This window comes from Poeciliopsis prolifica, unplaced genomic scaffold (genome assembly GCF_027474105.1).
Source record: "Poeciliopsis prolifica strain line A6 unplaced genomic scaffold, Auburn_PproV2 SCAFFOLD001, whole genome shotgun sequence".
Taxonomy (NCBI): domain Eukaryota; kingdom Metazoa; phylum Chordata; class Actinopteri; order Cyprinodontiformes; family Poeciliidae; genus Poeciliopsis; species Poeciliopsis prolifica.
Window position 1 is genome coordinate 12,773,364 of NW_026562376.1, and position 226,043 is coordinate 12,999,406.

General features: G+C 38.0%; 1 protein-coding gene across 2 annotated transcripts; it reads right to left on the bottom strand.

The window, feature by feature from the left end:
- Window positions 1-2,460: 2,460 nt before the first annotated feature.
- On the bottom strand, window positions 2,461-143,316 carry LOC129365017 (zinc finger protein 469). Of its 2 annotated transcripts, none has more exons than XM_055037965.1 (3): window positions 143,289-143,316; window positions 53,507-53,718; window positions 2,461-15,025 (listed from the first exon to the last, which is right to left on the bottom strand). In XM_055037965.1, the coding sequence occupies exon 3, from the start codon at window positions 14,834-14,836 to the stop codon at window positions 3,521-3,523; it is 11,316 nt and encodes a 3,771-aa protein (XP_054893940.1). In that variant the 5' UTR covers window positions 14,837-15,025; window positions 53,507-53,718; window positions 143,289-143,316; the 3' UTR covers window positions 2,461-3,520. The 2 variants fall into 2 exon arrangements, with proteins under 2 accessions (XP_054893940.1, XP_054893938.1); XM_055037963.1 differs by lacking the exon at window positions 143,289-143,316 and adding an exon at window positions 73,888-73,985.
- Between the last annotated feature and the right edge of the window lie 82,727 nt (window positions 143,317-226,043).

Consider the following 226,043-nt stretch of genomic DNA (forward strand, 5'->3'; position numbering starts at 1 on the left):
TGCTTTTGTTGCAAAGCGCAGCAGTTGTCTTTCAACGCATCAGCAGATTTACAGCAACATGTCGACTGATATCAACTGAAAATCACCAAGGTATGTCAACGTAATCAGGAAAGGCTCCATTAAAATCCTTTTTCAATTATTATAGTGTCAGTCAAAGCTTGCTCGCCCAATTAGACGCACGCAGGCAGCCAGTTTTTGTCTGTAAAAAAGCAGAATAGCAGTTCCCTGATTCATTACTGATTATGATATTTTTAGGCTGCAAAAATGAAACGGGGCACTGTGCCTCATTTCCGGGAAAAAATCCTCATAAGGCTTCCGTGGGAATTATACAGATTCTACAAGAAATTAAAAAAATAAGTGATTATCCCTTTCTTTCAAGATTTACAGAGAGCTGTGCTGAGCTTTTCCAAAAACTGCTCAACAACAGATAATTAATAAAACTTTTTTGCTGGCCACATTTGCTGAGGAAAAAAAAAAAAATAATAAAAAATATATATATATATATCATTTTTTAATCAGTAGTTTTAGAGTTGTGTGGTGAGCACATCTGATTTTGATTTGATCAATGACCGATTGGCAGGGAAGAATTTTCTGATCAGTGAAAGCACCATGGTTAAGCTATACGATGGAGCTAACCACAACATTCTGCTACGGAGTGAATAAGCTTCAAACTATTGTTATTATCACCGAGGTGTTCTGAAGTTGGAAGACAACATAGACATGTATGAAGCAAATGAAAGAAAAAAACTGTTTCTCAAAGTTTGTCTACAGTTAATGGAAGCCATGAGAGAACCAAACTTTCAGCAGATAACAGGAAGACAGAACAATGCAAGGCAATGTTGTTGAGGCATAAAACTGTCAAAAACTAATGCTATCTTTTTTTAAAAAGAGGAACGTTGTGTTTTACATTATTGTTTTCTTGCAAACCCTGTGTGATTTCACCTCCGATGGAAATAATAATTGATATCAGCAGAAATTTGCTAAACCAAATATTGGACATATTCTGATCAAATACACATAAAAAAGGATAAATGCAACATTTCCATATTTAATTTAAAGGAGGTGTTGAAATCATGTGATTTCTGTGTGAGTCGTTATCTCTGCAAAAAACGTCCTGACAGCTGCCTGAGGAGAGCGGGAGTGAATTTATATCTTTCGTATGCTGTTCATGACTTTTACTGGACCGTGGCAAAAGGTCAAAATGTAACATACCTGCCAACCTTCTGTTGAGAATTTCAATTCAACCATCCTGTAGAGACTTTTGATAACATGTATAACTCTGTAGAGGAGCAGGGATGAACCACGGTAGAGGCTTGTTTTAATGCCTGGATTCACATGTTCTTTGTGGCTTGACTGCTATTCCCACCAAAATTAATTAAAGAGTGATTTGAGCAACACTGTTTTCCTCACACTGACTTTGTATCAAGACTCAGATTGATGGCTACATTAGCAGGCAACAGAAGAGTGGTAATAATGCAAATTAGATCACCAATTGTAAACGATAGCAATCACTTTATTTATTTTTGTGTTAATGTATTTTGATGAGTGTGACGCTGGTTCTTGCACTGCAAATGTCATGTAATACAGATTCTACTGTCTTATTAGAGCATGTTTCAAAATTTGTTATCCAAAACAGAAAGTTCAATTTGAGGTCTTTATTTTAGAACTTCAACAATTTAATATGATCTTAAAAATGTGTTTTTCTAAATAAGGAGAAAAACTAAACAATATATATTTTTTAGAAAGAAATACTAAATTAATTAAAACAGAAAAACTTTCCTTCATAATTTTAAAATGTAGCAATCCATTTCTGAGCTATTTGTTACATAAAACGCATATAGCAACTATGTTCACCAGTATGTTTTGTTTTTTAATATAAACATGTTCTATGTTTTTTATAAGCATAAAATTACATCCTCTTTTTTATATGGTTTCTTCTTTCTTCTATTTTCCTCAGGTCTCATGATAATTCAGGAGCAGGAAGATGTGAGACTCTCCTCCATGTTTGGTGTCTTTGAGTTCTACATGCAAGCCATGGTGTAATATGGCTTTTTATTCCTATGTGAGGATGAAAAATATTCATGTAGGAATAGAAGCCGTTTTACATGTGGTGAGAGAGCAACTCGACACAAGCGAGAGCCGCTGGCCACTCATGGAGACATATGCACAACTAGATAAATGTATCTGTCTTCTATTAAATGCTTCCCTGTAGTCAAAAAGGTACATTTTTGCTCATTTTCCAAACGACGATGTGCTCATCTGAGAGAGGGAGTAAGAAAAAAGAAAAAAAGAAAAAAAAAAATCAAGTCAGACTTTATTTTGTGTGCACCTGTTTTTTGCCTCCAGGCACAAGCAGCTTCCACTGCTTCGGCTGTTTGATGCATTTTGTGACAGATGCCGTCCGCGGGGAAGCAGGAAACATTTGCAAAACATTTCAAGAACAAAGGAGGAGAAGAGCGATAAGAGACCAATACAGATCTTTAATAACAAACTGTAAAACAGGCACTTAGTGAACCACTTTACAACCTGCAAGAAGGCAAGCAGTTTCCCTTTCTTTTCAATGTCATTCATTTTGCACATTATTAAAATAAAACTTTGTCATGAAGCATTACATCAAACAATATTCTACCTACAATACTATACAATGAAGGTACATACAGTATAAACAAGATAAAGCACCTTTGTTGTCCAAGTAAATACTATTAATAATTAAACATTTGGAGTTACAGACACAGATAAATGAGTTTGTCATTTGTGTGTGGTATTATCAGTGCATGGAAAGAACTCCAAATACAGGTCCAGGGACTGCGATGTCCTCATCAGCACCTGAGTTTATGTATACACCAGAAGCTGTTGTAAGTTTTGAGTTTTATCTGCCTACATATGAATGATTTGGGTTTATACAGTATGTTCAATAAAGTAGAAAAACAGTTGGCTGTATATGTTGTAATTACTACTGATCTCCCTTCTGAGGACATGGGCGTTCACATTACATTTAAACAACATGTAGCACCAAGGTGTTTATACAAAAGCCTTATAATAATGAATGTCAACCTAGTACAGTAAAGTGTAAAAACAATACAAAATGAAAAGGTTGGAAGCATGTACCCAAGGTGCACAAATGTCCAAGTAAGGTACGGCACAATTTGGTCCTTTAGCAAAACAGACTAAAAGAATAATGTAACTTCTGTAAAAACGGAGATGCTTTACTTAAAAAAACATTATTTTACTTTGTTTTCAAGTATGATTTTTTATTTCTTTTTTTTTAAAGTCTCCTTTATGCAAGTGATGTTAAAGTCCCCAATTAAATATTTAGTTTCTATCTATCTGTCATTTGTCCTCACATTTGTGTAATAAAAAAACATGTACATAAGAAGACATAAAGTGACAACGGATGTAATTAACGGTAGTATTTCACAGAAAACAGCTGTGCAATTTCATTCACCATAATGACTTGTCTTAAACAATTATAACTGCAAAAATTTACAGACTCTTATTCACAGATCCCCATCCCGCCCCCTCAGTTTATAGATTCGGATGTATCCTTCCTCAAAGGAATCTTAAAGCTGGTGAGTTTTTGACCAAACAACTGACTCAAAATGTGGTTCTGTGACTCTGCTGTCCGGTAAGAGTTACTCTCCACTGCCCTGACCCCCATCTTTGGCTTTGGCTTGTTTAAAGAATTGTTCATTGGAACTGAAGGCACTTTAGACACAGGAGAATGCACAGATCTCCCAAGAGGTCCCCTTTTGGCTTTATACTCCGTGTTTTGAGGTGTAATGGTGTCGGGCTTCTTTGGCGTGCAGCTTTCAAGCAAACCTCTTTTTGCCTGCAAGCTCAAGTTTACATTCTTGCACTTGGAAATTATTTTGTTGCCAACAACATCATCCCGTACAGAGGAGAGCACGGGATACTCGTTGGCTCCGTCCAGCTTCCTCTGCAGCGAGGGATTTGCAGACTTGCTCTGACGAAATTTCTTCTTGGGTTTAGAATCGACACCAAAGTTCTCTTGTGTGAAAGGTGAGGACACCCTCTGCAAGTTGTTTGTTGATTTCATGTCCTTCCTTCTCTTCTGTGGTTTCACCAAGTCCTTGTCGTCGGTTGCAGCCGATGCTAGAAGGGGAACCTTGGACTGAGGGGCCGCTGTTGCTTCTGTCGTTTTTGCACATCCAGCTTCAGTGCTGGTTTTAGTGTTGTCTGGTGTTGTTGCTGGGGTGGCATTATTTTTCATCTGACTGCTACTTTCTTGCTCAGCACCATGAGATAATGCCTGCTGTTTAGTGTCATTAGAAGACAATGTGCTATGCCTCTGCTCATCATCCCCCTGCTGGTTTAACTCATCAACGGCTAATTCTGCAGACTCAGGTGTCTGCAGAAAAATTTGATTTTCTGTTGAGCAGACAGAAGAGTTTTCAAAAACTGCTGGAGGCAAATCTGTTTTATCTTTAACTACCTCTTTTTCCCCAGCCACGCTACTTTCTTTAGATGCTGCCCACGAAGTTCCTTCTGCTCTTATGCAAACTGATTCATCCTCTTCTTTTACGTCACGCGTTTCAGTAATCGATTTCCTGTCATCCTCCTTATCGAGGTTAGGTAACACAGTCACATCAAGTTCCTCTTTCTTGGGTGTCACAGATCTGGATGAGCTCAGATGAATGCAGTTCTCCAAGTCTTCAAGCAACTGGGAGCAGTCTGCAGTAATATCCTCCGTTTTCACATTTGCATTGCTTGAATCGTCGTGGCATTCATTCGGGACGGTCTGAGTGGAGTCCTCAGCTGTGGACACGCAGGGCTTTGAACACTGCGTGTCAGCATTCTGATTTAAGTGTAGTGAGCTCAAACTAGCGATGCCGCTGTCTGAGCTGTTTTCTTGCAGACTGTCAGAGAGAAGCCTCTTCTTCTTACTGGCTGGTGAATCGCATTCATTTTCTGTGGAAGCAGGTGCTTTGACAGGTCTGAGGACGGCCCGGAATTTGAAAACTTTATTGCCCCCTGACAGGTGCTTCTCCATGTGACGGTCAAACTGCTCTTTTTTTGAGAATGTGTAGTTGCAAGTGCTGCAGATGAAAGACTTTTTAATCACATGCATGACATCTGCACAGAGCTCACAAGTGTAAAGAGTAGTGTGCTTCGAATCCAGATCGTCCACCTCCTCGTGAGCTCTCCTCAGATGCTCTTTGAGCTCCTGGGCCTCCTGATAAGAAACGGGGCACTTGTGGCACAGGAAGATCCTTTCCAGGTTGTGCACCACCAAATGCCTCTGGAGTTTGAAAGGTTTGGGGAACTGTTTCCCACAGTGGTGGCAGTCTCTTGAAGGATCTTTGCAGTTTGGATGCATCTCGACACTTTTCGGCGTCTCTGTTTTGTGGAGGACCTCGATTGGGGTTAAAGTGCTTTGTTTTCCACCTCCTCCACTGCTTTTAGTTTTGTGTGCTCTAGTCTCAGCCCCCTCCAAGGTTTTTACTTCTCCTGCAGCTGCTCTTTCCTGTTCTTTAGTAGCTTTGCTTGACTCTCTGTTGGCTTTGCTGGGTCTCTGCTGCATGATCGAGGATATAAAGTTCTTCACAGCCGTTTCCTGCATGAAGCATCCAGAAATACCAAGCATGGAGCCATGAGACTGTCCTCTCCTGGCAAATTGAGTGGCATGTTCTCTTAAGTGTTCATTGTACATCCAAACATCTGAAATCTCCTTCAAACACATTCCGCAGGTCCAGATTCCTGTCTTATTTTTAGCGTGTTTTTCCCTTAGGTGGTCTCTCAGCTGCTCTCTGGAGCTGAACTTACGCTGCACACACATGTAACAGGTGGGAGGAGGGGATGGGTTGTGGGACAGCTTATGGAAATTTAGCTCTCCGAGGGTGAGGAACCAGGTAAAACACACTTTGCATTTGTACTGTTTGTCTTTGACTTTAATCCCGCCATCTTGTCGCTTCCTGCCTCGCCGCTCTGTCACTTTCCTGGATTTTTCATCCTCTTTTCCATCTGGCTCTACCGTCTCAGAAAGAGGAGCCACTTGGGCATCTTTTGCTGAGTCCAAGTACTGTATCTCGGGTAGCTGAAATGCTGTTTTGATGTTTTGTGCACCGATGGTTTGGAAGGACTGAGCGCCCTCTGTAACATGTGGCTCTATCGTGCAGGGTGTTGCTGGCAGAGGCTCTTCATGTTTGCAATCACTCGTCTCAGAGGTCACGACCGGGCAAGATTCAAAGCCAGTGAAATCACTGGATGAGCTCCATTCAGCTGCAGATTTACTGACAGTGCTTTCAATTAGATTCAAATGATTATTTTCAACCTCACAAACATCCTGCTGATTGTTTTGATTAACATCTGGCACTGGATTGTTGTCTGCCTTTATAGTGTTGTTGTGACACATGTTTATCATGATGGCATCATCAATGGAAATGGTCTCATATTCACAGCGCTTACTTTGATGGTCAGTGATGGTCTGCATACTGTGAGGCTCCACGTATTGGTCTTTATTTTGTATGAAAATTTCAGGAGGAAGGTAATCTGCAGCCGCATCTGAAGAGATTGATAATTTCTGTCTTTTGTTTCTTTTGCTGTACACTCTTGGACACTTTTTCCTCTTAGTTTCCTCATCTCTAGGAAAAAGCTGTGAGAATGTGGTGTCGTCGTCGAGTATGGCCCTTAAGTCTGAGCTGATGCCTGGCGGACTGGGAGGGGACGAATTCAGACAGGAGGGCGGATGTAGGTTGTTGGTAGGGCATTTCATGTCTGCTGAAACATTTCTAAGAATCTCCAAGCCAAGGCTGTCCTTGGCTCCTTTCGATTCAGTCTTATTACAATCTCCAATGATCTCCTTCTCTACAGTTGCACTTTCCACATTACTTTTCGTATACGTCTCTATAAATGCCATTTCTGTCACCTTAGTTTCTTCAAGCTGATTGTGCGCCACAGTTTCATTAATCTCATTTGGCTCTTCAGGTGGAGTTTGGCTTGTGTTGTTAAAAGTGTCTGCAGCGACATGGTGAAAGAACTCTTCACCAAGAGCTTCTGGAACTGCTCTTTCACTGATTTTCACCTCAGGGCATTTGCTTTGCTCCTGCAGAACACTGCTTTTAAATTCGGGAGTTATGGCTTGAAGTATGTCTGTTTTTAATATTTTCAGGAGCTCGTCAGAGAAAGGGTCAGGATTGAGCTCACTGCTCTTGTTCTTTCTTCCTTTGTTGTTCTTCTTTGTCTTTGCCTGCAGTGGAGGGTTTTGATGGCTTATCTCATCCACTGCCACGCTGCTCATCTCAGTTGGTATTTCCTCTAGGACCGATTCGATCTCCGCCGTTTTAGAGATGAGAGAGCCGCTTAGCTCAGGCAGCCCATCTATTTTGGTTGTTGGGAAACACCTCTGTGAATCATCTTTTTGCTTTTTCACCGGCGCTTCATAAATAAGCGTAGTCCCCTGATGGTTCAGTGTTGTGCCCTGTGTGCATTTCTCAGCTCTGGCTACATGCTTCATGGCCTTGTGTCTCTTCAGACCAGGCACAGTTCGGAAACACATGAAGCAAATCTCACAGAGTACTTTGCCCTGTGGATCGTTGCTCTGTGACTTCTTGTGTGTTGTTTCTTTGTGTGTTTGTTGACCTGTTGAACACGGGGCTCTCTCTGCTGATAGCTGCTTCTCTGGTGGGAGGGGAATTTTCTGATTTTCACAGATGACGAATGGTTCGGCTTTTTTGGGAAGAGCAGCGTCTTCAAAAGGAGCCTTGTGAGTGTCTGGATCAACTGATGCAGCTTTTGTCAGAAGATCAGGTTGGATTTGCAAATCCTCAACAGGCTGAAGTGGATCATGAAACACTGGCAGGCTTGTCTTTGTGTTATCACATGAGGACTCAGTCTTTTGAATGACAGGTGTGAGACCCAATGAAAAACAATTGAATTTCATATTCTGCTGTAGGACCAGGGGCTCATCAGATGGCTGCAGTTTAGCCTCGTGATCTGAGCCAAGTGGCGCCGTTGCTTCTGTCTCAGTTTGTTTGAAAATCATTGTGGGATTAACACTCAGGTCACATGACTCACAGCTTTCTGTGGGTCTCTGCTTAGTGTCAAAATCTTCCTCCGGTTTACTGGCAGGTGATATTGGTATGTAGTCGTACTGATTCAGCTGTGGAGGCTCATCTGAGAGGTCGTTGTAGTTCAAGGGGCTGAGCTTTAAATCATACATCAGATCACCTTTTTCAACTTCGTCTTTCACCTCTGGAGGTCTAAAAGCAACAGCAGAGGACCCGACTCTGTCAGATGTTGGAATCATTCTGAGGTCCAGCTGAGGTGTGCTTATCAGAGAGCAGTCCATATCAGCTGCCCTATTTATCGAATCACCTTTTGCTGCCCCTTCATTGTCTGTGATTACGGGAGATTTTGCATTTTGAGAGTGTCTGCCAATAAATTCGTTGCTGCATTTATTCTTTGCATTTAAATCTCCTTTCGAGTCAAATATCTGTGTGGGTGTTTGGTGAGAAATTAATAAAAGAGTACTGGCCGGCGAGGCAGATTCCAAAAAGACGCGGCTTTCCTCTGATGCCTCCCTGCACGGCGAGTTCTGCTGGCTTGCCATGAAATCAACAGGAAGATACTCTTTGATGTCCTGAACATTGAGAATCTCTTCTTGCTTGGCGAAGACGAGGCCCGCGTCAGTTTTTAACAGCTCATTAAACGGAGTCACTTTGCAGGAATTGCCGTTAATGATGCCGTCAGGCTGTGACAGGATCAACAGATTGCTTTGTCCCTCTGCAGACTGGGTGTCATGGAGGGATGAGCAGCACCTTTCTGGATTGGTTTTAACCAGCTCAGGGCTGCAGGGCTTATCTTTGCTAACCATCTCCAGTGACATATTCGATTTACTGTATGCATTTGAAGGGCTGGAGTTTTCAGATGCAGAGATTGCTATCAAATTGTCTTGCTTTGAAGTCTCAATTATTTCACTCACTTTCAACTCTGCAGCTTGTGGCGAACTGAAGTCTTCAGGATTCTTATTGTCATTAGTGTATTGCTGCTCCAGTGCTGATTTAATCACGCCTGCCATTTTCTCACCAATCTGCTGCGTAAGGTCAGCTGGGGCTGGTGATGAAGGATGACCCTCAGATTGATGAGTGATTTCCTCTGCTGCCTCTGGGTCATCGCAGCCTTTTCTGCTGTTGTTTTTATTCAGCGGATTTAAATAATCTGCCTCACTGTTGGCTGAACAGTGAGCAGACATGACATCTGGTTCAACCTTGTTTACTGCGTCACGATCCTCATTTTTTCTGGCTTCAGGTTCATGCCAGGAAACGGACCGCTTACCTCCAAGTGAAGGGTCAGAGTCCTCGGGGACAGATGGCTGCGACTCATTGTGAATGATTTTAGTTTCATCCGTCTGCTCATTGATATTTGAAAGCAATGAAATACACTCCTGGGAGGTAACTACCTCCTTTTCGCAGCAATCTTCTCTCTCAGCTGCATCAGGGGCCTGACATTCAGCTTCTTCATGTTGTTGACTGGTGGGAGAGTTGACATTTGGCTCCTCGTGTTTCGATATAATAGGTTCTTTTTGGAAGATAGAGACTGAAATTACCTCCAAGCTTTTCATGAGGTTTTCAGCATATCTTCTTTGCTCTGAAATATCTTCTTTTGTTTGTCCGGGAGTGTTGTTTTCCACTCTGTTGGTCCCCAAATTTACATCATGATGGAGGTGCTCATGCTTAAGTGCTGCTGCTTCACTGTGATTTTCACCCACCAGGTCAAACTGAAAAGCACTGGGCCATGGGAGTTCTGGGTTTGTGAAAGTCTCTGAGTGATGGTTTGTTGGATCTGAGCATTTGATGTTCAACCGATTGTGTTGAAGCTCAGAGTCATCAGCAATTCGTAGCGGTGAAAATTTGCTCATTTGTAGCTCTTTTTGACCCTCGTGGATCAGGAGCGGTGGGCTTTCCAGCTTAGTCGTCTGAAGCTGATTTTCAAGCTCATTTACTATTCTCTTGATCTCCAGCTCATCCTCTGATGCACAACTGCTGAGATTTGCACTATAGTCAATTATTTTCTCTGGGAGAGACAATGGGATGTGACTGTAATCTGACTTTTTCTCGTTAGATTTCTCGGAAATTCCTTTGTACTGGGATATCTCGTCCCGTAGCACAGGGTTAACCATGAGATTCCAGTCTCTTTGTTCCATGAAAGGAGAAAAAGATGAGACAAATGCTTCCTTTTTGTCAGCTGTGCTCTCCACTGAATGAAAACCATCTTTCTGAATGGGGATCTCCGAGTATAGGCCATTGTCAAACGCTGTGAGGTCCCCGAACATGGAGGAGGTGTCGAATGAAAGTGGGGATTTGATGAGGCCTTGCTCCTGATCCATGGGGTAGGGCATGAGGTGGAGTGCATCTTTCTGTATCAGTGGGCTCTGGCTTCCAGTCGGGGACAGGCCCACCTCATCCATCAAAGATGTGCAAAGAGATGGGGGTCTGTGTGCGTCTAGATCATTGACCAAAATAATTGCCTCTTTCACCATGCAGACACTTTCACTCTGTTTCTCCAATGTGGCAGCGCCTGATAGCCGGGGCTGTGCAGTTTTTGGCCCCTCGCCTGTTTTGTCCTTTGTGTTTCTGTCGACATTAAAATCAGCTTCTCCTGTGATAACAGGAGGGGGTGACTTAACCTCCAGAGTTTTTTTATCTGTGCTGTGGCACTGTGTTGGTCCATCTTTGTTGCTCGAATTGTCTATTCTCTGCTGGGTGTTGACAACTGAACTGTTTTCACTTTTCTGAGGCACAACTTTGTCTCTTGATTTGGCCTGAGAGCTTCCTCTTTTTTCAGAGTTCTTGTCTATCTCTCTTACTTTCTGTGTAGATGGGAGCAGATCGGAAAATTCTTGATTTGAATATTTCTCCGGGTCCTCCGCAATACCTTTTTTGTCAGAACATTTTGTCTTGTCGATGTTATATTTCTTGACAGATTTAGTGAATGTCAGTGCAAGTGTACTGGACTCTTTAAAAAGCTTCTGTGGGCTGGATCTGTCATGGTGTTTCTGCTCTGGAGAGTCTTTCTTTCTCTCGCTGTCTGAGTCAGTGCGGTCAGTGCTTTTGGGGCTTACGGATGTGCTGAGGTCGCTGCTCGTGGACGACCGGCTGCCTCGCCTCCTGAGTCTTTGGTGTTTTTCCGGTGTTAGAGACAGCTCCTCACTTTTCTTCATCTCAAAGCACTCTTTGGACTCATGCCTCCATGCCGCCTGGTCTCTCTCACTTCTCGCTCGCCACTTGCACTGCTTGGTGTATGTATATTTGCAGCGGCTGCTTTGATTCAGCCGGCCTTGGCTGGCTATCTTCACAGGCTCGCACTCATCATCTGAATCGGATACGTAATCATATTCTCCAAACGCAGGATTCTGCACTGATGGGGTGAGACGCTCCATCACTAGGGAAAACTGGAGATTTTTGGTGCCTTTAACGTGAAGCTTGTGGAATTTATTTTTTTGCTGCACTATTTTGTGGATGAGTTCTTTGCTCCAGGTGCCCCCTCCAGTGCTTTTCCTTTTGCTTTCTTTAGCTGCAGCTCTCGAGGTTGGAGACGTGGAGGCCTGCAACGCTGCTGACCCCCGAAGTGCAGAGCTGTCCTGAAAGCTTTTTAAGCCACAATGCTCAGAAAACTTGCCGGATAGGAGAAACCTTTGTGAGCTCATGTTTTTGTCCGCGCTTTTACACAGCTTTCTCGTTTCTTTCACTTTGCTCTCTTGTTCTGATGCCTTATCCGTGAAGTCAATTTCTGAATTTTTATGAGATTCATCTTTTTTAATGTTAATTTGTTCATCTTCCTGCAAGCTTGGAGCCATTTTCCCTTTGCTCTCAACATGAGAGTTGTAACACTTTTCCTGTGTGAAGGATCTTTCATCGGCTGCTTGTTTATTTTTGTTCTCAGGAAGTGCAGATTCTTTAGTTTTCAAACATATTTTGTTTGAGGATGTTTTTACTGTGGTGAGGTCATCATCAACAAATGCATCAATAAAACTGCTGTCTATTTCTGCATTGTCAGACTGATATCCAAGTCCATTGAGAGCTTCTGTTATTAGGCTGTCTAACTTGGGATCCTCCATCTCCAGCTCCGGCAGTGAGACATGAAGGTTACCGGGACCAGAGAACAAACCCAGCTTTAATGGGTCATCTTTGGTGTCTCCTTTTGTTTCACTGTCAGAAATCAGTTCTCCGTTCTTGTTGAGGCCCAGCAATGACAGGTGAAGGTCAGATGGACACCTTGAAAGAGAAGTACTCGACACAGCTAATGCTGCTTTAACTGGTTCTGCATGGAACTTCCTGCTGTCTTCCATCTTTGATAAATCTTTGAGCTCATTTTGTGCAAGTGTGTTCTGAGCGCAGTACTGCTTGTGGCCTAAAAATGAAGCCAGGTTGCTGAAATTCTGATCGCACTGTTTGCACGTCAGGAGAACATCCAACTGATCCAGATTTGCAGTGGCCAGTGAGCTGGCTAAGAGCTGGTGTGCAGAATATGGAGGAGGAGGCTGGTGGTGCTCCACACCAAAACTATCTACGTAGCCTTTGCTGCTATCCACTTTTGTGTGTGTGGTGTTTTGCAGGAAGTTCATTGTTTCATCTTTGGCTCTGTCTGGCACGTAGGAAAGGCTTCGTGGAGCGTCAGAATGAAACTGGTGGGAATGCGTGCTCATGTGATCTGATTGCAACTGAGTTTTGCCTTGGGGAGGTTGATAGAACAGATGTTGTGGGGCTGACTTTGTCATCTGACTGTCTTCTGAGCCAATATTAACGGGGCTGGTGGATGCCGGAGAGAGAGAAGAGCAGGCGCTGCTTGATGCAGGGTTATGGACTGGAGATGGCAAAGGAGACTCATATGGTGACACCTTTAATAGCCCCATGGGTGGGACCTGTAGTGGAGGGTAGCTGTAGTTTCTTGATGGACCTGTTGGAAGGGTCTGATTGAGTCCAAAGTACCCTGACTTATTCTTGGCCTCGCATAACTGGGTGTGGTTCATTTCCAGTTTAAAAGCCGAGACAGTGGTACTGTTGTGTTTTACACTTTCGTGTCTTTGGTTTGAAAGAACATCACCAGTTCTGCTGCTCTGGAATGAGTTATGCTTGTGCACTTTACTCTCATCCTGCCAGTCAGATGGTGAGACCATGTAGGCAATTTTCTGATTGTTTATTTGCCTTGATGATTCTATTCTGTTGAGGTTCGGCATGGCAGAGTTTGGCCGTATCTGCTGCCAGGGCATTCTGTTGCTTTTAGATGAATTTAACCTGTGGTCTATCGTTGTCTGATTCTGGAATTGGAACTTCTCGTTCATGACAGAGTACTGAATGGTGTTTTGATCTGATGTTGAATATGTCTTATTAGTTCCCTCCCATGAGTGCGGCAGCCTGTTCACAACCTTACTGTTGATGGATTTATCAAAAGGTGATGAACCCGTGTGAATGCTGCTGGGTGCAGGATTGTTGAATGTTCTGTTCGGAAAGTGCATCGGGGAATCTGGACTCTGTGAAATATTTCTTGCATGCACACCAGCCTGCATGAGTGTTCTCTGGCTGGCAGCTGCATCTTTGGGGTGACAGTTTCTGTTACTCCCTGATGTGACAGCTGCATCCTGACAATCTGCCTGAGAACTCATGTCTGAGCTCTCAGGGAGAGCAGTCTTCCCCTGTTCAGACTGCTGTGAGCTGGAACCTGAGCTGTCACTGCTGGGTGAGTCTTCACTCTGAGTTCTGGAACACTGGATGGATGACGCCACCCCTTGAATATATTGGGGCTGTTGTGGGTTGGGATACGAGCTTCTATCCTGCTGATGGTCGATACTGAACTGAGAGCTGTTCTGAGAAGTGCTTTGTCCATTTCCAGGTGAGAAGGAAAAAGAGTTGTGGGTGATGTGAGGCTGGGGGTTCTGTTCACAGGCAAAAGATTCAGAGGTTGATTGCTCCAGTAAGTGATATCCATACTGAAACTGAGCAGGCACAAATGCACTCGCCTTACTGGTTTCTGAGAGCGCAGTGGATTTTTGTGATGAAACCCCATAATTAGCACCATTATAGGTCCGTTCCGGCGACTGCCATACATTTGAGCCACTAAGTGGACACTCGGTCATCATCAGCTGACTACCAGCCTGCGTGCTGTTAGTCTCCATCGATGCCTTCTTCTGTTGCTGTGGCAGAGATGGGTGTGAGTGTGATGATGTTCCGCTTGAGGAACCCAGTGCCTGTGAGGTATAGCTTGTGGAGTTAATATTAGAGGGATTCTCCTGGAAGTAGCGGCTGTAGCTGAGCTCCTGCTGCTGCAGCTCGGCCTCTCTCTCTGTCATGGTGGGAATGTTGAATCTGTAGCTGCCTGAGACTGGGCCACGGCTAGGTTCCAGCTTCTTGGGTGGCAGAACCTTCTGTTGTGGGTAGGCTATGCCAATGGTGCGTGGATTTGCAATGCTTAGTCTGTACAGCTGCTGCGGGTTGCCACGCTCTGTCTTTCCCGACCGCTTCCCCTTCTCTCGGCTACGACCCTTTCCACTTGGTGACTGGGGACTTCCTTTCCCGGTTGACCAAGTTCTGTCAGTGACAAATTTCGATCTGTTTTGCAGTGAACTGAAGTCAATCTTCCCTGTCTGCTGTGGCCTTATAACAGCTTCACGCTGCTGAGGACAGCTCCTTTCTTTTTCTAGTTTTTTAGCCTTGGCCCCTCCGGTGCTGAGCCCAACCTCAGTGCCTGTGCTTGAAAAGTGCTCTGAAGACGCCTTTGTGGTTTTGTCGCTCTGCTTTTCCAGCGCTGTCCCCTCATCCTGCTGTTTGGACTCAGCATCCAGCTCTTTGACTGTATGCATTTGCTGAGTCTCTCCTGCCATGATGCACAGTCAGTGCTGTGAAGGCCTGGTCCTCAGAATTGCTATCTGGGAGACAGGGACATCATCTTCTGGGTAATGGGATTCAGCAAATGTCCAGAGGCAGAAACTGCAGGGACAGGGCCGCTCGCTGCAAGCTCATCTCTTCACCCTCATGGTGGACTATGGATCTGGCACTGAAGCAAAGCAGACCTGGAGGTAAAAGAAAAGAAGAAAAGATTGGTATCTGTCACTTCATAATGACTTTTTGTGAGTCTTCTCAAAACCTGGCAAAATATTTTTAAACTGCTGAACATGAGCTTATAGAAGACATTTGAAATATATAATTAACACTCAAACTGAAGACAAAGCTGTGAATCTCTTAGCAAAGCAAATACATTTGAAAAGTAGGGTTCAATACAGGTGTAAAAAAAAGCCTCTTTATTCAGATTTTGATGAGGGCGACTGTGTCAAAATTATAGCCCTGAACAAAACTAGGGAATGATCTTATAGTGAGGAATAATAATAATAATAATAATAATAATAATAATAATATAATAATAATAATAATAATAATAATAATAATAATAATAAAATACTGTTACTTTCTAGTGAAAGATTCTTCATTGTGTTTTCTATTTTTGCCAGCAGAGAGCACTATTGCATCATTACACTGCAATGTGGTTGATTCACAGGATTGAGTGTAATTACGGGGGATTTTAAATAATAACCATACTCCTATTTCCACTCATTCTGTTCTTATAGGACCTATTATTAAATTACCCACTTCTGAGGAAAAGGACACATTTATAAAAAAATAAAAAAAAAGAAAAGAAAAAACACAGAGTCACATTACTGTTCTTTCAAAAAGCAGAGACTGGATGGGACATCTGAGTCTGGATCCTCAATGCAAACAGTCACAAAAGAACCAGTTCAGTCCTAAAAATATGAAATATACTAGAGTACTGAATATAAGAAAATATGGTGTGCAGATCCAAAAGGTTTTGCCAGTAAATGAATCACAGCTTCCTTAAAAGAAGGGACACAATGCCACAGTGTTCTGTTGCAACAGAAAGCTTCAGGTTTAGATCATGGAGGAATATCATGGATTAGTCAGCCAGCCCTTAGGAAGTGAGAATTGTGGGCATGCTGATGTTTGTTGCCATTCCTCAGGCATCCCAGACGCAACTTCCCAGGTCTGGATTTATTTTGGCATCATGATTCTTTTGAGGTTCAACCGGATGAAGCTTGGACTTAGCACCAAAATGGGATTTCTAGGTCTGGTAATGGAACTTCCATCCAAAGTTCTTGTCTGTGTCCCCCTGGCCGCCAGCAATGGTGGGGGAGGCCTGCGGTCAGAGAAGCTACAGTTTGTCTCTGTGTGTAAGCTACTATCCACTCTGGAGGTAAAAGAGTGAAGATTCACTGAACGCCCATGTAGCTTTACTTTGAAAGAGTCTTCATTTGTGAGAGGGAACTTTAATTCTATAATGAAATTCTAGTCTGATTGTATAAAAAGATTGGCATCTGTTCCATAAAACCTCTCATTCCGACAATGACTATTCAGAAGACTGTCAAACACATCTACTGTGAGAAGCATTCCTCCCCACCCCCCATCTACATCATAAATTTTCCAACCATCTGAGGACTGGTCAAATGTGCAAAGATGAAAAGATACCATAAATACATCCATCCTCATAAATCTCTCTGAAGATTTTGTTTTTGAAGCACTCAGGGTTATTCTGGGCTCAACACCTGATTTTGTTTCCTACCTGAAAGGCTCTTTATCAGTTTAGGGTCTTAGTAACTGCATTACATGAACTGTTCTGAGTTCTAAAATAGTTCCCCTGTTAAAGTAAGAACACTAAAAAGTTTTAAAAAGTATTTAACACCCCCTTTCTCACTGAGACACTTAGGTTTACTGACTTACCTCTATATAAGTCAGATTTAATCCTGACTTATTTAGAAGTAAGTCAGTATAAGTCAGAGGTAAGTCTGAGTTATATAGTCAGTTAAAGCAGTTAACTGACTATATAAGCAGTTAAAGTTCAATGCATGCAGTCTATTGAAAAACATTACTCTTGCTTTACAAAAATATATTTATGATATGCACCTAAATAAAGTAGTACATAATTTTGTAGCAGAAATAATAGGGTCCTCTGTCATAACAGGCTGAAAAGTGTAGAGTACATTTTCAGTCAGCCCATTTGAGTCAATCTTTTGTAAACCACCTTTCAGTGAAGTTATTGTTGTAAGCCTGTGTATGTTCCAGATTTGAACAATTTTTCACAAATTCCTCTTTGGTAAACCAGTCAACTGCAGCTCTTGCTCTATGTTTAGGATAACAGTTCCACGAACAAGGGAACCTCTGCTCAAGTCTCAAGTGTCTTCTTCCTTTCAATGCTGACCAATGCTAAAAAAAGCTCCCCTCAGCACGATGAAGTTCAGAAAGTTCAATCATGATCTCATTGGACCAGAGCTGCTTCTTTTATGTGTTGGCAGAGGCCCCTTCAAGGTTTGTGGAAAACTTCCAATTGTAACTTTTCCAGTGTTCTTTCAACAATGGCTTTCTGCTAACTACTCGTCTATAAAGTTCAAACCACACAAAACTCATCGGTGCCCAGTCAAAAGATTCTTTCACTTGAGCTATGGATCTCTGCATCTCCTCCAAAGCTCCAGATTTTGTGAGTAATACTCTTCTTACCAATGAGATGTTCAAAAATGTGGATATTGTTTTTATTATTATCACTTTATCCCGGACTGGTCTGGTGTGTTAATTGAGCTTATAAAAATCTGAATTTATCTTGGCACTAAATTACACCTGCGTGGAGTCTTCTGAAACAAGACCAATAAGACGACTTCGGTAACACTTTATTTGATGAGTTGTGAAAAAGACTGTTATGACATAATACCTGTCATGAACATGAGTAAGTCTTCTGAAAGTAAACAGCCACACTGGATTTTACTTAGGAGTATCTGAATAAAGGGGACAGACAATAAATGCATGCAAGCTTTTCAGATTTTACAGAAAACCATGTGTTATTTTCCTTCCTTTTCACATTTATGAAGTGCCCTTTGTTGGTCTAACACAAAGTGTTGGTCTAAGCCCAGTAAAATATGCTTAAAGTATTTGTGATTATGTGCCAAACTGGGAAAAGATTCAATGGTTATGCATGCTTTTGCAGGCACTGTAACAGTTCATAATTTAACTAATTATGCTACATGAAAAGCAAAAAATTAGTGTGATAAATCTTTTTTGTTAAAACTGTATGAAGTCAGCCACTTTCAAATTTTACAAGGACAAAGACAAAGTAAAGCGGTGTAGAACCCAGGCAAGATAAAGCCAGTAACAAGTGTTCAGATCCCACCCAACAAATCAAATTACATGTGATTTGCTTTTCTATGTTTGATGTTTTTTACATTGTCTCATACTTTGGTAAATCTTGTAGAGGTATTTAACAAGTTATAAGGGGAACCTTTAGACTGAGACCTAGTTGGGTTTTGGTCTGGTTGTGAAAAATCACATCCGCTTTACACCTCTCCACAATCTGAATGCTAGTGTCTGCTACCAACTCTACCACAGGTTGGAGAAACTGGGGTTAATGGCCCTGCCAGCATTTCCAGCGGGTAACGCTTGATCCATTACCACAAAGTCAACAGCGCTCATAAATCACAGCTCCAATTGTGTTTGCCTAGACTGGCTGTTGCGGTTTTGGCCTTCGAATGAATGCCTCCAACAACAAAAAGAGCAGTATGAGCATCACAAGGACTGTAGAGAAGTAGCACCAAAGCCTGAGCTGTCAGCTTGCAAAGAGTGAGAGGTCATTTATTTCCTTTCAGAAACCTTGTCGACTTCCCCTACCGGACTGTGCAGCTCGATAAATCTTCCCTTGCACTAATCTCCTTCATATAAGTCAGACTTACTTTATGCAGACACGTTTAGATTATTAATCTCCCGCTTTCATGGCGTCTTTCGTATGGCTTTTTCAGTTTTATCTTAAAAAGCATTAATTGCTCTAGGAATGTATATAAAGAAATTGTGGTTGTGACAGAATTGCAAGCTAGGCACAACCTGATGTCAAATCCTCAGCGACTAGTCTGAAATTTGTTCTATAAAATTGTGCTCAAGTGGAGTTTTTACAAGTCAATTAAGATGCATGTGCGTATGTGTGTTCTTTAGGCCTCCTGTCAAATCCCACAGTTTCTGTGGCGCCCCATATGGCTTGACCACAACACCACCCTGATGCGTGAGACTGCTGAATGCTTAAGAACTGGTGTATTTGTGGTATCAGCCCATCTGTATTTTGTGTGTGGGCAAGCAACTAACCAGACTAAAAGTGGATAAACTTCCTTTTTTTTTTTTTTTTCCTTTCTTCATTACTCTCACAGGGTTGTGTGTTGATTTCTTGCAGGAATGAGGGAGTGGGTGAAAGGTGCTTGAATGAAAAGTCAATTTCCTGAGACTTTTTCCTGCCATTTTTGTGGGGGATGTATGTGGTGTTGACTTGAGTGAATAAATGGAGGTAGCACTGTGAAAATCTCTGTCCATTCATCACATCAGTGCCTTATGTAATTGCTTCTGGAGTTTTTAAGGCATAAAATGTCCCATTGAACATTATTTTCCTTTGCATTGCAAACTTCTTTTGAACTTATTTTTCACTAGAAACAAACTGTCTGGCCTATAAATATACATCTACAATATCTGAAAGTCATTTGTGGAAAACTGGAAACCTGGAAGACACCTTCCTGTATGACTCATACTTCAAATCTTAAGTACAGACTTTCTGTACTTAAAAATAAAGATTCCTTGATAAAGTGATATGCCCTGTGACTGACAGGTGATCTGTCCACGGTGTACCCCACCTCTTGCCCAGAACGTTAGCTGGAGAGGCACCAGCACCTCCCAACCCCACTAGAGCCAAGAGTATACAGAAAATGGATGGGTGAATGGATGACAAAGTGATAAACATGCAAACTTATGGATATTGCTAAGAACGATGTATAACCGGGAGCAAAAGAACATTTTGTCTGAAGTTGGTCTGTTAGAAGGACAAAGAAAAGCATCAGTGAACTCCTTAGCGAGATATTACCAAAGATAAAATTGGGGTGACTAGGTCAGAGAAGTTCCAAACCTGGAGCTCTTATCTTGTCTTCCCAGTTAAGCGGAACGATCCAAGGAAGGAAAAGTAGTGAACCATTGATAGTGCTAAATAGTGCTGAAAACTCTATTTAGATTTAGTTTATGTCAAACAATCCAGTTATAGAGCTGCTGTTGGCTCAGATTGCTGATATTTATAATATAGAGGTGGCAGAATACACAGGTCAGAGCCTAAGAAGTTTTTCCAGTTTCAGCCATTATATTAAGTATATTTAATAGTATATACTTGATAAAGTATATACTATTAATATATACCTATGTTATATAGGTAACATGGGTATGAACTATGTTCATGCACATGGTTCATACCCATGTGCATGAACCAAGACATACAGAGTCACTATCTGCTAAATAGTCTAACAACTCCAGACTTGATTTTTCTAGAGGTAAAGGTAATTTTATTTTTATAGCACATTTTCAGCAACAAGGCAATACAAAGTGCTTTACAGGATTTAAAAGGAAATGCAAACAAAATAACAAACCAACTAAGCATCCTCTGGTCTAATTCCATTTCTGGGCTTGGAGAACAGGAGTCTAAAAAAATAGTCTAACAATGTTGATCCAAAAGTCTCCTCAGGGCTTCTGGTCTCTGCATCTAAATAGCGAGCACTCTACAGTTTCTGATAAAATAAACTAAAGAGTGACCAATCTAATTCCTTTTCTGGGTTAAAAGTGAGTACTCCAGAGTTTCTAAACAATGAGCTAAATTCTAAATTTATTGTAAATCCTAAATATTACTTCTTAAGTTCCTTCACCTATGTTCAATATTATGCTCTAAAGCATGGAAAACAATTGGTAGAGCATAACATAGAAATGAAGGGTGATTCTGCAAAAGTACAGAAAATTCAATTTCACGCTTATATCAATTACAGGAATTACAAACAGTCTTCTACTAACATCTTAGTGCCACATAAAACAGAACACCTGCAGGGATGTATTGGAGGTAAAGGTAAAGGTAATTTTAAACTGGCTTTCAAAGCCAAGTTATGGCCAAAAATCTCAGCATGTGTTAAAAAAGTGGAAAGAAGCAGCCCATTCCTATTTCACAGAATTAGATCTTCAGCAACAGAAGCCAGTAATGATGTGCAGTAATATTTTCTTACTGTGTGGACAGCGCATGCCGGCCACACCCATTTGACTAGACATGGTAAGAAGTGATTTAAAAGTAATTCTGGTCCACACTGAGAATTGTATTTTTTTTAATCCATGCTGGCCCTCAACAGAATTGTGCCCTGAATGGAAATCACATCACCCACATGAAGACTTAAGAAATGCGTCATCCTTTTGTTGACCAACTGCTGTCAGGAAATCAACTTGGTAGCCTTTAACAAACAAACAAATCAGCACTCTTTTGCAAATGGTCAATTGGGTTAACTAAAAATAATGATGAAAGCAGCCAATGTCTAAACTACTTCTACTTCTGGATGGTCTTCTAAAAAAAATAGTTTAAGACAACTCGTAAAAGTAAAGATTTGAGAGATGACTTAAGACTTTTTCTTCAAAGCTGTATGTGTGACAAAAAGTTGTGGAAACAGAAATACTCCAAAGGCACAAAGCTCTTACAGAGCCAACAGAAAAGCAACAGCAGGGTGAGCAATTCGCTCTTACAAACAATGACTTCTTTTATAATAATGTAAACCAATAACTGGCACACGCAGAAATTTCTCAGCATGCTCATCTTTTCCAGATGCTTGCACACTGAAATATCATCACAAAGTGGTCTCAGAGATCAGAGAGAAGGCAAAGCCAGATGAAGATGAGAGATGATGAGTTTGGCGTCAATGGAGAGTAAAGGTAATGAATTACCGGGATTGCAGGGAATGCCATTAAAAAATGGGAAAATGGTACAAAGTGGTCTGTTAGAAACCAAACAGTGAAGGGGGGGAGGCAGGCTTTCTGCGTGCGTAGTTTGGTAGGCTGTGTAATGGAAGTGATGGAGAGGGGGCTGCATCAGGTGGCAGAATAATAAGCGTCTGACTGCTCCCCTCACACCTCATCCAGCACACGTGGTCCAGCGCAGGGAATGCACAGTGAGAACGGCTGGACTAGAGCCCGTGCCGGGGCGTGCCGCCAAACCTCGGTCAGCTTGCCTGCCTACTCCTCTGTATTTTTGGAAACATCTATTATGCAAGCATTTCAGCTTTAAGATCTCAGCATTTTCGTCTGTTTGAAAGGAGGAGAGAGGAGGGGAGATATGTCGGAGGGTCCAAGTGGCTGTCACAACTCAACGACCACACATTTATTAAAACAGAAGCGCTTGATGTGGATGCGCCAACACTTGCTTCCTTTCAGAAGTTTGCGACTTTAATTTCTCAGTTTCTGATTAAGACAGCATAATTAATGAGTCATCTGCCAGAGGGCTAGTGACGTTCTGTCAGAATCCTTCGGAGGATTTGAAAGATGGCAGCGTCTCTGCACTTCAAACTAAACAGTGAGCACAGTTATCCTTGTGCCCTCAACCCAAACCCCACCCTTTGCACAATGCGGTTAGTTGCTCAGTGGGGAAGATACAGGCAGCTCTAGTGTGTCTGTGCACATCTGAGTGTGTCTCTAATGGGTTTTGGCGTGTAATTCCAGAGGCTCCCCCTCACTCGCCCTCACAAGATTTTCCTGCTTCTCAGACAAACCTTTTCTTTTCTTTTCTAACCACTGGATTCTGGACTAAGTTTCTTTCCATATTACAAACCACAACATTCCACAAACATGATGGAATATTTGTTTTAGAGCAGTAAAAGTTATTTTTTCCCCCGTTATTTGACCCAATTTTCCGGATTTGCGCATGTTTATGGAATATTACATGTGCGGATGGAAAAGAAATAGGTTTTATGCGATAGAATGAAGAACATGACAAAGTAGATAAGGATATTAGCAAAGGGTGGCCCAGACAAAATTTCCTGGCTAAGACCCGTAGCAACAGTAATTTCATCCTTAATGGACAAAATCCGGATTTCAGGTGTTATCCTTCTTTAATCTGTCAATATTTGCTTGTCCTTTCTTCTGCCTGGGCTGGAGTATTTGGTTACCTCTTTAAATTGTTACAGTTTTATTAAATGGAAAGAAACTGAGAGAAAAATGAGAAGAGAGTTCATTAACGTGAGCTATGCAACCTCCAAAGTAATTACCACACTCACGTCTGGAGTTGCACTGGTGCACATTCAGGGTGATTTTAATCAGAGTACGGTTAATATCATACCACACACCAAGCTGTAGCAGAAAAACATATTAACTTGTAAAGCCTGAAAAAATACTCAGTGGTAAAGGTCGACTAAATCAACATCTTAAGCAGATATGTTGAAAAAATGGAGAGCTGATTAAAGATCATCTGGTTCAAATTTCCTAATTTATGCACACATTAATATGTCTGTATTTCCACAGCAGACATACCTTTCACCCTCACTGGCATGATGATTCAGAAGCAAGTGCTCAACACAGGAAGAGGTTATTTTCATATTAAATGTGAAAATAACCACCTTCCAGAACCTCTGGAGGGAGGTCCCTGTCTTATCGGCAGTAGACAACGTTCTTTGCATCTTTATTTGGCATAAATCCAGATTAATGCCTTCAAAGGCTGAAGCAAATTAGTTGTGTGAGAGTAACACTTAACATCCTCCATTCACACAGGAAAATCAGTTGTGGCACACTCCCAATTACCTCCGCGAAATAAATATCAGCTTATGAGTAAATGACATCCAAATGAAAATATAACAATATTAAATTTAATTTAAAAAAATCTCAGATGAACCGATACTGTTCTTTTGAGACTATAGTTTTGTTCTAAAGGGGCTGCATTGTGTATTTTGTACATCATGGATTAGCTATTAGCTTCAGACTCTGGGGCTAACTAATCTCATTTCAACAAATCTAAACTATCCCTTTAGTATAGTTTGGAATACCCCAGGAAAAGCAACTTTGACTGTACTTGGCTAAAAGTAGAATTTTAAAAGACTGCATGTACTTTAATCTGAATGTCACGACATGACTGGTCTTTAGAAATGCTTAATTTAGACTTAAGCAGGTAATGATTATACCTAAAATTGGAATGTTATTTGTTGTAATTTGGAACTGTGAGAGTAAAAGTGAGTTGACTCAAAAAAGTAAAGAGTTGAATATAATCTATGTCTAGTTATTTTTATTTGAATAAAATTCTCATGAATTTCTTGATATGAAGGATGTGGACACATATAATGACAATCTAAAGGCACGGTATTAATTTAAAGCTCTTATCATTGCCAGAAATGGAGTTGCAGTGGATGGATCCCCCACACGTTAAAGAGAGCTAAAAGGAATAAAACATGGCTACCTCATCTTCAGGCTCACACAACAAGGAAATAATAAATCAGTCGTTTTAACTGTCCTTCAAATTGCTGAAGAGAACTCAACCATCAAGTAACAATAAAGATGGTAAAACTGTAGTTTACATTTCAAGATTTGACGTTGAGTTATGCCAGAAAAAAAGTAAACTGTTTTTTATTTTAACTACTGTGTTTAACATAATGGATTTTTTTTATCTGAAGGTGATATAATATTACTGGAACATTTGATCTGCCAGTTTTATATTAACTTTTCAGCTCTATGTGTATCAGTATACACCTTAAAGAGCTCTGGCTTTATGTACAGTAATGAGAACGTGGTGTTTATCTATTATCTAATGCAAACAATTTTATAGTTTCATGATCATTCAGTAATTTCTGTAAGCACACTTTAACAGTCTCCCATTGATGATTGCCGCTTCAGAAATGCATCATGGAGGATGCTTTTTATTCATAAAGGAACTGCATGTTTTGCTTCATAACTTCCAGGAAACCAGAGTTGGTAAGTGATGTGTGGGGCCACCGTTGCATAGGTGAAAGTCCAGAGATGAGACTGGGCTTGCACAGTTACAGCCCGAGTGTCAGTGGCCTCTGGGGACTTCAGCTTCTCTTACTGACCCATCACCCTGCTGCCCATGAATCACTGAACAAACGCACCCAGGGAAAGCATGCACAGACAGGCAGGACTGTGTGTCCTTGTGCCACTGCATTTCATCCTGACATATAATGCAGGCACTGCAAGACAATCCTTAAGCCATGCACACTTTATTTGTACAGCGTCACAAAAGTTCAATAATGATTTTCACAGATGGTGTATCTGTGGTGCTTCACAGCAGGGGTTTGACATTTTGAGTAGTTTGGATATTTTATATTCTTCAACCAAAAACACTGAACAAAATCCTCAAATAATTTAAGTTTAAAACTTGCCCAGTGTTTAATGAGTTCCATATAGAAATGTTCAAAACAAAAGCAACTCAGCAGTGTTTCTTTCTTCAATGCTTCACTTTTTATAAATGGGTTTTATTAAAAATTTGCACTCCTGCATGTTTGGGACTGGTGGGTACTCAATGAGAGATATAAGGAGAAAGTTTATTAACATGGATAGTCCCTCCTGGCAACAGCAGTAACCTTTAACCTTGAGCTAAGAGTTTTGCTTGTAAGACAAAGCTTTCTTCGCATAAGAGGATAGACGGTCGAGTCCCAACATGTAAAAGGGATTTTCCCTTTTACCTTGAGAGGATGGGCTTTAATTAATCTACCAATGCCAAAAAAAAAAAGTTAAATTTAGTAAATTATAATCTTTCTGTGACACTACAAACCTTACAGATGTACACAAGAGTCGTTTGTAAATGAATTTTTGGTGTAAGTACATGATGACATGAGAAGTACATGAGAGATTAGAAGACTTTGGGTTCTGTGCAACCTCACAGTGCGTGCGACTGCTATGTCATTAAATTGTGCATAACTGTGAAGTATGCAATTGCTTTCATGTATAATTTAACTGTTTGTTCGGTGGCTGCATTTGGCTTTGGGAGGGTTTTTTTCAAAGTTGTTTTATGTGCCACTATTACTCAGCAGATGAAGCCAAGTGTTTACATCTAAATATGGGGTAGCGGATTAGTACATATTTCACTTTCTTGTTCTTGTTCTTCAAATCCCTTAACTTTCTCAGAATACAATCACAAAAGTCAATGTGTTTTAAAGGGATTTGATGTGATCAACAAACATCATCACAGCTTAAATATGTAGAGAAAGAACAATAATTAATAGCTTTTCATTTCTTTTATAAATAAAAGTTGCATAAATGTAAAGACCATTGGTATTCATACTCCATTATTAAGTATACATTCCCCTCCCTCACCTTTTAATGACTTGGCTATTCAGAATGAAGGCTTTAGTCTTTTCTGCTTTCTTCCACTGACACGAACATGAAAGAACATTTTTAGCTTGGAATTAGGCCATGGAAACTCAAGGGCAGGTGGGGGTTGATGCTGGGAGGAAACAAAAACATTTATAGAAGATTTAGGATGAAGTTAGTGGAGCAGTCAAATGACTGGCAGTCATGGCTTAATGCTAGAGGCAACAAAGCTAACGCAAAGTATAAGGCCATGAATTGAGGTTATTTCGAGTTAAGTGCTGTGGGGGCAAACCTGAGAAGTTTTTCTCTACAGCTTAACTCTGGATCTTATACTAAGAAATGCGTGGAAAGGGCACATTAATATTTTTTTGGGTATTTTTATTTATTTATTTAGTTTTTTACATTTCCGTCGACTTGACTTCTGTGCCAACATCTGTAAGCCACAGTCCAATGGTAAAGAATTCAAGGCAGTTTGTTTGAGTCAGAAGCATTTTCCAAATTCACTCTGCCTGCCTCTCTTTAAATAGCCCAAGGAAATGTCCAAATGACCTAATTACGACTCAGGCTTTCCTAAGTAGACTCTGTCAACGCATGACACGATTTTCAAAAATATACACAGTTGAAAAACAGCAAGATTCTGGTGGTGGATTGCGCTTTTCCTGCTGGGTTTTATTGGTGGGTCAGCAAGCTGGATTATGTCAACCCTTCATGCTTCTTTCTTTAAATCATAACTTTCAAGGCAGTCCCTGTTCAGGCGTAGACCATCAAAGAGTTGTTGGACTTAAACGATCTGCCAGAGACATGCACTGTGGTAGATTTGACCAGACCACTTCATCATTGCATGTGCAATACTTCACAAGCTCTGTTTCAGTGAATCTCCAAAGAGCGCTCAGAGCATTACTGATCTGTGACATTGATTGGCATTTGTACTAAAAAGCTGCATTGCCTGAACAAACACTATTAAAAAGTTCTTACTATTTTGGCATCTAGATACTTTAGTCCAAAAAAAAAAAAAGGCATTTGGAAACAATAACAATGAATCGCCTTTGAACAAAAGCCTTATTCACATCAAGAAGAATTAGAGCTGTGCTGTGATTTAGTGGACATAGTGAAGAAGTCTAACTTTATGATTTTACTTCATTTGTTTGTTGTTCAATAGGCAATATATTGCAGAACCTGTAAAAAAATCTTATTGTTATTGTTTGAACAAGCCTTGGCTGTGAAATGAAAATAAAGCCGGTTGTTGGACATAGAAAAACATGTTAATAGGTTTCATTAATCAGTCCCACCATTTTATATTTTTGGGAGGAGAACATTTAGTCCACAAAGCAAAGAAAATACAAGCAGGGAAAATGGGCCAGCATAAGAATCAATTATAAAAATGGCCAAGACTCGGAGGACTAGACCGTGGGGTCAGACTATCTCCAAATCTGCAGCTGTCGTGTGGTTCCCAGTATGCAGTGTTCAGTATCTGTTAAAAGTAGTCCAGAGAATGTGAACCTGAGACAGGGTCATTGAGACACATGAGACAAAAACCCTGGTCCAAAAGATGAGTTACTGCAGTTCAAACTGTGAAGAAATGTCAGTTCTGTTAGAAAGGTGTCATAATACACATCGTATATCAGTTTATTTTTTCTGATCCGTCCATCCATCCTCTTCTACACCTGATATCAGGTCGTGGAGGTAATGAGTCCAGAAGGAAAACTGAAGTCTGTTCTGATGAGGTCAGCATCAGAACAGAAACGCAACGCTGTATTTCCAACCCTGCTGTTTCTTCACCACAACAAGCCATATCAACACCCACATTGCTATAGACAAGGTTTCAATCTATACAACCATCACTTATCAAAAAACAAAAAAACATGGATATCTGACTTCCTCTACTTGAGTCAGAAAGCAATCCACATTTTTTTTTAGTTTAAACGCTATATAATAGATTTCTGTATTTCTCCTTTTATAATAATACAGTCTGAGAAAATAAAACAGAAATCACAATGGAGAGGATAGAGAGAGAATATGAGGAAGAGGAGAGGAAGTCAAGCAGAGAGGAGACAGATTCCCAGTCCCAGAGCTCTGAGTTCAGACTGCCAATCTTCCTGCGATCCAGGATGAGATGATACAGTAGCTTTTCTTCACCAGACAAATGCATTTTAACAGGATGCTCCTCAGTTGGAGTATGGAAAATAAATATGGCTTCCTCCTGAGAGTTGAACTCTACTTCTAACATTAGCTACATTTGCGTTCCTTACATTGCCATAGACATTTTATCCAGTCTGGCTTAATCTCACCAGAATCCTGGGAAACAATTTTTCTTATCTGAGCTTGAGAGAGTCTATGTGGTCTCACTTAAATATTATGTGCTTCAGTATCATTTTCAAATACTTTTGTCTTTATTTGACTGTATCTTCAGTCCTTTGCGCTCATCCCACTCTCAACATTCTTTCAGCATCCAAGTCGCATGGATGTGAACTGAGGTTTGATGGGGCTGCAGCAGGAGGACTACCTGGTGTGTCGCTGTGTTGAATATGACCAAGGGGTTCGCTGTTGAAAAGGGGCTCTATGCTGCATCTACAGGATCACCTTACACGACCACTTCCTGCTTCCGACCCTGCTCCTCACAGGCAAGCCCTATACGCCAGTGCCGAAAAAAGCTCACACAGAGGGGTTCAGTGCACCCAGGGGCTGAGTACAGGACCCTATTCATCCTCTTCCTGAAGCTCCTCCCTGGTACTTGCTGACCTGTCTCAGGAAAGAACTATTTTAACATTTTTACGAGTAGCCCTCTGTTGAAGCACTAAGATAAGCCAACTGGATGGTCTTCTCTTTTCACCTGTCCTTAGGAGACAGGATGTGTCAACTTTCCATAAAATTTGGCCTAACCCTAACAAACCAGTGTCTTGTTTTGTACAATCCATCTGTCTGTCTGGGTTACGTATGGTTTGATGAGAAGTGAAAGAGGTGAGCATGAGGTCAAAGATATGGGACTCCATAGAGAAACATCTTCAGAAGATGAGCAACATGGTCCAGCTCAATGCAAAAGTGAGATCTTTATTTATTTATTTATCTATTTTTTTGCCCAGATATTTCTGCAAATTTCAATATATTTTAGTGACAGTATTAGTGATAGTGGTGAAAAATTTTCTATGTAAAAAACAAAAATGTGACAAGGTTCAAAATCAACTGAGCCAACTCAATTAATTATTTGTAGTGCTCAGTTTTACTGTAGCAACAGCTACAATACCAATGGTATGTAGTTTGCCAACTTAAAGTATATCCCATATTTGCAAGAGAGCTCAGGCTGTGTCCATGAGGTTAAGTCATGGACTAGGCCATTTTAGCTCATGATTATGTTACAATACATGACAGTCTGGGTAGCATCGGTTTCAAGTCTCATGTTTTTTGCAGCCTCAGATATTTTCTTCCAGGACTGTCCTTTATTTCGTCACACCCAACACTCGTGACCAGCTTTCCATGCTGACAGAAAACACCCCCACAGCATGATGCTGCCACTACCATGTTTCACATAGGGCTTGGTGATTGTAGGGTGTAATACAGAAGCCATCTTCTTGCCACTCTATCAGTGCAGAAATGGTAGTTCTTTTTTTATTCTTGTCTTACTGTTAAATTGTTATTTTGCTTTTTTTTCTTCGTTTGAATTCTTTTTAAGCTCACAAATGTACATTACCTTGTGTTGGTCTATCAAATAAAATCCAAATTAAATACACAGATGTTTGTTTTTGTACCATTAAAAAACATGAAAGTGGTAGGAACACTTTGCAAGGCACTGCATCCGTGTGTGGAAGCAGGTGGAAGCTGGAGTGCTGCTGCTATTCCTGGAATGCTCACTTAATCTAACCTAGACCTGGCAGCAGGGGGGATGGATGGTGGGCTCCACCTGAGTTGAACTATTTTCACAAGAACCTTATGAAGGCCAAGGGAGCAGGGGTATGTAAGATTCTTGGGGAAATGGTAAAGTGGGCAAGTAACTCCAAAGATAAACAAAACTGAGGCATTAATGATGAGTGTCTCACTGTAGTGGATGGTTTTGCTTCCCACTCTGCCCAATAGGAAAGCCTCAGTGAACTTGATTTCACTACTGTCCTTGTCATCTCACCTTAGCTGCTGGACATTGACTTGTTTTTCTACTTTAAATGCACTAAAACAGCACATGATATATCCATTCCTACCAGGGAATAGAAAAACATTTAGTTTTCAGACTCCCTGGGCTTCCCCCTCGAGTGTCAGGCTCAGATGAGGTGTGAGAAGAATAAGGCTCTGTATGGCTCCTGCAAGAAGTCATTCATACAGGAGCAGCTCAAACGGCAGAGCGTGCAGGACATACCCATCGTGCCTGAAACAGAACCAGTACTGATCCGTTCCCCCTGCTGTCCTAGTGTTGCACAACATCGGTATTGATCTAATCCGTTCTGAACAAGCGTAGCTCCTGTCAGGCTTCATGTTCAGAGGCTGAGCAGGATCACTGCTGGGTTTTAACAGAGTGGACAATCCCATCTCTCATTCAGCCAGAAAGATGTGATGGGTGCAGGATCAAGCTCATTTTCTGAGGACTTGTTTATGGTCCAACAAAAACATGAAGATGCCCAATTCCCCCCATGCATCCTGGTGTCAGTACTATCACTAAATCAGGCAGTGCCACATGCTGAAAACCTGTGTTACAGAGCCAATAATGGCTGATCAACAAACTCAGTCAACCCAGACTTCTGTCCATTCTCTAGAGCTCTCTCCATTGCTGAATAGGAGCCCTTATTATTTGTTGGTGACTAACTGGACACTTTGGAACAAACCAGAGTCCCTGGCAGAGCTCACGTTGTTTCCCTCAGAGGGGCTCAGGCTCACTGGAGACCGGTGCTGGAGGCTGGGGGAGAGAAAGTAGCTTCTGTGCATCTGCAATGCCCCAGCCTGTCTGCCTTCTTATGCCTGTGTGAGAAGTTGGCAGCTGGGCCAAACCAAAGATTCACCAAAGTGAGCAATGTGTATTTAAGGCTATTTTCTTTTTCAAATTAAGTCCTATGAAAAACATACTGGTCAATGACCATTTAATTAAAAAATGTGTTTATGTAAAGCCAACAAAGGTAACATGGTATTTTCCTGCTTTGACGGGATGAATGAACAGGTGGTATTTTCAAGTCCTTCACTTGATCCTGAGCTACTGACCCTATAGGGCAAAATATGTGGCCTTTATGGAAGAACTGCAAGAAAAGAGCTGTTGACAAAATCGTACCAAGTCCTGCTTGAAGTTTGACTCAAACCATCCAAGAGGCAGAGCAAATATGTGGAAGGAGGCTTCTATATAGGAGGATCAAAATGTACCAAAATTTCTCATAAAGTGGAAGAAAACAATCATTGCAGATCCCCCGTAATATCTTATCCTCACAGGCTAAACATGGTAATGGTAACATCATGCTGAGGGGGAGGTTCACCTACTAGCAGAAAAGCAACTTTCTCACACTAGCACTAGCAGGCCTTTCTCACACTTGACCGAAGTGTGAGAAAGGCCCAATCAAACTCCAGACCTAAATACAACTATGAATCTTTGGCGTAATAAAAAAAATGCTGTTTACAAAAACTGTCCATTCAATCTGACTGTGATTGAGCAATTTTGTATCTGAGAATGTTCAGCAATTTCAGTGTTTTCATTTGCAAAGCTGTTAGAGGCGTACACAAGAAAGTCTTGCAGCTGTAAGTGCTAAGTGGTTCAACAAAGTATTAATGACTCAATGCAAACTTAATTGTAAAAAACATAGTGAAAACCATATAGCATTTTGTCCTTGTTTACATGTGTGAACCGCTGTGTGCTTATCACATACCTCCCAACCCCCCCAAAAATGCACTAAACGTTTTAAAGTGAACAAAACCTGACAAAGTTCAATGGGTATGAATACTTTTGTAATAGCAGACACACACTTTGCTTAACATCTTACAATAAACGTTACTATTTATTATCGTGTAAACTAACAATGTCAAGGCGAAGTGTAAACTCTGCAAAGGAAAGTTTAGAAGAGGATGCAAACATGAGATAAGATAGCACCAACTAGAAAATATTATTGCAAATAAATAACTACAGTTAAAACCAGTCCATTAATCACTACCTGCTGAAACAGTGTAAAGTTTGAGGTTCGATATGTAATATCAAAGTTTTATATATATATAAATTACCAGGCAGTTGAGGAAGCTTCAAACCTCTTCCCACTAAATTGCACATACAGGGACAAAGGAGTAGGATGGATGCTATATTACAGTGTTTTCAATGTGGAGTAATGTCCCCAATCTCATGAATCATAGTTTCCTTCTCCTTCATATTTTTACAGCTGTGAACAACTAGATCTGCTCAAATGCTTTAATCCTTGTTGACAGGAGAGGAGGCAAGATATCCAGAAGCTCCGTTTCTCACAGTAACCCAACCAATCAGTGATTCCCTCTTGACCCTAGCTACACACCAGTATTGATGTACATGTACTGTACTGTATTTATGTGTGTTACTATGTTAGACTCTGGTATGTGAGGATAAGAAATGGCTTTTTTGTCTAAACCTTTGATAAGGCTATTTTGTTTTAGAACAGAGGACAGGAAGCCGCAGCAATGCATCAGACTGTCTTAACATTAACATTTGGACAGAATTAAGTGATTCACTAAAGACAAAAATACTGTCTAGACCAGTAATGATAATGACTAGGTTTATCTTTTCTGTGTTTATAAAGCTTATTTAAATTATCAAAACCACACATCACAGCTTCAGTCTGTTTTACAACCTACAATCAATAACTCAAATGAAATAACTACTGTTTTGCAACACTTCTGGCAACTTATTCTGTTTGGCTTACAAGATTCATCAGATGGAAACATTTCCACTAGCACAAACGAAATCTAGGATAGCACACTATAATTTATGTGTCAAACTGTATGCCTGAAATGTGCTAGTGTTGCACACTGAGCAGCTCTGATGAATAAACCATTTGGCCAGGCTACCGGGATCGGAAGCCCTGTCACAGTCCATTAAAAGTTTGAGGCAGAGCAAGGCATTAGCGTCTGGATACCTGCTCTGGTGTTGTTATCCTAAAGCTGTCCTGATAAAGCTCCATCAGCAAATCTGTTGTTGTGGACTCTCTGGTTTTTTGTCCTTGTCTCTGTCTGTCATCCCAGCATCGCCTGCCCAACCATTTGTGTTGGTGCAACCTCCATCTCTGTTCAAGAAAAGCCATTAGTCTTGGACAGACGAGACGTCAGAGGCCATGTGAGGACCACTGGTCACTAAAACATGTATATCTGCTCAAGCATTTAGTCAGAAGTAGAAACAATGGTTTAGCAAATGTTTAAAAATACTTGACTCGATATAGGGATGAAATAAAAACTAAATTCAGTGTGTTTCAAAGTTATAAAAACCAGGATAATTATTTTTCTTTCCTTTTTATTGTGGTATTCACCACCAACCAAATCCACAGAAAAAAAGTATAGAGAAAAAAAGTGGTTGCACACAAACTGGAGCTACACCTCTGTTGAAGGACATTTGCATATAGCTACATATTTTAGTATCCATATATTACTGATAATCATAGGTATCTGCGAGAGTGCCGTAACTCTAACAAAGTTCTGGAGATCTATCAGTCTGTGGTGTCTGGACTTTAAACGCTTTCCTGTGATGTAAGTTTTATTGATCTGAATGAACAATGTGATGTTAAAGCATCAAATCTGTTCATTTTCAGCTGTCCAGTTGACACCTGAAGGTTTTGGAATAAAACTCAGATATCCAAAACCGTTTATATATCTGGAGCCCAGAAATTATGCCAACTTTCAATGCGGCTGTGGTTTTGTTTTTCTGATGTCCAATTCTGTTTTTGTGCTAGACATACCTTTGTGGCCCATAACCTTAATCTTGGTTAGAGGAATATTAGCTAAGCCTGCATGTTTTCTTTGAATTGTAATGCTTCTGTTTTGCAAATCAACTCCTTAGTCCAGACTCAAGGAGAACACAGGAAGCTGTTGTCATGAGAACTTACTGAAAATTTCTGCAGCTCCTTCAATGTTGCTGTTGCCCTTTTTCCGGCCTCCATAATACATTTACATCTGTTTGTAAATTTTGGAGAAACATTTAGTTTTTCTAATGTCACTGTAGTGACATATTTTCTTCACTTTGCCTGTCTTTATTGTCCAATGTTATATCAAAAAGGTGCAAATCATTTAGACCCTTCTACTAACTGGCAATTTGTTTTACAGAGGTATCTTTGTGACCTTTTGTAACCTGTCTGCAAACTGACTTTAGCTAAAAGAGGGATTTGCTATGCACAAAGGTGAATTTAATCATGCCTCAATTCATTTACTGTAGCTGATGCCAAATATGAAGTCAAGAAGACTCAAGTCGGTTCTATTCCACAGCTTATATGTCAAAGTAAGTTAAAAAGTTGTTTGTTGACTTTTTAAGGTTTAATTGTTTTTTAACACAAAATACATTGAGGGTTAGTCAGACCTCAATGTATTTTTCTGTACATAGCATCACATTTTTTTATAGTAAAGATCATGCATTTCTTTAGCTTTTACAAAATGAAACATTCAGCAATTATATAGTTAAAACTGTGGAGGGAAGTGTCTCTTGAAACAGTTCTAAGACAGATTAAAACTAAACATAACCTTATCTGTTAAGCCCATGTTGTAGAGACAGTATCCAGCAAGCATTCCTTCAAGAAGTCAAAGGAGCAGAAGGCTATTAAAATGTAATCTGAGATGCTAAACTTTAAAGACAGTTTGAATCAGGCCTCGAATAACCTTCAGAAGCATATTTCTGTTGTGGTGAATAAAAAGATAAATAAAAACTACATTTATAGATCTGCCTTTGCTGTAAATCTGTCCAAGCACATGTTATTTCATACCATCATACCTTTCTTTCTATGCTGAGAAAGTCTGCCGCCATTTGTTCGGCACAGCAATGAGAGCAATTACAGAGTCAGACACGTCACCAGGTTTCACATGCTTGGCAGCAATCGAGGAGGAATTTGTGAATGGCTTTTGGTTTGTCTGGTCATTTTTCAAACGCTTTGTTTCCCTCAGACTGCTGCAGCTTCTACACTTGAATAATCTTAGTGATGTAATCTCACCACAGATGTTGAGCTGATGTTCCACTGTTAAAGAAAGCAAAACATAAAAAAACAGAGCTCGGGTGAGGGGGTCAGTAATTTCCCTGCTGTAAGTTGGAAAATGACATCACAGTGTCACAGCTGATAAGACCTTTAAGTATAGGTTCCTTATGTGGTCTTGTTCTGAACTTAAGGGATGTGTATGTTGTTTATCAGGTATTGTGGGTAATTGCACTATTGAAATTGAGCTGTTAGTAGCCAGAACCTTACATCATCTGAATGTCTGGATGAGACCGAAGCTTGAGAAAGAACAACAAAATGTTTTTACAAGTCTTTGTTAAAACTGGAATGACAAAATCAACCAAGATCAGAGTCCAAGGGCCAGAAAGAAATATATCTGACATGACACTACGACACTGATGTGTCGTAGTGTCATGATCCACGACTAAGTCTAAATAATCAATTCAGTCACTTGTATCCAAAATCCTAAGTAGGCAAAATACTTGAACTCCTCCACCTGATGCAAGAACTGATCCACAACCTTAAAGAGGAAATCCACCACTATTGTTTTTAATATAGTATTTTTAAAACATGGCATTAGTCCAAGAACCTACAATAAAATACAGAAAACAAAGTGAAACACTAAATTAACTCTATTCTCTCTACAGTGGTTACTTTGCAGAGATTTTCCACATTCTATTTGTCCCACTTTTTCTTGACTCTGTTCCAACTTAACTTAAAATGTTAAGGAGGCAGTGGCAAGAAAATTATAGAGCACATAAAAACTAAGAAAAACATAAATAAACAACAACAAAGAAAACCCAGGAGTTACAATTGTTTTGAGACAATCTCTAGCGTAGCGTCGCTATAGCAATGCTCAAGATATTTTTTTTGTATTATGATGTTGCCGATACCAACACTGTTCCCACCTAACGGTTGTAAGAAAACATTGCAGCATTTCTGATCAAAATTCATTTAGTTCAACTGCTTTTGAAAAACTCTCAAAATATATATGTGAATTAGCACCATCGTTTCTCTTTCATTTTTGTGACAACTAAAGAGAGTGATGTTAATTTGATGACAGTTTGATGTTTTCTGTTGTTGTCTTTATGTAATGGGATACATTGAGCATAAAGAAGCAAACTTTCATGTGTATCCAATACTTTGAAAAAGGATCCAGGAACAGGCAATGGAATAAAGTATGCAAGAAAGATAAGTCTCAAGTTAATATGAATGTCAGTGAATCACGTGAGAGTGTTTGTTTCTGAGGAAACGTCTGAAAGTCTCAAACAGGGGTTATGGCTACTATTTCTGGAATTGCTCTCAGTCTTTGTTAAAAGCTCCTTAGTCTCTGGTCCAAATCACCAAATCCTCCCAAAAACAAACACTGTCTTGTTCCTACGATTTTCCTGTTAGTCAGTGGGAAAATAGAAACAGAACAGTAACAGCTGAGAATGAGACACCAGGGTGGGTGTCTGCACTGACACAAAGTTAGTCTATGAGTTACCTGCCCTGAGAATGGAAATCGGCAATCCATCTGAGGAATGACTGTTTGGTATGTGAGTGAATCAGTGGATGAAACCTGGTGACGTGTCTTGTTGGAAAAGGGCCATACCAGCAGCTCTTTAAAGGTTCCTCAGTTGTTCCATACTTCCAGGTATTAGGTGATTTTATTGCTCTATCGGCACTCAAAAAAGCCTGAGGGCCCCGATACTGGTTATGCATAATAGAAACGAACTTGTACATGCTGCCTGGATGGTGTGGTGAAAGGAAATATTTGGCACAGTACGAGACCCACCCACTCAAGATGGTCTTGGGCTTTCCAAACTTATTGTCAATTTATTGAAGAATCATCTGTTCCCAGCATTCTCCCTCCTTTGCATGTGCTGCAATATGTCAGTATGTGCCCTCCCACAAGTGCACAATTTTACATTTCAATCCCTCCCTATTGCTTTGACCCTTCTTTTTGTTTAGCCCTCAGCAGCTCTATTGCTGCTCCCTCTTCAGAGACAGACTCTTTAACAAGCCTGCCCTGCCTGGGCAGTAGACAGAATGGGGAGGTTATTTTTAGACTACCCACAGATTAAAAGTGGAACATTTTTCTTCTTCCTTGTAAAAATAGTTCTCTTCCTCCACTTTATGATAGAGTTTAGCTTCTCTGCTGGGGATCTCTTGTTACCTCCCCCATTGCAAACTCTTCCCAGACTCATCTAGCCCCCTTCAAACCCTTACCAATTCCAACTCCCCCACCACCCATTGCACTCATCCTCTCCAAACACTGACATCATTTGACAGACTGCACTCTTTCCTCTGCATGTGGGGGCTGCTCTTTTCCGTCTGCACACCATGAAATGGGTGAAGATAAACTCTTGACACAAATCAAGTAACAGAAGAAAAAAAATAAGCTGTCAGAAAACACACATCTGCTGCAAGAAAACAAGCGTGGTGCATCATTACATCCTTAATATAGTTCTCCTCACATGACCTTCTTCCAGAGTTAAACAGCTGCATTAGACTCAGACCTTGCCTTTGCTAACTCCTGTATATGTGCAGGTACACACAAACACACACTGTCAAAAAAAATGCTAAAAGCATGAATCATGCGGTAATTAGGTCATTTTGCTTGTTAGGTCATTATATCTGGAAGTCTGGCAGATGACAGGTGGGCTTAACTTCTAAATTTACTTTTCTTGAACCCAAACCTGAGGCTCTGCAAATACAAACACACATACCTAAGTTTCTCCCACCATGTGGATCACATCATCTCTGGCCTGAAATGGTAAAGTGAAAAAAAAAAAAAAAAGGGGGTTGGGGGATATGGTCCTATGGATTTTACTAGTCTTACTCTCCATGACCCATGCCAAGGGTCTGAACTAGGATATTGCTCCTGTTAGTTTCCTTGAAAATGGGCCTGTTTCTTTATTAAAGCAAAGAAAAAAAAGTTCTGTTTTTAGACTCGCAACTTTTCCCTCACCCTTAATTTGAAGGAGTGACTTCTTAAGCAGCAGGAGATATTGCGTGGTAGTAGGCCTGGCAGGAACCGAGTAGGAAATCTTTCATTAAATCTCACTCATGGTCCGTCTGTCCTGACTTAAAGCTATGTGTTAGAACGGTTCAGCTGAAGACAGTGGTGATTCCTGGATAAATGCCACCCTGGGTGAGCCCCTTTATATATATATATATATATATATATATATATATATATATATATATATATATATATATATATATATATATATATATATAGCTTAATATATGTATAAATAAAATAGTGGAATAATTCTGTTGACTCAATCAACTGTATTTTTCACCAATGTAATGATATACGGTAGTTCTAGATCGAGATGATTGTGACCACACAGACTGTAAGCTTATTTTCAAAAAGGTTCAGAATATAATTACTTTGATGTTTTTACACACTCATGCATAACACACCGAATAAAGGTGCAACAAATCAGGAATTGCATTTTCAATACTATATTCTGTATAAAGCAATCAATTTAAGGGCTTGCCTGTTCAAGTATTTTCTCAATTTGTAACGAGATATAGACACGTCAAAGAGAAAAATAAAATAAACTTTTACTGCTGAGCTAATAAGCCATACAGTATCTTTATTTTTTCCCTCTCTTTGGGGTGTCTGTGCCACCCTCTGACAGGATGGTGCAGTGGAGAGTGAGCCACATTGCCCTTTTCAAAAGCTGGCATTGGCTGAAGGGTTAGAGTTAGTTCTGCATCACAGTCTTGGTGGGAAGCAACCATTATTGTAAAGTCATGTTTCAAACTTTGGGATTTGAACTTTTTGATGAACAGCTGTGTTTGTATGCATGATCAAAGACTCTCTTTTCTAATGAACTTTCAAGATATGCTCACAAAAAGGTCTCCACAAAGAGCAAAGTCAAAGAGCCAGCTGTTGTAAAAGAAAAAAGAAACTTGAGAAGAGAAAGTTATAAAGATAAACCAAAGGAGAATATAAAGTCTAATAACAGGACACTGGTAAGTTACAGTACATCAAACCACTTTAAATTGCTCCTTCTCAAGCCTGTTTTACTGAAGCATTGGGAGCTGTAGTCAGAAAACAAGGAACACATTTGGGTTAATTGACAATTACATGTAAAAATATCTATGCTGGTTATGTTACTTTATCCAAAACATCTGCTGCAAATGGGAGAAGCAGTCCTGCATCCGAAATTTTCCGCCACTCCCGCTCTCTCTCTATCTTTCATCTCACTCACTCGGAAAAACTATGGAAAACTAAATGTCAGCAATAATATTTTTTTTCTTTGATGCAGCCAAGTAGTTGAGCTCCAAAGAGATTTCCCTAAAGCAGAATGCTCACCAGTACTTTTGGAATTATGAAAGCCATAGTTGGCAGTTCTTCAGTTCTGAGTGTGCCATTCTTGTTTTACTGGCGTGATTAGACTTCAGTGTCAAGGGTAAAGTTTCACAGAGACATGAGGATTTATGAGGAGCAAAATAAGGTGAATCAACAGGTAACCTTCCCCTACATAGAGGCAAGCAAAGACTGGGGTGTTCCAGTGTTGGGGCAAGAAAGAAGGAGAACCTTAGGTAGAAAACAGAAAGGGACTTGTTCAGAAAGAAGGTACTAAGAAGGAGGTAACATTAGTGCTCTTTGTTGATAGTGAGCATAGGGGATTCCCTTACATCCACTCAGGTGTACATCTTCTGTTTATTCTTTTTATATAGAAGCGAGAAAAAGAGTCTTTCTTGGTGTTGGTTTGCTCATTAGGTTTTTTTGCAACACAAAGAAATCTGATAGGCTTCCTCTTTTTTCCATCTATAAAAGCAAAAAAAAGTTTCTACCTGAGGGAATACAGCATTTATGTTAACAGCTTGGCCTTCTGTAGGACGTTCCTTATGCAGCTCAGTAAATGCAAATAACATCCCCAATCTGGACATAATATTCTTACATCATAGTATGTTTTTTTAGAGTGCATTCTTCTTTCAGCCCCAGAACAGTCTGTGGATCAGTTACAGAAAAGGACTAAGAAGGAAGTAACATTAGTGCTCAGCACTGCTCTAAAGAATTTTTTGGCTTAGCTGTAGTGGTAGTAACTGCTTAAATTTTACTACAGATGGTTCCACAGCATAATTAGTTTCCTGTACTAAATATTAGGGTCTGTTCGAATCGCAAGTTTCAGAGTTCCAAGCCAGAACATCAACTTAGATTCAAATTCAACACCAGCCAAAGTCGTAATTCTGACTTGGAAAGTTGTATATCCCAGAGTCATCTCAAGTTCAACATCCACATGGCTGCCACACAAAAAAACATAATCAAACTTGCAGAAATTTCCATTTCTGTGTATTTGTATTTGGACACACGCATATTGTAGACTGTTCATGTTTGACACTTTAGTACTTTTATACTTTCTAAGTACAACTTTTTTTTTTTAAACAAAGTATTCTGTTTTTTTTTCTATTTTATTTTTACCGAAAACTAAAAGTTTCATAAACCACAGATACTGTAATCTGCAACCAGTACAGAAGAATCCAGTCCATGTTCACCTGTCCATGTTTTATATTATATTATTCATTACAAAATACAACTTCAAAATACCTGTTTTTGTGTCCTCAACAATATTAAAAAAAACGTTGTTTATGGTTTGGACCAAATTGGAATCACACAGTTCAGGTTTAATCAGCTTTGGCAAGTATTTTAGATTCTGAATCAAAGATTATCAAAAGTCATTAAAACTTATGAAATATTCATTTAGTTAGCACTAACAGGAAGCTAGTAAATGACCCAGATGCTGGGTGTGTCTAAATTCAGGGGGCTACTTTCTTTCAAAACCACATTTGAAGTTTGTGTTATGTGTGTTATTCTTTAATAAATCAATCTATATGAAAAAAAAACACATACAGTATGCTATTGTTTATAAAATAGCATATACTCATATACTCATAACAACTATGAGTATATGCTCATATACTTATTAAATAATGATAAAAAATCTGATCTCCTACCCTCATTAAGAAATTATGGAGAATATTCATAATGAAATAAAGTAGCCAAGCTTCAAAAGTCCTTCTTTTCTTCTACAGCAATCAAGTAGCTGTTAACGACTCGCAGACTGTCAGTCTAATGTCTAACATTTAAGAGATTGAAAGAGATTGGCAGATCAAGCCGCACTCTTTGACCTACTTGCTGCTTTAACATTTCCCATCTGCACCAGAGATCACATATGGTTCACATAGAAAACCCTCTTCTTCTTTCTCCCTGGCAGTTAAAGGCAACATGCAAACATAGAAATGAGATATACACCACTGTGCTGGGACCTGTTCTTGAGAGGTGGCATTGGCTTTATGCTGCAGAAATAAAACCAATAGACAGTCATGAGAAACCACAAAGCACCATTTAAATAAAAGCACATGGAAGTCAGCATGAACATAGCTGCACACACATATGGAAACAGAGATAAGCTCCCAAACTTTTTTTTGAAATGGGAACATTCTTAAATATTAAAGCAAACGGTGATCACTTAGTGGTGTGATTCTGTCTTGACCGGATGAGCCCTCAATGTGCTAACACTGATCCTGTCAAGGGATAAAGAGAGTCAACATGGGAAACAGCCAGGTAGTGTGGTTGACTACATTAAACAGTTTTAAGCTGCAGTATGTAACTTTTATATATGTTACATAAACGTTACAAATGTTTTTTTTTATTTTTTATTTTTTTAACATATTTGTTAAAACCGTCCCTATGTCATGACAGCATAACATGAGACAGATACTGTGAAAAAAATCAAATGCCTCCATCTCCTCCCAGTGCTGCTACATATGTCTGCAGAAATACACTGCTGGTCAAAAACAATCAGAGCCCGGGGGTTTTAATAAATATAGTACGCTACTGTTTATAAAATAGCACACTGCAGTTTTAAATGATGTTTTCAAATTGAAATGCTTTTTTAATGGGTAATATTATTGTTCTGGGAGGCCAACTTCATTAAAAAAGTGGTGAGCTGAGACCCATGAATGCAACTTAAAACAATCTAATAAAACCACTCCAAACAAGTGTGATGTAAAACTAATCTAAACCTCTGCAGTCAAAAATAAGCACACCATCTGTATTTTAAACTACCGAAACTGGTAAAAGTCAAGTCTCTTACAACCAAAACAAATATTTAGTCTGCCTTTAACAGTGAATTACAAGATTATGAGATGTAAAATTATGTACTCTTTTATCCTTGTTGTATAGAGGTCTAGACCTCGAGGCGAGGTCAAGTCCAGAGGCCCAGTACACAGCTCGAAATCGGATCCTGACATCCAGACAACAAATTTAAATCAAAGCACAATCCTAAACCGAGTCTGAATTCTGTTTTGTGATATAAGATTGACGTCATAAGTGACTGTCTTTGACTTATTTAACCCAGTATACATATCTACAGAGAGGAATCCATATGTTTTTTTAAAAAAAAAAACAATAGGTAAAATCTAGCCCTCCAAACATGAAATCTAAGCACTCTGACTCCTTAATAAAGGTTAATCATTCAAGAAATACCTTTAGCCCAAAAAGCAAGTGACACAGTCACAGTTCCTTGGGGAATCAAGCACATGATCTACAAGGTAATCTGTAGGCCGTGATAATTGGTTCAGAGGGGCTGGAGCAGGGTGTCAAATAGCAAGGAAAGTGATTCTATCCAACAAGCAATTACAGTCTACATTGGTGGCAACAGGAAACCGGAGTCAGACAGGTGTGGGGAAGTATGGTGGCAATAACTTAGGGTAACAACACTGGCATAGAAACAAAACAAAAATATTTTTATAGCACATAAGTAGAAGTACTTTCTAAAAAGTGGAACATTTCCACCTCAAAATGACAATGTTTGACTCAAATTCCTTCTGGAGTTAGTTATTACTCCACCCTGCCACTTCATTTGTTCCTACCTTCAGTCTCTACAAACTGCCACCTGTTTCATAATCAATAAGAAAGTGACTTCATTCCAGACTGCATAACCCGTATACTTTAAAGGCATGTCTAAAGATACAGCATCTTCAAATACATTGATTATCATCATCAAAAACAGAAACAGAGGCTGTCTTTGATGGATTCAAAGAGAAGTTGCAAAACGTTTCAAAACTGCCAGCTGTCACATTAGTATTAATGTGTGTGTGCATGCGTGTGTGTGTGTGTAAGTGTCAGAATATTAGACAAGTTCACCAAGTTCAACAAGACACACAGACAAGAAACACCTACACCACACATTTACGCAGACATGCACAGATTGTTTTCTGTGTTACCATTACTCAAGAGCACACTGCATTGATTCATATGTTGGAGACTTAACCCTTACCCTAACCATAATCACTACCTGCCTAACGCCAACCTTAAAGTCGACTCAAGTCTTTGCTCTGAAATGCCATGATTTATTTTATGAAGATTGTCCACAAAAGGGAGGAGAGTCCCCATAACAGAAGTGTGTGACTATACTGATGTCCGCATAATTTAGCATATACATAGATTCAGACACGCACACACATACAAATTACTCAGTACTCCCTTTTTTCCCTGAAGCAGACTCTGCGAATGTTTGGCTGTGCCAGCTGTGTGAGCTTGAGGCAGGGTGTGGGGTATATACAACAGTCTGACAGACTGCATAATGTGTATACACACAGTCATAAACAGTATCTGGAGCGGAAGCACTGATCATCTAGATGTGCTTGACCCCCTGACCCCTGGGCTGAACTGTTATCTTTGCTCCGTCTGTAATATTCAGCCCCCAAGGCTGCAGGTTAACCCTTACCCTGCTTGCTGCTCTGTACAATGTACTGACAGTGAGTAAGTGTGCAGGGCTTGAGAGTACACACTCACCAAACTTTGCTTGATTTCATCTTCATTGTTTACCTTAGTGTACAAAAGTAAATATAAATTATCCAAAAGTCTGTTTGCGTGTCTGTGCATGAAAATGCATAAACATGTCAGCGGCCAAGTCTTTGAAGTTGACCACAGTGGCACAGTGGTGCAGTGAACTTTTGAGCTGAGAAAGGGAGAGACCCATAGACACACATTTAGTGTGTCAAAAACATCTGGCCTTATTTATAACTCCTCTGGAAAAAAAAATGACAAGAATGGAGCTCAATGAGTGTTTAAAAACTGCGGAAACTCAGAAAGTGCTACAGAGGAACTCTTTCAGTTGCTGGAATGTCACAGAAATAACCAAAAATGGCCAAACTGGGAGGGGCTTGAGGGTACACCTGACATGTGAAACCTGTCATCCCATGCAGTAAAGCAAATGATGCTCTTAAAAACATTCAGTCAATGTTTTCATTGGATGACAGTTTTACCTTCTAACCCAACAAATCTAAATCTCTTGAGAAGAAAAGTGACTTAGCAATAACAGTAGGGCTCAGAGATAAAATGACTAAACTCAACTTTCTCTGAAAGTGTGTGAGTACCTGTGAGTGACTAAGTGGAAAGATACCAATCATCTGCATGCATTGCATGTCATTCATTCCAGCTTTTTACTGCTGTAGGGCCAAGAAGTCAGTGTGAACTCCTTCAGCAAACACTTAGAAGCAAGAAGAGGGAGCATTGAGGGATGAGGAACTGGCAAACATGCCTGTTTGAACCGGAAATATTCAGCAGGGTTAGAACTTTGAACTATTTGAAGCATGGACACTAGAGAAGGCCTGGCAAATATATGTGTTAGAAGACCAAACAGTGGTGGAGGCAGAGCTCCCATGGGGAATCTGACAGTAGAGCCTGATAGTTATCTGCAGCTGACTCTCCACAATGTCGACAGTTTAAATGAGAAGCCACAATAAGCTCAGTTATCAAAGAGGAGATTGTCCATTCAAGTTTAAATACCATATTGATTTCCTTGTTCCCAAAGCTCTTTCTTCAGCAGAAACAGTGACACTGGTTAGAGTTGATGATAAGATGGATAGAGCTAAATATAGGGAATTACTTTGGGACAAAATGCAGAAAATAAATTTAAGATGAGGGCAAAACTTCACTCTCCAGCACGCATGCGTTTGTAAACATCCAGCCTGACCTAAAGTGGAATGGTTTAGATCAAAGCTTATCCAGGTGTTAAAGTGTCCTATTAAAGTCCAGTCAGTCATCTATTGCAATATTGCTGTCAACACAAATTTGCCATCGAGTCCAGCAGAGCTTGAGCTACTGAACATGCAAGGCTGATAGAGACATACCCCCAAAACTACCAGGGTACAACTATAAATGAAAAGCCCTCTTTTCAGATTTTATTTTTGAAAAGAAGAAAACTGTGCAGTCTTTTTTTTATTCCACTTTAAAATAATGCAGTTCATTGTGTAGCTTGGTCATATGAAATTCTAATAAAGTATATAGAAGTTTGTGGTTGTAACTTCAAACGGTAAATTGGCAAGGCAAAGTTATTAGAGAGGAATGAAAATGAAGCAGCAAGCAGCTCACCTTACCCATATAAAAGCTGTCATGCTTCTTGATTCAGTTCAGGGCAATGTCTTCTTATCTGATTCTATTTATGGTATCTGGTTTCTGTCCCTCATAGCACCAACAATTCTTGTATAGATTATTGGTGGTATGACACCTACCCTTGTGTTTGTAGCGATTCCAGGCTACTTTTTGCGATTAAGCCTCATAGAGGTTAAAAATCCCACGCTTTCAAACTTAGGCCTCTCCCTTTAACCTTCATAAAATGACTCGTCTATCAACACTTGAAATGAGTGTGGTCATCTGTCTACGACAGACTGCTGAGCCACAGGTGACCGACATGAGTAGTCCAAGACAGAAGCTTTTGAAGTCAAATCCGCAGAGAACTCCTTTCCACGCAGTTCTCAGGACTCTCCTTTAAATAGAGAATGACGTCAGACCCTGCTCAGGACTACCGGCTCATGCCCAAAATAAATGCATCCACAACAATACCACATCTGGAGAAAAGTGTTGAAGTGAAAAAGGGAAGAGGAGGAATGTTGGTGAAAGTGGGTCAAAAAGCTCTTTAGCTCTCAAACATCTGGAGCTGCTTCAAACGGATTTTATTTGAGACTGTCAAATAGTTGCTAATCATTCCTAAGATGTTTCTCAACTGTAATTCAAAACTTGTTTAATCTCTAATTTGCGGCATAAATTGAGGCAAGGTTAGGGCATGAAGCAAATTTTTTTCAGTATCAGCTCTGAAGAGGTTCGTGCAGAGGTTTTCTCAGGAAGCCTGTTCTTGTTGTTAGTGTCACAAGCAATTGGAACCTTCCTTCAGCAGAAGGAGCATAAATGCAAGGCAAGAAATTGAGACAATTTTCTGCCTGTTGGAGAAAGTGTCCAATAAACACACGATGAGTGATCCAGCAGTTATTTGTCAGCAGACACATAAGTGAACCGCCTCCAGTCTGACTCCACAGATTGAACTTGCAGCCATGGATGCATAAAAAACATAAATGAATGCACACACATGCATATATGTATATACCGATGAAATGATTTTTCTACAAAAGCAGATTCACTGTCGTAACACCAATCCCCAGAATCCCATTTACTACTACTGTAATGCTAAGAGTGAAATGTTTGCTGGTAAAACAAAACCAACATGACTGGGTCAGCAGAGGGAGAGGAACATAAAGTAACAGATGACTCATGTTTACATCCTAAATATAAAAGATAGAGACTGGAGCCAGCTAAGATAATTAAAGAGCAATAACAGACGGAAAACTGAGAGTTACTGAGCTGAGAAAAATTAGGTCAAGCAGTTCAGCACAAGGACTGTAGATCCAATAAAATACCATCTGTGCTGTCAGTTTTTATGCAGCAAAAGGAGATCCACTAAGGGAAGCTCTTCACTGCAACTACAAAAGGAAAAAGTTAAGGATTGCTGAACTACAAACAGTATTTTAAATGATCTATAAACAGTATACGGTAATTTGGTCTGTTTGGTCAGTCTACAGCTTTATTTTTCCTTCTGATCTCAACCTAAGGTGGTTCTACATTACTCAGTTTAGAAAATAGAGGAAATGTTTTGTAATCTCAAACTACTTTTACGTTTTTTTAAGTTTAATCCTCCCAAGAGTCCTCCTGAATCCTAAACGGACCTGTAAACCAACCATTTCCTGATAAGGAAATGGTTGGTTTATCTTTACCGCTTCAAATGGGATTTCTTTTTTTTTTTTCACAAGAATTTTGGAAAAATGGAGTTTCCTGTTGGCTCACCAGTCTGGATATCGGTTCATTTCAGAGACCAAAGACTAAAATCACGAATAGGAGTTTATATATTTCAAGCAGTTTAATAACCATTCACACTTTGAGTAATATGAATGAAACATCTCATATTCTAGCTTTATTAAGGGGTATCACAGAATGGATAGATGAGTTTGTGAGACCTTAATTTTCCGATTAGTGTGATTAACAACTTAACAATGAGCTATGAGCGTGGATAGATGGACCCATCAGAAATAAGAATATCCTTTGGATAATGCTGGGTAAAGCAAGAAATGAAGTCCAGCTCTCAGTTATCCATTTAAAATTAGCATTAGCTCTGTCCTAAAAGCTATATTTCAAAATTGAAAAGAGATATTTATGTTACCAATATAAAAAATAAACATGAGCATAAATATTTATACTAAAATTCAGTTGACAAACACACCAAGTCTATATCTCTTCAATTACGCATTTAAATTTAGCAGGAAATTATAAGGACTCTGAAATTGAGGTTTGGCTTTCTAATGGGTTGATTGAGAAAAAAAAAAAAAAAAAAACCTTGGAGGTTCTCAACGTTTTAATGACTGGGAGCAAATCTCTGCAGCCTGTTATTTAAAATCTAAATCCAATAATTTATGATGCACTTCAGGTACAACCAAGTGAGAATGTAATCATTCCTTCCCTTTTGCTTCCTCTGGTTGATTGGTGATGTGCTTTTTCATAGCATCATATACCATCTCCCTGCTAACATTTAGGAGGCAGCAGTTTAAACTGGTCTTTTTCTAATTAAAAAGGCAGCTAGAGAAGGATGGAGAGAGGGAATTCCCACAGGCCACATCATGGACTTTCTGATTCAGAATATTCTTGTCATAGTGATGCCACCTTTGCTTGCTATGCTTTATGGCACTTGTCAGTAAAATTTGAGGAAGAGCTCCATGCTACAGCAGTTTTGTCACAGAAATTTATTGGATAATTTTGTAGCAAGACTGAGAATGAGCTAAAACTAAAGCTGTGATGTATATTTAACCAAAAAGGAAGACGACTACAAATCTATCCTGAGAAAACACAACATTTCCGTTACTGACAACAAGGATAATGAACAAATTATAATTATAGGATTGATGTGAGAACTTTGCGTCTTTTCCTATGTGGCAGCATGGCATTCCTGTTATTTGGAGCTTCACAATGTACTGTACTGCAAAGAACTCCTTGGATGGAGTATTTGGAAAGCTTTACATTTCATGTGCTGTGCATACAAACTCTACTTGCCAATAATATGTTATACCAATTGGAAGGACTTTTACTGGATTAGATCTTAATGACTGAGATGCTAAAGCTTAGAGCGAGCTGCATCAAGATGCTGGTAGAGAAAACTGGCAGTGAGGAAAAATGTTGATTAATCATCATCGCAAAACAATGTACAACAATTCTATTGCAATATTTACTATTATTATTTAACGCTACTATGATTCTAATCATAGTAGAGTTAGTACTATAGTAGAGTCATAATACTATGATTATAATGAGGTCTTATTCTTGTATGAATAAGAGTGCAAAAGATACTGAGACATCATTCATTCATCCATTCATTGTTTATAGCCACTTGCGGGTGGTGCCTATTTCCAGGTTGCATTCTGCACAGGCCATCAGTCTATCAAAGACACACAGCTTGCACAGACACACTCTTAGCTAAATTTGATCCAAAGATCATCTTGCTGCAAGGCAACAGTGCTAACACCCTTCAGTCCTCATATGAGACTCTAATCTCTTCATAATGTTGTCGATTAGAAAATCAGTTTCACAGCTACACACAAACTGAGGAGGATGGCCCAAAGGACTCTGGGCTACAGTGTTGGTGTTCTCACCACCATCTCTAGCTCAGAGGCATTGAGTTTGAAATGGTAACAAATTTCAAACTCTAGTCTAGTAAAAAAAAAAAAAAGAAGAAGAAGAATAAAATGAAAATAAAACAACAACACAGGAATAACCGAGTTTTAGACATCTGCATTCGTCAAAGAATTAAATACTATCAATTAAGTTGTAGCTTCAGTAAATCAACTGAAAAAGAGCATGAGTGCTCCAGTCGTAGAGAGAAATGAAGAGGTTTAACATACCAGCTGAGTCTCGTATACAAACTGCTCAGTGCAATCCATTTTCTCTGCTTACACTGTTTTCAGATCTGGAATTCTACTCATCATGTGGGTGGAAATGGTCTATAAAGTAATTTTGCCATGGTTCAAAACTAAGTCATTTTTCATCATTCAGTGAACACTATGCTTCTGCAACAAAAACTTTCATACTTTATTTCCTTCAATTTACACTGCAGAAAAAGTTTGCATCTTATTAGAGTGCTTCACAAAGCTATTCATACACATTGAACCATTTCATCCTAAATCATGAATTGCAATGTGTTTCTTTGGGATTCCTCACACATGACCAATCGTGCTTTCAAAGTTACTATTTTGTTGTAACTTTGGCTGTATGCTAAATGTTTCAGTCTCAATTAATTCTGACCAGATTCCCAATCCCTGTAGTACTCCAAATCATGATGCAGCCATCTCCATGGTGTTTCACGTTGGTGGTGTGTTCAGAGTCAGTGCAGTCCTTTCGTTCACTCATTGGGCTGGTAGAAAATCTACCGGATGCAATGCGAATTAAGGGAAAAAAGCCCAAGCTGTACTGGAAGTAACAATTTTTTTTGGAGCAAAATTGCACAGGAAGGCAATGGCCAGGCTAGTATTTAGCATGTAGGCCAGAAAGCCAGATTTCAGAGCACCTTCTTCCATGACAGGGAGTGATTAAGGGTCTACAGTTAAATTAACTTGCAGTGTCACAGGCATGAGCTGGTGATAGGGCCAGGGGTCACACTACCCTGACAAACAAATGAACCACCCAGCGAGAAAGTCAACAAGAGATACTTTCCTACCAAGCCCTGGAAACAGCGACGGCTGGCAAACATGTGTGTGACAAACGTGCCATCTTAGCCAATGACAGAGTCTCTATCATCACCATATGGGGCTGCCACACAGGCATACCAGAGAGAGTGGGAGAGCCACAGCAGGAGGTGAGAAAAAACAGGCAAAGCAGGAAGGGTAGAACCAGACACTGTAAAAGATAGCAAGGCTAAAACTGATAAGACATTTTCAGTACTGTGTACATGGGTTATGGTCTTTCAGCTGCTCTGTTAGATCTGCACTGCAAGCTCTACAAACTGCCTAAGTTTGTGTAAATGTTATGAGGACTCCCTGAGGTGAAAATCATGGGAGAGATGCTGCTGTTAGCTAGTCTGCAATCAGGCAAAGTTTTACTGTAGGTTCCATTGTTTCTCTTTAGGGCTTTAAGGCTGGTATCCAGCACTCATGATGGCCCCTCTCTGCCATTATACCCCCATAAATCCCATTTTATAAACTTTAACTGTCTTGAGAAAACACACAAAGCTAAACTCAGGGTCCTCATATATTGCTTCCTTTTCCTTCTCTGACTCCATCACAAGAAATTCGATGATTCATCTGCTTTGCCTCTAGATCCACTTTGTACTGCAGCAATGTTTTTCAGCATTCCCGTTGATTTTCCACACTTTCATTTTATAATTTTTTCCTCAGCTTTTTGTCTGTCCTCCATCTCTAACTGTTTCTGTTTCTAACTAGTTTGTATTTTTCTTTCTCCTCCTCTTCCCCTCACTAGTTCTGGAAAGTACATTCGCTCAGTTCAACACAGTGACACAAGGACCGTCTCCTTCATGGTAGACTTGTGTTTTTTCAATTAAGCTTGGATCCTGTACATTTGGGAAACCATAATTCTCAGGGTCCGGCAGAAAGCAGTGGAAAGTCACTTAGGTTTTTCTTTCTGGGAGAGGTATTGGAAAGATCCATTTCCTTGAAGCATGTTAAAGTAGGGAGGATGGAGAATAAAATTATAGGAAAACCATCAACAAGATTACAGGAGGTGTTGATAGAAATGGAAGGTCTCACTGAGGGGGTCGGGGTACAACAACCCGTGGGGTGAATAGGATCAGGAAGGTGGTGAAGGAGAGAATGCACATGGATGGATTTCCCAGGGAATGTGGATGAAAGTAAGTGGGCCACAGGCCGGCTCTGGATTGCCCAGATCCACCGAATTCACTTCAAAGCCTGTTGTCACTGGACTGCAGATGCCTCTTGTCAATTATATTTACAGAGATGAATCCCAGTAGGCTGTCTCATCTGTCTGTCCTTAGCAGCGTTCAGTAGTGCAAATAAACACTGTTAACCTCCCGTATGCAGTTTAACAGCTCACACAAAAATACAGTGTGGTTGAGTTTGATATTGGTACTTTTATCAACCATCAATTACATTGTATTTAATAAAAGCAACCTATGCAATAAAAATGCTGGCCTGAAGGTGGAGCCACTTATTATATAGAAAACAGATTTTTGAACACAAGACCTAAATCATCATGCCTTTAGAGAAGTCTTTGTTTAAATGTTACAGCCACAAACTTCATGGAAGCCCATTACTGGGGCATCAAATTTTAACCAACATGATACACATAGCTTGATTAAACAAAGGAAAGACAACTTTCTAGATAGGAATAGAAGCTGAAGGGAAAAAATGAATAAATCACTTTAAAGCCATTTTTAGACTCTGGGCTGTACATTTTAATGGTGTGGGAAGTTACACTGCCTTAGGTAAAAACATCTAATACTACTGTCTTTGCAGTTTAATCTATAGTTAAACCAAATTTTTGGGACTAAGATTTTGCAGCAGTGTCTCAATATTAACAGTAGTTAATCTCATGCCATGCTATGCAGACACTACTTCCACTCTGCTGAAGATTCACTAACTTCATAGTGCTTGAGGTGGCATCCTGACATATTTCCTTTTAATTTTATACCACTGGAGAACTATCTGATGCTCTGTATCGAGCATAAGAACTACCATGTGGAGCTGTTCAGAAGTGGAAAAAAAATATGCTAATTTTCTGGCAAAAGTAGTGTACCGAGTCCTGAGAAAATAGAAAACTATTAATACCACATCCTTTATTCTAACACATCACACATTAATCAAATGTGGGATGCATCAAAGATCTAGATCTACATAATAGTTATCTATACGCCAACATACAGAGAACAGTGCCAGAATTTTAAATGATGCTCTAATTCTTTGATTTTAAATCCAAGAAACAACATCTAATAAATCAGTTCTCACTGATCAACATTTAGTACATGAAATAAATCTGCTTTCTGTTTAATGTTTCATATAGCAGTAATGCCGGCATGACTGAAAGATCTATTCTAGATTACATAAAAAATACCCCTTGGATTAATACAATATCATCAGCTAACCTACTTTGTGCCAAAGGTCAGTTAGTTTGTGTCCACTGAATCTTGCTCTGGTCATATTCCCTTCGGTCAGCTGTGGACCTGCTGACCTAATTCAGTATCACAACCAATTTCAAAATGTTCTTCATAATACATCCCACGTTGTCACTTCTGACCAGGACAACCACAGAGAGATTCACCACTTACAGTTATCTCTCCCACTGCTACCAAACAAACAAAAATAAAAAATAAAAATGAAAAGACAGCTATATTTAGAGAATTAAATGAAGTCTCCTTGTGTAAAAGAATAAGAATTCTTCAGGAGAATAAACATGTAGCATATATTGCTGGTTGAGTTTTTTTTCTAAAGCCTGATTTACATCACTAATCCAATTTACAGGAAATGAAAAATCCTACACTAGACAACAAGTTGATCATATGCAGACATTTGCTAAAAAGGATGAAGTGTGTTACTGGGGAATTACTTACTCAACCTTTAATTAGTACCAAAGTTCTCAGTATATTATCTCATCTTGACATCCCCTTTCAAGAATGTGTCAGTTTCCTTCTTTCAAAGATGCAGTTCATCATTGTCAGAGTAAGTCTTTCACTGTCAAACTTAGACTAAGTTCAGAAGTGCATGTTCATGAGAAAATTCACAAATGGATGTAGAGAGTAAATACACACAAACACATGTGTATTAAGTGGGAGTGACTTCTGATGTACAGCCCCCAATATACCACCACCCATTCTGTGCCCCCCACTTCAACAATCAGACTGGGCAGACAGCAACACAGTTCACAGTTATAGAGAATTGCAGGAGTAACGAATAAGGAAGTCTTACCTCAAGGGTTTTTCTGTAAAGCCAACACAAGCAAAAGACTCATGATTGTAGCGGTTTGTCTCAGTCTCGGCCTCTTTGTGTCATTTAGCTGCGGCAGACGGGAGCTGGGACGCATAAACGCTGCAGAGTGGAGACGCTTTCGGCACACTTCACAGACAGGGAGGGCTGTGGAGCAGCGCAGACCCCAGGCCCGTCCGCTCACACTCTGCCGTCTGAGGATGAAAGGAGAAGACTTCATTACCAACACAAGACACGCCTCCTCCCCTCTGGTCTCCCTCCTTCTGAGCTCACCCCCCCTCCCTCCATCCCTTCTCTCCTCCTTGACTACCTCCCGGTTTCCCTTCCACACTCCCAGGCAGTAGCACGCTCCAGGGCCTGCCCCAGCCAGAAAGAGGGGTAGCAGACTGCCAAAAAAAAAAAAAAAAAAAAGAAAAACTCCCATCCCAAAGCGTACCAGTGCGAACTACAGGAAAGGCAGACAGGGACAAGAAGAATCTGGACAGTGGAGAAACAGAGAGGTAGCATTTATCACTGTATCAATCTTTTCTAATCTTAATGTTTTACATCTTTTGACTGTCCCAGATTTAGTTTTTATACTTAAGATGAAATTGGTAGAATCACATTTGAGATAGAAAGAGTGGCTGCAGATGAGAATATAAAGCACAAATAAAGAAGAAAAACAAAATGGGGAGAACTGACTAACTTTGTTCAGGAATAATTTGACATGACATAGGCAGACAGAAATAGAGACTCGGATACACTCAGACTGAGACATAAGACCAGTTATGAAGTTTCAAGGCATAAAGTTAATGGGGGAAAAATGACAAATACAACCTGAGGTTGTTGTAAATGCTAATTAAGACTTTCTGTGAGAGAAATCACATCAAAAGAACGTTGCTCATGAGTGTATTTGTGTCTGTTTTAGGTTCACGGGGTGGGGACAATGTCTGTCTCTATGTACTTGTGCATCTATAAACCTAATTTTACTTTAGCTCTTTGCAAGCTGCTTCCATGGACAACACCCAGAATAAAGTTTCAAAATCTTTGTCCATTCTGTCCTCTCCTTCAAATGAAGTCTCTCCACATTAGTTGGGAAAAATAGACTTAAAAACATTAGCCTTTTACTGTCTGTAATTATGATGGGCTGGGTAGCTAGTCTTGTGTTTTAACGGTGAATAGGAAGAAACGATGCATTAGTTAAATGATGTTCCAACATAGTCTTTTTACAGATTCTCAATAATATTTATTCTCATGTGTTGTCATGCAGATTCTCTGTCTCTACTGATGAAGATTGTTTGACTTCTATATAATGAATGATGGCTTAGCCTACCTACTTTCTGACCGATTAAGAATAAAATAATTTATCCACTCAGATGTAAATAAAAAATTTAATTTCAAATGCTAACTTTAGCCATCCAAAGCCATCTGATCTTGTTTGAAATGGCTATTCCCCCTCTAATAATCTGTCCCACTGTCCCTGTAGGTAACAACTGCAACCAACTTATAGTATGTATTTTACATCACTATGAAGCAATTTTGACCCATCACTTTTTGAAGAATCAATTAAATTCAAAGGAGCTGGACCCAGCAGATCATTTTCAAGCATGATCTGTCTATTTAATGTAATGCTGAAGATATTTAGATCGCAATTAATTTCAGACTTTGTCTGACCACCCTAACGTTTCAGTTTTTTAGAGCTTTTGTCGTTCAGAAGTGGACTCTTGGATTCCTACTAGAACCATTAAAAAATCGGTCCCAAACTTTGACCAAGAATAATAAAATTTGGTACCCATGTATCTTCCAAGAACATATAAAAAAGTCTTGTGGAGCTATGGTCCAAACCCAATAATAAGTCAGACATTTTGAATCAAAGCTGCCATTTTGTCTGTTTCAAATATGCTGTGTCTGAACAAACTCCTCTTACAACTTTTGACATGCAGACTTTTGAATCACTCCAAAGTCTGGCACTAGACTGACATTGGAGATAAAAAATTATTAAAAGGTTTTGCTGCATCAAAGCATCTGGTGTGACCAAGCCTCAAATCTGAGAATTTGTCATTACACATCAAGGTGAAAAATCTCCAAATGCAAGGGCCCGGCTACATTGCATTTTCTGTGTGTCATAACAGACCAGACTCATAATATTCACGTGGTCAAATGGTGACATAATCTTAGTTTGTAGGCATGACTGAATGGTGAATTTCAATCCCTCATTGTTTGCATATGGTTGACTCTAAATCACAAATGCATCATCCAATTTGCACCAAACTGAATATGAACGACCTTTCTTAACCTCTAAAGAGGCCAATAGGATAATTTTGGAATTTTACTCCAGCTATATCTCCCTGAAGCTTCATCCTATCTGCAAAAGATTTTTTGTGGATCATCGTGGCAATCACTTAAGTCCCACCCACTCAGACAAGAAACTGGGGATTATTGAGTGACTCCTCTGCTTCCCCCATGTATGATATATGATTAAAATTGTGTTCAATTGACAGTCATCCATGTTCAAAAGCCCACAGGAATTCCTGATAATTCATTCGCCACAAAACAGAAAGTGGCCGTAACTCCTCCTGTCTTGAAGGATTTTCGCTCAAACTTTTAAGACATGCTGCTGGATGGTCAATCAATCCTTAAAAATGGACAAACTGGATGCTGATATCAGAGTAAAAGTAACATACCCTGATGGAGGAGAACACAACTGCTAATCCATCATCGGATGGGGAAAATAGTCCTTAAAGCATTAGCCGTTTACTGTCTGTAATTATAAGGAGCCAGATAGAATCAGCTCAGAAAACCTCTGCACCCTGCCCCCAGTGCCACCACACATAACATACTTCCATCCCAGTTTGAAGTGGGTCGTGAAAAACACAGTAGCTGTTATAAGTGAATGAAAACAGGGACTTGGTTCAAAATTCTTTAGTTAAATGATATTCTAAAGAGTTATTGGCAGAATATGTTTAAAGAATAAAAAGCCCAGAAGTTTACAGTAATTTACAGTCAAGGTTTACAAGTGCACTGCAGTTCACTGACTCGGACTGGCAAGCATTAAAGTTCAAAGTCGGACTTTACCCAAAAATCTGGTCTATGCTTCAGATCAAACCCCAGTTTATGGCATGTGAGCTAATCCTTGATCCTGATGGAAAATATCAAGAGACAGCACCACATCACTAAATCCACCACAACTCCTAATTTAGAATAAGATCACATATACAGTTGTAGTTACTTAATTACTTCTTAGGAACAAGAAGAATAGTAGATGGGGGGACGGGAGGGAGGGAAACATTTAACGTGTTTACAAAGAAGCTAGGAAAAAGTCAAAAAATCCAAAAGAAGCAGAGAGGGAAAAGAATGTCAGCATGAAGTAATAAAACAGCAACATTTTTCTGGGCAGTACTTAATGAAGTAAGCAGGGATTGTGCCGATCTCTGGCAGCCTCCCACACTAACATTAACACCTACATAGACCTTCTCTGTGGCATAATGGTGTCAAATTTACACAGGTCCACTAAACAGTACTTAAGATTATGGACTGCCTTCTCTGTAGGCTGAAGGGTTGAGGTTTGAGACAGACAGCTGGAGCGGGTTGGTGGTGGGATGACAGCAAAAGAGATTAACTAATTTTAGCATGCTTTATTGCTAACATTACCACTAATTCTCCAAAAACCAGAAACACAGACAACCCTCTTGTGGTGTCTTGTGTCTTTTAACCAAAGTTTTTTAGTGACAGAGAACAGACTATCCAAACATCTGAAAGCAAGTCTGTGTTTACAGTTTACAAGATTACCAAATATGTTAATTGCTGTAACAATAGTAAATTATTAATTATAGTAGAAATTGGCATCCAATGAGGACATTTGGAAACATATGGAGATATTGTGAATTTCATTTGGCTTTGGTGCACTGGATGTGATTCAGCATGGAAATGGATTGAGATTTATGGTGGAATTTACAGAAATGAGTCGATACCACGATCATCCACTAGGGGGTGAACATATAAGACACAATAGGTTGCATTGAGCATCATGAAGTCTGTTACTGGCATAAATATTTCTATCAAATTCAGTGCCAAACCAAATAACTTCAGAAAAACAAATGAAAAACATGTTTGACAGCCTAGTAGTATACCATCAAATGTGCAACAAGCTGTATTTCATTTGAAAATAAAACAATTTTGTAATACATTTTTTCCTCTATTTTTTACATGGAAACTGATTCAATTTAGATGGAAAAAAAGAGGGACACAGAAGAGCTTTGTAGAAGCTATTGGTGTAAGGTTGATATTTAAGTACTCAAATTTATTCTTGAAGAATATGTAGATGACTACATGTTAGTAGTTGTAATCTACATATAGCTCGAACTGAACTTCTTTAGCGAGGTTTATTTGTTAATACAAGAGATGTATTTTGTTCTGTTATTCCTCGAGATATGTAGACACCTTTTCAGACGTTAAATGTGCATAAATAATCCTTCTACAACTTCAATTTGGTGATAAATGAAGCAAAAACATCACTGCATTACCTGTGAAATCTTTTAATAGCTAGAATATCCCAGTCTTTGCTAAGGGACCAATAAGCTGGTGAAAAGAAAACTAATAAAACATTGAAATTCTTGGAGTAAAATGCAGCCGGGTATTTACTGACACACTGATCTCTTACTACATATATTTCTGTTCAGGATATTTAGTGTCACATTCATGTGTCTTTACTGCACAACTTTCAGTGGAAAAAATTTAATCCATAGCAACACCGTAAACTGAAGTCAAGTCTCTTGAAAAACATTCTATGGAGCTCCTTAAAACCACAGTAAAACTGTAATACCTTAAGGTGTTTCATGGACAATGACAGAAAATTGAATGCCTTCACTGCTAATAAAGAGATTAAGTTTCAGCTTTGTGTTTTATCCCAGCTACTGCAGCTTGGTCTGCACACAGCTTTTTAGCAAAGTACAGTCTCAGCTCTGCCTTCCTTTCAAGTCATAAAATGATATCTTCAACCTGATTTCGCCACAGTTGCGGTGAGTGTTCAGAGTACCAGGGTAATTCCAGGTCAAGTTGGTGACACACCCAATACCCCAATGAAAGGCTTCTCCATCACAACCAACACAACTGCCCTTGTAACTGTCAATTAAAATCACTGAGTGTAGGCACCGACTACATGTGGTCACTCTATGACATGACTCATTGAGTGCTAGACACCTGAAAAGGCATATAAAACAGTTACATTAAGACTCAACAGCAGGTATAGACAGCATTTTACTCACACCAGGACTAGTTCAGTGAGGGCACAACGACAAAAAAAGAAAAAAAAAAACGAGACTGCGGGTTTTAACCCAAACACAGGTGATGGTGGCAAACCAAACACATCCATTTCTTCCCTCTGTCTGTGCAGTGGTCGACTTCTGGAGCTGCCGGGCTCGGCGGACTAACTGAGTACTGGGAATTTCACACTTTTGGCGACTCCAACCAGCAATAAGTAGAAACCATCACACCCTGGTGTTCCATTTCTGACCCAGAAAACATGTGCCTTTATAGGGCAAACAGGGGACGCCTCAGCCAGTGTAGACTTAGCAGTTTGGCGATGTATACTCGCCGTGTCATGTCGACCAGGAGCGATTACGTTCCCAGGGTAACAACGTCTGGGCAATCTGGGTTATGAATTAGAATATTTTAGGTGAAACAAGAAATAAGAAAGGAGCTAAAGAACCTATTTTACATTTAGGTAATTAATAAAGAGGCAGAGCAAACTCATAGTCTAATAATCCTTGGCTAGAGACACCTGAACAACTGTGGATATCTCAGATAGGTAGTTATTCCTTTGAGCACTTCTTGAGGACTCTTAATTAACATTTAGGTGTTAAAGTTGCATTGGCAGACTGATATTTCTCTAATGTCATCAAGATAAATTCAGTTTTCCAGGGCATATACAGGAAGTAAGTGCTGATACCTGAATAAGACGCTGATGTCTTCTCTGATGGCTGAGGATGACCACCATTGCCGTGGCTGAAATACAAATATTTCTTATATTTCCATAGCTGCCTTAATTTTTAATGCTGTATTATATTTATTAACTTTTGTGTGTGATTTTAATTGCATTTCTTATCACAGTGATTGCAAAATAGTTTCTTTTTTAAACAGCAGCACAATATCTAAAAAGTCTTACCCATATTTAATACAAACAGGTAATGTCTTCATTAAGTTTTGTGGTAAGTGTAATAATGTCACAGTTATTAGGTTCTCTCATGGTGTTGTTAGGAATAGCTACTACTGGCCTTAGCTTGCAGGACAGCGGTTAGAGGTTTGCAGAGATGAAGTCGTCATGCTGACGTGAAACATGGAAATTGGTAATTGCTCACTGCAATGTCTTTGGATTTGTGATTAAAGGTTACTGGACTCCATATGAGACCTGAAGGCATCATTCACCCCTCACCACCATATATTTATTGTCTTTTTACAAACAACATACATTTTCACTGTGTTTTTACCTCAGCTTATATATTTTCATATTCTGGTCAGTCCTATGTATTAATTAAGTTTCTTCCTTTGTATTCAACTTCTTAGTTTATTCTCACTTAGCCACTTTGTTCTTTGTGCATTTCTATTTTGTTTCCTTAGATTGGTGCCTTTCTTGGTTTATTGTTATGTCTCCTTTTGTTTCTTTTGTGTCATTAGTCTTTTATTCATCCTCACCAGTGATGTTCACTCATGTCATTCACCTACCCTGCCTCATCAACCCCATGTATTTCACCTAATCTGCCATTCCTGTAAGCTTTACCATGGTTCACATCTAATTATTTGCTTCACTATTCCTGTCCCTGAGTTTAGACATTTTTTATTTATTTATTTTTATTTTGTTTATAAAACTTCTCACCAATTCTCTCTCTTCACCACAAAACTGCATGTGTGGGGTGGACCTTTTAGAGAGGACTGTACGAGGCATTTCAATGGAAACACGCGCAAATTATGTATTATGATTATTTAGCTTCAGTAATGAGCACTAAATCCTGGTTGGAAAGCCTCCTTGCCATCAACTTAATATTTAATTCCCTTCACAAGTTCTTTTTCAGAATCCAGTCGGGACTTTGGCTGTGCCACCTCAAAACATTAATATTACTTCCAGTCCAAAGAAATGTATCTAGTGATGGATTTGTAGAAACTAACTATTTGAAGAAAAGTGTATTGAATGGCTCAGTTTTCACTTTAAAACTATCACAGAATAACTAGCAACCTGCTTGCTTGATGGCATAAACTATGCCTATTTTTGATGGAAAAAAATCTTACTATCAATAATTACAGGACTGACACTAAGTTCAATGATGCATAACTGTATTGGAGTTTTGGGTCGCGCTGTCTTTCTAATATCAAACTGAAGTGTCCAGATGAAAATAGAGGAGGGTGCATAGAGCTCACATTCATCTGCAGCAGAGCCACAGCACTGCAAACACACAGATGCCCAGCCCTCAGCTGCACAGATGGACCTTTCAATCCTTCCCCTCACTTTTGTCCCATCAATACCTTCCTCTTCAGTGAGACCAAAGCCACCAACTCCAACATTCGCTTTTCCCATTTCCAAACACACAGAGGAGTGAATACAGTCTACTGTACCTTGTGCCACTCCCCTCTCTGTGGGGTAAAACACATCTTGACAGACCTGTATTTATGGCCAGCTGGATTCGTGTTGGAATGAATGATGAAAAAGACCAAAATCGTCATGCAGGATGCCCATTTATATTAAACGTTGGTCAGCTGAGCGAGTCTGCTTGTGTGGCCTAAGCAGAAAGAATGCTGCTTGTGTGTGTGTGTGTGTGTGTGTGTGTGTGTGTGTGTGTGTGTGTATGCGTGTGTGTGTGTGTATGCGCTGGTGTGTGCCTGTGCGTGCGCGTATGTGTGTTTGAGTGACATTAGGACAAGCACATTAATGACAACTAAAGTGTGTTTTTTGCTATGTGTCATCTCTGTCTGTGTGGATTAATTTGCCATTTCTTCATTTCTCAGCAATAATCAAAGAAAATCCTGATATATATCTTTATTTGCCCCTATTACAATTATATTGGAGTATGACTTTCAGGACAGACAAGTAAAACATATTGTTTAATTACAAGTTAGTATAAACTTTTAGATTAAACAATAAATATAGTCTGGAAGAAGTAAATATATCCCCAATTTGAAAGAACTAGACACTTTATACAATGTTAAACTTGTATTTAATGTGAAATAAGTTCATAGTATTTGATGAAAATCCTTTCCTGAGAACAGAAATATCCCTGTTGCCCTAATAAAACATTATATTAGAAGGAAAGACTTTGCAAAGGAAAGGAGTTTGTTTTTCCTTCACACCCACACGTGTTGTGCATACTGTATCACTTCAGAAATCCTCCAGGACAGAAAGCCTCAGTGGGTCTGTGTTAACAATGGGAGCTGGGGTGAACTAGGGCAAAGATCTTTAGTCCTTCCCCACATAAAACTTTTAATATGAGGCCTCCTTCGAACCGGTCGGCCATCTAAAAGCACTAAACCCTGTAATTGACCTTAAAAATACTTTCCGTGGAGGTCGCCAGTCATGTCATTGGCCTTCGGCCCAAGCGGCGGCCGCATCTCCTCAGCCCAGAAGGAGCCTGGGAAGGCCTCACAGGGTATATTTAGTGGCCCTGTCCTTTTGAGAGGAGCAGGAGATGTAGATAATGCCAGTCTGCATATAAAACCACTCCTCCGCCCACGAGTGTGCCTCTGACAGCAACATTTCCCGCTCCCACGGGGATGTGTTTCCGGAGGTCAAAGGTTAATTACATAAAAGAAGGATTGCAGGTGACATTCACACACATCAAATGGCAAGCTGTACAGGAGAGCAGGCAGGCAAGAAATATGCCATTCTTCACTACTTTTGCAGGCATTTGCCAGAAAGAGCCCAAATAAATAACTCTACTGCAGGAGCACAAGCTCTAAATTAAAACAAATATAAGCTTCAATATGAGAAAGAGTAGCAGAAATTAGTCCTAGCAATCTCTTTAAAACAAACATCTCTATATGGCATCCATTTGATTCATACCAGAAAAAAATATATATCCTACTATTACAACTATTAATGTGATATTAAACTCTACTAAGAGTTTAGGAACAAACACTCAAAGTGGGTTTAATGTGTAACAAAGAATAAATAGCAGAAAGTCCTCTCATGTCACTGATATGTATGGTGGAGGACTTGTGATCCTTTGGGGCTGTTTATCTTCTAAAGACTCTTGGGAAACTTGTTATTGTGTATGACATCATGAGTTATTTCCATACTCTCAATGTAAACCAAAATTGGGTAGTGACTGGGTGTTAGAACACATCAATGATCCAAAAACATAAGGCTGAATCACGATAAATATGGTTTACCAGATATTCAATTTACTTCCTTCAATGGCCATCCCAGTTTCAGGACATAAATCTTATAGAAAACCTGTAGGGTGGGCTGAAAAGAATAAAACACAAGAACAGACCCAGGACTCTGGCTGACGTAGAGTTTTGTGTTTAAACCTTTTGCGACCAGTTGAACCAAAAATGGCAAATTGAAATACTTGTTGGCCAAGAAAAAATATTAAAAAACAACTTTTGTTTGATTCACAAACTCAACAATAAACTAAACATGCAGAGTTCTAAGGACAAAGCCTGCATGTTTTGTTTTCTTCAAATTTGATTTTGAAGAAAACAAATTTGTGAGTCATTACAGATCCTGAACACAAAAAGCATCTTAAAGCCAAGTTATTCTTTTTTTGTTTGGCGTCATTTATTTTATTTTTTTCTAGTCTGGATATTTTATTTTATAGGTTGGGTGAATCCAAGTTTGCCTGGGTGAATGTTTGTTATCCTAAATTAAAATGAAAACAAAAAATTGTGTTATTGAAAGAGGAATACTTATTGCCGTCCCCAACATTCTTTTTTATTTTAAATATTTAACTGTATCTACATATTGTGTGAAAGAACTTGCATCACTGAAAAAATGTTTTAAAAACTCTCCAAAAATGCCACAAGCTGTCAACAGCGCCCTCTCCCCAAACTTCTTCCTCAAATCAGTGATATAAGATTTTGACTGGGATTTTTAACTGGGAAATCAAAGGCAATAATATTTTTTATGGGTTTTTTGTCATCTTTCCTAGTGTCACCATTGGGGGATATGTAAGTGTCCAAATATTTATGGTTGGCAGGGGAAAAAATTACACGTTAAGAAGACTTGGGACTAATTGCGTTAGGGTTAAAGTCGAACTGATCATGTCAACAGAAGTCCACATTTTCCCATCTGTTGATCCATTAAATGTGGCTGGCACAATATGTGCCGACAACAAAGAGAGGTGTAATTTCTTCCATCCATGTCAGCGCATGCCAAAGCATCCCTGTGCTTAAACTCCTTCACCTGTTGTCACTCACATGCTATGCTGCTGATGGTTTCTCTTAAAGACTTTAGTCTGACAAATCTTAAAGACAATCTTCTATATCTTTTGTGAAATATTAAAACCTGCACAGGAATCACACTCTTTCCGCTGCCTTGTAAATACTTTAAAAGTGAAAACTCAAGTTGATGTCAGAACAAAAACAGTCTGAACGTCTTCTCATGTTGACCCCTTCAGTCAGGCAGACACTCAATAAAAGGAAAATCTCCTGGCATCCCAACAGGCAAATACTGGGACACGGATGACGACAGCAGAGTGACGCTACAAAGAGGAAAACATCTGAGCATGGTTATAAAAAACTCCATTAACGCCGACTCGCCATCGTGCCCAGCAGGTGATGTAATGAGCGCTTCTAGCAACAAGTACAGATTGACTTCTTGCAGCTGGCAGTTGATGTGTTGTAATCTTCACATCTGTCAGGGTCTTATCAATCTTACTTTTGAGAGAAATGAAAATCTTCAGTCTGTCTTGTGGGTGAGAAAAAGAGTAAACCGGATAGTGTTCCTTCATCATATGGGAATCACACCTTAAAGATTTTTTTTCCATCAGTGGCAAAAGGCTGCAGATCACTTGTTCCTGACTGTTCTTTAGCTCTGGAAACTACAAGCCTTGGCAAGCTTCAGCAAAACCCTCCTAACTATAGATTTCATGACCTCCAGCATCGTTGGCTTTTTACACAAACTTTTAGTCCTCCATAAAATCATTCACTGCTGTTAAAAAGTGTTTGTTTTTTTTAAACCAGATATGTCTTTTTCACCTTGAAATTATTTTTTGAAAGTCTTTCTGTCTCATAAAAGAAGGCATTCGATCCACACATTAGAAGAAAAGAGCACAAAAAAAGAGAACGAATTTATAACTTAAATTCAAGAGCTGCAGTCCCTGCACATGAAATTCTGGCCCAACAAAAACAAAGAAAGACTTTTGATCCCCTGTATGAAAGGACAACTACAGAGCTAGACAGGCCAGGGGTTCGTGTGCTTTCTGTGGTCATGGCCACGGATCTGCCGACCACTCCTTGCCCATCTGGGCTGCCGGTGATGCTCTTCCTTTTCTGAGAGAACACAGAGTTCAGAGCAGTAATTTAGTTCAGATGAGCTCCAGTAATATTTCCAGATTAATACGAGCCATATTCCTTCAGAACTGTCCTTTCTTTCTTTGTCGTCTGTATGTTTTTTCACATCTTACATGTCCAAATCGTCTGGCTGAGGATGAAAGAACAAAGGAAAGGAAAGAAAAAAAAATGAGTAAGGGAAGATGAATACATTTTATGCTTAGTAAGAAAAAAACAATTGCAGTATGGCAGCTTTAGCATCTTCTGAAACTTTGCTGCCACTGATTTCAGGAGACAGACTTACTCATTCTTGCATATTGATAATTATGGTTTATAATTTATTGCAAAATAAAATCTGAAGTTCCTTCTTTCAGAAGAATATTACACAATCAGGGAGAAGACAGTAGTCCAGCAGACAGTTGAGGAACTGACCTGCTCCAGAAGGAGGATATTTGCTAAAGTTGCAGGCTCTACACATAATTATGTATCCAAGCATCCATTGTCTATATCCCCTTAACCATGTGGGATCGTGGGAGGATGCTGCCTGCCTCTAGTGGCCATTGGGTGAGAGGCAGGTTATACTTTGGACAGGTCGTCAGTTCAGCACTGGGCAACACTGAGACATACCCAGAACACACAACTTTGACATTCCTGGAGTTAAGCTACCTTTGAACCAAAGACGTTTTAGAACCACAAGGGCTCAGTGGAAAAATGACTGGACAAGAGGAAGACGGGAAAGGAACACAATCTCATTTGTGCAAAGTTTGCACAGTCAATGATTTGCAGTGCCATCTCACCAAAGGTTGTTGGTTCGCAGTTTTTTATGAAGTCTAAAATTTCAGAGTTCTTTTGTCACACCTGGTAGTCTGGTAGACTCGACTCGATGGGGAACAAAACTGCAACATTTAGTCCATTTTCAGCTGGTGTGGGTCACTTTCACACTGCACTGTGTCAAGCAATCCAAACCATTTGAAAAACTTGTTTCTGCCCCTCGCCTGTGATGGCTCAACACCAAGACCTCATTCTAGGTCACTTCCTCAAGGAAGTGACCTGAAAACCTCCAGATAAAACAGAAGTGCAAGGTCCTCCATTGCAAAATATGCAAAATATGAACAAAAATGGGGCAGGGTCAGATTTAGAGGTTGTAAGATTTCTCTTCCGTCGATGGTAAAAGACCATGAGCCTTTTCTGCCACTAACTTTAGGCTTTCAAGTTTGTCTCGGTTGTATTTACCCAGAATGCCCTGCGCAATTGTCCGCTTCTTGCTTTTGGATTGGCCTCTGGTCCACTTGGCATTCGCATATAAATTTGAACCACACCAGAGTTCACTTCAGCTAAGCCGAGACATAGTTTTGTAGTCGGACCAGAGACGGCATTTTTGGTTCACATCAAAGCTCGATTGCACATTCACACCTCCCCAAACAAGCCATACTTTCAAGGCAAACGACATAAACAGGGCTTGTGTGTACCCTTAATGATGTCCTCTGTGGAGAAGTTTTATAGAGATGGTAAATTCATTTTCCAACAGGACTTGGCACCTACCCACACTGCAAGAAAGTACCAATATTTACTTTAATGACCATTAAATCAAGACGCTTGATTGACTAGCAAAACTACACTGACCTTACCCCCACAAAGAATCGATGGAGTGCTATCAAAAGGAATAAAAGTGAACAGCAGAGCCAACAATACAGATGAGCTGTGGGTCACCATTTCAGCAATCTGGGCTTCCATGATCCTGCAGTAAACAACAGGCTGATCGGCTTCATGCCACATAGAACTGATGCAATAACTCAAACTAAAGTGTAATATTCTAACTTTCTATGTAAGTGATGTTTGAAATGTATAACCATATAACCAATTTGAGTTGCAGAAATTTTCCTTACTGAAACTAAGTAACTAATAGAAATTACATTTTCAATAATACTCAGATTATTCAGATGCAGCTGTGGGTGTTAGGTGATTTTGGTACATGGAAAGGAATCCAAATGCACAACCATTTTATGAGTTTGATTCTAATCTCATGTGAATATTAGTCGTTTCTCTAAATGTTATAAAGTTGTGCTTAACTAGTACCACTACCTTCACCTTTATTTCTGAAATTATACAAAAACAAGTATGTAAGTAAACTCTGATGAGATTTGTACCGAAATGATACGGCCAAAGATTTTTAATCAGGATCTGAAAAGCAGCTTCCCCTTGGTTTGTTGCTTCTCTGTTTCAAAATTACTTGTTTTTCTGGAGCTTTTCCCTCCATCTAAAATCCATCTGCTGTTCTGCATGTGTATGATGTCAGGACTGGGCAATCTTTTTGGCTGCGTTCTCATCAGCCAGAGTTTCTGAACATTAGAATTGAACAGCGGCTTTTAAAGAAAACATGAAATTAGTGGTCACTCAACTCTGCCCACCATGCTATTAAATCATTTATTTACCAGAAATAATTTCAATCAATTTAAAATTCCATGAAGTCAGAGCAAAAAAAAGATCTCAAAAATGTGAATGCACCACAGATGTTTTTTTTTCCGTCTTGAAACACAATAGAAAGATAAAGACAGTACTAAAAAATATCACTTAATATTAAAGTAACAAGTAACTTTTTTCTATCGAAAGCCTGCTTTTTCCCTTAAGTCAATTTGTGTTCTGGTACAGCAGCTGTCATAATGAGGTGTCATGCGAGACATGACAAGGAAATGTCACAGCTACTGAGAAAGTGCAGAATAATGTGGAAATTTTGAGGTTTAACATCTGAATTTTGTTAGTTTTGTGGAGAGGAATCAAATATCTTTGGAAGGGAGAACCCTTTCAAGTCATTGGAGATTTGATTTTGGCCACAAATACGTGGCGCTTACTTACAGAAGGACGAACCGAAAAGTCAAAGATCTAGATTTATCCCAATATCGCATCCAAAAAGAGAAACCTGAACTTTTACACTTTATGGTACATCATTCAATTTTAACTTCATTCACCTTCTGAAACATCTTCAGTAAACTACTTTGTCTTCCAAATGTCGGACAGCTGTTGCGGAGTCTTCTCAACGTCACCACATAGCAACCGTCACTTAACAAGGATGGTGGGAAGAATCAACTTTGCAAGTGTTCGGCTCATTCGAATGGTAAAGTTAACACCCGGCTCCTCTGAACATTCCCATGCTTGAGCTTGCCATTAACCCCGGTGACCTGTAACTGTGTGTGTTTCTGTGAGTGTGCGCTGTGTGTTTGCATATCAACTGCTCCTTATGTAGTGGAAGGCCAAAGAGACCACACCAGAAGAACAGAGGAGCTCTACTATTATAAACAACTTTTAAATCAGACACTGTGGAGGAGCAGGTTTTTTTTTTCCCCAACAGATTTCTAGCCAGTAGTGAGGAGCTGTTATTCATTAATCTCCAGTGAAAGAGTGCAATCCCTTCTGATAAATCACACATTATTTTATTTAAATTCTAGCAAGTTGTTATATGCATTCAATAATGTCACACTCCATAACTGGAAATAATAAATTTTCCTATTCATCGTGGACTGATGCAGTGTCTTTGCATATCACAGTGTTTCATCTGAGAGCCCTTTGATCCTTCCTAATGCTTGTGTGACCCAGGCCTGAACGAGGCATGAGTTGCACATTTCTGTTGATGTATCCAGCCAGTGCACGTTCGGCCTGGTGGAATGTAGCTTTGCATTGCTGAGTGCAGTGCAGATTTATGTTAGTGCTGTGGGGTGTTCATGTGGCTAGCAGATGGTGGCACCCTGCATGTCTTTCCGGCATTGTCTCATAACTGCTTACGCACTCCTCCAGGCCAATCCCTTCAGGGTCTTCAGACTTGACTGCAGCACAATAAAATAAGTGGGAGTTTTTAAATACTTTATTACTTCAAGTGTTTGCAGGACGGTTAACATCAAAATCGGTTTTAATAATTCCATCCACTGTTGATGAAAACACCCATAAAAATATCTTCTACCAAATAAAACCCATTCTCATACTGAAATGACAGAATGGGTTGAATACCTAAATGATTTATGTGCCAGTATAAAGCAGAATAGAGATTTTCAGCCTAAATGTGTTTTGAGAATGCAGTGATTGTGACAATGTGGTTTACCACAAGATTCTGAGATGTAGGTTCTGCAATTATCAATTAGCCAAATGGTTTGTTGTGTATTGACAGTTTGCTACCTCTAAGTTTCTAATACAAAAGCTAAAAAATTAGACTTTTGTTTTTAAAGATAAATGTCCTGTTAAACTCAGTATGAATAGAGGGTACAATTTAATTCAATGCACAACCATGGAGTTAATGTGACTTTAATTATCAGTTACAAATTGCATTTTTCTACTTCTGTCTTCCTTTTGCATAAAACCGCAGGAAACAGGGCAGTACAGGATTCCTCTCTGAGTTCAGGAAAACCAGATAAAGGCAGCTGAGAAGCTTTCAAAAATTCATCCCTACAAGATTTAAGAGCTGTGTCAGAGTTCCAAAACCAAAATGAAAGTCATGCTACTTCAGTGAATCTGATGTTTGACACTGCTTAGACTCTTCTTTCTTGCATCCTGCCACTGGTCCTACCAGGGAAGCTGAGAAATATTATATCAATTATTTCAAAATTCATTGTTGTCAGTTGACAAAGTTTAGGCAGTTGTTCAGTCAAGTCACAAAGTCATTTGAACAACAGCTGTAGGAAATGTGTACATGAGCCAAAATTGGAGTTTATGTATGACAATTCTGACATGAACAGTTCAAGTGGATATTGGGTAAATACATGGCAGACCAGTCTTATTTGCTGGCTATGAAGGTTGAAGAAAATCCCCTTTTAACTCCTTACTTAAGAGCTAGTCTTTAAGTCCAGCCATAGGTATACATTTTAGCTAACATTAGCATGTGGCACAAATTAATTTGCACAGCCTCAAGAGCTGACATATGGGTGCTTACCATTCACACAATCTCATCAAAACACAACAAGAGCTGAGAGTTCATTCCCACACACCTTGAAATAGAATGAGATGCTTGGATCGCATTTATTTGCAGACGCAGATAAACACACAGATGCAATCAAACAAATGCACAGCCCCCCCTCCTTTTGCCTACATTTTCCAAGTGTTCCACTTTGCAAATCAGATCCCGCTCTCAGAGTCTGGGAATGTGCAACACGGTGGTTTTGTGTCACACTTTGTGCCGCAACTTTGGGAATCACCTGGAGGTGCTCTGATGCATTTCTGTTTGTGTGGGTGTGTGTGTTGTTGTATCTGTGCGTGTATACAATGTTTGAATGCTCCAAGTAAATGAGACCACAGGGCTCATACCAGTGGGAAGTCGAGCACTCTAAGTGCTGTGACAAAATGCATGTATGCAGACACACATGTCCAACCACAAATTTACAGATGTAGGCATTCACATGCAATTTCACACACAGCTTATGACAAAATCAATATTTATCACTGAGGAAAAGGTTGACATATCACTGCATGCTGCTTGTGAGTTTTCTTAATTACTTTTAGAAACGGAGAGTTCTCCTTTCACTTAGTTCTCAGTAAAATACTTTATTTGAAGACATTCCGAATGTACCATAAAATTAGGACGCTTTTCCCTCTTTCATCATCTTGTATCGCTGCTTTGTAAGCATACTTCCAGTTTGACTAAAGTGTTGAGTGATGAGTATTTTCGGCCCACTTCATAAAAAAGAAAAGAAAAAAAAGACTTCTTTTTATGAATTCCCAAAACATTCCTGATCAAAAAAGGGGAGTGGCAAAGAGTCAGAGAAACTCGAGAAATAAAAACAAAAGCAACTTTTTGATCTTATACATTTGTTACTTAATAATGATTTAGAAATAGAAGTAGATGCAACTTTAGTAAGCTTGACATTTGTTATGAACATGTTTTCAGAAGTTGCAGGTGTACTTTAACAAGAAACCGACAGCCTGAGCTCCTACTACTCCTGTTTACAATTCGGAGTATCCTAAAGCAAAACATACCAATTCATAAATTCTCTCTGCTGTATCTGTCTAGAAAAAAATGTGGCTCACTTTTGGCAAAACATCTGTCAGAATCCCAAGGGCAGCAGCTTCTTTTATTTGTGATTCATACCTAGATATTAAGAGTATAAAATCCAAAATTGTGTTTAATCTTCTGCCCAACCGACTGTGAGAAGACTGCTGCATCAGATAGTAGGGTTTTGTGTCTCAGTGGATATCTTCTTCATTTAGAAAATTGTTGTTTGATCTATATGTAAATGCTAGTGTTGTGTGTATTGCAACTAGTTCAACATCATCTTGATCTCCCTGTCTAATAGTGGTTGCTATTATTTACAATCTCAATGACATTCAAAATCAGGTGAGTTTGTTGGTGTGGTACAGCCACAGTCTGCAAAGGCTGAAGCTTCTAACAGGAAATCTGTTCACTATGTTTTGTAGGGAGGTGTCAGGGAACTGTTATCTCCACAACCATGCCTGTCATTCATGTGTAATAATGGCCCAGTCAAAGTTTACACCTCAATTCAATTAGGAAGACTTGATAAATAGCTGTTCACAAACAGTTTCCACCTCACCTACTGACTTTGAATTATTTTGCTAGGAAAAAATGTTTGGTGTCTTGCAACCACATGTTCATATGGTTGCATATGAAAAAAGCTCTTCCAAGACTATAACCACATATTTTCACTCTACCTTAATCTCAACCAAAGCAAATCAGTGGAATATCCTAATGTTTGCACTTGTACATGTACTGAGGAGCAGGTGAGGGCTTGCAAGAGTTTGTTTTTTCAGAAATTGAGAATGTATCTTTCTTAGTGCAAACATTTCTGCCTGAGCACATAGATGCAAGAAGAGACATTTGCCAAAATATTTTCCAAAACCACCTTGCCTTTTAAGTTAAAAAAAAAAGCTCTTAAAATGAGTAGTTTGCAGTTTTTACAGTAACTTCTCATATATACAGGGAAACAAAGTCTACATTGTACTGCATTATGTTGATTATTGCACTCTTTCATGAAACTGTCAAGGAGAAAATTTAACTAAAATTCAGACCAAATTAAGTAAAATGAAAGGAGACTTTAGTATAAAAATGGGAATGAAGATTGTTGTCAGAAATGGGTCCAAAAATAACAGGTTAAAAAATGTAATTAACCAATGTCATCATACCACCCCTAGTCCACTCCAATCCCTGCCATAATGCAGAGATGTACTGGACAAAAAGAAGGAAGCAGGACAAGGGGAATAATGTGGACTGAAAAGTCTGTCGATATGGTTTTAATTGAGCAGCATTTACAGGATGACTAAATAACTCTTCACCAGGCAAAGAAAGGAAGACAAGGAACTCCTTCACTTCTTTGCGCCACTGACACATCCTTTTACTTGGCAAATGTTTAATGCCTTTGGCTACAAATGACACTGATTAGCTTCCCTGTTTTAGACAGCCAGTGTTTTCAGTTTCTGTCAAACTCCACATGCACATTATACTGTTCCCGGAGGATTCTGGATCTGCATCTGTACATCTGCATTCCTGATATCCTGTTGCATCCAATCTCATAAATCAATCAATTTGCTCATAAAAGATTTTAAAGGAATACCGGGTTAGTCCCTTTGTATTGGAAACAAGATTTTTAGTCGTTGGCTCCTGGAATTGTGTCTCCTCCTCCCTTGTCTATGCAATTGTGCTTCCATTGTCGTTCTCAATTGAAAAAGATGGATAATAATTGGCACCACTGTAGATAACCAAAGTTTTTAGCATTACTACTGCAGAGTCTGACTCACAGCAAACCCACAGACTTCCTTTTCCACTCGGAGGTGGAACGTAGTGATCTGAGCTAATTATATTGAACATTTCAAGTGCGTGATGTGCGCATGTTATGCCAATAAAAAGATATCAGCACATGCCACTTCTCAGTTTATATTGGGCATTGATCTAACAAAGCTCTCCACAGGCCAGGACCCACACACAGTGCAACATTCTTGTCTACTGCACTCAGACAAGCTGATGGCACACCTGGCAGAATACTTTTACTTTTACGCAGGGGGAATGCCACATTTGGCAGGAGTAAGTATGATTTTCCACCTTTTAAATGAATGCTGTAGTTAGGCTGGCACAAGGCAGCAGACTGGCATGACAGGGCAGGCTCCGGGAGGGGAAGGAAATGTGAGAAAGACAGGTTGGTTGATAGGGGCATGTAAATTGGGGGAGGGCAAGGTAATTTCTCTGCAGAAGCAGTGAGCCTGTCTGTCTGCTCTACCTCTGTCTCGATATACAGTCGTGCACCACACCCTGGAAGCACTTTTCTCTTTAAGGTGTCAGCAGTGAGATGAAAGCTGCAGGGCTACAATTGCTAGATAAATATGATGATGAAAACAAAAACATAAGGGGCATGTAGCAGCCAAATGTTGACAGTATCAACAAGTATAAGCAGAGTAAATGCTGCAGCTATAATATTTGAACACAGATTTTAAGCCAGCATGCAAAAAGCTCCCAAATTAATTTTCTTCTTCAATCTTCCTCAGTGTGACAACAAAGCTTGCAGCCAACCCATATTGTGTCCAGATGAGGTCCTGACTCTCAGTGGTTTTTCAGTCCTTCAGTGTGTGTCCACTGCTAGTACAGCCAAACAATTTCTCACTGCTGGAGGCTGATCAATAGTTGAAATGAAAGCTGAATTAAAATTAATTTAATAAATGTGCAAAACCGTTTCCACCCATGTTGACGGGTGTTCACTGTGTGTGTTTAGTCCCGCTCCACACAATAAGTCATGCAGACACCAAACTGTAAAAAGCAAAGCTGTCAAACACACGCCAACACTGATCACTGACACAAGGATGGTTTGCACTCTGTAATATGAATAGCAAGCTTCCCTAAGTTAAATTCAAAAGAAAGATCACAAATTTGGCCTCAGATTCCCATGCACATACAAGCAGAAAGAAAATCTGTCAAAAGTTGTTACCCTTTGCTTGTGTAGCAAGGTGATTTCTTCAAACTCCAGCACATCAGGTGTGTGGCAGTCACTCCTCTCCTTCCTCTGTCTCCCTTCCTCTCACTCACTTCTCAACCTGTAGCTATCGTGTGGCACTAGTAGCACTCAGCTGCAGTGTGTAGAGAACTAAGACAGTGGGGAAAAAGGAGGAGAGATGGGAGGGATAGAAGGACAAATGAGTCCTGCCCAGACTGATGATAGAGGCTTCCAAAAAAACGCCCTCAAGAGAGAAAAGATTAGAACACTTCACTATGCTTGAAATTCAACTTTCTCATCACTTTGCTCTTTCCACTCGCTTCTTTTACCAGCTTCATTTCTCTTCTGTTCCTTTGTCCCAGTAAGTTTTCCTAAAACCAATTTTGCCCTCCTGATGTTCTGCCAATCCATAAACCACAATGTCTGCCTGCCTTCTTGTCTGCCTCTATAACTCAAAAAGTCTCTCACTCTCTCTCTCTCCCTGTCTCTCTTGTTTTCATCTAAATTTACCTTAATTTCCACACTTTTTCCAACCGGCTTTCCATTTTGCACTTGCATACTATGCTCACACTACACATCTTTCTGTCCAAATTACATATCAATGCTCTCATATCCCATTGTGCAGATGTGTGACAAAAAACCCACCTGCTGCAAGTAACAGGAAATTAGAACTATTAACTTAACAGTGCTGACACTAAATTACACCTAACATTATGTGTGGTGTTCCACAAGGACTTGTGTTCAGTCCAAAATATTTTAGATAAATGATAAAAGTAGTGTATCACATAAACTATAATTCACTTTATTTTAGGATGATATTACAGTATGGTTCATAGAAAAAAATTGGGATCAGCATTTAAGTGCATTTACAAAGGAAACTGTCACATTTTGAGGAAATAGCATGACATAAACAAATCAGTCAGATATTGTAGCAAAAGACAATTGTTTGGTGGACACCAAACACTGCATATCACCCCAAACTCACTATCTCCACTGTTAGGCATGATGGTGGCAGTATCATGCTGTGGGGACTGATCTGAGGAGCAGGTCCTGGAAGGTTTGTGAAGATAAAAGATCAAATGAATGTAACAAAAGATGGGAAAATCCTGTAGAACCATTTGTTTCCATCTGCTGTAGTTGGAAACAGAAGTGAGTAAAATAAAGTCAAATTTTGTTGATCATAATTTCTTTGTCAAAATAAATTTAGATTTAAAATATTTAAGAGGGTATTTAGCTTTAATAGGCACAATTGTTCTACCTTCTTTTTCTCTATAATTGTTCTATTACTCAAACCTATTTGTTTACATTCCTTATAGGTTATTGCTAATCAATCAAATCTTACCATCTACAAGAAGAGGAAAAATGGCAGTGTGATGCACACAAGTACAGCATTAACTTTACATTTTAATATCCTTGACAGTTTATTTCCAGAATGGCAGAAATTCAGCTTGTTTGTTGGGAGGAAAGTTTATGTGTTAAAGCCAAACATACTCTAACATATGAACATATGTTTCAAATTGGACCCCGACCTTGTTGAAGTGAACAAAATGTGAGCAAAAGTAGAAAAAGTCATATAAATCTGTGTTTTAATTGTTCCTTGAAAAAACATCTGCCACTTGACACAACTTTGTAATACTTAATCGGAATGAAAGCTTTGGAGAAAAACAGAGACAGGAAAAGCAGGTTTCCAGTCCAGCTGTTTACTCATTTCCAACTTGATGTAGAGATAAACCAGAACACGTCTGACGTCTTATAGATCGTGTTAACTCACATCAGGTGTTTTAAGATATCATAGCACTGAGCAGGTTAAAATTCTGGGTCCACAAGAACAACAAGACAATCATCTTGACCAGCTTCATCAGCGTACGAAGGATATTTCCATAATCACAATCAGCCACACCTTCTCTGTTCTTATCTTTGTTCTCATGCACTTTCCCTCTCCAGACGGAGATAACTGGTGTATGATTGCTTGTCTCATTCTCCCCCATGTTCCCAGGGAGCAGTACTAGAATCAAAGTTGAGTGGATGAGAGCAGAAAGTGATTCAGTGCTCAAATGATGAGAAAAATCTTGTTTACAGCAATGGAGGCCTTGACCTATGAGTCACTGTAGTCTTTGAGAATTCCACTAAGCTCTTCCTCTTTGCTTTCTATTCCTGTCTTTCGTTATTCCTGCTAGTTTAGTTAAAAATATCTCCTCTAGTTAAAAACAAAACAAAACAAAAGTATTTCTGCTGTTGTAAACTTAATTGTATTAGGACTGTTCTATGACTGTGTGTGTTAGTCTGTGTGTATGGTGACACTTGAAGTGACAAAGTGTTTGACACTTCTCAACCTAAAAGGCTGTCTTCTGCTAAAAATATATTCAGTGACATTTCTTTTATGGTTTTTAGTTGAATCCAAAAGCCTATGAGTTGAATCTCACCTAAAACCTCGGCAGATGGAAGGAAGGAACATTTCTCAAATATGGTGTTTTGAGAACCAAGTTGATCAGTCATTTGCTGGTGTAATACCATTGTAATTTCTCAAATCTTTTTTTATAATCTTTAAAGGCCATAATAAAGGTTATTATGGCTGCGTTATTATAGGAATGAAGCATGATGGCATCCCCACAGTTGCTAAAAAGCATTTTCCAACACAATTAGCTTCAGATGAAACCATTCATACAGCAGTTGCCGGTGTGTCACACTCTGAACTACAAATTGTGCGGTAACTCATAAAATAGATTATCCAAAATGATTAAATTAAGTATTTAGTGCAAAGCAATATCTGATGTTTTCCTCAGTTTTCAAAGCAACAGCCCAAAACCTCACTACAGTTTAGTGCAGGGGTGTCAAACTCCAGTCCTGGAGGGCCGGTGTCCTGCAACCTTTAGACGAGCCTCTGCTGCACCACACCTGAATAGAATAATAGGTCATTAGCAAGGCTCTGGAGACCACGGAGGAGGTAATTAAGCCATTTCATTCCAGTGTTTTGTACCTGTGGCACATCTAAAAACTGCAGGACAGCGGCTCTTGAGGACTGGATGTAGACACACCTGGTTTAGTGGAACTTTGTGTGACAGATTCAGTGGGATTTGTAATTTCATTCTATAAAGGTATGTACTTTTAGAATGAAAGTACATAACTATAAAGGTATGTACTTTTAGAATGAAAGTACATAACTATAAAGGTATGTACTTTTAGAATGAAAGTACATAACTATAAAGGTATGTACTTTTCAGAGGTTTGAGAATGTAGAGGTAGAGTATAGTATTTACTAGTGTTCAAATGGGTAACACTAGTGCTGCATTTACTTATACCTGCACATCTGATATTTCTTTTGCATTTCTTTTCTCTTCCTTCAGTCAATACTTTCTAGAAGTATGTTTCACTTTCATTTATAGCTCCTGTATTTTAGGGTATTCATTTACCATACTTGTAAAGGCCGAAATTTGTTCTCAATCTTGCCACAGATTCTCAACTAATTTTAGGTCTGAACTTTGACTGGGCCTTTTTACAACTTGAGTAAGCTTTGATCTAAAATATTCAATTTAAGCTCTGTTTAGGCTGGTTGGTCTGATGGAAAGTGAGTATACTGATAACAAAAGCTGCAGAACAAGGGGAGACTCAGACCAGAATCACATCCTTTTTATAATGTTTTTAATACGACTTAATATAATGCTGATTGCATACTAAAAAGTAGAATGACTTGGCATTGAGCAAAACGCATCATACTCGAAGGTCACCAAAGCTCGATACTGCCACCACCATGCTTCACAATCAGATGTTCAGGTATAAGTAAATGCAGCACATGATGATCTATGAGCTACATAACATCCCTCATCCCTCCCGTCTTGGTCCAGTGGCAGAGAGCAAGTGCATAGAGCAGAGAGTGGAGAATATCTTATGAAATAGAGCTGAATAATAAGAGGAAACGTGAACAGAACCTGTTCACGTATGAGCAATAAAAGCAAAGCCACAAAGGTTTTTATGAAAGAAGTGGTGTTATGCATTTCAGAGGCACATTGTGGCATTTTATAGAATAATCAAGAAATTATTTCAGCACAACCCACAGTTGCTTCTTAAAACTGAGATATTGGGATTTTGAAAACATGAGGTCCTCAAAGTATTCCTAGAGCATTTTGTATTGTGTGGCAAAGTGCATCTTTAGGTTTCTCCCTAAAGTAGCCCACCTACTTACATGAAAATTGATCAAAATAAAATATAAGTAGTTAGAAATAAAACTTATTTAGTTTATGTGTGTCCTTAAAATTTAGCCTAAACAAAGATGTTTGGTTACAGTGTTTACAACCATCTTTCTACCACATTTATGCATTAATAGACATGTGGACATCTTTTCTGTTTTCAATTTATAGTAACAGTTCTTATTGTTTAGACAGAACACAACATAATGTTAGAAAACATTCTCTATTCAAAGAAAATGTCTTTCAGGGGAGCTGCTGACCCTTCTCTACTGGTGTTACAGCGAGAAAGGGAAACTCATAGAAAGGGAAAATTGTAGTTTCAGGAAATCTGTCTTGTATATCAACATAATTTCTATTCTGTATAAAAGTAGGTCAGAAATTACAAATCTACACCGTCATATCCAGTAGAGCCAGGCCTGTGCCAGCTCTCAATAAATATTTACTTTATTCGGGGAATGCCAGTGTTTTGTTTTTTCACAGAAAAATGAAGTTGGCATTTTGGAAATAACTCTAGTTTCAGGAGCATGCTTTGCCAATTATACTATGTGTTTATTTCCTGCAGATTTCATAACTGATAATATATTCCCCAGACTGTTTTTGATAATGCAGTCCTCTCATTTTCAGGTTAGCTTTGCAGTGAAAGCAGCTGCTGCCAGTGTTGGAATAGTGTTTTCTTTTTTCTTGCAGGATTTTCCGCTATTAAATCAGCTCTTTCCACTATCTGCAGGGACAGGCACATGTGCTTGCTTTTGCACTACAGCTATTAGGAGAGTAATATATCTGAAAAATTAGTAGTCAAAGGATCCCCCATACTGGTTTGATTTTCCCGAAAGAGTAGTCAAAGAAGAGGTGCACAACTTTTTTTTTTTCTCTGAGATTACTTAAATTACCGTAGTTTTTTTTTTTTTTACACTGACAATGAAATATTTCTATCTACACTACCTTAAAGTTTGTATTGACCCTCAACCCAAGGTGCTGTATGACTTAGATCAGAGTCATGTTTTCTTTAGTCCACTGGGGTCCCACATGACTCAACATGTGGTTAAGAATGGCTTAAGCAAGCAATGTGATAAATGGTTTGAAGGGAAACACTCACTGGAAATTCTGCATTGCAGTTCCAGTTAGTCTTGTGCTTACCAGGATCCACAGGGTGCATGACAAGTAGCATAAGGGATGAAGGTAGTATGTGGAAAATAGTGATATCTTATTTCATGGTCTTTTGGAAACATCAACAGTAACTACTTGTATTTATTTAGTCATCACAAGTGAGGATCTCCCAGGAAAAAAAATGTAAATATTAGACACACTTTATATTTTTATTGAAATTAAAAGGTTTGCCCAAATGTTTAGCTAGAACTGTGTCAAAAGATTGTAAATAATGATATGGCAAAAAAAGAATAAGCAATCTCTTTTTTTTCTGACATGCATTACTCCCAGTTACAAAAACACCAGACAGTACTGAGATTGTCCTTCTTTTTTTGGCAACAACGTTCCAACTTGTTGGAACATTTGCACCATTTTTCTTCAACGACAGGAAGACAGGTGCTTCAATTAAATAAAAGCCTGCGAGGTACCCAATGATCATGACCTCATCATATGCCACAAAGGTACTGTGAAGTGCAGTAAACCATCAGTTCATGCTGGCATACTGCTGCTGGATCAGGACTGACTTAAAAGATTCCATAAAAATAAAGTGCAGCATAGTTTTGAGAATGATTAATTACTAAAAATCCACCTCATAAAGAATCTATAGACAGAGAAACTAGAAATCTGTCCCTCAAGGTAAAAGACATGCGTGTGCATTACAAGGGTCATTTCAGCAGATAATGAGTGGAATCCAAGCCCGGCGGTGATGAATTCTTCACTGGGTGACTGAACTAAAGGGCAAGGCAAAAGGTATAGTTGTGTTTTTGCAGAGGTGAATATACCTGTGTGATACAAGAAAAACAAAGGCAAGATTTACTGAGGCACTGAGGTAAATTGGCAATGCTTTTATTAACACCCGCCTTATCCCAGCTGAAGGAAAGATTGTATGTGACAGAACAACACAAATTAGCACATGGTTAAACCTGTCAAAAAATAAATCAATAAAAATATTATGACATGTATTTCTTTTCTCTTCCTTCAGTCAATACTTTCTAGAAGCATGTTTCACTTTCATTCATAGCTCCTGTATTTTAGGGTATTCATTTACCAAATATGTTCTCAATCTTGCCACAGATTCTCAACTGCTTTTAGGTCTGAACTTTGACTGGGCCTTTTTACAACTTGAGTAAGCTTTGATCTAAATTATTCAATTTAAGCTCTGTTTAGGCTGGTTGGTCTGATGGAAAGTGAGTATACTGATAACAAAAGCTGCAGAACAAAGGGAGACGTAAACTTAGACCAGAATCACATCCTTTTTATAATATTTTTAATATGACCTAATATATTGCTGATTGCATACGAAACAGTAGAATGACTTGGCACTGACCAAAACGCATCATACTAGAAGGTCACCACAGCTCGATACTGCCACCACCATGCTTCACAATCAGGATTGCATGATCAGGGTGTGTAAGTTTTCTTCCACAGAGCATTTCCTTACTGAGGGACAATAAAGAATATTTCTATCATATTCTATTTTGAATGTTGACCAATAAATAAATAAATTTAGATCAGAGCACATTCTTCATACAAGACAACTGTTCAATGGGAATAAAGTTTATTTTTCACATTTAAGTGTCCTCCTGATTTCATTATGCAAAAACCAGCTACATAAAAGTGATGCTACCGTTTGTAGATTTGTCATTCCTACGCAATTGGTTGAGAAAGGTAAGGTAATCAATGCATCACACCTGTGCACAAGATGATCAGCAATACAACCATGCACTTGTTGCCCAATAAACCAACCATACATGTTTTTCTATTGTGTGAAGAATCCAGAAAAGAACCCAGATACAGGTAAAACAGGAAAACTTCACCCAAAAACAACAACCAAGTATTCAACTCAGGGAAAAAAATCTTACAAGGACCTTTGTACAATTAACACTGTTAACAATTATTTCACCAGTCTAATGGTATGTCAAAATTCATTGACAAATGTTTCTTGTTAAAGGGGCTCTAGAGGGGGCCTGGACAGGAGGCAGAGTGTGATTCAGGTATACAACCCTTTATCATGTCTGATCAGAGCTGGAGAAGGCGAGCCCTCTCCTGTTGAGTATAGTGTATGTAGGATTATGCAGTAAGGTGCCTCAGTAGATTATATAGTAGGCTGCCTCAGTCATTGTTGACTCATGGTTGCTAAAAACTTTACAAGACTGACTGATTTTAGCGACATAGTGGGTGTAAAATATTGAATAAAATGTTGTGCTACATGACTGGCTTTATTTTCACTCTTACATTTAACTTGATGACACAAAATTACAAGTGGATCGTCCATATTGTCTCCAAGTCTATGCTAGGTAAAGCTTGTCACCAGCCGTCCACCAACATCATCATCAGTCACTCGGCAACAGATGGCAAACTAGCTAGAGCATTTCTATGGACTAAGTTAACATGAGTGGAGCTCCATGGAGCGGTAAAGTGAAAAAGATGGAAAAAAGAGATCAAGGAAAAGAAAAAACTAGAGGAATATTTTGTTCCTCGTCTTGGAGATGAACCTGACTTTTTGTTGGCAGCAATTCAGGCCCACCAAAACAAAGGAGCAAAGGAGCCAGACGAGTTGCAGGTAGCAACTGTGACATTTTTCATAAAGTGTGAGTTAACTGTAGACTGGTTGTAAACTGTATCAGCCCAGCCGCCGAGCTTACATCCCCTGTTCTCTCTGTTGGCGGAACAGCGGTGATGTCAGGGCCTGAAGGCTGAGTTATTGTCGCTTTAACATTTCGGGTTGAGCGTTTTTGAGCCAAGACAGCAGTATGATGTTTATAGTTAAGGTTTTGTTACATTGGAGCTGCCTGGAAGAGCGTCTTCCAGATCATCCAGTTTATGTGAATGGCGGCGCAAGCGATTCATGCCGAGTAACAAACATCCAGAGGCGCACAAGGTGTTGCTTCATCGTGCGGTTACGCACTTGATAAGGTGTTAAAATGATCCGATCGCTGTCCGCGGTTCTGAACTGATTTTAATTTGTGTTGTTTCATCATTAGTGACCAGTAGCCTGATGTTTCTGTTGTTCTCTTGGATTGTTGTACTTCATGTCAGATGGATTTCAGAAAGACATAGTCCCTCTCTGTGGTGGTGAAACTTGTAAGATTCGCTGTTGCAGGCAAATATACATTCAGTGTACCACTACCTCTGAGAAAGATAAATTATTGTTCCTTTATCTGTGTGTTGCATATGATCAACTAATGTGAAACATGAGGAAGTTTCATAAAATAATTTCATAGTAGGAAGAATTTATGAACAAAAGTGCATGTTTTTCAATCAACACTTACAATCTTGTTCACAATGTACTAGTAAACAAGATCGGAATAACCTGAAGAATAGTTTCTTCAGGTACCAGCACTGTCATCATTTTTTGACTTTCAGTCTCTTTGCTCACCCCCTGCTGTGCTCATGCGGGGGTGAGTGTTGTCGGACAGGATGGGGATGAGACAGAAGAGGATGAGGAGGACGTGCAACCTAAATATGGCTCTTGCAACCTCAGCCACAGGGAGACAGAGAAGGGGACCACAGACCTCAGCAGCGTGCAATTATCCAAAACAAGAAAGTCAAGCCAACCTCCTCTCACTGAGACATGCGACAAGACTATTACAGAATAAAGCCAAAGCACGATTTTGCTGTCCTTCACCTTTACAAAACACACACTCGAGTTGTTGTAAACACATACTGATCTGCAGAACGGTTTTACAGAGTGCAAGGTGCTGCAGTATGGTGAACAATCTCAGTATAAATACCAAATTTTTCTTATGAGACCTGGCAGATCTTAATGCAGCTAAATATATCCTACAAATTACATCATCACCGCCTGCCTTAGGCGAATAGCCAAACCCCAATAACACTGTGCATTTTAAGCATGCACTTTAAGCAGTGTAACTTTTGACAAAGTTACACTCTGTCAAAAGTGTACCCTTCCTCAGATAAGATAAGGGCTCCTCTCCCTTTGGAGTAAGTAATGGGAGTAAAATGTTAAAGGCTGCCTCAAGCTGGTGCCATGTGGCATTCCTAAGGACCAAGGGCTTTCTAAGGTACTGAGTACTGCAGAGTGCAAGTCCTTAAAGATGGCTTTCAGTGGCACCTGAGAAGGCCACATGTGTGCTATAGTTTATATAACACCTAAAATGACCTATTGTTTGCATAAATGCAGCGAACTAGATCAGAAGGTTTCCACTCCCCACTGGACCTGGAGGACATCCAGCTACAGGAGATCCAAGATCCATCCAGGCTGCAGGCTCGAAGAGGCTCACTCCTTTAGGGAGGGCCTGAAAGGGAGAGAGATCAAAGGCTGGCCAGTCAGTACACACTTGAGTGGATGCGGGTGTGAACATGTTACAGATGAGAGAAGACGCCTGAAAACCATCTGGGGTTATGTAATAACACTGAGGTCAGGTCACAATCATAAGGACATACTGTAGAAATCAGGGCAATGCTTAAAGATGGTAATAATCTCACATTCAAAGCAATTTCTTGGTTTGACAAACTTAAACATAAGTGCTGCTAAGTTGCTGTGAATCATAGGTAGGAGCTAGTATGTAAACCAGGGAATAAAGTGAAATGTGAAATTTTTTTCATGTGGAAAATAACATATTACAGATTTTTGGCACCCAAAAGTGATTTGCTTGAAGTCATATCTCACCTATGGTGCTTTTCAAAAAACAAATGTAGGTAATTTATACACGTTTAATACATTTATATCTTATCAGATTAGAAATCCTTGAATTGATCCATACATTCATGTTGAGTTTTAAATAGAACTTGGAAAAGTCCCAGATGGGAGGGAGGAAGGGAGGGAGAAATGGATGGATGGATGGATGGATGGATGGATGGATGGATGGATGGATGGATGGATGGATGGATGGATGGATGGATGGATGGATGGATGGATGGATGGATGGACACATACAGCTTTCTATTTTAATAACCAATGTCTTAAAGTATATAAATAGTAATGATAAAAAAATATATATTTTCTAAATGATGTTATACAATTGTGTAGTAATGTAGTAATGCTAGAACATGTGTTGTTGTTTTTGTGTATGATCATAATATTTCACCACCAATGCATAGCTTTAAGCGTCTTAGTGAGCTTTGCTATTGCCTGTACTGCAATAGTGCTTGAGGGAAAGAAATGACAAGGATCTCTTCAGCAACATTGACAGGTGAATGCATTTGTCAAACTGTAAATGGAGCTTCAATGTAAAATGAACTGTACTCAAGGAACATTTGTTTGATTTGTGCTCAAGGTGTAGAAAGGTGACTAAAGGTGTTGCTGATTTCCTGTCACTGCAGAGATGAATGACATGATGAAAGAAGACAAATAAAGCTGAAAGCAGCTTGTCTTTACATAAGTTGATGGAACCAGTGAGGTGGAATGAACTGGAATAAATATGACAATACATTTTTAAATTACCACTGGGAAATATTTAGCCAATAAAATCAAAACTAGTTAGTGTGGCGTTAAGTAATCACATGGTTCCGAAAGCTTCGAGGATGTAAAATGTGGCGAGATAATAAAATCTCAGATACCTATTTGTGGTTCCAAGATTATGTTTTGGCTACATAATCAATCATAATTTACATTTACTTGGTATTTGATCAACAGTAATACAATAATATATTAGACAATAATAGCATCTGGGAGTGGAGTATAAAGATCAATGATAATTAAATCTGATTTTCAAAATTTTATTGTTCCACATTAAATTTAACAATGCCCCATGAACATTTTATCTGACATCATCGAGAAAGAGCCATGGTACCACAGGAGGAGCTGCAAAAATCCACAGCTCAGGTGGAGAAATCTGTTATCAGGTCAACTATTAGTTATACACTGTAAAAAGATTATGGGACTTTGGAAAGAATAAAAACCATCATTGAAGGAAAACGCATAAGAAGTTGTTTTGCGTTCTAGGACATGTTAATCAAAACACTGTGAATTTATTCAGTTGATATTTCAATTTGGTGCCTCAAACTTTGACCCCTTTTCTGATGAAATATTTGGGGACGTTAGCAAAGGCTACTCATTTACATTACTTTGCAATAACCACCCAGGAGGAATAATCCTGCACAAATCTCAACAACTTTGAGCAGTGCATTGTTTCATTCATGGAAAAAAATTTACGGAGCATATGACGGGTATTTATCTCAAATAAATACCCGGAGGTCGGTGACATAATTCATCTATAGACATTCATTACATTGCCCGTCAAATGGGCCTTGAATTCAGAAAAGCATTCAAGACCCAGCTTTCATTGTTGTATTACTCTCTGTGGTCATCTTGCAACTCATAAAATCAAAAGCTACATAAAGACTGTAATTTTGTAAATGTGTAATTTACCTGTTTAGGTTTATAGCTTTAGCTTAACCCTTGAGATGAAATTATGTCCAACTTAGCAGAGCAAAGCCTGTCAGAGCAAAAATCCAGGGAAAATTGTTTGTAGGTATGTTTGAGGCAACAATAAGCACAGAAGCTGAAGGGTCATATGTGGGCTGAATCCATCACCAGTCAACCTTCAGTTAACTTTAAATTACCGTAAGCACACAGCAAAGCTGGGTCTATGATTTTCTTACAAGAGGTCACTTGCATTCTACTTTCCCATCCTTAGATTATGATTTTTGGACTAAGTTTTAAAACATATCTCGATTATATTGAAGTATTTAACTAGATCTGTGTCTATATTATGTAGATCCTAATACAACTAATTGTTTCTGTGCAACAAGCCCAAACTAATATAAGCATGAATGAATAAAAACTGAATTTATGAAATCTGATAAAAAACAGTGTTACTAACTGTTCCAGAATGAGATAAACTCTTTTTTCAAGCTAGCAGACCACTTGTTCATTACTAGAAAATTTTAAGCAAGTGTGCAAGTCTGGTCGTGAAACTGGGTTTCTCTATCAGGTCTGTACGCCTCATGACGCCCTAACTCACTCTAATCATGTCAGTCATGCAGCATACTTTCAACCTGGGGAAGGAAGACGCACCGTGAAACACCACTCCTTACACAAGGTGTTTTTCCTACTCTTTACACTGACAGGTACTGCAAACCTCACTGACAAAGTAATTCAAATGGCACAAAAGTTACATGCTGCAGCTTTAAGCAGACGTTCATTCACTCTGAGCGTTGTAGTTCCACACTACATCATTTAGGATTTGTCGCTGACCACTTGAGCAGTGTGATGAAAGAGGAGATCAGTTGCATATGCAGGCTGCGAAATGAGATGCAGGTGATCAGTTTTGGTGATCGGCAACAAGACACAGTGATCGGCGATCATCGATCATACACTTTTTCACGGAAATCGGCCGATTGTGATCGGTGGCCGATTGATCGGCACACCTCTAATCTTATGGCAATCTGACAGCAGTTCAGCAGAGTCATTTACCTCGTCTACGCGGAGGCTCAGGTATAAACACTCATTGTCACAGAAGATTGTTATTCAGAGTGCTGTATTTAGGCATATTGATGGAAATTGTAGTGTATGTATACCAAGGATAATCACAGTTTTATGGGAATTGTGAAGTAAAGTTCATACATGACTCGATGCCAAGTGGCACTACAAAATGTACTGACGCCTCATTAAATAACTTCACTGTCAGTGGGAAGTTATTAACACGGCATTTAAAATCTACTTTTAAGTGCGCACAAATAATCTATAAAGTATGACTATTAAAGCAACCTGGTCTTCTGCCACAGACAGAACACATCTCAAATGCTGCAATGACTAATTGATTTATCCAAAATGAGCTTCGCATGTCAACAGCCGATACTCTTGCATTAGAAAAATGTTTCTATTGATCCACTCTCATATTCTGAATTTTAGGTGGTCATAAGCTGCAAACCGTAAACCTTTAAATTAACTGAAATAAACACTTAAAATACGTCACTTGATGTGTAATAAATTTTCATAAAATGAGCTTGAGTTTTTTGAGCTGTGCTACAGCACAGTACAACACAATAACTTGACTTTTTTAGAGTTAACCTAACCTATTTTCATTACATGTGTACGCCAACGTCAGTCAAGGGCAAAATTAAGATTCAAATTAAAATCTCTACACTGAGCAGCATGATATTAATATTTAATTTCCTCTATTTATTCTCCAACTTTTGTTAACCATATTTTTATGCAGAGCTGCACTATTGGAATTTTGATTGATAATATTAGCAAATATTGTTATGATGATATCAGTTGTGTTATGCCTATTTTCAAAGGGCATACAAATCTGTGTTTCCATGACTATGTGACTTAGCATTTGACCAATGTCATTAATTTCCAATAGGAGCCTCAGCTCCCATGTGACTCTGTCCAACTGAATAAACTTTACATTAACATGAAAAATGCCAGTTCATAACATTTAGAAAACATCAGGCAAGAATGTTTGTAACCTAAAAGTTACCTCGATATTGACCAGACTGATAATACATTGACATTATATTCATGATATTGCTCAGACCGAGCTGGCATAAGTGAAAAAAATGTATATGGGGTTTTAAAGGTTTTCATTCCTTCAGAAAATCTACTTCTACGTGCACCTTCTGTTTTGTTTTCTGAGTAAATTTCCATTACATAAACATAAAGAAGACATGAAATGCAAACATTTACAAATTCTGGATCTCTCTGTTTGGCTACAAATTGTACTGAACTCCCAGTCAGTTCAATTTAGACAGAGCAGCATCAACATCAAAAGGTCTTTACCCAGAGCAAATAAAACGTATTTAATGAAAAAATGATTAAATACTGAACGTGTGATGGGATCCTTTTAGTTACTGCACCAGGTCAAATAAATTTAACTTAAAGGTTCATCAATTTAAGAAGGATTAACTCTGCTCCTTATTGGTAAAAAAAAAAAACTGTCATTTTAATTATTCAAATATGTACCCAGAAATGAGATGTCCTTGAACAATTTCTCTCACTCTCAATCAATTGGAAATAGCAGCTGAAGTTCATGCTTTCAGTGATAAGTGAAAAGCTTAAAAGCAGGCCACACGTGAACATGGGTTAAATAAGATTCCATTTTCTCTCCATGTATGTATGGTACATTCCTGCATAAAGATCCATGAATGGAGCAATTTGACATTTTCAATTACTTTTACTGTCCCCATATTACATTCACCAAAGAAGTGACTCACTAATCAAGATTTCTGTAGGAACCACAGCCTGAGCAGGATGAGGGGCAGACAGCAGATTAACTTGTACCAAGTCACAATAACTCCTGTACATTTATTCATTGACACCTATGTTAGGCTTTCAGTCAGTTTCTAACAGGATATTTGTGATCATGGTAAACATGTCAGATCTTACTTGTTGAGCTACTCTGAAAATACATATGTGGAAAGTTAATTCTATGATAACCACGACTGCGAATTGCCATTGAATCAAATTAATTTTTGCAGACTGAAGATCTTAACGAATCTAATACTTCTAATATGTTGGCACGTCAAAAAGGGGAGAATAAAATGTCATATTTGTTGAAAATAAGTGGGGAAAAACTCACTGAGTTTTCAACTGGTTCTGTTGAAAGTTTCTTTATTTAAAAAAAATGACAGCTTCCTCTTGACATGCTTGATCAGGGTGAGAGACTGTGAGACTCCTTGTTCTTTGTTTGGCTTCCCTTCATAAAGAAATTGTACAAACTGACTTTGTGTAGCAGTCAGTGTATTGTCATCACTACATGGCATGCAATAATGAAATATTATGAAAGAAATGACTTGAACTGAACCTGGATTTGCATGACATATAACTGCAAATGAACTGGGGCAGTTTGTAAAACAGCTTGAGAAATCACCTAATACAATGTTGCACTGTAAAAATAAACAGAACTGAAGTTGATGCTTGTCTTTTCATTGATGTTTACAATAACAAACAATCTTACTTCTTTAAGCTCAGTAGAAATTATTCTCATGATGTGACACAATGACAACAGTTTGTTTTTAAACTAAATGATTGCAAAGTACCACAGATTTCTTTACCCCCCTCAAGATATAATCAATTAAAGTCTACAAAAAGTTTTTGTTTAATGTTCAGGGTGAAGATAACTGCAGCACATTTTTGGTCATTTGATTCTGTGTTGTTACCTTTTTTCTCTCCTCTTTAAGTTGTACAATATGGGAAGATATTTTGGCAAACCTGCCACTGACTGTTTGTTCTACTTAGTGGCTCAATTTATACTATTTCTATTTCCTAGTGATAGATTCTGCTTCCAGTGGTACAGGGACAATGGCTAGATGCATTAGTTTAAAACTGACATGCAAATGTTGCATCATGGCTGCAAATGAAAAGCAAATAAAAAGTGCAACAGAGACATAAAAACCTGAAGGCCACTCACTTGGTGAGTGGGAAAAAACTGTTGTGGATAAGCCTCTGAGAGAACTAAAGAACTGAGCTCAAAAGTGTCCACACTGCCTCTGACGTTTTTTAACCTCTTTTTGTGGCTTTGAAACCTCATGTCTTTGGCCTCCAGTCACTCTCTATTTATGCAAGAAAATAAAGAAGAGAACGCTGCCCCTCCTAAATCTGTAAACTGCAATTAAGCTAAATTCCAAGTTTATTTCCAAATGCCGTCCCTGCTCCAGACCATGTGAGAGACTCGACTCTAAAATTATCACACTTTTGGTCTGGAGGCCAAGACAAAGCCAGATCTGGGGCTGTCTTCTTACAGGCCACAGCATCACAAGACACGATGGATCACTGAAACCAATATCATAATAGTCTGGAGGGACAGAATTCAGATATGTATCATGTGACGCTGCATTTACTGAGGTGTTTCGGCAGCTATTTTAGAGGAACGTAAAATGATTAATAGTTCCTCAGACCATGTGAGACAACTTAACTGAAGGCATCATGTCAGTTTAACTGTTTTATGTTAGGCCCTCTAACCAATGGTATTATGTCTGCAGGCAAACGAAAAGCAGCCCACGCACCTCAGCAAACCTCTCCCTCTGTCTCCTTCACTCTGGATGACGGTCCATCATGTGTTTATACACAGTAGGAGTAAGTGACAGGGCTGTAATCGGAAGTCTACAAGCGTGTCATTTAAAAGGCTGTTGTCTTTCCCTGTGAACGTGGTTGTCAGCTGAGAAAAACAAGATTTACATCTCGAAGGCAAGGGGTAAGCATCCACCATGCATTATCCACTATTGGCTGTGGTCAGAGATGGGCGTTAACTTGTGGAGAGGAGAGGTAGATGAAGGATGCAAACAAAAAAACTTAGCAAGGGGAGAAAGTGTTACATGACACGCAGGGAAAATGCCGTATTCTACGTCTAGGCAAGACAAAACCCATATGGAGACAACTGTTTGCACTCCTCTGAAGCAGGATTCAAGGTGTTGAAAACGTAAGAACTTTTAAAATCCAGGTATGTGCTGTACCATTCCCTCAAGGGGTGCCAGCCTTTCTGAGACACAAAATACCACCTATAAACATAAGAGAGCACTGGTAAACACAAATGTTACAAAATGTGGTTTCTGGAAAAGATTTTTGGTTATTTCTGGAGTTACTTATTGACCACTTTGTTTTTTTTCTGCAATTCCCTTTGATGTTAAAGCAACTTTCCACTCTCGATCGGATGTGTAAAGTAAAGAGCAGATAATTAAAACTTCCTTTGCTGTGCTTTTATTACAGTTTTATTTGTTTCAATCAAAATGTTTACTGTTTATTCCTTCCAAAACTATGAAGTTTACCACTACAAACCTTCTTTCACCACCTGGAAAAAATTACTGGGATGCTTAGAGGGAGAATGCTTTCTCTGAGTTCTTTGACAAAGGATTGCATGCAGAATCACAAATGGAATCATATAACTTTTATCTTATTACACATTGATATTATAACTACGTAGTTAATTTGCCATTTTTAAAAACATTGTTTCCTTAACATGCACAGATCAGAACTCTATGGCCAGTTTTACTTTACCAAATAGAGCTCAAGTGATGAACACTGTTGTTTAGGGATTGACTAATGAAGATTATGTAGGGCAATCAAAATAAAAAATAATTTTGTTATCAGGCTGAACCTGGTGCTAGGAACCTTAAATTAATGAATAACAGTGAGTAACAGGAAGTTATTGATTAGTAATGTTGACTTTGTGAAGCAGAATTCATTGTGCATTGGATTGTTCACCCACAACCTAATCTTGGATCAAATTATCATAGAGCAGGCTCGCTGCTACCCTACAAATGAAGTGTTGGAAATGGTAATTGGTAAATGGTCTGTGCTTGTATGGCACCTTTTCAAAGTGCTTCACACCACATTCAGCCATTCACTCATTCATACACATATTCACACAATGATGGTGGTAAGGAAAGTAATCTGTTATGTAACTAAAAATTACATTACCCATAGTTCAAATTTGCTAAGCCAACTATGAATGTGACAAAAAAAAAAACAAAAAAAAAAACATATTATTCAAGTAAGAAAGATGTGTGTTAAGTCAATAAATGGCTACAAGAAATTAGCTACTTGCCTAATCTGGTCTAAAACTAAAGTTATGAATGTTTTTTAAAACCATTCATAATTTGATTGTGTGGGTCTTGAATGTGGAAGACCAGACATCATCAAGACCTATGTTTACTAAGGGAGAGAAAAAGAAAAGAAAAACTCTTCTTTGAGTCACCTCCAAGGTTTTTCTTCTGCTTATCCAGAGTTGGTACTAGAGTAAGTCATTCTATTAAGGAATTTGTTTGGTTTTCCACAATAAAAGAGCCAAATTAGAGTCAACTCATTACATCATAAATACCTCATCCAGCGAGGTTCTTACTATGTATTGTGGATATTTTTGTGAAGGATCGCCTCAAGGGAGTAAATGTAACCATACAAATTACATTACTTCTCTCAGTAATGTGATTTTAGTAGTCTAATTCGTCAATGGTGATATCAACAACATGCACGACTGAGAATGTTTATTAATGGGCTAATCTGATCAGTACCAGCAGTGTTGGAAAGTCGGAGGTTCACATGACGTCTGAGCAAGATTTTCTAAACACTACAAAGAAAATAAAAGACTAAGCGTCAGACACATCAGCTGTAAGTCTTTGTAACAGACGAGTCATACTGGTATTGACCAATCCTAGTATCATGACAAATACTCACAAAATAAACAGCAGAAAAACAAAAATCGGAGAGAATGTTATTCTATTTATAATCTTACTTTGAGTTAATTTTGAATCTCAGTTAAACTAGTAAAACATAAAATACATTTATCTTTGGAATTTTAACATGAAACCTATGGCATTTTAATTAATTGTTCTGTTGGAGTTTGTCCAAAAAAAGTTATTTTCTCTGGACAATTAATGAGGTGATGCTGAGATTCCACCGGTTTATTGGTACGACAGCGAGTGGTTGCTGTGGTGGAAACACAAAGAGCTGGAGCTAACCAAGGACTAGCACATGTTTTGTCCTGGGACCTGTTTGGTGGAAAAACAACACCAAACAAAAAACAAGTCTCCAAGCAACCGTTAGAAACCATATGTATGCCAACCAGCTGTTTGGAGCCATGCCAGTAAAAAAAAACTTTTGGGTGCTACCGTCACAAAAAAAATGTGTAACATTTGATAAAAACTACCAGAACATTAACTGGAACCACATCCTTAGTTATGAACCCAAGACAAAACTTTCTGGAAATCAAACCTCTCTGTGGGTTTGGTGTAAAACAAATTGTGTATATGAGGAGAAGCATTCCAAGTCCAATGAAGAGAACTGTTGAAGATCAATCAAGGAATCAACCTTATTTATACCATCAGGTAGATTTGGTTACAGTGTGGTGAGCCAGCTTTCTTGTTAGGAAATTTGACCCAAATCTGAGATAACTAAAAAGAAAAATAAGACAAGTGTTCACAATACTTAAACACACACACACGCACACACACATATATATATTTATTTATTTTTTTTAATAAAATAAAAACACACAGACCTAAATACAGTATCCTCATTAGGACAAGTGATGAGGATACTGAAAGGCAATCTAAGAAACTTATCTTGGGTGTACCTTACCTTTCTCATTGGCTGTTGGAGATAGGTACTATTACCTGTGGCAACCACACAAGGATAAACATATTGGATAATGGATGGGTGGATGGATGGATGTTAAAACTCTGCTAAATTGAATTTAGCAGGAACTAAACTGGTTTTTACAGTGATTAGTTTTATATTTGCCGATTAAAACTCCCGCTCTTGCCTAACGTACAAGCATTCCGGGTTTCGCTGCATCATGAAAACCAGGCTTTCCCTGGCATCACTGTGTCTTTGAAATACTGGGACATTTTAAATAGAAATCTGCCTCCAATGATTGGACCTTCCACAGGAATGATCACATTTATTTGTCTAAAAGGTCAGTTTACTGTCATTAACTGTATCCAGATATTTCTAGGTGTCAACGCCTTCCACAGTCTGGCTGTTTAACAGATTATCTGTGATGCTGTGGGTTTTTTGGTTGTTCAAGAGCCCTGCAGACAAGCTCGACTGCATGGCATCACTGTGTCTTTGAAACACTGGGACATTTTAAATAAAAATCTGCTGCCAATGATTGGACCTTCCACAGGAATGATCACAAACATACGACTAAATAAACACAGAAATAGGTCAGCAGACAAAATTCACCATTATCCATCGTCATCTTGTCTGATTTCAAATCTCTTCCTAATGTCTTTGTCTGGTGTTATGAATCCTATTTTTTCCTATGATAATTCTTTAGTACTGAACTTTGTTCCTACATTGATGGGACCACACATTATGAATGTCTAAAATCTAGATGTTCATTTGCAGCAATCCCAAATATGAAAATAAATCAATAAAAAAAAAAAAAGATGGTGAAATTTCACTAAAATGTTCAGCCTTTTTTCATTTTGTTAGATGTATCCTGATAAATTATGTGTGTGAATATTTTGGATACAAAACTGCTTTTGAAATAAGAACAGAAACACTCGTATGTCCCTGCAGCGTGCTGTGTTTTCAGATGGATCCAGCCAGACGCGCTTAATCCTGTACCGGTTGAAAGCCTCGCCAGTGCACATGTGGCAGCAACATGAACAAAGCTGAAGCAAACACCGGAGCGAGGCTTCAAGAACAAAGGAGAAAAGAGAGACCATGACTAATGCATTGAATTGTGTTGCGTCTCTGAAAATTTAAAACACAGCTTATACTTTTCCAGCCATGTGACTATCTATGTAAACGTGTGTTTCATAAAGAACATGAATTCAATTTCACTGGTTTGGCTAAGTGAGGACAGAAATCCTGTGCAAACCAGCCACCTTTACATATATTTCGATGAACTGCTGAAAGTTAAACAACTACTACTTTTACCTAATGACCTATAAAACTGCATTAGTCACTGTGAAACTCTCTAAAGGCCAATACCAAAGAGGAGACTTTTAGAAACACATTTAAAAAATAATCAGTGGCTCATGCAAATTTTTATACAGCAATTTATTAACCAACTTGTCATCATCTCCTCACAAATACTCCAGATGGTTTATCTAAAACTACATGAATGGGCAACATGGACTGTGAAATGGAGCATGACAAACAATTATTCAACCTAATAGAAGATGATTTTCGTAAAACCTAAACTAATACAAATATGTGAATGTAAATAAATATATTTCTGATGAGGATAATGACATTAGATTCCCAACAGATATTAATCCCGTCATTCAAAGACACTAAAGCAGTTGTGAAATCGAAACTGAACATTTATGAAAGCCCAGTAGAAAAGCCTTTTCTGGCAATGATGTCTTCAAGACATACATAATCATTTGTCTCTGATTCATCTTCTACATTCTCTGATGTTAATTTTTTACAAGGATTCTCAACTGGGTTCAAGTAGATTGATCGACTGGGCCACCTTTATTTTCTTTCTCTGAAACAATAGAGAGTGTCCTTGTGTTTGGGACAGAAATACTCACAAGTCATTTTTTCCAAGTCAAGTCCTAATCAGGTGTTTACAGATGCATAATATCTTGGCTGGTGGTTTCCATTAAACACATGTTGTATTAATTAGTGTCTTGTGGTTTTCAGTAACATTGTTGTTATTTATGCATGTTTGTTGCTGTGGTTTCTCAGTTCTCTGTTCTTTTTCTCCCTTTCTTCAGAAAGACTTTTCAAATAGAAGACTTTTCATGTGTTTTATTGTATATTCTCTGTCATTCTTCCTCTTCTCTATTTCTTATCTCTTTCTCCCCCCTTTTAACTTTTCTGTCCCTTTCTTGCTGTCTCAGTGTCCATTGAAGTTGAAATAAACCCAAAGCAATATTAAGTCAAGCACTGCAGCAAATTATGTTGGAAATCTCCTTGGCAGTCAGACAATAGTTTTATTACTGACATTTGCAACAGGTTGATTTTTTGTGACCACAATTACTGATTGAGAGCTGGTCATGAGGTGTTAATTGCCTCTCTTTACTTCCTGTATATTATCTGATGCATTACAAATGATTAACTAGACCCAATCCCAAAATCTGTCAAAGGAAGGAGAAATTGGCTGAAAATTAGCCAAATATGACAAGTTTATGCCCAGCTTAATCCCACCTCGATGTTGACAGGATTCAAAACTTCTGTTAGTTTGCTATTCCTAGATCAAAATTAACACACAATCTTTTTTAAGTGTTTAATGCTAATAAATTAATTTACAATCACAAAAACTTATAAAGTCAGATTATTACAATATATTGAAAATAGATCAAATGGTGTATTTGTCACACTAGATATATAAAGAGGGATTTATGGTCCAAGAAAAAAATCCACATCTTTTGTGAAAAATAAATAGAAAATATATATTTTATATGCCTTTGTCCTTACTGGTTGGATCGTAACGCCACATTTAAAGCCCTTGTTCTCGTTTCCAAATAGTAAAGCTGATCAAATTTAAGGTTGAAATTATAACATAAATGAACAAGATAAAGAGTAGTAAATTAATGAATGACAATGTAGAATTTCTGAATGAATAAGCAAACAGGAATTTCTTGTATTTTGATTTTTCAAGATGGACATCTCTTTGATACGACACAGTAATATTGAGGAAATATTGGAGGCAATATTTTTGTTCTGAAATTATTCAAACCCAATTAATATAGTGTGCATTTGAAGATAACAATAAAATGAATTAATTTAAATTAATAACTTCAATCACAGAATGACATACTGTAAAAAGTGAAAAATTCACAGGGTCAGCAAAGTGATTTATTCTTTGAAGTAGACCAAAGAAAAAGATTATCAGAAATATCATCCAATCTCTCACTCTCAGTAAAACATAAGAAATGGTCAGATGGATATTCAACATCTGTATCACATATTGTATCACATTCCTAAAGTTCCTTGTGAATTATAACCATGTTTGATTTGAAGAACAAAAAAAAAATCCTAACTTGTATTTGTGCTATACTTTTTAGCATATGTACATTGTTTTCATGTTAATTTGAAATTGCATTTCTTTACTTGAGTGTGCACATGTGTGTTTCTTTCTATCTTTAACATCTGAGTATACACACAGCTGCCCACTTGCAATTTATGCCCACTACCTGTGTGCATTGGGACCACCCAAGCATGCATGGGTGTGAAGGTAAACATATCTGAATGGATTCAGCAGGGGAAAGTCCTACTGGGGTTTGATTGCATTATGAAGTTCAAACAGTGTTATTCCGAATCTAAACAGTCAAAGTTAGAGCTGGGGAACTCTCAGAGGGCTCAGTTGAGTATCGAAATATGTAATTCTGGCTGAAAAAACACAGGCTGTTTAGCAGCTGCACACATTTACAAACAGCTGATCCAATGCAGGGAAGGCATGCACAGTTACACTACTATTCAGGAGAGTGTTAATACTCTTCTTTGCAGATTTTCCACTGCACTAGATTTATGTATCTGCAAACTAATTTTGCTAGTAACTAATCAAATAATTTTGATTATTTTACCAAGATTTTAAAATGATATGAATTAAAAAATTCAAACATTTTCTCTAACAGCATTAGAAAGATTTAATGTCTACAGGCAGGCAGGCAAGCATGCAGAACAATGCCTGATCACAGACTGAGCTGTGCCATTTATTAATGGTGACTAGGTCGCTGCTTGACTTTACGGTTGCTGGCATTCATGTTTGTTTGTTTTGGTTTTTATATTTTTTGACTTCTTTGCAAACGGATATTTAGCTCCACTCTGGTTGCTTTTAGGAATGCAAGTTTAGTGGCTATTTGTATTATCTTCTTAGATTTTTTTTATCAGACCCAAACATCACATTTGCGCTTCATATAAAGTCTGTCCAAATTAAACACAGTCTTATCGCAAGCACATAAAGGTAAAAATTCTCCTCCACTCTTAATCAAATAGACCTCAATAAAAGTGACGCCTGACTTGAAGTGCAGAACAAAGACTTGGCAGTGCAAATCAAATCAGATCAAGAGCTAGGCTTTGATTACAGTAGGTAAAGCAACTGAAATAACCACTTGAGACACGGGTAAAACTAAAATTAAACCAAATTTTATCATCTCCTCATGTTAGATAGGGTCTGTGCAGATGTCCGTGTGCAGCCAAGAATTTATGGCTCCACTATGCAGACACACACCACAGTATAAACAGAACCGCATGTGTGTGTGCACATCTGTGTCTGTTTCTGAATATATCATGGCCTTAGGAATAAGGGTGCTAACAATATTGGCTTGCAACCTACTTCTGAACTTGTGACCTAAAAACTGCATGTCAGTCAGCTGCACTTAAATTAAAGAGGTATATTTGCTTTTCTCTTGACAACTCAGATATTTCCAAAGTCCTCTCTCGTGCTGCTTTGTCTAGGTTTAAAACTGCTGTTTTTAAATGAAAATGTGACAGAGACTAACAAAACCTGCCATAAAGTATTTTTACATTTTTGGCTCTTAATTCGTCATCAATTTTAGCTTAATAAATTCTCTTGCATTTAGTGTTTTTATGAGTGCTTAAAACACTTAAATAAATCAGAATAAGCCTATTAGTTTTAAAAACAGATAAGTGATTTCAAAACACATTTTTGTAAAGCTTTTGAGCCAAGCTTGCTAAATCAAGATTGCACCACCACATATGAATGATGATGTAGCATCTGGAAAATGCTCATTTGTTAATCTCTAATGGTAATCAAAAAATGTTCTTGTCAAAATCTACATTATTAACAGGAATATCTCAAACAAATATGTTTGCTTTTGGCACACAGTTTATGCCACGGCCACGAATAATGGCTCAAGCAGACACAACAGACAGCCTATCGCGGTATCTATAGGTATTGTTTATGAGTACACAATTTAGGTAAGAGCTATAGTAAGATTATCTGTCTCTATGTTTGGTCCAAATGACAGAGAAATTTTGCCTCAGAAAGACTATATAGCCTTTGCTTGAAGTGCATATTTAGGGTCAAAGAGCAGCAAAGATGGGCTTATATACTTTGGAATGGTGACAGGCTGAATATTAAGAGTAACATTTGTTTGTCCCCTCGAGAAAAACAATAAATGCATGGAAAATTGTGCAAAATGTGCACAGGCAGGAATACTTTTTAGTAGTCTATCTATATGCTTAAACAATAACAAACTTCCAGTCACCAGGTGGCAGAAGGGCTCAAACTGATTGACAGGCTGCCTGTTAAACTCAGTAGAAGAAGTAGCCTACACAGGTACTCCAGTGCACAGAGGAGAGAGAAGAGAAGTTAGTAAAAAAGAAGCGACGTAGGCACCGTAGACAAGCAAAGCCAGTGACAATAGCAGCACAAAAAAACAGGAAATACGACAAAGCTAAAATATAAGCAATATTGTTCCATATTTGCAAAAAATGTCAACAATGATTTTGAAAAGAAATAAGCTGATGAAGTTGACAAGTAACCAAAGCTTACTGTTTTAAAAGACTTTTGAATTATTGCTGTGTTTAGCCTAAGAATATCTGAGTGACTCATCTGACTCAGACAGACTGAGTGAGTCAGATGACTGAAACAGTTATTGGACAATAACGATGACTTATTGTGCATTGCTATAAAGATTTCAATCTCCTCAGACTTTTCCTGTAATGAAAATCAAACATAAAATTGTTACCTGAAGAAAAGCAGATTTTACTCTGACTCATTCGCCACCCACTAAGAATTTCACCTTTACCACATTAATACAGCCGATCACAGACAGTTCTTCAGATTGATTAATGTGGAAGATATTTCCAGACTTCAACTAATTTTTGTCAATAAATCAATGATTAAAAGAAAACCGCTCTGTGACGCATAATCTCGTTTTTTGTTTGTTAAGCTATCAATGAGTCATAAAAAAGTAAAACTGAAATGGAACAAAGAAAACAACCATACAGAGATGGAGGGAGTCAGGGAGGGATTAAAGTATTTATTGAACAAATAAACCAGTAAAGCCAACAGATGAAAGAATGATGTTTTGTCACTTCCTTAGCTTGTAAATAAACAACCAAACCAGATGCCCCCTGATTCATCTTCATCCTGCCAGTTTTGTTCTCTCTTCCACAGCAGAAAACAGAAAAATCACAGTAAATTGCAAGATCAAAACCAAATGTCTGTTCGAAACATAACCATGCTGAATCACACAAAACAGCATAAGTGAACAAATCAAAAGGAAGAAAGAACCGCAAATTAAACAGCCTTTGCCAGCAAATCGACTGAAACTATTAACAAAAACTGTCTGAGTCACGAGGAGTGGTTAATATCAACCATCAGATCAACCACCAGTGACTCATAACTGTCTGGAGAAATGCATTTGGTAATGGCCTGCAGTGCTTCCATCTGCATGCCCTTAGACATGACCTTTAAATTGAATTAGTACACCATACAGACCTGCAGCGTTTGTTGCATGAGATATTAAGCCATCTTCAATTTGTTTCAGAACTCTGTGCGATATGCTTATCACACAGTACCCTCAATTCAGTTTGATGTCCCTATATGACTACAAAGAGCATTTAGAGTTTTTATGTATTTTTGATAATTCTCCAGAGAAAAACCAGTTGCATAACTAAATACCTTTTAAAAATTATTTAGTTTTCTGTTTTAATGCTTTTTAGCACCTTTAATTTGTCCGTGACACTTCCACTTGTCTTTTGATGAAGCAATTTCTGCTCTGTGCTCTCCTGAATGTTTCCAAAGACTGTTTCCAAATGTTTTGTGAAGTAATGTTAGTGCTGCATTGACATGTATCTTTAGTAATGCTGCTTATTATTATGGAACTCAACAATTATCTGTGTTATCAAATTATGCAAACTATAAGATCACAAGTATTGGAGAGGATATTGGAGGGAAACATTTTTCTTTTGATCTAAAAAAAATTATGACATACTCTGCAATAAAGAGAGTAAAACACAGGGTTTGACCTATAGCTAAACTCAATTTTTGCCACATCAGATACATAGGTTTTAAATTGTGAAATAGTGCAGCCAATATCCCAATTTGAATCTGATAGAGAATCTGTGGAGCAGCTGAAGATGAACTAAAGATCAGGGAGACTGAGAAAAGATCTCCCTACTTATCACCAAACACAAGTTATTAAGATACCATTGGGGAAGTGCAAAAAAAAAAAACTTAATAGCATTAATATTTAAAGCCAATGAAGAATTTTTTCTCTGATGGTTGATAAAATCATTTTCAAAATGCCATTTTAAGCTATTATAAATAAAAACAAATAGATTTTTTTTAAAAAACCCATGTTCTTATTACATTTTAGCATTCTCAGAGAAATGCTTTAAACCTTAAGTCCAGTTAGAAACAAATTCATTAAACAAAATTACAAATCTACCAGGGCATATGAATAATTTGGGGCTTAACTTTAAGCATGATAAATAGACTGAATTTATCCAATACTTCTCTGGTTGTCACAACTTGGGATTGCACAGGGAGCAACAGAAGCATCACACACAATGTTTTGATTGCACAGGGACTACTCTTTCAATATCTTTGCCAAATTGTGGCTTTCTGCCAATCTAAATTTACTGTAGTCATAATGCCAAAAAAGTAAGTGCACTAACAGAGACTTTGACAATATTTACTTAGAAATTGTTAATATCTTATTTGCCAGATCTCCTTGTTGTCATTTTAAATGCTTCAACACAAATAATTTTAATGCAGTGAATACTGTTTTAATGGTTACACCACAAAGTGTTGTCAGTTCACCCAACAAGTCAACACAACAGTACAAATTAATACCTACTTCCAGTGGTGGCTGATAAAAAAGATCTTTGTGTGGCAGATGTTCCAATAGATTTCCCTACACAGTGCAATATAAGCATTCAGGTAAAGTCCTAAAATGACTACAATACGACATTCTTCATACATCAGAATTACAAAAAGTATTGGATTAGCTAAATGTAAAAGGTCTGTTCAGCGTCTTGCAAAATATACAGTGTCTTTTATCATTCAATCCATCAACAGCTGATTCTGAAACAGAAATGGGAAAAGTCCCAAATTGATATATGGCTGGCACTTTAACTCTGAACAAACAGCAAGTTAAGTTCTATCAACATTTATCTTTATAGAATTAACTAATTATACCAGATAGTAGAGGACTTCATACCTTATAGAACTGAAACACACTTTTATCGTATGAAATAAGCTCCAAACATAAAATTAACCTAAAAATCAAAACTAATCTAATTGGCTAAACTATTTTACAGCACACATTTCTACCCTCAAAAGGTTTAAGCTGCGTGTTAGGGTTATTCCAGAAAAGACAAATAATTAAATAAAAAGTTTAAGTGGAATAGTTCAAGTTCAACAGCAGGACTGTCTCTGGACACTTTGTTTAACCATCATGCTCAGGTTCTCTGAGTCTCTATTGTTATGCAGAAACAAATACACAGCCCACATAATCATAAATCCAGAGCTAAAACCAGACGGAACACGTCCTCCAGTCAGGCACAAACCAGAACAAAAATACTGGTCTTGTATGTTTGCCACTGGTCAGTCCCTCGGTGTCACTGTCCATCTATCTCTGTCTTAACCATTTCCCAGGATGGAGGAAGGCAACCCTGCAGCGAGACAGATGTGTGTGATTGCTTTACACTTCTAAACAGCTGAGCTCTTCATAAGACCCAAGAAATCTTGTGTCTGTCAGACAAACAGCATAACAGATGAATCTCAGAGGGCATAAGAGATTGAAAAGTTATTTCCTGAGCAAAATCGTGCGCACAAACAGATGTTTGTTTCTGTATCTCTGTAGGGACACTATCGACACGAGGCCTTGACCTCGCCACACTCTCAATCTAACCAGATCCTAAAGCAACATCTTTTCCCTCAAAACTGCTTTAGTACCTGTGGGAAATGCAATTAAGTTCCCTTGTTTACAGGAAGTACCATAAGTTAGCTTTGGATAGAGTTTTGACTCCACCATGATATAAAAACACACACACAAACATTACAGTGGTCCAGGGCCAAAGAAAATGTCTGTGTCCATAAATATGTGCTCCATTTTAAACATGCCAACCAAGAAAATGATGTAACAACTTTTAATTGAATGAAAGGCAGTTGGGATAAACCAACATCTTTTTATATATCTTTTTGAAAACAACAGCCAGTTCAACTTGTGTTGCAACAGAAAATTGCTGAAAGATGCTTATTATATGAAAGTGTCTGAAAAGTAAATGTCACATGTTGGTAAGCTCCTCATCCTCTCTCTTGTTGCAAACAGACTTTTATGCCTTTATTCTAGTTTTTTCATAAAAAGATGTCACTTCATGATGATTTTATCTGCTTCTTATTGGACCTTTGCTTTTACAACTCCACAAACCATTTCAGAAGCAGTCTTCAGGCAGCATTCTTTGTCAGGGGCTTGGTTTCCAGTGAAAACTTATCTTCAGAGGTTTTCACTGGAAAACCTCTGAAGATAAGGTTTTCCAGTGAAAACCTACTACCACTGAGATTCTTACGGACACTGATGCCTCATTGACCATCATTCTGCCGACCTCCTGCATGTGCTTGGGCGATAAAACTTCACAAAACTGAGCAACTAATTATCCAACTTTTATGTTCAGCATTTGCACATTTAGACTTTTTTTTTTTTTTTTTTTTTTTTTTTTTTACTAGTTTGCAGATATTTTGAAGTATGTTTTTTTAAGGATCAGTAATCTACATGTCAGGCTGGTGTTTTCCAAATCCTCCAAAAGATGCTTTAAAATGGCCTGACAGGTTAAGAGCAACATAGTTTCTTTTATGTGAGCAAAGAAGACATCTGTTGAGAAGACCAGTTTCTTTAATACCGAGGTTTGCGCCATACAACATTGCAAAAATGCAGGCTTTAAAAAACATGCACTTCCCACACTTCAGATTCATAAATACCCACTTCCTATACATTTTTCATTTTAAATATATTTTTTTAAATTTAGGTTAATTCAATTTGAAAACTGACTAAAATCGGCGTCTTCTTTTGTCATTGCCAGACGTGAATCTCAGAGGCACTGCTTTCTCCTTAAGCACAGCTCTGTTTGTTTTTTGTTCGTTAGCATATGTTTCTGCACAATTTTATTTTACCCCTGCTACTCTGTGTTATTCCCAATACATCATCAGCTATGCTAATTAGCTGTTCCACAGTTGGGCTGTTAGAGAGTCTAGACGCTGGTAGACTGAGGTGGGAGTGCGTTCATAACATTCAACCACACTCACGCTAATGTGTAATCTGTGATAGTATTATGCCCCAAGCTTCTATGATGACTGAATTAGAAGACTGAGAAGATAGCCTTCTTACCTCGGTGTAGAGAAAGCAGAGCTGATATAAATGCATGCCCTGAAGTGTCTCAGCAAGAGTATTTTATGCATGCACACATGCAAACACACCTCAAACCACAGGCATGCTTTTAGATTTGAACCTGCTCATCTTGTTAAGGTGCATAGAGGAGGAAAAAACGTGAACTTCCTGACCTCAATCTAGTAAGCAGACAACACACACTTTTCTACTTGCAGCCGTGAGGGCGGTCGCAAACATTACTCATTCCCCGTATCCCTAAATTCTAACTTCAAGCTTGATGCCTAATCCAACCTGTATCCCCACCAATAACTTTACCCTTAAGTTGACCTTTAACCTAAAGCCCTGACACACAAATACACATCACCTACATGCTCAACCGACTCAAAGTAAGGTTATAGTTAAGGCCTCAATGTCTTATCTGAAATATATTAAGTGCTTATTTTAAACACCAAATAAATCCTGAGATAAAAACTTGGAGCAAAGAAAAATACTTATCTGGGCAGAGACAAAGAGGATTTCTACAGGGGCTTAATTTATTACCCCAGGGCTAAAAGGAAGGCTGAGCCGAGGCCACACTGAGCTTTTGAAGGTAGGCTGGAGAAGTGAAAATGAGCACGGCTGCTATCTGAAATGAGGGGTTACCAACAAAGGACGGTGGTATTATCAAACTGAAGCACTCTAAAGCTCACAAAGACACACACAAAAATGTGCACACACAACACATGTAATCATAGCTACGAGAAACAGTCCCGTCTTTATCCCTGTCTTTGGCAGCAGGCACTTCCTCAGGATACGGACCCGTTTTGTTTAACTTCAAACACTGCCTCTCCCCAGTTCCTGCCCAGTCGGGTTCCCCTTCACCGTCTCCTCCTCTGCCCCTTAGAATCTCCTAATATTTGTTTTATTTCCTTTTTACTTCCCTTCTTCCATGAAGGAAACAGAAAGCAAAACTGAATAAAGAAGATTGACAAGAGAAAACCTCAGAGAGTTTTTCATCCGGAGTAGACAGTAAGGAACAAAGCTGCTGCTGATTTCCACCTAGTCAAACCAGCTCCAGCCATAAGTTATCCTCACCCCAATACTAACCACACACTTAACCCAAAATTACAATCTGCCAAGCATAACAATCTCCCAAGCCCACCCACAACTCCAGCAAAATCGCTCCCTCAAAGAAGGACAAAGACTACAACTACAACTACTACCTCGGAAGCAGTCAATGCACTGTAATCAGCCAGGTCTCCGGCAACTATTTTGTGGGTGTGTGCACAAAAAGAAATGTTTGATAGTGCACAGGCATATAAACTAAGAGAGGTTGAAAAGAACTTATGAGCAGGTGTTTTAGACTGAAAGAGACAAGACATGTTGCTTGTCAGCTTGCCACATATCCTTTTAACTTCTGCCAATGTTAAGAGTCTTCTTAGCAAAACTACCAGATAGCATCGCTGCCTGTGGTTATGTTATCAAGCACAGAAGGTGGGGCAAAAGCCACACGATCTTATCTCGCATGTTAGACTGATTTTGTGATGAAACAGTAAGAGGTATATACTGAGAGAACTGCAGAAAACCTGAGCATTTTCACTCACTGGTCACCAAAACTGTGGTATGTCTGAAGCTAATTACAGCAGAATGGAAGCTGCTTGTAGAACTTTGCTACTGTGCGCTATGCCAGGCTGTAATTATGATGATTTAAGGGCTGTTAAATGCAATCAGTCTGTCTGAGCGTGATGCAGGCATGTGATCTGTCGCAGTGACACAAACCACTCTTCATATCTTCATAGTGAATCTGGCTTAGCTAATTGAGCATGGTATCGTGGCTGTTGACATTAGTGATTTGGCCATTCCTTTCGTTCTAACAATACAAAGGAAACTACTTATTCAAATTTTTTCCTCAGAGTTATTGAAGTCCGCAAATACAGGCATAAACAAACCCAAAGAAGAAAAATGATTTTCAGCTGTATTTTATTTATTTATTGCGAATGGTAAGCATAACTATTAAAAAACAACAAAGATTGCAGTTTGTTAGTAGAAGAAAAAATATAAAAAGGTGTCACAGCAATTAAAAAATTTCCTCAAACATATGAATTTGGCATTTCTCGGTAATAAGCAAAGACTTTCACCTTCTTTTTAAAAGGATAAAGAATTTGATACAAATGGTCACCTCTGCAGTTGCAGATCAGGTTGGTGGTCCAAATATTTTGAAACAGGGAGCCAGACCAACTATCCAGGTATCACACTTCTCAACAAGGGCTTCTGTTGAGAAGTCCTTGTTGAGAAGGACTTCTCCTTCCTTAACCTTCCAGGTTAAGGAAGGTTTGATACCATAAGGTGCTTTATCAGTAGACTTTGGGTTTTCACTCAAGCTGTAAAACAGCATATCTTTACCCACAATGCTGCTGGCGTCTTGTCAACATGTCCAATCCACATGTGTTTTGAAGATCTGAAAAAAGTCAGGGCAGATGGAAAAACCACTGAAGATATTATATATTACTTTTGGCATGCCAATGCCTGAAGAGCCCTCAAAAGAAGCTGGAGTATCCCTGTGGAGATGTAAGTCTTGTTTCTTTACTGGACCTGAACATGGATGGATTAATGGATAGACAGATGGACAAAAATATGTCTACTTTTAAGTTGAGTAATAAGAGCTTCTTCATACATTTCAGTTGTGATGTCATGCTGTGAGAATTGAAATGATTGATAGATTGGAGTTATATCACAGCAATCTAAGAAAACCTCCTGTTAGCAAATGCAATGATGCACAGCTTAATACCCCAACCAACGAGGTTCACAATAAATGACAAATTGAAGAAGGCTGAATGTTTTTAAATTTTCTCGCAGTAGTAGTCTTTACTGACAAGAATCAGAAGAAATGGACAGAAGGACAGAGGACATGCAGTTCTGAAGTTTGGAAATGGATTTCAAGGACCGATGCATTGAGGACAAATATGTTCCATATCTGGGGGACCCATACGACTAGGGCCAAGCACCTCCCACTGTGGCTGTGTTATTGACAAGAGTTCTGTTTATGGAAAATTTGCACACAATTATTATTGTACCATAAAACTCCATGCAGAGGCATAAAAGACCAGTGATTAGTTTTAAAAAGTGAATTCCCTCTAAATCCAAGCAGCTTGTGAGGCCTTTTAAACTCCGGCTCCAACCAGGAGGGATTTGAGTTGACGACTGCTGTCTTGGCCCTTAGGCTTGTAAAACCAAGAGGATCTGTCGGAACTATATAAAAGCTATCAATGAGGCCTTGGTCCCATTAGGACCGCCACACACTGAAGTAACAAGCATGACCTCTTCAATCTAAACATTAGATTTCACCACCTACTCATGACATTCTGGTGAGTTTGGATTGTAAAAAGCCTTTGATCTATTGTCTGTTTTTGGCTGTGCAGCATCATAAAAAATGCTTCCAGAGTCCAGAGTGCTGTCATCCAACAAATCTGGCCTCGAAGAAAAGTCACCCTGAAAATAAACATTGCCTACAAGAAGATGATGCAAATGAACTGCGTGACTTTTTATTCCTCCTTAAGCTTTTTTATAACAGCTGCAGACCTTTTAAATTTAACTGGAAATGCACAAATTTTCCAAGTAACACTCAGATTTAGATGTATTTTCTGTTCAGCGAGGCAGAAAGTTCCCTCTGTGTGTTTTGGCTCTACTCCCAGTGAAATTAGATTGAAAAATGAGGAGAGACGGCCGGCTACCTGTTATCAATTCAAATATTTTCCTTACACATACCCAGAGTTTAACTTCAACAAATGACTGCAGATTAAATTAACTAAAATAACTCAAATCCTCTTGCTTTTGGACATGATGGTCTTGCAGGTAACCAGTCGTTGAGAGGTCAAAGGCTTAAAGTTCGCTATTCGAGATCCAACAAATCTGTCAGACAATAGTTAAAACATATGATCATGCAAATAATGTTTCAAAAAAGATGTCAAAATATTATTCAAAAGAGAAACAGAATGTTGCATTAAAAAATGACTAAATCCAGAAGATTTTTAATAAACTATAGTTTGCTTACCTAAATTTACAAAAACCAAAAATATTTTCCTAACTAAATTTTATGCCTCATCCTTAAATTGCAGTGAATAATTATTCTAAGTTTGCAGGGGAGCCCTGCAACACCCCTCATTAACTCTAAATTACCCTGAACAATAAATGAAAGGATAGCAGAGACAAAGAGGCACCTTGATCCCATCCTGCTGTGCCAAACCTCCTTATTGTGCTATTAGCACAATGCTGTGCTGTGACACAGGTCCATAAAGTATGACGTTCCTTGCATATGCACGGTTTCATTTTTAGCTTATCTTTGCATAGCAGGAGTTCCCAAAATCAACGTTCAAACATTCAAATTAAATTTTTAGATAGGATTCAGAACAACAACCAAAGAGTAAATCCTTTTTGCCAAATTAGCTTAGAGTTAATTCAACACTGTGAAAGAAATGAAAGGGTGGCAGTTAAACTTATTCTTTTATGTAACATAATATTTAATTATGTAATTAACTTCTACCTTTTCAGCGCTTCAGCAGAAAGTAACATAAATGTATTAGGTCAATTTAAAGTTATTTTGGAAAGCTCTAAAAATTCCACTTGTCAGACAGATCTATGTTTTAAACAACATTTTTCATTTGAAATCAAGAAAAGTCTTCTTTGCAAAATAAAAATTCTGAATGCATTAAATTAAATGCCACACCACATTTGATCAGGATTACATTGTCTACAGTTTTGTAAGAAACAGTGATTTTCTTGCTTCATAAACTAAGCCCTTTGCTGTGATCATTGTAAATATTATTTAAAAAAACAATACTACTTCACATGTCTCCTCCATAAAATGTGGACTTTATCCATTCTGTCTTGCTTCTCAGTTCGGCTCTAGTTCAGAGTTTAAACTTTGAGAATCGCTGCTACAGGCATTAAACAACTTGCCTCTATCTGAACCACTGATTAGTGCCATTTCCTTCAGGATCTTTGATTTAAACTGTGCAAACCGGGGAAGGCAGATTACACTAACTCACAACATAAACTATGATGATTTGTCCATGCATCAGCACTGCACAATTTCACCATCTTCTATTATGACATTATTTTTACAGCTGCAAATGCAGCTGTGCCAAATAATGTGATGCATCGTGAATAGTGAGCGATTTTATTGTACGATAAACTGTAGGATAAATTGTAAGACAAAAACAAACGAAAAGCATCTTGTGCACAAGAATCAGACTTTGATTTCAGCAACAACACAAAACAACATGAAGTGACTGATTCAAAGAAGCAAAACCCCAGTCACAGTGGAAGACCACATCTTGTATCACTTCAAACCTTTACTAAATTGTTTTTTTTTTTTTTTTTTTTTTTTTTTTTTTGCTGCTGTGTGAAATTTAGCCACACGAGGATTTAAACCACAGAACTTTGGATGTACACTGTCAACTCAGCAACCAATCAGAGAACAAGTTTCAGTGGGCTTATTTAACACATTTTATAAGACAGAGTCTGCAGTGCTGTTAGTGATTCCAGCTAATAAAAACCCATCAGGGGTCTTCCTGTTTTGTCTTCTCTGTGCTGCAAAAGCTGACAGTCATTCAGGCCTGAAACATTTTGCCATGTTTTCTTTACCTCACCAATCAAGGCTAAATCTCTGCTACCTGGAATACACGTCTCTAAGGGCTTCAGTGAGAACATAAACTATAACAAAAAAAAATGGAAAAAAACTTTTTCATTCAAAGTTTGGTTTTGTGATAATGGAAAAACAGCCCCAGAAAGCCATTATTCTCCAAAGTATTGAGGAATATAATGTGGAAAGCTTACAAATAAATATGGCAAGAACAGGCAGAATGAACACATCTGAAAGCACTTTTCAGAATCTTTTAGGGTAAAATGATGAAAGAGAGCTAAAACTAAAACACTCTTATCAAATTATATTGAATTGATTCTTATTAAGTAATTGATTTGTCCTTAAGGGCTAAATAGGGGAAAAAAAGAGTCTAATTTCCTTCTACACTTTTGTATTTGGATAAAAGAGAGAATATTTTTGATTAGATAATCCTAATGTTTTTGTTTGACATTGAAATTTCCCTTGGGAACTCATCAAGATCCAAAGATAGCCACAGATGTAAAATTCACTTTTTAATCTGGGGGAAAAAATCTTAAAGGCTGTTTGGCAACATCTGATTGGAAGCATAAAATACATGTTTGGACAATTTACATTTGGCACCTACATGTGATTCAAACGAATGCAATCAGATAGCTTTTAACCACATTAAAATCATCCGGCATGCGTAATCAAGCATTCATGCATTGATTGCATTGCTCCTAATCTGCCGGCATGGTTTAAATTACAACACACTGGAATTACATCATGTATTTTTAAGTTGTGCTGTGGATCCAGCAAAAAAAACTACAGAAAAAAGAAAATAAAAATACCCAAATGAAACAAATTATATTAAACAATAACTGACAATCAATGCAGTTATGACTTATGTTGTAATATTTTATGACTCTATCCACAAGTAACAGTAATTATATATTTATTTTTATTTGCATTAACATATTAAGCAAGTTAGAATAAACACTGATTGCAGGAAGCACAGCTGTAATCCAGCAAAATGACAGCAGAGCAAGTTCACCATCAACAAAAACTAGCAAGAATATGTTGGGCTTCACCGTGCAGACAACCATGCTACACAACCAGACGGGACACACAAAAAAGAGCTGTCCCTGGAAATACTGACAGGTACATGATTAAGAATAAATTTTAAACTGCAGCTGCTTTTCAAGCTCTTTCTGACTGAGATTCCTATTTGTTATAATCCTGAATATAATTGTGTTCACTGGCTGTCCAAACCCATATACATTCCAGGCAACTTTTGACCACCAATCAAAAGTACACACAGTGTTAGGTGAAAGAAAGGTCAAAACAAGTAGTTATGCAAAAAATACCACACTAAGTATATGTGTTCTTCTAATTAAAATGCTCAAAGAGCACTTTTTTTTCTGTTATCCATTGTTAGTGATACAGAGCAAATTAGTAGGATATATGGAGGTTCTCGTGCCAAAATTAAACTGTCACTTTGATCATTACAAACATAACACAGCATAATAAAAAATGTATATGTATAAAGTAGCAAGGCACTATATGGAATGCTTGAATATGTGTTTCAACAGCCACTTATAAAAGTCTTAAAATTGTGACAAAAAAAGAAGAAGAATCCCACAGTAACAGTGCTTCATTAGGAGATCAGAGATAGAGAATGTATCTGTTTTATGATATTTCAAAAGTTGACTTAGTGCTTGACTGAACTAATAGATCTTTAAAATAACAAGCAACTTGCCCTCATTACAGTCTGACTGTTTGAAACCAGAAGATAACATCTCAGATTTCATTTTTCTTTCATTTTTCCATGTCTCTAATAAACACTGTAACTACAAGAGTTTGATCTTTTGAGGAATTAAAAACAAAGACCGGAATGAGTTCTTTAACATGACATAACTAAAGTAAGTTGTTAGATGTTTTCAGTGAGCAGTTTTTGTTCAGGTCTGAGGGTTACCATTTTCACAAAACTCTCAGCCCTAAAAAGTAAAACCTTTCTTTCCACTTTTTATGACTGCATATTTTTTTTCTTTCAAATTCTCTGTGAAAAAGAGGATATGGGAAAAAGCATGACAAGAATCCCCATTCTTTATGAGGCAGCTGCTTTTCCAGTAATCACTGTATGCCACAGAAAATCAAAGGCGAGTGAGCCTTGAACTGTCGTAAAAACAAATCTGTGAAAATCTTAATCTGTGGTGGTCAGAGACAGCGCCATTAGACCAGCAGGAAAGGTATTCCCTCCGTTTTCAAAAAAGGTGACCAGAAAGTCTCTACCCACAAAAGGGAACACAGTTTTAATTTTTCTAATAAAACTCGCAGACCCAGTTCCAGAGAAAGAGTCAGCCTGATGGTTCAATTTCAAGAGGAATAACAAAGTTATATGATGGTTGTGGAATAATGTATCAGCTCTGCATCCTTGAAATTATATTCACAGGTGCACAGGAGTTTTCATAAATTCAAATTAATTTATCAAACTTAGAGGAGGCTTGAAAGTCGAGTTCCTTAAATCTACAACTGGAGCAAATTCCCAGTTGGTGCTGCACTCACGGATGGCTGGATAGAAACCTGATGAATGGATATATAAGATGAAAAGAGCCCAAGATTGGAGACCACAGTGCAAATAGGCTGGTAAACCTAAGAAAATTGAAATGTTAGGCATAAAATGCACCTCAGTGTCAATTTCCAGTGAGGCAAGACTGAAATTAGACAAATGATAGGACTCACACAAACACACACCAATACAATTAACAAGAATCAACACATTTTTGAAATATTGTGAATTTCCATAAAAAAGGATTGTTAGGTTTTCCTCAGCTCTAATAGAATCACAAGCACATCATTTGTGTTGTCATTAACTTTTAACGTCCTTTTCTGAAACTTTTCTTTTGTTACGATGTACCTGCCCACTTTATCTTTATTCCTGTGCTCAAGCTATATCGCACAGGAATTGTTTGATTTTGTTGTCTCTCTGCCTCCAGAAACTCTCGTAGAGCTCGAAGCTTTTATTCTATCTCCTGCTCAGTCCTAATAAGTCAGGCTCCTTTTTTTGTTGTTGTGTAGTTTAGATAGTTAAAAGTAATGAGTGCTCAGTATGCTTTTAAAGGAAGAGGCAATCAGCAAAGACATGGAAAAAATAAGAAGCAGTGCAGAAATAAGCAATCACGTATTACAACAAAACCAGGGATGTGGAGCAAAATAAGTGAAACTACCTCACACTGTAATATGAGGCAGGAGGGATGACTATCAAATGAAGACCAGGTATAAATAAGTGCAGAACAGGAGACAAAACAACTGGAAACAATTGTGATTGAACTCAAGGGAAAACAGAATAAAACTTTAGCAGAAAACCAAGATAATCAGATCAAAATGGAAAAACCACAACAATAATTTAAAGACCATAACCCAAATTCTTTGCTTGTGTCTTGTTGATTAAATGTTTTTGCCAGTTGTTTGGTGTTTATTCTTCTCTGCCAGATTTGAGCTTGTTTTGTACTTCATTTTTGGTTTCTGTGTTCCAAAAACATATATTAAAATTAATATATTTAGTTCTTTCAAATGTCTGCCCTCTTTCTTTATAGCCTTACAAACAGAGAATTAATCAGCACATCAACGTCAAACCAAGTCATAAATGAATGCAGAGAAAATTACAAAATTCCTTCAACTCAACCATAAACACCTAGAAGCAAATAAATCATTTTCGCTCCTCCAGTGTCTTGAAATCCTGTCCATAGCTTTCTTTATGGAAGTTCTGTCTGTAAGGAGTGAGTTTCAAAAAGTAAACTCATCCCTCCAATCAGGTTTCCCCAGCACTTAAATGCAGCAGTTCTCGAACCACTAATAAAAAAAGAACACCTCAACAAGCTGCAAATGCAGCATTGCAGAGCAATTTTCCATTCATCATCAAACTGTGATTCAGCAGTGAAACAGCTTCTTAACAATGACCAACCACTTTGATGTCTCTTGATTTATGGGCTCACCACAGTACGGAGACTGCCATTGTCAATGTCTTCCACATCTACATAAATGCAGACTGTGGAAGACATTGACAAAGGGTGCTGGTACTGTTGGACCTCAACGCAGCATTTAACACCTGCTGGCCTTGGCATATTATTGAAGCAACTGCAGAGCTGAGTCTGACTCTTTGGTGTAGTACTTGACTGATTTGAGTCTTATCTAAAGAACAGGAAAGTCTTTGTGTCGATGGGTAATTTTTTTCACCTATTTAAGCAGACCAAAGTCACATGTGGGGTTCCTCTAGATTTAAACCAATCGGCTCCATTGTGATTTAATATCTACATGCCCATTCTAGATCAGATTATAACAAGTTACCATAACTACACATTGTTACATTAAAATGTCATCTGGTGACTCCAAAACCATCCAAGCACTGAATAGATGCTTCGAGCAAATTAATGCATGGATGTACCATAACTTCTTCAACTTAACAGAAACAAAACTAATAAGTTTTGTTTCTGTTAAAACAAAACAGAAACAAAACTGTTTCTATTTTGTTAGATGGCGGTTCATCTAAAGTTGGACCACCCACAATCTCTGTGGTCTGCCTTTAGGAGGACCGTCCTAAAGATGGTCCTCTTTAGGACCATCTTTAGCTATTAAAGACTTGTCATTGTGTCAGCCTTCCAAACCATTCAGGTCTTCTGGGTGAAGTCTGCTCTGCATCCCCAGAATCAGAACCAAATATAAAGAGGCAGCATTCAGTTTCTATGCTTCTCCAGTCTGGAACAAATTCCAAAAAAACTGCAAAACTGCTGAATCACCAACCACAAATCAAAGCAATGAACCAATTTATTTAGAGTTGCTTTTGACTGATAAACAATTGTTCTTGTCTGAATTGCAACTTTTCATTATTGCTTCATTACCTTTTCTTAGTCTGCCACTGTAAAGTGATGTTTATTTTTGTTTCGTTTGTAAATTGTTATGTTTTTTATTTTGTAAACTACCTTAACTGTCAAATAAACTCAACTTGAATTGCAGCTATGCCCTATTAAAAGAACACAGGCCAAACAACTCCTTAATATTGCTAAGTCATCAATACAGAAGAAATAAAAAAAACATGATTTATTGTCTTGTGTCTCTGGGGTCTGCCATTAAAAATGTTAACCAAGTCACAAATAAGACATTTAGGCAGAAATGACTAAAGTACACACTCATAAAACTTTTCTTAAATAGTTTAACTATTTAAGAAAAGATTGACCATTAAAAACAAAGACAGATTGTTGTTTATTTGAATATTTTCAAACAACAGTTTGATGCCAATCAGATATTTAACTGAATAATATCCCATAAATTTAGAAATAATAGTTATTTTTCTATGTTTCAATAGAATTTTGCAATTATCTTGTATATCAAATGGTGATTTGGTCCTAAAAATGTTTTTTTTTTTTTTTTAAAGAGATCGGATAAAAACAGACATGAGTCATTTACAACTGGAAGTTCATGTTAACCTTTTTTTTTCTTCCATAATCCCCTGAAACTGGCAACAATGTATGGAAAAGCACTGTGATGTTGAGTCCTGCTACTTCACATATTGGCTGTGTCCTAATAAATCCCAGACACCAGAGTTTTTTAAGATATAAATCCAACATTGGATTAGATTCCAACTGATAATGCAGGGGAAATACAGGACAGGAAATACTTCAGAGCTGCAGTGCTTCTGTTGCCATACGCAAAGGACACGTTTGATCTAAATCTTCTAAATTAAAATATTGAAGGGGGGTTGAAAGGATAACAGCATAAATCTATGTGGATTATGAATTCCATTCCCTTTATATTCAAATTTAAATGCCTGGCCAATTATTATGTGTGTCATCAACTCCAAAGCAAATGGCTGTATTTGTTTTGTGAACATTATGCCAGCATAATGTGAATATGCAAACTAATGCATAATTGTGACTGAAAGATTTCCCCATTCTTTTTAGTGAAACAGCTCAAGCTTAGTTAGACTGGATGAAAAACATCTTTTTTCAAGTCTTAGCATAGAGTCTACATTGGATTAAGGTGTGGAGTTTAACTAGGCCACTTTAACATATAAATCTAAATCATCAAAATTCATTTTCAGCATTACAATATGTGTTGGTTTGTTGTTATACTGGAAGGTGAACATCTACCTCAGTCTCTAATAGGATTTGTTCAATTTCCCCATCAACTCTGTCTGGCTTTAGTTCTTAATAAATGCATCCTTAAAATATAATACACAACCCTGTAAAAAATATTTCTGATTTTGTAAAGCATTTGCTTAATTTTGACCCCAGTCCACGAACCCTTCAATTGTGGACTCCATTGTTAATACTTGTCCTGTCACAGATTTCCACATGTGAGCCGTGAATCTCTACAGCTCTTCTAGACTTAACACGAACCTTGACTTCTGTTATGAATAGAGCTGTCATATGAGTTTAGTGTCCAATGGTCTGGTATGTTTGCAGTTTAGGCATTCTCACTACTGTTCACTAACAAACCTTCACATAACAACGTTTATACTGAAATTTAATCACACACATGTTGACAGTGACAAAGCAGGGGTCTTTTGGATGCATTGGACTTTAATAAATCCACAGTTGTGAGCTACTTACAGTTGTTTTGGATTAGAAAATTTGAGTTGTAAAGTGATGAAAACTAAAAAGCAAAGGACTTTGAAAACTTTTGCAAGACATCCATTCATACTCATTAAAACTATTGTAACAACAAACATTGTGCAGATAAGATTAGTTACAAGTAAGCAAGTTGAACACATTCACCTGTCAGCCTTACTTAATGAAATAAGAAAAAAGTGTTAAACTAAAATAAACATGTTGAGAATTGTCTGCCTTTCTTCAAATTAATACCTTCTTAAAGAGCTGTCTTTCTTCTCACACAATGCACTGAATATGAAACTTTCACAGTGCAAATGAACCATGTGTCTGAAACATCCACTTACACACAACTCTGAACTGATGAGTTGTGATGGCCCCAGAGCGTCACTACTCTATACAGAAACAAAATCAAAATGCAAATTACCACGGAGCATTTGCTGTTCCAAAGCATAGTCTGCAGATTAAAAGCATACATGGAGCCTGAGCCAGAAAAACAATGGGACTGCAGTCAAATCTTCTGTGTGGGGACCAAGATCAGCAAACCACTAAGACACAATGAGCTGCACCACAGAACTGCTCCAGGGCTACTTGGACAATAATGGGTTCCAAACTTCACCACAGGTTAAATAAGAGTGTGACCAAACTCTGATCCTAGTCCCCAAGACACAATCCTGCAGCTTTTACTCCAACAGTGTGTCAAGGCCATTCACCAGAAGGTGCTAGACTATTTTCAGTCCCTGGCATTCAAGGGAAGAGCACAGGAGTTGAATTACATTGGGCAATCTTTTCTCATCACACTCTTCATTGGTCATTCTTTTTGAAAATTGTCCTTAGAAATAAGATGGGCAGTGATGAAAAACATTTTTGCAAGCTAGGGGAGGTAAGATTTAATTCCTGTGATTTCCTGGAATGTTACTGATGAATTAGAGCTTATAGTAAATCTCTGCAAAGTCCACTTTAATATTAAATGCTGAGAGGAAGACTATCAGGCAGCACTTTAGATGAACTGTCCATGCAGTAAAACTATAGCTGGAAAGAGGCACAGAGCCAAGAGGACGTCCGGCTGCCAGTGGCAGGGGTGTGCGCTGTGGCTGGATAAGAATGGACCACAGCCCTGGAGCCAGTCCAAGATATATTAGGAGGTTCTGGGTGAGATCCAAGACAGCTGGGGAGCAAAAGAGTCAAGTCCTACAGGAACCTGAATCTGTGCATTCAAGCCATGCCGGTGACAGATTTAACAACCTGGACTGCCTCAAGAGAACTGCATCTGAAGCTGGAACAAATCTGCAACTTCATCCAATTCATAGGTTGAACTCCTCTGCTGCATGCATTAGCAACTTTGGCTTACCTTTTCTCAGATTTTTCAAACATATAGGTAAAGTTTATCCGTTTCCTTACTTTTGTGATTTTCTATTTCAGCCAAGAACATTTCACCCCATAGTCATCTGTGCATGATTTAAAATGATTATGCTCTCAGCACCAGTATATCAGCCTCAGTGACTGCAAGTGCTAGTGATACATCTCATTCTTAACAAATACATTTTTCTGTCTCAAGCTTTCCAGTAACATCTAAATACTGATTTTTTCAATCCATCAACATTAAAGCCAACTTAATATCACTAACCATGACTGCAGGCGCTCTGAGCTGTGTACTGCACAGGGGCCGATGGCTGCAAAGAGGCGAGAAGTCAGACAGTGTGGTGGGTTTCTGTGATGAGGGCAGTGCTGGGCGGCACACCTGCCTGCCTGATTAAACCATGGACAATAAGGGTTCTGTTTCTACCTGCCCACCTGTCTGCAAAGTGGAGCCCCCCCTCCTGCTCTGTCCTGCAGCCCTGAATTCCTCTGTGCCCCTCCCAAGCCTCTGTCCACCTCAGGAATCACTCCATGTTAATAAGTTCACATTCTTTGGCATGCAGGACCATCGGAGAAAACAGGTTTAGCAAAGAAGAAAAGACTAATATTTTTATTATGTATGTAGTTTCATCACACAGCATTGAAGATGCAATGTTTCCTGCAGATATACTTTTTAATGTGTCAGACAGAGAAAGAAGAACTTTACCTACATGATGTTTGAAAATAGAATAGAACAGAATAGAAAAACACTATTATTTAAGATAAAACTACAGTACAAATATAGTTCAGAGAAATTCAACCAATAAATTATTTGGTTACCTAATTTTCTTTTCATCAGCCCTGACTTAAAAGTGAATTATTTTTCTTCTTATTAAACATACCACACAAAGCTCTACTAGGTTTTGCTGACAATAGCAGTCTGGTGTGGAAGCTGTGACTGAAGGTGGACAAGTCTAGAACTAATGTCAGAGGAAACAAAAGAAACTACATAAAAACATATTGTCCATGACATGTTCGATATGGTTGAAGTTTATTCAGGCTGAAAGAATCAGTGTGAGAGCAAGTCTTGCATGGAGGGCATGAGGTAACATGGGGCGAAAAACAGCAATTGGCAATGTTAGAATCGGCCAGACTGGAAATGGACCCAAGAACTCTTAACAGCACATCTTCAATATTATTATACTAACATTAAAAGGATAATATATCATACATTTTTACTTCTTATTTTGCTATCCTTCACAATATTCAATGTGTAAAAGCCAGTTTTTATTTCATAAAAAAAATCTCAAAAATCCTACTGTATTCAAATAGTCATTACAGCCACATGAAAGCCTCCTTCCAACAGAGCCATCCATCAGTCAAAACTAACAAAGTCCTGGTTTCCTGAGTAAACAACTTATGTCATGTTTTTGTAACCCATTCTTGAGATTCTCTCCATAATATGTCTCAATTCTAGCATATAAAGAATGAACACAGTATCAGTGACTGTAATGGTTTTAGGCATCACAGACAAGTCTCTCACAAACTGGTGGTGTTTTGTTAGCATTCTTTTGTGAAAAACAGCAGAAAAATGCTAATTTCACAAAAGGAAGAGATAAGTTCTCATGGGGTCCATATGCAAAGAAAGTTCTGAAATTGACTTTTTTTGAAGTTTCACAAATCCCACACTTGGTTTTAAATATTCTATCAGAGCAGAAAAATCTAGTCCACTTTTGAAGAGTCTCGGTGTTGTAGTTTCTTAACTTAAATAATCAATAAGTCCTGCATAATTTTCTTTATTTAAGCTTATAAAATGCTGACATAATAAAATATTAATAATCCTGCACCTCTGCAAAGTGAGGATGTTGTGATACTTTCCAGTGAATCTAACAATCACTGGCATTTCAACTCTGCAAATTTGTCAAAAATAATTCACCACAATTTTCCAAAACAGTCTGAAAAAAAAATACATTTTGCAGAGCGAATGGGGAAAGTATCTTAGACTGCATTGTTAAGTACCCACTTTTAAAGCCCTCCCAGCTGTGTTCTGTCCAACCGCCAACCATATCCATTAGAAAAAGCCTCAAGGGTTCCAACTTGTTTTGTTTTATGTGAATTTAATACCCAATGTTCAGATTATATGGGCCCAGATTTCAACTTCACCGCAAACACAGCATCAAAAACTGGTGCAGCTGGAAACTTTGCCGTGACCCAGACTGAGAGGAGGACAGATGAAAGTGGTGGTTTTATCCCTACAAATGCTATTAAATTGTCCCAACATATTCATTGTTATGATACTTTCCACTGCATACAAGGTTCTAGACCAGAGATGTGGTCAAGTGTCAGCAAGGGGTTAAGGTTGGCACTAAGGGTATCATTTTTGGTCCAGGAGCAATAAAAAAGCCATTAGGTAAACTGAGCACTCACTTCAAGACCTTATAAACCCGCTACTGGTCCTGTTAGTCATTAATAACCCATTTGCCTATGCAGGAGTTTCAAACGTCATGTTTTCTGTAGCATTTTCCATTTGCTGATGCTCATTTTTAATCATTTAAGTCATTTCACATAGTATCACTTTTTTCCTGGATCAAGTAACCCTTGAAAACCTACGGTACTTATTCAAAATCATCCAGATTAAAAAAAGATAAATCCCAGCAGACTTCTCTGATTTTTTTTTAACCTTATCATATAGAACAGATGTTGGAAGAGAAAGCAAACAAACTGTGTTTTGAAACTGTGTGTATTTGTGATGCCCAAGTTCCTTCATTCAGGCACGACTGCCAGCTTCACACTCATCTTCTCATTTCAGACGAGCAGATCTTTCCAGCAGACAGCAGAGTCACAGCCAGCCTCCTGGACAGGCAGCACCACAGACTGCCAACCAAACCCGTCAACAACTGTGTCTAGAACTCTATGGGTGTTTGGTTAGAAGTATAATGAAATATGAGGTAGCGTCAGTTTGACAATGTGACAAACACATACGATAACAAATGAATGAATTACTGCAGAATTACCAGTGTGGGAACCACATTGCAACTGTATGTCATCTTCGGTGATCCCAGATGACATTTCATGCAGGGTTGGAGTCATTGCTAACCCCATTGTTCACTGCAACTATAAGAGCTTTTGTTTTTCGATACTCTGCAAGCTCGTCAGATAATGTTGTACTAGAGATATATTCTTTTTTTGTACTTCTTTATTTATTTTTACTACAATTTAAAAATCTAGAATCAAATATCAACGATAATGTGGGTAAATGCCCTGTCTAAAGCAGTCTTAATCATTGCTGTCATCTTTGTAGATTTGCCTGAATTCCAACATACTGGAGGGTTTTTCAACATGCGTCTTCTGTTAAAGTTCATGTCACGCCATATCGACCCGGATCCAGCTACGAATTCCATTACTGGACTTTTGACACTCCTGAAACTAAAATTTTTTGGGACATCAGAGGCAGACTTGACACTGTTGGTTTGGATAGCCTTTTTATTGAATTAAGTAAAATAATAATTTATTAACTGCTTTTGTATATTTTCTGAGACTACCTTCGCCCTTTAAAGGAAAACCTAAATGAATATGTGAGGGACTTTTGCACAAAAACCTCATATTTATTCAATGTTCTGTCTTCTAAGCTGAAAACTGATAATAATTTGTTTTGGAACATAAGTCCATACTGAAACTAGATTAAATAGTATTGCGTGGCCCCTTCAAATGTACCTTACATGTTCTCCCCTGCTCAACTCATTAGGAAATGTATCTTTCTGAGTTCTTTGGCAGCACATCAACTCTGGCTGAGGCGAGCAAAGCTGCACGTGTCTATCAGCTTTCTCTAATGCTAATAAATCTCACAACAGAAGCTGAAGGTTATTAAAGTCATATTCAACTTTCCGACTACATTTTTGCCTCAACATGTCCACCACAAAGTTGTTAATATGGAATAGCAAATTTGAGATGGATTTCAAACAGAGATTTTTCAACATGATTAAAGCTGACTGGTTCATTCACTGCTTGAACTGAACAAGAAGAGGGTATTGAAGTTTATATCCCAAATTTGTAAGAGTTTACAACAACAAGGCTACAATCAGAGCTGTGTTAGCCTATCTGCAGTGGAGTGTTTTATCTGTGCTCTACTTGAACACAGTGAACAGCAGTGCTATTTTAGGGGCTAATCTGCCTTAATTTTTAATATCAGCAGTTGAATTCCCTGTGATTAATTGTCCATCTGTTTTCGGAATAGGTCAAACACTACCTGTCAAAAAGTTGGGCATCATCTCACAGAGCAAAAGGGTAGCAAGTTGAGATTGCTTTGCAAGTTTGTTTAATCGTGGATCCAAAAAAGTATCCATGATTAAATTATAATCAGTAAAGATGGATTCTGGCATTTACATTCTTGTTTCCTTGAGATAAAGGGAAGCAATAAAGTTTGCAATGCACTTTTTAAAGAAGTATGCATACTGTGAGAAGTTCAATGGCATAGGGTTATTTCTTTGCACAGAAGCAGCAACAATTTTTTCACATACATTTCATAAGACTTTCTGTTCATCACTGGCCATGTTAAGTCAGTGAGTTGATCAGTAGGAATGGAATAATAGTGGTGACTTTAAAAACGAGTTGGAGCACAAAACCTGTGTAAGAAAGAAATTGAAAATGTAAGTGTAAACATCAGCTATTTATGTGGCACTCACCCAGAAGGCCTGTTCAGGGCAGTTTCTGGGCATGAGGTCAATCTTCCTCTGGATTTCAACAGCTGATCTTTTAGACGGTGTGTTGTAACACCATTCACTACATTTTGTTGCAGGTATAAAATTACCAACTAAGAGGTGGTCACACTTTTTTACATTTCCAAAAAGATGGATTCATCTGTTCCCCTCCCCACATCTGTCTGAAGCCATGCATGATGTAGAGATCTCGAGTTTCTACTTTCCGATATTTCTGACTTTACTCTACCAGTTTCCTGATCTGAATAGCTCAGTGTGAGCTCACCCCTTGTGTCATAATTGGCAGAGTAGCCAGGGATCATGGTTTATGTTGTGGCAGCTATAGAGTCAGACCAGTATCCCGTGCAGCCAGTCACATGCTCAGCATATGCCAGGTTTATGGTGTGTCTGCCTGTGTGGCAACATCTTTAAATGGCTCTCACATTGTATGTGCGAAACATTCCTGTGTTACACTCTGGGTTTCTGCAAGTCCAGAATCTGATGTGTCATTTAGCAGTCTGCAAACAATAATTAAAAAGATAAAAATACTGGAATGGTTTCCATAGCATCTTTTAAAATTTGGGATTCATTGTATTTGTCACATTGCCACAGCAACTACGTTCTCCTTTGTATATTTTCTCCATTGCTTCAAAGCTTGAAGATCAGTTAATCTCTGACCGTTAACTAAATTGTGGAAAACAACTTCACCGTTTGCTGTGAAGAAACAAAGGTCCACCACAAACATGCTGGGTTCAACTCGAAAAATAAATGAGTCACGTCAGGCTCCTACAAAAAAACAGGTTCATAGGTTGTGGAAAAGATTCTAACTGCAGTTTTCGAGCAAAGCTGCACGTTAAACAAGTACCATCGAAATCCAAATGAAACAATTCAAGAACTTCTTAATTTTTGTTCTTTATTTATTCATTTATTTTGAGGATTCATTATGTACTACATTGTCTGCGTTCAAGAATATGTTAGAAATCTGACCTGAATCTATGCTAAACAGTGTTGTTCGTTTCAGCTTTAGACAGTAAGCACAACAGTGATTGCAAAAACAACAATCACCATTTCAGCAGCTGTTGGAGAGAAACGACAAAGGTATTCCATAATTAGGTACTATGTTAGTATCTAACTTGAAGAAAAAAGTTGTTTTGCAAAAGCAGCTGTTTTACCATTGTATAAAACTAAAGTGTCTTTTTTTTGGTTTCTTTTTAGCCCTGAGTAAAAAGAAAGGGTTAGGGTTGGACTTTTTGTGGTACAACAAAAGTCCAACTATTTTAGATGTTTTAATAATATACTGAAGCTCATATCCACCCCCACAAAAACAAAAAACAAAAACCTTAATTAGATGCAGTTAAAGGAACCAGTTCTTCCATGGTTTAATTGAATAAATCTCCTTTCACTGTATTTTTAGTGTCTTAAGTTATTACTTTTATTTGAAGGGGATTTGAGGGCACTTTTGTATTTAAGAAGGAACATCTGTATTTCAGTTACCGTAACTTGATGATTAAAGGACCAAACCCATCTGACCATTTAGAGTGCCGTGATTTGGTCAGGTGTTACTTGTGCAGACAGGCGGCAACATAACGTGGAAAACGATAGTCAGATGGGTTATTCTGGATCCTATCCCTAATTAAAAACGAAGGGATGAAGACTTACTTTTACCACAACCACCAGATGTATTCCTACATACTGTTGCAGTTACACCAGAACAATGCCAACACAATCAAAGCCTAACATCTGTTCCAGTTAGTGAGTTGGCCACTGCCAGAAACATGTTTAAAATCGGAATAGCATAAAAGCAATGAAGTAAAGAGAAATACAGGAAACGAGTGGCGTGAAAAATGAAAAACAAGACAGTCTGACTTTCCATTGATATTCAGTGTTTTCTGTGGCACCCCATGCAATTTTCCACGTGGTTAGGCTCCCACAGTCATGTGCTGCAGCCCAGAGCTTTGAGGTCTGGATACTTTCTCCTGATATTCGGAGGTGCTAATTCCCAAGGATGGAGGTAAAATTAATAAAAACAGAATGGAAAAACAGCCCCAAAACTGACCAGAATTCAAATATTTATAAAGTAGAGAGTGCATCTGAGGGTGAGTGTGTAGTAGAGGATTTACTCTGTACTTTTGAAGGTTTCTACTGATGCATTCCAGTTATTTGAGAGCTATTCCACTAGTTAAGTTTTGTACTTAACATTTGTACAGTACTAACAAATAATTTTTTAAGAAAAATAAATGTGGTTTCACTCAACATGAGCAGCTGCGCAAAAAGGCATCAAGCATTGAAAAAACACCAGAAAACTGAATTCAACTATATATATATATATATATATATATATATATATAATATATATATATATATATATATGTATATATATATATATTATATATATATAATACATATATATATATATATATATATATATATATATATATATATATATATATATATATATATATATATATATATATTAAATCGGAATAGCATAAAAGCAATGAAGTAAAGAGAAATACAGGAAACGAGTGGCGTGAAAAATGAAAAACAAGACAGCTCTGGGCTGCAGCACATGACTGTGGGAGCCTAACCACGTGGAAAATTGCATGGGGTGCCACAGAAAACACTGAAGGGTTCCATCCCAAATCCAGCACCCTGAGACTGTACACGAGCCGCAAGGAAGGAGGCAGAGGACTAGTGAGTGTGAGAACCACTGTCCAGGACGAAACAACTAAGATCCATAAATACATCAGGGACAAAGCCTCAACAGACAATGTGCTCAGTGAATGTCTCAGACAACAGGGAACGGAGGTTGAGGTGCCAGAGATACCATCATGGGAGGACAAGCCCCTACATGGGATGTACCACCAGCAATAACCCAAGTGGCTGATATCAGTAAATCCTACCAATGGCTGGAAAAAGCTGGACTCAAGGACAGCACAGAGGCCCTCATCCTGGCCGCCCAGGAACAGGCCCTAAACACCAGAGCAATAGAGGCCCAGATCTACCACACCAGACAAGACCCAAGGTGTAGGTTGTGCAAGGAGGCCCCTGAGACAATCCAGCACATCACAGCAGGGTGCAAGATACTGGCAGGGAAAGCGTACATGGAGCGACATAACCAAGTGGCAGGCATAGTGTACAGAAACATCTGTGCAGAATATGGACTGGAAACCCCAAGATCAAAGTGGGAAACACCCCCAAAGGTGGTGGAGAACGCCAGAGCTAAGATCCTGTGGGACTTCCAGATCCAGACAGACAAAATGGTAATGGCGAACCAACCAGACATTGTCGTAGTGGATAAACATCAGAGGAAAGCCGTTGTGGTTGATGTAGCAATACCAAGTGATTGCAACATCAGGAAAAAGGAGCACGAGAAACTGGAGAAATACCAGGGCCTCAGGGAAGAACTGGAGAGGGCCTGGAAGGTGAAGACCACAGTGGTGCCTGTGGTCATCGGGGCCCTCGGGGCAGTAACCCCCAAACTGGATCAATGGCTACAACAGATCCCAGGAACAACATCAGACATCTCAGTCCAGAAATGTGCAGTCCTTGGCACAGCCAAGATACTGCGCAGAACCCTCAAGCTCCCAGGCCTCTGGTAGAGGACCCAAGCTCAGAGGATAAGAACCACCGCGGTGGGTGAGAAGGGAATTTTTTTTTTTTTTTTATATATATATATATATATAAAAGTATAAAAAAGTAAAAAAAAAAAAAAAAAATATATATATATATATATATAAATCACAGGCACATGAAGGAGACTATTAAAGCCAGTGAAATGTTCCTGTAGTGTCACCCTCTTTGTCTTCCCCATCACCTCCTTCATAAATCTAATCCATCTGTTGTCGATAGACGTAATGACTGGCAAGGAGAGTGGAAAGAGCGCATACAAACATAGAGATCTGCAAAGTCTGGTAAATAATTTGCCTCAACCAAGAGATGTGGTTCAGTCTCGTTGCATGATTTCAAGTGACTGAAAGCCCAACTTTTTCTCTTTGTCTGTGTCCCTGTTTTGGAAAAATACTTTCATCTGAAAAGATCTCTGTGTTTCTCAGAACACATCGTTGGCAAATTTAAAAGGTAGCCAAACAAACCATCTGATGTTTCTTGCTGAATACAAATGGATGATGGAAAAGGCAATAGAATCTTTTGAGGCTGTGACTTAGAAATCCCACATGATTACAAAACTGAAATGAAAAGCAAAGGAGAAGAAACACTTTCTGCGTCAGAAAATACATGGCCGTCACAATAAATTTTAAAAAGATGTAGAAAATTCTTTTAAAAACTTGATCCACTTTCAGCTCTTGTGGCAACTTTCCTGACAATGGGTTATTGCTTGGAAATCAACCTTCCAAAATAGTTGCAGCAGTTCTCATGACTTCAGCTTTGAGTAGCTTTTGTAACCAGATTTAGGCCCTGATTTGCCAAGTTTGTACAGCACACACTTTTCATTTCAAATGCTGTTTCCATTTGTTGTGCTTGCAGTGACATTACCTTACTCATAAAGCAAGTAGCACTATTTATTTTCCAGGGGTAGAGCACAAACGTTCAAAGGGAGCTTACGTTTTTAAGACATTTGAAAGAAAGAATGTTGTTTTTTACATGACAAACTTCAAGTTACTACTCTTACAGTGAATTGGATGCATCCAGGCATTCTCAATACATACTGGCTGCATTTTGGCTCTGAAAAGCTGTTTTTGTTGTGATTGCACATCTGTTTAACTGAACAAACTGAAGAAAACTCAATTGATAACAAATTTCTTCACTGCTATTTTATGGGTTGACAGGTGACATGTTTCTCAGAACTAGAAATCTTGAGTCAGGCCATCTCTTTCCAAGAATCAGGACCCTTCCTGGTCTCAGACCAACTGATGCATCTCATAAACAGATGTAATTTATTTTTACTATCTTTATAAACTTGTGGTTAGACTTCAGTCTGTTGGAATGTTTTATAACCATAAGGCTTATAATGTGAATAATCACAACAGGTTTTGTCAACTTTTTAGATTGGGGGAAAAAATGCAAACATTACAAGGACTCACCAGTTGCAGGAGAGTGCTTCCAAGACATCATGTTTCAGATAGCATCAAATTTATCCTCTGATTAACCACATGACACTAGCGGTTCTCATTTCTAAAGCTTGAGTCTCATTTCTAAACGGAGCCTGCTCAAGGTTTTGATTTATAAAATGCAATCTTGGCATGATCCCTCATGCCAACTCTGATCCATTCATGTTATACACTCTTGGTTTGGAAACAGTCAAATAGTGACTCAGATGGTGAGGTGAGGAATTGAAGCCACCGGGCATCATGATTCCCCCAGACCTTTAATTACATCTCAAACTTTAACAGTATACTGATTTCAAGCATTCAAAATTCAGTTGTATGTATGCTTGCACTGCTGAGTCATAACTCTAACCTTTCAAGTTTACAAAGAAGGCCTCTAAAGCAGCCTCAGTCCTAAACCAAAGTTTGCACAATAATTCAGTGCATTTCTCACTATCACATTCCTCTCCACAATGATCTCCAGGGTGGAACATACTGTGGCTTTGCATATAAATTTTGACAAGGTGTGAAGCATTCACATTGATTTCTGGAAACATAGAAGTTTGTGATATTTTCCAATAATGCCTTGCAGCTGATACATTGCCACTGCTGGAAAAGGCTGCAGAAATCAGGACGGAATGTGTTTTCAGGGATCACGAGATCTTTTGGCTCATGATGACGACTGGTTTAAAAGCCCATTTAGAGTTCCTAGAGCATTGCTCTTAGATCTTTGTGCTGAACTGGGTCCAGTGTTGGAGAGACCGAGCCAGAGGAACTGCACCAACCCTGTCCAATTACAAGTGTTAACCACTCTGAGTTACCTGGTAACCAGCATTCCTTCCTGCAAGAATTAGCAGAAGGAAATGTGATTGATTTAATCAACAATTAATTACTGTGGAGCATGCCATCAGCCTCCTAAAATGTTGGTAGACATGTATAAACTTTATTTTACGCCAATGTAGCTACCAAAAATAATGTTTTCAGCTCCCCACCTGTGTAACTTTCTGCCTGAAATGCATTTTTTTCTCTCCTCCTCCCTGTGTTTATTATTGTTAATCATGAAACAAAATTGGTCAGCTGGCTTATTAAATAAACACTAACATTAAGGAAGTGTTTTGCATCAACCATTTATGATTGAATGCGGGAATGCCGAAGGCAGAACTTGATGTAGGTCAATGTTTGCAAACTTTATAAAGTTTTACTTTATAAAGTAAAACTTTGTGCTGTAAAATGTATTGTTTTATAAATCTGAATATATTTGTGTTGTATGTAGAATTTTATAATGAATCCTACACAATCCTTTATGAACGAGACGCTCGATCTTTAAGCATTGGGCTGTTTTTACCCTTAGTACTCCCAACAAAACAACATATTTTAAGTGTTGGTAAGCTGTAACAGCTGAGAGATATTTACTTGGGAAGTCTGAAGTGCAAATCTTCTTTGCAGGGCCTAAGAGAATTAAACTGATACACATACTGTACTTAGATTTGGTTGCATTTTGTGGGACTTTTTCAACTGTTCGGTGAATCACTAGTGTTTACAGATATGTATTCTCAGAGTGCACTCCAGGACACACAGTTACTGTAGAACATCTGGCTGTGAACACACTACCAGGTGCCTGGTTTGGAAACAGCAGAATTCTGAAGTGTAAGATGTGTGCAATCAGGTGTTTTAAAACAAAGAAACCCTAAAATATAACAAAGACAAAATCAATGTAAGCAGAGAAGGGCAATAGTGTAGTATTTTTTTTTTTTTTTTGCTTGAGAAGAATAATCTGATTCTTTTTCTGCCTGCTCCTTTCTGAGGCAAGGCTGTTAGGACAGTCAGTAATTTTCTGTCCCCAGGGTGTCATGCTAAGAAGCAAGCACAAGATTTTTTTTTTCCCCTTCTACTTCAAAGGAAAGCTCAGGTGAGCTGTGCTGAAGCCATGGCTCTAGGTAATGTAGGGATGATATGTGTGTTTGTCAGGGTTATGTCGAGTGCACATCTCAGAAATTATAGCTGCAATGCACAAAACATGATACAACAAGCCGCAGCAGAAGAGACGGATCTGATGGACTAAATGACTTAAACAGCATAAAAAAACAGAGCATTGAAATAGCATACAGTGGGTTGCAATGCTATGCATAATCCTTAAACTTTTCATTACCACCACAAACAAAGATACTTCATTGGAAAAAGTCTGAATACTTTTGCAAGCCACTGCAGTATAAAGTCATTTGAAAATCCATTGAATAAAAGGAGTGAGTAAAGAGGCCTTAACTCGCTTCTCTACTCCTGGTGGCCACACTGTTGATCAAGGCATCTGTCATCCACTGTGAGCAGCTTATGTAGCCAGGTCATGCTCTCTTCCTTCAAAGGTTCTCTCTTCTTTGTTATCACTTATTATAAGTCCCTGCTTTCCACAGGAGGGCCTGTTCTCATGTGCCCAGTAGCCTCTGCTGACCACCACCATCCATCTGCAAACCCTCCAAGTCGCAGGCCTTTCAGCACCCTCATAAAGGTCCAGGATCTACTGCTTCAAAGTTTCTGTAACTGAGTCTCTTTTGGAAGGGGGCTGGGCAGATTAAGGGACTTTCACTGGTCAAAACTTAAAATAAAACTCTGAAAACTCATTCATCTGCAATTCCTTGTAAAAGTTATACCCTTGGAACTTCACATGTTTGTCATTTTACAGCTGCAAACTGGGATACTGGGGTCCTCTGCAATAGATGTGTTCTTTGCAATTGCAGAAAATGTCTAACAGTTGTGCTCATCTAGAGACTGAAAGGTTGGACTGGATGAAGAGTGTCTGTAAACATCAACATAAGGAATTTGTCATGTCACAAATTCTAAATTGCTTAAGGGTCTGGTTTTTAACCAGACCCTTCAGCCTTGCTAGCTATTTGGGTCAAAAGTACCCAATAAGAGCCAGCATGATTGACATTAGTGATGTCAATCAAGCTCATGTTCCTACTGTTCATACTCTCCCTGCTTTGCTACAGCTTCATCCCAATATCAGAGCCTGCTACCAATACTCAGGCTAAGCAACATGGTCGCAGATGACTGCAGAAAAACAGTCGTCCTGAAACGGTAAATCATTATGCAAATCACAGCATGCAGGCGCTGTACAGTGAGCAGCACCTACATGAGCTGGAGTGATGCACTTCTGCAGATCGCAATAGTATGACTGGGATGACGGAGGAGCTGTCTTGAACCACACTGTCACAACATACTGACAGATTTGACAAATATATGGATAACATCTTCTTTTATAAAAGTTCTGCACTGCAGGTTTAAGGCAAATATGCTTAATATTTTTTATAGGAAGTTCCTGTCCTTTAGTAAAACCAATTCTTTGAGATAAACGTGACAGGTCTCCAAATTGCCACTGAGAGGAATAAACTAAGATGAAAATGGTGCTTTGGAAAATTTGTTCTTGTAACTTGATAACTTGGGTCAGGATTGGAGGGGGTGTGCAGTCATCTGGAAGCTCCGTTTACCTTTTTCTTCTGTTTTTATGTGCACGTCCCCACACACGTGTGCGTGAGTGTTGCTTCTGAGTGAGACCCAATGCCTTCCATATGTGCATGGGAAAATCAACCAAGTCGTTTTGTTTTGATGGGACCAGATAGATCACTCATATGCTCGCTGCAGAAAGCAGTGCTGACACCATGCTGTGCCACAAAGCCCAATATTAACAAGACTAGGCAGCAACAGAGGCCACATTTTGGATATGTCATTCTTACTTTTTCTTTATTATTCTTTCTTTATTAACATTGACCAATTGCAAACAGCTGTATATGTAATAGTTTAGCCCGATATATGGTAGGCTGTGCTAACACCAGCTGGCTTTTCTTTGATCAGTTGAAAATAACCCACACTGAGAAGATATGTTTGGTTCCTTGTTGATTGTAAAATTTCAAAATATAACAAAGTTCTCCAAAGGAATGTTGGTCAAACTCATATGGAAATTTCAGACACACAGTGGAAAAATGGTTGCTTATGTTCGGAATAAAAATCCCTTTGTGTTTTCATTGCTCACTGCTTTTCAACATTGTCAGTGTTTATGACCTCTAAATCTTTTGTTTTATTCCATTAGTTTTTTTACCATTTTTTTTTCCCCCTGAGGAAGTAAAAATGTACTGGCGGTTTAGCTGACAAGGTCCATGTCAGCTAAACAAATTTGACCTATTTCATTTACTCAACATAAGCTCCCTATCAGCACGATCCTCTATGAACTCTCCATCATATTATCTGGTCAGAGATGTTAATTAGCCAGCATACAGACTCCAGCAACTACTAGTTTGGAGACTGATGTTTTTAATTCTGAATATACCTTGATACAAATTAGTATCCCATGTCTCTTTTGGACTGAGGATTTCACAATAAGCATGTTTTAGAATGTTGTAAATAAAATAGGAAACATTCAATAGGACTAAAAATACGAGAAAAAAATCAACAACATAAGAAGTGGTTATATAATTGGTTTACATTTGTAAACCAAATTACAAACGGTATGGTTGTGGCTACAAAAGAGGAAGGAGAGCTGTCCTCAATTCATTAGTTAGTGAATAGAAGCAGGGCAAAACATTTTGCTTCTTGAGTAACTGATTCATTAGCTGGGTCAGACTAAACAAACTGCAGCAATTTTGTAAATGTTGTGCTTTCCACATTAGGTTTTTCATTTTGTTGTCATCATATTCAAAATGTTCTGATTCACAGCAAATCTTAAAACTCATGCACTTTATCCTTTCCTGTTTGAACTCACAAACACACAAACGCACACACCTCACTCTCCCCAAAATCCTCCCAGAGCGGAAACAGTAGTGAGCGCTTTGCTGTGGCTACGGGATCCTGGCCTGTGTGATGTGAAAGTTAAACGTCTACCATTTCGGAAAATAAACACAGTGGGATTGTCCCTGAGCAACACACACTTGCCAGCAGACAGACTCATAATATTTCCCCCCAATCTGATGACAGCGGGGGGAGTTTTTCTTAGCGATAACAGGAATGTTTTCACACCCTTTGGCCACGTACAGTGTTATCACTGCGGTCATTTCATACAGAGAAACCTGAAAATGGCTTACTTAAGGCAAGATCACCCACTGGAGACAATGACTGACAATCTGTTGGTCGAGCCGAAAGTTTCATTTAATGACTTTTGTGGAAATTTGTCTTGAAATCTCTTTTATTTTCTTTTAGATCAGGCTCATAACCCCTTGTTTTTTTTTTGTTTAGGTCATTTAATGTTCCCATGAACTGCACAGCTCTTTGAGAAGAACTGGTTTAGCATTTGACACAATAGATTCATGAGCTTACATGTGTTACACAGACGGCTTCAAACCACATATGCACTACAACTATACAGTGACTGAAATAAATATTTGAAAAGAGTTTTACTAAATTTCCTTGGACATCACTTAGTGCAGTAGGAAGTTGATTCTGACATGAACTCTGACATTCACAGATTGGCTATGCTTCCAAATGGTGCTCATATTACAATCATTCACTGAAATTCCTATCTTCCACTCCTATGCGTAAGCTCATCTTTTTTATTTTCTCCACCATTATGGGCAGGCAAAAGAGCTGGCCATGCATGTCAAGGGAGAGCATGGATGAGCAAAAAGCCCACTGCAACAATACAGGGAAGACCACATCTGTTTCAGTGTGACTGTTAGGGAATGAGACAAACATTAATTTCTATTAATTTGGAACTTCATGTGACATTTTACCTTATACTAGGGGAGGAAGCTCATGGTCATTTGGCAGAAGAAGGTGATGATATAAGCTGCTAATTCAGACCCCAGTCTTAAAGGAAGGGTCTGAAGAGAACTGAAGTCTTGAACTGCCAAGAAATCCAAAATTTATACAGAATTGTTGAAGATCGGGTAAGGCTGGAATCCTTCCGAAAACGTCTACGTATGTGAAAAAAAACTCTGCTTGCCAACAAAACTTTCCACTAAGCAAATCATGTTTTTCTGGGAAGCTACATAATTATTTAATTACCAAAAATATTTTTTCAACTGTATAATGTTATTCTGTCTATCCTTATTTAAAATTTTGTAAAATTATACTTCTCTGGTCTGTATACAAATAAAAACGGGAAAACTCAGCAAAGGATCAAATGATTATTCCATCCAGTTTTTTTTCTCAGTCCATAGAGAAGTTCATTGTCATCCTAAAAAGGAAATGGATATTCAAGCTTGCAGATGCTGTTTGAGAATGAGCCAGCAGTGACAGTGAGTTTCCGATCAAACAAAGCTCTGTGCTCACCCCAGGCATTCAGGAAGATGTAAATATGCAACGAAGACCCCTCAGTTTCAACTGGCTTCCTGCACTTTCTACAAGCTCCTGTCCTAGCAGGTTTCTAGCAGGTGAGAGGGTGGTGTTAGCACACCTGTCTGAATTCATTATGCTTAGCCTAGCAGAGAAAGAAAACCCTTAACTCTTTATTTGTCAAGGGGAGAATAATGGCCACCTACTACTGGTAGACTAGTACAGTCTGGTTCCAGACTAATGATGAGCGGCTTGGACAACTAGAACCAGAGTACATGAAATATACCTGAATACAAACCAAACTCAAAACTTCAAAGCAACTAACACTAAAGTAAAAATAAAAATAAAAATAATGAAAAGTACAAACTTCTGATATCTGTTAAGTATTGTCAGCAAAATACTGAAAGGAACAAAACAGTTCAAGGAAAGATAACTGTGTTAATGCTTTCCCAGGTGTGGAAAACATTTCTACATTTAAGCAGTCAAAAGGATTCTTGGAATAGGTGTCCACATTCCACAGATGGCAGAATGATCAGAAAATGATGGTGACATGCTCCTACAGCCACATCACTGGTTTGGAAATTATATTTGCACAAAAAAACAAGGCAGGAAGGTGGAGGTGTTGGTGATTAGTCGAGTTTTGGTCATCATTTGTAGGACTTTAAATTATTCCTTCTCTTAATTTTTACTAGAAGACTTTAGTACAGCATTTGATTTGACTTCTTCAATTCAGTTTAAGCAAGGAGAGATCTACTTTTATTTAAAAACAAACCAGGCATTTTTGTTAACTTTTGCAGACTACACATTTGCACAGACTCCTGATCACTCAAAATGCTTTATTTTTTACTTATCTGCTACTGAACAACATCAACTCAAATATTTTTGTCATGTTTTTATCTGTTGGTTGAATAGCAGAGATCATAGGATTTGATTATCCTATGATGGGCTAGTGACCTGTCCATGATACACCCGATCTTTCAGCTAAGGATTGAGGCACTAGTTACCATGCCAGACCCTGCTATATCAGACAAGGTTAGGCAATGGATGAATTTGATATACAAAATACAAATCTAGCAAAAGACAGGTGTGTTAGATGCTTTTAGGGCTGCTGCTGTGGAGGCTCTGCCATTTTTAGTTTTCAGCCTTTTACTTGTACTGCAGGTTTTGGTCACATGACTTTAGAAAATTACCACGACATGAAAATGTAAACGCTCAGAGATACATGCTTTTAGCTGATATTAGAAAAACTCCAGATATCTTTTTTGTTGAGTAGTAAATGCCATGTCATAAGGTATGCCTCTAGTATGAAGGCAGGAAAGGTGGGAGAAAAAGAGAAGAAAAAATCTGTTCCCATTTAATTTTATATTCAATATGAGTACACTTTCAATTTGCTGTTTTTATTCTCCTCCATGAGCACTGGAGCAGACTATGACTAATGCTGTAATATGTGACTTTAAGTGCTTTAAAACAAGTATCAGATATCTTACTAATAACCACAGCATCATAATGACACAAAAATGAGTTCAGTTGCTGCAAATCATCCAGTGTGTGAGCACTCGCAATGATGGCAGCTAAAGAACACGGTCGAGGAATAAAATGCATGGTCTGAGATGAAGGAGAAGAATTTGCCACATTTCATTAAACCTACATAGAGTTGAGCAGGTCTGATGAAGTCATGCATTTGAGCACCATTTTGGTTTAATTTAAGAGACTTTCACTTTAGTACACAAGTCATCAATCATGTGGCAACTCAGGCTGCCTGGAGACAAGACGCGGAAACAACCGCATACACTAACATCCTGAACCGCATGCAGACTCTCAAAGGCTCAACTGCACATTTTAGCACAACAGGAGCACTGTACATTCATCCATTCTCTATTCATGTCCTCCAGAGAGCCTTTTCTTTTTTCTTAATGCATACATCTGCAAGGCAACCTTCCATAATCAGTCAAGCCAAATGGCTTCAAACAAAAGAAGCATTAAAGCCTATTCACTCGCTTTCTGGCTTAAACAACCAAAACAATTTGCTGGGAAATTAAAAACCTCCCAGATCAAAATAACTAGTGATGCCTGACGTCAAATAGTGAAATCTGAGAATGAAACAAAGCCTGGATGGCAGGTAGAAACCAAAATACACAAATAGGAAAATGGAAGTAAAAGAGGAAAACATAAATTAAAATGTAAAGTACTAAATTTCCAAAAGATAAAATCTCTGTGTTATAACATATTGAAGATATACACAAAAAACTGAGAATGCTTAGCCATTTAACAGAGCTGGATTGATAAATTAGGTTGTGTGATCAAGCTTGGAAGAAGAAACAAGGCATATGAAATTACATTTTGCTGTCACTGTTTATCCAAAAGTGATCTCTTGTGAGTTTCTGTCAATGTTATGAACTGCCCAGGTTCATGACACGGACACAAATCTACAGCACACAGATCCACATCTACACAGAGCAACAACAAAACAAGCCCACTTGACAGAAGCTCACTCCCTTCTCTCTTATTCTTTATGCTCTGCAATCTTTTCCTATACACTATAAAGTTTGAGATCCAGGTTAAGAATAAGTACCTGAAACACTCTTTTGCAGCTCTGTCTTAAAGAAATACAGATGCAATGCTTCATTCCCAGTCCTCTTATTGCATTCTACAGAACACTTTAATTTCTCTTTTTGCCAACATTCAGATATTACTCATGACAATTGAGGAAAACACATTTTAACTTTTCTCTTTTCTCCTGCGGTTCATTTTTCCTCTGGCATACATTTATGACATGTTCTCATCAACTCATCTGAGTTTGGGGTTTTATTCCAGGCATTATTTGGGCTTCGAAAGCTTAGTTAGATGCTCCCATGTGCAAACACGTTTTCAGTTTACATGGTTACGCATCAAAACAGATGTTGAAAAAGTGGCAGGAGTAGCAGCAGAACTTTTCAGCAGTACAGCATCCAAATCAGAATGAGCAAACATTATGTTTCACTGAAGAAATCCTAGCTGCAATGGTTCTCGTGTTTCTATTTCTACCATGAAACACATGTTGTGTCTAACATTAAAAGAAAAACAAAATAAAAATAAATAAATAAATAAATAAAATACATAAACTGAGTTTTTGGAGGTTTCAGTTCATCTATTAGCCAAAACTGAGATCTATTTTGTTACGAAACAATCCCATTTGTGCATTCCTTCCTTTATTTTGCACCTGTAGACAAACAATTGCAAATTCAACTAAACCATTATATAAAGAGACTTGATTCTCTTGTTAGAAAAATTCTTTAATATTTTAAAGAATAGGAGTATTTTGGGTCCTTTAAAGCCCCGTCATCAGTCACTCTAAGCAGCCTCCCTGTCTCAAGGAAATACCTCCTTAAAGCAATTCATAATCACAAATATGGCTAGATATGAAATACTATTTAATGGCTTTTTCTATATTATTCTGGTTAGTAGTGTTAAAAACTGAAAAAACTAAATATAATTAAAATACAATACAGCGTAGCTGCAGAACCATAAACATTTGGGCATAGTGATATCCATTCATAATCTAACGTTATATTTCCTTTTCACATCTGAAAAATTGGGTCATGCAGAGGTTAAAAAGAAATTCCTTTATGTGAATCCTTGCGGGATTCTTCTGAAAATTAGGAAATGCCATCAAGCTTTGGCTGCATCAAAGTACTGGCAGCCAATCATGACTATTGTGCCCAAAGGTCAGGCTGGTTAACTGCATGTCTTGAATGACTATGTCAATTGTCGCAACACGAGATATCCAAGCTCCACATTATGGCTGGAATGTTTTACAGGATTGTATTTTAAAATTACTTGAATTTTGTATTGTTAAAAAAAAAGGATTGCAATGGAGCTCTGATTGGCAGGGATCTTTTTTTTTCTGTGGCTTTCAGAATCTTGTTTACTGAAAGTAATTGTTGAGTTCAACTCTATTGTACAGGCAAGAGAAAAAAAAAAGGAAAACACTGGGGTGGTTTTGAAAAATGTTCATGTGGGAATAGACCTTCTGAAAATGGTTGTGAAGTGTGTAGAAAGAAAGCAAGATAACTGCAGGCTTTAATAATATCACAACACACCAGAAAGCAGAAGTCTTTTGGGTCCTTTAAAGCCCCGTCATCAGTCATTCTAAGCAGTCTGTCTGTCTCAAGGAAATGCCTCCTTAAAGCAATTCATTTCGATACATCTAGTGGACCTGTCCGTGTAATGAAGCAGCCATTCTGCTGCCAGTACTGGACAGTCTTCATGATCATTTCCTTCCGTAAAATTCCCAGAAGGACTGCAGCTCTTCATTTCTAATATTACCTTAGAGTATAAAGTCAGAGTGAAGATAAATCCTGTATATCACTGAGGTCTCTGGTGAAACAGAACAAATTCAGCAGCCTCTACTGTGATGTGGAATCTCTACAATGGTGCCCAAAGAGCTTTCAGCATGAGCTGGAAGATATCCCAGAAACATCAAGAAGAAGCTTTGCATTACAACCACAGAAGAATATATTTTAGAGCGAGCTCTGTTCTTTAGCGGTTGTATCAAAGTGTTGGCTAGATTTGTGGCAGCTATTGAAAACGAAATTCTGTTCTTCAAACAAGCAGTTCTGTATTGCATCAGCTCCTGGCAATGATCTCTGTATATAATACAATCTCCCATCTCACCACTATTGTTTTCAATGTAAGTGAACTATGTCTAAAGCGAGGTGTAAGTGTAGGTTATTGTTCAGGCCAATAACCATCATCATCTTCTTCCACTGTGGCCCATGTACACTTGGCCTCGTTTCTTCTGTCTGGTTTACTTCTTATTCGAGGTAAAGCAGCTTTTACATAACTTAGCACCCTCATGTACTCTTCAGCAGTTGTGTACTCTGTACTAATAATTGGAACAAACTGATGCAATTGGGCAAATATTCTGTCTCTGTGGATCTAAGGTTTGGCAGTTCCTTGTTTTTAATAGTACTTAGAAGAACTTGAGGAAAAAGGAGCAGATCCAAGAAATTTTATGGTAGTAATTGGGTGCTAATAAAGCTCCTTGATTGTTGCTGTAGTAAACCTTTCCATAAATGTCACATAGAAGAATGATATACATCTGTACACAAGCGCCACACCTCCAGTCTGCAGCCCTCCCACTTCCTAAAAGGCTCTTGGGAGTCTGGATTAGTTTGAAATACCCTCATCAGCCACTTCGTTAGTTACACCTTGCTTTTACTGAGTTGGTCTCCCTTTTGCCATCAAAAATACATCCATTGTTCATGGCAAAGATTCAACCATGAGATGGAAACCTTGCCCACAGATTCTGGTAGATGTTGACATGTTGCTGCAGATTTTTGAGCTATAGACAGAAGTCTGGTGACAGTTAAGGCCACTGAAGCACAAGGAACTCATTGGCAAGCCTGAGATAATTTGAGCTTTGAAATATGGTGTGTTATTCTCCTGAAAGTAGCCGGGACATGGGCAGATTTGACAGTGGTCAGTAACAATTCACCGGTCGGCAGTGACATTTAGCCAATGTTCAACTGATACATAAAGGCCTAAAGAATGCTAAGAAAGCTCAATTGTAAGCATGAGCCATTGACATAAACTTTGGGTCCATGCTACTAAGTTTAAAATGACAAAATGTGTCTACATTAGTATCAGATCCATTTGCTAAATGATCACATTTGGACTCTTCTAGAACTGTGGTTGGAAAAAACAAAAACAGATTCTAAGGGCTGCAAATGGTCTCTAAACTTTGAAAACCGTTGGCAACAATATGAATATTGCAGTTTAAATTGAGACTCGCCAGCACAGTCAACATTGTGCTAATCTGTTTTTGTTCAAATTTGATGCACTTGTGTCCAGTGTAACCTCATTTTTCTGTTCTCAGGCAACAGGAATGACATTTAGTGTGCTCTTCTGCTTCTGTAGACCACCTGTTCCAAGGATTGATGAGTTGTACAAAAAGAGACTGTGTTATATGTCACATACACAACTTTTTCAGTTGTGTATGTTCTGGTATGGTTCTGGTGATAATCCCTATAGATCAGCATTTTCTGAAATATTGAGATCAGCCTATCTGACACAAACAATAATGTCATGTTCAAAGTCCCTTAAATCCTTTTTTCTTCATTCTGAAGATGGATTGACCTTCACAAAGATTTTCTCAACATCTCCAGATGCTTAAATCCATTGAGAAGCTACTATGAGATTGAATGATTTGCAACTGAAAAAGGGTTCCCAGTAGTTTGTTTTTTTAACTTAATGATAAATGCTAGGAGAGGTAGGTTGCTTTAAAATAAATGCATATGTTCAATTCTTGACTATGGTCCTGCTTAGACATGCCTATATCTATCATGTATCAGTGCTATAACATCAGTGTTTCTGGATAGGAGTAACAGTTTCCAGAGATAAAATAAGCTAAACAAGGGGTGCATAGGTATGCCAGAAAGAAATAAAAAAGGAGGCCAGAAGGTTTGGTTTAATGCACACTTACAAAATTAGTTCCATGCTGACTCAAAATTTTACAGTTTCTAATTTCTAGATTAAATTGCATGAGACATGAATATAAAGTTGTTGCTCTTATAAAACCCAGACTGAGAGAGCTGAGAAGTCTGGAAAATGAGTCAAATATAATGTTGGAGGTTGATAGCAAAAGGCTCATATTCTACACAGAGATGAGATGAGGCAGAGGGGGAGACAGGCTGCGGGAAACTGCAGGGATTTGGGGTTGGAAAAAAGAAAACTAATTTGGATAAGTCATATATAAAACAAAAGAGTCTTTGTGAAATTATCCAAAAAGCTCTTAGCCGAATTCCTTAACTCTCAACTAGTGTCTTTGTTGACTCTTGAAAACACAACTGCAGATCAGTAAAACTACTGAAGCCACAGCCAGGGCTTTAGTAGGGATGTGGATCAGGGACAGATTTGGGGATGTGGGATGCGACAGTGATGCTAGGGTGGCAACAGGCCAGAGGTTGACACCCGACTCTTCATGCCACAAAGAATGAAGCCGGTCTGGCACAGCGGCTCTGAAGTATTCAGCACTCCCCCCTGACTAACCATCATCAATGTGGTAGCAATCAGCTGTGGGTAAAAAGATGTTGATGGAAAAAGAATACCGACAGCCACTTGAATCATCTACCTCCCCACATGAGGCGCCCCGATGTTCCCATTCATACCTCGCAGAGAGTCAGAAGAGATTGTACATTTGAAGAGATGAACAAACTAACATGACTGTTTGGGGTAGAGCAACAGAGACAGACATGCCAGTGGTCAAGGCGGCTGGCGAAGGACAAGACGCCACAGCTTCCCTCTGTTTCCCTTCCTTTACCCCAGGACAGATGAACATTCTCCTCTGCTACCAGAGAACATATAAACAGTGTTATCCTTTCTTCTGATTACCCCTTAAAAACCCACAGCACCAAACTGAATCATTCTTCTGATAATTTATGTCTTAATGGATTTACAAGGTAGCTCTGGGTCTGAGGTAGGGAGATTTTGATATCGGAGCATTGGAAGTCCTCAGCCAAGTGAGAAAAGTTTGACTTATAGGCACACTAAATCAACTATTCCCAGCAATAAGATCAAAGATGGTAAAAAACAATCCCGCGCCCACAAACAGACACACTGTCCCAACTCTTAACACAGTCCAAGACACATCTTTGGCAAGAAAGCATCTGCTAAGTCATATCCTCTTCCCACACACAAACACCCACACACGGATTAGCATATTGTGGTACTTCTAAAATATTACCATTGTTTATTACCATTAGCAAAGGTTTCTGTAAAGCTTGCACTGTGAATACTTAAAAAAACAAACTTAAATTAAACAGGTAGAGCTGTTGAACCTCGGTGTTGTTGCTGTTCTCCAGGAGTGTGCGGACACCAGAGGTCTGCTGTTTCTCTCAGCTAAATACCACCGTGCAAAACTCTCACAGGGTCAGCTAACTGCTTTCAAAGCCCGTGTGTTATGATTTTACCACACTGATGTCACCGTTTTAATAGCATAGGTTTTCCTGGACCCACTTTGGTTTGCTTCTCTAATAGCGTTGTCAAATTGAAAACTGGGACAGTTCGTGTTTACTGCTTTTTAGCTGTCTGCAGAATTGGTGAGGCATTTATTGAGATTAAGTTATTCAAACTGTAGCCAAGACTTTTGATTGTGGGCATTAAAACAAGAACAGAAAAAGAGCGGGTGTATGACTGGTTTAAGATTAATTGCAATTGTCAACTATCAACCCCAACAGGACTCATGCACACATCTAAGCTTTAGCCTTTTTATGTGTGAATATAAATCATTATAAGAGCAGCCTTAAACCATGAGCTATATGGAACTATAAAGACAAACTAGATAATTTGTCTATGGTTTGCCTGTCTGCACAGTTTGTTTTGACTAAGAAGTCCTCAATCTCTGTCTCCGTCCATCTTTCTCTTCTTTGGGCTCTTTTTCTTCAGCTCTGACTCATTCTCCGGTACTGGTCCCAAGTCTGGCGTCAGACGAAACATTAAGTCAAAATGTTTTAATTAAAAAGGGAATTGGAGGCTAGTAAATGCTGCCTATTTGTCTCCATGGCCTCAATTCTGCTCAACTTTTAGAGAAATAAGGGTGTGATAGTGCTGCATTGAAGAAAATGTTTCTGTATTACTTTCCTGTTTAAACATCTGATACATTTCAATAAGTTGAAAAAAGGAAGAGATCCATGTTTACATCTGAGACTTGAACATGATGAAACTTGTGTAATTAGACTTGTTCATGTTTCTTGACATTCAAATGAAAGAATAGCAGACTGCCTCGTGGATTGGAAACAGCAACATGGGTACCCTGTCTCCTCTCCTCATGTAAAACACACAGACAGGGCTGGGAATAAGTATGTGCATCTTTGTAGATTTCTTCTATTTCTTCTTTTGTTTTAGAGTCATTATATGATGTTCAATAAATTTTCATTTAAAAAATACAAAATTCAGGAAACCCTTTAAAAAATGTGAATAAATTACAAGATGCAGTTGTCAAATTATGATTTTATTCACAGAGTGGAAGAAGCTATTCACAGATTATTGTTAGATCATTGTTTTACTCTATAACCATTGAGCTTAAAGTCACAAACTGATGTCTAAACATTTTCTGTCAGAATGTTCTTAAAACCAAAATTTATTATTCCATTTTGTGATTTTGTAACACCATCTGAGTCTATGTTTGATTGTTGCCATCAAATTGTGTATCTTTCTGAAAGCCTATATCAGTTTTATTGATGTCTCTTTAGGTTTATTTGCAAATGTATTGTATTAAATTTTATGAATACCTTTAGTTAAAAACAAAGACTATAATCAAGATAAAAACTGAAAAATAAATTTTCCGTAGCAGAGCTGCAGCTTTTTCACGGCTTTTATTGTTCAACCTTTGCTTCTTTGTTACAGCCTCTCTGATAATCACAATCACCAGAGAGGCTTCACAATCCATCACATAAAACTACCTTTACATTATCATACTTTCTAATTGGTGACATTTTTCAAGCTGACAGTTACCAAGATGTGAGCAGGAAAGGGATAGACAGTGAAGACTGTCCTAGCTTAGCTTTGTGCTTTCATGGCTCGCTGGGCCTCCTATTATTTCCCTGATGGTCTCTTAAAAGAAGCTCATCCATCACTCATTGACAGCATCTGTCTCTTTGTAACCTCTCTGGCCTGATATCAAATAATATTTTTAAAAAGTCAAGCCTGTCAGTGTAATGGACAGCTCCTCCCAGGGGGCGGTAGGAAATCAGAGCTTTGAAGCGTGTCACTCAAGCTTTTCTACAGAATATGTTTGTGTGCATGAAGTGGAATCAGAACTCCATATAAAAGCACGACAAGAACAGACACAAGGAAGAAAAGGACATAAATGTCCAAGTGTGACCACATCAGAGACTTACTTTTTGGTGTGCAGGCGTTCTCTCTGTGGAATCAGTGCCAAGGAGTGATGAAAGATCTGGAAAGGAGAGATCCGATAATGAGGAAATGCAGTTGGGAAAGTCCTGAGTAACATGTGGTGCCTACTGTAGGGCCCACACAGATTCAACTTTTGGTGCATCTAATATCCTCACCCTATGTTGCTGCTTGCTTTCTGCCTAATGAAAAAAATATGATGCTGTGCAGCGTCCAGCATTCTGTCTATTATTAATCTCTGGCAAAATATCCAACAATTACATTCAAATGATGCATGAAGTTCTTATGTGTCTTTTGTTCAGCTGAAGTTGTTTTTTTTTCCTTTTAAAAAACTTTTATTTGCTTCAACACTATGAACACTTGTCCAAGTTCTGTTCTGCGTTCTTTCAAAAGTCACTCCATGCATCGGGTTCAGCCAGCCCTATCACCACTTATGTGCTCATTTGTCTGTCTGTGCATATACATTAGAATAGTCTGTTCAAGCTTCTTCTGTGCCCTTTTTTTAGGACCCTGTTTAAACCAGTCAGACATGTTTTCATCTGTACAAAGCTAGCACGCTCCAGGAAATAATGAGACACTGTAGTTTGGTTTGGATTGATTAAGGATTATTCTGTAACACAAACAAACTACTGTTCTGCCAGTCCGCACGTGAAGAGAATTAGACTCTAATGAGCTAGGCAAGTCTGAGTCGAAGGATACAATGAAATGAGGAGGGAATAGGTCCAAAAAGCAGGAGAAAAGCTCTTGCAATAGATGTACAGTCCTAATGTCTGCATAAACACTGAATTGGATGGATTCATATTCATATACAGCTGTTTTTTTGCCTGTTTTTGTTTCTCCACATTGACAAAGGCCACGTCCAAAGTACTATAAACAATTTTAAAACAATTCCAGATCCATGTATGTGACGTGTGTTATATGTTACAATGTTTTGCCATATTCCTGAGTCTAACCATACACTTATGATAGATCACTAAGTAGCGCATAAATGTGAAGTGGGACAAAAATAACACTGTTCTTAAGTTTTTTTGAAATATAAATCTGTGGATTTGTGTGCATTTGTATAGAATTCCCCTGAGTCCAACCTTGGTGTACCAACTTTTGTTGCAGTTTCATCTACAAGTCTTTTTGTAAATGTCAATATCCCTACCCCTACGTTGCAGCTTACACTACACAGTGAAGGGAATAACGACATTTTGCAGCAATAAGCAGTCTGAATATTTTTGATCTCTGGCAAAATAACTGAACAATTACATTCAGATTATGCATGATGTTCTTGCATATAATTTTATATGCATGAAATTGCTGATTCCTTTAGAAAAACTTCTTTGTCTTGACATTACGGCTGTAATGATTCTTTGAATCATCAGAGGACCTCAATTATTAAAATTTCTTAAGGCAAATTATCTGCCTTAAAGCTTTAATATTTAGCACACCATTTTCTGGCAGGGTGATTATTTGTGTTGTACAATGTTCTCTCCTCCACCTATGAAGTGCTAGCTGTATAACCATACTGAATTTTCTAGTTCTGTTTGCATCATTTCATTAATTCCATATATGGATGGGTTATATTCAGATTTTATCATTTTTGAGTGACCTATAGGCATCCTTAAAATGACTGATATTGTGTATAGAATACAAAAGCCTTTCTCCTCCCAGAGCTGCTTCCTTGTGGCTGGATCGGAGCAAATGACAGCAGGGTGCATCGTAGCGTGTTTGTGAGCCTGCTGCTTTATCATTAAATTGAATATAATTTAATTTTTTTTTAATATTTTTTTGCTAGTGGTTAACTTTGAAAGTTAATTATTGATGTTACAGGTAAATTTCCTAAACTACAGAGAAGTAATTGTTAGGAAAGTACAAATATGCAATATTAATACTGCTGTAATGGGAATATTTACCAATATTTTATTACATTTTTTATTCAATTACTCAATCAGAATAATCGCAAGAGTACCTGATGACGAAAATAATTGCTTAGAGCAGCCCTACTTGATATTATGAACACATTCAAGTTCTACTCTGAATTGTTTCAAAAGTCACTCCATGCACCCGACTGAATCAGCTCTGATTTTATTTGTATAAAGGTGCGATGTGCATTTGTGCAAAATGTAAATTCTGCATTTACCTCTTAAAAGTCTTTTTTGATGTATTTACCATCTTTTCACATCTGCAAATTTTCACATATCTCATGCACTGTCAATTTCAATGCAGAGCATCTTTGAACATATTCAGTATTTTTTGTGTGCAATAAAAAGCAACTAAAAAAATAAGAAGCGAGAAACTTATAGAGAGGTACCAATGTCAGTCTAATATTGTATACTAAATAAAACAAATAGGTAAGTAATTTCCCAATTTAGTAGACATAAGAACAAAGTGTACCAAAAAGGGTCAAGTTCAAATTGAGTGTTAATAAAAAGAAGCACTGCAGTGATGCAATGGCAGTGTTTTTACAGCTTCCCAGTGCTCCCACAGAGGCTGTGTAAAAACACAAATCACGGCAAGAAGGTACCACCCAGAGAAAATAAATAAACCAAGCTGTGACTAGGCATTAATTGTGAGCAGAGAGAGAAACTTAAATGTTCGCTGGTGATGGATGCTGAATTGGAAGGTTTGAAACAGTGCACATCCAGCCATGACTGCCTAATCCATAAAATATGTGAAATTACAGTATGCAGTCATCATAACCCTCTAAAACAATGTGGGAAATATCACAAAAGTTGTTTCTTATATTGTGAATGTGCATGCGTTCAGTACAAATATACGTTTTTGTAATTATTTTTGTTCCAGCTCTCTGATGAGTATTTATGCAGGCATTAATAATTCTGCCTCCAGCGAGTGACATGCATGAGACCTTGCAGCCAACAGCAGTTATACTATCTTCTCATTATTGGTTGCCTTACTACAAAATTGTTCAGTTAGCTACAGCCAAGTGACATTGAAAAAACAAGAGGTAGCAATTGCAGCTTGGTTTTCAGTTAGCACAAAACAATACATGACCTCATAAAGCTTCTGTGTTATGCTGACATTACGCTGGTGGCAAAATGAGAAAAAGAGAGAAACAACTCTGTAGTTAAGTATGTAAACAAATAAGTGAGCTTTTAGTTGTACCCTTAATAATTAAAGGAAACTTTTTGTCATCCTCCATTTAACAGTTTTAGCACTTAAACTGTGGAGGTATTTTATTTGTGGAAAACAAGGTGTTCAACAAGATATCATCTGTACAGCAGTGACAGAATATCTCCACAAGAGGGACAACAGAAGATTAATAAAAAACAGCAGAGTCCTCAAAACAGAACCTTGGGGTTACACCAAAATGGAGTAGATAAGGGAAGCTGCTTAAAAAAAAGAAGCATCTGCTAGGTATGGATCACGGTCTTTACAGTTTTGCCAGAAATTTCTGGATGCTCTTTGTGCTTGGAGGGTGTATTTGTCAGTTGGGGGCAGTAACTGTTTTGATTGATCTGACTGGCTAAACTTTCTGCTCAAATTTGGTGGCAGACAGCAAAGGACTTGGCCCAATAGTAGATGAACAAGAAGAGGAGGAAGAAGAAGAAGGGGGAAAAAAAAGGAAATGGGAAATCGACAAATTGTCCTTTTCCTTGGCTGCTTTTTCTTGTTCCTCCTTCTCCATCTCCTCCTCCTCATCCTGTTAAACTACGGAAGAAATAGAACATGCAAGACACTGGCTCTTGAGGTCTGACTTTGGACATTACTGACTTAATAAAAATATAGTTCAAATATGCAAGAAAGAAATTCAGAAAGACATATAGGTTCACACTTAGGTAAAAGAAACCTACCATGTATTGCAAATAGTAAAAGCAACAGATGGTTAGTTTTATTTCCCTGGGATTAACTGCTGGTAATAATATTTTCAATATAAATAGATTTACTTGGCATAAAGACACAAAGCACTTCAGAATTCCATATCGCTTTGAACCTTCTGCAAGTAATTAGAGGAACATTTTCATTTCCTCCATATAAATGTGTGAAGGCTTTTGTGCACACACATGCACACAGGAATAGGAAAATAAATCCTTACACTAGCCTTCGACTTTTAAGTATCAGAATAAATCTACTGTAAATGTCAATGTCACATTAAAATCAACAAACCTGCAAAGCTTCACTTTCTAAAGGAATGCGAAAAATCTCAGCGCAAACACACACATACACACACAGCTAACTATTTAAAGTGGCTCTCAAGGTCTCGAATATAAAACAGCAGAAAGTACCCAGTACCCAAAATACCTAGTAAAAAGCAAGTTAAACTACTGACAAAATCTCATGAAAAGTTTTTTGACATTAGACTTGTAGGTCTGTTGAATTTAGGATTTTCCTGAGAGTGCCTTATAGAAATTTTTTGCAGAAATAGCTCAGTTGAGACCAATAATGTGAGTAAGTGCTGCATTCCAATTAACTTAGAAAACAGGGGGGTTGTATGTTGGCTCACTGAAATGGTTTACTGCATGGAGAAGAGCCATTGTTATTAAGCTGGGTGATAGAAAACTTGGAAGCTCGACTGTTGTGACATATTTTCACTTAGGAGTAATTTAAGACTGATGAATCCCAGAAAGCAAACTTTGCATTTACATCGAAGTAACGACGATTCATCAGAAGATCTGGTGGATTGATAGAATAACCCTTTTATTAGTAAATAAAGTGCACCACTGTACAAATAAAATTTAAGGGGTATATAAAATGTTAAGGGGTGTTTTAAATATCCAAACAAATTCCACAGAAATTCTTTGTTCAAAGACAGTTAAAAACCAGAAAATGTGAAAGCAACAAAACAATTGTGTTTTTTTGGTGCCAAATTATATCTGTGAAACAACTGATACAAAAACTTTGTCTGGATTTTATGCCACAAGTATAGACAGAAAAAAAGTTTCAACAGTCTATCAGTTAAGATTAGGTGAAGTTGCATGTAGATAAATTTATATTCATGATTCAACCCCCTTTGTGTGATGGTACATGTGGCAGCAAAACAGACCCAGAGTACCAGTTCAATGATCTTAAGGTTTCAGACCCAAATGGGACTCCTCCAGATATATTTGCTTCCAGTACGAAGAAACAGCTCAATATTTGTCTCATCGGACCATTAAACCGTTCTCAAGAAGGACGTTTACTAGTCTATGTGGGCTGCTGCAACTTTCAGTCCTGGTTTTTGGGATCTTCTGTATTGCTCGGCACGCCAATCACATGCAAGTTTTACTGGTACATTTCTGTGTGACAAGTCAGACTGGTTAAAACTCTGACACACTTGGGTTTTCAAATAGGACAGTGTTTGAAAAACAAGTGTTTGTGCCAGAAACAAATTTAAATGAGTTCAGCCATTTCTGACAAGGAGATCAAATGTCCAGCCAAAATATTTTGCCCAAATTTTAGAGGAGGTGCATGCATGCATATAAGCATGTATTTAGTATGTTAGTAATTATCCTTGCAATAAGAAGAGTTCAGGTGCATTGTTATAAATCACATTTATAATTATCAGTCAATGCAAGCTTCTGATCTTCAGAGTATGAAAAGGAATACCATAAGTATTCAAAATGTACACTACACTATTGTTTGGATTATGCAAACTTGGTACACATATAAACACAAAGTAAAACCATGAGTATGGAGTCACTGGTCTTGACTGGTGGCAGCTTTTAAAGGCAGCTGGAAGCACAGAGCCATCTCAGGTAAGAGGACAGCGAGGTCATTATGAGCCCCCCCTGGAAAAATAACCCAGTCTTAATGCAACATGGCAAAGTCTGGGCAGGACTGGCCAGAACTTGTGAAATGCGCTTTAGATGGCAGAGCCCGCAACGTCAAGCATCTCGACGGGTATACAGGAAATCCAGATAAATACACAAATAAATAGGACTGTTGTAGTTGGCAGCCTTCACTTGTTTGAGAATACCACTGTATATTTGAACTGCTACTTGAAGCTCCCTGCACTGCTGAGCTCTGAGTGTATGTGGCTCTTTCATAGGACAGAGCGAGGCTGAATGTGGGGTTTTGGTGATCAAGAAGGGATTTAAAATGTGTGACACATTAGGTGCAGAATGTTTAGCCTATGAAAATATAGGTTTTGTATGTTCTCAACATGATTATACATCATTAATGTTAATGTGGGCAGCACTAAAACAGCCTTCCATTAACACGTGTTTTCCTTTACATGAATTAACAACATGCACAGGTAAACCACAAAAAAAGGAAGTAAATGTGGACTTCTTATATCGTATATAGATTTGCAGCGAAATTCTAATATAGTTAGGTATTTGTTTTATGAAGTGTTTTCTAACATTTTTGCAGCACAAAAAGTTTCAAACAACTTGAAAGTTGTACTTCTCCAAAACAATGTATTTCAACCCTCTTTTGAGTTCTCATTTACATCTTTGAAAGTCTAAACACCAGTGTATTTTAGAGTCTCTCTCAGTCACTTTCGGGTCTTTGTCTGGTTATTTTTGATATCTGCAAAACACTAAGTGCATTTCTCAAAACAATTTGTACAAAAAGCAAAACACAGTGGATTACCTATGAAAGCCAGTCGTCTTTCTCAAAGTCTTTCAATAATCCCCCATAAAGTAAATATCTGAGCCATTGAACGTGTCAGTGCCATCAGTACGACGAGGTTATTGTGTACGGATAAGACAGTCAAATTGTTAACTCGTTTTGTATCTTATACACTGCCGCAATAATAGAAAACAGTAAAAGTGGCTGACAAACATTTTTTCTCATTAAGTCCTTGGAACACACTGTTCTGCAAAATATAGATTTATAAACATGTTCAATTCCTGTTAAAATGAGAGAAAATATACTGCTATTACCATGACAACACAAGTTAGTTCCAAAGCAAATGGGAAATCCCCATATTTTCAGACGTCCAAACACAAAACACTCTCAACCTGGAGGTGACATCATTTCCAACACTCGGTCGTAACTTCCAAAACTAATGAAACGTACCATGAATTCTTTTGCAGGACACCGTGCACTCTACTGTTTGATTTGAAGCCAGCGACAGTGGAAGTTTGAATTATAGAAAAAAAATGACATCATAGAAAGTGCACCACTGGCGGACAGCTGAACTATTCCCAATCTTTTGAACCCAAAATATGATCTTTTTCTATTGCTTTTGTCACGGTAAACTAATCAGCACCTTTTACCTATTTATGCTCTTTTAGATATATCAGACCAACAGAGTGTGCAGGCTGCTGGTTCCCCTCTGCTGTGTTGTTCTATTCTTCAGCTCTGAACAGGGCCGGCCCAAGCCTCCACGGGGCCCAAAGCGAAATGTGGTTTTGGGGCCCCTTAGTCCGATCATTAGATCATTCACATACCTGCTGCAAGCTTATTGCATCTCTGGCATGTCTTTTTATATTATATCAGTTGATTTCTGGGCGCTAATTTCCTTAATTTTGGAGGATTATGATTGGCTGGACGGTTCCAGGTCGCCCTCAAGCTACCAGCCTTACAAATCTTTTACATTGCATTAGATTACCAAGGCTCATTAAAACAAACCTTTGTCTTGGCTTTTTCTATTCGCCCTACCTGAAGGATAAGTCCTTATTTGAGACATTGTTTTGCGAACTTAACTTCTACCACAGCTTTGGATGTTTGGATGCTCACTGCACTGCAGCTCATGATACCACCGAAGCATGCAGTACCTACCGCGGCCACCAAAGGGCCCCAAGAGCAATTTTTATTTTATTTTCATCCATAAAATAATGATTTCTACAAACATTATCAAATGTATATTATTGTAAAAACAAATCACAATTTCACAGTAAAATTGTGTGTTTTTATATTATAATGACATAGAAACTATTAATTAGCTCCACTGAGGGGGCCCCTTAGTGGCCTTGGGGCCCTCAGCAGCTTCTTAGTTTGCTTTGCCTTGGGCCGGCCCTGGCTCCGAAGGACAAAAGGGGGTGTAGAGGGGACGTGTTGGGGGAAATAGGAGGAATTCTCTTGTGAACAACAGCTGAGATCTGGGACATGTTTTAAATTTGAACTCTATGGTCTGTTTTTTATGACCCTTCTGTAATATGTTTTATGTGTCTTCCAAACATTGGAAGGGGGCTTGCCTCCCTTCCCCCTTCTCCATGCATCTCGTACATCACACAGAGTAGCTAGATGTCAACGCGCCCTAGGTCCTCTGCACTCTCTCCTGCACACAATAATAGTCATGTGGCTCAATATGGCAATGAGAGTCGAGCCACATGCAAAGAGGAAAGTGTTGAAGATTTAGGGAGGGGAGGAAATGCATTTTTTAAGATAATGACTCAAATGTGTTAAAAATTAACAATTCTGACTGTTACTTGCAGTAGTATGAGTGAAAACAACATCAATAAAGCTTAGTTCAGGCTGAAACCATGGTTTCCCGGCAAAACTACACCCGCTTCTTTTATTTTGTTGACATGGGCTCTGATGGCAACCAAAATTGCTACACTTTCCCCCCACAATGCTAAGTAGTGCTAGATTAGGCTGACAACCCTTCACTTTAGATACCGTTGCTGATTGAGTGAGACCCAAAATATTAAATACAGACAGAGGACGATTCTATAATAAACTAGTTTCTGTGACATGGATTGTGTCTGTAGTTCTTTCAGGTCGAGCTTGAGAGCAAAACCTTTACAGATAACAGGAAGGTTAACAGCAAAGTCACTTTATTTTTTTGTCAAACTTTGCTTGTTTTGAAACACAGAGTGTTTTAGTAAAGCTAACCACTCTCACTGCTAGTATAATATGATGAACTTAGATCATCAACTCTTTAATAATGTCTTAGTTTGAAATGTTGGTAAAGTTAAACTTGTTAATGTAAAACAGATTAACAGCTGATACGATTTAAATCAAGCAATAGGGTTGGGAAGTTATGCAGTAATGATAAAAATGTTAAACATATTTAAATCAATGATAATTTGATATCACTACTTATTAAAAACAACCATCAGATACATATGTTTTTGTTGGAGTAAAAGGGGTCGTTTTGAGTTTCCTTTCATAGCTGTAATTTTGTGGACATTTTACTAATAAAAACAAGTCAATCAGAAATTGTGGTCTGCTGTCGCCGTGCAGAGGTTGTCTGATCATACGTTATTCTGCATCCTAGTCAGAATACATTCAGCTTTGAACTTAAAATGAATCATATTTGGATTTACAAGCAGTGGTCATGTCATCTACTGGTTCAGGATTGATTAGCTGTACTACTAATGATTTTTGTTGTAATGGGATTAGTTCTGGGAACACATTTTTAGAGACAATGAAAATGTCATCAGGGGAATAAAAAAACTCATCAGGTTTTACAACGCTTTCTCCTTTCAAGATGCCTAAACCACTGAAAATATCTGCTTTTAAAACGTTTGCATAATATGTGCCAGTTTTAGTCGTGGATATGTTAGCTGTTTTGTGGTCAACAACTGAAGGGATAAACCCGACTCCCATACCCAGTTTAGCCTCAACGATTCCGCTGCTGTAGGAAATTTGTGTTCTGGGCCAGCTCCATGGAAGAAGACAAGGGCTTTGAGATTCTGAGTTTTTTAACTGAAACCGAAGAAAAACAATCAAAACCAGAAGCCTGTTTTAAGGCAACATTTACATTGACACTTTGGGGAACACACAGTTGGATTATTGTCACTTGTCTACTCTGTACATCTTCATGTACGGAGTAGACTTCAGTAGACTGGGTCTCATAAACAAAGGGCTTAACTGTGCCGCAGCTCATTACTGATGTTGCTAAACTTTATGTCACGGTTTAGCCACTGCAACTGTTGATTTAAAGTTGGTTTAGGTTTACTAGAAGAGTGTACTTAAGCAAAACTTTGCCTGCCGACATTCCTGCTGTGCAGCAAAGCAACTGTCATCATAGTGGTATCTCTAATTTGAGAAGGGGATAACAGGGACCATGGTGTACTCCAAGAAAAGCAAGTAAACTCACTTGTACCCTGATTGAAATAAAGTCTTGTTGGTTTCGGATCTCCTACAAGAGCTCCAAAACAGCATCATTTTAGTGTTAAAAATCACGCCACTTGGGCTTTTTAGTTTAAGCCGCAGCAACAATGTCATATTAGAAATCCTTAAAATGTTCTAAAATACAGTTTGTACAAAAATATTTTAATTCAGATGTAGAAAACACCATCTGGTGTCTTTTGCTTTTTTATGCTCTTTTTGGTGTTTTATAATGACAATTCATACTTGATTTGGAAATGTCCAATACCAACTTTTAAAATCAATGACTTAAAGAAGTTCTGTGCAACGTCCTCACAGTGTACTGAAAGAAAATGTTTTTATGCGCCTCACATTAATTATATCTGTCAGCAGGAGGAGGATTGGCTGAGAGTTATTTCGGTTTGATCAGGAGTCATAATATGTTATATTTCCTTAAGGGTAAGCTGACCTAAACAGGCTTACAATCAATGGAAAAAGGACATAGTATAAAACTTTCAGATAATAGTGTACAATTAAATAAAATTATATGTGGTATCAAAGCCTTTTATGTTTTTCTCCATTATTAATCAAAACTCTTAACTGCCAAGAGAAATGAACTGATATGCAATGGTTTTATGGATATAAAATACTTTGCTAATAAGTATGAAGTGAAAGTAGTATAGGACGAACTGAAGGGACAAAATTCAAAAAGGAGTAAACGAAGCCCCATTGGAGGCTCAACAGATGAGTCAATGGGCAAGAGTTCATTGGGACTGAGACAATTGTTTCCTGCAGATTTATGAAGCAGATACTGGAAATAGGAGGAACAGGGCATGTGGTACACTTATTCAGTAGTTCATACAAAAAAGGAAACATTATTTTAATCAGCTCTCAGAGAGGAGTCGGTTTTCTTTGTTCAAATACGCAATTTAATTCGATCACTTTGACACAGTCCACAATGACCTAATACTTCTGAAACTGGCAAAACATTACAGCTCATTTATTTGAGCATAACAAATATGCTGCAAGTAAAATAAGATTAAGCATTCCTGATAACTATGATCACATGTTGGGAGGAGGTCAGTGTCTTCCAAAGATTAGGTCGAAACAGGACAGAGCCTCATTTTATGGTGGGTAAATAAAATACCCACCATTTATGTCATCTATAGATATGGTGCTTGGTGTTGAAAGTTGTTTCTCTTTTTCTATAAATGAAAGCATTAACAGGATACATAAAAATGAAGACCAGAAAGGAAGTAGAATGGGTTGTGGATGCTGGCCGCCCTTAGTAAGCTGTGGTTAAGACATGCACTGGCAGTACAGGACTTGGCTGCTCCATCACAATAACAGTTTGCTGTCCTTAAGCAAGTAGTGCTGCAATGGCATCAATGTGAACTACTTTAAAGACGCACATGTGCAGATCATAATGCCTCACTATCCAGGGCACTGTCATGGAGGTATTACATGCTGCCAAGGACATGTGAGAACCAACACCAAACCAGAATAAATAAACCGCACCGTAAGATTTTCCATCACCACAGGAACTGGGGAGAAAAAGAGGGAGGAAAAAAGAAAAATGGGGTGAGTGAAAAGAGACACTACAGGGGTTTAAAGGGGAGCAAAAGCCACAGCACGCGGCTCAAAGTGTGCCTCGCATGCAACTGCTTCCCACCCACAGTGTGGGTCCCCAAAAGCCAGGCTGCAGTGGCTCAGCCTGACTGAAGATAGACGGAGCTGGCACAAATGACAACAAAAAATTTAAAAATATTTTAAAAAAGGAAATGATCCATGCTGCAGCAGACACCAGTAATGCCAATTTAATTGAATTTAAAGCAGAAAAAAAGTTTGCATTTGGTGTGTTACATCTGTGGACCCACTGTTAAATAAAATGCCTAAAGCAGCATGAAGGATGTGACAAAAACTTTAGGTATAAAAAGAAGGTTACATGCTCAGTTTTTGTCTCCCACTGCATGTCTCAAAAGTGATATAACACATCTCATCATATTTCTGAACATCTTAAAGTACCAAATATTTGAGAGCACTGTCCTAAACAAGCTGTGCAGGTCATATTTTACTAGTTGATTACTTTGGAAAATTCGTATTTAAGAAAAAGCAATTAATTCCAAACCTTTTTCTCTTTTGAGCTTCTTTTTTCTTGAAGCTTCTTTCCAAGTGAATCATGTTCCTTCTACATGAACCACAGTTTGGACCTTTTCTACACTCACTGGTCTGTACCATTTTCTGGCCAGTTGCAACAGTTTCCACTTATACAGTTTTTGCTGAAGCACTGAAGTAGTTTTTACTGAAAAGAAGAAAATTGAAAAGAAGGAAGATCAATGCATTTTGTTTTACCCTTGTGGAACCTGAGATAAATTATGCAAATGGGAATAACACACCAATTCTCAAAATGAACTATCTTCTTTTTTTCACTTTGCTTGGGAACTGCTTGTTGTTTTCTTTATTTATTGTTTGTTACAACCCGGAATATTTCTGTTGCTGTCAAAACACACAGTCAGTGCAGTCACTAATGTGTGGGCTGGGATCTTCAAGAGTCAAACCAGATCCTGGTGCGAAAGTACAAATGTCACAATTTACATCATGCCAGTTTTGCATTCAGGCAGAAAGTAGAGCAGAGTGGGAGACCTGAATCAGACCAAATCTGGCCGTCTGCAATGTAATTGTTGTGCCATGCAAATATGCTAAGCTAATTCAGTTTATACTCAAGGGTGTCTGTTTCTCTGCCTGACACAGTCCCAAATTAGTGACATTTTTTTTTCTATGAATTTCCCACTTATTATCTCGACATCTTCTCCATCACACCTAATTTAAACAGAAACATGTGTGACTGCAATAACTGTCCTCCTGGAAACAGGACAATTTTTATGTACAAAAGCATGACTTTACAATGCATTGTGTGGCCAAAAGACGACCAAGATGCAGAAAACTGTTCGAAGAGAAAAACCTGACGATGAAAAACTTACAGGTAGGCCAGGAGGAAAACAGGACTTGGAGCAAAGAAATAAGGCAAACATAAAGGGATAAACTAAAATGACAGGATCTAAACAACAAAAATGAACAAGATTCACTGAACCTCGAAAACCCTAAACAACTCAGAAATTATCAAACACAAACACGAATGAAACCAAAAACCCAAACATCCATGGATCATGATAGATTTTGCCTCAGGGTGTTTATATGATCAACTCATTTGAGTCTCTTGAGGAGTTATTTTAGTTCTGTATGAAAACATGAGGGAGAATTTGCCAAATGAAGGTCAAGTATTTGCCACCAATGCTAAAGAATGGTCAGATCACTACAGCAATGAAAATGAACAGCTATATTGTAAATTGCAGTCTTTTGACAAATAAGATTGAAAAAATTTAGAAAACCAAATACATATATCAAAATAAGGAACACACAACAATGTAGTCAAAAGCGAGTCTCCAGGACTGTATAATCCAGACAAGGTTTGCCAACTATGAGGGTTTAACATCGTCAAGATTCAGAATCAGTCTTATTTTGATCTCTACCTTGCTAGCTTGTCATGGTGGCCTATTAGCATAGAAAAAATCTTATTTACACATCACAACATGGAAAGTATAGAAACCAGATTTGAGGACAAATCTTAAGAAATTACGTTAAAGAATTTAAGTATTTAAGAAAAAAGGCATCTGTTCTGAAACAACTGCATCTCACCAGAATACCATTATTACAAATGAAGGAGCAAACATGTTAAGTGTTTTAAAATGCAAAAAAACTAGATGAAAAAGGGAATTTGGTATTTTACGCCAATCTCAAAAATGATCATTATTATGGTTTTAAAAAGCAGGGCATAATGAGGGACTTAGATTATGGACTGTGGACAGTTAAGAAAGAGGCCCATGCTTGACCTCAGCAAAGGAAATTATTCCACCAATTATCCAGGACGTTTTCCCTTTCAGCTCCGAGTACTGTGCGGCCAGCATTTACAACCTTAGGAAACTTTGTGTTGTTTTACTGTGGTGACCTCACCTCAGTTAGCGTGCACTATGGCTCTGCCGGGAAGAGGGATTGCTACTTGTCACAAAGCCATGACGTCAGGGGAACCATAGTTTAAAGATCATTAAAGCCTCCATACAGTAGCCGGCATGGTTTGTAATATGAGTGGCTGTGAGAGCCAAGCTGCAGATGAAACCTATAGCAGTATTTAGAGAGAATACTTAATATACAAATATGTTCAGAAGTAACAGACAAAACAAACCATATTGATTCAAGAATGTATAAACTGTTTTGTTCAGTTTAAAAGACAAAACTCATTTACATATATTACACTAAGAGTGATATTTTTCAACTGTTTATTTCTGTTTACTTTGACGATTGTGGCTTACAGATAATGTAAGCTCAAAATTGAGTGTGGAAAAATAACATTTCATAAGATTGAGTGGTGTTATGCTATGATCTTATTACAGGATAAATTGTTGTGTGAAGACTTGACAGTCGTCCAGCAGGCAATCACTGACACTCTCTGCAACGAGGGTGAGACAAAAGGTTGTTGCTAAAACATCTGGCTGTTTGCATGTCTCCAAACATGCTAAAGTACACTAGAGGACAAGTGAAAAGAGTGACAGAAACAGATGTGCAAGTAACAGAGATCAGCTCAGCTGGTGAGATTTTGTGTCTGCAGCTGAAGTCAGTGCCATCGTATACAGACACATCCTGGACACTTACATTGATCAAAGACACTCCTGAAGCAGACAAAGATAAAGGAAAAATAGACTGAACAAGTTTTGTTCGTGCTTAGACGTTCAAATTTCATTTTTGAGATAAAAGAATGAGCACTTTTGTTAGAAAGATTCCATAATGCGGACAGCAAGCCTGTTTGGTCAAAACGATACAGAGAACCAATGCTTTATGGTCAAGTGGACAATGCAAGGCACCAGACCCAACAATTCAGAACAGCTGAAGGTGCTATCAAAGTTATTACATGTCAGCAGACCTCAGCTGACATTCTACAATGCATTGATGAATAAATTAATTCCACAATCAAGTATCGAATGCACATTTCCAAACTTTTGAATGAGCCAGCAATTCAAAATAAAATAAAGACAAAACAAGGAAGGTCAAGTTCCTTAAATCCAGCATTATGTCATTTAATTTCCAAATGCAGTCATCATCAATTCCTCTTCTAAACTTTCCAGGTGACTTAAATGTTCTTACCAGGAACACAAAGGAGATGATTTAACAGCCATTTATCAAATTAAGACCTTCTTCTGTCAAAGTAATCATTTTAAACAGACGTCAGTTTATATGTTGCACAGATGTGTCGCATAATAATTTTTTGCAGCATACATCTGTAGTTCATCTTTATCAGGTGATCATTCAATGTGTTTGTGATAACTTACTTTTTCTGCATTTTGTGTTACTTAACCCCTCCAAGTGATTTTGATGTACAAAAGATAGCACAAGCATTTCAGAGCATGAGCAAAAAAAAATGTTAGAGGAAAAAAAGGTACAATCAGAAGGAAATGTGATAAATAATATAAGCCTCCAGAACGTTTGCCAGGTTTCTCCCTGCAATTACTTTAAATTTTAGCCGCTGCAATGAATGAAGGATTTTAGAAGAGATCAATGATATAACAGAGACATAATAGCCAAATGAGTCAAGCAGAGCAATAATTTTGTCACATATTTGTCGAGATTTTGCAAAGTACTTCACAATGTGCTTCTCAGGTGCTTCCTTTCTTTGAATTTGTTGCACCTTTGTGTTCAATTCTTATTTACGTAACTGTCTCAGTTATTTTCCCATTTTGTCTTTTGAACCACTCTGCAGATCACTGATAATCGGCCCTGAGATCAGCCGCAGACTCCTCATCTTCTCTGCTGCTCTGGGCATTGTGAGCTGCTGCTGGCTGCAGCATTAAATGACTCCCGCTTTGTCTCACAGATGTTTAGATAGTTTGTGGCTGGGTTGTTGCATTAAACCACAGCAATCTGGTGTTCTGTTACGAGCTCTCGGTACTCCGTGTTCAAGCGAGGCACTTTATCAGTGACATTTGTTCGAGAAGTTTTGTTGAATGATTTTCTTAAACCATTTCCCTCATTACAGATAAAATAAAACATGTTCTTTGATGTATTTAACTTCAAGTAATGTCTGTGTTTCCTATCCCTTTAACTTCTATTGTTTTCAGAACAAGAGCTTCAAATATTGCTGATGCCAGCATTGCATAACAAGTTAAAGCATTGGCCAAATGATGTCATTTCGATCAGAATGTTGGTTAAATCACAAAGTTGATGTGTTTGTCTTGCAAATTTTACAAAAAGTAAGATCTACTCTCTCAAATGCATCTCTCTGCCAGATGCAGTTTTTCTGCATATAGATTAGATTTTTTGCATGTCTAGAGAAGTGAAATATGGTGCAAATGATGTTTCTGTGTAAATTAAGTAGAATACCACTATTTCAGAACAGTGGTTTTCTGAAAGACCACTGTTTGTGAGACAAGAATTGTATTAAAAACTGAGGACAAGATAAACATTTTTGTTTAATTATTATTTTAAATGCATCTGATGAAAATACAAGGATATGATCACAATCAACGCAGCACAATTTTATTCTCTAGTCTGATTTGCAAAACATGACAAGAAAGGCGATTACTTCTATATCTGGAATTGTATTTTTTATTTATTAGTCACGTTAAACAACAATCAACTCTGAGATGACAAAGTCATGCAGGATAAAATCAAAATGTCACACACACTGACTGACCACTAACACTTTGGAGGGACTTAAATTACGAATCTGGTTTCACTATGAAGTTGATAAACACTTCATTACTTGTGCTTAATTACAGCACAAAGAAAACACAAGAATGTTAAATTAGATAGCGAACCACAAAACACAAAATTTGGAACACAGTATGAGATAAGTTGCTGTAATGAGTATTTATCAAATTGAGACATTCTGGCTTCAAAGGCATTATTTCAGAAGGAACCTCTCTCAAGCACATAAACTCTAAAGCACAAATAGTATAGAAATAAAGCCAAGACGAGAATAAAAGAGGCAAGAAATAGTTCTTGGCAAGAGTTAAACTGCGAATCACAATGATGTATATTTGGCATCACAAGCAATCAAGCACTTTAGTGTCAGAACTGATGGGGGGGTGGGGGGGCATTGAAGATAATTTACTTATATCTACATGTGAAATAAACTGCTGGCTCGTAGAGGCGAAGTCAGAATTTAAAACCCGATTGTTCTGCCAGATCCAAAGTATTTTAATAACTAAAGCTACATAGCCAAGTTTAGCTGAACAACTCATGTGCCCAATGCTTTTTTCTCCATATTGTTGCCTATCTGTTCTAAAAAAATAATGACAAAGCAGTAAAGTTAGTGCGTGGCATGAAAAAAAAAAAAACAATAATTTTATGGCTTGTAAAATCACTATGAATGTCGAAACTTACATATTCAACCTCAGTCAAAAAGACTGACTGTTAAGTTCGACACCGCTTCCTTCATTCACTTCAAGTGTTTCAGAAATTTCACTCATCAGATCTTTTTGTAATACAACAGTATCACATTGAATTTTTACAGCCAGCAAAGCATGATTAATAATCCCGAACCATTCCAGTGAAACCACATGGGCTTCCAGGACAGGATCCAACAGTTAAATTATTAACATCGGTCTTTCTGCACCAGCAGTTGAGGAAGAGTTGGAGAAAGACACTGGGCAGCATATCTGTCAAAGTGGATGATGAACTGAAAGAACTGACATGTGAAGATAGAATCTAGACAAAAAAGTCAAATAAGACAAAATCCACCTCTATGTTTTTGAGAGTCAGCATGGAAAGAAGAGTAAACACCGCAAAAGAAAACAGTGATCAATGCAGCTAGACAGAAGATAATGGAGGTTTCCATGCAGCAGAGAAGAAGACAAACTTTTAACCCTGCCTTACAAATAAATGCTTCTCATTTGCATCCGTATTTTCCCTTAGCACATGAAACCTGACTCTCATGATAACTGCAGATGAAGTTAAATAATAGTTAATCTGTAAACATCTGTACAACATACATCTTTGGTTTTTGAACAGATGATAGGCCAGTAATCAAATGTGTTCCATCAGGTCACAATTACAAATTCCCTGTGATTGATTAGCAGGACACAGAAGATTTCGAGTTCATGACAAACAAAAAGTTTAGTGTTTCCCACATTTAATTTCAAACATTTCCTCATTTAGCAAGCACACCTGGCAAATGTGTTTTTTTAAAACAACTAAATGGTTGATAAGTTTGGATGTCCCTATTTTGTTTTCATAGAAATAATCAAATCCAAATGAACATGAATTTATACCAAAGAATCAAAGGAGACTCTTTCATTGTCTGAAACCCGACATCAAAAATGACATTAAATTTAGGCAACATACTTCATTGTAGAAAACAATGCATAATTACCAGTGGAAGAAAGAAAAATACCATTAAGCCAGGGCACCGCCTGGAATGTTGGGACTCATGTCAAAAAATTTTTATTGGGCTGTTGTTACAATTCCTTGAGTCCATCTGACTCATCAAAAGCATCACAATTTTAGTTTTAACTTATTGAAATGTCTCTCCCCACCAGCAACAGTCACAGAAAATGTGCAAATATCTAAAGCAATCCAGATTTCTCAAAAAACACTGTTGTTGCATTTTGTTCAAGTTGCAGAAGATAGCTAATGAAAAAATATGTTTTTTCCACATTTGTTAAAGCTGTCAGCATGTTATCACGGTTTGTTACCAGACTGATAATCTGTGAAAAGATCAATCTCCTTCACCTCCTCCCTGAGCTGCTACTGCTGTCTAAAGTAATGCTCTGTTCTGACCCAAAATAACCAATCAGAACCAGGAGTATGCTTTTAGAAGATTTCAGAAGATTTTTCTGAGTAATAAATGAACTGTTTTTGTTGTGTAACTGTAAAAAGAGTAGAGAGACAGGAGAAATCCCTGTGGTCTCTGTGGAATGACGTTAACCAGCTTTTTATTGAACACGGTGTTGCTCATCTTTTTCACTGGAACAGAAGGGAGAAGTTATTCTGACACCGGGGTTCAGCTGCTGGTGGTCTGTTGTAGTAAAAGGTACAGAAATTGGGTTTGAGTTAGTTTTAGATGAAGTCACTAAGCCAATGATCTGTAGCTGTTGTTTAAAGTGACTGTTTAGGCGAGCTTAGCCAACTAAACTCTTAACCATAATGTCTGTCGTTAAATTAGGAAAAACTCAGAGAATTGATTTCGAGAGACATAAAATTTGACATGGCTGAAAAATATGTCTGAACTAGAGATAAAGGTTGAAACAACTACAACAGGACAGAAAAATCAATCAGGCGTAGAAACTTAAATGTTAGTTAATGGATATGCAATAAAAGTTTATAAGAAATAATAAGTATATGTCTGTCTGTAAATCTGCTTGAACTGATTTATTATGACTGGTAAAATATATTTCAAAATAAACAATGACAGCAGTGTTGAATGACACTACTTGCACTTCCAGGCAGGCTTATCGATGAACTGACAGACAGAAAGACCACCTTGAAGTTTCACTCGAGGGCTGCAAAAAAAAAAATAAAATCCATCACTTGCACTTTATGAATGACAAATTTTGAACTTGCATTTTACCCTTCATCTACCTGAAATTCAGCTTCTTCTATTTCTCCACACTTACACTGATGCTATTAAGCATCTGTATCAGTTCAGTATTTTTAGCCATCTTGCTGCTCCATGTGCAGAATCCAATCCTCATTTGATTTATTTTCAGCTGATTTCTGCATGCGCCGCAGCTGCCTTTCATTGCACCAAAAAGATCAGTATGTAAACAAACAATAGTTCTTGTTCTTCGCTGTCCTTTTTAATTCACATGTCTTTTGATTATTTTAAGTTGAACAAAATCCTGACTGAAACAACATGTCAAAGGAGTCCTGTTTGGTTTTAAATGGCAGCAGAGCAGAAAACAGCTCATTCGACAGTATTAAAAATGTCTTAACTGTTTATTATGCCATAGTGCTTGTGTTGAAGTTCAATACTTCTTTCAGCACAAGAGATCTCATAATATTTACACTATATGCTTAATTGAAATATGTTGTCTCTATTGAGATCCAAGACTTTGTAAAATATGTTATTATGGTCAGAATTACACTCAGGTGAACCAAAACACAATTTACTCCGTTTCCATAAATAAACTATTTGGAAAACAAGTGATGGAATCTCAAAAAATAAACTATTTGGAAAAGCACACTGTAAAGTACTTTTTTCATTTTTTTAAATTTTCTTAAACAAATGCTGGGCTGTCAAAATCCCCTCCCCCCCCAAAAAACAAAACAAAACAACAACAACAAAAAAATGTGGCCATGAACTTTGCAGCAGTTATAAAATAATCCAATCACATCACATCTGGTCAAAGCCCTTCTGCACCCGCTTACAGCTCATGTTAGGATCCAGTTTACAATTCCATCACTTGTTTTTAAGAGCTCTAACAGCATGGTGCCACCTTACTTGTCCGAACTTTTACAGCCTTACACATCAGCCAGAGTCCTGCAGTCTATCCATGAATTACTCTTGGACATTTCTTCTGGTTGGCTCAAAACCGAGGCGAATTAGCCTTTCCATGATCCCATTCTAGGACGACTTACCATTTTACAAAATAGCTGCTCAGAGTGTTGGTTGATGTGGATTTCTTGGTTTTTATGACAAAAGTGTGTTTACGGTCATTCAACTTCATATCTTACAACAGTAAAATACAAAAGCATTTATTCTGTTTTAACTTAACAGAACCTCAGTACTAATAACTGAAATTACACAAAGCAAGGACTTAATTTGATAAAGCAGTACACAGCAGCTAATAATTGTAGAATAGAAAGCAAAAGACATTTTTATAAAAATCTGAAGTTTGAGTTTTAGCTCTGTCTTGAGATGAAAACTAAAACTTTGGCCCACATTTTGTTTTAACAAAATAGTTTAAGCAAAGACAGACTGGATTGAAACTACCCGAGTTTTTAAGATTATCAGTTGGATTTCGATCTGGGATTCTGGGTTTCATCCTGGTTTCATGCTTTGTGTCTCTGCTCTCGCTTCTAAACAGGTTTTCCTTTGGAACTGCGCTTTATGCAGCCCTGTCTATATTCAAAAAAAAATAATAATGCACCTACTTCTGTCCGTTTTTCAAAATGCACATTCATCCATATTTGTGTAATATCACTTGTGTTGCAACAGGGAAAAGTTGTTCAGGTATTCCGGGATTTCTTGAATAAACTATGTGACCAGACTTTTCCAAAAAAGCACAGCGGTTGTGTCATAAATTCTTTTGGACATTATCATATTTAAGGAGTTCAGTGTTCCAAAACCAGAGCCTTATTTCACCCACCCACGTGAACTACCTCTCCATACTTTCCTACATGATCATAGATTTACGAATATGAATGAAGCTTGTCAAATAAATTACATATCACTCAATTTTCCACATTAATTTCTGCAGTTTAAGCATGTCATTAGATCTGCCTAATTCAACATTAGTCTCCATTACTTAACCATGGCGTAATCATTCCACTATCTCTGCAAATCAGGCTTACCGTTTTCCTCTTTCTGTAGCACACACAGAACAAACGCAGACACACGCAGTTGAAAGCATGTTTTGAGCTCTGGCTTTAACTTTAAAAACCTGATCCCAAGACATTTGGGGTATGTGGAATTTTGCCTTGCCTGTAATGCATAGCTTACAATGTATGACTTATAAAGATAGCTACATTTAAGACATATTTCAGTTGATGATTTATAGATTTACACTTTCTGCATCTAGCACAGGCCAAGAAATAAAACCTGCACATAAATCAGTTTACTGGAACTTTATGCAAGTCAATATGCCAGGTTAGGGAATTGAAACTGTGCATACTCAAACAATACAGACAGAAAACACTCTAAATATACTGCTACTGTGACTGAGGATATATGTGCTGAAGAAAAGACGTCTTGCCAGATATATTGTGACTTTTACTGCTATTGGCTTGAGTTCTATTTAATGCCCTTTAGTTTTACACACACAATATATCACTCCACAGTTTTCAAACTTATGGCACTACTAATCTTGTGGTCCTGCGAGGCAAAGGGTCAGAAAAGAAGCCCTCTAAGTCATGGTTGGATGGGTCACCACTCAGAGTAAAAACCGTGCTGGACTTGAACAGCATGTTCTGATAATCTGTATGGATTCAGATAAAACATGTCATGCATGCAGAACACTATTAAAACAATAACTAAGTCCTGCTATACACTTTGCCAGGTTTGAGTATTTATTACAAGAGAAAACCAGAAAAAAGAACAAGAAAATTAGTATTTTATTGTAGCACAGTCAAAAACAAACTCAAAAAAATGTGACTTAATAATTTAGTGCCTTGAAATTGGTCTCTGACTCTTTACGAAGCTGCTACTTTTTATAGCACGCAGCACATCATCACAACAATGCAGTTCCATTACACCATTTGAGGCGACTGTGGCTGTATGGTAGAGTAGTCGTCTTGCAATCGAAAGGTTGTAGGTTCAATTCCAGCTTCCTCCTGCCACAAGTCAATAAGGGACTTAACCTCAAATTACCTACCGGTCTGCGTAAATGTGTGTGAGTGCGAATGGGTGAATCTGACTCTAGTGTTCAGTGCTTTGAGTGGTCAAAATGACTGGAAAAGCGCTATACAAGTTCAGCCCATTTACAACTTACAACCATTCTTAGCAGAGGTTTACCAAATTGCCTCATTTACGGTAATACTGGTAGATGTTTTTGACACAGGTGAAAAAATTTTATATTGCAATATTAAATGATGGCATTTAACTGAGCCTGACTTGTGCAGCACAGGGGACTTAGAGGGCTACACTCCTTACCAAGTGGCATAATGCTTCTAGTTGTTTCCCAACCACCTTAAAAACAAAGAAGAAGCTGATCAGCTGGGCCACAATCGTACCTGTTGTTACCTGTTCCGAATCAGATATTTCTTTGGGTGAAAAATGAAAGAAACTTTGTTCATTGTTTGTAAAGCATTGCAAACGGCCCCGTCGAGTGGGAAATGGCAGGAGGGGCAGGTGCGTTTGCAGTTGTGGGAACATGAAAGCTAAAAACCAAAATACTGACAGTCTCTGGAGGCGTCCCTGACAGAGGAAAGAAATAAAAATGAACAAAAGTTCCTGATCAATGGAAAGTGTGCGCAGGCTTTTACAAGATTCTCACATAATGTTTGAGTTCTTAAAAAGACATGAATGCAAAACATTAACATTTTGTAAGACTCATGTTTTGTTGAACACATTTAAGGGTTTTCATTTTATAGGAGATCTATGGAAGATGACAATTAATGTCCAAAAGAAACTTGAGTTTTCAAACTGGGCACATGAAGCTGAACAGTCAATAAATGCTCATTCAGCATCAATTATTAATTAAGAACATAATTAATAACTTAGCCTAAAAGAAATTGTTGCTGGGGAGTAAATAATATACATTTTTCCAGAAAATCTTATGTTAGAGAAAAAGGGTGTTGTAAATGTCAAAATGCCATCATTGTATGATGTCGCACTTTATTTTCACAGACTATAAATATTTACAAAACCAATTTATCTGAAACATTAATTATCCATAAATGCAAATATGGACTTCCTCTTATTAATCTAAGCAATACTGATCTGATAGAAAAGTAACCCTAACACTACTGGATTAGTCAGGGAGAGAAGAGAAATATACATTTTGTGTAAACCTTGGTCTTAATCACACCGTTTCACTTTTCTGGAATAAAACACTGTCAGATTGATGTGCAAAAACTTTCCCCTGCTAATGCGAGACCCAGTGGGATTGCTAAAATAAAAAAGATCAGCCCTTCCAGCAGAGATTTCAGCTATGGATGCATGCATGACATACTGAAATATGCTCACACTTTGGAAGATCTGTGACACAGGCCTTATATAACACCATGTGGTTATGAAAGTTCTGTTAACACAACAGCTCCACCGAGGCTACTACGACTGCTACTCCCCTCCAACCAGCAGAGCCATCAGTGGCTGATTTGTGGTTGAGTTTACCATTGGTGCCAATGTGAGAATTTGCTGCAGCAAGAGGAATTATCTCAACCACGCAGCAGAAAATATTCCTGGTTTAATGAAAAATAAATCCCTCATGCTGAACGAAACTGAAGAACGTGTAAAAGGGGAACGCCTTGATAATAAAGTGAAAGCAGCTGAGAAATGAGAAGAAGTTTTCTTGCAGGCTGGAGTCCTTTAATAAAGATGCATGTTTCCTCTAAACACAGACATCCAATGTCTACTTTGTTTAAAATGATCAGATTATCACAATTCTAATTTTAGTGTACAGAACTGGGGACAAGATTTGGACATGTATGGTAACACCAAAAGCCCACCTTGAAGGTAGCATCTGTCTTACATGAGAAAAGGGAGCTCAGACTAAGTACCAAAAGAAATTTCAGAATCTCCAAGGTTGCAAATAAGTCATAAATGTAGCGGCAAAAAATTCCTGGCATTTGCTTTTCAAAATGGCCATAGGGGAGTCTTGACTTTCTTTTGGTTATATAAACAATGGAGCTTTAAAGTCCAAATGCTTTTAACAGCAGAGCTACTGCCTGACCACAAAGATTGCTTCCTCTGAAGTAATCTACACTACAGACTATGCTGAATCACAAAAGTGGAGAAAACTACAAGCAATCAGAAAAACAAAATCGCACGGAAGTAGATGTCTTTATAATATACATACATATATAAACCTTAAGGATTTAATTTTTTTTTCTATGAATTAGATAATGTGTATGCTGATAGACTTAAAATACTATTATACGTTGAAGATATGATGATGGGTAAGACTGACTGCTTCTTTATTGAGACTCTTATTTTCAAGTGAGAAAGGAAGAAGAGCTCGAAGCTCCCTGTAAAAATTCACAGTTGACTAAAACTTGTCAGCCTGACCGACAACACTCGTTAACAAGAGCAGCGTTGCCAACTCAGCTGCTTTGTCACTATATTCAGTCAGTACTCATACCTCCAGGTCCTTTGTTTTCTATTCTCAAATGCAAGTAACCACATTGGTAGCAACTTTGTTAGTACTTGAGGCTGTCATCGAAGCACATAATGTTCTTGCTCCTCTCCAGACCCAAAGCACTTACTGATCACCCAGTACTCCCACAGCAGACCTGTCCTGTCACAGTAACATTAGAAAAGTTCACTCCTCTCTTCCCAGGATGCAACAGAATTGTGAATGTTATTTTCATTTGTTTCTTTTAACACAAAACATACATAATGTGGAAGTGGATGATAAATGATAACCTGAATCTTAAATAAGAATGGCATGTACTTATATTTGCCTTCCTCACTGTTACACCTTCAAATAAAACTAAGTGCAACTAGAACTCGTCACGTTATCAAATACAGTCCGACTCTAATTAATTAAAGAGTGCAAGTACAACTCTTTTGTGGAGGCCTCAGATTTTCGGGAGGCAACATCAGTTAACAAAAAGCGTCACTGAGCACAACAGACAGGTAAGGATTAAAAAGTGAACAAGTTAAAATAAAGGTCAGGTTGCAATTTAAAACTTGGAACATTTAACTAAACAGATTTTAATCCATCTTCTGAGTGGCTCAACTACAAACCTAGGAAGACACAAAGATGGACTGAAAATGAAGTAAATTATCATAACTCTCAATATTCACAGTATGATCAAAGAGAGGTTCTTATTTGTTTTACACTTTGGAGAGATTTATGAATTTAAACAGGACCAAATTATCATAATCAGAAGAAAAATCTAATCAAACCAGAGAACATCAATATTTGATAAAATATAAAGCACTTTACAAAATATTAAAAGTGATATAACATGTGTCTGTTCATGTGGAATGTGCATATGTAAGGGCTTTCAATGTGGATCCATGTGAGTGTTTACACAGCTGGAAGAGCAGAATCACTTCACCTGGTGGTGTTTCCTGGACTGTCTGCTGTGATCCCATTAAATGGCAGACAAGCTTTGGCAAAAGAGAACTTTACCTACGAAAATATCCCCACATCAGAACCCCTAGGAGGGCCAAATCCCCACAAACCCTGACTAAATTTATTTTTGGGGGTAAATGGTTCCCCTCTCTAAACCCCTGATAGATGCTTTCTCTGGCAGAGTTGAGGAGGATCTGTGCAGTGGCCTCCAGCCCAGTTTCCACCAAGACCCAGACTTGTCTCCACACTCCATGTCATCCTTCTCCTGCTCTCAATCCAACTCATCCTTCTCACACCCACCTCCTCAGGTTTATCCAAACTCCAGTGACAGTAAGGGCAGATTTGGTGCAGCCCCTACAGGGGCTAAACACTTTTTGTCTTCTGTTTTCCGTCTGTTCCTCTTCAAATTCCCGCAATGTGTGACTCACTGATGAGGCGCTATCATGCAGAGCACAGTGGATAGTGATCAAACCAAAACTAACAACCTTACACCTTGATTGATCCATCTTGTTAATAGGTCTTCAGAGTCACGGACTGAGTTAGTGGACAGAGAAGTGAGGCGTTGTATTATCAATCTCCAGCCCACATCAGTAGCATCCCACTCAATCTGCCCGTATACCTGTCTAGTGCAGGAAAACAAAGCGAGTCTTAATGGGCCCTCAGCGATACCAAGAGATGGAAATTGACAAGCCTCCATGGGTCACTCACTGCTTAGCACAAGACCTTCTCATATTACACGCACCATTAGACAAGCATGTCCTCACTCAGTCAGAGTATCCACTCAAACAATGAAGCTTGCAATCACATGGAAAGATAAAGTTGGGGAAAATTATGTTGCTACTCTTGTATAAAATAAACTTTTGAAATTGAATTAATACTTCATGAATACATTTCGGTGTTAATTATTTAATGATTGGTTTAAACAAAATTGCCAGTAGTCTTGTTGCTACTTTGTTCAACCTTCTTTACTAATCAACGTTAAATAGATGGCTAACATATTTTAGTCTTGGCAATGACTTTGGGCTCTCTTTCACACTCCTATAGAACTGCATAAGATTTAAGTCTGGGGTCTGAGATATCAATGGAACCAGTTTATATATTTAATGGAATAAGTCGTTTTTTTGTCAAACATACCAAATACTTTGTATAATATTTTGTTGAAAGTCACAGTGATGATATTCTTTTGGTATTCTTGTGGATTCCAGCAGATTTTATTTAAAAACTGTAATTTCAACATGTTTTTGATGCCATGCACACATGCAAAGCCCCTTCGGCTGATTTGTGTACATTACTGTAAACAAATGAAAGATTGGATTTCTCTAAATCTTAGACTTTGCTCATGCAATAAAAGATTTATTCAAAAACTTTTTTTTTTTGCACATTTTTAATGAGGCCAACAATATGTCCACAGCTATACGAGTTCATGCAGAGTACAATGTGAAGCAGCAGCCTGAAATCTGGCACATAACAAAACACACTAAACAAACCTTGTGGTTATTGTCCTGCAGGGCAGGATATGATGTAAACCAAAGCAGAAGAAAATGGAAAACCTCTTTCAGTTTTATTCATAACTCCAGCATTGTTTACTGACCTAAGTGAGCTTTATATGCATTCTTATAACTTTGAAACCAATTAAGTGTAGTTGAAAGAGCCAAGCAATGAAAATGACTGATTTGAATGTACACAATGAGAGGGGCCTATGCAGTGGAAGAGTGAGCCTTAGTGTTTGTATGTCTGCTGTTTCGCTGTGTGAAACAGTAAATAGAGTTTATCAGGAATGCTGACCGTAACCACACCCTATTAAAAATTAATATTTCTCAGAGTCAAATAAAATCTGGATTGCACCATCCAACACTGCTTGTAGATTCTCAAAAAAAACAAACCCCCAATATTTTATGATTTCTCAAAGCCGTCCCAAAATGCAAATTCTTTAGTTTTCTCCAAAAATATTTCTATAATTTTAACAAAACTTAATTTTTTGTTAAATTTAACAATTAAAAGTTCCCTCTCATGAACCTTTTATCATGCAAGATCACATTTCCTGAACTATATAAATTATATATAATGCGTAATTTGGAGATTAGCAGTTTAAGTTTTCTGATCAAGGTGGAAATTCTAGATTTGGCATCATTTTGGTATGTTTATTTTTATCATTGTCCTCTTTTGTAAATAACTATTAAGTTTGGCAAAAAAAAGAAAATGGTGTAGCCCCTGGAGTAATAAACATTTAAGAGGAATTTGGAACAAAAATTAATATGCTTAAAAGTTCCCTCCATTGTGTGTAAACTTTGAAGATTTAGAGAGGACAGGCTAAGAAACAGCAGTCATAAAACAGTGTGGTCAGGTTCTGTGCTCCTGTGGGCCAATCCCTTTACTGCTAGACACACTAAACAAACAAATAAATCAGCAACATAAGCTACTAAGAGGAGCTGTGAACAAGTTTTAGTCCCACAGGCCAGAACATGGTTCTGCCCAAAGCATTTGTGCAGTAAAAGTGACATGTAGAAGGCTTCAGAACCACTTTTAATTGTATTTATAAGTTTTACATTCAGAAATTGGACATTAGATCTGATTTGGAAAAATCAATTAGTTATTATAGTGAACTGAAACTATGATATCGCTGACCCATGTGTTTTAGTATTATTGGGAAGTGACATCATCACAGCTTGTGTGTAGATAGATGACTGACTGACTTGTTATATAAGCACAGGAATTTATGAAAATTTTGTTTTTATTGCGTTTCCTGATATGAATGATGGAGGAGCAATGGTTTCTGAGCCTCTCTACGTCTCCACACACTTTACAGCAGTACAGCAAAAGACGTAGCGATTCATGACTTCATTATGTCTGGAGTGACCACCACTATGAGGGTGTAGACAGAGCATTTCATCTGAGGGTTTAATTGGTGCGTGTGTGTCAGAGAACGGGCAGTCTTCATTACAACATTTTTATTTTTACAAGTAAAACATATCTTTTTATTGTTCATCCTTGTTCATTTATCTGTGATTACATTTGGCTCCTCTCATAAAAATGCTTATAAAGTTATAAAACAAAAGCTGGCCAAATAAACAAACATCCTGGGTCCCCTCCAGTGGACATTTTCACAAAGCAAGCACTCCTTCAGATGACATAAACCTTCATCTTTGCTTTACTCCTTTGGCTATGATCATAGGTGAGGGGTAGGAAGCAAGAGGACAATTAAATCAAAAGACATACTCTTACAATCATCTGTTTTTCACCACAGATTACAAAAACATCTGAATTATGGTAGAAAAGACAACAATGTATCCATTTACTGACCTGTCCGATCATCACTCATGAGAAAACACCAAAACAATTAAACTCAGAGACCAACCCTTCGCCCATGGGGCGACTCTGGTAGAAGTTTGTCTATTATTCATTGGTTGCTGGTTCAAATCCCCATCTTGGGGTCTTCTGACCTTGACAGAGGAATAGGACATTTACCCTCAACCTGAAGGAATGTTTTCCGGTTGGGAACTCTGGGCTCAAATAAGCTTGAGAGAAGCTGACTCTCAAGCCAGCTACTTCGCTCTCAGCTGCAAACAGGTTCAGGGCATGCTGAAGGTCATGACCTGAAGATGCCAACAGAACCTCTCCATCAGCTAGCATAAAACCTGGTATTCCCAGACAAGACACTTTCCTCTCTGCAAATGCATCTCAAGACCTTGCTCATGAACACCACAAACAAGTTCAGCAGCTCTCATTCCAAATAAGCTGAAATAATGTGGTCCACAACACATAGAGAAATACACCTTACAAATAGGAATATTATATTCATGTACACTAATGTCAGATGTTATGACTATTTAATGTATCTTTTGTCCTAGGTTTTGACTAACACAGACATCTGAATTGCCGTAACATAATCTCAATGTCCAATCTACTTTCTGACCAAAATGACCTCCAATGCATCAAGTAAATGTATTTTTCTCTTCTTTATCTCTTCCAGACATTTGTAAGTCCTCACTGGATGTCACTCACTTTATTCTCTCTGGGCTTTTTCCTTCTCTTAAGTATCTTCGAATTTGCAGCCATATGTTTCTGATCTACAGATATTTGGCTAACCAAAGAAAACCTGTCTGCTGTTCTCTCTTGCTGCCTGTCCATCTTTTGCTGTCCTTGAAGTTTTTTTCCTGTCCCTTGTCCTCATGCAGTCTGCCTCAGCTGCAATTGCTTTACTCCTCAAAAGGACTTTTACACAATGTAACCACAATCCAAATGTGCTTTTTAGTGTAATGGAAAATATACTGTTTTGATGAAAGCGGTGATACAATACTGAACGTTTCCTTTTTAACACAATTTATGGGCAGTGCCTTCAATCACCATAAATGAAGGCATCTCTGCAGGGCATTGAAGGTATACTTTTTCATATTTTGTCACCACCACAAATTTAATGTATATTACTGGGATTTCTATATGTTATACAAACAATCAAACAAAGTACCGTCTAATGAAGCTTAAATGTGGTTTTTAAAAAGTAAAAATCAAAAAAGTTTAGCATTAATTTGTAATCAGACACCTTTAGTCTTAACTCAGAATAATGTATTCATAAATACAGCTGTGAAAGTTTGCTGCTATACTGGTGAACAAACTGTCAGGAAGACCAAAAGATTAGACCTGACAAGTGTTGGTCTACGTGTAAAATATTATCTGCAATAGAAAGCTGAACATATATCTGAACACATCATCCTCACAGCGAAACATCGAATTAGCTTCACTTTATTTATTTTTTTTAAGAACGGAGAGGGAATCCGGTCAGAGTTTGACAGCAGATGAATGGTGCTAAATAAAGCGCAATCCTGAAGAAAACTTGGAAATAGAGTGGAGGTAAATACATAAATGCCCATGAAACATAGATACATACTCTGGTGTCAAGCTGACCATGTGTAAACCTGTTTTGATTGGCAAGTGTCTGAGTGTTGGAGACGAAGATGAGACATGAAGTGCTGTGTGTGAAAGACTGGGCTTGCTCAGGAGCCGCTGCGTATGAAGCCCTAGACGCACACATGGGAACATGTAATTGAATGAGAAACGGCCTCATGCTGGTTCAAGACAGCTCTCTGGCGCAGTAACAAAAGCGCAAGGTCGGTCCAGGCTTTATTTCAATCCGTTTGGTGAATTTTTATTTGGTTAGCCCCTTTGAGCTTCTTCGACACTGCCAAACCACATACAATGTCCTGTGCTGAACCTGTTTTATTCAATGCTCCACAAAAAAGTATCAATCAAATCTAATAAAGAGTGTGAAAGAACTGTTTGTAGAAGTTAAAGAGAAAGACTGACTGGCAAAAAAGGCCCGGGTTGTGCTGCTGCTGATGCTACTCTCCTTCTCCAGTGTCACAAAATCACCTGCCAAAATGAGCGAGGGCAGAGGTTTATGACAGCCACAGACGGTCCTCTCTGCTCATCGTAAAACCTCTTGCTACTAAATGGTAATGTAAACCAGAGGGCAGTTGTGTGCTGCATCGGTCGCATGTTGATCAGTGTCCCAATAATAACTAAAACTCGCACATGTCAAAATAAATAAAGGGTAATGCGTACACAAGAAGGTCTGAGACAGTCTGATTTATAGTTCAAGTCTGCAGGAGAAATAACCATATGTGTAAACAAGCTCTTAGCTTTACTTGCTTTTCACAAGCTGCATGCCACAATGAACAGCCATTCACTGTTTCTTAACCGTGACTCAGTTGCAGCCTGATTTCTCTCATTTGCCGTCAGGAATTGCCAGACACTTTCTGCAGTTCAGTAAGAGATTTAAATGTTTAGCTTGGTGTTTTTGCAGGTCATGTGCAGCCATGTATTATATGCAATCTAAATGTTTCCAGCCATATTAGTCTGTGTGAACGTCTCCCAAATTCTCTGGCGTTTTATTCGCTTGCAGCATTCCTCACACGGTGATGACATCACCGTCAGGCTTCCTGCTGTGCTCTCAGTACTGATGTAGAGCTGGACATGAAGGCATAATTGACTGGTTTTCATAAATTTTAAACTAAGCTTCCAAAACTGTGAAGGAAACACAAATCAGCTTCCAGAAAAACATTTATATGAATTTATGCATTGCTGCCAGATGAAATCTTCAATGCTACATTTAACATGTCAGTGTCAATATTTCACAGAAATAAAGAAAACAAAAGGCATGGGGGAAAACAGGATGACTGTAGTTTTCATTTTATTTTCAAACAAGTTGTTTTAGCAACTTCCCAAAATTAAATCATTTATTAGGATGTATGAATTTGCTAAATATTGTTTTTCTTTCACATTCATGTCAAGTTTTATTAGCAAATGACAAAAACTATTGCTAGAAATATATACAAGCTATGATACATCAGGTTTATTACACATCAGGCTGCAGAAAGTTGCTAAACTCTTCAAAGGATCTACTCTGCTACTTGTTGACCTCACTGTGGGCAACACTTTGTTGCTGATTTGCTTTCGTTCTCAATGATTTCTACTTTGCCTTATTAACACCATAGATGACTGAGCAATATTTCATAAGGAGGACATTTCATAACCGGACTTACTGAAAGGTTTCCATCCTCTCAGTGTCGCTCTGGAATTCACTAAGCTCCTAAGAGCAATCCATTTGTTCAAAAATGCTTTTGGACGAAGTCTCCCTGCCTCAGTGCTAAATTTCTAACATGTGGTCATGGACTGGGAGTCACTGGAACACCTGAACTAGATTATCTAAATGGCCAAATCAATACTTTTGGAAATACGGCACAGTGAAGCAATACTTCGTGCAGATGATTGGCATCTAAGGGGCAAAGAAGCAAATTACATACACAATATTCATCACTCCTTGGAAAGGAATCGCTATGCTATTATAAAGGTGTTTATAATAGCTTAAATGCTGTCATTGGCTAACTGGTAAAGTTTTTTCTTCATGAGTATGGAAAACATACAAAACTAAGAATTATTGGACATTTTGAAGATACTGCGATACATCTGCTACTCGGATGAGAAAGTGTCAATGCTCAGAGTTTATTCATAAGCAAATCTAATTGTCTCTGAAGCGTCTCAGTTTCTACTTACAAATATTTTTCTTTATAGACATACAAAACCTCCCAAAACTTGAACCGCTGACATCAAATTTGGGAACAAATATTAGAAACGGAACAATAAACCCTCTGGCAGTGTGCGAGTTTAACTACTGTAAGCCAAGATTTTGCACAGTTTGAAATATTCTTTGCACATCAAAGCCATCCAAAGGCTGGGTTGAAGTTTTTTTGTATAATAAATCAATGTGTGAAGTGCATGTGCTAAGTGTTAAACTCAACAAGAGTCTTAATGTAAATCAATGCTTCTGAAAGTGATTGCAAGGTCAGATCAAGATGCAACAGAATGGTCTAAGTCCCGTGATTTGCAGAAATATGACAAAACCTGAAGGACTTTTTGATGCTCCCATTTCTAACTTCGTCAAAACACATTTCTTTTCTTTATGATTTGTTTGATTATCAATGCTTGTAGTACAGATAATAGTTCCAAGAACTTATCGGGACTCAAGTCTGTAACACTGCTTTACTGCACAACTAGTAATATTGAAGTATTTCTCTAAAGTTTGCAGAGAATTATATATTCATCGAAAATGAAAGGTGTATGCTCTGAATTTATAGTTGATTAAAAAAGAACATTATGTTCAAATAATGATAACTTCTGGATATAATTTGACATTATATGACATACCATAATTAAGCCTGTTGAAAAAAAAACCCTATGCTTTTAATTGAAGAAAGAATCCACAATCATCATCTGCTTAATCTTGAGCCACGTAGAGATAAACTACAAGTAACCTATGTTTTGACAGGTTATGCAGATTTTTCCCTACATGATGTTTCAAGGCAGATGTATTTGAGCTTCTGTGTTCTGAGCTAGAGAGCAGTGTTGAAATATATTTCCAAATTACTGTAATCTTTGGAAGAAGCACCTTTAATCAGAGAATCCAGTGCGATTATGCAGTGTTTGTGTATACAGTAAATCTGCAATGACTTTAATCAAACAAAAGCCCAGAATAAAGCAGTACCTTGACAACACAAAGCCAAATCACACTTGTACATAAAAAAAAGCTACGCACAAGTCAGAAACACAAATACTGTCAATAGCCACACCGCAATTTGTCCTATCGTATATCCTTCCTCCGGCCAAACTACAGTAAACCACAAGTCCACCAGGACTTCACTGGTATGATTAAATGGAAGTCCAGACACATGCAGCACAAGCATGCACCTAAATCTGTGCTCTTAGTAGAAGTAAAGGCTTTGCTTCTTTGCAGAAGCAAAAGCCCTTTGTACTTTTCTCATTTTGTTACATTTTAACCACAAATTTCAATGTATTTCATGGCTCTTTTTGCAAAAGGCCAAGACAAATGCATAACTAATGTGAAAAGAAAACAATACACAAATGAAATAAAAATATATACATATATATGAAAACTGCAACGTTATATTGTAGTCAATTCTGAAACAAACTATCTGCACTGTAAATACACCCTCACATCTCTCTTTCCAAAACCATTCAAGGTCTACCAAATTAGAATAGAAGCCATGTATGTCCTTTGGTTTGACCAGCCTCTAATGGGTTGTTCAGTTGAACAAAAGCATCACCACAGCATGATTCTCCCACCACCATGTTTCAAATGTGAAGAAACAAATGTACTTTTTATTTATTTCGCTGTTCCATCAAAAGAAAAATCACAAGAAGAGGTATTGAAGGTTTTGATTTTAATATAAAATATGAATCATATTTTGCAAGTTTGCAATTTTAAAGCCAGGGTATCATGTAAAAGGGAGTTGCTTTTTTCTTTATATCCTGTTATGATGTCATTCCCTCAGAAACATACTGTTTTATGTTGTTTGATATACACTGCATATTTATAACCAATGAAAGTAACACTTACTTCATTGTGTTATAAAATGGCACTGAGTGCCTGAAAGTACATAATACCACTCCTTTAAACAAAGATACAAAAATAGACTTTTTCATTTTAAAATACTCAGCAGTAATGAAAACAAATACATAAATTATCAGGTTGTGAACTCAAAATGGCCATTTTTTATCTAAACCAGAGCTTTCATTGATTTATGAAGAAAAGAGCAACGTTATTAGATTCATGTTGCACCAAAACAGTCATTGGAAAGAGAGATCCCAAACCAAGCCAATACTCACCCAACATATTGAGCAAAACCATTCTAACCCTCCTCCTGACTGATGGATACACAGACTTTCCGCTCAGAGTCAGAACGACTTGAAATATGCCTTTTCACTGCCAGTGGTGTCATCAAGAAATCAAATTTATGAAAGGCTTATCTGCAATAACACATTAAACCCAGAGAGATGCAAATTCCTATCTTCCTTTTTGTCTGCAGGACAATTCCTTGGAAAGCAGAAAAGAGGTTCTGGTTAGAGTCAAAGTGTATTATAAATTTTGCAAAACTTGTTGAAGGAACAGCATGTGCGAGAATTGGACAAAGGTACAGGTTGTATCTCTGAGGAGGCTAAAGGCATTTAGTACGGAGGCGATGCTGGATCAGCGCCAGTGTGAAGAGTGTGCCTTTTGTCTCAGACTGTGATTTGGAGCTGCACCACGTTGTTGAGGTTTGAGGATGTGGTTGAACCGTTGTCCTGTGCACAATGTGAATGACACTGTTTATGTCCTTTATGAAAAACAGCAGCCACTACTTAGAAGCTTTAAAGATTCCTTGAAACTTGAGTTATAGTTTGTCAGTGCCATGGCTGTGTGTGTTCACATGCTCATTAGTATTTAATTTACAAAACATCTGAATACAAAGACAAAATACTTTCTAATTAGAACAAAGGACTGGTTAGTCTCGTCTCCTTTTTAAATTGACTTACCTTTTCTTACTTTACGATTGCACATAAATATTCAATGACTGTATCGCATTTTTGTATATTTTAAGGACGTTTACAAACCATGTTGTCCCAAAAAAGTAAAGCGACAATATCCAAGACATTCACTCTGTCTAAAAGTGAAGCATAATCACACATCATATAAATATTTATTTAAGTTGATATTTCATTTGCTCACTCAGCAAACACGACATTTAAATTTTCTTGTGACCTCACATTTAAATTTCAGTAAGACTTAAGATTGGGGCATAGGTTGTTAGTGCAGGACATCAAACTTAAACCCTGAATTATAATGGCAAAAATCATAGTTGAATCAAGGGAATAAGTAAAAATGAGCAACACAATTTCAAAAAACTGTATTTTTAAAATGAAATGAAATCAATGCTTCATGTTTTTTCCACTTCATAGGTGTCCTCTACTTGCATATAAATTCCCAAATAAAAATACACAGTAATACATGATATTTGTGAAGTGTGGACAAAACTGAAATCTGAAACTCCACTAAGCTATAATTCAAACCAAACTGTGAATTATGTGAATCATTTTTATTGCAAGCAATTATAGATTGCAAGTGATTCCTCAAATGTGTAATTTTGGATATAACTGTTTGAGCCAGATTAATGAAACATATTTCACAAAACAACAAATGGCATAGTCTTGTTATCCATCTGAAAAGTCAAAGAACACTTAAGATAATAAATATGTAAGAGTATTATGGATGAAACATACCTCAGATTAGTTGAATGCCACCTGCTTTGAATATATTTTACCAAATTTCTATCCAATCTTCATAATAAAATTTTGCAAGCAGATTGAAATTGATCCAGTGGAGTTAGGGCTTAATGAAAGGAAGTAAAAAAAAACTTGCACTCAAACTGGAATGCTACGATAACATCCCTGTCTGTTACCAGAGGAGACCCTGATCCCCCAGGCCTTTATGGGTCAAGGCATCCTTCATTTGGATAAAACCCAGGTAAGAGTGGCTCCATTATCAATTTACAGGGCAGGGGGAAGGGTTTGCATTCTTGGACATTCATGAGATATTTGAGCATGCTCAGGGCACACTGATGTTTACAGCAATGGCATTTTAAGAAATTTTAGGTTAAAAAGGAGACTTTGGCTAAAATGTATGTCATTTACAGGCATCTGAAGTCAGACAACTGTCACGTCCCATGCATAGTGAAGATCACAATGAGGCAGAAGGATGCGGGGTTGGATTTTGGGACAAAGTGGAGCCCTGTCTCTGCAGGGATGATCACAGAGGCATAGGATTGATGGCGCAGTGATGAAAGATGGAGAGGTTGGGGAACAGACATCCATTGAGAGCTGGACCAGTAAGAGAGGCCTACTTTGCATCATGGGGTCCCATCATCACATCTGCACTCTGGCATTGGCTGAGGAGGACAGACTGCAGGGAAGAATAGAAAAAATGTGGGAGGGAGGACTCAGGGGTAGAGGGAGTTTGTCCAGTAGGTTTCACACACATCAAAACTCAGTGTGTTTATTATCCTGGCGTGTGACCTGAGCCAGCTGAGCTAGCTGAGCCAGCTGGCCCAGCGTCTACAAAACATGCAGTATGTCTGCATACAAGATGCTATGAATCCAGTTATTTTCTGGATTACCTGGGTTGAAAAAAACACAGTCTCACCACAAATGTATAAGTCTCACCCTGGTGGGCTGTTGAAAATGATTTACAAAGACATCTGATTTGCAAATCAGGTGTATTTCAGTGACATTAAAGTTTGGGTTTTAGCTGCTGTCACTTCGCCCTCACAGGTATTTCTGAACCACAAAGCAGATAAGAATCAACCCACTAAGGTTACATTAGCTCTGAAGATTATTTCTCCATTCGTCTCCAGTAGCCCATCTTCTTACCACATCTAAAATCTGATAACTGCTCTTTAGGTGACTTGCTGGAATCGGGAATATTTGTTTTTCTTGGACTGGTAGATCAATGTGGACAGACGGCAGAAAATGAGAACAGAGTAGATGAGGAATGCCTTCAAGACAAGGTCTTCTGTAGGTTAGGAACTGAAGACAGTAGTTCATGGTTAAAGCGTTAACCTTAGCATAAGCAGGGAGCCCTGTTATGTTAGAGCTTTTGATCCCTCTTCTTGTCAGTCCTCAATCAATCAGCAAAGCCAATATCAGTGTCAGTCAACTGCATTCACGAAGCGTTTGATGTAATGACGCAATACATTTTCTCAACCACAAAATAACTAATATAACATGCCCAGATAACTAATTACAAGAGATGCAAAGAGAAATCAGCTGACGACCAAACGTTTGAGCGATTATCTGTGAATGAGTTGAAGACTTGAAAATTTTGTGAAGTTAAAAAAAAATGTACTGGTGTCAACACTGTGTCAAACAATTACTGAGATTAGAAAACTCAGACTTGGCTCTATTTTCAGTGTGATGTGGAAAAATGAAGAACACAGAGTATCATTCTCCTTTAAGGTTAAAACAAATGAACATCCGAACACAGGGATTTCCCCAAGTCATTTTCTCTGTTTCTGTTTCTGTTTCTCAAGGATAACCCAGATCATAAATATATTGGCAGAAATTAACATTTTCTCCCTGAGACTGCATATATTATCTTAGCTGCTGCAGGTTAGGAATATAAATCTGGTACTGTTTGTACTCATGCTTAACTTAAGACGCATAAATATGCAAAAAGCTGCAAAAAGCTGCTTTATTTTTTAGAAATTAAAAAAAAAACACAGGAATGCATTGCAGCACAGCTAGTAGCACTGCTGCTTTGCAGCAAAAAGGTCCTGGGTTCAAATCATATCTTGTAGTCTTACTGCATGAAGTTTGTATGTTGTCCCCGTCCATTGTGGCTTCTCCAACTTCTGTCCCTCAGTCCAAAAACATGAGGGTTAATTGGTCCCTCTAAAATTTTCCTTAGGTCTGAGTCTGTGATTTTTCCTGTGTGACGCTGTTTGCATGTTTCCACATAAAGAAATCTACAACAAGCTAGGTTTGTATGCCTCTGGACACCACTGTTTTGAGATCTGACATCCATTTCCATCCATTTTGGAAACCAAGCATGTGTCATCAACAGGGGGCATTAGACAACATGGAAGAAAGACCTGGCAGCAAAATTGTGGCCTGTTCACTGCAATGCTTGTTATTTCTTTGTCTTCAGTTTGACCAGTCCTCTGGATGACGTTCACGCTGAAAAACCAGGTATTCCACGGTGCCCAACTAGAACCAGATTTGGCATTCGGGAGCCTCATTCCTCCGATAAAAACAGGCATCACAGGTTAAAAGTCACGTTTGGGAACCGGAACGGGCTCTGAACATCTGACGTTGGTGGAAAAGCCCTTCGTTGCCCTGTGATAATGACATGTCCCGCCTTTCACCCACTGACCACTGACATCGCCAACAGCTCCTCAGCGACCGTGCGAGGTCAAGCAGATATAGACGATGAAAAAGTACAAACTGTACCTAATAACACGAATATGCATGTCTACTGAAAATAAGAAAAAAAATGGTTGTATCACAGTGAGCTACACATTCAGTGTTTATTTTTATTTCACTAGAACTTTGCATGCGACAGTGATGTACTGTACATACCATACATGCTGCTTCATCACACAACAGCTGGAATGTTTTCCAATCCTGTGTCCACAACCATATAGAAAGATGCATGAATCGGGTATTGTTTAGGGTGCATCTGGCAAATATGTCAAGAGAGAATAACAAGAGGCAGACCCTCTGAACTTCCCCACTCGGGAGCTCAGACAGAGAAACTTTACTTATGTTCAAATAAATTCTTTCCTCTAAATTGACACCCTTCCGTTGCCATGGTGTGGATTTGGTTTAGTTTACAGTAATTTGGAGTCTGGGTGGCAGAGGAATGTAATAGGGGACAGAGGCTTGTGGTGCACTTAAGATTACTAACAGGTAAATTATGGGTTGGAATTCCAGCACTTATGACTTTTCAATTATGCCTAGTAGTAATTTCATGAAAGTTGGTGAAATATAAATCAACAGAGCTATATTTCTGCACTGTTAATCATGAAATCCATCTTTGTACTTGCTCTGTAATAAAGACAACGTTTCGTCGCTTTGAAAACATAATTACTGACTTATGACAACATTTTTTCAAGAATGCATCCACAGTCTGTTTTTGTAAAAAGACGAACAGGATGAATAATATTTTAATCATTTCCAATGTGATACTAATGAAGTTATATGGACAGAAGTTTGATGGTGGGGCTAAGTGGAGGTTTGTGTCAAACCAAATTCCATCACAGGCTGCCTCAGTGCTTTACAAAAATAACCATCCAATGCCTTTACTGTTCATAAAACTAAGCATAAACTTTACCTAACCAGAAACATCCGGCAGTGGATGCATATTTGCTCAGGGCTCACAGCTGGAGAGAAGTTTCACATGGTTGAGAGCAGCAACATTGGCAGACTAGGCTTTGGTCAATTTCAAACAATGAGAGACCTACATATGGTGCAGTCCTCATTTACAGCAGGCATGATTTAATAAAAGTTCCCCATGTGAAAAGGGAAGATGGACACATGGTGCTCATAAGTGACATAATGCACTCCCCAAGAAAAGGTAATGGAATCCCCAAAGTAAAAAAAATTAAAAACACACACATAGACATGTGCATCCACAGCCAGACAGTCTCTCTGTCAGACTTGCCATCTCTGTTCACTTCTCTTTTCTCCTTTGATATAAGGGTAATGTGAACTGTCAGCCCTCTTACAGAATTCCTCTTTCAATGCAAAAACTTGTTTTTGAATGAAAGAGATGATGGGTCAGGAGGACAGCTTGTTATAAACTTGGAATGCATCACTCCATTATGAGTGAAGACAGAAAAAGTGCAGACTGTCTGTAGAGCATCTCTGTGACTCGTATCTGTATGCTCTTTTAACTACAAAGACAGAAATTGTAGTCAAAAAGACATCTTTGCCTTCCATCTGAACAGCATGAAAATGTTTTAAAGTAAAAAAAAAAAAAAACACACAGCTTCCATGACTGAAATGTTGAATAAAGTTGGGATGGGATGTATGAGGTTTGAATTTTGAGGTTTGAGTTCAAAGCACTTTGAACTGCCTTGATGCTGAAAATGTGCTCTATTAATAAAATGACCTTACTTTACCTTGATTTGCTCCAGTGGTAAACTAGTGCAACTGCTAGCTTACCACCAACTGTTCAGTCTAAGAAAAGAATAGCTTTTATCAGGACTTGAGACTTGGACTTCCAGAGACTGAAAACCAACCCGAACCAGTATATAGTTAACACACAGCCTTGAAACTAATAAGACGTCAAAAAATGAATGGAAAAGCATGAACTCATCGACTTCTACTGTTCTTGGTTTTAATATAAATTGAAATCAGACACATTGTAATATATATTTATCTATCTAGCTATCTATCTATCTCTGGTATGTCTAGCTTATTCCATGAATACTAATTCCAACACTGTTGAAAAGATTTCGTAGTTCTGAAGGAGTAAGTCGAGGCCTTACCAGGATTGTTAGGAATAAAAAAAGCCCACTTGCTTTTGTGATATTAGGACATCTTGCTGGGATGCTAAAGAAAAATATGTGATTACAGTCAGTAAACCGTTCTCTTGCACTGCGATTCTGAGGGAACAACACTTTTAATACCTCTTCTTAAATGGATACAGGATCAAACTAACGTCAAACATTGTGCTAAACAAGCAGACCAGTTTTAGCACCTAAATTTCTTTGTATATATATAAAAAAAACAACAACTTGAGAACCAATACTTGCATCAATCTTAAAAGAATTTGTTGAGTCATTTCAAAAACACACATCTTGTTTGCTGTCGGTTGAGAGCATAAGAACTAAATTAAATATTTACCAGAGGAGCAATCTGTATTAGGCCATGTTCACACAGCCGGATTTCTGAGTTGGAAGGAAAAAGATTCAAGGTATTGCAGTGACCAACAATATGTTACTGCAATACATATTGCAAATGATAGGCTGGCTGATTATCTGGAGTTTATTTACCAAGTTCCACTTTTCTGGTAAGCTAATTAAAGTTGAATAGAAATGCCCAAGCAGTAATAATAGTTTTCTATGTGAACAAAAATAGCTCATGGTTATTTTGTAAATTTCTTTTGTCACAACACCTAGCAGAATATTCATTCTTCTTTTAACAGCCATCGATTTATGTTCTATTAAATCTTAAAATTAACGATTTGCCCTTTATGCATCAAAACAAGCAGATTTTTAGGCATCAAAATAGCAGTCAAACCTCTTGACTCAGTTTAAATCAAATCCAAAGCACACACAAAGCCTCAAGACAGGAAATATATCTTTAACACATCAGTTTTTTTAAGCATTCTTTTTTGCAGTACAGTTAACCAACTTCAGTAGAGTTTGTGCAGCAGAGAAAAAGGAAAGGGACAACTCAGGTTCATTCAAGTCTGCTTCAGCAGAGTTGCAGTGGAACAGCAGATCAGCAGTCCAGAGTATTCTTTGTCTTCAACTGTGCTACAGTAATGATGTCCTAATGCAGCCCTTAGAGGTTCTGCTCATTAGTGAGACCTCTGCTGAAAGTCAACTCTCATAAAGTAGGCTTATTATTCTTATTACAGTTTTGTAACAACTGTATCTGCCCTAGACATGACCTGCTGAAACATGATCACTGCAAAAAGTCTCTCCAAAATTGGGATGCAGACCTTTTAGTTTGTTTATGGCCACTGGTCCTCTCTCCAAGAATGATCACTAGAACAAATGGGAAGAGAAATCACATGTAGTGAACACAAGGTCTGAACAGTTAATCCATATTTGAAAGACAGGGGGAAAAAAAATCTATCAGGTCAATAAAAGGCTGAAATAATGAATGCTAGAGCAGAGCCAGATGAAGAATCTGGCTGAGCAGCATGGGACATCAAGGCCATCTTTGGCCTGGAGCAGTTGACTTGGCTGTTGTGTGAAAAAGTAACCCTTGGTATTTCTAATATATGCTAGCAGCAAGACATACAGATAGTTGACAGGTTGCTGCTGGAAGATGGAGTGGTGAGGGAAGCCGGCTGTTGTTTTTGTGATGACAGTATTGAAGCAAACGAGGAGTATGATCCAAACGCATGTGGAAACTTGCTGTTCTACTTCACTCTTCTTCAGCGTCCTCCTTACATAAGCTCATGGCTTCATGTAGTGTAAACTGCATATCCACAGGTGGAGACAGAGAAATTCCAAGATAGCAACCCTAAATCAACTGTCAAACACACATGGATGGGGTGTGAAGAGTTCAAGCAAGAGAGAGCCACTCTGATTTGCCATCATAAAAGCACAGAAGTGAATAAAACCTGTATTTCACGATACTTTTTCCATTATAATTCTTACCCTGGAACAAAAGGTGGAAAAGATCTTCCTGATTATCATTCATTTAAAGAACACTTTTTTTTTGAGTGAGAGCTGTAACATCACTTAATGATTGAATTAACGCACTAAAAAAAGAACGGCCTCATCTTGAAAATGATTTTCATATTTCCTGTCCAACAAGAGCATTACTGAAAAAAAATGACAAGCCAGCAAGTCTGTGCAAGAAGCACTGAACAGATCAACATTTTGGCAAAAAATATTGAGGTTGTAACAAATGGAGCATCATCTTCTGTCTTGAGCCATTGCTGGACTTTTCTGTGATGGTGGGTGGGAGGAAAGCCCTGCCTCTATGGCTCCATGCAGGATCTGGCTGTGCTTACCAAGTCTTGATGGAGTCCAGATGCAGTTTTGTTCCGAGTCTCCTGTGCTTTAAAGGCTTTCCGAGTCTGGACCTCTGATTCTAACAGTCAGAATGGACAAATATTCTCTCAACTTGCTAGAAGTAGAACATATGGTTCTGAACGTGGAGGCAAAACAATCGGTGATCCACATGCCTTGGATCCCCTTCGAATTTGTGTCTTTGAATGTCTGGACTCTGATTTAACAGTTTTAATAGAAATCTAAAGTGTACAGTAAAGTTACACAATATAAGGCAAAGCTGTTCATAGCTAGTTAATACAAATAGCAAATCACCCAGTGCATTGGTATTTATTTAGACATTTAACATGCCGAGGACAAATTGCTGAAGTTCAAATTGAGAGAGGGAAAGTGACTTTTAAAAGAACATAGTTTATAGTGCCAGAAGGCCTTATCTAAGCAATTTTTGCTAATCTACTAGTAAGATTAGCAAAGATTAGCCAATAGAACAGGCAGCAACTGTGTGGGGGGAAAAATGCCTTAATTGGCAATTGAATGAGTTTCTAATTCAGTTGCAACATTCTTATAATGTCAAAATTTATGTTTAAGTACTTAAGGGGTTGGTTCCATCCTTGTCTAAGGCTGTAGCTAGTGGTGTAAGGCAGAAGACACTTTCTTCACACAATTTGATACTAATCATACATATCTTTATGTTTTCAACACTTTACATTATTAAGGGAGCTTGAGTGTATAATCCTTTCTAAAATAAACCATAAAGAGGTGCAATAACTTTACATATTATGTCTCATGATCCGAGTTTAACAATATATATAGCTAGGCTCAACAGGAAAATAAGATCTTTCTTTCCAGGAGTTCTTTCCAGGAGTGGAAAGACAAGGGGCTTTGGAGAAAAAATAGCCCTGGGCAAAATAAAGGGATTTTATCCACACCTCTTATTCTCAATAGAGAATCTCTCCTAATCCCTCAGGGGAATAGTTTCCACATGGAAAGCTCCAATGATCCAAAGAAAGCTGTATTAAAAACATAGGTAGATTGTATTGCATGTCAAATTCTTTAAAGAATGACAGTTCGGTCTATCTGATAGATGCTTGACAACTGAGGCTTGGTTCTGTTAGTCAGTGCCAGCTCATCATCCAGGTGTGTTAGTATTTCATATATATCCAAGTGATGATTATGCCACTGTACTAAACAAAAGTGTTTTAGGTCTGTTTGATTATCTCAACCAAAAGAACTAGAAATACTAGAGGGTACTACATTCACAAATCATCAAAACAAAATAATTTGAAGACATCATACTTCATCAGTCAGTCTCACAAATACACATGTGAATTGTTGACAAGCATCTCAGCTCAATAAAAGTGAATTTTAAGTTTGCAATGTAATTGAGGGCGGGTCATCCAAATGAAACTTTTTTTTTTAGCTTTACATAATGTTATATCATTCCTTAATCAAAAACATATCGAGAGTGTTGTTTTGACTCATTCGGTGTTTGAGGAATCGTTGAATCTCCTATGGTAACCATTTGGAGGCCTTTTAGTATTTAGTCATACAAAGCACTATCTGTTTACCCAAAACTCAGCCTTGGACCTTTAGTTACAAGCCGAGCTCCTCCCTTTTTCCACTAGAAAACAATTCTCACTTCTAGCTCAGTCTGGGCTTCCTCCCCTTGACTCACAAGGTCTCTGGTAAATGTTTGACCGGGCTAATCAGCAAACAGAAGGAGAAGTTGTAAACAACATTGATTTTCTGTGCTGTTTTAGAATTGAAGGCTGCCTGTAGTTTAGCAATTGCAGTGGAGGAAGTGAAGGACGCCAACGAGTCCGTGTTGGCCACGCTTGCAAATATTGAACTAACATTAACAGGTGCATCTTTCAGATTGGCACTTCTCTCTTCACAGTAGACGATAAGTATTTGCAGTGCAGACAATTTCTCATAAGCTTCTTGGCATCAAACTGATGCATTACATACATCTTTAGCAAACATTAGCGATTGGGTAAAATTTAAAACCTCAATACAGTCCATGCCTCCAGGAAGCAATAGTTTCTCAACAATCCAGAGCCCAAACTCTTTGGATGAAGGACTGGTTTTTATTAACATTAACTCTGAACTACCTATATATTCAGTGAAGATGAATGGAGAACCTTCACAGACATGCACCTCATCTATTGGTCACAGTTTATTTCCTCCTTTTCACTCCCAAAAATATCATGCACTTTAACCTATTTGTCCTACAAGCAAAATTAAATAAAATAACACTTTCAGCTTATCTGCTTAACAGATAAAGTTTACTCGGCTACAGTTTCACTTTCATTTATGTTATTTGCTATATTTCAGGTATTTTCTAATGTAAATCTTCATATTTCCTCTGCTTTTATTTCCTCTCATCAAGTGTCCCTGTGCAAGACAGAAATGTCAAACTGTGACAGACATGAAAACTAAAAACTGAAACTCATCCAAATCAAATCACACCCTTGCTTTGATCTTCAGTTTCCAGCCAAGCTATTAATTTGCCATAAGCTGTTCCTGAAGCACATTCCAGCATCATAAAATATTGATACAAGAGACAGAACACTTATTCTTGGCTCTGGAAAAAAAAAGAGCACCGGTGCAGATACTTAAAAGAAGAAAATACAAGTTCACCAGGGGAACATTCACACATTAACTTTTAGGAAGTGGCCGTTTACAAAAACTTCTATATTTAGGTCCTCACAGGAACTCACCATGTTTTTATTAGCTAACTGGGAATGATAATATGTTAACTAAATGCTAATGAGCAATTAAGGATACTAAACAAAGACTATGATCAAATGTGCTCAGAAATCCTGATGGATTTGAAATTCTTCTTTAGTCACAGGTAGTAGGAAAACACTTTGTATCTGTTGGTTGTGGATATTACTGTACCTTGCAAACGTTTCAATAATCCTTGAAATTCTTCACATCTTGTGATGTTACAAACCAAAACATTAATACATTTAATCTGGACTTTATGTGATAAACCAACTCATTACCTCATTACTGAATTAAGAGAAAGAGGAAACAAGCTTTTCAAATATTTTTACAAATGCAAATCTGAAAGGTTCGTGTGCATTTGCATTCAGCACTATGTACTCTTACAGAACAAAATAAAAAATACTCGACTGGATTTGAGTGCAGCGGACTCCGATGGCTGGAGAACATTAATGAGCAGACAGCAGCATGCAGATTAAGATATACACCAGACAGATCAGGTATAAAGTTGTGGAGATGTTTAAAGCAGAGTCTGCCAGAATGTGTGAAACGACAGAACCCATGCATACGCAGGAGGAAAGCAGAATCCTCACGATCATGAGTTATTTGTGAGGACAGAATGGAATTTAATAATAATAGCAGAATTGGTGGATCTGGAATGAAAAATGAATACCTTAACAGGAGGTATTAGTGGCATGGGTGTGAGTATTGTGCTCTAGCTGTCAAATTGGGGAGGCCTAATAAATGACAAACAATAAGCTGTGAAATTAATATTAATCCATCCAAAATCCTTTTCTGTCCCAAGGCCTTTTGCTAATCTACTAACTAGGCATGTCCAAACGCAAGCTTCTTAATAAGACTTGGTTTGTCATTATGCTCAAAAATTATTTCAATGAGGAAATGATTACAGAAAAACATCTGCAAACACTTCATCTTACTGATTGCACCGTTTCCTCAGAGAATGGACTGAGGAAGCAGATATTCAGAACACCTCCCTGTTCTGAATATCTACCTTCACTTGATGCAGCAGGGAAATCAAATTTTTCACCACCACGAGTGCTGACATTAATCCAGAGTATGCTGACTTGAGGTCATCTGGTTAATGGAGCTGCCTTGCGCCGATGCTTATAAGCTCCATAGTTTGGTTTCTTCCCAACACCTGAAACATTTAGTGACACCGGTAAAAGTTAAAACCTCTGGGCCTAGCTCGATTTTGTGATCATTTGTAACATAGAGCAGAAGATAAAAGCTAAATTAGAGTCATGCAACAGAAGGATATTTAAATAACAACTGGTCTAACTTCTGCCCTTTAACAAAATGAGGCCATATAAAGACATTATTCTCCTGCCGGTGATCAATTGTGATCAGATTGATGTGTTGGTGTCAATATTTCAAAAGTACTTTGACAAAAAAAAAAAAAAATTCTTTGTCAGGGCAGGAATGGACTTGAAAGAAAAACATGACAAAGCGTACATTAGTTCATCACTGCTGCTCAACCTCAGTTCCCCAAAACGCAGAAAAACACTCGCAGGAGGACTCCTTCACCAGTCATTCAGTCAAAATGATAGACATGCTTAGCACTAGTCATGCCCCAGAGTAACAGTGAGAAGAAAACAAATAAACTGAAACGCCATTTCAGTTTAATTGCATACATTGACATTTATATGCATCGGCATATAAGCCAGCTGGCTGAAGGGATGCGAGTGATGCTGGTTTAAATGACATTTTCCATTTCTTCACTACCATAGGCAGACATTTCCATCAAACTGGACTGCAGCAGAGGCCTGCAGGAGTTTTAAAGGAATGACGAGGTTATCCTGTTCTATAGTTACAGTGAAAACACTTTAAAATCAACATATTATTTGTCTTTTCACAGGTTGACATGATTTCCTCAAGTCCTTATTAAATCTTTGTGTTGTATGTCACTCAAAATCTAGCAGGACTGGAATAGCAAGGGTATCGTGTAGATATTTTTGCTTGAACTCGATTTTATGGTGCATGCTGTGATCCACAAAAAAAAATTTCTTGAAACCAAAGCTATTCTATTGTTTTTGTTCTATTGTCTGGTTTTTCAACCTTCATTTCAAGGGAAATTTTTTGGCTTTACAATTGCTATAAATACAAAATCTGGGTTTTCAGCAGTTAGTAGCTACCCAAACATTTTCTTAAGTAGCATTTTTTTGTTCTCTTTTACATCCTGACTGATTTCATCTGGTTGGTCGCTCCCATATTTCCATCTACCTAGTTCTGCTTTACGTAAAACTGTAAAATCTGGCAGTAATATACTCCAAATATTTGAAGCTATGATGTCTAATGTAACTCCTAATTTTGACTGATGACAAACATGCTGAACTCCCTCACCCAAACCAACCTAAGCATTAGGGCATGAACATTTTTCCTTGGCAGATATTGATCCCGAGGGGCTACCTCTACCTCTTACATAACCTCACACTGCCACATAGCTCCTGGAACATTTGTAAAAAAAAAAAGAAAAGAAAGAAAGTACAGCATATGTGGAACAAGTTCACTCTCGTCCAGGTGCATGCACTTCCTCCCCCCTTCTTTCTTTCCTTCTCCGGACACCTACATCATCCTCCGAGATAACAGTGGGATGATTGGGTCTTCCCGGGACACAAAACCTGACTCCGAATTCCATCTGCAGGCGAACAGAAGGTGTATTGTTCCTTTAAATATCCAAAACAACACAGGAGGTGATCCTCACTCTGCAGATGGTCAATACTCACTTCTGTTGGTCATCCATTTAATTAGACAGGACCAGACCCAACAGGTCACTTTCCAGGCTCCTAATTTGCATTTTCTCTCCACTCTTTGCTTCCAAACTCTACCCCACACAGTCATATCTCACTTCTCTTTTCCTCTCACATCAGCTCCAAAAGGTTTAACACTCCCTAGTGAAGGTCAACCAACACCGAGCATTAACCAGTAACCCTCACAGCTGCTGCTGCTGTGAAAACTATAATAAATGCTGTTAGGGTGAGCGATGAGCAGGAGCTGCTATATGTACTTTTGTAAGCAAAGTAAACTGTTCATCTGTGTTGATCCAGCAAACAAACAAAAGTGTGTCACAAAACACGAGTGCTGCACAGCCGAGCCTCTGAAAATAAACCCAATCCTACTACTCAACGCAGCAAGAGATCAATGTTCATATGTAAACACCAGAAAAAATTGTTTTCATACCTAACTGAGATCATCTTATAAAAGCAGCTTCTAATGGGGAGCACGAACGGAAAAGCTGAGTGAAAGAAGAATGGCACCCGTCCAGGCCCCTTCGATGTGAGAATCAGGAGAGCGCGAGTCTGAAAACGTAGTTCAGCAAGTTCAAACACAAATGAAGACGGATTAGGCCGACAGTGATCATGCAAACCCAGGCAAGTATAAAACCCTGCTGTGCGTCTTTCGTCGACTATAATGACGCGTCCTTCATAGATATAAAATCACCTAAATGTACTGACCTGGTGGTGGAAATTTCACAGTCTCTTTCTTTTATTTTTGTCAAAAATGAAGAAATGTCTCGAGTGATTTGTATAAAAATACGTAATTAAATTAGGTCACAAGGCAAAAGTTCACACAGGTCACTTCTTTTCACAGCGATGCTGAAACGGAACAATGGAAAGAAAATGCAAAAAAAAAAAAAAAAAAATTATCCTGAGAGATAAAACAGAGGCTCTTAAAATGCAACGAGACCAATCCCTCACTTGGACTAACGTCCAAGTTTTCAGCCATCATATCCCTGCCAATGCAAGCTTTGATTCTGCCAATATAAGCCAAAAAATTTCCCTTGAGAGTCAAAGTTGAAAAACCAGACAATAGAAAAACAGAAAACAATAGAACAACTTTGGTTTTAAGAAAAAAATGTTTGTGGATCACAGCTCTGATGTAACTATAGTGGTGTGGTCTGATCTTGGTGGAGGATTAACTACAAAGACAACAACAGAAGACAAGTCAGTCTTAAATTTAGGTTAGGAGACAGAAGTAAACTCAGAAATTGTAAATTATTGTGAGAAAATTAAATTCAAAATTTGAAAACAAGTAAAAAGGTTTCGTGTTGTAGCCATGGTCTTCCAATTTTTACATTATAAAATTGCTCTGTGATATACTCCCCTACAATCTGTGTTTTCAACTTCCCTACAACTCTGAGTGTAGGGGCTGAATTCAAATGCATGAAACATTTTTATATGAATATCATTTTGAAAATGTATCATTTTCCTGACAGTAGTTATTTGCTACTATGTGATGTTATTTGAAGGTTGATATCATGTGTTAAAATATAAAAACATGCCAATGTTGTGTGTACACTTGTAATTCATTCTGAATTTGAATAAAATATAAAGATATAAAATAACCTATAAAAGATTTTTCAACATTTATTGCTCAATTTGATATTTTTTATTGAAGTAATTTTTCATTTCTTTTCTGCAGTGCAAGCCCACAAAAAAAATAAAAACAAACACACACTAACCAATCTCCTTTCAGTTGCGATTTATTTTCCAAATAATTTAAACTATTGACTAGTATACGTTTTCTCCATTAACATCCTGAGAGGAAAACATTTTGGTGGTTCTGCATGATATCAATGTATTATTCTGAGGCTTAAATGTTTTCCATCTCAGTGTGTTAATATTTCTAAACTAATATGACAGCCAGATCTATTTATCTATTCCAGCAATAATAACAGGAACTGTCTTTTTGCACAACAGTGAAATTAAAGCTGCCTTCACTCTGTCCCATTCTCTCACTGAAGCTTATTCAAAAACTGTGACAATAAAGAAGACCCAAATGTGCTGGATGTCTACCCCCTAGTGGACAAATCACACATTTCTCAGCCTTTTACTGAATAGCAAACAGCAAAATCAAAAAAATAGGAATGAAAATTGCTTAAAAGGTCAAACCTACGGTTCAAATAAATATAATTTAGCACAGGTGTGAAGGTATGCAACTCCAGCAGCCCCCTCCCTTTGCCCTGAATCTTCCCCTGAGTAAAGCTGTCAGGTAAATTTCCATTAACACAAGACAAACATGTGGTTTGGCTGTTTATGCCAAAGCAGCGGTGAAATCCTGCAGGAAAGTCGACTCCAGAGCCTGAAGGCAAAGAAGCCACCCACAATTAACCTGCCACACCTCTGCCCGAGACAAGTGTCGATATAATCACCTTAATGTGCTAAATTTATGATTCGTGTGTGGATCAGCTCCACATAACCGTTTGTTGGAAAAGCAAGTCCTGAACATTTGCAATTGCACAATAAAAAAACTTATTTATAGGAATCTGAAGGAATTTAATGCAAATAATCAATTTTGAAAGATAACAATTCAGACCTTTAATATGAAAAGATATTAGTTGACATTTTCTGACAGTGAATTCATCATTGATGTAATGTTCATATCTGGTCTGAAAGGAAGGTGTGTGTTAATCTGTTCCTAGTGAGACGAGACCATTTTCAGAGCAATTGGATCAGGAGAGTTTCCCGGACCATTTAATGTGCCCACATTTCCTCTTTGTTCCTACGCTCATCCTTTCATCACTGAGACACAGTGAGGTTGGCGTCAGTGAAAATGATGCATGAGATTTTTTTTTAATCTGATCATAAAAAAACTACACGATTCGGTTTTAAAGAAGGACAATGATATGACCACTCTGAACCAATAACAGTACCAGACCCAATACTGACATTGTCCTTATTAGGCTGAGCCCACTCATATAAATCGTTTACCTAATTTTTTGCCAAATGTTACATAGAAAGATCAGGCTTATGCTTCAACGTGTCTTTTTGCAGGTTTAGATCATTCTAAACATGCAGCATTTCATTTGTCCGTTCTAGTGGACGGTCAGTCCGCTGCAGGGCGAGGACTCTGCTGCAGCAGCTTTGCCTTCTTGGAAATATGTTGAGGATGAGAAAAATAAAATACAGAATTTTCTGTGTGTTTTGGGCAAACGTTCAGAGCTGAAATAATAATTAGAGAGAACATAATAAAACAAGAAAAGAGCAACAAGGAACTTTAGCAGCTACAGGAGTAACTGATGGAAACTTTTTCCCCCCATACTGTCAACCTGCCATAAAATCCTGATGCAAGACTTTAAACTGTGTCAGTACTGTATATTTAGAAGGTAAATAAATTAGCTGCAACGTAGAGCTCGTAAGTCCAAATAGTCAAAAATGAATAATTCAGTGAACTACCTTGCTGCTGAAATGTGCTATAAAACTTAATCTGACAATATGCATTTATGTATTTGAAAGATTTAATAAAAAATAAACTACATAATGCGAAAAATGTACCCAACACTGTACAAAAAGTAAGTGGGACATGTGATTATGTTGGTGAGAAATGTTTTGTGCCATTCTTGGATCTCTATGGATTTTAAAACTGATTTAGTTTTTTATATGCAAAGACACAAGGATGCTTATAAGAATATTGATTGTCTTTATTTCCATCTATCTTCAGTGACAAAACAAACAAATCTAGCTGTTAGAATAGCATAGTAGTATTAGTAAATCTTTGTACGCATTACTCTATGATCCAAAGTTCAGATTTATGACTGATGAGAATGTGAATACAGATATGAAAGATTCACTCTGATGCCAGTATCATCATTGATCTTGTTTACATATCCATGTACAACTAACAACATGACCAGAACTTGCAGAGATGACTGTGATGTTTATGGTATTGATGTCAGCTGTTTGAGCCCTATGGCAAAAAAAAAAAAAGTCAAACTAAATGTTTCGGTTAAAACCTTTTGGATCAGAAAGAATAGTTATTGACAGGTATTTCAATTAAGACACTGGGATCGTATCAGACCAAAAACACAAACATCTGCAGATTTTCACACAGAGCATAATTGAATCCAAAATAAACAAATACTAAAATAATAAGCTTGGTTTGAAAAGATTAATGACCCAATACCACATGAGAGCGGTCGGCATGTGGGGATATTAATTTCAAGTATAATACGGGTCTATGCAAATAAAACGTTTCAGTGGAACCACTGATCAAGTCAATTTTACATGTGTTGAAAACAGTTTCAGTTCAAAAGACAATAATGGATTTCCTTCAAAGAATTTCAGGCTTTTCAAATTTCAATCATTTAAACTGAAAAAGATGAACTGATTAGAATTTTGTTTTTGAAAAGTTTTAACCAGCTACAATTTTAGCCAACTTTGCTTTCTCTTTCAGAACTGTATTATATTGAATCAAACTAAATTAAAGTCGTTTACACCTACTTTCCCTGAATTCATTTTAAACACCACATTAATAATGAAAAACCACGATAGAAAGCTTCACTCAGTCATGTAACAGTGTTGTCAACAGCACAGAAAAGGTAGCACTAAGTGAGATTATTTCACTAATTGCAAGATGATCAAGGTTTTGGCCTGTGTCTGCAAACCATTTTTCACAGCATCTCCACAAATTATTTGTACCATCTTGTACTTTGAGGGTCATGAGACTGCAGGAATAACCACTTGCTATTGAGATTACCGTCACAAACAGATGTGTTGACATTTTTCTCTTGGAGTTCATCAGGCATCATGGACCAGCTGCACAAAAACAGGTCTTAACCATTAGGTTTCATTAATGAAGTACAATGAGAGGCATAATTATTCTTACTTATTAACTAAAATCATGTGTTAGTCTTGCCTGCATACTAATGAGTTTTCTGTCTTTTGCTGTTCAGTTGATTTTCTCTTGGGAGAATAACATAAGCCAGAAGAACATTTTAAACCAATTATAGGCTCTTCCAGAGTTTGCAGATAATTTCTTCATCATGCATAGATGTTTGCAAGGAGAGTTTAATAATAGTCTTGATTTTAATACGGAGAGATCGATGCTCCGAACGCCCACTCACATCCTTAGTCTCCTAGTTAATTAAAGACACCTGACTTTAATTTTTGCTGTACAGGACTGTTGTCTTCCTTCGCCCTTTGCTGTTCTGTTTGGTAGGTTTGGAGGGTGAAATAATGAGGGCTACAAATCTGAGAATAGGTAATCACAGAGGCCACCAATGTGTGTAAAGGAGGACTTGCAGAGAAAAAGTACAGGTTACTTTAGACAGCCCTACTCTGGTTCCACTACTGTGCTACTTGATATACAGTGTGCAGTGACTCTGTTTGATCAGTATGAACAAGAAAAGACAAAAATTGTGAGAAGCTTCCTTGTTGAAGCTTAGAGGTCAGTGCATGTTTTGCACACAAAATGATTGGGTGAATTAAAATAACGCTGCATATTCATTTGCATTTTCTTTTTGCTTTTTGCTCTTGATGCTGAACAACATGAAGTTTGACGTAAGATTTCAAAAAGCAGCAAATCTTGCTTTCATCTAAAGAAATTAAGCATATAAAACATTTAAAACTTTTTGGAAAGAGTGACAAAGCCATTACTGAGACATTTAAAGTACATTGAGTTTGGAGCTGCTTTGATTAGAAGACTAGGTTTTCTAATTTAGTCAAGTTATCCTTGTCTATTAAATCTGAAACATTTAATCTAAGCGAAAAACAAAAACAGAGAAAATCTGTGAGGAGGGGACTTCTTTTCAAAGCACTGTAGGTTTTAATTCAGATTTTTCAAAACATCATAAACAAGACTTGCAAGTAAACTTTAAAGCAAAACTACAAGCTCTCATAGATGGCTTGACTCACTACTGCTATTGGCCTGATGGTTGGAGCAACGGCAGAGACTGTAATTCAAAAATAGACACTAGATTGCAAAGACCATATTGTGTTTCGGCATCTTGATTTAATCAGACAAAGACAATTAAAAGCTCCTCTGTCTGAAAGGAAGTGGAAGTGGTGCCATTCATCATGCAAATACTGTAGTGCTCTCTCATGTCTGCATAAATTCACTTTGGTGACTCATGCCAGTTTTTCTTCTTTTTCAGGAAAAAATATAAACAAATGCGAAAAAAATCTGATATGCAATGTAAAAAAAAAAAAACTCGCTAAGAAAGTAATAAATATTGTGCAGCATAAAAGTCAAGCATCACTCCAACAGTTTAAATGTAAATTTGAGCAAAATAAAAGGCGAAAGGAAACACTAAAAGAAATGCAAGAAAGTGCATTAGAAAACCACAAGATTGTCAGTGATGATGAAGCAGACATTGCATCAGTGTTTATATTTATAATAAACACTTTGAATACCTGTTATCTAGGGCTAGTTTTGCAAAGGAGTTTGAATACTGCCTTGAGGGTCCCACGTACCGGCAGAGATTACAGCAGCACAAAAAGCAAAGCATATAAACACCACCAGGAGAGTAAGGAGTACTTACAATCCTTTTTCACAGAGGAGCCACAATAAGCACATAGGGGGATGCTTGGATCATGCAATCAAGGGGGAAAAAAAATCTAAACCAGCACTCTCTTTCCTTGGAAGGCCCCAGTTGTTATCTGCCTTGAAACCAGTGTGATTCATTATCTGGGTTATGGATTTCATTGTTGAGTGTGGGAAAAGAACTCCTCACAACCCACTCAAACTTTAGGAGCAATATTTGTGTTATTTGCTTCATCTCTCAACTGCTTCTGGAGTTAAAGGCATTTTTTTATTATTATTACTATAAAGGTGATTTATAGCTTTCTACAACACTAATACCACATGACACACACACACACACACACCAAAAATCTGAAAGGCTTTTAGACATCTTAAATATCCAGGAGTGAAATATTCCACAAACCAAATCCTGAATGGTTTCCAGTGTGCAGCCATATAAATTCAGGCTTTTAAGCCACTTAGACTGCTGACTGGCAACTTTGGCATTTTCCAAATATCCAAAGAATACAGTAAACTCATCAAGGACAAAAAGTTGTAGAAGAGATAAGTTATAAAATTATATTCAAGCCTTTGAACATCTCACAGAGAAAGCAAAAGAACATTAATCGAAGAGGTCTCCTGAGGGTGGGGGCACTTCTGAGGGATATGTAGGGAACAACAGCTAAAGTGGAATAGGCTTAACAGGACAGCTAAACAAATTTGACCTTTAACAAAGAGTGAAACATATGAAAACAGGAGAAATCATGGGGGGAAAAAAGCTAACCTGGCCAGTGCCGTCCTACTCGATTCTGTTCTATTCTCATCTCTCTTTTCTGTCAGGGCTTTGGTTTACAGTGCAAGCAATTTCCAGTAAACCTAACAATGTCACGTTAACAAATTGGTGCATTACACAAGTCACAGCTAAACGTTAGCAATTGGGTAAAATTTAAAACTTCAGCAAACTCCATGCCTCTGGCAAGCAATTGTTTCTCAAAGCCTAAGAGCCCAGATCCTAAAACAAAAGGCTGCTTTTTTACCAGGGTAGAGAAACCTGTTTTGGGCTCCAAAAGACTTGACTCTGGGGCATAGACTAAGCCCTCCTGAGAAATGTGTGGTAAACACATTTTACGGATCTGAAACGTGTATGCCACACATTTTAGATCTTTATTCCATGAATAAACTTTCCTCCTATGTCCTGGTTTTACACAACTTTCTGTTGGCCTGTCATCTAAAATCTCAATAAAAATAATGTTGCCTGGGGTTTTAATGCGACAAAATATGAAGAACTGCGTGGACATTTCAGTTGTATTTGCAAACAAGTAGTTTTAAGAGGATCCTATAAATAATCTTTTATACCAATAAAGAGCTTAGTTGATCCATTGATACTTTTAGTTCTGTTGAATATACTCAGTTGTACAATAAATCATCAATTAGAGATCCCTTAAAATTACTAAGGCTTCTTTGTACTGTATTTTGGACTGTTTTCCTGTTTAACCACCAACTGAGCTGTGAACAAAACCTCAGGATTTTTTTCTGTTCCTCACTGAGGAGCTCCTAAGCTAAAGTGAATTTCAAGTGTTTTCAGGTTAAATGAGAATACTTCTGGCAACAAGCTAAACCTTCCTTTTTCCAAAAAAAAAAGAAAGCAAATATTATTTTTCCTCTTTAATTGGTCAGGGACTGACAGATACTTGGTGTACTAGACCTCCCCTCAGTGTTTCCAGATGAAACCTCCCTTAGACCTCAATTTAAAATGGCTTTCCGTGTTGCCTGGAAAAAAATATTAATTACCACAGTGTATTTCTGCTCACTGAGAGGAGGAGGAAGGAATTCACAAAATAAAGAGTTGCACAAACACGAAAATACTGTCAGACCAAAGGAATTTGTTTATGCTAAAAAAAAAAAAAAAAAAAAGGTGCAAAAATGTGGTGAGGCAGTCGAAAAAAGCAAGATTTGTGCAGAACCTTCTCCAGACCAAACAGATGGGAAACGAGTTGATCATATCAAACTTGGATATCTGTTGGCATACTAAATAGCCCACTGCTGTTTAGTAAGCACATCTGTGCTTTTCAGGAAGCACAAATCTGAAATACAGTGCAGTAATTGTATATTTAGGACTCTGTGAAAGTAGATAAAACCATCAGGAGGGGGAGTAACCTCCTGTGCAGCTGTGACATGTCAGCTAAACAGAGAGGCCATGTTGCTGTGATGTGGACTGATAATGTGCTCCATATCACAGGGAGGAAATTGACTAGTTATTGTTATGACATCAAAAGGTTTGGGTGGTCCACACATGGATGAAGACGCATGCATTCCCACCGGGCTGCAGGGACAGAAATCATGCACAAGTATATCTATGCAAACATTCCTTGATAGGAGCCGTGTGAACACCTGCCATTTTCTTATGCGTCGGAAGCTGCACAGAGATGCATCCACAGACCAAGAAGGGCAAGCAAAGGATTCGCCCAGACTTTTATACACAAACCTAATCTGTGGTATGCATTTCCCTCGTAACCAGTGCAAGCTGTTTACAATGTCACGTTAACACAGACAAGCATTTCCATTAATGTCTCAGGTCTTGATGAGTCATTTCTGTTTTGCCCTCTTAAAGATACCAAATGAATGCAGAGGGAGAAGTGCAACAGGATAATGTGATCTTCACGGCAGAACTTAATGAGAGCCGATGCTGGGATTCATTGTGTGCTTTTTGTTGGTCATCACTCATTGCATTAGGCTTATTTTCAGGTTCATAGCCTGAAGTAATGCACAGTAAGGCACTTAGATTTGGAGGTCATATTACTTTATTTTAAAATACAATCAATCAGAACAGAGCAGAGGGAAACATTTTTGTATCCCGTTACCAGGAACAAGGCCAAGAACAGGTCTCACTCATGCAGAAAGGAAAACAAACAGCCTCAGCTACAAAGAGCGAAAAGAGCTCGTAATGGGTTTGGATGAAAGAAAAAAAAAAAGATACAGCAGGGCTGCTTTCGTAGTATCCTATTCACACAGGCTATGTTCAAACACAGATTCACGCAAACAAACAGAGGCAATCACTGTGTATGACAGCGCCCCAGACAGGGACTGCCCCCAGGCACACCACTGCCCATAAATCACTTCACACTTTGAAGGTAATGAGCCATTAGGAAACAGGGAGGGCTGAGTGGCGTAAGGGGATGAGGTTTACCTCAAATTTGGAGCCCATGACAGCGCTACATCCTTTGGCTGTGCTGCATGAAACATGACTATTTATCAGATAATAAAGTAGCCTGGAAGAGGGTTGTAAGATTTGCATTGCTGTGCATTTTATCTGTGAGAAAAAAGAAAGAAAAAAAAATCCCCAAGGCCAAATATTTTCCAGTTCCAGAAAATCTAGAAAAATTAACAGCATAAGACGTAAATGAACCACATTACATAATTCATTTTTTTAAAGCAGAAAAGGTCATTTTAAAATGCAATCTTCTGACACAAAACATTGTTTTCATCAAAAGCGGATAAGCATTTCACTATGTTGATGATAATACAGGGTCATTATTAATATTCAACGGGAAGTCTGTCATTACTTGCCGATGGCTATGAAGGGGCCAAATGAAATAGTGGCCCCGTAGTAGTGATGCAGCAGAATGAACCAATAAATTATTTAGCGAGAGAAATAATCTATGCAGGGATATTGCATGAACTCAAGGGAAGAAAAAAGCCAAATATAGGGGAAAAAAGACAATACAGTTCATCCCAGAGTTTAATTAGTTTGAGCAGCGAGTCAACAACCAGCAGGAGGCAGCTGCAGTTTGTGAACATTAAGTTTATCTAGGAAAAGACTTTTTATATTGTACAGATTCACTTTTTCTGTGTCTTCTGTCCATACAAGATAACTTGCTCATGCAATCAGTAATTTCTCCCAGATATGTCACAATAATTAGTTGCAAACGCCCTTCCCCCCTGTGTGCCTCAACTAAAAAGAAAAACTGTTGGATAGCAAATGAGCATTTTTACTTCCTTTTCTATCCACCACACGTGTTGCATTAGCTTACAGTGACTTTTTTGATTAATTAGTTTGACAACTACATATTTTGACAACTACATTCAAGTAACAAATCTAAACCCTAATAAAAATGTAAAATGATTCTACAGAGACAAGTGAGACATGCGTTCCCTGTTTCATGTGAAGTTGATGCAGTATTCTGGAGAGACCCGTAGCAGAGGTCCGAGTGTATCCAATCTGGAGTTTTTTAAATTTCAGTTTTCGTCCCATGGGGTCATTCATCAGCTTAGCTCACCACAGATCTCTTAAATCCCACAGTAGGATACAGGTTTGTTAAGTCTTTAAGCTCCTTCTCTGATCCACACTCTCCTTCTTGAAGGGAGGAATTGCTTTATAATACCTGAAGGTATGTTAGTCATGTATGAACTCAAATTCAAAAACTTATCCCTTCCATCTTGCATTTAATTTTTTTATGCTTTTTTTTAAAAGCATGACATATTTAAAAACATTTTATGCATGTAAATACATAACTAAATACTGTATAATTATTTTGAGTAAGTTTAAAGATTCGGAAAATTCCCAGATTCTTGCGTACATTTTCAATAATATTTCCATTTACTTCATGGAAAAGTTACAGATTTGTTTGGTGGTTGGAGAAAGTTAATTTTAACAAGGAGCGATGCAGCCACTGTGATAACTTTTTAGATGTTAAGTGTAAAAACAAATGACAATTTTTTTTCAACTAAATTTAAGGAATATCAATATATGTTACATCTCAACAGAAAATGATACCCAACTTTAAAAAAAATAATAATTACTTAAAAAGAATCAATACATTTTTCTCAGATTCAAAATTATTTGTCATTTCAATAATAAATAATATAAATTTAAGTAAAACGATGATCTTCGGGACCATAAACTAAGAGCTTAAAATGCTCTTTCTAAAACGCATAGCACTGCCTCCTAGTGTCTAGACCAGGTGCAACTGCTCAAAGCACTAAATGACCAGCAATATTCTCCAACTGTGGTGCCAAAACTTTACAACTTCTTCTGTGACTAATGATACAAAGAGCAGTGTTGACGTTTTAGGGGGTGGCCTGTTGATAACATTCGGCACAAGATAAAAATAAAAATCCTGGCATCTCCATTTGAAGAACATCATGAGCAGGTCAGGAATGCAGACATCTAGCTTGCATTGCTTAGCCGAAACCAGAAGCATAACACAATTAACATGACAAATTAAAAATAGGAAAAATATCTGGCTACCCCCTCATTGCTAACGCTTCCGAAAACAACCTAGATGATTTGAATGCATCTCTACTATTCTGTCAGGGAAAAGAAAACTCATTCGCTTCAATGTTCAATTTTCAAAATTCTAGATGTTTTACTTTCTTTCTACTGAGGGTAAAAATAAAATAAAACCTTTATGAGATCAAGAAGTAGAACAAGCAAATGATCAGCGACTACATGCTCAAAGATTCTCAGAGTTCTCTCAGAGAGCTCCCATCTTAACCTATATATTCCTCCCAAAGAGGCCTGGCTTAAGAGCAACTGACTCAGCTGCAGAGACAGACTCTGAGAAAGGAGTCAACAGAAATTCCTAACTTAATGAGTAAATGATGTTGAACCTGTTGCTAGATGTGACACTGTCTTGTAGGGACTGTGATTGGTTGATACATAAGACATAAATAAATACACATTATAGAAATTAACAAATCATTGGATCTAAATTGGATTTTAAAAAAAGAAGAGCGTACATAACGAAACTAGGCAAAATTGAATTAGCATGCTTTATTCCATCTTATTTATATGATAAATAAGATGCCTGGCCATTTTGCCATGTCTTTTACTTATCATTGTGGACCCTCAGTTGTCAGCAATTCGCCAACAGCCTGCTTGTACAAAACTGTTTGATATGATGAAATGTCCAATATAAAATGGGAAAATAAAGGATGAACTTGTCTCTCCTTTCTGTGCATCTTTATGGAATTTTCCCTCATTTAGAACGCTCTCACTAAAAGAGCATCTTTTAGTAATGCTAAAAGAATTACTAAAATTAAGTTACCCAAAGGTTAGATTGTGCAATGCTTAGAGTAACACCAAAAGAGTACAGTCTCCAACTCGCCAGGCTTCAGGCTGTCTTGACGGCACCATTAGAACAAGCATGAACAAGTCAGTCTGGTTTGGAAGGGATGACAGAGAAAAGCTCTTCTACCAAAAAACAACATGGCAGCATTAAGCCGTTTGCAAAGTTGCATTTGAGTGAACCAAAAGACTTCTGGGACAATACCCAGTGGGTAGTTCGACTATATTGTCATATTGGATGAAAACTACTATCAGAAAAAGTATAAGTCATCTCATAGTACCTGTAATGAACAGTGATGGAGTGGTCTTGAGTTGTATACCATAAACTCCTTTGTACACCAAAGTATTATGAAGCCACATTTGTGGTCTGACCATTAAAGTTTCCTCTTGTAATAGGATAGTAACTCCAAACACAGCAGGTAATCTAAAATAACAGAAAAAACAAAAAGTGGTGGAGTTTAGACTTTAACTCGATTGAAGTGTCGTGGTGATACTATGCAGAAAGAAGTACCTACCTCAATATACTGAAGCAAATCCCTCTACAATAGCAGGAAACTAGTAAAATCAGACATGATGTTGCTGCTAAAGACAATGTGTAATAATTTATGTGCATTTAATTTATGGCAGACTATGCTTACTGAATTCAAAATGCAATTCAATGTATCTTCTTATCAGAGAGAAAAACATTCATTTCAAATTCATAGGAACAAAAACTATTTTTTTATTGCTGAGATTAAATTTTGACAGTCATAAAAGTTGACAGCAAAATATTACAAGTACTTGACTTTCAGTGACCCAGTTAGGTTTTCTGTCCAGTGCTGTTTATTCCAATCAGGTTCTCCACAGAAGAGCTTTGTTGTCAGCCCTGTCATGTCCCATCTATCTCAAAACTTCACTAGAAGCGGTGCAGTTCACGATTTATTGTGCTATGACTGACTTGAAAATAGACTAAACATCATGACAAAGAGTGAAGAAATGGATCAAGCTGCACAAATGTGTTCAGAAGTTTGTTTCAGGCTGAGTGGGAAAGTACTTCAAACACCCATGTTTCTTTGAAAGTGGTTTTCTGAAAATATCTTAGAGTGGAGAAACCCCCCCCCGTATTGAGATTTTTTATATATTTTCAGAAAGAAGATATTTGTGAGTTTTCCATTAAAAAGTAAATGGGAACATATTTTTTGAACATTCTCATGTATAGTTGAATGTTTTTTCATATTGCTTGATCAAATTTTAGACATACCATTTGAGATGCAGCACCTTGAAAAGTAATCATACTTCTTGCTGCATTTCTGTTGCACATATTTGTGCTGTTAACTGCACTTTGAAAATTAACAGCAGCTCATACAATGCGGATTTTGCGATGTGATATTTTTGAATAGCGTTGGCAAATGTGAGCTACTAGTATACTGTGTGCTGATTCACAGTATGCCGTCAGCAGTAGCTTTAAGCAGAAAACTGCAAATCAGTTATGATTTTATCAGAATCAAAAGTAGCAATGACATACAGACTTTTACCATAATTCCCAATAATTTTGGCCCATGTAGTTCAAAAAGACGCACCTTTTCTATAGATAGTTCAAATTGAGACGGGTCTGTATTTATACCAGTAATTTATTTGGAAGCGGACCAAGACCACCTCAGAGAATGTGTTGCAGTCCGATTATTTGGTCCATGCCAGTTTTCAGTTGAGTGTAGTCACACCTGCACAAAAGGTCTGGACCAATGGGGGAAACAAACTCTTGGTCTGTTTAATGCAGACCAAATGTGTCAGATGTGAACAGGCATGCTGGAGCAGATGCATCTCTGCTCCAGCATTCCTAAAGTCCTGAGGCACACCTCCATTAGAACATAATAAGGGATACATGCATTGTAATAGGAAGAATTTATGCAAACTTGATTAGTTTTGAACTTACAGTTTGAGTTTCTGTCTCATTTGCTCTGCTGCTTTGTCACTCCCCCTATCAGAGATAAGAAAATATGAAGTTATTTTATATGCAAAGAGCATCATTCAAAGTAAATTCTAAAACTGGGAGGACAGCTTTTATATGATTTTCCAAAAGGCAGAGGAAAACAGTCACACATAAAATGCTACTTTGACAAGAAGCAATCCAACAACCACTTACAGGATCCAAATTAAAAAATTTTTGTTACAGTTTAATTGTCATTAAAAAAGTAAAAAAAAAATTTAAAAAAGTAAGCTTTCTTGTGTATAAGTCACTTTATACACAGTACTTTAATAGTTTCATGCAAAAATAATTCTGGGAAGACAAGCAACGTAAAATGTTAATAAATCAATGAAATGACAATAGAACAACCACACCCAGCCTCTGCAGCAGTAAGAAGGACAAAGCCAATTTCTGAGAGCACATTATTTTTGATAAAACACACAGGAAGGTTTCCTCATGCTACATGTGGAGCAGCAACTAATAAAATTCAGATGAATCCCATGTCGATGTTTGATATGAAGGCCAATAGTCTGTGCATTCTGGAAAGATGCACAAACTAAATATATCATGACTTGCACTGACTGAAGCTGTACCAGTTATTTAAATTAGGATACCTGTTTTCATTTATTCAAGAATTCAATGACAGAAAACAGCATGGATTGCAGAGGAACACAAGGCACTGTGACTTTTTAGTTGCTTTAAAAAAGACATTTATTTTGATGACATTATCCAAAATTTGGAGACACCACATTTTAGATTTACTGCCTTTCAGAGAGACACAGCATACAGTTGTTTGAGTGAGCATCCAAGGCCTTTTGAATCATGTAAGGGTTAAGGAACATGTCCTCATTGCCTCCAGCATAAGATGATGTATTACTGGAAATGCTGACACCGAGACAGATTTTTTTAAAACCAGCTAAGCCCCCAAGCCTGATTCCAGCTGAACGTATTTAAGCTGCATAGCAAAAAGCAAAAAGATCTAAATCAGAAGATTCACTCTTACGAGTAAAAAAGGGGGAAAAGAAACCTAACAAGTTTCAAAGAAAATTTAGATTATTAAACCTAGCCTTTTTGAGTAACCTGAGCATTTGGTAAATAAGCCACTCAAAGTTATAATGTATTTGATATAAATATAGAAATACTTTCTTTCGAGACTCTATGCAAAAAGCTGGAGGAAAATGACTTTCGATAACGCAGAAAAAACAATGAAATTACAGTACACACAAAAGACAACACTGGAACCTACAAGCAACCAGGGGCATAGAAGGAGAGCAACAGAAGGAGCCAGTGGAAAACAATGAGACAGAGGGGCTGAAATACACAGAGGAAGGCTCGGAAGTGACCAAGAAGCTGAAACACTAATGACAGGTGATCAGATGCAGCTGGGGAAAGAAGCCGTTAAAGGCAAAAATAAGACAATGATTAACAGCTGTAGTCAGGAGAGGAATGGCGAGTGAAGGTAAGGTGAAGACAAACAGAAACAAAAAGGAATGCAAGGGAAAAAGAAATCTGAACCATAAATTGAAACGAACACGAATCTGATGAAACAAATCATAAACACAAACAATGAGAACAGCTGAACACAAAGGATGAACTTTGAACGCAAGATGAATATGTTGCCAAACTCAGATCTAAGAAAACAAACCGGAAATGATCAAAACAGGAAAAAAAAACAAAAACTAAAAAGCCCAAACACCTATCGACCATGACAAGATTGAACGATGCCAGATAAATTGCTCACAAAACTTCCACCTCAAAAACACCATCTGCTAATTTCTACAAGATGCATCCCACATGTGAATCAACCATTCTTGTTTTGCAGAATTGGGCAAAAGGAAGAAAGGACACCATCTATTCATCATGCTGTTCATTCTCATAAGACATCCTACTCTCAAGGAGATTATCCAGAGGAGAAAGCTTCAGCAGTAGATTACAACAGCCACATGTGGGAGACATTATTTGCAATTACAGTACAGTAGTTGAGGCCTATATACAAGCTATACAATATATACACAGCAAAGCCACAGTGTGCGTCTGAGTCAAAGAGAAAAGAGTGGTGTGAATGAGAGCTGCTAAACAAAAGCTCTGGAAAAAACAGGCCTCTTTGTGCAAGTGAAGCAGACTGAGAGGAGGAAACAATAAAGTCAGGCTATATAAATGACATTTTCTGACAGCTAAGCATGCATGGCCTAGACAAAGTGTCAGAGGAATATAATTAAATTTCTCACATGTGTGAGTGTTTAGAGCACACATAATCACGTTAGGTCTTTTAGTTGGTGTTCTCTATACGTATATGTTTACTAGAGAGCAGCATGTAATTAAAGTAATCACGTGCTGCATGTTTTTCACCCCTACTGTGGTCTGGAAATCCGCCATGTGCAAAAAAAAGTGTCGCCCTCCTGAAAATGAATAATTTCCACTCAGGCCCCTCCAACCACACTAATGAGAGTCAGAATCTGTAATGACAATTGGGCTGCAAAATTACAAGCCATTTTCTTTATAGCTCACCTCTGAGAGGGAAACATGTTGTTCCTTGCATATGGTTTGAATAAAGGTGGACTGGATACATTTAGTGAATTGTATTGAAAAGCTGTCATTTTTAGAATCCATTCATTCAGGGCTCATGTACTACTTAATTCAACTTTACTAAGCCAAACATCTTGCAGCATCTATGGGAAAAACAGTCAAAAGACTGGCACAAATACGATAAGCGCATGAGGATACAATTTTTCCCCAACCCATTAGAGGGAACATCACTCTCAGGTTACAATGAACAGCATCACAGCGGCCCAGTTGAATATTTTTGGCTTTATATGAGGGCAGCTTGGACGAAAATGTTCATGCTTGTGTCAACTGGATGGATGTTTTGCTGAGTGTTGCTAACTAAGAACAGAGCAGTGTTCTCTACAGGATGTGAATTAGAAGTACATGATATTCTCAAGGCTAACTTAGAAACCTAACGAAACAGCAAGAGATTCACAACCAGCCCAGCGCCAACAAATGTTCTCCATTACATGTCACACAAATTAGTGAAATAAAGACAAGTAATGATGCCGATTTATACTTGGAATGTGCAATGTTCTTTAATCCCATCAGTCTCATCACCTTGTAAAACTTTATGTGCAAATTTTGCTCAAGAGAATTAGCTTTCAAACAAAAAACGTGGCTCACTCCAGACTGATGCTACAAGTCAACGTGAAGGTGATTTTATCACCATCTGACTTGTCTTCCTCTGCTGTAGAGTTTGGGAGGCTCTACGCTACACCTGTGGCCTCCCAACAACACTGTAATAGAAAGTGGGATAACACAAGATAAATACGTTGCCAAACTCATCTTGTCTTGGTCATTCATCTGCGCAGTTTTAACAGAAAAGTGAAGCAAGGTTGTTTTTGTTTCTTTTCAAACACACCCAGCTGTTTTCCCCATTTCACTCTTGTTTTTAACCCATTGCAGATGATTTAGGCAGATGTACTTTGGCCTTCCAAGTCTCATTTTGTTGAGTTACATTCACAGGCCTCAATGGGTTTTGTTTTGGAATTTTATGTAATAGACCACCACAATAAAGTGCATGGTTGTGAAACTGAAGAAAAACATGCAGGATTTTCAAAACAATAATCTAAATAGTGGTGTGTATTTGTAGTTTGTAGTAGACTGAACCCTCACAATACTTTGTAAAGTAACCTGTTGCTGCAAAAACAGCAGGACGTCTTTTGGAGTCTCTACTGCCTTTACATTTCAAACGACAGAAGCTTTTACCTTTTTGCAACATTGCTCAAGCTTCCTCAGATTGAATGGAGACTGCTGCCACAGACTCAGACTAGACTTTGACCTCAAACTTTGTCCTCAGGTTAACTCCATTCATCTTTCCATAAGCTCTGATCAGATTTCCTGTCCCTACTGAAGAAAATAATTCCCACAGAATGATTAGTTTTCTGTCCCAAGTAGCATATTTATTTAGCAGTAAGGGGTCAAAAAAGGTAATATAAAAACACATGGTATTCTATGTTGTATTACATAAAATATTATTTAAATATAGGTAGATCTGGCAACCAAAGCTTTATGTTCACTGATATGATTCATATCCTGCCTTCAAGAATAACCCTCTGCGGATAAGCTTCTATTAATTCACTATGGAATGTATTCTTTTAATAAATTTAGGATATGTTTACATATGGAGTACTCTACACAGAGGTAGCTAGGCACACACCATCCAAAATCCTTTCATCAACTCAACAAATCCACAGATGTGTCTGTCCAGATCTCCTTGTTTCCTCAGTCCACCGATTCATATCCTCCCTCAGTGGTCTTCATAAAATCCAACCACCCACCTTTTATGTGTCACTTCCACTCAATCTACTCAATCTAAAGGGACTCTGAGTGTCTAAGCTCATTGTGTGAGACTCTTGAGCCCCTCACTGAACCACAGATGCTTGAAGTCTGTGTGGCTCTTAGGACACCAGGTCCCTGACATATGGAAGCAATCATACAAGGCAAAGATGAAGTGATATGCAAAACTATTGAAAATATGGATGAAGATCTGATGTTGAACTAAAATATAGTCTCCCATCAACAGCTCAAATGTGTTAGATGTAGGTGTCTCACAGATAAAATCTTGATAATTGATGACGGCAATAAAAAATGTCTGATCATATTACACAGAAGCACCTCGAACGTTCAGTAAATATTAGATAAACTTGGTATTGAGTGAAAGTTATTGCTTCAGTGAGGCAATTTGGCTGACAAGATTAAATTGTTAAACAATATAAATGGATATAAATGGATTAACTCTGAGTAACAGAATAAAATCTTTTATTTTATATGCAACACAGAACCTTTTCTGTGTTCCATGCATGACTTGTAAACTCTTCCATATTAGGATGCAGCCACACAGCTGAGAGTATTCTGTTGGTATTTCATGTGACAGATCAACAAAGTACTACCAGCTTTTTCTTCTTTTGGTTTATTATTTTGTTTGTATTTCTTTTTAACTCCTGTAAAGCACTTTATATTACCTTGTTGCTGAAAATGTGCTATATAAATAAAATTGCTTTTACCTTTAATCTTCCCGTTTAACAATTTCCTTTAACATAGAAGTTAGAAGGCACCAGCACCTCTCCCAACCCCACTAGGGAAAATGGATGAATGTCTAAATTGCAAATCAAACTCAAATAATTTTGAATTGACTTCATATTTATGAATATAAACTACACATTTGTTGTGAATTAAAAGAATAATTAAACAGAATTTTATTGTCTTTCAATTAAATGGAAATGATAGCTAAATAAAACTATACTTTAATAACAAAATAGCATGTCAATCTATATTTATAGCATTGTCAATTGATCAATGGAAAGCTTTTGCTGGCATTACAACATTTAAACCCTTTGTTAAAACTATCTTTTGCATGAGTTCCTGCTCTAATCTCCCCTGCCATCACACTCATCTAAAACATACATTTCTTATCTAAAGCAACAACATGTTGGTTCAATTGAAATATTATTTTCAGGCTAAATCTGCCTGACTTTTGCCTCAAGACTTAAAATTTTATATCACAGCATCACAAAAGTTGTAATCAATATATTTTTTTGAGTTTTTTGGAGTTCTTGCAATATTTTTCTCTCTATTTTGACCCCTTTTGCCCCATTTTCTTTACCCTCTACAATGGAGGACACACAGTGTAGACGACCTAAAGAACATTGGACTTCATGAAACGTAATGTGAAAAAAGAGACCTCTTCAGTCACCAGTATATCTCATCTATACGGTGTTTTTTTCATATCCATGCAGTCAAAGCCTCACATAAGACAAATAATGCTCATTCACCGAGGTTTACTTATTTCACAAAGAGTGAGAAAAATGTTCATTCTCTACATCTGCAAAGTTGATAGTCTAACCCTGAAGTCTTACAACTCAAGTATTGAATGTAAATACGTTCAACATTTTATTATAAAGTTGCCCAAATGTATCACATAAAATTGAAGAATGTAGTTGTTATGTGAAGTTGGGAAAGCTGCTGTGTAATTAAAATGAATTTCATCCATGTGGCCCTATTTTACAAACAAAGTTAGTTCCATAGGTAATCAGGAAAATAAAGCATAGATTGAAAGAGTATACAAAACTATGCAAAATCCTTGATGACATCTGCAGTGATTTGGAAACAAAACAGAGGGCAAAACGTTGTATAGCTTTCATGTATTTAAAGTCAATATTAGCTTTTACCATCAGTTTTTGCCAACATAGTCTGAACAATAAAACTTTGTAATTTCTTTAAGTGCTCTTCAGGAGTAGTTCTCCAAACAGCTTGTTCAACTTTTTTGGAATCTTGGCTGCAGTTTGTTCCATTAAGTGTCTCGATGAACCCACACACTCCTTTAAGAATTGCTGAGGTCCAGACTCTGGGGAGGTCGATCCGTGACGGAGATTGTTATACGGTATGATTTTCAGTCCAGATATGCTTTTACTGAATTTGAAGTGTGTTTGGGATAAAACTTAAACATTTAGCTGTGTAGTGTCAAGACAAATCCAATCTTTTTAGAATTTTTTTTTTGTTGTAATCTTAATACAATCCATTTTTGAAGAAATCTTCAAAGATCTCCAGTTAAAATCAGCTAGAGCCCTTTTCACTTAAAAAAAAAATGCAGATATGAACTGATTCACCTCTGGCCTAAAAATTTTCTCTAAAATTGTCACATCTGAATTAAATTGTCCAGAAAAACCTGTTGCTTTCTATTTTCACTTAACATCCTGTTTAAATTGGCATAAATCAGTCTTTTCTCTGTGCTTCCCCTTCTTGAGAATAGCTTTTTGACACCCACAGTTCCACTGAGTGTGTTTCTGATGAGGTTTTGGCAAACAGTGGATGGATCAAACAAAGAGCCAAATGAAACTTTCAGGTTCTGTTAAGTTTTAGTTAGACTTTTCGCCACCATCTTAAAAAAAAAAAAATACAGTTAATTTTTTTTTTTTTTTTTTAATGTCACTTTATCCAAATCTTGGGACAGCCTTTTATTACTGTAAAATGTAACACACTCAGCAGAAAGAAAAATAAATTACTGAGACTGAGGACACTACAATATTTTTTGACATCTGCAGATTTCTGGATCAGTTTGTTTTTTTAAAGGTTTTATTGGCTCAGGTGGCCCGTATTTGATAGAGAATTGACAGGAAAGTGGATAAGAGAAGGTGGAAGACATGCGGCAAAGGTGGACAGGCCGGGAATCGAACCTGCACCAGCCACATCGAGGACTGAGTTGCTGGTACCAGCATCCATTTTAAGCTGATCTATTTTATGAAGTTCTGAAACATTTAATCAGTGCAAATTCTAATATCTTCTATTATCACCACATGCTGGTATGTTTGATCCTTCTGCTTTGGATTTGTTGTGTCTTTGGGTGATTTCACTCATATTTCCACTTGAATCCATTCACACTTCTGCCTGCTCTGAGCACTCCAGAGAGCTCCGGTGGGTATGTGTCATGGAAAGGTGCCAACGAAAACTAGAAGCCTTGATAGATACAGCAAAGAATTGCGACGTTGACAAAGTTAAGTGTTGATAAGAGCCAACAACCACTGAATTTTTTTCAGCTAACTGGTTTCTGGTATGTGTGGCTTGCGTCAAAATTCTATTCTGCAGTTTTGGTACATATACAAATTCTATGTAGTATATGGAATGGACAGAATCACTCAACTTGAAGACTTCTCTCTTTTAATGTCTTTTTATCCAAACTTTCTTCTTTTGTGTTAACTGGAATGAAGTCAGTTGCACAGGCTGACCTGCGTGTGCAGGCAGAGTGAGGCTAAGCTGAGTTGATAAGTTTATGCAATCTCAACATCGGTCACAGATTCCACCATAAATGGATTTGTTGAAGGAGAGGTGTTTTTAATTTAAGGTGACTTGCAGACGTTAGAAGATGTTTTGCACTGACAAAGAACAAATGAAAATAGAAACTACGTTTTAAAAAGGCATTTTTAAAGTTAGTTGACCGAGCTATCATAGATTATCTGTGTTGCAAAGCTACACAGTCTATTCTTTATCTGTCCCAGAAAGCATTTGCACGTCCATTTGAGTTATTTTTAAATCAGAAAAATGGAGTGTGTCCCCTGCACAACAATAGTCTATTAGGCAATGCACATCCATATAATTTCATCCTTATATGTAACTGATTTTCTTTTATAAGAGAAGCATGGCTAAAATGCTTCTTTGTTGTTAAAACGGCATGTATTACTAATCTGACTTGAGGAAAAAAGGGGAAAAAGGTCATTTGCTTCATAATTTCAATACTTTTGAGATCTATAGGCTTTATGGCTTTCATCATATTTGCTACACAGGTATAGCAAGTTACAGCAAACTTCTTGATATTTCTATATAACTTGTGACAAGAACAGGTCTTTAATCACTATTTGAGTCACAGTCAATACAAATAGAGCTATTTCCATCTTGCTCAGTTGGCAAAGACTTTCACACAGCAGCACTGCAGATAGCCCTGACTAATGAGCTGCTCCTATAAGTTTAAAACTATGGTAATATGACGTCTAAAGAAGAGCCTTTAAGACACCATTAAAAAGATAACAAAAGACAACAAATTAGCTTTTAAACCAATCAAACTTACAGAACAACCTATCAAGGCTTCTAGTTCTGATCTCCAATAAATTGTGAACTTGCAGCCAAGTCATATACTTCTACAAAAGATATTAACACTGTTGTATTTGGTCTAGTATGGAAACAATGTCAATACTGCCATTGGTTACATGAGTGAGATTTTTTTGCTTTTTATTTAAGAACCCTGTGGTTTCAAAGAAAGTTTCAGGAGCATTGAAAACATCACCAAGCACTGGTTTATTGCACTTAGCCTTTTAGTATTGTGACAATACTATCTTGCCTAAAAGTATTAGTCTCTTAAATGACTGCAGTAAATTTTTAGCTATATGGGGAGTAGCATTATAAGAATTAGGTGTGGATTAAGACTTTTGTACTTTACTCCCTTACTCTTCAATTCCCAACACCATGCTCTGCCTAATGAAACGCACGACAATTTAGAATCATACAGACACACGTAAAACGCACATGAAACTCACACATTCTCAAGAATCCAGTGTAATGTTTCTGTCAATATATCTGGAGGTAGCACTCACCATCTTATAAACAAGGACCGTTTCAGAGCCAAACAAATAGGGAGCCAGCTCTGTACTCCTCCCTTCTTACTCATCTCCATCTCACATCTGTTACCATGTTTGACAGAAACTGATCCTTATGCAACATACAACAATAATGTGACCCATTTCTTTTAATAAATGAGGTCAGTAATTCTAACCTGGCAGAAAAATATGTCATTATCTGATTCCATATCAAAGTGTATTTATCAAAAATGTTAATTATCAACATGAGTTATTTAAGTAGGACAATCTAAGTGGTACAAAAGTAGTTTTAAACAAAAAGAGCAACAATAAATTCACTGACTAAGACTTCTCCAAAGTGGGCTGAACGAAGGATTGTTGCATATCTTTGAGATGATTAATCCCTGTGACTCAGAAAACATCTGTGCCGTGTTGGTATGAGATCTGACTCAATTCTATGCTTTTCAAGCTGATATTATGATTTAATAGCACCATTTAAAAAAGGAAATAGAGTTTTGTTGAGTCAAGAAGGCAAAGTAACTTAACCAAATGTGATTTACTTGTTTTTAAGTGTGGTCAGAAAATAACACAATACAGAAAATAATAACTGTGACCTTTAAGAATGTGTGTGCAAGTCACATTCTGGGGACTGGCCCCATTTCTGTGGTCTAGACAAGACCCTAAGACTAGGTTGAAGACTGTTGAATGGTTAGGCTTAAGGTTGTGTTTAGAACAAAATAAAAAAATCAAGAGGTTATGGTTAAAAAATTACACTGAGAAATGAACTGATGGAAAAACAAGGGTGCGTCAGTTTAACCAAAGTCTTTTACCCATTGATTATGTGAATGAGAAGAGCTGAACCAGATGGTGGTAAATTGCTCCAAAAATGAATGCTGTCTTTATGCACACGACAACATCATGGTAGCAATTAAGCACAGCAGAGTTTATCACTGCAACATAACATCACCACATGACCTCTTATACTGTAATCAGCGCTGTATATTCAACTTATTTCCCAAATATACAATTTTAATCAAATGCATTCTCTTTTGATGTCGATATACAAAAAGACTCTGCAGCCATTATGCACATCAGCTTGACTGGAGCACAAATCTGACTCATGCTTTTTTTTTTTTTTTTTTGGCTTTCGAAACAAACTGGCGGACTCTGATTTTGAGTTGTGTTCTCACATGTAATTTCTCAATGGGCCCTACAAGAGCCAGTGCCAGCTCCACTCGCTTCAGCACGTTACTCATCAGTGACAACACAGCCTTTGGGCGTTTTCTGATCTTATCTATCACTCTCAAATTGCAGTGAAGCTTTGCCATTCCAAGACACAGCTGCATACAACAATGCTTCCTTAATTTTTTAGGTTGAGTACTGCTGAGCTGACCGATGCTTTCTTGCAACGAAGAGGCTCGGCACCGATTCCAGACACATTCATCAGAGCTGGAAGGCTGTAAAACTCCATGACTCCTCGCTCTTGCTCCCCCACAGCATCCTGCAAACAAAACCCTTTACAACTTTGCATTTAAGAGCACATGGAACGATCTGAACCAACAGTAAAATAAAAAGATGGTGTATGTTCTGAGTTTTTAGAGCTTAGAAAATGTAGTCCTAGTTTGCCATTGACCAATAAATCTCCCCCCTGCACCCCTACAGACACTAGGTGGCATTGCACACATTTTAAAAATGAATTACACCTGACAGTTATTAGTCCCATAGATATGACTTACATCAGCATTAGAATTGCACAAGAGAGGAAACATCAAGAGTAACAATTTCCTTAGGAGCCAAAGAGTCACACTAAGAAGGTGTGAGGATTGGATGATAGTATTATTGCAGTGCACTTTCACCCGTAGACATGATTTCAGCAGGACACAACTAGTTTTTTTTCCTACAGTGTTTCTTCGAGAGTTACTATTTTAAACAATTTGTTATGCTTTATTTGTGAGATTAAACGGAGATCCAATTCTGATACATTTAAAGTAGAAAATTTAAACTGTCTGCTCCAATGCTTTTATATTTACACAGTTTGTTTAATCAACTTTTTGGGTTGCTTTGGTGATGCCGGGGTAAGGCACAATCCACTTATAAAGGCCTCAGTTCTTGATGCACCTGTCATCAGGCCAGGTTTGTGTCCCAACCTAATAACCTTTCACCATCTGTTCCCCTCTCAATACCCACTTTCTTATCTCACCATTCTCAAATAAAGGCCACTAGAGCCAAAAAAAACTTTTAATATGTTATTTCAGACTTTCAGGCTTTTAGTTCTTGTCAATTTGTGACAAGAACGGACAACTGACATTCACAGAACGTCTCCACAGTCTGACTGAAAAGCTAACTTGTTAAGAACAACTGACACCAATTTTAGCCTCAAAATGTGCAAAGCTGGTACAGACAAATTCCAAAGCTGATTTATTATAAAATATCACTAAGTTCAGAGTACCAAAATATTTTCAGATGCCATGAGAACTGGGACTAGTCGGAGTTGTTTCGACAGCAAACACATGAAGTTATGAGTGACTAATATAATTTCTTCTATTTTGCTAATGAGGTACAGATTTGTTTGTCAATTCCTATTGCTTTTTTCTATTCCTAATGCTTTTCTATCCTGACTTACTCAACTGTTGTATGGGTGGAGACATTTTTTTATTAACATTAAACAAAAAACAGAACTGTATTTTGAGAAGTAAATCGGCTAAATCAGTGATCCCCGAACCCGGCCCTCAGGGCCCACTGTCCTGCATGGTTAAAATGTGTCCCCACTCCAGCACAGCTGATTCAAATGATTGCATGTCTCAAAGTGCTGCAGAAGTCTGCTAATCACCCATTCATTTGAATCAGGTGTGTAGTAACAAAGATATGCCTAAAACATGTGGGATTTCTGCCCTAAATGGTTAGAATTATTAATATTTCTTACTTACTTAGATTTTAACTCAGTATTCCTCTGGAGAACAACTGTCTGAGATGATACAAGCACAAAAAGACAGAAAACAAGTCCAATTGTACTGCCAACAGAGACCATCCCAGACTCTGAAGTGTTTTCTTTGTTCATTTGTTTTAAACCAAAACATAGAAAATCTTGTAGACACCCCAGACGTGAACCCTTAAAACTCCATGATGTCATCTCATATTCACAGAGGGTTGAGTATTTGTTGTCTAGATCCCTTCCTGTCTCTGTCTGATCCTGGAGAGCCATGAGAGACAACTAGCTGACGATTTGGAGGTCAATGAACTGAAGGAAAAGTCAGTTCTGACAGAACAACAACATGAGTCTATTGAAATGATGCATGAAGAAGGTATGACCTGTTTTCACAGACTGCTTAAAATCGAGCAAAAGAAAAGAAGCTGGGGACCAAGATCCATGTGGCATTGACCGGGATGTGGAGTTTGATATAGTCAAATACTTCGAAGAATGTAAGACTACCACATAGACAGGCCAGAATTTATATGAGTAATTTATATGAGATGTCTGAGAGTACTGCAGGGTACTGTTGCTCCACCAATTCATCCCTCATCCGGTATACTCCTCAGACGTCTGAGCCAACTTTTGAGTCTTCTCATCTGCAAACACTCCAATGACTCAGCGGTTGAGGGAAGTTCAAGTGGTGGATGGGAGTCTGAACAGTCACCCATTTCATGAACATAAACAGGAAGAGAAAGATGAGCTCAACACCTCTGTATCTCGGTATGTGGAGTACATGTGGAGATCTTGGAGGACAACAGATTCCTGGGTACTCACCTGGACAACAAATATTGGTAAGAATACAAGACTGAAGCTGTTAACATGAAGGGAAGCAGCTCACTATTTCTGGAGAAGGCTTTGTTCTTCTCTGCCAAATAAAAGTTTGAAAACTACAATCTGTCTTCCTTTATCGGCTTTTTTTTTCCATCAGGGAATAATAAAACATATTGCAAATCAACTCGCAAAGGAAAATAAAAGCCACAATCTTCAAGAATAATAAAGCACTTAAGCTCAAGACAAGCACTTATCAGGCAAGCTTTTAAATAATACATAAAAAAACCAACCATTTCAACCTCACACTCAGCAACTTCTTCAGATAGTAGCACCGCAGATTTGTATCTTAATTATTAGAAAAGAAGTTTTAATTACTTTCTAGAAAATGTAAAAATGAGTTGATAAATTAAGAAGATACTCATACTGATTTATTACTGGTTGCAACAAGAATATGCATCTTCCAAACATCTGTCAGTTGTTTTGCAAGCATCTGTCAGGCCACAGGCTGCACTTTGGCTAAATCGGAAAACAAAACTTGTGTTACTGCGTCTCTTTTTCACAATCCTTTAATCTAATAATTTCTCACTATCTGAATCTATCACAATTCTTTCTTTCAGATGAGATCCCCTCAATTACCTGAGAAATCACTTTGATGTCAGAAAAAAAAGACCTTCAACTCTTTTCATGGCTTGTTTCAGGTAACTTCTGTTAAACAGAAGTTGACTCAGATAACAGAGTCAACTTCTTAACTCTTTTTTGAGGAGTTAAGAGTGACTCCTCAAAAACTTGTTTCCAAAAGTGACCAAAGGATCAATATGGTTTGCATCGTAGGTGTGTCTAGGACAGTCAGTAACTTCTATTACACAGAAAGTCATTTTGCTACCAGTGAATCCAAATACAAATTTGTCAAAAGCTGCAAGACAGTTTGAAATTACGACAGCTAATAATTGTATTTTTATGTAAATACAGACTTTTTGGACAAAAACATTTCTTGCACAATTTGTGGCCTGTGACATTTTCTAAAATTCACAAAACACAATTGTATTTCTTCCTTCTTCAGTTTTACAACCAGAATGTCAACCAATAATCTTAATAAAAGGCAATTCATAAAAGTCAAAGATAGCAATAAATAATATCTTTCCTCATTAAAAGTTACCCAATAAAATGATAAGTTTGTTTTGTATCTTTGTCTGTTTGTGCAGTCAACTGTGCAGCATCCTGTGCCCATTTTTAAAGCAAAATCAACAAAATAAAAGCGATATTAGGCTACAGGATATCTGTTTTTTGACTGGTTTAAAAAAAGAACGCAGAAGTTGTTTTGGCATCCGTCATGGCAGAGTTCTGTAAAACATGACGTAACATGCAAAGCGTCTGTGCCAGTCCATCTGCACTGGCTTTTTTTTTTTTTTTTTGGCAACTTGCAGGTCTAATTAACTGCTTGTCACACAGGAGGTTGACAAGCTGGGGATCAAATGCAAAAACTAGTCCAAGTATAGAAGGACCTGTGAAGAGAAGACATAGATTGTACTCGACTCGACAATTCTGCTGAACAAAAGAGCCAAGTTAACTTCCAAAATATAACATGAGCCAAGAGAAAATTTGTTTTGGGAAAATTGGATATTTAAAAAAAAATACGGGATATTAACATTACAAAAACTGGATGTTTATCCAAAACTGTCAAAAATACTAAATCAAAGCCAGTCAGATGTTGCCAAGAGGCCAACGGCAATATGAAGAAATTTATGTCCAAAACTGATTGATCTTCTGTACAATAATCTACTGTATTCTCCATATGTGTGGACCATGATTGGCTTCACAATAATATTTTCTATAAGCTATCAGGGTAATCTTTTATATAAAAAAAACATCAGCAAAACATATTACCATTAAGTATATTGTTGGAATTGTCTTGCTCTTAGGTTACTTTTCTTCAGATGGAACCAGTTTTCTTTATTTTTATCCATCTATTTATTTATTTTTATTTTTCACAAAATGCTGATAAAATTAGGAACATTTCCAAATTAAAGTTTATGTTGATCCAAAACCTAGAAGTCTGCTAGAATGTCAAAAATCATTACTTTTGTAATGGCCTAGTCAGAGTCCAAAACTGAACCTAATGGGGAAAATAAAAATTATTGGGTCACCTGAGGTCATTAACATCTTAAGGATTCTAAAAGGCACTATTTACAAATCAAGTAAAGATGTATATAGGTCAGTTGCATTGTTGCACTTAAGCAAGTTGAGAATAAACTTGCTTAAGTGCAAAACCTAGGTAAGAAAAAATTAAACAAATTAATGGCATAATAACACGTCAGCCTCTTAAAGATCCATAATTGTTAATTTTGTTAAAAAATAAAAGAAAAAACATAATGGAACTGAAATATATTTTAAATATCCTAAAAAGCAAGCAACCAAAACCAAAAGTGAAATAGATTATGAAGTCTCTAAAAACAAATCTGTATCATAACTATGAAAATGTGACCCGCTCAGCAGTTTATACAGTTCTTTCTCACACAGGGTGACACTGTAGTGGTGCTGGTGGGAGGATTTGTGAAAATACCTATTTTTCTTGGGTTGACCTCCTGGTACGGCTGGACCGGAGCAAAACACTCTCTGAGATATGAACCATTTATGGCTCCAGACATAGTCTTGTACCACATGCCACATCTGGCATGATCATATTTTGGAACCATAACAAAGATAAGAGGAGGTAAATCAAACTCAGCTTCTCTCTCAATACTTACACTTCCAAATAAAAAGTATGTTTCCTTTCATCATGTGAGAGCTTGCTGGCGTTAACAAACAAGCAACCGTTCTCCCATGGAATTAAGAGTTGGACTGTGTCCAAACTGGACGACCTTGCAAAGTCCCTAACATCTCTGCAATGAAAGCACTATTCTGCCTTGTTAAAACTCACAAAGTGTGAACTAAAACATACAGCGAGATGCAGTCATTTCCTCCTCCAACTTATCGCGGCCTCTTAAGGAGAAATGGCATTTTTCCTCTGATCGTATGCAAGATATCATGGTAATTTCTTTCTCAGAGACCTGACATCTAGAGTAATATGTTTCCAGTACAGTGGCTGCAAATTAACCTTTCCATTAATTATGAAGCAGCAAAAACACAGCATGAAATTCACATGGAGACATTTGGTTTGCTATCTCTTAATATCTACTTTAATTAAATGTAATCCGGAGACTCAAAGTGCATTAACATTGCAGACATAAGTGAGCAAATTCCTTGATTAAGAAAAGATCAGTTATTAAAATGATGTTTGAGGCAATTTGTCTCATGAACCAAGAACAGTGTCCCAGTCAACTGTAACATGATTTACTTCAAACCACCCACTCATACTGCTGTCATATCAAATACCCACCCACTGTTGAAGCTAACAGCTTGTCTTTTTTTTTTTTAACTCCCTTTAAATGTAAAATGAAATGCTATTCATATTCATTTTACTGAATATAAAAAAAATGTTCCCTTCCTTAAAACTAGCTTCCAAGAACATGTGCCCCTCGAGACATCACATCATGAATAAGAAAACTCAGTTTTATGTCCATTTGGACTTTTATTTTATTCCTTCATCAAAGACATTCAGTGATAATGGTGCAACAGTATAGAAGGTTTACGGTATACCTTTCAGTATGTAATTTATTTATTGTAAAAATTAAAGAGACCGCATTATGTAAACCAGGCTTTGAGTTTTACGTCATTTTACAGTGTTATTCCCTCATCAAAAACATACCTGGTGTGATGCCTCGATTCATTCATACATGTTTGAGAAATCTTCTGATCTCCCATGGCAACCATTCAGATGTGCAAAACACCTGGGAAGACCTAGTGCCGCATTCGAAGGTAAAATTTCTCATCAGAGATGCCATTTCCAAATTTCAGAGCCACACAGACAAAACACTTCCCCACAAATTTCCCACTTAACTCCTTCAGATTAGCCAGCAGCAATTAGCAAACACTTGGCAGAACTGTACATCTGCCTGGCAAATTATACAAGCTACATCTCAGTGAAATACTTGTAAAAACATTTCTAAAGTATGAAAAGAGGAGCTATGTGATGACTTCCTGAAGGCGACGTTTCAGAAAGAGCTGGAGTTTTTAAAAAGACAGAGGCCCAAAGCTGTAGAGGATGTACTATACTGTATTTTGCATAAGAAATTGTGTCAGTTCATCTGGTCATTTGATTAGTCTATCATTAAACAAGCTGAAAAGATAAAACAAAAAATGAAAATGCAAATTACACACAAAGCTAAGCTTAAAAGACAAATTTGGACATTCTGAAGATCACAAAACTCACCAAAAAGCAACTGAAAATGGAATTAGTTGTCAGGAAGTTTGAGAGGACTACTCACGTTTGCCTTCCACATATAGTGAAGACAAAAACATATTGAAGCAACAATTTCAAAGTCCAAAACCTTCATTTGCCTCAGACATGCTGCGTTTCATAGACAAATCAAAAAGAGCTGTAATTAGCATCAACACTAATGCTAATTACAGCATTAGTTTGATATTTTTTTAAATAAAAAGTTATCATGAGAAACTTTGATGGTTTTATCCCTCAGTTTATAAAATGAACCTCACATTACATGGATTAATTTCACATATCAGAAAATATTTTAAACCATTATTTCTTGTAATTTGGATGAGTATGGCTTACAGATAATGTAAACCTACCGTTCAGTGTCTCAGAAAATGCACAGCTATGTGATTTGAATATTGTAAAAATGTTAAGATAGTGGGAAGTTTTGGCGTCACACTCTAATCAGCTAATTAACTAAAACTACTGCAAAAGTGTCCTGAACCTTAGGCTACACAATCATGGAAATAACTGCGGACATGACAGAAGTCATAAACACCCTTCACAAGAAGGGAAAGCCACAAACCGTCATTACTAAAGAAACTGGCTGTCCACAGAATTCTGTATCCAAGCATATTCACAGAAAGTAGAGTGGAAGGAAAAAGTGTGTTTGGAAAAGGTGCAGCAGGAGCATGGTTAGCTGAAACATTAACAGTAAGCAAAATGCATTCAAAAATTTTTAGGCACTTGACAAGGCGTGCCCTGAGAGTGGATGTGGAACATATGTATTTACAAAGGATGAATTCCTCTGCGCAGCATCTTACCAGGGCAGAAGAGAATCAGAAGTGGAGGAAATTAACATCAGTGTTTTAGCAGGGTAAGCTAAATATTAAGGTGAAGGCCTTCCAACCGCAAAGAAAAAGTAATTATAAGAAGGTTTTGATGGCTGTCATGTCAGCTTCTTGATCAAAAGTAAATAAAAACCAAAATATGTTTTGGTCCCATTTTTATCAGAAACTAATTTCTTGGTGGCATAAAAATGATTGCAGATTTAAACGTGCCACAGGTATGAATAATTTCTGAAGCGTTGATTATTTTTCTGAAGAAAAATACTGTCGCCCTACATTATGTTTACCAATACCAGGTGACAGATTTGATTCTTATGCCTTTTGTGAGCTCACTAACCCATTACACACAAAGCAGAATTGGCAGTTTATCTTCATGGCTTCTTTAGCCAATGTTGTGTTTACCTAATTAACTGTTGAAATCCAAACTTGATCACAAAGCTGTGCATTTGTTGGTGAAAAAAAGAAAAATCCGACTGAAAGCCAACTTTAAAGTCCCATTGTTTGTGTTCAATTAATAAGTTAGTGCAAAACCAAATAAATAAACAAACACACACATAACATAGGCAGATGGGCGTGGCCTTCTTCCTAAACCTACTGCATGTTTATCTCAACTTGCCCTGGGCAGACTGCACCTGCTCCTTGCGTGACTTTTGTATTTTTGACGGTGCTGTGACTTCAAGCGTACAACGAAACGCAATGACACACTGGAAATCTGCACTGAAGATACACAGCATACAGATAGCAGCTGGAAAGCAAATCAGGACTCATCTCTCCCTGCGAGAAAGAGTTACCTCCTCATCATCACGTGAGGAGGTTCAAACCCCGGACACGAAGCACAACAAATCATTTAGCAAGACAGAAAAACGCACAACTTCTATTAAACTTACCACAGACGATCAAATCTCGCGAATGCAAAAAAAAAAAAAAAAAAAAAAAAAAGAAAAAGAAAAAAAAATCCGAGCTGCCAAGTTTACAGTTTGTTTTGGGGAGGAAAAACAGGGGGCTCTCGTTGACCGGGAAGGATTTTGTAGCGGCTGTCTGGATGTCTGTAACCCAACTTCTCTCACACATCTGCGCCCCCAAAAAGCCGAAGGAGTTCCTCCCATCCGGGCTGCTTCAGCTGGACTCCACACTCCCTCCTCTGACATTTACTGCTTCTCACAGGGCGAGGGATTCCCTGCGCTGTCTGAGTGAATTATCATCCGTGTCTTTGAGGCTTCAATTAAAGCACGCTGTTACAGGAAAGGCTCTCTTAACTCTGAGGATGGTTGCCAGGTGTCACGGTCACC

What these genes read in the sequence shown, in the direction of transcription:
- LOC129365017 (XM_055037965.1), bottom strand. Translation starts at nt 14,836, where the DNA reads ATGGCAGGAGAGACTCAGCAAATGCATACAGTCAAAGAGCTGGATGCT.